Here is a 251298-nt window from a genome sequence, read left to right as displayed (position 1 = left end):
GGCGCTAGTGGCACGCGGGGGTCAGCCGAGGCGGCGGCGTTGGCGTTTCTCAGCCGGCGGAGGGGAAGGGTCTGAGGAGGCGTTTCCCCCTGAGGGGGGATGGGGCAGGGCCCGAGCCGGAAGCAGGCCGGGGGAGTGGGGAACGTGTAGGGCCGCCCGCGGCTCGCGCTCTCCGGCTCCGAGGCGGCGATGGCTGACGCTGGTGGAAGCGGCGGCGGCGACTCCCTGCAGGGCCGGGGCCCGGACTCGGGCCGCCGCCAGCCGTTCGCGTCCACCTCTCGCAACGGGGCCGTGCCCGAGCACCAGCAGCGCAGGCTGGCGGGTGGCCAAGGCCGCCAGCGGCCCCCGGAGGCTGCGAGCGACGGGGAGGAAGAGGAGTCGGAAGAGGAGCCCGGGCAGGGCCCGGGCGTGAGAGCCGAGCCCGATGGGAACCACACGGACAGGAGGATGCTCCGGCACCAGTATCGCCAGCTCATCAACAGAGTGCAGCGTAAGCCTGGGGCCCGCACCTGCCGTGGGGGCAGGGAGGGTGATCTGTGTTCCTACAGTGCGGTCCTGGGCAGTGACTGGCGCGCCTAGGCGCTAGGGTAATACACATAGTAACAACAAGGAGGAGTCCTTTATGGCACCATAGAGACTAACACATTTATTTGGGCATAAGCTTCTGTGGGCTAAAACCCACTTCATCAGATGCATGGAGTGGAAAATACAGTAGAGAGGTATAAATACACCGCATGTGAAAAGATGAGTTGCTTTACCAAGTGTGTGGGTGGGTGGGGGGGTCAGTGCTAAGGAGCCAATTCAATTAAGGTGGAAGTGGGGTATTCTCAACAGTTGACAAGAAGGGAGAATAGCCCACTCCCCTAAGTTCCCTGTGCTGCAGCCACCCAGCAGGCTGTCAATTGCAGGCAGTTCAGTTGTTCGCTCCCCCCTACTGCCATGTGCTGCTCCTGCCCTCTGCCTTGGAGCTGCTCCCAGAGACTCCTGCTTGCTGTGCAGAGGTAGAAGGGGGGGGGGAGGCTAATGTCAGGGTGTCCCCCTCCCTCCTGCTCCTGCACCCTGCTTACCCCTTCTCCATATAGAGCAGAGGGGGGACACGGACCTTGGGGCAGTAGCTGCTGTCTCAACTTCCTGATCCACTTAAGAGTGGGTCAGCTTACTTAAAGGGGCAGTGTGCATATCTCTCTCCCTCCCCTACAGACATGGTGTGTGTCCAGCTCTGTCTGCTATGCTGTCTCCCCTCCCTCGTGTTTGTGCTGCCTTGTAGTCAGCAGTACTGTCCTTTTGTCGCTATACTTATGATTTGTAAGAGTGCCTGACTACTAAGTCATCAATAACAATTCCAGCAGCACCTGGTATTGTTTGTTTTTGTTTCCTCCTGCCCCCCCCTTCCCCTGGAAATCTTCCATCGCCTTCTGACTTGCTTAACTTACATGATTTTTTAAAGAGATTGCGACTCAGTTTTAGAATAACTCAGCTAGTGTGTGTTTAATAATACACTTTTCCAAAGCACTGGTGTTTTTCTTGAGAAGTGTATCAAAAGCTGGATGCATGTGCTCAAACCACTTGAACACTATGATGCTGTGAGTAGTCGTATAGAATCAGGCATTCAAATATTTCCATTGTGTCTGTGTTTATTAATCTAAATACACGTAGATTTTTGTTTTAACCTAGTGATGTCTGGAAATGAAACAACCTTTACTATTATTATTTGCATTATCGTATAGTGTTTAGAAGCCTTAGTCATAGACCTCGATCCCATTGTGCTGTACAACCTTGTATGTTTTTGTAGAGGTCCTTAATTGGTGATGTTTAAATGCATAAGACAAATGACCTATGGCATACCTCTCATGAGCTCTGGTAACTACTTTGACATAGAAGAGGAAGTTTAAATTGGATTGATCAGCAAATTACATACAGGATTAATATCTATTTCTTAATTTTGAAGCTTTTTTAAAATGTCCACATGCCAGAAATATACTGTAGTTGGTTTGTAATCTCTTTAGGGCTTGTGGGGAAAATCCTAGCCTTTGCATTTCTCTGAGTCTCATTCTATAAATAGGAACTCTTTTTTGAAACATTCATTTTACAGTATTGAAATAGTCCCACTATCTGTAGTGATAAGTGCTACTGTTTTGATCTGCAAATATGTACATGCTTAGCAGTAAACGTGAATAGTCCCATTGATTTCACTGGGACTACCCATTTGCTTAAAGTTAAGTATGGTCATAAATGTTTGTAGGATCAGGGCCTACATAAATGCTCACTGTAAAATGTACTATGAACAGATTTGGAGTATCTTGAATTTGGTGAGGTTTAGTGTCAGGCACTGTTAGCTACTTATGCTTAAGGTTATAAGTGTTTATTTTTTGATGTGTATGTGTTTAATTTAAGATTTCACTTATTTGTTGTTTTCTTTTTTCCCAGAGAATCGTGAGGATATGTTGAGTTCAAAAAGCAACAGTTTGACAGATGCACTACAAGAAGCCAATAAATTGTTCAGTGGAGGTAAGGTTAATCCCACAGTCTATTTCAGAATTTTTTTCTTTGAACCTCAAAGCTACCAAAGTGATGCTTGGAATAAAAAAATGTTATGGGAATGAAATTCTGGTCCAAGTACTGTATGAAAACGCTAAAACATGGAAATACAGTTCTCTAATAAATTGGAATGAAGATGGAACTGCTTGAACAGGATGTGTTGCAAATTTAATCTAGTTATTTTAGTCCCTCACTACACTTAAAAAAAAAAAAAAAAAAAAAAAAAAAAGGGCAACAAACAAAACAGCCAGGAAGGTCCTGTTTAATAAGTTTAGGTTTATAGTTTAAAAATACAACTGTTTACTTATGCTTCTGTATCTTGGCTCTGCGGTGCAACAGGAGTGAAAAAATAGTGTAAAAGCTAATGTTATTTAAGTAAATAGGTTCAGTATACTATATTTGGAGAGAGCAAACATATTGAGGAAGAAAATGTAATTTTACTTTAAGGATGGCGTGAGGGTGTTTCATGCTTCCTGTTAGCAGTGATTGCTATTTACAGAATTGGGAAATGTTTTCTTTTAGAGCAGTCAATTATCTCTGTACAATAAAATGAATTGTTTGATCTTCAGAAATTGACTTAGAAAGCACATTAGCTCTGATTTTGTAAGTGTAGTGTTTACTTTATGACATTTAGACAATTGTATATTGATAACATAAAACTCTTTCTTTTTCCATAACAGTTTCCCAGGCAAGGGAGGCTGCTCTGGATGCCCAGTTCCTTGTTTTGGCATCAAATCTAGGAAAGGAAAAAGCAAATGAGTTACACTCTGAAATGACAGTATTTGACTCGCCAGCATTTGCTGAAGATTTAGTAAGTTAAGAATGGCTGACTTGTTAAAATGTGGCTTGAGATTGCCATGTATGTAATTGAAGGGGAAAATAAATGGGTTTGAAGATTTCAGAAAAAACACTGCTGTTGCATTAAAACTTTGCATAATTTCTATGAGGTTCTTTAACTTTTTTGCAAGTAGTATAGAAGTTTATCCTAACTTTCTGCTCAATCTACAGTAATTGTTTTAAAGGCTACATTTAGAATCTCTAGTTTTAATAAAGGAAATGTAGCTATACAAATTTAGACTCCAGATATTACAGGATCAGCGTCTTACTGCATCAAATGATATTTCACAGCAGTTAATTGAATGAGGTTCTTTACAATAGTGTATTTAGTAAAGAAAAGAAATCTGCTGTTTTGGTTTTGAAAAGCTATACCTCTAATACTTTCAAAACAGCAATGTTTGCTGTTTTTTTTCTGTATTACATTCACTTATTCCTGTTTTAACCAAAGCTGTGATTTTCAGTGGAACTTCGATATCTGAATCTTTTGGGTACTTTTGAAGATCTCATGTTTTATTTCTTGATACTCTGGCTGAAAAGTGGGAGTTTGCCCTGACATTGGAGCAAAAGCCCATTTCATCTTCTTATCAGCTGTTACAGTAGCTTAATGAGGAGTTGCAACTTTTTGTCAAAGGTGTAGCTTTGTTGTACAAGAGAACTAGGTTCCATTGCTTATTATTGTCTAAAGGGGGAAGAGGCATGTGATGGTTATACAGTACCTGAAATGTGTTCAGTTGTCCCAAAAATGTGATATGTTCAGAAATTGTGCTTTTAATTGCATTGTAAAATTTAAGAAACAGTAACTTCCACACTTGCTGGCAGCATAGAGGTCATGGATTGTATGAAGGCAGAGGCTAAACTGTACTCTCATTGTTAGATATAGCTACACAAAGACAAGTTTAACATGAACTGGGCAATGGAAGAAAGCTTGCAAATGAATAGAGGACTTGTGTTGTCATTCTAGCACCATTCATAAGCATTCATTTCCATAGATATTTAGTTTATGGGTAAAAATACAGGTGTCTGAAGTTATAACTGGCAACTGAACCGCTAGAGAACATATGATAAGTAAGATAGAAGATAACACAGCATCACTCTTTGCTGCTATGCAGGAAGACACTTCAATTCCTGTCCTCTGAAATGCAGGAAAGTTGTCATGTTGAAGACAGCTGTGGGGCAGTGTCTTTTTAAACAGTGTCCTGCTGGTCAGTTTAAAAAAGAGAATTGATAACTGCCTTAGGTCCCGTTGATTTCAGTGAAACTACTCACAAACTGGTGCATAACTTTATGTATAAATCTTAGCAGAATCGGGGCTACAGGTCCCAGTTCTGCAATAAGCTTTGTTCAGGCAGATGCCTACACCCATGCAGATGTCTGACTTCAGTGTGGCTCCCATAGGGCTGAATGGGCTACCTGTGTAGAGCTTGTTGCAGGATTGAGGCCTCAAAATTATACAGTGGGGGTGCGGGTAGACAAATGAGAAACTATAATTAAGAGAAACGGCTGTTCCAAGAAGGAACATATCAGTTTCTTTTTTTTGTGATAAAATCACTAAGACGTTGGACCAAGACCAATCATTCTTTCATATTATAGTTAGTGAATTATTGTATAACCTTTAAAATGTGGATTTTTGTCCTTTGTAGTACAATTTGGGAAGAAATATCTAAATATTTGAATTTTTATTTCAGTCGCAATTGACAGTGTATGAGTCTTTCTTTAGGTAATTCATGTTTCTATATATTCACTTTAACTTTTTTTTTTCCCCCCCTCTAATTGGAAGAAAAGTAAGCAATTCTTGCAGTATTCAAGTAGGGTATACATTATAATACAATATCTTAGAAATAAGCATCCATTGACTTTGCTTTGTGAAATTTAGATGCAATATCTTTTCCCCCCTTTCAATAGTTAACGTTTATGGGCCTGAATCGTCTAGAAGGAGAAGAAAATGATAGCGATGATGAGAGCATTGCTAGTGGATTTTTACCTAATAATGCCTGGCATAAACTGGGAGCAGAAGCAGAAAGATATTTCAGAAGATCTCCTTCTTTTCACTACATGTAAGCATGTTCAAGGAAAATTCAAGGAAAATGATAATATATGCTGAAGTGCAACATGGCCTAGTTAGTTAGTTCTCAAAAGGACTGACCCTCAGATTATCAATTTTTAGGTAGTACAGTGTATTTGAGAGAAGAGATTAACTTGGGAGTCTGGCTGCAGTTATAGTAGAGCTCTCTCCTGGCATGGCAGTCAGGTCACTGTACCCTCAGTTGTGCCCTTTTCCCACCTGGGTGAACTCATGTTCACCCAGGCATTTCAAATAACATTCTCCTTTTTGGAATCTGGTTTATGAAGTAGTAACACAAAATGAACATCATTTTTTTTTTCACTCTTCTGAGGCAAACCAATTCTTCCACTGGACAGGAAGGTCTCATAATTTCCTTTACCTAGTCTTTTCTGCCCTACAGTGCCATCCTCTGCAAACATTCCTTCTTCTCTTTTTGTAATATTTTGCATTTTCTTCATCTGGGAGGCACAGCCAAGGTTCTCCTCTCTTCCTTAGGGCTTCCCCAGGTCCTGTAAAGCACATTGTGGGCTTTGCTCCAGACCTCCTACCTGAGTGTGTGTCTATCCTGATCTGTTTCCCTGAGCACCATGTAATCCTCTGCAGGATTTTGTAGTTTTGAGAGCCTCCCAGTACTTCCTGCTTTCCCAGCTCCTTCCTAGGAAACAATCTGAATCCTGGCAATCATTCCCAACTTCTGTTCTGGCTATACTGCAGGAGAGTCTTCCTGCTCCTTGCAGGTTTTCCTCTGTGTGAACAGGGACTTTTATGAGGTGCTGCCTCTGGGCTGCTGTCAAATGATCCTTGGTTATCTGACTCAGGCCCAGAGCTCAGCATTAACTTCAGACAGTCCCAGCTCACCCTGTGATAGATCCCAATTTCCCAGTATAAATGAAAAAAATCAGTTTGGTCATCCTGTCCCTGCTAATGTTGTTTTTCCCCCCTACAAGTATAATTTCAGCTCTGATAAAAGGCTGAAGTATTTGAAGGCCTCAACCATCTATACAACGTGCACTACAAGTAACTGTTGCAAGTGGTTGTAGAGATGATCATATGGTCTAACACAGTGGATAGTAATAAAAGATGAATGGTATGTTAGGAAGACTAGTAGCTAGTTTACCATTTTAAAACATAAAAAACTATCTGAGATTACAAGTACCAACAAAGTGCTGAAGGTAATTTTATTCTAATGTTATACTGGAAATGATCAAAGATATTGAATGGAAGAAAGTCTAACTTTGATTTCTTTGTAAATAGTTGAGTATGGACCTTTAGCTATACCCTCTTTTATATAAGTTTAGGTTTCCTATGGCAAAGTGTGAATATTGAGAAAGTACAGAATTTTTGGTATCCGTTGAAGTGCCCTATATTAGAACCCATGTTTTAAAAAAAAAAAATAGAAGATCTATATCCATTTTTCCGTCCATTGAACATACAATGCCCTATCCTGAGTTTTATTTCAAAATGAGAAATTATTAACATGTTCATAGCTACAGGCCTACAATTGTAGAAATTAAACAAATGATCAGAGAAAAAATATAAAATTGGAGTATTTTCAGAAAAAGAAGCATGGAATACCCCAAAAGCTCAGTTTAAAGAAGATATACTCTGTGTTACTAGTTAATATAAAAAGTCATGTCTCTATGACAAATAGCTTTTAATTTATTTTACTAAAAAAACTTGGAATAAAATAATGCATTTAACAGTGTATTGATTTATGGTGTTGCAAAGCTGATTGCAAATCGTAACTCAGAGAACCATTAGTGGTGGCAGTTTATAGGAATCATAGTACATATTAGAAGCTTCATGTTCAGTTTCCTAGCATTATTTTCTGTCTTAACCCTGCAAACTGCTCAATATATTCTCTAGTCTAGTGCGTACTTTAAAGTAGGTTTCATACATTCATGCTACTTTTCTACTTGGATTAGGTTGGGATCTTTCAAGGCTGATCCTCCTGTACCAAGGCAACGGATTGAGAGGCAGAAAAGGAAAGCAGGAACAGAAGAAAAAAGGGCAATGCCTGCTCAGGTTTGTAAAGTTATATTTGTAATAATCATTTTTGACAGCATAGCTACCCTAAGTCACTTTTTTTAGTTTGTGAATAATCTGTGTTTTCTCTGCCGCTATGGCTTCACTTAAAATGCTACAGTGGCACAACTGCAGTGGTGAGGATTCTCACGTTGCTGTAGTTAATCCACCTCCCTGAAAGGTGGTAGCTAGGTTGATGGAAGAATTAACTACATCTTTCTGGGTTGTGGATTTTTCACAACTCTGGGAGACTTAGGTGATGTGGTCGAAGTAGGAGATGATCAGGATTTTTACGGAAGTATCTAATCTCTACTACCTGTATTTTCCGTTCAAGTTCTGCCGTAAGGGTCCATGTCTTGCACGCGTACAGAAAAATGGAGATGAGCAATGTGTGCATTAGTTTCAGTTTGGATTCCAGGGAGATGTTCTTATTCCTCCAAATTGGCTTTAGCTTTGCCACTGCTGCATTAGTATACCCCTCTTTATTATAAATAAGACAGATCTGCAAAATCACATTACCTCATTAGTCTCCTGTTAGGAGTAATTTCAAATCTGTCATGACTTTTCTTAAGTAAATGTAAAACCTTTTATATCAATATAGGTCCAAGAAAACCTTAAGCAACTGTCCATTAAAGTAATAACAAGCCGCCTCCCCCCCATTAAACTGAATTTTAAAGTTTTAGAAGTTTATGCACCTGCAGAATTCTCCCAATTCCTCACAACTAGGAAAAACAAATGGGCCTTACAATAAGTCCTGGAAATAGATAAAACTGGAACTCTTGAGATGGATTGGAAGAGGGGAGAGTAAGTTTCCAAAGCACCTGCTAACTGTCTCCTTTCTTAAATAAGTGAGCTGCAGTTCAGGTGCCACTGTGCGTGCAGATGTGGCAAAGAAGAAAAGTAGTCTTTCAGATAAATAGGTTCCAGGTATTTGACATAGTCAAGTACGTTACACAGATTGTGTTCAGTGACAGCAGCCGTTTATTACTCTGTCTTCTGTTTTTTATAGCCAAATGCAACAATTCAGAGCTGATGTTTTCTTTCTGCTTAGTACTAAAACTTGTCACTAAAAGAATGATTAAAAAAATGTAGAAAAATGTTTTTCTGTTTAATGTTGGTTTACAGCAGGATAGATGCATGATTCTTGATTTATTTATTTATTTATTCAGTTGAAGAAAATGGAAGAATCTCATCAGGAAGCCACAGAAAAAGAAGTAGAGAGGATCCTGGGATTGCTACAGACCTATTTTAATGATGATCGTAAGTATGCCTCCAATTTAGCTAAAATTTGCACTAACGGAGGTTTGTAATATGCTACCTTGATTACGCTTTGGAAGCTAGGGAATGATACTCTGCTGCTACGTTAGTTACTAATGGGGTTTAGCATCTCAGTGTGTCCTTTGCTGGGGAGGAGGTTTGGGTTGTAGACTTAAAACTCTGGGCACATTGTAAATTCTGTCTCTCTGCGGTCTCCACAGTGATTGTACTGTATTTATGGCCTTCTGCAGTTGCAGCATTTAGCCTGTGGAGCTATTGTTTCTGTTTACAGACTCAGAAAGACATGGTTTCACATTTGGAACAATAAGGACTAGAAACTTGATGATTTTAAATGTAAGCTTGGGTTCTGCTGAAACTGATGAAGGCAACTAAAGAAATGCAGGTATGGTATATGGCAGTGAACCAGTTCAACTAATCTCTAGTCAAAAATAGGGTATTAGAAAGGTTCCTCTAGTCTTAAATAAATTATGTATTTATTTTTTTAAACAAGGAGATGGTAGTTGGCTGCTGTCACGGTTAACTTATGATATTGTACAAAGTTAATGTACAGTATCATAAGTTATGACAAATGACGCAAACTGTTGTGAGACCTCATCCAAAATATGTTTTTTGAGGGGACATTAGTTAGGGCTCTACTTGAATTTCAGCGAGTGTCATTTATGAGATTTTTGGATGTGTTGAGAACTTTTTTTTTCTATGACTTGTGTATTGCCTTGGCTAGCAAAGGCCAGTAGGGGAAAAACTGAATCCTTCACTGATGGCAACTGACAGTCCCTCTGTTAAGGGAGTACAAAATTCTAGATGGCCTTCAGGCAGAGTGTTTTGTGGGGCCTGTGTTCTAGAAACCAGCCCTTGGTGTTGAGAGTCTATTCATTATCGAACTGTATTTAATCTTTTATTTTTGGTTCTGATTATTATTATTTGGATTGTTATGATGTGACCGTTTTCACAGCATATGGATTTCTTTGACTTGATCTTTGCCAGTCTGGGTTCTGACCTGGAGAAGGCAAGACTGCTACTTGTGGTGCTGGTCAATGATCTTCTCATAACATTGTCAACATAACTTTTATCCATCTTTATCTATCAGTTGCCTTTGTTAGTGTTGATCTTGAGGTGGTGGTAACTCTCATTCAGACAGGAATGAGAGGAGATAAGTCTACCTTTTCAGTAGCTTCATTCTTTCCCTTCTGAGATCCCAGAGAGTAGTTTCGTGCAATTGCTCTTCTGCCCCAAAGATTATTTTGTGTGGTTCTGCAGGATTCTACTTGGTCACATTTCCTGTTAGATGTGTACATGTAGCAAGGAGATATGTGGTGTCTGAATATGATAGTGACACCCAGTTTTCTGTCTACATTTTGTCTGATCCAGAGGGCATACTTGAGCATGTGTCTCTGGCAAGCTAAAAATTTGGGCATGGATGATGGGAAGCTAGCTGAAACTGAGTTTGCATAAGGGAGAGATGAAGATGGTAGACCACTGAATCAGCCAGAGGCTATAGCAAAAATTATTAGCCTCTTTGAAGGTTGTCACTCAAATTCACTTTTTAGGAATTGTCTGATTCCCAACTGCATTTAGATGATATAAATAACTAGGGTTGCATTTTCCAATCTGTCTGGTCAGGAGGTTGCGACCTTTTATGATTTATACAGCCCTTTCTATTGTGATACATGCCTTTGTCACCTCAAGATTAAGCCATATACTCTCCATGGGGCTACATCTTTAGTTCACTAAAACTGAAGCTAATGCTGAATGCAGCTCTTCACTTCTTAAGCAGGTGTCTTGCTGCAAACGTGCAGTGACAGTACTTGGAATTTGCATTGGCTGCCTATTGGCTTCTGGCTGGAGATAAAGGTGGTGATTTGGACCTGAGAAGCCCTAAATAGCTTGGGCCTTGCCTGCCTTCACCTGAGATTGACACAGTTTGGGTAGTGAGGGGTGTTGAAGCTGGAGCTTACTTGCTATTTGAGGGGGCGCTATTGGCAGGGCATTCTGAGGGCTGTGGAAGTAGAGCAAGAACTGACCGGGATTTCAATGCAAACAGTCACCTCTGTGAGCAAGAGTCAGGCTAGCTGTAACCCTAATAACGTGAGATTTGTAGAAGCGAGGATTGTGTGAGGCGAGTGGGAAAGAACTATGTGAGAAGTTGTTGCGACTTTGTGTCGATAAGGAGGAATGTAGACTTGCGTCTAAATAGAAGTGAGGAAAAATAAGATATCAAGATGGCCTATGTATAAACAAAATGCAGCTGTTGCTTATTATTGTATGTAACAAAAAGTATAAATGCTTGCTGCAATTGTTTACCTGTAGAGACCTGCCTAGTAGGGGGGAAACCCTGTGTTCTAGCGCACACTCTTTCCCTCTATACAATTGCTTGAGAAATAAAGTATCTGACTTTGCTGCACCCAAAACCAAAAAGTGAGAACTAAGTTTTTCTCCGACAGGGCCTTTCAACTTTCCAATTCATTTTCCCATCTTGGTTGGAAATAATCTGAATTTGTTGACATCTAGAACCAAGAGTAAGTCTACTCTTAGACTTAAGTGTGGTGGGGGTGATTCTCAGGTTGAGGAGACATACCTGCATACATTCCCAGCTTGAGGAGACATACTCTCATCAAGCTAGCATACTAAGAATAGTAGTGTAGCCACAGTACCCTGGGAAGTGGTGTATTCAGGGTGGTCAGCTTCGCCCTGTGCATGCTACTTTGGCTACACCACTATTTTTAGTGTGCTAGCTCAATGACAGCTAGTGTGAATATGTGCACTGGAGCTGGGAATCACCCCCAGCTTCCAGTATAGACCTAGTCTAAAAGCCTACCTGTTTGGAAGACTAAGGTGGATAGGGTTTGAGGATTTTGTCAACTCAAAGGTGTGGAGTTTGTGCTTTCTGTCAAAGCAGAGATGAGGATGTTTAAATATTGGTTGTGTGTTGTGCTTGGCTATTTTTTATGCTTGGAGTAAAGAGGTGCAGGCACTTTGATCGCCAGTCTCCCATTGTTGTTTTTGTTTCTGTTATGGATCTTTTTTTTAAATTTGTCGTGCATTTAAAATCAGAGAGGTGTGTCGGTTTTCATTTTAAATAAACAAATACACCTCTACCCTGATATAACACAAATTCGGATATAATGCGGTAAAGCAGTGCCCTGGGGGGTGGGGGGGGAGGAGACTGCGCACTTTGGCCGATCAAAGCAAGTTTGATATAAAGCGGTTTCACCTATAACACAGTAAGACTTTTTTGGCTCCCAAGGACAGCGTTATATTGGGGTAGAGGTGTAGTTCTTTTTACAACATTTTGCAGCCTCAAAGGCTAATATTTAGGGTGGGAAGAAATCACTTAAACATTTTGCTGTTTTGGCTTCATCTCGTGTCTTACCCTGGATGCTGGGATCCCAATCAGGATGCAGAATCTCTAATTTTCAGAATTGAATGGGGAAACTGATTGTTAGTTGTTTATCTTGTTTTTGTTTTAAAGTTTTTTGCATATGCAATAAATATGCTGATTGTGGACACACTTTTGCCAGTAGTATATTGTATAAGAGCATTTTAGTAGTATCATCTATATTTAAAAAAAATCTACTAGACTTGCAGGGAAAACATATATGTTTTAAAAAAAAAAGTGTACTTAGGATGCATAACTGGGAAACTTCTTTTAACAAGACTCTAGCCAGAGAGAGTTCAGAGCCTTTAATTAAATGTCTTTTGGCCTCCTACCACCCTTTCCTTTCCTTTTAATCCTTTCCAGTCCATAGCCATTCCAACAGGGCAGGGCATGTTAGCACTTATCTTGCAGGAGTGTTCTTAATCCCTTTCAGTGTAGGGTCCCATGCAATGGCAAAGCTCTCTAGATAAGGGCAGGAAAAGGTCCATTTTAGAACACTGTTTCTTCCATTAATTGAATATTGGGGGTTTTATAGCAAAAAAATACAAAGCATTCCCTCTTCTGAAAAGAATGCCATACTCCTTTGGAGTGAAAGGTTGATCAATATTTGTGATCTCCAAAAACAACAACACAAAATTAATGAAACAATGACTATTTTAACTCCTTTATTTCATTTCAGGTGTATGTGGGGAGGCGGGACGTAGCGGGAAGAAAGATTGTGGGTTTGTTTTGTTTTTTTTTTAAACAGCATATTACCCCTATTACATTTGAAAATGTATTAAAATTGTTTCACGTGAGAACAGTTAAATATATAACAATTGCTTAAGCCCTACACAGAATATTATATCTCTTAAATTAGAATTTACATCTTTGCTAGCTTTATGTATACCATTTGTTTTATAACCACTGTTTTCTTATGTCTATAGCCAATATACCTATTTCCTTCTTTGATTTTGTGATTGATCCAAGTTCTTTTGCACGCACTGTGGAAAACATCTTTCATGTGTCCTTCATTATAAGGGTAAGGAGTAACTTGGTCTTCAAATCTTATTTGGAATGATACAAGAAAACCAGAATATTTGTTTGTTTGTTTATTGTAATTGTAGCTGCTGTTTCCACAATTTTGGCTAGGTAATATATTTTTTGCTTCTGGGACAGGATGGTGTGGGAATACAGGTCTAACATTTGATACTCTGGAGTCCAACTCTACCAGTAAAATTTTCACAAATGCAAATCAAAGTGTTTTGAAATCTCATTCTTTTCATTAGTCTAATAGAGAAGCTTTAATAGATTTCTGATAAAAGACAATAAAGCATAAATGGATTTTACATTGTCACCAGAACCCTAAGATAAAAGTTGGGGTGGGTTGATTTAAATTAAAGCTATATAAATCAGCAATCAAGAATTGTGATCTTGTTTTGCATTTATACTTTAGTTACTGTGTTAAAGGTTAATTCTCATTGGTCAGTACTTGTTGCTAACAGGAGGATACACTATAACAAATACACATCATTGCTTAAATTAAGAGTTTAACATACATTTTTTTTAAAATTAATTTTTACATTTATATGGTTAGAAAATGGTGAATGACGCTACTTTTTTTAATTTACCGTGTTGTTTCAAGCTGCATTTGCATGAAAATGTTTGTTTTTAAAAAATTAAATATATTTAGCACTTTTTAAAAAAAGTATTTAGTATTATTAATGTCTGTTTTGCGTTTGTAAGTATGGTTTATGCATTGAGCCTGGGACTTGTACCCAGAAACTCCTGAGATCTAATCCTTGTTCTGACACTGACTCATTGGGTGGACTTGTCCATGTGGTTTGTCTGCGTAGATCACCTGTGGGCCACACGCAGCCTGTCAGGGTAATCCGCTGGTGGACCGTGAGAGAGTTTTTTACATTGGCACAGCCGCCCGCAGCTCCCAGTTGCCGCGGTTTGCACGACAATGGGAGCTGCGGGAAGTAGCGGCAAGCAACTGGCGTAGATGCATCTGGTTGTGAAATCAGCCATTTACCTCCCACAGAGGTGTTTTGAGGGGTTTTTTTAGTGTGTGTTTGTAAAGCATTTTAAAGAACTAAAACTTTGTGTAAGCACTTACATTATCTTGACTATATTTTTGTAAATTAATCCTCAATTAATCTGTGAAAGTGCTTTGCTCCTTTTGTCTGATTTCAGACATGAAGTATGGAGTACCAAGCATTATTCTTCACCTGAATGACATTGTCCAGCAAGAAATAGGAGTAATGCAAATGTGGTGGTTTTTTTTTTCTTTCTTTTTAAGGTGCTGGTAAATATATCAAGTTACCACAGTCTCAGAACTGTGGAATATATTGGAATAGTAGTTGAATTGTTTTTAAGCTGAGTTTTAAGTACAAAAGCCTGTAATCGCTTAAGAAGACCATATTTTCTTGCCCATGTATTTTAATGGATTTAATTCTGTAGTTGACACATTTTTATATCCTTATAACTTCACTTAAGTATTTTGCTTTGGGCTGCAATACCTCAAGTTTCTCTGCCTAAAATACCCTCTCTTGCAAAGTTTTAGCATATAATTAAAGTTTTTTTCAGTGGTTTAAAAGTATCCAATCTAGTTCTCAAATCTTTTCAGGACGACTATCTGTTCAGGTAACCTACTCCTCTTAATTCAAGTTTGGCATGTTTGTAATCAGTGAAAGGTATTTCAAATTCACCAAAGAAAATTTGAAAATGAATGAATGAAAATATAGTTTTCATTATCGATTTAAAATGCATGTGGTGTAATGACCAAGGGAAGTGTGTCCATACTATATTCATGTTATGGTTGAGATTTTATAGATACATGTTCAGTTGTCTCCCTTAGCAACTGTAAATTTGCACTCCTGTGAATATGTAGGAAGTATGTACTGAATTTGCAAGAGGCTTAGTCCTTCTTGCTCTGGTAACATAACTAAGATTCTTGATGCAAGAATATATGTATATTTCCACTGATACAGCATTGCAAAGTTAGTCATATAAATAAATGAAAAATGTGTAGCCTTTTAAAAAAAAATTTGTCGTCTATTTCAAAGTTTTAAATCATCCAAACAGTTGTAGTTTCTGTAATTCTAAATCAAATTGTATTGCATTCTAGGATGGCTTTGCAAGAATAAAGCTGGATCAGGACAAACTGCCAGTAATAGGTAAAATACATTTAACTTTTTAAAAGACAGACAAATTACTTAAGCACCAAAAGAGCTTGTGTATCTAGAAGGTTTATAGGTCTTTTAACCAATAGATTTAGGACTTGTAACTCAAGACCAGACTCTGACCCATTGCCTTCAGTGGGCATTGCTTCTGTCCCTATGTGGTATCTGCTCTGTAGGCCTGATCACATAACCCTTACTTATTTGAGTAACTGTAGGATAGGGCCATGCATCTTTCAAAGTATTGCAAGCAAACAGAAGCACTATAACTTGCCTTTGTTAAATGAAGAGTCCTTTAAAGATTACGTTAGTTTCAAACCAGTACTATTAGGCGGCTGGACATCCCCCCCTTCCCCCCCCCCCCCCCCCCCAAAAAAAAAAGAAAAGGACAAGGCCCAAGAATTCATGGGCTTTGGTATACAGGCCACTGAAGTTGCTAAAAACGTTGCTATTAACTTCATTAGGCTGCAGATCAGGCCCTATATGAGCTAAGAACATACATAAGAATGGACATACTGGATCAGACCAAAGGTCCATCTAGCCCAGTGTCCTGTCTTCTGACAGTGGCCAATGCCAGGTGCCCAAGAGGGAATGAACAGAACAGGTAATCATCAGGTGATCCATCCCTTGTTGCCCATTCCCAGATTCTGGCTAAAGAAGTATCTGTCCAAAAAAAAAAAAAAAAAGGGAAATCTAATCCAAGTGAACCTAATAGAAATAAGTATAAATTATGGCAAGTAAAAAGTAAGACGAACATTAGGATAGCAAAGAGAATTTGAAGAGAAAATAATTTGCAAAAAACAAAATTCTTATAATAGACAAAGCAGGAAGTCTGCAAAAGGAAGCCTGCAAAAGCAAAGCAGGAAGCCTGGTGTGTCTTCTAGAATGCCAAGGAAAAAGAGGGCAATTGAGGATAAACTAAACAATTTTTTTTAGTCTTCACAGAGGGTGATGGGGTATATCTACCTCAGACCTTCATTTTTTAGGTAAAGTATTAGTCCTGGAACAAACTGATAAAGAGCAGTAAGTTACCTGCACCAGATAGTATTAATCCAAGAGTGCTAAAAGAATAAGAAGGAAGTTGACAGTGGCAAGCAAAAAATGCAATATTATTAAAGTCAGCTACAGATGACTGGAGAACTGAAGGGGAGCAGATGTCATATAAGAGGCAGTGGGAGCAATCCTGGGAATTACAGACCAATGAGCCTTACATCAATACCAGGAAAACTGATTTAAAACAAGAATTAAGAACAGAATTATGAACACCTAGATTGTAATATTGAAGGGACAAACAAGTGCATCACTTATAAAAGATAATTGTGTCTAATCTAGAATTCCCTGAGCATGTCATCAGTCATTAGTGAAGGAGAGTTAGTTGACATGAATTGACAATATCTTTCCTAGGAGGATACTAGGAGAACATGAGGTGTGAGGTAAAATACTGTAATGGATTAGAAACTGAAATGTGGTAATAAATAGGTGAAGTTTTAAGATGGCAAAAGATATATATTTTGACTGAAACAGTTTGGCAGATTTGACACAAATTCACTACCAACTACCAAAGTTAGGAGAATGTCTATTGTTTTTGTTTGTGTAGCATCTGGTACTGGTCTGTCAGAGACATAATTCTGGACTAGATGGGCCACTAATTTGATCTGATATGGCAATTCTGATGTTCCTGAAGAAGGGGGGAGGGATAGCTCAGTGGTTTGAGCATTGGCCTGCTAAACCCAGGGTTGTGAGTTCAATCCTTGAGGGGGCCACTTAAGGATCTGGGGCAAAAATTGGTCCTGCTAGTGAAGGCAGGGGGCTGGACTTGATGACCTTTCAAGGTCCCTTCCAGTTCTAGGAGATTGGTATATCTCCAATTATTATTATTATTTATTATTACTGTAACACTTGACATGCCTTTCTAACTGTATGGGTCCTGAAAATGTGGTATTTTGAACAGAGCCTTCACGTGAAGAGGAAGGTAGGGAAAATGACCAGAATGCCCAAGTACGGAACCAAGCAGTCATATCTTTGAGCCATCAAGACTGGAAGGTACAATAGATGACACTGCCTTTGCTTTAGTTGAAATTTTAAGAGTCTCGGAGAGCTGTGCTATTCTATGTACACATCTTAGTATCAATACATATTGATCATTATGGACCCTGGAAAACTAGTAGGTACAATCAAATAGTTTCTTTCTGTAGTGAGAGATGGAATGGCGACTTCATTCCAGTGCATGGGTGCCCTGTCACATTTATATTGCTTCCAATCTAAGGCTGTGCCGCTACAAATAACTGGCAATTACTCTACTATGTAAAGGCCAAGTAGATATTAGAAGCAAGTTCAAATTGCTATCTGTTTTCCCGTTACATGGCATTCAGTCATGGGGGGGGAAAAGCAATGTCTTTGCTATTTTATTGTATCCATAATCTGATTTAAAAGAAAGTCCTACGGTGCACAAGATCAGGCTTATTTAAGTTCCTGAAGGTGGTATGAACCAATGATAGTGCTCCATATGGCGAAATGCTAATTGTAAAAGTTGTCACGTATGGACCCACTTTTCACAGGCTGGGTGTGCAGAACTTGGTGATCTGAAGTTTAATTTGACTAATAGACCTCCAAGTGATTTTATTTATATGTATACCTTAAGCAAAAAGAGGGTTTTGGCACATGGAACTGCCATCCCTCCTCCTCCCCAGTTGACCTAATCATTCTAACAAGTGCTGAAATGTGAGAGCCCTGTGTATTTCTAATGCAACTAAATATTTTGTGTTTAAGTAGTCACAGTAGTGTAATAAACTTTTTTTTATCTTACTTTCTCTGATCAGGACATTGTAGAAACTTTTGAAATCACAGAACCTATGATTCCCCCTCCTGGTGTCAGCCAAGAAAATGAAAGTAAGTATTTGTCAGAAGACTTCTTCATAGTTCAATCCGTATATTTTGTATGTATTTGAAAGAATTGTAGAGAAATTACCTACAATGCTTGTATAATCTGTAGAATTTAATATGTTTAATGTAAATACTTGAAATTGCATATTTGTTTAGGTTTTTTTCCTCTTAAGTATACTTTAAAGACCACTTTAATTTAGGTGAGCTACTCTGGATATTGCAAAGTGTTTAATTACTATGATGGGTGCTGTAGAAAAACCTGAGTGTGACTATATTCTTTGAGGGTCAAAAGTCTTTGCATATAAATCTTCTAAACAGCAAAGAGTTGAAATATGTGTATTTGAACATGTGACGGCGAGCTAGTTTTTTGGTTTTCAAAACTTCTTACTGATATTTTAAATGTAATGCTGTGAATGATCATGGTTTAGTTTATACAATTATTAATTTTAAAAAGGACAGTTGATAATAAGGGATAAAATATTCTAAGGGCATCTTAAAATACATCTATGGAATTTATTGTTTAGGAATAGAATACATGAAGGAGCAATGATAAATGCAGTGTAATAATGTTTAGGTGATATTGAACTGTCTCTTAAAATGTTCTTTATTTCTTTTCTAGGTTAGGTGCCGTGAAGAAAAAATGTGTTTTAAAATATTCAAATAAGTTTTATATGTATATACTGTATGATAAAATTTATTTTTGATGAGAACACTAGTTTAAATTCAATGCTTTTTATATAACAAGCTTATTGTATCTTTTTATTTATACATGTCATTTACAGTAGTAAAGGTTGTCATGATACATAAGGCATTTTCATCCTATCGTGATTTTCTTTAATAAAGTCCTTCTGTAAGTTGACTGTTTTTCCAAATTTTTATACAATAAATGTAGACAGGGATGGCTCAGAATACACAGTCTACACAATGACTGCAACTTAAGTTCCATTTGTGGTTATTAGTGATTGTTATTGATACTCTGAACTTGATATGGAGGTGGGGCATACGGGAAATAGGTGGTTTAGAACTCTTCACTGGGAGCTTTAGACAAATGTTGGTGTCACAATTGAAGTGGAATGAGAATGCAATGAATATAAACACCAGGGGAAGAAACAAAAAAACGTGTTGTAATGCTCACTCATACTATACACTGTTACAAAAACTGTTTTATCTGTCAGCATTTAACCTGCAACTGTAGAGTAGAGGCAAGGAATGAGATTGATAGAGGATATTAAAACACAGGGAAATAAAGAGTTAAATAGGATAGTGTTTCACTCACTGACATTGGGAGGAGGAGGAGGAGGAAAAGAATCAGAAGGGAAATGAAATAAAAGCAAAAGAACAAAAGTAAGGAAGAAACAGCAGTACTCACTTTCTTCTATTGAGATTTCTGTGAAATCCTTAGAACAAGAAGTGCCTTTGGTTATTTTAAAAAAATAAATAAATCACCTGAGCTCACAAGTACTGAGTGGTTCAAAAGGAACTGTCACCAGGTTTGTCAGACACTGGTCTACCTTCAACTACTAGTTCCTGACAGGTCAAAGCAATTGCAAAATGTACATGGAGATTCTTTAAACTAATATCCAGTAAATAAACAGCCTTTTTCAGGGACAGGGTAAGATGTATATGGGCATATTTGCATCTCACTGCCAAACTTTTTCTACATGCAATTCTTATTAATTTTAGGTGACTCAAGAATCCAGTGCTCCATTCATCTGCTTGAAGGCCTATCCTGTCATAAGCCATGCTGTCAGAGATGGCTCCTGGGTTGGGGTGGAATGAGATGCTCTGGTGGTGAAAAAGAATTTGAGGCTGGGATCAGGTTTGGTTAGCTGCAAGAGAGCTGAGAAACACTGGTCTCCGTGATCATGATGCCATGGTGATTATCAGCTCCTTGTTTCTCCTAATCTTTATTAGGACTTTTCATATTGAGGCAGTGGTAGAAAGGCACTTAGGAGCCTCATTCCTCAATGGAAAGAGGAGACATTGCTTGTTGTTGCAGTCTTTGTTGTTTGAGCAGAAAATTGCTACTACTCAAAAGAATGACTAAGAGATTCATCCACTACCAAAGAATACCTCATCAGAAGAATTATGAGATTGAGCATGGAGCAAATCAGTTTGTCTTCAGTTCTACTCTCATAGAAGTTGGTGTGCTTTAAGGATTTAAAGGGGTCCCATAATCAAAATTGCCTTTTGCTGAAGGAGAAGGAAGAGTCAGAGACATGCAGAAGTGGCAGGTGAGGGAGCCAGTGTTGTGCTTGATATGTTTGTACGTGGCAGCTGTGAACCTCCTGGGAGAACAGGAACACTCTGTAATTCCTTTCTTCCCCCATTATGGGGAACCTCCTTAGATTGCCAGGGGCCAGGAGAACAGGCATGTTCAGTGCATGCAGAGCAAGACAGGGCTGAAAATGGGAAAAGGTGGTGTATGTCACAAATACTCCATGTTGGAGGGAGTAAACCGGAAATGGTCAAGCTCAGTGCATGGCACAACTGCCTTGCAGTGGGATGAGGGAAACTAATAATGGGGAACTCTAGGCTTGCACCAGGCCCATGGTGCTGTGGGAGGAGAAGAGACTAGTCCCACTTTTACAAAAGATAAATTCATTTCACACGAACTTTAATGTGGAATTAAAGTTGCTTATACTCAACTGCTTCCTGGGCCCCACTCCTCCTACCCTTCCCAATATGAGTTTAATTCCAAAAACTCCAGAGTTAGAAAAGGTAAGATATATAGAGTACAGTCTTTCCCACAAAGGGAGAGCATTACAAGGGGAAAAAAAAACCAAACCCACCAGCAAATGTGTTGGAAGACCTTGAGGTGCATAGTTAAGGTGACATCTCCCCCTAACTCTTAGATATGTGTAAGAACAGTAAGTGAAACTTTAGGCATAAATTGATTCTTTTAAGGTAATGTCCCTTTACAGCCCCTGACTTGCTCAAAAATAGCTTTAGTAAAGGGAAAAATCTCATCATCAGGGCAGAGTTCATGCCTTTAACCTGCCATGACACACACTTTTTTTATTTTTGTAACAAAGGGCTTCAGTCCTAAAATTACATCTGGTAACTTGTGTTCCCAAAGTGTATCCCACAATAAATAACAAACACTATTGATTGTTTTGATCATCTTGCCCTCAATCCTGCATTTACTATAATTGTGTACTAAACATTTTATTTAGGCTTTACAGCATAGTGTATGAGTATTAGCTAGCTGATAGCTGTAGTAATGGGTTTCATGAAAAGTACCAGCTGTAGGTTAACCCTACTGCAGGTGCAATACCTTCTTTGTTTTGCATCGTTTAAAATAATTGAACAAACAGCTAGGCAGGGCTGTGATCTAGCTAAGAAAGTTTTATAGCCTCATACACCCAGGCTTCCAAGCAATGAATTTTCAATTCCCGGAGCAGTTCTTGCAGCGGAGCAGCTCCCGGTGCGTTGAACAGGGCGCTCGGAAACAGATGTGCAGAAGCCCAGCGTACTGCACCCTCACCGCAGCTAAAATGATATGATTCCAACTCCCAAAATGCACGAAATGGGTAAACCTGGCTGCGTCCTGGCTGAAGGTTTGTCGGAGAGGGCCCATGCACACGGTGGAGCAGCTGCGACCTTCCCCCCCCGCCCGTGGAGTGGCGCTGCAGGGTGCAGTCCGTAGCCGGGTGGGAGCTAAGCAAGCTCGGGCGGCTGTGCACGATGCACTGTACCGTAGTGGAGTACAGCGGCGGGAAGGAGGGCTACCCGTGTGGCTACTGCGCCTCTGCCCAGGGGAAAGTCTCCAGTGGTAAGTGGGTAAAGGGCTGGGCTAGAAACAAGCCCTGCACCACCAGCTCTCGCAAATGCCGAGCAGGCCGCCCCGATCTTCGTGCACTGCCCGCCCGGGAGCAGGGCGCAGCCCTCTCTACCTGGGCCGGAGTACACAGCACCTCCGCAGGTGCCTGGGCAGAGGTACAGCCCGCCCGACACAGGCGGGGCATCCCGACTACCACCGGGCTGTGCCGGAGGCCTGGCATACCGCTGGGAAACTGGGACCTCGGAACCCACCCCCGTTCTCCTCGAGGAAGCTCCCGTGCCCTTAGTAAAGAGGACGGACCCGCCCCTGTATTTCTACTGGAAAACCTGTGGGCTGCCCTTAGTAAAGATGGCGGAGTTTATGACCGTGTTCCTGCCTATGATGACGCAAGCAAGCCGGGCTTGCCCATAACGGCGGCGACGGCTGCTTCCGGGTTTCCCGGGGTCGCTGGTAGGGTTCCAGGCCCGGTGCTGCCCTGAGGTGGTGGGTCAGTGCGGACCGTGGGGAAAATGGCGGCGGCCGACCGCTCCTCGAGCATCGTGGAGTACTTCGGGGGAGAGGCCGGCTACCGCTGCGGCTACTGCAAGAACGTGACTGGCAACCTCTCCCACGGTGCGGGCCGGGACCTCCCCGGGGTGGGGGCTGGCGGGTAGGACACTGGGCGCGGGGAGATGGAGGAGTAGCCGGGGGGTGGTTGCTGGAGCTGAGGGGCCCCGGGACAGGTTAAAGGGGACTGAGGGGCAGTTGGGCGGGCGGGCCTATGGGGAGGGACTGATGCGGGCAGTGTAGCTGAGGGGATTGGTTTGTTTCTGGCTGCAGGACAGGGAGAGTTGCCCGTGTGAAGGGGGCCAGGGGAGAAGAAGAGACGTTGGGACTGGGAGAGAGGGGACTTGAGAGCATGGGTGCTTCTTTGTTTATTTTGGGCTGAGGGAAGTGTGGGAACCGGGCACGTTCATAGGTTGGCTGGTGGAAGGGGTAGGCTCTGAGGGTTAAGATCCAGTAGCAACCTCTTCATATTAAAATACCTTGACAAAAGCTGCCCCTTCTCCTCTTAAGCCTTTTTGTGAGCCCTGCTTTCCCCCCCCCTCCCCAATTTCTATCAAGCCTGTATCTGTGTAGAGTTTACATGTGTGCCATTCACTCCCAAAAGTTTTAAAAAGATCTCCTTAAAGTAGGCTATGCCATTTTTGGCTGTGGGAGATGTAGCATTTGTGGACTGAGGGAAGCTGGCATTCAGATTGATAGTCAGGAGGGGTATGGGATGTGTCTGACCTTGCTGCTGACTTGCAACATGACCTTGCAAGTCACTTAAAGCCAAACTTTCAAACCTGGCCTCTAATGTGGGTGCTTCCGTTTTTGGATTCCTAGCTTCAAAGAACCTAGATCTTGACATTCGAGGTGCTTAGAACCCCCAACTTGTAACTGAACTCAGGGGGAGCTGTAGTCACTGAAAAGTTAGGTACATAGGTTTGAAAATGTATCCCCATACCTGTGTGGGCCTCAATTTGCCTATTCTTAACACAGGAATAATATTTACTTATTTCATAATCAAATATTAATATTATTTGTGAAAGACTTTCAGCTCTAAAAAGGAAACATTTAAATATTGTTTTTACACTATTAATAGATGGGTATTTAATTATGATCATAATTTTAATGATTTGTCTAGATGTACTTTTTGCAAGTATAAGTAGCTATTCAGTGTTGGGCAGTGTGAAACTGACAAGAATCATGTCAATTTCATGCAGCAGCTGCAGAGGCTTACAGGGTCTGTAATTGGGGGGCTGCCCCACCATGTGGACTACTCATGGCTGGATGCACAACAGGGCTTCTGTGGGAGTTGCTGGGCCAGCCAGCCATCCAGCCTGGAAGTCTAGAAGCCCAGGTATCTCTAGCCCAAGACAGTCAAAGCTGCAGGGCTGCCCCAGAGTTGCAAACCCTGGATGCCCCTCTCAGGACATCCAGACTCCTAGCTGCAGAGCCAGGAAGCTGGAAGCCCTCAGGGTATGTCTGTGCTGCGGTGGTTTTTTTTTTTTTTCCTCTTCAAATAGTTTTCCTTTTAATAGAAATAGACATTGAAACTAAGCAAAAAAAGTTCTATTTGAAACACAAAAAGTTAAAATCTATACTAGGCTAATACTCTCTTATACATATTTTCTCACACATGTTCTTCCACCACAACCATTGGAGTGAGGTTTTCTACCAGAACTCCTTACACTACAGGGGGGAAATTCAATCAAATTAACTTTTCAAGATTAGCCATAATTTCCTGGGTGACTAACGAAACAAAAAAAAACAAGACAACTTTCAGTTTTCCAAAATAATTCAGATTATCACACAGTTAGTCTCTTATTCTTTAACCAAGAACTTCACCTATAATTGGTGGGAGTTGTATCCCAGCCTGGGTAGACAGACTTGCACTAGTAGGGCCTGAGCTATTGAGCTAAAGATAGCTATGTGGACATTACGGCTCAGGCTCTCAAGCCCACCCGACCCCGTAGGCCTGTGATCCTGAGCTGGAACATCCACGTAGCTATTTTATCATGGTGGCTTGAGCAAGACATACCCTGAGTCCCGTTTTGAACTGGTGTGACAGGTTTGGTCACAGAAACCCCCTTGAGACTGTCACCTCAAGTGCTGAATTTGCCTCTGAGCCCGTTTTCCCTGCCAGCTTCGGATTTCAGAACCCTGCCTTGTTGAGCCACACTAGCCATCTGCAAACACAGACCCAGGTCTGGTCCATGCCCCCAAAGCTGCAGACTTTAACCAGAAACTGCTCAGCAGATCACCTATCTCCAGCACCCAGACACCTAGCTCCCAAAGGGATCCAAACCCCAAATAAATCCGTTTTACTCTGTATAAAGATTATACAGGATAAACTCATAAATTGTCCGCCCTCTATAACACTGATAGAGGGAGATGCACAACTGTTTGCTCCCCCAGGTACTAATCACTTACTCTGGGTTAGTTAATAAACAAAAGTGATTTTATTAAGTATAAAAAGTAGGATTTAAGTGGTTCAGAGTAATAACAGAATAAAGTGAGGTTTCAGAGTAGCAGCCGTGTTAGTCTGTATCCGCAAAAAAAACAGGAGTACTTGTGGCACCTTAAAGACTAACACATTTATTTAAGCATGAGCTTTCATGAGCTACAGCTCACTTCTTCGTGAGCTGTAGCTCACGAAAGCTCATGCTTAAATAAATTTGTTAGTCTTTAAGGTGCCACAAGTACTCCTGTTTTTTTTGAGAATAAAGTGAATTACCAAGCAAAATAAAACAAAATATGCAAGTCTAAGCCTAATACATTAAGAAACTGAATACAGGTAAATTTCCCCCTTAGAGATGTTCCAATAAGCTTCTTTCACAGATATAGACTTCTTCCTAGTCTCGACCCAATCATTTCCCCTGGAACAGTTCTTGTTAGTTCCAGCTCAGGTGGTAACTAGGGGGTTTCTCATGATTGGCAGCCCCTTTGTTCTGTTCCACCCCCTTTTATAGCTTTGGCCCAAGGCAGGAATCTTTTGTCTCTCTGGGTCCCACCCCTCCTCCTAAATGGAAAAGCACCAGGCTAAAGATGGATTCCAGTATCATGTGACATGTTCTGTGAGCCCCCCCCCCCCCCTTCTTCCAGGACTGGCTGCACATATACAGTGGAGGCTTGCAGGTAAACAGAGCCATCTATGCTTAATTATCCTAGTCAATGGGAGCCATCAAGATTCTAAACCACCATTAATGGCTCACACTTTGCATAATTACAATAGGACCTCAGAGTAATACTTCACATTTCTAGCTTCAGATACAAGAATGATGCATTCATACAAATAGGATGAACACACTTAGTAGATTATAAGCTTTGTAATGCTACCTTACAAGAGACCTTTTGCAGAAAGCATATTCCAGTTACATTTTATTCACACTTATAAACATCTTTTTATAAAACATGGAGTGGGGCTTGAGCTATTGAGCTAAAGATAGCAATGTGGACATTATGGCTCAGGCTCTCAAGCCCACCCGACCCCGTAGGCCCGTGACCCTGAGCTGAAACATCCACGGAGCTATTTTAGCATGGTGGCTTGAGCTAGATATACCCTGAGAGTCCCCTCTTAAGCTGGTTCTTAGCCCTGTGTTCCCCAACCTTGGCTGCAGTCCACACAGTGGGGCTGCCACAGACTCTGGAAGCCCAGGCTCCTCAGCAACACACCAGAAAAATAGGCTGGCTTCTGATGGAGTTTGTCAAACCTGAGACGTTTCCGTGAAATATTTCAGATTCAACACGTTTGCATTTTCCTTTGAAACTGTTTGGCTGGAAAGTTCCTGACCAGCTGTAATGCTTCCAGGGTTCAGTCCCCACCCAAGAACACAGCATTATATTCATACAAGTAGGTCTGCTGTTTTCAGGTAGATTATTCTTGTGAGTAAGGGCTTGTCTACACGGGAAAGTTATATTAGTATAAGCTAAGCTGTGAATTTAAACTGATATACGTGTGTGGACATTCTTGTTTTGGAATAAAAGTGGCTTTTTTTGGTTTAGCTTATGCTGCTTTGGAAGGAGTTCAAGATTACTCCCCCCCCCCCCCCCCAAACCCAAACAAACAAAAAACCCAAAACCAACTTTATTCTGGAATTATACTGGTATAACTGGTTAAACTTTCCTGCGTAGACCTACTTTAAGGATCTGCAAGGTTAGGCCCTATACTGATAGCTGTCTGTGGTTATATTCTGTGCACTTGCCCTAACCACCTGTACAGTTCAGGCCATTTTATGGTCTATCTTGCTTCTCTTGGCTTGAGGAGTGCTCTGTTTCTTGCGTTCAGAGTCCCAGTGTCAGGTAATATGGTACTAATTCTAATCTTTTCATGTTGGGAATTTGGAATCCTGTTTTAAAGTCTTTATCAGAACCACCACTGTGGTAGGTACCGCTGTAACTGATAGCATAGTAGGCACAGGAAGAAACTTGGATAATTCCTCCCATTACTGTGTGCCCTTTCATCTGCATTTTGTTTTGCCATTTCTTCTCGAGTTAAGGAACTGAAACTCCTGGTATAAATTTATCTGCAACAGGTGACCTTACAAATATATCCTGAGCTACTCACATCTAAGAAGTGGGGTATTTTGCTCTTAGCCTTGAATGGCATCACCTTAAAATTGGGGAACTATTTGTGATTGTCTCTTTCAGACATTTGTCAGTGGGGAATTTGGGGAACTAATAAATATAACCAGATTATAAAGTCTGTTCTACATTTTACATGGATGTATTTGAATAAAAAGCTAAAATGACAAAACACATAAGTATTTTAATACAGTTAAACACAGTGACTATTTGACAGTAAAATGTTCTAAATTTAAATTAATTGGATGATTGACTTTCAGTTTTACTTCAGTCCTGTTTTCCATTGCCTATTTTTAAATCGCCTCTTAACAAACTTTCCATTGTTTTTTGTCTCTTTATTCATTGAAATGGTTAATATGAAGTTTAGAAATACAAGAAACTGTTTCTCCAAAAAATTGTGTTAGAAGAAATCCCAAATTAATCTTTTAGATTTAGAGTAAGCTTTCAGTAGAAATTGCTTAAATTTTAATGTTTTAAATATAACTGTGACAGTGACCTGTTGTTCATTACAGGCATGTGGGCGCATTCAATGACCGTTCAAGATTACCAGGATCTTATAGACAGAGGATGGCGAAGGTAAATTAAGAAAAACAATCTTCAAAGGGATGCTGTCATTTTAAGCTTGGTCCAAAGTTTATATTTTGTTTAAGGAAGAAAAAGCTTTCATAATACCTAAGATCAATAGAATAGTTCACTAATTAGATAGAAAAGTGAAAACAGTTATATTTAAACAAATACACACATTGCAGCACTGAGGAACTGAAAATGATTTTCCTTGTCCTAGCTGATATAAATGCAGTGTGCAAAAGTATAAATTATGGCAGATGAATTCAATTTTCAAAACTTTCACCAACATAGGTGAATACGTATTTGCTTATAACATACTGTTTTTAAATTGTGTCCATTTGAATGATCCTTAATACAAAAATACTTAAATATTTAATATGAGGCCTACTTTTTCCTTTGGAGATTGTGACACTAGATGACTTCCATCCTTTGACTAAGACTTGAAAAAAAGTGGGTGCCTAAAGTCAGGCTTCTAATCCTGTATTTAGTCATTCAAATAAATGACTGGGTTTTTAAAAGTACTGAGCACCCAGCAGTTGACTTCAGTGGAAGCTGCTAGGTACCCAGTACTTACGAAAATCCAACTATGTAATCAGATGACTAAATATGGGTTTAGGAGCCTAATGTTAGGCACTTCATTATTATGTCTTGGTGTTTGTTTTAGAACAATACTGAAGTACTTTATACATCTTGAAAATGTTACTCTAATCCAGATAATCTGTAATTGCATGAGTTGGGTCAATCTGGAGAAAGTTCTTTTCACAATTCCCCCCACCCCCTTCAAAGTTGGAAGATATGGATGTGGTAACCAACTCTAGCATCCCCCTGCATGGAGAAATGAATGAAGTGTGTCATAACCTTTAAAAACTGAAATATTTAAAACATATCTGTAACATTCCTGTTATGAATGATATGCAATAATTTATTTGTACAGTATGCATGAAAGAAGAAAACATATTTTGTTCAAAAGAACGTTTCAAGTACTTCTTGTTAGTAAATAAGAGAACTGCCATACAGATATGATTTTTATTCATGTGTCAGCTCTCAAAACTTTCATCAGAGAACTACTGGCCAGAGGCTAACCCTTCTCACTAGCGGCAGATATGAAAAAATACCCCATTGAGAATCCCAGCTCATGCTCCAACTATCAATAAAAGGGGTGTATTCTAGGACAGTGGTTTTCCAACTTTTTTTCTGATGACCCAGTTGAAGAAAATTGTTGATGCCCGTGACCCAGCAGAGCTGGGAATGAGGGGTTTGAGGTATGGGATGGGCTCAGGGCTGGGGCAGAGGGTTGGGGATCAGGAGTGAGGGCTGCGGGGTGGTGCTGGGAATGAGGGGTTCAGGGTGTGGGAGAGGGCTCTGGGCTGGGGCAAGGGGTTGGGGTGCAGGAGAGGGTCAGGGCTCTGGGCTGTGGGTGCAGGGTCTGGGGTGGTGCCGGGAATGAGGGGTTTGGGGTACTGGAGGGGGCTCTGGGTTTGGGGGGGCTCAGGGCTGGGGCAGGGGATTCGCTGCGACCCAGTACTGGGCTGCGACCCGCAGTTTGAAAACCACTGTTCCAGGATTCTTATCAAGGTGCTATCCTTGAGTATTTTTGTAGATGCCGTCTTTTGTATCAAACTTTGACTAGTGGGGACGGGGTAATGAATTTGAAGCTGAATTTCTGTATTTGAGGAAGAAATCATTGTTTCACCTCCCTCTGTCCCCTAACCCAGAGTCTTGTGGTTGCTGCAAGGAGGAATGCTACTTTACCTTTTCCCTAGCTTCTATTGTTTTGGTTTTCCTACTCTGTGGATACCAATACTTGCCTCCACAGTTGCTCATAGTTTTCCCAAGGAGCAGTAGCAGAAGTACAGAATTGCCATGATCCTGATTCTTGTCAGTTTCACTGTTGTCCAGGTCTCTACAGTATTCATGAAATTGACCATTCTAACTTGTCAAGTCATTCCAACTTGACTTGGTTGTGGCTTGCAAAAGCTGTGAGCAAACAGATGACACTTGGAGGTATAGGTCTGGAGACTCAGAAAAACAGTCCTGTATCAGGAAACATCTGCAATTATAAGAACTAGGCATATAACTTAAAAAAATAAAAAAATAAAAATAGGAATCTCACATTGTGTAGAAATTGTTAGTTTAGGCCCCTCCACGCTCCAGGATAAGCATCCATAGTAATAGTCAAGTAGATTTTCCAAGCCCTATTCTGCTTCTAATTACAGAGAATTGGAGATCACTATAATTTATATTCTAGTTAAGACACTTTTTTTTTAACAATCATATAGGAAGGTGTTGAAAAGTTCCATAGGGGATGGAGCTGCATGATCAAGATAAGAGTCTTTCATAGTTGTGTTTCCAGGCCTCAGATGGCATTATTGAAAGACTTAAATATGACTTGATAAAATTTGAATGTGGAAGTGCTTCGATGTAGCAGGTTGGTGAAAATGCTAAAGAACTTGCTATTTCAGTTTTGTTACTCTATTCAGTACAGGATTTTCATATTTCTTGCAGGAACAGTTTCATGTGTTTTTAGAACAATTTAGAAATTTCTGTGAATGAATTTTGTTTTGTACTTATAACAAACATCATTATAAGTTTAATGAAGTATTTTATTATAATTTTTAGAAGTGGGAAGTATGTCTACAAGCCCATTATGAATCAAACGTGTTGTCCTCAGTATACAATAAGGTAAGAGCTTATTCCATGTTAATAGTGCCTTTAAAGCTGTGTTACAGATAAAAGGAATAATTTAAAACATGATAGTAGTGAGAAAAATAATAACATCTAGGGCCACGTGTTTAAAAATAACTTGGCTTGATCATTTCCAGTTGAGATCGTGGTCATACAAACATGGTTATTCAGGGTGTTTTAGTTCCTCCTGCTTAAAATAATCAGTTGGATGGTAAGCCTACTTTTGAATGCTATTGTGTTCTTTGACTGTTAAATAAGACATAAGTGGGTTCATGTTAACTACGACAGGCTTCATAATCTCTTTCTATTTTCCTGCACCATCCAGTCATGAATGCATCCTGGCCTATTTCATCTAGATTGCCAGCTCAGAGTAGCAGTTATGTGAAGGCGTACATGAAATGAGTTGTTGGTTGCAGACTGGCTCTTAATGGATGTGTCTGCATCCTACAAGCACTCTTTTTAGTATCCTCAAACGGAAATACTATGGATTGACTAGTCATGGAGAATGAACTACCTTTACTTCCTGATAATGGTGGTGGGTAGTATCAAGGAAGCTGTTCTTTGGATAACTGGATGACTCTCAATAAGTTCTTTTCTCAAGCAATAAAACTCGCTTTATATTTTTTAATGAGAATGTACTCTTTTATCCATATACAGTTGTAAGAGTGTATAAAGGTGCATATTGTAAAGGCATCCATGTAACATAAGGTCAGCAACTTGAAAATAATCCTTTTAATAAAGTAGTTGAGCTAGTGGTTACAAGGGAATTTAAATAGACAAGAAATGAGTTATAGTATTTCATACAACTATTTATTTTTCTTTATTATAACTTTCTAGAGTTCATTTTCTTTTAACTATATTTCTTGTAAAAAAAAAAAAAAGAATATTTAAAAATATTTGATTTCCCATTTTAGATGTCGACCTTTACATTTTCAACCTTCCAAATCTCACAAGAAAGTTCTAAAGAAAATGTTGAAATTTCTTGCTAAAGGGGATTCTTCCAAAGTGGCTGGTGATGGTAAGAAATTCTTGGTCATTGAAAAAGTGTGAGGATTATTCCCACAGAAGAGCTACTGTAGTCTACTATGTTTTTAGAAATAGTTCAGGCCCTGAAAGGGGCTTTGAAAGTTTAATGGGAGGTGTGGGGTAGGTAAGAAGTACTGTAATTTAAAAAAACAAAACCAAAACAAAAAGCTAAAAACAAGATAGAGTCTAGCCTCAGTGTTTGTTGGTTGGATTCCAAATACTGTATCTTTACAACCTGCCCTACATTGGCTACATTGCCCCAAGAGCAGACTAGGAATGAATTGTGACAATTCCTCCTGTGCTACTTCCTTTTCTGTCGAGGAGTAAGATTAACTTTTTTTTTTCATGTAGCAGCTTGCTTCCCCCACCATGTACCTGGCCACTTTCTAGCTAGAGGAGTATCAGGCAAGCCTTGTCTCACCCCTGTAACTGAAGCCACGATCTGAACAAGATCAATGGAAGGGTGTTTGAGGGACCCTTATTCCCATATGTGATTACAAGAGCCCCTACTCAATAAAGCTCTGAGAAATTTAAAGAAAAACAAAACTGGCTAATTTTTTTGTGAGCCTTGCAGTTATTTTGTGCTTCCTCTATTGGCTTTGCCAAAGCAGGTTATTAGTATGAGTATCTTTCTTGTTTGAAGTGAGATTAGTTGAAATTATTCCATTTTAAGAAAGCAAACAGCTGTTATCGTGGATGTGTGGCACACAGAAGACATTTGATTTTTCAGGCTTCTAAGAGGGTATTGTAAACAAACAATAACTATCTTTTTTTATGTTGGAAAAAACTTGTAAAATGGGGAAAGTGCAACAGTGTTTTGAACGTTGCCATGAGCAAAGTGTGAGCTATAATTTATATAATGAAATTCAATCACAATTTTTTCTATGCCGTTTAAGCCTGTTGTTGGCTAGGCAGAGGGAAATAGTAAAGATGGAGAGAGAGGATATGTAGTGCTGTGCATGTTGGAGTCTCTATGACAGCACTGCGCAAGGTATTGTGGTATTGGAATGGAGAGTATTGGTGTCTGCCAGTGTACATGAAGCACAAGTACATGAATCTAATTGTTACAACCAGGGCCGGCTCTAGGCACCAGCTAAGGAAGCAGGTCCCTGGGCAAGCAAATCTGAAGGAATGGCACTCTATCCGTTCTTGGGGTGGCACTCTGAGTTTGTTTGTTTTTTTCCATTCTTTGGTGGCAGTTTGGCAGCAGCTTTTTCATTTTTTCTTCTTCGGGGGCACTGCTGCGGCCACTTTTTTTTTTTTGCTTTGCTTTGCCGCTTGGGGCGGCAAAAAAGGTAGAGCTGGCCCTGGTTACAGCATATCTCACATGAGTTAATGCAGGCTCTATTCCCATCAATAAGATAGAATAGCAGTCTGAGTTATAAGTAGTTTCAGGCCTAAATCTGCTTCTGAACCTGAGTTCCCCTTGATGCTGTGTGCATAGGCCCCCAGCTCTTTGGAAGCTGACTGACTATATTGGGTGGGGAGGAGAAACATGATTGTAAAACCAATCCTAAAAAGTGGGAAAAATAGACTTTTCTTGAATATTTTTATTATAATCTTAATTGTTACTCACAACTAAGGTCCTACTTAACTTGCGATGCTGAGGAAATTGCGGATTCTGCAATATTAGGCTTCAACCGCAGTTTTGACAGTGGGAGCCCTGCCGTGTGTGTGGGACTGACAGTGGGAGTCCAGGCAGCCCTGGGCCCTCGCTCTCAGCACCGGTGGCTGACAGCGGGAACCCCCCTGGCTCTCAGCCTCAGGCAGCTGACAGCAGAAAATCACAGAAAAGTAATAATGGACTTTATTACCACAAATGATAAGGTCCATTATTACTTTTCTGCATTTTTCCCTGGCTTGTCTGCAACTCAGCCGCAATTTTTTGACAGTCATCCCACAATTCAAGTAGGGCTTTACATGTGACATTAAAAGGTTAAAAAAACAAAATCTGGAAATGATTTTTAAGTGGACTATCTCTTTAAGTGTTGGATAAAAATCCAGTGATATGTTTTGTACAAGCCAAAGACAATTATACTCACCGCCCCCCCCTTCTTTTTTACATGTTACTATTTCCTATCTTGATACTCTGAAATTGATTGTGTCAAGATCATAACTGTCTGCATTCTTGCTAGCTGTTGTAGCTTCTAAATGATTTGGATTCACATGAATGTTAATATAATAACCTTGGTGTGGTATGGATGTGGATTGCCTGTCTTACATTGACAGTTTGTCATCTATCTTAGTTACAGAAGAACCTATGGATTCCCACAGAGAGGATGCTGTTGCTTGCAGTTTTGTATTAAAAAATGAATCTGACATCAGTCAATCTGAACTGAAACCTCTGAGTGTGGAGGAGATGGAGAGGGTGGAGACTGAAGATAATAACGAGGAGGAGGAAATGAAAAAAGAAGTAACTATGAAGAAAGTGGAGTCAGAGCCTCCCCAGACATGTGTAGATAAAGACAGTGCAGGATCTAGTGAACGATCAGATTCAGCTAAACTTGTTCATACAACACCCAAACCAGGTAGACAAAGTTTCTTTATTTGTCCCTCCCCCCGCTTATTTTTCCCTTCAGATTAGTTTTGTTAGAGTGTTATACCTTGGCTGGTAAACCTAGGGCTGTTCCTCTTTATTTCGTATGCCCACAGCTGCCCAGGGAACTACTGTCTGTAAATCATGATATGGTGCATATTGCATGGCTTTTTAGTGTTCCCAATATTTTGCCCAGTTCATTTTGTTCAGTTCATTGGAGCCATCCAGCAGATATTTATGTCCATGGCTGCTAGTTTCTATGGCTGCCAGTTCATGGAAGCTTTGAGAGTCATCTAGGCTCTCCAGCCAAATAGGCAATTGATAAATCTCACCTCCTGAGCAGCAATAGAAAACCAAATTGGTATCTAAAAAAGTGGACTTCGTTACTTCCCTTTGTGAAAACTAGTTAGCTAAGGGTTGTCTTCCTTTAGATGGTATGTCTAATTATCCTCTAAATAATTTTCTCTGTTATAGTTGCCTGTCTTATTTGTGCACTTTTATAAATTCTTTTCTTCTTTTTAGGGGCTATGTTTCTTACGCACAAAAAACATCATTTGTTTATGTCCAGTTGACTAGGGTTGTACTTTCCATTTTCTGTTCAAGGACAAGTTGGGGTACTTTGCTGCAGAAGCAGAATACTAGTGCTTTTGCACTCCAAAGAAGGATAGCTTTGCCTTAGCCTTGAGCCCATGGAAAGACTCTCTATAGAAGTGCCCCATTGGCTTGTTTCATGTGTTTGGGTTGTAGCCTTATTTTACTTTGAGAGACTTAAAGGTTTAAAAAAAACCCACCCTACTTGATAGTAAAATGTGAGATAACGAAACTGTATTTTTTTTATTGTATGTGTAATATTTGCGTTTCTCTTTTATACAGCAAAAATAGACATTTTCTAGTTCATTTCATTTTCACAGACTCATGCATTTGGACAGTGCTGGGGATTTTGTGTATCAAACACTGCAGGGGAATTTTTGCTAATAGAATTTTTCTTTGGAATTAGGAAGCAGAATAGTGGAGATATTTTTAACATTTTTGGTAACTTAGTGGTTGTTTTATGTTTTTATCACACAAGTTACAGTTCAGTCTCTGAACTGCCTTCAGATTTGTTGTTTTCCAAAATATTCACCTTTCAAGGCAGAAACTAAGTATGAGATGTTTATTCCTAAAAAAATCCAACCCAAAAACCAAACCGAAACCAAAGCAAGAAACAACAAATTGTGCATTCTAAAGGAATAACTTGAACAGGAGTCCTTCCATGCTAAACTCTTCTGTTTATGCGAGCTGTGATATTGCTTACTTTGGCAGAGGAGCCAGGCAATTTATAGCTCATGGACTAGGTTTTCAAAAATGATCAACCCCCACGGTGGATTGTCTTTATTAGAAAAAAGGGTGTGTTCTTACCTCCTGTTAGTGAGCACATGCTAACTATATTGAGTGAAACCGTAGTGAAGAAAGACAAGACAGTTTGTAGTTTTCACACATGTTGGCAGGTAAGTGTACAGACCACGGGGGAGCCTAGAGGTTAGCTTTACCTGAAAATGTGTGTGAAAACTACACACCGCCGTCTCTTCATGAATTATTTCTTACATTAGTTAGCTACTGGCTAACGTGAGGTAAACTAAGAATACACCCTTTTTTCCTAGCAAACACTCATCCAGAGAGTGCCAGATTTTCAATGACACAACTCCCATTTAAGCACCTAAATGAAAGAGCCAGACTTCTTGTAAAAGTGCTCAACAAGAGCATTGGGAAAGCTGCTTGTTCGGCACATCTGTAAATCTGGTGCCAGATTTCTAAGGCTTGTTAGAATATGGCGATTACGTTTTTTAAAAAGTTAAATACTTTTCTACCCCCTTGTGGATATTTTACCAAAAAACAAAAAAACTAACTATTAAAAAGACAGAGCTTTGCCATGAACTAAGTGAACTGTTTTCCTAGACCTTGAATGCAAACTAAATAGAAATTGACAGCAGATGGCAGCCATGAGTAAAGATTAGTATAAATTGCCTTTTTTTAAAGTCGAGGTACAGTCCTCAATTTGTATAAAGAATAACATTGTGTGACACTTTTTAAACAATATAGATGCAGATACAGGAAGTTTGAAATGTAACGTTTGTATTCATTATTTCAAAAATTAAGCACATATTTTAGAAACAGAAATTTCCGGTGCTGTCCTCATTTTTGGCAGGGCTTAAATAAAATATAAACGTGAGTTACAAACCCACCAAATCTTATTCAATATACCTATAATTTTAAATGTAGTTAGTGTTAAAGGTTACTTCTCTCAATCTGGAAAGTTTTAAACTAGATGTTTAGTTTTTGCCTTGGAAAAAGTTGACGTTTTCCATGATAAAATTTGTTTATGTAGAAATAAAAACCTCCTTACATAAACAGGTCATTGTCCTACAGAATAAGTGGTCTGTTTCTGCACATTTTCATAAGGAAAAAAGGTTTGCATATTTATATAAAAAAAGTTAAACCAATGAATTTATTCCTTTGCAGGGCCGGCCCACAACATTTTGGCACCTAAGGCGGGGAGCTCAAATGATGCCCCCATGCCCTCTCGCTTGGGCCAAAACTTTGAAAGATCTCAATTCTGCCTTCTTCCTGTTCTATTCCTCTCATGGTACTGCTCTGCTACCTACCCCAATAAAGGAGAACTAACAACTTAAAATGCCTTGTTAAAAATTTTTAAATAACACTTAACTTTCAAACGCCTGAACAACAAATGTAACTTTTCTTGTCTGCCTAGTAAACACTGGCATTTTTCTCTGTTTGAATAATCAAAGTGGTGCTTTCCGTGCCTTCTTGGTTGCAAAGATTTGAACTGCTTCCTGAAGGTCCACACTCTGGGCCAGCTCATGCTCTATTGAGATGGTTGCAAGGCCGACCAGCCTCTCCTGTGTTATTGTGGAGCATAGATGTGTTTTTATTAACTTCAGCTTGGAGAAGCTGTGTTCTCCACTGGCAACTGTTAGGAAGTGTTAGAAGTATGCGCAGAGCAACAAAAGCATTTGGAAAGAGGGTGGTCATTTTATTTGTGTACATATATTCTAGAACAGCCTTTGGAGTTGATCTTACTGAAATGTATCTTGAAAAGGGCTTTCAGTTCATCACCTAACTCACTCGTATCAATATCATGCAGGTCATCATGTGTCAACACTGTCTCTAGTGCCCTGCATTGCTGACGTAGGTGGTCTTCAGGTATAGTGAGGAGTTTTGGAATATCATACAACATCCCAAATATACTGCTGTGTTTCTTGAGCTGCATGAAACGTTCTTCAACTGACTATTGCACAATCTAGCACCTGGTTAAAGAATTCAACTTTGAATTGTTGTTTGAGGTCTCTTATGGGATTATCCCGTGCCTCGTAATCAAAATGTCGTCTTCTTCGGTGACTCTTATATTCTTGAATGGGTGGGAAAATAGCTTCAGTGTGAAGTTCCTCTGCTAACTTCTGTGCGCTCTTCAGAACGTTTTGAAATCCCTCATCTGACTGGTAAGACTGTAGGTATGACTTTGGTTTGTCCAGTTGTTCCATTGCTCCAGATATATCAAGGTCAACACCTTGGAGTCTCTTGCTTACAACATTTATTTCAAACACTATGACATGCCACAACACTAAGCCACAAATTTGAAGTTATGTTTGTTTCTGGTGATTGCATTTCCTTCTGACACTGTTCTCCCACGTCATAGCATTATCCTCCATAATGGCAACTATGGCATCATCTATCTTCCCAATTTGGTATCTGATAGGCTTTATTGCCTCCACTCGACTTTCCCATCGTGTGGCACTCAGTGGTGTCAGTGTCAGAGAGGATGTTCCCAGATGTTGCTTCAAAATTTGCCATCGATGGGTTGACGCAGAGAAAAATACATAGATACTTTGAATTACATTTAAAAAATCAGCAGCCTCACTAGAAGCTGATGCTGCATCACTGACCACCAAGTTCAATGAATGAGAACTGCGTGGGACAAAAAAAGCTTGAGGGTTTAACTCTCGCATCCGTGTCTGCACTCCTCTGTTCTTTCCTCTCATGTCAGCTATTGCAATTCCCATATCTTCCAGCTTTTCAAGAAGCACATTTGTCATACCAGCTCCTGTAGTAACATCAATGTCAGTAAATTCTAGAAAATGCTCTCTGACAGTCACCATTGCAGGGACATTTTCACTAGGTTCTGTTGTTGTTACAAAATGCACTATTAAAGTCATTTGTTCCTTATGGCTGATGTCAGATGTGCAGTACAGAATATCTTGCTGACTTCAGATCTGCCACAATCTTCTGTTTGACTTTTGTTGCCAGTAACTGTATGATCTCATTTTGAATCGTTTTTCCAAGGTAGTCGTGTGTGTACGTTTCTTGGGTGGTGACTCTTCTTAGATGCTCCTGGAGTACAGCATCAAACTTGGCCATCAGCTCCACAATTTTAAGGATGTTTCCATTGTTTGGCACATACAGCTGAACAGAAGTGCCACGCAGTGCTAGGTTTTGGGTAGCAAGCACTCTCACCATGGCAATGAGCCTTTTCAGAACATTTTGCCAGTAAAGAGACTCTGATGCAATCTTCTCTTGATGCTGATCATCTATGGTGGTCTTTAACCTTAGTCTCATCTCAAGCTCTTTCCACCAATGGAATACTCTCTGGTGATTTGCTGCCTTCTCATGGCATGCCAAATTTCTAGCCAGATTTTTCCAGTCCTTTGTTCCTGTAGAACTCAATATGGCTGGCAAATTAGACCGAAAGAGTTTGCAACGAAAACAGTATGCAGCCTTCTGAGTTTTTGAGTACATAAGCCATGGCCTCTCCACTTTGTCACCATTGGGGATTTCACGCCAGTCATGTGTTGGATGGAAACTTCTATTTTCATTGTCTTTGGGGAACATGAAGTTTTTCACTTGCTCTGGCCCATGCAGTACAAGGAAGTCCCTCAGGCTCAAATGAGTCCACAGTCCTGAATCATCTAGACTTAAGGAACTAAACTCAGCAGCAGCTGTTTCTTGCACCTTCACCACACTCTTCTCTGATCTACACTTTCCTTCAGGAATGTGCATGGTTACATCCATTTGAGATAGTGATATGGATGCTGAAGTAGCTGCCAGGTCACTTGCACTCTGACTAACTGGAAGATCAGGCATCTCCTCACCACTCACATCCTCAGTGGGGCTGGAAGGCTCACCGTGAACATTTGTATCTATGTATCTCAGGAGAGCTCCTTCCTGCTTAGATAGCTTCCTTTGCTTGCTTTCTTTTTCTGAAGGCTGCCCCAGAGGGGCGTTTTCTTCTTTTACTCGTGACTGTTGTTTTATGCCAGCTATAGTGGCTCTCACCACTCAATTGAAGGGGACAAATAAACAGGCTGGTAGCAGGGCCTGAGTGAGGGAAGATATCAGCGTCTTAAGGGCCTAACTGGCTCCTACTACTTCAGTTGACTGCCTGTTCTCCTCAAGTGGGTTTAGGGAAGCAGCAGGAAACAGGAAGCTCCCTGAGAAGCTGGTGTTAATCAGTCCAGGCTCCTGGGGGTGCTAGAGAGGTACATAAGAGGCTTCTCCTCCTCTTGCTCCCTGCAGCTCCTGCTGCTTTCTGTTATTCCCTCTCACCTTTTCGCCTGCCTGCCTGTTATGTCTCTTGTGCCCTCCTTTCTCCAGCACAGAACTCCATCATCTCTGTGCATTTAGAGCAGAGAGTACATATGCACCAGCAGCAGACACAATTTTCTACGCTCTGGGTCCTAGTGGCTCCCTCCCCCCCGTCTGGCACCTGCAGCGGCCGTCTCAGTTTGCCTCATGGTAAGGCTACCCCTTTGCTTATATATTGTTTGTGAAATTTACAGCAGAAATGTGAAATTAAACAGATGCTGAGGACAGGCTAAGTGCTCAAAAAAAAACTCTTCAAGAGTATCATGAATATTTTAAACTCTTCTGCTGACTTCTTCTAGCATCTTGGGCACATCACAATCCTTGTGGTTTCCCAATCTGTCACATGGGGATAATGATGCTTACTTATCTTGGTCAAGTGCTTTGAGATCTCTAAATGAAAAGTATTATTCGTCTAAACAAAAATGTTAGTTAGCTGAACAATAAGGATGATCACTTACATTGTTTTCATTACATTGGCAGGAATTGCAGAGGAAGAGAGCAGGAGTGGTGGTGGGGTGTGGCAGTTACAAACTCCCAATTATTGGCCAGTCATGCCTTTTCCCAAGGTCCTTGGGAAGTCTTCACCCTCCCAGATGTAGTGAACACTGCTCAAGTCCATTAGATTAGAACCCTTCTGGTGAATCATGGCAGGCTTGCCAGTGGAAGAAGCTACCTCAGGAATGCAGTATGGTACCTCTGCTCCTGAGGCACCTTCCCTCCCCCTCTAGCAAGCTTCCCATGGTTCACCAGAGGACAGTCCTGGTCTGATGGAACAGGTCTGCTGGAGAAAAGACCAACTTATGGGTGGGGGCCATGGGTAGACCACCTGCTCCTCTCTGATACCCCAACTGTCTCTTCCTCTTGTCTCCCTCCTCCTGCCCATATCTTTCCCCATATCTGTGAGGCAACATCACCACAGATTTATTCATATATTTAAAAGTCAGAAGGGACCATTAGATCATCTAGCCTGTCCTCTTGAATAGCAATCCATAAAAATGTTACCCAGTTTCCGCTGTATTGAGCTCCCCTTGGAGAGCCCTGGTTGTGCTAGAGCCTCTGCAGCAGGTATCACACCTTGGAAAGCAAAGCCTATGTGTGTGTCAAGACATCAGCGTGTCCATCTCTGGCTCCCCACAGTGTTGAGGCATGGTGTACCTGATCTTGGACAGGTACAACTTTATTACCTGGTTAAGTAGCATTAGATTAGTGTGCTTATTTCTTCAAAGGTAACGAAAATGGCTGAACAAGTCTGGGTTCATTTTTTTTTCCTGTGTGGCTCCATATCGAATATGCATGCATGCCTTTTTTTCTACCTGACAGCAGCTCTGTAAGCTTTTCTTTGCCAATCTGTGTTGTTTCTGGCCTTCACGTTTTCACTAGCAGTAGTCTGCATGAGGAATTTAGCTAACAGATGTATGTTGACGTGCATTCCAGGAAAGAATCCAGCTCACTCTCCCATAGCTTTCTTGATGGTTCAGTGCTAACAGGAGTAAAAAGTAAAGTAATTTGTCACTAAAGAAAGCGGGTGCTATTTCTAGAGTTACTTTCTGGATGATAATCAGGGTTTGAGAAATCCACTTGGCAGGTGCAACTGGGAAACTTTCCTGGGTGAGCCACGCCATCAGTTTCTGTACAATCTATTTTTAAAAGATAAAGTTTCTAAACTTAACGATTGTGAAGATAAGTCTCCCAATAGGAACCAATGCAGTGTCTTGCAGACATCTAGCTACAATGTTTTTACTGTTGCACAAAATTTCCCAAGTGGTAGCACTGGAGGCAGGCACTGGTGCTATTCAAAACTGAAGAGAACTTAAAAAACCAAACAAGCTCCAGAGGCAGGGAGGGAGTAGGGCAATGGAAGCCATTCTCTTCTCGCATCAGTTAGGAAGCTCTGATGAGGGCAAGGCAGAAGGAAGAGCTCCCTTCTGTTTAATAAATGACTGGTAAAAAAAACAAACAATTTTTAAGCCCTTATTTCACTTTAACAAAAAGCCTTTGGCTGACATTATGGAGGCTTTTCTGTCTTTCACTGAGAGTAAAGAGATGGTGCTATCTGCACAAAATTCTGTTACACACACTTTACAGCACCCAACTTTTCCCTAAATTTGTTGCCTGCGCACACTAGGACATCACACCTCTACCTAGTTCCTAGGGCTCAAGGCATAACCCGGTTGATTTAGGCACCCCTATCCTTTCCCAGTTCTTTGGGCTCCAAAGAACTTTACCCCTCCGAGGACTCCGGGCTCTGTTCCTCCGTGGGCTCAGGGCCCATTCCCTGTGGACTCAGGACTTAATCTTTTGGGGGTTTACAGGGTCTTTTACCAGTGAAAGAGCCTTACACAGTAATACCCTACTTAACCTCTATTTATTAACAATCACCAAAACAGTACACACTCTGAGCATACAATGCAGATGAACTTTTCTTGATGGCCAGTCAGGATCAGGTCATCTGGGGGACTCCAGCTTCTGCACGGTGTCATTGGTAGGATGTTGAGGGCTGTCATCTCTGATCTTGGGCCTGTGTCCTGGAGCTGGTTTCCAAGAACTTCCTTTTGGACCCCAGTTAATATAGTGAAACTTGAGTCTTGCTTGGCTGTCCCTTAACCAATCATTTTACTAAAATATTACTGAACAATTTTCTAATCAATCCTAACATATTGTAAAACAATTCTTTAACCAATCCTACCACACCACCATAGTTGATTTATACCTAGCAAAATTAGTTATGCAACAGACAGAAACAATCAAAGAACCAGACAAAGGCCATCCAGATAAACAATAGCAAAGTGGGGACCATAAAGAAAAAACAATAAAGAAGTAGGGATTTTACAACCACAACTGTTGATAAGCGATTTCTTGCCAGACGGAATGCTATCAGGCAAAGTTTTCTTAAACCACCTTAAGATCAGTTTCTTTATCTGGTAATGGTGGGTACTATTAGGACAGGACTGCCTTCTTAACAGCCTATTACATTGTTTTTAATGTAATTTAGATGTCACATCTGCACATTTCATTCTGCTTCTTGGCTCATGGCTGCAGAAAAAGGTCTCAGACTTACAGTGTGACTATAGGAAAAGGCCTTATCCTTACAGTTGAGTATCAGAGGGGTAGCTGTGTTAGTCTGGATCTGTAAAAGCAGCAGAGAGTCCTGTGGCACCTTATAGACTAACAGACGTAATGGAGCATGAGCTTTTGTGGGTGAATACCCACTTGGTCGGATACATCCTTACAGTTGGTTATCCACAGCTAGAAATTTTTGGTAAGATTATCCTTGCTTAGTTAGTTTTTATTCTCGTGTATGTGACCATAGTTGAAATGTTTCATAACTTTGACACTTCTGATGATGGCACTTGATTGTCCAGGATACTTCCAAAATTAAAGATAAATATCTTTACAAAATAGTCACAACAACTAATTCTGAAATGTATTGGTTCCAGGACAACACTAATGGCATCCAAATGTTTCTTCAACAATTTGTCATAAAGTATTTGCTACAACTGTCTCTTTTTTAATCTGCAAAAATAAATGGTCCCCTATTCTTCCCGGTGTGGAAATAAATCCATCTCTGCACTGCCCTCTTGTTCCCTTACAACCTTTCAGCATTAACAATCTTTCACAGCCACTAACCCAGTTTTAAGGCACGGAAATGAAACATGCACAAGGTAATGCTGACTCTGTCATTAGCTACACTACCTTGCCATGTAGTTTTGGAAGAAGACAATGTAGCACACAACAGCCTGTTCCTTTCTGACCTTGGACCTTGCAGAGTACCTGCAGAGTCAGGGACAGTATTGTTGCAGAATTGGCACTCTTTCTGTTTCTCTCTTCCCCCACAGCCCACTCACAAAAGCAGAGGGGATCATGAGTGGTACTTAACCGGTAACACTGGCTTATTTGAAAGATATAAAAACACAATGAAAGGCAGTACCTGAAATGTTGGGAAAAAAATCCCTTAATCACACTGTCTCTCGTGGCCTATACACATTTTAATTTATAGATTTACATTTGGCATAAGCAGTTAAAATTAGTGTTTCATTGTAGGCAAACTGGTGCTGGTAATGAATATACAACTTATTTAAGGACGTTTTGTTGAACATTTTGTTTAAGTGCTCCTATGAGGAAAGTACAGGAAATAGCTGTCCTTTCTTCGAACTGGATGAAATCAATGTTAAATTTCCAACTATTGATATTCCCCATATCTTGTGTTCTTAACACTGATAGCTTTTGCCTCATTGTCAATATCATACTTATAAAATGAATGGTAAAATGGAAGATTACAGTTTCTTAAGTTCTGAGTTCATTTTGTTGTATAAAAGCAAATGGAAATGAGACTACAGATCAAGAATTTCCCTGCTAAGTGATCTGGGCCTTGCTTCATTTAAGTCTTGGACCAAGGCCAAAATATTATTGCTGACTTGAAGGATCAGTCACTTTTGAAAGATTCAATATCTTGGCCAAAGAAGCTACGTAAAGAAAATAATAGATTTAAAAGAGTGGAATATTTTCTCCAATTATCTTTTTCCAAGTCTTATGTTTTCTCCAGTATACGTAATTGGACTTCATCAAAAACCATAACACAACTACTGCCACTACCCACAATAAAACAATAACACAACTTAATGGAATTTTTTTGACCAGCCCTGTTTATCATTGCACAATATCTGTAGAGCTTGGGTAGAGAGTAGTGAGTTAATTCTTAACCCTTTAGGTTATGGAAGTATTCAGCACCCATTATTTTTAATGAACAAAAGGGAACATTATAATTTGTATTGCCTTAATTTATGTACCTTCAGCATTTGTTCATGAAAGACCGTTTATCTGTAGCATGTAGCTGGTTTTAGACTCACTGTCAACCATGAAAATCAGAAAAATTCTAATAAGGGGTCAGGACTCAAGCATTTTTCTGTTTTTTCTCTCCAGAGGGACCATTTCTGCAAAGGGAGACTTTCTCTTCATTTGTTTCTCTGCATCATTCCATATATATGTTTTTACCAAATGCACTAGTAGAAGGCCCCTTTGTACCTCTGGATCAGAGGGATATGCATAAATGTAAATGATTGTCTCTCATACTAGAAATGGAAATAGGCCTGTTATAGTTTATTTAAACTCCGACATACAGTTCAGCTTCATGTGAGATAGGAAAGTGACATATCTGAATGTTTAGAAAAGGTGTCAGTGGGAAAGAGAGGCAGAATTTGAAGGTGAACAGGAATTCAGTGAGTCTAGTCATAAATTAGCAGCTTTAAACAATGTTTAATATTGAAAATATTAATTTTGAAGTGTATTGAAATACTTTAATACCTTTTCAGTGAAAAGCAGGAGAAAAATTGCATTAGCCCATATCTGTAAGTATCAGGAGAGTTGTAATTACTGTAAGCAATGTGTTGTGTTTCCTGCAGCATGATGGGTCCAGTGAAATCTAAGAATATACCCTTTGAATTAATAACTGTGACTTGCATGAATACATGTAATGTTCTGCATTCTATCAAATGTCTAAAAATGAATATGCTTTCTTAAAGGCATAATTAATAGGTGTAAGATTTTTCCATTTTAACTGTTTGACGTCGGTACTCCAATATGAGTCTTACTTCCTGTGTTTTTACAGGTACAAAGCTTGTATATGGTTGGAAAAAGCTTTAAAAGACTTGATTATTTTTTAAAAGAAAAGCTCACTGTTTGTAAAGCATATAGTATTAGATGTTTCTTCTGTAGGTAAAAAAAATCTGAATTTAAATATGATACATATAAAAATAAAGTGAGATTTTCACAACAAAGCTAAGAATATTTTAACTTTTTTTGTAGCAGTATAATACATATTACAGCTGATGTGCCATTTTCATTTGCTAAAGAAGAAAATATGTTTAAAGTGGAAGTGAGAGTGGTTGGTAAATAAATAAATAATAATAGGAGAAATACCAATCTGCTAGAACTGGAAGGGACCTTGAAAGGTCATTGAGTCCAGCCCCCTGCCTTCACTAGCAGGACCAATTTTTGCCCCGATCTCTAAGTGGCCCCCTCAAGAATTGAACTCACAACCCTGGGTTTAGCAGGCCAATGCTCAAACCACTGAGCTATCCCTCGCCCCTGGTAGTTTTTTCAGATCTTGTAAATTACATAAATATTAAAATATCAAAATGCTGTATTTTCTAGAGAGACCTGTTGTAAAATATTGTACCAAGTGTCTTCTATACATCATCCTGTTTCCAATGTGACTTAAATAAGATAAGAATGATATTTTGAATATTTATTTGCTTCTGAAACAAATGGAAATGCTAGAAATGGAAATACAAGAAAATATTGTGAAATTATACATACTATTGTACAGTTCTTTTTTCATAATTTAGAGTTGTAGATACATATTCAGACAGTAAAATTTTCAAGAAAATTGAAGTCTCATTCTCAAAGTGATGAGGGCACTTAAGAGCTTTGTAAGTCCCATTGAAAGTCATTTTTTAAGTCAACCACTTCTAAAAATGAGAATTAAACTCCAGTCAGTTATGCATGTCTGAAAATTTTAGTTAGTATTCGTGATCAGTTTGTAGTAGTGAAGCACTACTTTTCTCACTTGTTATAATATATATGGTCCAATAATCTTTAAGCTATTACTAATGACTCTTTCCCATACACATTCCTCTTATACATTTGTCTTCTTTTTAAAAATAAATACTATTTCACAACCAAACACAAGAAGTAACCAATATGAGCCGACATAACAATGTGCACATTCAAAATACTGATGACGATGGGGTGGCAATACAGTTATTTAAACCTTTTTAAAAGTAGGCAAGGTTGTTAGTACTTCAGACTACACACTTACCTGGCCTTTAATTCTTCTCTGCTCTGCATATTAGAGCTATTGGTGATGACTATATGTATGTAGCAAAGGGTTTCCTGGCAATGTGAAATAAATTCGTCCTACTTTGTGTCCTGTGCATGATTCTGTCAGGTTGCCCTCTGCCTTGCTGATGCAATATATCAGTTCTCAGTTGGTGGTGACAAGTCTTTCCAGTGCCTCAAGGTGATCCTTTTAGTTGCTTGGATATACTGCTGTTTTACACAGTGCAGCTAAATAGGAGCAGGCCTTTGTTTGTGGATAGGTGTGGTAGTGATTTAAGCACAGTGTATGTCAGGAATTGGGCAGTCTTGATTTGTATCCTTGACTCTGAAACTGGCTTGGGGTCTAAGCCAAGACCTTTAACCATCTACCACAGGGCTGGTCTACACTACGGGGGGAAATCGATCTAAGATACGCAACTTCAGCTACCTGAATAACGTAGCTGAAGTTGAAGTATCTTAGATTGAATTACCTACCGTTCTCACGGCGCGGGATCGACATCCGCGGCTCCCCATGTCGACTCCGCTACCGCCGTTCGGGTTGGTGGAGTTCCGGAATCGACAGGAGCTCATTCGGGGATCGATATATCGCGTCTAGATGAGATGCGATATATCGATTCCCCGAGAAATCGATTGCTACCCGCCGATACGGTGGGTAGTGAAGACGTACCCTCAGTTTCTCCATCTCTAAACAGGGAATGATATTTGCATCATGGGGCTATTGTCAGGGCCTTGTTTATTTTGCACTTCTGCCACCACGGAATCCATCATTTATGGTATAACTTTGCTACAGAATTTAAGATTTCATTTAAAATAAATAGGTATTTTAGTCCTTGTGGTTGTGAATATCAGCATAAAAATGTGAATGAATGAGTATAACTAGATTGTCCTCCTGAGTCTGTAGAAAGCATGAAAGAGTAGCTCTGTCCATTTGTCTCAATGGAGCATTAATTCTGAAACCAACCATTTTATTGGCTGAGCATTTTAGCTGAAATGCCCACCTACTGTGTTTATCTCTGATTTCAAATTGACTTCCATGCCAAACATCCCATTTCCTACTCAACAGCTAAAATCCTTTATAATTTATATGAAGCAGCTATGCATTTAGACAAAAATATGCAGCATATTGAAAACTGAGTTCAGGGTACAGTGTAAAATTGAATTCAGTGTCAAAATTGAATGAGGGCCACTGTAATGATTGTATTTTTGTTTAATTCATTTCAAAATCTCAAATTTTAATGTAAGTGAAGCTACCGTAGGATTTCTAGTTTGCCATGTCAGATGCCATGAAAGGAATGATCTTGCAGCAGTTTAGGTCTGGCTTGCCTTAAGGCATGTGGGATCCTAGCTAATGGCTGCAAAATGTTCTGAACATGGAAAAGAGTGCTGTGTAAATGCTAAATATCATCATGCTATTAAAAAAAAAATCTTTTGTAAAAGTATTGTTTGTAACCAACTCCCTTCTGTCCCACCTTTCATGTAATAGCTATTTTTCTTGTGATATAACCTTGTTCTTTAATTCTTTATGTCCTTCTAGGAAAAGGGGCTGATTTGAGCAAGCCGCCCTGTCGAAAAGCTAAGGACATTCGTAAGGAAAGAAAATTGCACAAGCTTCTTCAGAACCAGCCACACACAGTTGAAGGCTCTCCAAGTCAAGTGGAGCCTCCGGTTTTACTCTATCAAAATTCTAAATCTAAAGCAAATCAACCTAAGTCCCTTGAAGACTTCATTTTTGTCTCCTTACCTGATGATGCCACACATCACTTAGAGGTATTGTCAATTACGTTGCTATTGATTTATTTTTATGCACATACATAAGATAAATAATTTCTACCATTAGAAGCAGCTTTCAAAGAAAAGACTTGTGAAAACATTTGAAGTGGAAAAGGCTCACTTTTAAAATAAAAGCATTGGAGCAATGATAAATACTATTTACATTTCCAGCACTTAATTTGTCAGCTTTTGAAAATATATTTTGCTATAAAATATACATTATCAAGGAGATTTTCAAAAGTACCTTAGTTATTTAGAACCATGTGCTCATAAATTGCCTAGCCATTTTTTAAAAATTTCCCCTGGAAATCTTATGACTGAGAAAATAAAGGTGAGCCTTGCTGGGCCTCTAGAGGGCACTCTGGCTCTTACAGTCAGGGGCTCTTATTATTTAACAAAATACTTTGAATCATGGTATATAAAATCAGTTTACAAATGAAAAACTTAGAATTAGCTGAGTGTTATGAAGAGAAAAATGCTATGTAAATTTCTAAAGCATATAAATATTTAATCATCTATGATGATGAATCTAATAGGAAAGCAATATCTGTTCTTACAACTGAATTGAAAAGGTGTACAAAACTCTTTCCTGTAAATGCATGTCTGAAATGATTTATAGCAGTTCATCAAAATTTGCATCTATAATTTTTTTTCTTAATGATAGTCAATACATTTAGTTATCTATTAAATGAGTTACAAAAGTTAATATACTGGCTACCAGCTGGCAAGTCTGAGTTTTAAGAACTTTCTAAGCTTTTTGTTTGTTTTTAAATTGGACAAACATTGTTCCTGGAATATGAGACAGAGAATAGCTTATAGAAGACTTTCTTGCCTCTTCTGTAAACTAGCGCCTGGTAGTTATTGACCACCATGGGCAGTAGCATTCATAATATTGACTGAAGTTGAGAAATATAGTGCTTTGTGCTAATAGGTTGAAAAGAGGTAGAAAAATAATGGGATTTGTACAGCCTAAATAATAAAAAAAATAAAAATAAAGAAAAACCCCACAGGCCTGGCTCATTCTTCCAGCTTTTCTGATACAGTTAAGTTACAGGAGAGTAGGAGAGGACTTATATATTAAGAAGGAAGGAGGGATAGTTAACAGGAAGAATCTAGGCTTGTGGAAGAGGAGCCAAGAGTTTAGGAGGATTTGCAGGAGGGAGCCAGCACGACTGTCGAAGGGTGATTCCATGAGTTTTTATGGGTCATGGTGGATTTTATAGGCAACAACAGAATCTGCCCAGAACTGAAAATTATATTGTTTCCATGCTGTCCTTGAAATTGAACACACCCTTAATTATGCCTGAAGATACAGGATGAAGATGAGGTTGTCTATATATCACATCACTTTTTTTCAGTCTAGGAAGCAACCATTTTTACTATAAACTAAAATTTCCAGTTATTACTTTTCATTGGTCATGAGGATGCCTGCTGTTGTAACTCACTATTAAATTCCGATTTCTGAAGCAACTAACAGGTAGGAAATGGGGACAGCAAATGACAAATGATTACCTAGGAAAGAGTACTCGAGAAAAGTATCTGGGATTATAATGGGGACTACAAACTAAATATGAGTCAACAATGTAATACTGTTGCAAAAAAAGCAAATATTCTGGGATGTTTTTGCAGGCATGTTTGCAAGTAAGATACGAGAAGTAATTCTTCCACTCGGCACTGATAAGGCCTCAGCTAAAGTACTGTGTCCATTTCTGGGAAAAATGTGGACAAATTGGAGAAAGTCCAGAGGAGAGCAACAAAATGAGGACAGGACAAGAAGTAATGGGCTTAAATTGCAGCAAGGGAGATTTAGGTTAGACATTAAGAAAACTTCTTAACTGTAAGGGTAGTCAGGCACAGGAACAAATTACCTAGGGAGGCTGTGGAATTTCCATCATTGGAGGCTTTTAAGAAAAGGTTAGGCAAACACTAATTGGAGTGGTCTAGATCAGCAGTTCTCAACCAGGGGTCTGTGGCTCCCTAGGGGGGCTGTGAGTAGGTTTTAAGGGGTCTACCAAGCAAGGCCAGTGTTAGACTTGCTGGGGCCCAGGGTGGAAAGCTGAAGCCCCACCCGGGGCTGAAGCCGAAGCCTGAGCAATTGCCCTGCTTGCTACCCCTAACATCAGCCCTGGCTTTAATATGCAGAAAAACAGTTGTGGCACAACTGGGCTGTGGAGTTTTATAGCATGTTGGGTTGGCCTCAGAAAGAAAAAGGTTGAGAACCCATGGTCTAGATCAGTGTTTCCCAAACTTGGGACGCCGCTTGTTTAGGGAAAGCCCGTGGAGGGCCGGGCCGGTTTGTTTACCTGCCGCCTCTGCAGGTTCAGCCGATCACGGATCCCACTGGCCGGGGTTTGCTGCTCCAGGCTAATGGGAGCTGCTGGAAGCGGCGCGGGCTGAGGGACGTACTGGCCGCCGCTTGGTGTAGAGGACTAGACTAGATGACCTCTCCAGTTCTAGGATTCCTGTGATTTTTATGATTCCTCTCTTCTTTTCCTTTTAATTAGGAAAAGGTCTAACTGTTCTACTGTCATCACCACAATGGAAGAGTGGCCTCCCTCCAAAAAAATATAGAGTTCAGACTTCCAAGGCTTAAGTGCATCTAGCATTTTTTCAGCATGATGTGAGATTACAGTAAAAGCACATTTTTAAATTATGGAGATCAGTTAGTGTCTTGCATTTCACTTATTGGCTTAGTTTTTGAACAATATTGGTATATTTCTAATATTAGGGCTTAATTACCTTAAAATTAATACTTAGAAAAACTCAAGTTTCATGCACTGAGAATAAAAGAGAACCTTCTTCATTTATCTGATACATGGTAGAATTTTTAGCTAGCTAACACCTGAAAAAAATTGAAAGGTTGAAGCCTGATTTATTCATTAGACTTTTAAGTTTGATATTTTAACTGCGATCAGTTTTGCAGAAAGTCAGAATTTCTCTACTTGTGGTATCTTTCATCAACCTTTATTTATGTATGTAATTATGTGATATTGCAATAATGAATCTGTCTTTAACTTCTTCTGAAGGTGAGGGTAGTGAGATCATCTCCACCAAGTTGCCAGTTCAAAGCCACATTTCAGGAATCTTACCAGGTCTATAAACGTTACCAGATGGCTATTCACAAGGACCCACCTGATAAACCAACCATAAGTCAGGTCAGAAGGCCAAGTATAATTTTATGCAAAACCTCAACTTCCCCTCGATTTCATATGTCTTGGATGGATTCTGTGAGAAACAAATGTGGACTTTATATCCATTATATACCTGTAACTCTAATGGAAGCATGTAAAATCAAGAGACTGGTGAATTAAACCAAACCAACATCCTGGAAGTGCAAGCTGTTTTTGGTATCTTACTGTAGGTGCCACAAATATGTAAACTTTGTTGCAGACAAAAAAAAATGAAGAAATCATGGGCATGGTTCAGAACATTTGGAAGAACTATACAGTAAAGCCATCGGGGAGCAGGAGAGGTGGACTGTGGGAGGCACTCAGATACTAATATGAGGAGAACAATATACATATTCAGCATTTCAGAGGGGTAAATCCTGAAGTAGAGTTTCATTGATTTAGATGTGAGTCCTTACATGAGGAAGGCAAACATAATATGAACCAAAATGGGTGTGCAATAATTATAACATGCAAAAAATTGCCTGTTCAGGTTTTACTGGAGTTTGTATAAAGCTCTTTGCTACTTACAATTTAAACCAGTTTGAAAGAAAACAATATAAAAAAAATTGTGTTTTCACTGTTTCACACAATGAATAGACATCATGCCAGGTATATTATTTCTCTGAAGCTAAACAAAAACCGGGCGGGAGGGCAACTTAGGTAGCAAGTATTGGGGATGTGCCTCTAAAATGAAGACTTTCAACCACTCTTTGAACTGTGCAGTCAAAATAAAATGTCTGTTATTTTGTACTGTTTGTATTACCAAAGGATAAGAGGACAGAATAAATTAGTACCTGCAGTATGACAGCATTATGTAAATTCTAATTTAAAATATCTATAATAATTTAGTATCACAATCCTTTAAACTTATGGGGTATACTTGCCTTACCCCATTTAAGATCTGATGCTAATGGCTGCGGCTTTGAAATTGCTATGAGGAGATCTTCCACTAGCCTTACCTTCAGGAGCATATAATCTGATTAGGTGCATTTAAATATTTTGCTTGTATTTTCCTTGCTCTGAAGGTGAGGTTAGTACCCGTCTCCTTTGAAGACCCACAGTTCAATTCATCCTTCAGCCAGTCAGCTACTTTATTTGCCAAGTATCAGATGGCTATACACAAGGATACACCTTCTGAATGTGGCGAGTATGAGGTACAGTTCACTGCATGCACCTTTACCAATATTTTTTGATAATGTTCAGATAAGTGGTAGCAAAGAGTATACCTTTGAACTAGTCTAAGCACTGAAAACTATACTGCTATTACAATTTGGGAAGGAAAAATAAAACATTGTTGCATTCAGTATCTCTGCCAGGTTTTAGCTCAGAGGAAAATTTCTCAGCAGGAGAGAGACTGGATGTGTTATTGCAATCAGAAAAAGAAAATACTGACACCAGCAAGTAAATAGAGCAGTTGTACATGGTTTAATTAAGGAAATTTGAGACTGACATCTACAGTGAAACCAGTGAATAGCAATTTGATGACTAATGACTAAATATTCTTTACGTGAGTTAGAAAATGTTAGATTCAGGATACTATTTGGTAGCTGTGACAGCTTTACATTTCAGATGCCATTCTTCACTGTATTTTGATGTTGTGTTGCGTCTTTTTACAGCTTCTTTTTTTTTTAACATCTCTATTTGTTTTGTTTGCACTACATTGCTAATGACATCATGTATGATCTGTTTTTTCCACTGCAAAAGCCAAATTAGCGTTAAGAATATGCTACAGACTGGTGGTTGCACACTCAACAAGAATACAAAGACTGTGAAGAAGCTTGCTTTTTTAAACCCCAAAAAGTGTTTATCAGTTTTTAATCCTAGCTAACCAGATATACATAGGTGATTTCCTGAGAAGTGACACAAACTTTAGCTAGCAAACTTTACAGAATTTGTGTCTTGTAATCTAGTTCTCTTTTCCACTGGGCACAAGTATAAAGTTAATATGTATCCCTTATCTAGTCAGAAACTTCTTCCAAGGTTATACTTAGCTAGAACATTGCATTCTTAGGAATAAGATTTGTACCAGCAGAGGTGGTATCAGATAACTCATGGTTGCTTTCCACTTGGAATAATAAATACAGTAATTTTCTCATTTGTTTTCAGTACAAAAGTTTAAAAAAAATTTAAGGGAGGTGTGAGGGGCATTACTGAAGGATGTCTAAAATACCAGACTGTAAAGCCATGAACTCTGATTTTTCACTTCATTTGATAATGTAGTTTTATTATAGTTCTTAACTTAGTGAAATCTGAATAATATTTAGTCATTCCTTTCACTGGCATAACCGTAGGTTATTACACAGCAAACCATGGAAAGCAATACTGGGGAGAAGGTCTAGTTTGGACTCTTAGTAATATTCATGATGGTTAGATCATGAAATTGCTCTTGCTTGGGGTACAATGACTGTTTCCAACTTTAATGTCTTGAGTTTTAGTCTGACACAACTTTCCCTATCTTTTTTGCTCCAAAGATCTTGCTGACACAAAGAGGCAGAGATGAGGACCTGCTACTTTTAATTTCTCCTTGTTTTTTAATTAAAAATAAATGAGGAAGTCTTCAATCATACTTCTATGAAATGAAGTCTTCATATCATATAGCTATTTGATTTGCAGTTCATCTTTGAACTAGGGATCAGGAATTAGAGGTGATATGAGACTTGGCAGCTCTTTGGACCAATGCAAGAGGTCTAGTATAGGCTTTGATGGCTGTGGGCCCTGTTGATTTATTTTAAGAGGGGAGACCTGAAAAAAACAACTTGAGGATGGCTTGGTTGGAATCCTAATTTTCCCTGTCTCAAGATATCAAGAGTGCCATGAGGCATTTATCTGAATTTTAGAGTGGAAGGTGGATTTCCAAGAACTTCTTAGTGCGTCTTCATCCTCCTCATCCTTCTGTAGAAATGCAGTGTAACATGCTCCACTTGAATGATTTTACTATTCTTTTTCTTGACAGCTTGAGTATCAAGGCTAAGTGTAGTTCCCTGCTTGGGAAAAAAGACCTAGTGCCAAAGCTCATTGAAGTGAGTGGAAATACTTCTACTGACTCTAATGCAGCGTTTCTCAAATGCGTCCACCAGGAGCTTTTCTTGTGGCCACAGCCTCCTGGGTGGTGATGGGGGGAGGGGCAAAGCAGCCGCCCCTCCCCAGGGCCACCAGCAGGGGCTGGTCCTTGCCCTCTTCTGGAACCACAAACACAGTAGGAGCAGGCAACCGGTGTGAGTTCCCCACCTTCCTGGGGGCGATGGGGTTCAGGCTTCGGCCCTGGGGTGGTAGGCGGCAGGCTTCTGACCATGTGGTGGACGACTGCATCCCCCAGCCGCTCACCTTCCCATCGCCCCTGGCCTTGCCCGCCTTCTCCCACCCCCCCATCTAGGGCTTAATTTGTCCCCAGCTTGCTGGGGCTGAGTAAGTCTGCTGTGAAAAGTGATATTAACAAATACACAAATATCACTTTTCACAGTAGCAAATTTACTAGCTAGCACGTCTTTAAAAAAAACAACAACAACCAAAAAAGGCAAAACATGCAAAGCACCTTATTTGTGTTTCTATTCTGTTTAGGTCCAGTAAAGAATAGAGGCAATTGTACATTACTTTTGTTATTGAGTCTGAAAAAAAAAAACCCTACATAAATAATTACAATGATTTGGACATGTATATATGCATATTTATTTATTTTTCCTAAAATTAAGTATTTTAGGAAAAAGTGTCAGGGCGGCCACCAGCAAGAGTTGGTGGCTGCACTCTGAGGTCACCAAAAATTTTATTGTGAGAACTCCTGCTGTAATGGCCTTGGATTGGGCGCTTTGAAAGCATTAGTAAGTCTCCTTTGGTAGAAGTCATTTGAAGTAGAAGTTGTTTACCCTTAGGATTTCTTGATCGACCATTAATATGCAATGAGGCAGAGCAGGGTGACGAATGAAATAGCTAGGGGAAATGCAAGATGTTGTGTGACCACAACCAGTTGCTTCTTATGTCTTCCCTGACTTAGTCATTATATGGTAGCAACCAACAAATATGACAAGAACCAGTGCTTGGACATTGGGCAGAGAGGGTTTTGTTTTGGTTTGTGGAGGAAATAGTCCACAGAGTGGATGCTGCATACTGTTTGATATATATTAGAAACGCCAAATTTTTCAAACTGTGGGATAAGTAAGGTGTCCTCAAGTCCTTGATCCAAGTCACTTGCAGGAGAAGATGGAAATCACCACATACAAGATTTTAAGAGCTCTTAAAACACGCTTTTCTCTCCTCTTTAATCTATTTATTTAATAAATCATTCAGACATTAAAAAAACCCACTTTCTGGAGCCAAGCACTTCCTTCAGTGAACGTAGAATTAATTCTCTCTCCCCTGCACAAGGCCTCTTATCAGGGCAGCCGCAAGCGTGGATTGAGTTTAAACTGATAAAAGCTAGTTAATGCAGAATAAAGAATAAAGACCCCTACTTCAAACAGTTAGGTCTTGCCTAGATATTGTAGCGCACATGAGTGTAGTGGATAATCTTTCTACTCAGAAAGAGAGTACCACAATTCTCATATTTGGAGTGTGGCTGGGTGCCAGTTCAGAAACTTTCCTTAGTTTTAAATTCAGCAAAAAAAACCTCCTGAAAATACTATGGGACCGGCCCTTTGGGAAGATGATCTTGAAATGTTGGCATAGGTATATACTGTGTACTCACAGTGATATATATTTGTAGCTCAAATATTTCTCATTGCAGCAGATGGCAGTATTAGGAATAAAATAATTTTGTGACTGACAGAAGAAACTAAAGATGAAAGTTGTAAAGTAGTTAATAAAACTCTTAATCTTTGAAAATGAGTACTGCTAATATAATATGAAAGAACATTCACTTCTATGCAGGTTTAAGATGAGAACATGTACCTTGACAGCTGGATGTCAAGTGACAAGGGGGATAATGAGCCTTCTCTAAGAATATCATATTGACTGGATTTCCTGTAGCATGGCACAAGCTGCAACTGTCCTAGCTCTCAAAGACTTTTTGAAGCATTGGCTGTTTAGTCCCATTCTGAGGTCAGTGCTCAGTGTCCTTCAGAATATTCAGTTTAATTTCCTTTCTGACCATGGTTAGCTAAAAATACTAGAATAGTGCCTTTCATTCATACCTCTCAAACTGCTTTACAAAGGAAGGGAAATATAATTACAGTAACTCCTCGCTTAATGTTGTAGTTATGTTCCTGAAAAATGCAACTTTAAGCGAAACGATGTTAAGCAAATCCAATTTCCCCATAAGAATTAATGTAAATGGGGCGGGGGTGCTCCAGGGAATTTTTTTTCACCAGACAAAAGACTAATTAAAAATATATACACTTCTACCTCGATATAATGCTGTCCTTGGGAGCCAAAAAATCTTACCACGTTATAGGTGAAACCATGTTATATCAGACTTGCTTTGATCCACTGGAGTGCACAGCCCTGCTCCCCGCCCCCGAGCACTGCTTTACCGTGTTATATCCAAATTTGTGTTATATCTGGTAGTGTTATATCGAGGTAGAGGTGTGTATACACACACACACACACGCTAACTATAAGTTTTAAACAAACAGTTTAATACTGGTACACAGCGCTGGTGATTGTGAAGCTTGGTTGAGGTGGTGAAGTCAGAGGGTAGGCTATTTCCCAGGGAATGCCTTACTACTAAATGATGAACTAGCAATCAGCTGAGCCCTCAAGGGTTAACCCATTGTTGTTAATGTAGCCTCACACTCTACCAGTCAGCACAAATGGAGGGAGGGGAGATAGCAAGGCAGACAGAGACACACACTGTGTGTGACAGAGAGAGAGCATTACCCCTTTAAGTATGCTGACCCCACTCTAAGTACACTGCCTTTTTAAATAGATCAGCAAGTTGAGACAGCAGCTCCTGCCAGCAAGCTCCTTCTGTCCTGAGCCCTGTTGTGTCCCTCCCCTGCTCTTTGGAAATGGGGTAAGCGGGGTGCAGGAGCAGCGGGGAGGAGGACACCCTGACATTAGGCCCCCTCTTTCCTCCGCCACCCTTGCACAGCAAGCAGGAGGCTCCGGAGAGCAGCTCCAAGACAGAGGGAAGGAGAAGCACATGGTGGGGGGAGGGACAGCTAAACTGCTGGCAATTGCTAGACTCCTGGGCGGCTGCCGCACAGGGAACTTAGGTGAGCGGGGAGCTGATAGGGGAGCTGCCAGTCCACTTGGTTCCAAGTCCCCACCAGCTAGCTGCAACGGGCTGCTCTTCCTGCAAGCAGTGGACAAAGCAGGCGGCTGCCAAACGATGTAGGGGAGAATTGTGGAACTTTAAATGAGCATGCAGTATTCACCCACGAAAGCTCATCCTCCAAAACGTCTGTTAGTCTATAAGGCCACAAGACTCTTTGCTGCTTTTACAGATCCAGACTAACACGGCTACCCCTCTGATAAATGAGCATGTTCTCTAATTGATCAGGAACGTAACAACGTTAACCGGAACGACTTTAAGTGAGGAGTTATGTATTCACTTTAAGTTGGAGAAACTGAGATACTGAGAGGTTGGTGGTGGAAGTGATGTGCTGCTTTCCTGTCAGAACAGGCTTTCTTTTTTGGTATGTTCCTTACTCCTAGGCTAGTATGTCTAACCACTGCAGTGATGGAACTGAATATCCTTCTCAGCTGCAACTGAAGGAATTGTTTGAAAGATTGTAAAACTCTCTGTAGGTTGGCCCTCATTTGTTTATTTTATGAGTAATATGCTCATTCTGGAGCATGTCCTTAGGGTTCCTCTTAGCATGGATCACAAGGATTTGGAGAATCAGAATCTCGGTTTTCAACAATGTGCTTTAAAAGGAAAAACTCACTGGTGCTGGAAGGAAAACTGGAGGTGCTCTTTGAGTATATGGTCAATAGCGAGACTTATTCACTGAGGTATTATTACAGATGGAATCTGACTGATATTGACACACCTGCTGAAGAGTTTTTCTGGATACTTGGGGAAATTATCTCTAGGTCTTCCCCTTTGGGCACTATCCCTGAAGTTTCATTTGTTGAACTGGAATGAAATTGACCTGTAAACTTTGCATGATTTTGTATAGTCCAATAAGCTGACCCTTTCCCTTTGGCTTTTATGATGTCTGGTATAGGCTATATGTACACTAGAGAGCTTATAGCAGCACAGCTGTATGGTCTCTTGTGTAGCTGCTCTATGCCAATGGGAGAGAGCTCTCCGATCAACATAATTAAATCACCCCTAACAAGCGGCAGTAGTTATGTTAGCGGGAAAAGCTCTCCCACTGACATACTACTGTGTACACTATTACTTATGCTGGTGAAACGCATGTCGCTTAGACGGGTGGGTTTTTTTTCATAATCCTGAGCGAAAAAAGTTTTGCTGACATAAGTACTAGTTAGACATGGCCTTAGTCAACTCTTCTGGACGACTTCAAGTGTCTGGTCCAATATGTATAGTTGTACTAATTTGAAAGAATAAATCTTGTATCTGGCTCTGGTAAATAATGAGCATTTCATGCATGACTTGAGGGCAGTATGTGAGTGGAAGTTGCGTTGTGGCCAATATCCTTTTGCACTTGCTTGATAAGATTGCAAAAATGACAAATGCCAGATATTAAAAATCTCTTATGTGCCATGAGTTCCTTTATTATGATATAAAAAGGATGCTTTTTAAGACCGTATTGCTAGATTTTTTTTTTTAAAGCAACTCAAACACTGAATTTAAAAAAATGCCTCAGGAGCTAGTTGACATTCAGGGGGTGTTTTATGTATGTATTTATTTTTTTAAAAAACCTTAATTTAATTTGTAGTGTCTTTCCAAAACTACAGCTATTTGGTGTGATATTTTTGCTCTGTCAGTGTGCACAACTCTGCCTGAGCATGTGCACAAGAGAGAATAATGACCATATTCTGAACAGGAAGTTAGTGTGGTGTTTTATTCTCTATTATTTCTCCTTTCTTTTAAATTTAAAAGACACGCTTTGCCTTTCTAATAAACAATTTCTTTAGTGGCCCATAAACAGCCGCTCTACCTTCCTGCTCTATGCAACGACAGTAGAACCACAAGACTAACATCGTTCCTTTAATAATAGAAGTTTGTTCAGCTGAGTTCAGTGACTAGTTACTAGTCAAAACTGACTGAAATAATTGAACAGAGAATAGCTGTGTTCTGCTGCTGTCTGCTTCATCTGGCAGTCAAGTTTTTCTCTCTGTAAAAAAAAAATACGTGTTTACATTCTACAAGTGCAAGACAGTCTCTTTTTGGTTCCCAAGTCTCAAGATTTATGTAAATTCATAGCTAGGCTAGTTGCTAGATTGAGCTCTACTTGTAGCAAAATATGTCATAGGTTATATATTTTGCTAATTTCTTGTTCCAATTAAGGTATTGTTAATTTTGGATATTTATCTCTAATAGGTTTGTCAAAGACCACAAAATGATGGTAGTATAGCTATATTAAACATAATGCTGAAAGGAAAAGGAAGGGAGACGGTTCCCTTTTTTTAAACATTCTGATGCTATGTCTCATAGCTTTGTCTTTAGCTCACCGCCATTGCCAATCTGTTTCTGCTGGACCATTGCCCGTATCAAAAATCTGTCTCTCCCTTTCTCTATAAAATACATATTCCTCACTTAATCTTTTCTCAGTTGCCAACTACAGTATTTTGTTTCCAACCTCCCATTATTCAGCAGTGTCCTGGAGACGGCAGTCTTTGCGCCCCTGAAGCAGCATTTCTCAGCATAGTCTTGGTGACAACTTTTTCTAGTTTTCACCTCTGAGATTGCCATTCTCCTTGTAAGATTATCAAACTTCTTTTGGACCAAAACTGAACAGAAAAATCTTCCCTGACTCACTTGCCAGTCGTGTTCTGAGCTGGCTCTGTCCCCCTCCTGACCCCCCCCCATACATCTTGGCTACCAAATAACTTCTTGTACCTTGTGTTAACTTAATCCCCAATACTGCAAACCTTTACCCATGTGTTTAACTATACTACCTTAAGTAATCTCATTGAAATCAATGCAACAACTCTCAGTAGTAGAGTTAAGCACACAAATAAGTGTTTGCAGGATCCAGACTTTAAAATTTAAGCTCCTTGGACAGGGACTCTCTTACTTTTTAAAGACTCTGTATTTGAACGGTACCTAGCAGAGCAGAGCCAAACCATGGTCATAGCCTTTGGGTACTGCTGTAATACAAGTAATGATCCTGCACGGCATTGAGCACGTTCCAATCCCAACTTTCCCTCCACCCTCTCACTGTATCCTTCCATTCTTCCCCATGCAAAAATACCTGCTTCTTTGCCACTTTTGAATTTCAGTTTTCATTTACTTACATTGTGTACTTAAATTCATGTTCAGCTTCCTTCCTGAGTTTTAGAAGTAAACTAAATGATCAACAATCTTGTCTTCTGTGCACTGAATACACTAAAATTTGTACTGTTTTTCTCTTCTGCCTTTTACTTATATATGCACCCAATAAAGTGCTCACTCACTAACTATTTCAAAATTTCAATTATGAAGGTGAAAACATTTTTAATGTACAGATATCAAAATAGCAATCATTTTAAAAAGGCAGTCATTTTAGTACATTGTATTTCATAAGTATTTTGCTCAACATTTCTTTTATTTCCTTTTAAACAACACATATAATCACCTAGACAAGGCCTTAGTGTTACTTGTTACATGATCATTTGTGACACCATATTCATGACTGTCACGCTAGTGTTAAAGCAGCTCCCATTTTGCAAAGATTGCGCTAAGCAACTATATATTTTATTTTCCCATTGATACATTTCTTATTAATGATACTTTGATAATTGCATATATGGACACAATATATTAATCAGTGAGTTTAGTAAACCTATCATAGTTGTTCCCTCTTTGTCAGTTACAAATACTATCTAAATAATATTCATAGATTCATAGACTTAAGGTGAGAAGGGACCACTATGGTCATCTAGTCTGACCTCCTGCACAATGCAGGCTACAGAATCTCACCCACCCACTCCTGGAACAAACCTCTAACCTATGTCTGAGTTACTGAAGTCCTCAAATCGTGGTTTGAAGACCTCAAGGTGCAGAGAATCCTCCAGCAAGTGACCCGTGCCCCATGTTGCAGAGGAAGGCGAAAAACCTCCAGCGCCTCTGCCAATCTTCCCTGGAGGAAAATTCCTTCCCGACCCCAAATATGGCGATGAGTTAAACCCAGAGCATGTGGGCAAGACTCACCAGCGAGCACCCAGGAAAGAATTCTCTGTAGTAACTCAGATCCCATCCCATCACAGACCATTGGGCATATTTACCTGCTAATAATCAAAGATGAATTAATTGCCAAAATTAGGCTATCCCATCATACCACCCCTCCATAAACTTATCAAGCTTAGCCTCGAAGCCAGATATGTCTTTTGCCCCCACTACTCCTCTTGGAAGGCTGTTCCAGAACTTCACTCCTCTAATGGTTAGAAACCTTTGTGTAATTTCAAGTCTAAACTTCCTAGTGTCAGCTTGTTGTACTCAAGTCAGTTTCAGGCTTTGCTTAAGGTTAGTGTCCTATTGGATTTTGAGCATTTGCTGTCAATGGCTATCAGTACAATGGTTTCTGTGATTCATCATAACAGATACACTGGAGGTGAAAGTCCTGGCGGAGGTAATCTAATTCCAAGGCCCACTGGTTGCGATAATGTATTAAAAAAGTTATGTTGTGATTGGTTCTCTAGTTGAAGACATTTCCTTCTCTGATATCTTCTTCAAAATCTCAAAACCAGTTCTGACTGGTGGGTAGAGAAAATGGTCACTTTGGCACATGCTTGCCCTTTGCCAAGAATGCTATAGTATTCTAGGAATACTTTCGAGAACCCAGTTGCTCCTGGAATCCAAGGTAGTTTTAATTGTTAACAAAAATATTTTTTCATCTGTGCTTTCATCTTGACTTGAAAACTGCAACTATTTTGCATGTAGATCTTGCATCTATTAACTAGTCCCTTTGTCTATATCTGTTTACTATATATTGTGCTACTCTTGGAAGACCACTTTAAAGCTACAGACAGCAGTCACCACTTGCTTGGAGATGTTAGCCAAGTGTAGAGCGTGTTACTCCAGTGCTTCAAAGATTGCAGCGGCCATCTCTTTGCTTCCAGGTGCAATTCAAGTGCTGATGTTAATATGTGAAGTCCTAACTACCCAAGGCCAGCCCTCCAGATGCTCATTATAATAGAGTTAAGGAAGCAAGGTTCCGGCGGAAAAATACATGATTATGTGACTGAAAACTCTCAGTGCATTATAAATAAGTAGAGGTGTGTGTGAACTGGATTTTTTGCTTTGGGGAAAGTGTCACAAATTTGAATTTTCTTCTATTCTGGAAGAAAACCAAAATCTTTGAAACTTCCTAGAAGCTAAAATTAGGAAAAAGTTGATCAAGACATTTTGTATTGATATAATCTAAACATTTCTTTCTAATTTTGACTTCATTTTATAATATGAAATAAACTGAAAAAAGTAATTTTAAAATGGAAAATCAAAACATTTCAAAAAGGTTGTATTGACCTTATAAAATGCTTTTTTATTTTTAGTTTCTAAATGAATTTTTGTTAAAAGGCAACACACTTCCTCAAGATGTCATGATTTTGATGAATTGGTGTTTTTCAAAGGAAAAATGTTCTGTAGGAAAATTTCCAACCAGCCCTACACATTGAGGGCCAGAATTAGTGTTCCTGGGTGCTCTTGATTATGCTATTTTCTAACTTTTGGGTGCTTGACTTTCCAATCTTAACTTTCTTTTAACGTGGGGTTTTTGTATATAATTTCCTAGGTTATTTTAAAAAGAGGAAAAATAAATTGTATTATGTGCAATTGTAGGGTATCGAACGTTCAGGAACTTTAGCATTAAGGCGTAGCAAGCTTCACAGAGCAAAATACAGACAAGAAATGGTGATATTTGACAGTTTATAACACAATTAAATCTGAAAGGATTTTAAGGGAGATAACAAAAGTCTCCTTTCTGACCCTAGGGTCATCATTGTGGGAGGGATAGCTCAGTGTTTTGAGCATTGGCCTGCTAAACTCAGGGTTGTGAGTTCAGTCCTTAAGGGGGCCACTGAGGGAGCTGGGGCAAAAATCAGTACTTGGTCCTGCTAGTGAAGGCAGGGGGCTGGACTCAATGACCTTTGAAGGTCCCTTCCAGTTCTAGGAGATAGGTATATCTCCAATTATTATTAAAAATTCCACCAAATTTCAAGTTCCTGCTACAAACTATGGTGGCGGTACATCTCTTTTTAAAAAAAAGTCTAAGCATATATATAATGGAAAATGTTAGGCAATATGAATATAGAGTTTGCCTCCACTCGTATTATAAATTTGCAACTGTATCAGGCTTCAGCTTTCCTTTTTCTTGCTTAAGCAGTGGAAGTCTATAATCAGACCTTTTAGTATGTAGAAAGATGCTAATGAAATCAGTGCTGCAAGGATTTATTTACAGACTTAACAAAATTATTTGCTTATTTGTACTGAACTTGGGTGGTGGTGATGTGGGTTTGGTAAGCCAAAGGAAATGATTCAAGCCATAAAGTAAGAGGAGAAATTACTAAAGGTAGGAAAAAGTAAGTATAGATGTGACCTCTGTAATGAATAGCAATTTAACATGATGTTCTGATCACTGACCAAAAGTATATTGCAATGTATATTTTAGAGAACTTTACCCTGAATAGTGATTGTTGTGCAACCCTCCATTAAAAGTTTAAAAAAAGTATTGATTTTTTTTTCTTTTGCTGTCAGATGAATACAGTATCATTTAAAACAAGAATTCTACAGCTCAAGAACACTATAGCTGTTCAGGCAAACTGTAGTAAATGGAATTTTTTTCACTGATTGTGTTTTGAAATGTTTTTAGTGTTACACATTTGTATTTGTCTTTGAGTGACTAGGAAGAAATGGTTTATGAACTTGTGATATTTTTTGGAGATGTGAGTAATTTTCATGTTGGAAAAGCTAAGTGTTAAAATCCACTCCATTTTTCTTAGGAGCATTAGTTTTCTGCAGTAAACTACTATAAACCTTGCATACACTTAGATAATATATATGAAAATATTGGCTTCTTTGTTAAACCCATACACAACTGTGTATTTAGAAATCAACTTGAGGTCAAACTCTTATGAACCATTCACTGAAAGTACATTTAAACTATGATATTGTCACCACCGTATTTTTCTTCATCTCAGAAAGACATTCAGTGGCTGCCAATATATAAATATTAGAACTGCCTCTGAGCTACAGAGACTATGAAAATGATAGAGTAAAGTAGTTGCTAGGAGAGAGTAAATAATTCACTGCCGTACTATTGCAAGCAAACACCCTGGAAAACCCTTTCTTCCCTACCTCCCACAACAAAATGGGCAGAAAGGAGATATTGTGTCCCTTCTAAGAATTTTGAACACTCCAGTTGTGGCAGCAGCAGGGGCACCAAGGGAAAGGAGTGAAGAGACTGGACTTGTTCGGTTGTAAGCTTTATTCAGTGGGAGGGCTGCAATTTAGAATTGTTAACTAACTTTTCTAAGTTGCTATGACTACTCTCTGGGAGAACATGATGAAGTTTAAAGGATCAGGAAGGAGTTTAATGTGATGGAGGAGGAGGACAAGCCGGTGGACAGGACAGCTTGGATGTGGCTGAGTCAGCAGCTCGAACCATGGCATCTGCCATAACTATGAGAAGATGTTTGTGGCCTGAATCTTCAGATTGTCCTCCATAAGTGCAGCAGGCTACCCAAGAGAGGCCTTTTGAAGGCTACTCCCGCTTTTCAGAAAAGACAGATAAGGTACAAGGTAGCCTAAAAGATTCCAGGGCAATCCTGAAGTCATCGGTTGGAATCTATTCACTGGTGATGAAAAGGAAGCAATTCAACTGGAAACAGATTTTCAAATGTCCGAACTTTATACCTTGGTCCCAAGATGTGCAGAAAAAGAGTAGTAGAAATTCCAGGAGGTGACTCCCTCTCCCCTACATCTCTGCATGGCAGGTTCCTCTTGACCAGCAGCCTGAGTTTGTCAAGGGCAATATAACTATCGGTTCCTACCCCTGTATTTTCCGGTAGTCTATCCCATTTCCTTCATGCTTGGGGACACACAACATTGGATCAGTGGGTCCTAACCATGGAGGATCTGGGATACTCCCTTCACTTTGTTTCTATCTGCCCTTCCCTGTCCCTATACAGGGACCATCCTCACGAAGCTGTCCTTCAGCAGAAAATCCAATCTCTTTCAAGCAGGGGTCATACAGGAAGTTCCTCTGTTCTTCAGTGGGAAGAGCTTTTATTTCTGCTATTTCCTTATTCCTAAAGTGAAAGATGTTCTCTGGCCTATTTTAGATCTAAGAGAGTTACAAATACCTGAAGTAAATAAAGATCTGTAAGGTTACCCTAGCTTCCATTATTACTTCACTGGAACAAGGGGACAGGCATGCGACCCTTGATTTAAAAAAAAAAAACCCACTTACTTCCACGTAGTGATCCATCAAGACCACAGGAAGTTTCTCAGATTCACAGTGACTGGAACCCACTATTAGCAGCTCATTGTACTTTAATTCGGCCTGTCAGCTGCGCCTTTCATTTTCACAAAGTGCATGGTGGTGGTAACTGTGTATCGTTGGGGGTCAGTGTATCCCCTTACCTAGATGATTGCCTAGTGAGAGGCTGGTCTGAGTCTCAACTGCTGTCCAGTGAGACCATCATCAGGCCCACCTTCAGTGCACTGGGGTTATTACTTAGTCTGGACAAATCAATTCTGAAATCTGTGCAAAGAATAGAATTTATCAGAACTCCTGGATCCTCCAAAAGCCAGAGCATTTCTACTTCAATTGAGGTTCCAAATGCTGTGGGGCTTAATCATAGAAGTAAAAGCACATCCTGCTTCCACAGTGCACACTTGCCTTGGGCACAGGGCAGCATGTACCTACATGGTACGGCACACTGGGCTGCCCCTCAGGAAGCTTCAAGGGTGGCTAGTATTGGTGTATGCCCCCAGACATCAATGTCTAGACAGAGTGATTCGCATATCAGAGGTAATTTTGTTCTTCTGGACGGTTGGACAGACCCTTTGAAAGTTTGTATGGAAGTTGCCTTTGTTTCCCTGCAACCAATGCTCATATTGTTCATACATCCCTACTCCCTGGGTTGGGGGCACACAGGGAAATCCTGCACATTCAAAGTTTGTGGTCTCTTCAAGATCTGAGGATTCATAAATGACATGGAATTGCATGCTGACCATCTAGCTTGTTGGGCCTTCTATCCATATATCATGGGGGAAAAAATCTGCAAGTGTTAACGGACAACAGCAACTATGTTTTACCTAAACAGGCAGGGGAGGAGAGTGTTTATCGCAACTGCATCTGGAGGTGATTCTCCTCTGGGAGTTCTGCATAGCCAGCTCCATTCACTTCAGAGCTGCATACCTTCCAAGGGCGCAGAACATGTTGGAAGATCACCAGGGTAAGGGCTTTCTCTGATCACTGTGAGTATTCCATTACGTCTGGACATGTCCCGGTCCATCTTTCAGCTGTGGAGGGACTCCCCTGGCTCATTGATGGACACTTTCCTGTTACCATGGAAGAATTCCCTAATGTATGGCTTTCCTCTAGTTCCTTTGCTCTCCAGAGCCTGGTCCAAATCAAACAGGGACCATTCTTACCTCATACTTATAGCACTGGTTTTGCCTTGAAAGCACTGGTATTTGACCTTACTAACCATTTCAGTCAGGCCTCTGATATCTCTCCTGTTGGATCCAGATGCGATTTCTCAGGACCACGGCTGTCTGGTCCAGGCCAGCCTGCAGACCCTCCAGTTGACAGAGTGAATGCTTCATGGCTAACACTGTTGGAAAGGGCTTGCTCTAAGGATGTTCTGTAATTACTGTTGAACAGTAGAAAGCCCAGGTGTACTTACCTGATGAGATGATTTTTTTTTTCCTTTTTAATCTGATATCAATAGAAGTATCTCTTGCCATAGCAGGCTTCTACCAGCCACATATTGGACTATCTTTCGCACCTAAAACATCAAGGTCTGACAGCTATATTAAAGTATATTTGGCAGCTATTTCAGCTTTCTATTCTTCAGTGGATAATGGATTCATTTTTTTCAACTGCATTACTATCGGATTGTTACAAGGGTTAGGCTGATTATACCCACAGGTACAAGAACCTGTTCTCCATAGGATCTGACTCTGGTGATGAGTATTTCAAAGGGCGGCCACATTAATTTTACCAAGACTTGCTCCTTGCTCCACCTCTCTATGAAAGTGATGTTTGTGCTTTCAATAACTTCATCAAGGAGAGCAGGTGAGTTGAGAGTCTTGGTGTTAGAGCTTCCTTATACAGGTTTCCATAAGAGTAAAATTTACTTCTGCCCTCACCTAAAGTTCCTAAAGGTAGTGTCTAATTTCCACATTAATCAGTCAATTTATTTTCCAACTTTCTTTCCAAATCCTCACACTCATTCGTTTGATGTGAGAAGAGCTTTAGCTTCTACTTGGACCGCTCTAAATCCTTTAGATCCTCAATTCCGTTGTTTTGTCTCTGCCTGCAACTGCAACAATCAGTTTCTACTCCTAGGATTTCCTCTGGTATTTCTTCTTGCATTCATTTGTGCTACCCAGGGGCGGCTCTAGAAATCACGCTGCCCCAAGCAGCGCGGTGCGCTGCGCCGCTTTCTCCCCCCCTCCTGGCGGTTCCCTCTTCCCCCCGCTGCTCGGCTCTCGCTCCGCAGCAGGCGGACCCCGGGAGGGACGACTGGGCGCGCCGTGAGGCATGAGGGGAGGGGTCCAGCCGAGAGCGCGCCGCGCAGCGCGCGGTCATGCCTCCGCGCGCCTGCCGGCCGTCCCCCGGCGACCTGCCGCCTGGCCCGCCCGGCTGCCATGCGCAGCCGCCCCCCGCCCCCCCCCCCCCGCCCTCAGGGCTGCAGGGCGCCCTAGATTTTTTGCGCTCTAGGCACCAGCTTGCCTTCTGGTGCTACCAGTTAGCCAATGTCACGCCAGCACCTAGAGTGTTAGCCTGTTCAACTAGAGCACAGGCAGCTTCAGCATCTTTCCTGGTGCAAGTAGCCCTTCAAGACATTTCCAAAGTGTCAACTTGGTCATCAGACTACAACTTTGTTGCTCATTATGCCATTTCCCAGAATGATACTAGTTTTGGATGGGTGGTTGTCCAGTCGCAGGTACACTAATGTGCAGGCAGGAATGGACATGTCCAATCACTTGAAGGAGAAGAAGAAGGAGACATCTACCTTTCCATAAGTATAGCTCTTTGAGATGTGTTGCACGTGTACATTCCATGACTCACCCTCCTTTCCTTCTCTATTGGAGTTTATCTGGTAAGAAGGAACTGAGGAGGGTTGGGGCAGCTTTGTCCCCTTATCTCCATGCAGTTGTGCGTGACACCAGAGGACATTCGAGCTGCTCCAACAGATACCACCGAGGAGAAAAAGTTCTCCAATAGCTGTGCATGAGGCGCACGAACACACCGACAGTGGAAAGGACACGTGTAACACATCGAAGAACAACAGTTACAGAAACGTAGGTGGCAGTTTCTTCTCATGATGTGGCCTTTCACTACTTTGGACAGAAGAGTGGGTAGCTCCATCCATTCTTGCTTGAGGTAAAATTATTTAAACTTTTTTCTTGTCCTTAAAGAAATATGTAGACACTAAATATCCTAGTTTTCTTGACTCTGGCAGCCAAGCTTTCAGCATTTTGTACAAGTACCTTCTTATAGTTAGTTGAGGTTTTTTGTTTTTTTTCTCCCCTTACCATCTCTTTCTGCTCTGTCTGCCACTCTTTGACCTATGAGATCCAGCCACCTTAGGACAATGGCTACTCTCTGTCCCTCCACATCTGGCAGAGGAAGCTTCAGCAGTAGTTTGCTCAGTTGACTTTCTTTCCCTCCCTTATGGCCACTAGCAGCGGCTTAGTTTTTTGGATCACCATACTCCTTAGCTGCATTGGCTTATTGGTTTTGATCTCCAGTTCACTGAAACAGCCTTGGGCAAGCCATCAGCCATATGAACTGCAACAATGAAGGTTCCTTCTCATGGCCTTGGTTTATACACACCTGGTTATTAGACAGATAAAGACGAATTGCGGGGATGCAGAGAAAAGCAACAAAGTTAGACACAGACTTCATGTATTATCTTAGGCCAGGTCACTTAGAACCTGACTCTTGTGATGCTCAGCACGTACAGTCCTCAGTGAATTCTGCTGGAGTTTTGAGTGCTCAGCACCTCTGAAAAATGTCTGTGCCCGTGTCATCTGTTAAATAATACATCCCCACTTTACATGGTGGTTGAAACTAAATAATTCATATTTGAAAGGTGCAACTACACTGTAAGTGCGAACTGTATTTATTGTGACTGTCAAAAGGAAAAGGCCAAAATCAGTAGGGAAAACAAGTGTTTTGAAGAGGATATATACTGTGACTAAAAATAAATGGAAAGCTATCAGAAATCATGCAATCCCTTCAACATCTTAACAATCACTGTTGAGTGAGTGTTTTCCCTTTTTGGACACTAGAAATTTAAACAGAAGTAATGCAGTAACATTGTTACTATAATAATGCAAATATGAGAAGACCAGCAGGTTGTGTTTGAAAGGGGTGCCGGTCATTAAACTTACAAAGGGAAGATTTTTCAACATACTGAAATATATGAGTGAATGCAATTTCAGGTTACAAGTCCAGTGTTCTTATTCATTTGTCTTTTTAAGGTAAATGAAAAGATTGACAAAGACCTTATGTTATAAAACATTTAATGACCCTTGGCTTTTAGGTACATTATTTTTGGCACCATTAGCCTCATTTATAATTTATAATTTGTGCCATCTCAAAACCAGGTAAATAAATTTCTGGCTAGAGAGCGCTAATTTTTGTAAAGATTATTATTATTATTATTTATTTATTATTTTAACAACTAAGTATCTTCTGTAAACTGTTGTGTGGTATTATGCCACTGTAGATATATCCCCGCTTCAAGACTTTTCTGCTATTGGTCATCTTCAAAAGATTTGAGGACTTATAGTTTAAATGTAGTTTTTAAAGAGTCTAGTTTTACTGTAATAATATGGTGTACTATGGTTTTGTCATATTTGTGTTGACATTTATATTTATATTTTTCTTGCTCCTTTTTGTTCATCACATGTAGTAATCAGTGTGGCTGTTCTAAGATTTAGCCACATGCTATTTCTACAATGACATTGTTAGTTAATGTAACTTCTAGATTTTAAGTTTCTTTACAGCATTGTTTGTCTTTAAGAAAGACTTACAGCTGTAAGACAATCAAAACAAACTATGTGGCATCTATACAAGTTAGAAAACATTTCCATACATGATAATTAAAATTCGTAAGCAATTTTCAGAAAAAAGCCAAAATGAGTTTTATTGCCCGTTAGACCCACTGAAGCAAGAATTCTTATTTAACTTATTTGGGATATTTTATAATGACAAGCTCATAGAGGAAAAATAGTATGCCCCTCAGTTTCCACTGCTAAGGTAGTTGGTCAGCCTCCTTACCTTGTGCTTAGTTAAATATTAGTCTTGGAAGAAAATAATTTAATAGCATACAAAAGATTCAGTGTCTGAAAAGGTGCAAAAAATATTACCAAAGTGGCCAAATAGTTTATTCTTTATTTTTCCAGTTTTTTCATTACCTCCCTGAAAAGACAGTTGAACCAATACAGAAAATGAAGTCAGAAGTCCACGGTACAGCTAAGGGACTCATTCAGTTCTTTAGAAACCATATATCTGTGTAAGAAAACAATTTTAAAAGTTGATATACCTTGATACTTGACATAGTTGACGTATCTTGTCTTCCAAAGATATCCCAATACACTGCTTCTCTACTTTGGTGTCTTGAGTTTCCTGTGAGAGCGTGGCCAAAAGGCCTATAGTTTTTAAGGGTGTTTGTTTAAAAAAAAAAAAATTGAGGCTACTGAGGGATGTACCTCATACATCTAAAGTTGCACCTTACACTGTTTGAGTCAGTTGGTGTATTAGTGCATTTGCTGAGAGCTACCAAACACTACTCTCCTATGCCACTTTGTTTTTGATTGTTGCCATAGCAGATTCTTCCCCTTGTACATTTGCAGGTTAGTTCTTGACCATTAATTTTAGTTGAAAAGGATCACTTACATATCAATGCTTCCTTTGTTGGTGCGCCAAATATTCACTCTACTTTTTTTGCATGGCCCCCTTCCGTTTAGTAAACTGACTGCCTCGCAATCATTAATGAAGTTTTATTCTTACAACATCCCTGTGAGTGAGGGAAATACTATATCTATTTTACAAATAGGGAACTGAAGCACAGACTATATTAAGTAACATGCTCAAGATCACTCAGGCAATCTGTGCTGAAATGGGAATTGAAACCAGGTCTTTTGCATCCTACTCTAGTTCCTACCCTGTATGCTAACTTTCCCTGGGCCTGTTCTTGTGTAAACACCAACTATAAGACTCACTGAGCTCCATCACATTTCAGGAAGATTTGGCAAGAGAAAACCCCAGTAATCTTGATCACTCAACTCAAATTTGATAAATGTGGTTCTCTGATATCTTAAATTTGCCCCATGATCTCTACTATTTGTATTTCCCCTAATTCAAATCTTTCCCTTGAGGAGAGAATTGGGTCCCTCATCCAGACCCCAAATGGAACGGCTATGTTGTGGCAGACTTTTTTTCTAATGTAACTTTTCTAATCAGGTATCATCTGTGCTCTTGGTATCGCTGTAATGTGTTTATGTGGATGTATGCCTTTAATGGTGACCAGCAAAGGAAAAAGATTGGGCTTATACCCCTTATTTGCCTCAGATTTTCTGAAAGCAAATTTTTAAGCTTATCTTTCTTTTTTTGCATTGGAAGTTTTGTTGTCTGTCCTGGCAGACTGTGGAACTGGAGGTTAGTGAAATGAGTTCAGAGAGCAAATACTGAGCAACTGATGGGAGAAGGGATTTTTAGTCAGACTATAAAACTTATGGGGAGAAGGTGTGGGTTTTTTAATTGAAACCTAGTTAACTAGGGTGATAAATGTTTTGGGTAAAGGATGTCTCTGTTAAAAATTCAGTGTCCTGCTCCTCCAGTTAAAATTAGAGCTCAGGTTAAACACCTGAGACAGGTTCTGATGAGTCTCCCAGGAAAAACAGGGAAGACCAGGCTTGACATTCCTGATGCTTTGGTGGTGAATATCAAGTGGGATTTAAAAAAAAACAACGCAAAACATTTTTTAGGCCTTGTTTGCATGCTAAAGGTACAATAAGGGATGCCAGCAGTTCTTAAAACCCTGTGCTAGTCACCTCCAAGGGGAAATGTTTCTGTTTTTTGTCTAAGGTTTTTTTTCAAGGTCTGTTCCTGTATTATTTCTTTTTATGGACTCAGGCTGGTCTCCTTTCAATAGCTGAAGTGTATTTATCAGCCATTTCCTTCCACAGTGTTCCTGTACAAGGAATTTGTTGGCTTTTCTCTGTACCTGAGTGAAATAGTTCCTTAAAGGCCTGGTGAATTGATATCAACACATATGAAGTCCTTACTGTCTGTGGGATTTTAGTCTGTTTTTTACTTGCCAATCGGTAGCACTTAAATTTGGGAATTACCCAGTTCTCCTAAAACCCTGCCCAATAATGCTCACCCTGCTACAACTAGAGCAGGTCTGGAGGGAGAGGAGGATAAAAGAATAAAAAGTTCGGCCTGGAAAGATGAGCCCGCAGAGAGAATCCTGAGGAACCTCCATTTGGCTTGTATGGAGTTGTCTTCTCTCTACTTGTGTGTTTGTAGTACCTGAAGAATGCCATCAGGGGGAACTGGCAAACAGTTTGAAGGAAGGAAAAAGCTCACTAGATGGATCTTCTGTCCGTAAAATTCCAGGAAGTCCACAGAAAAGCTGTTTCTTCTGCAAGCTCTGTGCACCAGTTCCTGCAAGCAGCCTGCAGTGCAACATGCAGCCCCCTAAATCAAGCAGAACTGCAATAGGTAGGAAGAGGGAATGGGCTTGCTCTAGAACTCATGAAAATATTCCGGAGCCACCGGATAAGTGGACAGTTGGCTGTCTTTGTGGGTGAAGATAGATCACTTTAGTTTTCAGGGCTGAGAATTTGGCATCTTCCATTTTAAATGTTAAAACTCTGTTCAAAGATTAAGTTCACAGATAACCCTTTTTTCCCCAAGGGAAATTGGCAGCTATTAATCTGCCTCTGTTTTTGAAAATGAATTGCAAAGATAAGCAAACAGCTAACACTGTCAAAAAGAATATACTTTGCCTTCCCTCTGAAGAGCTCAAATCACTATACAATTATTAATATGAAGCAAGACCGAGAACTAACCCTTTCCCCATACATGCTATATACACTGGATTTATGGTTACTATTTTGCTTTTAAAGAACCCATGTTGTTAGAAGTAGATGTCATTTCCCCATAACATCAGATGTAGCTCATAATTTCCCACTAAAAAGTCAGAAATCTTATTTTTCTAGAAGCATGTATTTATCTTCTCTACTGGTTTCTTTGGGTTAAATCAAAAACTTCCCTATATTCTTTCTATACCTTTTTTAAAATATTGCTTTCTTAATGTGGCTTTTTGGTAGTATATTCATCTATTTTTTATTCTCAGTTGTATATTGTTTTAAATTAATTCCCCAAGAGTTTTTTGGTAGTGATAGGCAATTTATAATAATAATTGGATTATGATAAATTAATGTAGCACTCATTTTATAATTGTTTACTGTATAAAAGACTGAAAGTTATTGGTTTATCTGAGGTTAACATTAGAAAAGTTTGCACTTGCCAAAAGATGTCCAGTAATATTTGCAAATAACTGTTGATAAAAGGTTTATGCTAAATAAATGCAGGCACTGTAGCGACTTACCGCCTGCATTTGGGGCAGCGCTTTAGAAATGTGTTTGTAATTGTCTTGCATATGAGAATGAACTTGAATTCTGCATTCATGGCTAACTTCAGACCTCCTCTTCAAATTGGGAGATTCTGAACCCCAAAAAGATACCTTTGTTTTGCTGGTCAGATTTCATTTTTTATGAAAGTGAATAGCAGATGTGGGCTTCCATCAAAATTTAACAGCCTTTCTGCCTCTCACCAGTCCCACTGCTGCCAAAAATTACAGCATCATTGAATCACTTACTTACGATTACAGTAGAAAACATGGCACTACTAGTTTTAGAGAGATTCTTATGTAAAATACGTTGGAGACCTTATTGGTTGGTTGTTTGGGCTATTTGTTAATATTTGTCTATATCTTCACTATCATTCTTTTTTCTTGAATTTGAAGCACTGATCTCGTGAAGCCTACTTCCTAATTGCAATTATTATATAGTTAACTGAAAATCATGTGGAACTGAAAGGTAAACAGAAGTTATCTAAATGTTTACATTTAGATTGGAAACTAAGTTTTGTAAATTTACTTACAAAACTGGATTATATTAAACAGTTTGTGTTGTTTTTTCTGAAATTATAAATATGGAGTTCATTAAATCTTAGATCTGCAGGTTCTATGGAACAATCAGTTCCTCGCTTCTTTAAAATATTTGACTTTCTTAGGTAAAATGTCAGGAAAGTTAAATCAATAGATGTATAATTTAATATGAAAGCTTTAGCAGATATGACTAGATGAGGAAAGTAACATGCAATAATTAGATAAGAAATCAAGTGGATGACTTGGAATAGTTCGTTTCCCATAAGATTGTGAAATAATTCTGGGTTATTACTTCTCCAGTAGAAAGGCTGCTTCTGTGTTTCCAATATTTTCTTGGAAGCTGACTTTTATCTTTAATGATCTGGGGTAGCTGTGGTAGCGAGACTGCATTTATGACAAACAGTATATAGATAACTGTGACAACATATACTCTCTGGCGAGTGGCAGTTTTGGCTGTGGAAACTAAGCTTTAGGTTAAGATAAAAAAAAGTTTTTTAAAATCAAATGAATTGCACAGTAGGGCCTTAATCGATAAAACTGTTTGAAAAGTGTCTTTGGCTCAGCCTACTTACCCATAGGGTATAACTTGCACCATAAAGCTAGAGTTACAGATTAAGAACTATTGGGGGTCTTCTGACATCAAAATTAACAACACATGTTTTGTTTTGGTTTTTTTCCTGGTGCCAGAACCTTCTAAAACTATTGGCTATAATGATTGATATCAAGGTCATGGAAAACAGACAAGCAATATAGGAATTTATAAATCTCTGCTCTCTTTTTAGCCTGTGTGCCTCAACTTTGAATGGCTCTTTGGAAAACATAAAACGTGCTTTTTTTCAGAATCCAGAAGTAGAATTAGAATATTACAACCGTACATTTTCCCATGCCTCTGCAATAAAACTCAGAATTACTCAGGGTGTTGAACCAATCCTTGTGAACATATCTGAAAGGGCTAATTATAGACAACACACAGTTCCCTTGTCCTCAGCAGCTGTTTATAGACATTCCTTAAAGCACGTCTAAATATTTACCATTCATTTGTAGGTTAACATGATATTGTGTGTTTGAGAGAAAATGTAAACAAAATTAGTGCCCTAGGAAAAATCTTAAATTTTATTTCTGTTGAGCTCTTGATTAATTTACTGTAGAATCAGTCTTTTCTCATATACCATAATACAGGGTTATGACTGACTACTCAGTTTGTACTTCACTGATTCTCCAGTTAGTGTATTGCAGGTTTATGCAGCTTCAGGGGGCTGGAGTCAATTTTTAAGTGATCTGTTTTATAGCTGTTTGCCTGTACAAACACTGACTTTCATAAGTAAGGGTTTATTTAGGATATGTATAGCACTTTGGCCCAAGGTCAACAATGCCAGTGTAGTTTACATGTTGACAACGTTGGCATTTTTCTACCTTATTCTGTTCTAAGAAAGATCATTTGCCGTGGGAAGTCCGTTTATCAACTGTACTGTACATATACTCCTTCATCCTTTGCCTACATAAATCATAGTAAATTAATTAGGGGAGGAGTGAATCAAACTGGGCAACATAACGCTATCTGTTAAATAAATTGATCATATTTAAAAAAATCATTTTGGGATAAACCAATACCTGTAGTATCTTTAAAATATTGACAAATACATGTGCAAAATAAGTAAAAGTTATGCTGCTTTATTTAGAAGATAAATGGCATTAGCTAAATTACATTATTGTACGTTCATAGTCTTTTTTTTTTTTTTAAATCTTGAACACGATCACAATCTTTCTGTTTGAGTTTCTCCTTTTACGTCAAACTATTTGTGGCACATCAGTATATGTTGAAGAAAAACTCTAGTTTTGATAACACTTGTACTTTCAGGAAGTTGGCTTTCATGGAACTGAGCAGGCACATTTATGACTATGATGTTCTGCCTGTAAATGTTAAGATTTAACCAATCTCTACCACCAAACAGGAAGGCCAAAAAAAGGTGCTTTAGTGATAAGGATGGTAGGAAAAGCCACACCACTAGTGGGGGGGATGGAGGAGCAAGAGGTATGGGGGGGTGGGAAGAGGAACTTTGAACTTGTGCAGGGCATGGATTTAGAATAAAAATAAACCAGACGCAAACTTTGTATCTGTAACTATAATTTTATGTAGCTTTCCTTAGTCCCTTCTGGCAATTTTGTATTTTTGCCTGAGTTTTGTGTTTAACAGAAGATTTTCAAATGTTTTGTAAAATTAGTTCAAGTTTTATCTTCCAGTAGTGGTAAATCAGACATACAGTGGTATATTTTTGGAAGGTTTATTTTAATTTATGGAATCAGCAGCTTTTACTTTCAATGATTTATTTTGGAAAACAAAACTGCATAGACTTCAGTGTATTCAAATTAATAGAGAAAATTTAACTTCAGTGCTAACATTCTCTTGTTTCTGTTTTGTGTGTTCTGTTTGTTCTGACCATTCTCTGGGGACTGTGCTTCTGGTAAATCCCTCCCATGCAGTTCACAAGATTCCTCTGCGATTCTCCACTTGAGGTATGAATTTAATCCTAATTCTAAACTTTGGAATTATTTAATGCCAGGGTATCTTGGTTTCTTCTGCCTTCTGTAAACTGTACTTCTACCAGATCATTATCTAGGTATTACAATAAGAGGACTATCTTTAAGGGGCATAGGCTGAGATTTTCAAAGGCGCTTATGGGAGAGGCACATTCTTCTTTTGAATTTCCATGGGAGTTGGTTGCCTTAACTCCTTAAGGCTCTTTTGATAAACCCATCCATTGACTCTGGTATACACAATACACCTATATTTTAGTATTGGGGATTGCATAAATGAGGCAAAACCTGGAAGCCCTTGGTCAAGCAAAGCTCTTCAGGATTGTAGAATCAGGTCATGAAAGGATAATAAGACATCTACATTTCTGATTGATTGATTTAAGCTAATGTTAAAAAATCGTGGTTTTTGTCCCTGCATTCCAGCAACATCAACTTCATTGCCAGTCCAGCAAGGTCTCTTGGCATATTTTGAGGGGGACTAAAGGGGCAGAAGTGAAGTAAAATTCTAAAGTTTTCATTGTGTTAATCTGCTTTCCCCAACCCCCACATAGGACATTTATCATTCAGTGCTACTTAGGACACCTGGTATTCTGAAGACCAGGCTTACTTTATATACTAATTACGAAACATGTTCTATAGTAATCATATGTTAATGGCACCAAGCCTCAGTGAGTGTTTGTCCATACAAAAGGATGGTTTAACAAGTGAGGAGCTGTGTGTCTTATTTTAAATTGATTAGTTTAATGTTTATCAGTTGCAGTGTCTGGTTTTTGTCCTCTTAACTGATTCTCTGACTCTGTTACTACAGTCCAAATCCAAGATAAAACAAAAAATAAATTTAATAATTGAGGAATATGCCTGTTTGGTTCTATGCTGCAATTAACTTCCTCAGCCATCAACAAACCCCTTTCTCTTCCTTCCTTAAGAGTCCATCTCCAGTGCACAGCCCTAAGCCACTTTTGGGGACATACCATGTAGTAAGGTTGCGGTTGCTCACTAGGTCTATAAAGAGATCCTTTTTTAAAACAAGTCATCCTCGTTTTTGCTTAAAAGGGATGCAAATGGTAAGTTGGTTATTGCATCAGTTGGCTTTGCAGAAGTTTGGCTAGCATGATTGGTTTATTCTGGTCATCTCAATCCCATTGTTGTGACATCATACAATAAGACTTTAACCTTTTCAAGATCCACTCTTTTAATGTTGGGGCCTGCATGCCAAACCAGGATGGCTGTTACCAGGAAAATCTTTGTGTGAGTGAAAATTTTCACAAGATGTTGAAAGCACAATAGTTTACAGGGCCTAACTGGCTCTAAGATCTTTACTGTGCTCACATGCTTATGATTATATGTGATCACCAATTTTCTGTTCCTTTGCTCTCATTGCTGGCAGAAGTTTTTAGCACAGCCTGACAAGTAGTCCCCTAGCTGGCTCCTAAATGCATGCTTGTTACATGGATCTTCTGCTGGTTTAAAGTATGTTCACTAGCAGGTTTCTAGAAAGTGGCTAATCTGTCAGCCTCAGTTTGTTTAATATCCTTTTTTCTTTTAAGAATTAAAACCATGGAAGAATACCTGGCGGGGGGGGAAAGAGGCTGTGCATAACATCTTGTCATACTTTGGGTTATTATGTCAATAGAAGTAAACTAGAAATGAGCAAAAAGCAAACTCAACATTAAGAAATATTTTCAGAAAGATTTTTTTACCTTTTTGGCAATTTGTTTGTAAAAACTGGTTTATTGTGAAGTAAAGGAAAATTAAGTGAACGCATCACTTTTTAATCTTATCTGCTTTTGTTCTAAAGAGGAATCCAGGACTAGTGACTAAGAACTGAGCAAGGAGTTCACAGTTTGGAATGATGATTGAGATTACTTCATTTCCAGAACAAATACTGGGAAACAAAAATGTGGTACTGTCTTTGTTGTATGTCTTAAAGAGTTAACAACCACATGATGGTAATGAAATTGTCAGGTTATAGTAATTACACCAGTAATTTGATATGTTGCGGTTTGAATGAAGCCATGTGTGGAGAGTTTGTTACTTTTCTCTGCTGAATCCACCCCCCTTTACATTCCTGCAAGCTGAAGACTAATAGAGCTCATTAGACTTTATAGGAAAAGGGCTTTTATCACCTCGTCAAGTCAGGCAGCAGATTTCCATTATATTTCTAATTTTGTGTGGCTACATAGATGCTGATGTACGCTTCCCTGCTAGGTTTATGCTAGTATTCTTTCTTACAGACATTTTTTATTGACATTTCGAAGCTTGAATTAAATTTTGTGTGGCACCACTTACAGATGTCTTCAATTAGATGAAGTTAAATAAAAAGGGTTGTATATGTGAGGCCAAAGGATTCTTGAAATTCTCTATTCTGAAACGATTTCCACAAGCCAATCCAGTAGGATGCAGCTTCTTCCATTTTGAGGGGGAAAAAAATTCAAAACAAAACCTTATGTGAGTTTGAATTTGTTTTGAATTTTTAATCTGTATTAGCTGCAGCAAGTACCTGTATTAAAATAGTCTTCCCACTCATTTTATACTTGCCTTTATTACTTAATTCAATCTTGAGGTATTGCCATCAATTGTTAAACATGAATTAAAATATTATTTCCTTCCATATATAGTAAGTGACAGGGGAAGAACAGACAACTCTCTAGCAAAAAATACAACTCTGTAAAGAGAACCATCCTATTTTCCCCACTGAGACTATATAAAAAGCATTCAGTTCTTTATCACTGCTAAAGATTTTGGTGCCCCTTCAGTCTATCTAGACAAGAGCAAGACTGATGGTGTGGTACAATGCACAGCAATCTGCCATATAAATATTAGCAGAATAGCTAAGAATTTTATTCAATGAGTAGAAATAAGCATATCAGTGATGACACTCTCTTGTGGTACTCCTTTGTGTTTACTTGGAGAAAATGCAATGCTCTTAAAACAGAGTTGCAATGTCAAGTAACAGTTTGTACATGAAGTCCTCTCTGTGCTGAAATGAGAATTTACCTTACAAAAATACCAAGATTGGGGACGAAAGGAGGACTACAGTAAACGATCTTCTGAAGTTCCAAATGATTGTGATGTTAGCAAATCTTTATTAAGCATAGTTGTTAAATAGATTTTTGGTAATCAGCAAATCTTAGTCGGTTTTTGTTATCTCTTTGTTACCCTCATTAGTTTGCTTTCCCCCTTTTACAAGCCTTCCTATCTGTCCTCTTCCCAGGCCACTTACGCTGCTTCTTTATAGTCTCTTTTTGCCCTGTCTTTCCCTCGCTTTCTCTCATCACCTCATTTCAGGTTCAGAACTTTATGCAAGACACCTGTTACTAGCATTGACAATGCTGTGCCATAGATTTGCCATCAGCCTTCTAAAGTGCACCAGTCAAACTAGCTTTCAGAGCAAGCACTGCTTACGTGTTTTGCTAAACCTTCAGGGTGAGGAATGAATGTGCTTGTGACTGCTGGTTTGCTGGCTGGACAACTATTTTCTTCCCTTGATCGCCCCTTCTAAAAATATTTAAACATGCTACCTAATTAATCCCCATCCTCCACCCCAAGAAAGTCATGGGTTACTATTTAAGAAGTTAAATTTAAGGGTTGATTTATTATGAAATGCTTAAAATATGTGGTTTATATTTTAGAAGAATAGAACAAAGAAAAAGTTTGTGCTCCAACACAAATTCTAATTTTTATATCTGACCTTTTATATTCCTGGTGTTCAGAAAACATCTGATAGCCAATACATTTCTGATGTTTTAGAAGAACTAAGATTAATGGGATTGGTATATAAAGGAAATTCTATATTATATCCTGTTAGCCCTTACTTACAATTTGTGATAAAAATAACTGATTTTTTTTTTAATGTCAGTTTTCTGTGCAGTTTCTTCCTGTTTTCTATCAGAGGGGTGGTTGTGTTAGTCTGTATCCTTGTTCTTCCTGTCTTCACTGGTCACAAGGCCAAGACCAATCAATACGAAAACTTTTCACCCTCCTTATTCAGCCCATTGTGTTTTTGTCCATCCTTTGCTCTCCACAGTCTTTAGTTGCATTGCTGTGTAGTGGTCATCATCTTTAACTCTTCGTTTAACCAGTTTTAGTGCTAAGTGACTACAGCTGAGGAGACATTTCCTTTTAAGATCTTATCCTTCACCTTTCCCCCCCACATACAAATGGAGACATTGGTAAATGGCTTGTCTAGTTTTTGTAAAGTCTAGCACACGTGCCATTTAAACACATATTTTGCTTCTCTATAAAGGAAAAAGGACACTAAATTATCTAAACTACTTCATGCCACAAGGGGCCACAACAGTAGTGGCCTTAACTCACCCAACAATATTGTTAATTTATCCAGCTATACTCTTAGCCCGGCTGAAGAGTCTGTGCTGTCTCGGGGCCCCTCCTTCTGTCCCTCCACCCCCACGAACATGATACAGTTCTGTGGTGACCTGGAATCCTACTTTCGATGTCTCCGACTGAAGGAATGTTTCCAACACACCTTTGAACAGTACTCTAATCCACAGAAACCTTCCTACCAACACTACAAAAAGAAGGAGTCTGCGTGGACTCATCCTGAAGGTTGAAACAACAGACTGGACTTTATATAGAGTGCTTCCACCGACGTGCACGGGCTGAAGTTGTGGAAAAGCAGTATCACTTGCCCCATAACCTCAACCGTGCAGAACACAATGCCATCCACAGCCTCAGGAACAACTCTGACGACATAATCAAAAAGGCTGACAAAGGAGATGCTGTCATCATCATGAATAGGGCGGAATATGAACGAAGGCTGCTAGGCAGCTCTCTAACACCACATTCTACAGGCCATTTGTCCTGGTCTGCACCCTCACTTGAAACTGGGGGGTTTCAAAGTGAGGACCAGCATGTATTCCCCCACCCTAAAATCCTAGGGTAGGTCTCCTTTGCTGCCACCAGTCAGGTTAAAGTGTCTGACACACTACCTGTCCCCCAAGCTTCCCCTGGGGAACCCAGATTCAAACCCCTTGAATCTCTACACACAGGGAAGCAGCCCACTTCCCCCCTCTCTCTCTCCTAGCCACTTTGGAGAGATATACACCGAGTCAAATCCTTGACTCAACACAAAGAGGGACTCACTTCCCCCCTCCCCTTCCCTAGTCCTGGAAAGAGATACCTGATTCAAACTGCTTGAATCAAACCCAGGAGGAACGGTCTCTTCCTCCTCCCCCTTCCCCCTTTTCCACAAGAGAAGGAATTAACCAAGTCCAAAGAAAAGAGAGAATTTATTAAAGAATAAAAAAAAAATACAGAATCTCTATGAGCCCAAGGACACTCTCAGGGGGTATAACCTTATCAATCTCGGGAGAGAATCCTCTCTCTTTCTCAGTACAACCAGTATAAGCAGAATTAAGAATAATCAATAACAAACACACAGAATTGCAAACATAGGATTATTAGATAAGGACACAAAGTATCTTTCTAATACTCACTATCTTGACTAGAAGAAATTAGTTCAGAAAGGTGGAAGCTGGTAGACTTGATTAAATCATCTAGACTCTTGTAACTTCAAACGGCCAAAGACAAACACCCCCAACAGAGGGAAAAGTTCCCTCCTAGGAGTTTCAAATTCTCTTCCCTGATTGGTCCTCCGGTCAGGTGCCCACCAGGTACTATGCTTTAACCCTTTACTAACTATTCATGACACCATTACTTTCTGATCCCACTGAGGGTTACCTAAAGAAACTACACCATTTGCTCAGGAAACTCCCTGAAAAAGCACAGGAACATATCTGCACAGACACACCCCTAGAACTCCAACCAGGGGTATTCTATCTGCTACCCAAGATCCATAAACCTGGAAATCCTGGACGCCCCATCATCTCAGGCATTGGAACCCTGAGGGCAGGATTGTCTGGCTATGTAGACTCTCTCCTCAGGCCCTACGCTACCAGTACTCCTAGCTATCTTCAAGACACCACTGACTTCCTGAGGAAACTACAGTCCATTGGTGATCCTCCAGAAAACACCATCCTGGCCACTGTGGATGTAGAAGCCCTCTACACCAACATTCCACACAAAGATGGACTACAAGCCATCAGGAACAGTATCCCCGATAATGTCACAGCAGACATGGTGGCTGAACTTTGACTTTGTCCTCACCCACAACTATTTCACATTTGGGGACAATGTATATCTTCAATTCAGTGGCACTGCTATGGGTACCTGCATGGCCCCACAGTATGCCAACATTTTTATGGCTGACTTAGAACAATGCTTCCTCAGCTCTCGTCCCCTAAGCCCCTACTCTTCTTGCACTACATTGATGACATCTTCATCATCTGGACACATGGAAAAGAATCCCTTGAGGAATTCCACCATGATTTCAACAATTTCCGTCCCACCATCAACCTCAGCCTGGACCAGTCCACACAAGAGATCCACTTCCTGGACACTACAGTGCTAATAAGCAATGGTCACATAAACACCACCTTATACCGGAAACCTACTGACCACTATACTTACCTACATGCCTCCAGCTTTCATCCAGACCACACCATACGATCCATTGTCTACAGCCAAGCTCTAAGATACAACCACATTTGCTCCAATCCCTCAGACAGAGACAAACAACTACAATACCCACCCGCTGAAGTGAAAAAACAGATTGATAGAGCCAGAAGAATACCTAGAAGTCACCTATTCCAGGACAGGCCCAACAAAGAAAGTAACAGAACGTCACTAGCCATCGCCTTCAGCCCTCAACTAAAACCTCTCCAGCACATCATCAAGAATCTACAACCTACCTTGAAGGACAATCCCTCACTCTCTCAGAACTTGGGAGACAGGCCAGTCCTCACTTACAGACAGCCCCCCAACCACATCAGCAACCACACAACAAAAACACTAACCCAGGAACTTATCCTTGAAACAAAGCCCGTTGCCAACTCTGTCCACATAGCTATTCAGATACCATCATAGGACCTAATCACATTAGCCACACCATCAGAGGCTCGTTCACCTGCACATCTACCAATGTGATATATGCCATCATGTGCCAGCAATGTCCCTCTGCCATGTACATTGGCCAAACCAGACAGTCTCTATGTAAAAGAATAAATGGACACAAATCAGACGTCAAGAATTATAACATTCAAAAACCAGTCAGAGAACACTTCAACCTCCCTGGTCACTCAGTTACAGATCTAAAAGTCACAAGTCTTCAACAAAAAAACTTCAAAAACAGACTCCAACGAGAAACTGCAGAACTGGAATTAATTTGCAAACTGGACACCATTAAATTAGGCTTGAATAAAGACTGGGAGTGGATGGGTCATTACACAAAGTAAAAACTATTTCCCCGTGCAATTTTTTCTCCTACTGTTACTAACACCTTCTTGTCAACTGTTTGAAATGGGCCATCCTGATTATCACTAAAAATTTTTTGATTATCTCCTGCTGATAATAGCTCACCTTAATTGATTAGTCTTGTTAGAGTTGTTTGACAACCCCCATTTTTTCATGTTCAATGAGTGTATATATATATCTTCCTACTGTATTTTCCACTGCATGCAGTGGGTTTCATGGGTTTTAGCCCACGAAAGCTTATGCCCAAATAAATTTGTTAGTCTCTAAGGTGCCACAAGTACTCCTTGTTCTTTTTGCTGATACAGACTAACATGGCTACCACTCTGAATTAAATACATAGTAACTAGAGCAACCAATGGATTAGACATTTGATGTCATTCTATCTGAGATTTAAAAAGGTATGAGAATCTTGCAGAATAAACTGAGTAGGATCATACAAGCCTCTGTAAAAGGACAAGATGAAATTAAAACAGAAGTAGCTTCAGAAGATATTGCAGCATTGTGAAGTGGGGGGAAAGATGGGGCCTAGTTGGGACCACCCTTTCTTCCCAGTGCCCCTGGATGCAGAACTATGAAGAAGTGAGGCATTCCCTTCCTCGGGAGGTCCAGAGCCGATACAGAGCCCCCTTGCTCAAGCCATGTAGGCGGGGGCAAGAGAAAAATTTAAGGGAGTCGCCAGGGTCATAACTCTCAAGCCAACAGAAGCAAATGCAAAAGCAGGCTCTGCACCAGACACCGTTGGACACTAATGATGTCATCAGCCAGCTTTCTACAGTTTTCAGGGTGGATCAACAGTGACAAGGTGTCACCAGGCAGTTTCTTTGAATTTATGCCTGTTTCTAGGCGTTCTGACAAGAAGAGTCTGATAAATCAGTATCCTAGTTCCATTAAGATTCATTACTAGGGATGCTTGTCAAAATTTTGCAGCATTTCCATAGATTACTTAAGCTAGTCACTTACCTTAGACCCCAGGTTAGGCTTCCTCTTTCACTAGGGAGCCTCAGTCCTACAAAGGTTGTGAGAACCTTCTTTCTTCCCCTTTGAATCTTCATCCTTAAGTTTCTATCTATTAAAGTGAGTTTCTAATGGCTATTACTCCTGCCTCCTGTATGGAGGAGAGAGCTATACTTATGTAAGGAACCTTAAAAACAAGACATGAGGATATTTGGACAACTACATTGTTTTCTTCTGAAGGTAGCTTTGAAATTTTACCTCAGTCAGGATATTTCCATTCTCTGTTTTTGTTCCAACCTAGGCAAGAGAAATCAAATTAAAAAGTAAGTACAGGCGAGTCTCATCTTACGCGGGGGTTCCGTTCCGCGGTTAGCGCGTAAAGCGAAAACCGCGTATAGTCAAAATTACATTGAGTTGAATGGTGGGCAGAATCGCCCGCACTACAGATACAGTATTAAAATTAGTTTTTTGGTGTTTTTGTTTTTGTTTTTACCAACCACGTAAAGCTGAAATCGCGCATGTTAAATGCACGTAAGATGCGACAGACTTGTAGTAATTTGCTCTATAAACTTCAGTTATAAAACTGATAGGAATGAACTTTCTTGATTAAAGACCAGCAGTCTGTCTTCACATATTTGATCTGTGGTGGACAAACTCAGGGAAATTTAGTGTTCCAAAATGAACAACTCAAAATCACTTGTTATAAAAAAAAACAAACCCAACAACCCTTCATAAGTATATAACTCATATGTAGCGAAGAGATGACTCACTGATGTGGCGCCTCCTGCTGGTTGTCTGGGAATTAGCTTTTTTTCAGCCTCGGAGTGCCCTCTGCTGGCCAGTATTTCGCCTGCCGCTGGCCCCGAGTCCCTCCCGGACCCCGGTGCCCTTTACCTCGGGGTTCTGCCCCAGCAGTACTTTCACTCTCTGGGTCTCCCCTCCCTGGGGAACTCCCAACTCTCTAAACCCACCTTGCCTCAGTGGCTACTGCCAGTCATCATCTAGCCCCTGCTCACTGGGGCAGACTGCAGTCTGTAATGGCCACTCATAATTGGCAAGGAGGTTGGACCAGCTGCCTCTGCCTAATCCCGGGCTACATCCCTGCAGCCCCAGTACCTGTTTAGGCCTTGACCCAAGGCCTCAGCCTGGGGAGTTGCCAGGCTGGAGCTTCCCAGCACTGCTCTATCCAGTACATTGCCCCCAGGCAGCTAGGCCTGTCTCCCTCCAAGGCCAGAGCAAGACTCCATTGCCTTCTAGCCCTTCAGCTCTTTTATAGGGCCCAGCGTGGCCCTGATTGGCTGCCTCCCAGCTTTTCCTATTGGCTCCCTGGGACAGCCCTTTCCCAGAGCTGTTTTTAACTCCTTCAGGGCTGGAGCAGGGTGATGACCCCGCTACACCATAGCCTTACACTCTTCTGCTATAAGTATTTTAAAACTAGGGCACATTCAGAATGCTAGAGATGGGGTAGGCAAACTTTTTGGCCCGAGGGCCACATTGGGGTTGCAAAACGGTATGGAGGGTCAGGTAGGGAAGGCTGTGCCCCCCCAACTAGGCTACCCCATGCCCCCTTCTGCCCCCCTCAGAACACCCGACCCATCCAACTCCCCCTGCTCCTTGTCCTCTGAGCATCCCTTGACCGCCTCCTCCCAGGACCTCCTGCTCCTAACTGCCCCCCTGGGACTCCCTCCATCCCCCCCAGCCCCTTTTGGAATTTGGCCCTGCGAACATGGGTGGAGGACTCAGGAGGAGCAGGGGCAGCCGCGCAGCCAGAGAGAAGCAGCAGTTTCCCCTTCAAAGCGCCGCTTCTCTCTGGCCAGCTGTACGGCCAACCGGTGCTCCTTCTGAGTCCTCCGGCCGCGTTCCCCACGCTCCTCCCACCCGCACCGCCCGCCTGCTCCCCTTCCTCCACAGTGCAGCCCCTCCTCCCTGTGGGGAGTACTCTGGTGCTGAGCTGCCAAAGTGCCCAGCCCTGGGGCCCCCTGTTGTTGGGGGCCCCCGTGCCAGGGCACCCTGTGTTTGCTTGTAAATCTGCCCCTGAGCCACACCGCCCGGCCGGAGCCAACCACACCCCCGCGCTGCCAGCATGGCGAGCTGAGGCTGCGGGGTAGGGGGGACAGCAGGGGAGGGGCTGGGGCCGGCCGGGAGCAGGCCATAGTTTGCCCACCTCTGTGCTAGAGATTATGAACATTAGCATATAAAATCTTCACTTCAGAGCTGTTGGGGTACAATGCTTTTTGGTACAAAGATTTTATAATTGGTTTCCCATCCAAGGCCCTAATCCTGCAAAGATGTAAATTCCTGAGTAATGTTTTGCGTTGTGAGTGGTCCCATTGATTCCAATGAGAGTTTCAGAGTGCATTAAGCTAAGCACATGTGCAAGTGTTCGCAGGATCAGGGCCCCACTATCTCCTTTTCCCAACCCAGTTTAGCCTGTGAGATCTGTCAGGATCACATGACAAAGTGCATGACTACAAGCTGCAGGTCATGCTTGTTTTTCCTTTTCCCTTTGATGTTGGATACACCATTTATATACTACTAACAATCCCAATTGCTTTTCAGTTACACTAATAGTAAGGGCTTGCAAATTAGGAAACTCTTTTCAAATGAAAGCAGAAACCCTATGTAGTTAAAGCAAAAATATTTCCCCCTAAGTAATCCAGTATTGGAACATTTAAGACACCAATATTTTCCCCCATTATGATTAGGGTGACATCCATTATTAATCTTCACCATTTACTTTAATTTAGTTCTCTTTTTTTCCTAGAACAGTGTGAATAATTCTGTTTAATTTCATAATGAAAAACTACAATTTATGCACTTGTATCTGACGAAGTGGGTATTCACCCACGGAAGTTCATGCTCCAAAACGTCTGTTAGTCTATAAGGTGCCACAGGATTCTTTGCTGCTTTTACAATTTATGCAATACTGGTTCATGTAAAAAAATTTGAATATACATTTATTGAAGTTGTTTAGAGAAAATAGTTTCTTCATTGGCAAGCAAACCTGAGAGAGATTGTATGCCTAGGTTTCATCCAATAATTGCAACATACTGCAGCGAGTTTGCTTTATTAAAATTGTGGTACTATAAGGCTTAGCTATCATAGCTAATTAAAAATCAATTTAAAGCTTGTAGCATTGTTGATGCCTATAAGGATTCATATGAGTGCTGAAGTTTGGTTCAGTCGTTTATTTTGTGAGAAACGGGAAATAAAAATATTTGGCCAAACTGTGAAGTCATTCCACATTTATTCCCTTGTGGGTATAGAGAATTATTACCAGCTACAAGAAAAACAGCAAAGATTTACATTTTTCAAATATATTCCAGGAGTTGCTTTTATCAGTGTCCTCTTTGTTGAAAATATATAGCTTACATTGCATCAACCGAAGAAGTAAGCATGACTGTTCAAAGCCACCAAAACTGAAGAAATTAAAAAAGACCACATACTGTAATTCAGTCTGACTAGTAAACTGGCATAATGTTAGTGTGATAGCATGCAGGAACCTCACACAATTAACTCCAACATCAGCAGAGTTCCAATAAAAAGCGAGGGCACACCTTGCAAAAGATTCCCTCTAGGACCCCCAGGAGCGTGGCGAGCTGCCAGGTACATAGAATACTGGGGAGGCACTTTGAAAGCCTAATTTCGCTGACCGCAGGGAAAACTGTATCTAAACTAGAAGCCAGAGATTTCCTCCTTTCCTTTCCCTTTATGGGTAGTATAGACTTGTCTTCCCACCTTCTTCTTTACATCCAAAGCAGAAGAGAGAGAAGTATGATCCCCTTAATTGTTACGGTTGTTACATTCCGTCTGGTAAGTGATAATTGCTGTATTCCAAGATACAACAGGAATAGGTAGTGATCAGACTATATAAGAGTAAAAATTACACAGTTACCTTGATCGTAAGTTCTTTGAGGCAGGAACCATATTTTTGTTTTGTTTATGTACAGTGCCTTGCACAATAGGGTCCTGGACCATTACTTCTAAGTGCCCTGGTAGTACAAATTAATAATAATAAATAAAGTAAAGCTTCTATAAGAAAAGTGAAAGTGACTGACATGCATTAAAGCAATCTGGGACATTGACTACAATACGTGAAGTTTCAATATAATAATTGACTATAAACATGTTCCACTGTATTACTGGACTTATGGTCAATACAATATATTATATGATAGAAGTTAATATTAAATATGATTTAAAGCACTAATGATACAACATTGAGATGTAAAAATGTAGAGCCAGTATGGTATGATGTCAGAGTGGAATCAAATCCTCTGGTGTTAATAGAATTGGTAGCTAGTTGACTATGATGTTAAATGGAATTAATATGTAACAAAATACATTTTATTGTACTTTTTTGACATGATATAAACTAGTTTACCTTTTTTTGGTCCTGGTTTTAGTTCTTAAATCTACATTTTTGACTGCACCCATATCAGTAAATCTTTATCATTCTCACACCAATGAATCATTGATTTTTTTTATATTGATACCTAATATTCATATTGAGACCTGGTAGCCTCAACCCTCGGGGGTGGGGGGGGAAACTAATTTAGCTTATTTTTGTATAAAACTTCAACTTGTTGACTGGGAGCATGGTGTGATATATTCAGATATCCCACACTGTTGTGTTTGGGGATTTAAATTATTTAGTTGGTCTCCCTGTGAATGTAAAAGTTGTTTACACTTAGAGATTTGCTGCAGAACATATAGGACATTCTTATTTCTGTCATTCTGCCTCTCTCCTTATGTTTAGCTGATACAAAAAACTTCCTGGGACTGTTTTACCCTTTTCCCTGCCTGTTTTTTAAATTAAAATGTGATACATTTTCAAAAATATGTTCAACTAATCTATTCAAACTAAATAAATACTGAATTTTGTTACTTTTTTTCTTTCTCATTATTTCCTGTGCTAAAAAACAGCAAACAAAACTGTCAAATGAATTCCACTAGATAATAAAATAAGGATATATTACCACAGGTTAATGAATGGCTAGTGGTGAGACATGAATTGTTCAATTATAAACTATGCTGTTTTCTGTGAGTCTGAGGGCTTGGCTACACTGGAGAGTTGCAGCGCTGGTGGTGGGTTTTTTACTGCTGCACACTTACACACCACTCCACACACTTGCAGCACATACAGCGCTGCATCTCCTGGCTGGCTGCGCTGCTGCTGCTCTCTGCTTTGGTATATTGCTATTGCAGCGCTGGGTGATGCAGCGCTGCTGCCAGTGTGGCCACCAAAAGCTCTGAAATGGCCTCCCCAGAATTTTTTTTTAATGCTTTTTAACTAAAGAACTCGTTGTTTTGTTTATGATGCTCTCTTTGTTTTGTTGTGAACTCTGGGCTCTCCCCTGCTGCTCTAAAAAAAAACACAGCAGCTGTTGTTGTGAATGAGGCAGGCAGGGGATGAATGATGAATGCAGCTAGTGTTGCTTGAGAGAGAGGAGGGGGAGGAGGAGGGGGAGGGAGGAGAGTCTGTCGGAGCTCTGTCTGCAGCTGCTGTGCAGGCTGTTTGCATTACGAAAGAAATGGTCAGAAAAATGGATGCAGGAAAACAGGCAGGGGACTCACAAAGCAGGTCTCTCTCTCTCTCTCTCTCTCTCTCTCTCTCTCTCTCCTCTCTCTCTCCCCACCCCACACCTCACCCCCCCCCCCCCTTTGAAGCACCCCAAGCACCTGAATGCTGCTCATAATGCTCATAATAGCACACTCAAATGCACCACTCCCAACACTGCACTGGCTGGCAGGTGTCTGTGCACAGGGGCCTGTCCCAGTGCCCACACAGCTGTGCTGCACAGTAGCTGTGCACAGCAACAGCTGCTGCAAGCCAAGTGTAGCCGCCAGTGTCTGTTAACTCAGGGTACAGCACCCTGTGAGGGGGTGGGTGTCTGAAGCCTGGGGATGGTACAAGATACCAGCAGCTCTTGCTGTACCAGATGGCCTGGAGCCAGGCCACCCAACAGTTTGTACCATGTTCTGCTAATCTAGGGTTGAAGCAAGCCCATCGCCTTTAAAATACCATAATAAAAATAACCCAAATGTTAGGTCTTGTTTGAAGAAAAGTTAGCATTCAAGGTCATTTGCCTCAGACTTGTGAGGGCCTGGGGTTTTAATAATATTGTATAGCCCTTAATCACAGCATACCTAGTTGTGTTGGGATTCTCTCTCTCAGCTTGAGGTTTAGCTTTTTTTCCCCCTCTAGTGTTTTTCTTTTTAATGTAATTTATTAAATGAGGAAAAAACACTATTAGCTTTTAAAATTCTTATTTTTTTTCACTTGGACCATGCTGTCTTTAGACACCATCTTTTTAAAACCCTGAAGGCATAAATATTTTAAACTGCGTTACTAAGGGAATACTATTTCTAATGTCAGACTGTTTCCACAGAGTGCTTTTGACCTTCGATTTCTTGACTCATTAATCTTAGAAGCCATGGCACTTTTTGTAGTAATCAGAATAACTCAGAGTTTTTGTAGAATAAGAGTTAGGGTGCAGTGTTTCTGGTAGATGAGGTGAGCCCTGTACGGTATGTCTTAATCACCTGGTGTCAATTATGGTGTACTTAACATAGCGAGTCCCAAACATTGTCCCAGAAAGACTTCAATAGTGCAAGGTTCTGTGCACCCATTTCTTGAGGGACAGATCAATGTTTCACATTGACTTTGTATTCTAGATCTGTTGTACCTCAAAAGCCACTAGATGGAATTTAATACAAGTAAGACATCAAGTTCAATGGAGTTGAGCATTCACTAAGATATTGGGGAGCCTGGGGAATAATATGTTACAAAAGATTACTGTGCATGAAAGGAGAAAATGTGTAAAATAAACTTGATTCGGTGAGGTTTTGTTTAATATAACGTAGATTCCAGAACACTTTTCTGGAATTATTGGCATGCCTGTAATACATTCATTGTAAAATATAATTTGTTCATAATATTTTACAATAATTGAATTGGTGGGAATTAATAGTGGGAATACTTAAGGTAGAAATAGTAAATACTGTACTTGATACCTGTGCTTCTTTTGCGGAGGTTCGTTGATTCGTTTTGGTTGAGATGACTTGAGATGGCCTTTTCTCCCTCTACTCGCTACCATCTGTGCACACACAGGCATTCTTTTACTCCACAAAACAACTGCACATTAGCTGAAATGTCATTCTATATATACACTGTGCTGCTTGTCATTCTATTTACCTTTTTTTGAAAGTTCAACAAATCGGGTTGGACAGTTTTTAACTTCAGATATTTAAGTTTAAACTTTTTTTGCATGTGGATAAAAGCTTATCCTTCCAACTTTACGGCTTCACAGAGATTGACTTTTTAACCTGTGAAGAAATTAGAAGCAGTTTAATTTACAAGAAACACAAGTACTTGTTTCTGAAGCTGTGTAATGCAAAAGCGTAATACAGTATTTTCTGCTAAATTTAAGGTACTGGGATGTGACTCTTCAAATAGAAGTGCACCTTTATTGCACCTCTATTGGTGGAATGAGATGAAAATAGAAAAACGTATTGCTCTTAATATATTGAGTGTATTTCAGTCCATGTCTTCTTGCTGAGGGCCTGATCAACATCTGTTGCCAAGGTGATGTGCATTCTGAGTGCATGCAAGGGGCAAGAGCATGATGCTCCGACAATGCTGGAGCAGTGGAACATAACAGCCGGCACAAATTAGAGCAGTTTCAATTTTGTTTTAACTTGAAATAATGGCTAAACTAACTCCTGACTGCTTGCAGAAAGTGCTAAGAGCTCTGGTCCGCATGAGAGCTGGTGCTTAAGGTAGTGTTGCTTTCTCTTGGAACATATATGTGAAAATAATCCCTAATGAAGAATTAATCATTAGATCTAATATAGAAATAACTCTGACATATGGTTAAGGTTTTAAAATTCTGAATTTATTTACTTTAAATGATTCTTTTAAAATACAAAAATCAAGGTTTTTTGTCTTTGAGTAGCTGCTGCATGAACAAATAGTTTATATAAGGAAAAACATAACTGATATAAGATCTGCATAGAAACAAGTCAGTGTATATGCACTATAGTTTAAGGTCCACATTTTCTATTGATGCACAAGCTGTCCTATTTAGAGTTAGGAATACCACACTGCAGTTATTGGTTGCAAAAGCAATTGGTGAAATCTGTGCAAGGAGAAACATCTGAGTTTTAGGCTGTAAAATCTTGAAATTGTTCCATTTAGAGGTTTAATTTTGACAAGGTTATTTCATATAATTTTTTTTTAAATGGAGGAATATTTGGAAAATATAGATGTAGGGCATGCAGCTTTCATAAATAAGATTTTAATCTTGCTTGTGTACTCCAATCTTAGCTCTGGTTCAATGCATTTAGTTTGTAATGACTATAGCCAAATACTTTCTCTTGTGCCTTTTATAAATGGTCATATTGTAAACACTACTTGCATGGTCTTTCTCATTGGAATTACTTGTTTGGTAAAAGTGACTGAATTGTTCAACAAGTCAGTTGAAATTATTTTTGCTCATGTGACTAATTTTTGACATGTGGTACCGATCAGAATAAGTTCAACTGCCCATCGTCTATTCAGTCTAGGCTATGGTATAAAAATTCTTCACTTAAACTCACCTTCTGTTGTTGTAACGTAAAACAGTTGGCAATAGAAGGTAATATCAGATTTATTGAGTGAAAAGCAGTTCTTTCTAAAGAACTTGTTGTCCAATGAAAAACATGACAGGATGGATAATTAAGTTGAACACTCTGGAATTCAGGATTAAAGGGAACTAGATGGTAAAGAAAATGGCATGCCAAAATTAGTTGTACAATACATTTTAAATTAGAAGATGTTTTCCTTCTTAGTTTGAAGAACCAGTCTCTGGCTTTAGATACTTACCTAATCTGCATACTAGACTGCCTGTACAAACACACAACAACAATAAATTATATCCCTACAGCCAACCACCCTGACCTGCCCACTCCCTAGAGAGCTGAGAAAAAAGATCAGCTCTGAAGATTCTTCTGCAACAAATACTTTACAGTTTGAAATTCTCCACTAGTTACTCTGAATACTCTAAATTACTGTAAACATTAAGCCTCTCAATACCTGTCTGAGAACAGTATTGTACCAATTTTAAACATAGAAAAACTGAGACATGGAATTTCTCTGACCAAAGTCACATAACGAATCACTTTTGTTACTTGGAATAGAAGTCAGGATTCCTGACTTCACAAACTAGTACTCCCTCTATTCCCTCTATGTAAAAATACATTTCATTTTTCTGAAAACTTGGAATGCCCAAATATTACACAAGGGGCGAAGAGGAATAGCTCAGTCATTTGAGCATTGGCCTGCTAAACCCAAGGTTGTGAGTTCAATCCCTGAGGGGGCCATTTATGGAACTGGGGTAAAAATCTGTCTGGGGATTGGTCCTTCTTTGAGCAGGGTGATTTGACTAGATGGCCTTCTGAGGTCCCTTCCAACCCTAATAATCTATGATTCTATGAAAGGAAAACCATGTATTTGTGTGTGTGTGTGTGTGTGTGTGTATATATATATGCATCTAGACGTTAGAGTAAGCAGATAATATCCTATATTGCATTTGTACAAGAGTTGTTTAAGCGTAATCTTCAATTATCTTCAGATACATGATAGGATGGTTCTAGAAACAGTCATGTGCTGACCTATTACTATCCTTTGTTCCAGTTCCTTTCAGGTATCCTTGGGGGTGGAGAGGCTCTCTCTTTAGCCAGATGATATCCAAATGGAGGGGTCTCCCAGGGGTTTAAGTAGACTTTCTCTTGTGGGTGGAGACCCCCTCCTTACTTCTATACAACATCCAGCTCCAAGATGGAGTTTTGGAGTCACATGGGCAAGTCACACGTCCATGCATGACTCCGTTTTTACCAGCCAAGCCACATTCCCGGGAAGGCTCAGATGTGGATTGGCATCTTCAAGTTCATTGTTGGCTTAAGTGGTTTTTGATTGGGCACTTAATAAGCTTTCTCAAGAAGCTTACCAAATGCTCTACTAGGCTAGTTAAAATCAAGCCAGTACACAGCCAATATTCATAACTTCAAATACAAAAATGATACACGCATACAAACAGGATAAGTACATTCAGTAGATCATAACCTTTACATAGATATGTTACATGGCATATGTAGCCTAAAACATATTCTAGTTATGTCACACGTGCAATCATAAGCATATTCCATAAAGCCTTATGGGGGGGCACCGTCACAATAGGGTAACATGTTTGTTGTGTCTCAATGGAACCACATCACATTTGCTCCATTTAAAAGTAAAAAAAGTGTTTGACTGAAACAGCACAAGTGACCAATAAGGTAATTTTGGATGGGACTAAAGAATGAATAGCCATCTGTCTCTTTCTGTGCCCTCAGTTACACATGTGAAGTTGCACTGAAAGCAATTGCTGTAACTTGACATAATTTTAGGTTTGCACTTAAGTCACTGAGGGAGCATGGGCTTTCAGACTCTGTTACTAGAGCATATACATGACTCAAGACATACAGGGAGAAAGCTTGAAGGGAATTGGGTGCCATGTTTACATGGATCGTAGAACTGCATCTTGCTGAGGACATAGCTTATGAGACTCGAGTACTGCATGTTGTGTGATTACAGATGATTTGTGCATGTCCTGTGGTGACAATATGGACTTGTGTACATTAACGTTTAGTTTGCAGCAAGCCGGGGTGTGAATCTATCTCACAGTAGCCTGTTGCATCTGCCTGTTCAGGTGGACCTTGCTGATATGCACTTAGCAGTTCATTATTACACTTTGATCTGCCCTTCTTTGAAATGGGAGTGGAATAAAGCCCACTAATGAAGTGTTAGAGTACATCAGCAGGGTTCCCAGGGACAGTTAGTGCACAGCAGGCTATTGTGGGGTAGATGCTCACCCCAACTTTTCATGAACTAAATGTTTGTGTAGACAAGCCCCCAACTTGTATTTGGCAGTGTGGGATATGGAGTTTTTCTAATACTGCTGTATATATCTGGACATGAGATCTTGGTCTCTCCTTCATCATAGAAGAAATATGCAATTCTGTATCATTTGGTAGGTGTGGAGCGATCGTGGAACCATCAACATTGAATGTTTTCTGTATGTTGTTACCTTTCTGATATTGAGGTATGTCTTTGTCCTCTTGCGCTGTCTTTTTTTTTTTTAAGAATAAGAATAGCGTCCATATTTTATGGTAATACTGTTGTTTAGAATCTACACCCTCTCTCCCATTGCTTAGGTAAATACAGTCTCAAGGTATTTCAGCGTTCACTGTTTTAAAGGATAGTGATTTTAACTGTAGCAACAGTACAACGTGGACTGCTTAGCCTCTTCAGAAGTTACAGAATTGTCTTGTTGATCAGTTTTGTTGTGAGCATGAGACAGGATTGGTCTGTATTGTGTTCTTCCCCTCTCCTCACACTTTTCTTCCAATAACCGTATTCTGAAAGTAATATATTAAATGAAGAGGCATGAACAAAATCTTGTCCTGCATTGCAGTTAGTTCTGGGTTGATTTGGGACCATATTCAAAATATTCTTGTCATAAAACCATAAATTAATCCTCAGAAATCCTGACAATTTGTAGTAAAGCAAAAAGTGTTACTAGAGTTTAAGTATTGTACTCTAATATTATGTATGAGAGCACATTGCCAAGATTGTTTTCCTGTTTGTTTTTTGAACCCTACAAAGCAGAGTACTCATCTTCAAACTTTGTGCTTCACTGAACTTGGCACTTTTTCTTGAAAATAATTTTACAATGGAAACCCTTGGTAAAATACAGAAAGCATTTTAAAATGCAAATATTATATTGAAACGGTGTAGCAGTCTTATTGACAGTAAGGTATACACAAAAGGAAGAGAGTACGAAGTAATAATTAAGGTTCTCATAGTAACAGTAACCCATATTGTACAATATATTCATGTATGCATTTAACAACCTAGTTAGCAACACTCTTTGGTAAATAGATGCATGAGTCAGTGTTGCACCTGTATCCAGCCTTCCTCTAGGGGAAATATATATGTGTTTAACAACATGTGGGAATCTGAGACTATGGCTACACTGTCTCTAACTCAGGGGTTCTCAAACTGGGGGTCAGGACTCCTCAGGGCATCCTGAGGTTATTATATGGGGGTTGCAAGCTGTCAGCCTCCACCCAGGCTCTGCTTTGCATCTAGCATTAATAATGGTGTTAAATATATAAAAACATTTTTTTTAATTTATAAGGGGTGGGGGTCCACTCAGAGGCTTGCAGTGTGAAAGGGGTCACCAGTACAAAAGTTTGAGAACCACTGCTCTAACTATATTAATGCAAACAAGGTACCTTGTAGTTCTGTGCTCAGTGTCCACACAGGGGAGTTACAGAACAGCCCTTTGGTGCACACTGCTGTTTATTCCCCTGTAGTCTGAACAATGGGGCAGTGTAGACAAGCCTTGAGATGAGGTCCTCAGAGTCCTACTTCTGAACATTTTTGACTTTTCCAAAATGGGAGAAGCAAAAAATAAGTCCCAAAATAGTTTTAAGAATAATAATAAAAAAACCTCAAACCTACGCATTTAGACAGAATTGTTCATATTAATATAGCACTCTGTGCTATGCTACATGATTACACTATTGAAGCCTTGAGTCAGTTTGTATTATTGAAATTGGTAATCTATACCAGCAACTGATCAGAAGAGGACTACACCTCTACCTCGATATAACGCTTTCCTCAGGAGCCAAAAAATCTTACCGTGTTATAGGTGAAACAGCATTATATTGAACTTGCTTTGATCCACCGGAGTGCACAGTGCGCCTCCCCCCCAGCACTGCTTTACCGTGTTATATCCGAATTCGTGTTATATCGTATCGCGTTATATCGAGGTAGAGGTGTATGTTGGGTTTTTTTCCCATCTGAACAACAGGATTACAGGTGAGGTTCTTGTTATACAAAAAGGGGTTTGTTCCAATAATCATAAAGCAGATATAGAAGGGTAAATCTAATCTCTTTCCAGCAACTCTGCAAAACTAACATAACATCATTAGTTCAAGGATGTGCTCCTATATCATAGCTTTTTCTGACACATTCTTTGATCCCTGTAGGACCTATTAAATCTAGAAGGTGGCTTTAAAAATTAAGGTTAGATCCTTTATATATTGCACAAGAATCATTACATGTATTCAGATCCTTCATAGCCATTTGTTTTATTTAACAATGCGTGATGTTAAGATAAGATTGCACACTTTCTTTCTTTGAAGGGAAAAGAATCAAAACAGACCGTTCCTGCTTTATTTCTTGCTCCCCATTGCTAATAAACTAAAAACATTGCTTACAATTCTAAGTGCTTAGTCCAACAAGAATTATTTGCAGTCTTCTGTTAAACGCTATACAAGACTACAAAGCTTAAATTTGGTTCTTCAGCACCCTGATCTTACATAGAATTTTTAGAAAATAAATTCTTAACAGATCAACAAGAGAATATTAATGAGTGGAAGAAATATAAAGCATTTATAAATACCATTTAAATATTTAATACCTATATTAAATAACACACACCTTTGGTGGCGTGTCCCTTATAAAGGTAGAAGTAGGAAAAGACTCATGGCCATATCATGGAAAAGCATTGTTTGCAACCATGCTTTAAATTGCACATATAATAATCTGGGGGAAAAAAACCAGATAATTTTGAATGCTCATAATTTCAGCAGAATTCCTTTTCTGATGTTTGGTACACAAAGTTTAGACTAATGATCATGACTATAGAGAGAATCATGCATTGACACCATCCTGCAAGCTATAAAGCTAACTCTGTGAAATGCATGTTTTTCAAAACAGGAATTGATTGTCCATCTTATTTGATTTTGATACTTTAAGATTTTAGGTATTCATGGAGACTTCACATTGCATTATTGTTTAATAGTGATAGGGAACATATGTAGCATGGAAGTGGAGGGTCTTCAAATTGTGTGGCCATCCCTTGTAGTGTGGAATAAGAGCTCATTGTGTGTGTTGCTCTCTGCTATCTTTTTTCAGTGTTGTTTATACAGAAAACTTGTTTAATCACTAGTTATCCCCTTTTTTGTTTCCCTTAGGCAGAGAATCCTCCCAGTGGTCCCGATTGTGGTTATGGTTCTTTTCACCAGCAGTATTGGCTAGATGGGAAGATAATTGCTGTGGGTGTAATTGATGTTCTTCCATACTGTGTGTCCTCTGTGTATCTGTACTATGATCCTGACTATACCTTCCTATCTTTGGGAGTCTACTCTGCATTAAGGTAAGAGGACAACATTTCTGATCTTCAGTTAGTAATAATTGATATTTGTTCTTACATTTGAGCTTGTGTACCATATTTCAAACCAAATTTTATACGGAAGATATTAAGCAAGAGTTTCTTGTTTAATTTTGATGAGGGAAAAGCTTTTAGGGGGAAAATCCCTGTATGTAGTTAATCGAGATTTAGCTTAAAAGTTCTGAACATTCTCAATATTGTCTACTAGTATTCAAGCAGCTATAAAATTTCCATGTAGATGGAAAATATAGAATTAAATTTAGAAGAGGGAAGACAATATTGAAATTAAAGTATTTTTATTTGCTTCATATTTTTATTTGGATTAGGAAATGGAGTTTTTAAATGAAGGTATTTATTTTTTTATTAATCAAGCTTTATATCACAATAGACTAGATTCTGCCATTCTTTGGCCAGGTCTACACTGCAGACTTATATTGGTATAATTCACACCCCTGAGCAACATAGTTATGCCGACCTAACCCCCTGTGTAGACTGCGCTATGGGGAGAGCGTCTCCTCTTGACATAGCTACAGCCTCCATGGAGGTGGATTAACTATGCTAATGGGAGAAGCTCTCTCATTGGTGTAAGAGCATCTTCACTTAAGTTCTTTAAGTGCAGACCGCTCTTACTCATGTGAAAGTAGTCTTTCACTCCTCAGGTAGTCCCATTGATTTCAGTGTTTACTATGCCTCTGAGTAGTTTTCCGGCAAATAAACTGTTTGCCAAAAAATGCATTTTTCAGCTAAACAAAACTCAAAAATTGATACAAATTCAACAAATAGTTTAGGACAAACAAATTTTTGTCAGGACTGAGATACTGTCCACAAAACAAGAAGAGATGAGTGAGGAGGAGGAAATGGGGTGATGGTGCTCTCCTTATAACTTTTAGCCTAGTGGTTAGGCCACGCAAGTGGGATGTGGGAAACCCCAGTTCAATTCCTCACTCTGCCTGATGTGGAGAAGGTATCAGAACTTTTCTCCCACACTGCAGGAGAGTGGCCTAGCCACTGGGCCATGGGATACTCTGGTGTGGGTGTCTCAATCTGTCCTGTTGAAGCAGTTTATAAATAGCTTTAAATAGTCAATGGAGCTGGGACTTGAACTTGGGTCTCCCACATCCTATGTGAGTGCCCTAATTACCAGGCACTAAAGTTATTGCATCCCTCTGGCCCAATGGTTATTCATCATTGTTCATAGTGGCAATTCATAATGACCACCACCATCTCCTCCTCCTATTGTGTTCATCTAGCCCTTTAAAAATGCTTGAAACAAAATATTTTGGAGAGAGTGAAACATGTTTTGTCTGACCTGGAATGGATTTTTTCAATTCGCTGAAATGTTTTCAATTTTTGGTTTTGTTTAATCTGAATCAAAATTATATTGTTCCGTTATCTTCTGGAAGGGCCAGAGAACTGAAAAGTCAGTTATTCATTCATCTCTGGTGTTTACTATCTTCAGTGGGGCTAATTGATGACTTAAGGACCTGCTGCACATAAATAAGGATGACAAAATCTGTACTCAAGGCAAAATATATCCATTTTATTGTGGACATTATAGAAAAAAAATATTTTTCAGCAAGAAAGCTATTACTGATTGTGAAATGCAAATTATAGAACGTTAGATACATACATTAATATACAATTACCATGAAATTTGTTTATTTTTTTATTTTCTATGTCAGAATTTAAGAAAGGAAGATGATCTATACAGAACATTGGCTTTTATGATTAATAATTAATTACCTGAAATTGATTAAAGAAAAGCCCTGACCACAAATATATGATACCTCAATAATCTGAAGTCTGTGAAATTTAAGAAAATGTCTGGGCTACCAAATGAATGCTAAATTTTCTTTAAAGATCAGTGCTGTCTGGTTAGCTGGTTGGTGTAATTCACTTTAAGTATTAATTGAATTAAAATAGGAGTTCAGTATTTTAAAGCATATTAGTTATTAACTTTTCTTACTACATACTTCATTGAGATATTCTATTAAGAAGAGGAGACAAGACTAAATGCTGATTTAAATGAGACCAATGTCACTTTTATTGATTACCTCAATTTATTTAATGTAGTTAATTGTGGTACTGAACACCAAGGCCCCATCTTAGGCCTGGTCTACACTAGGGGTGGGGGTCGAACTAAGGTACGCGACTTCAGCTACGCGAATAGCGTAGCTGAAGTCGAACTACCTTAGTTCGAGTTACTTACCCGTCCTCACGGCGCGGGATCGAAGTCCGCGGCTCCCCCGTCGACTCCGCCACCGCCGTTCGCGGTGGTGGAGTTCCGGAGTCGACGGGAGCGCGTTCAGAGTTCGATATATCGCGTCTAGATGAGACGCGATATATCGAACTCCGAGAATTCGATTGCTACCCGCCGATCCGGCGGGTAGTGAAGACGTACCCTTAAATAGGTGCTTTACTTTAAGCATGAGTCATTCAGTTGAGTTCCCTTAAGAATTTAAGGACTACTCTTGTACTGAAAGTTAAGCAAGTGTGTACATCTAGTTAGGAATAGGGTGAAAACCTTTTACCAGTAGATTATGTTCTAGTAGACCCTCTGGCTAGGTCACAGTTTTTGATCCACCCCTTCTGGGGTCACAGTTATCCAAATTAAAAAGCCCCCAAAACATCTTAACATAAAACATTCAGTGTCTTCCCTGTTTGATCAGAATTTCTCCCAGGCCTACCTGCCTGCCTGCCTGGAGAGCTTTACCCCCAACTGACTCAGGGCCCTGCAAGAGCCTTCTTGCTCTTTGTATTCTTTACACATACAGTGGCATTTTCCTCGTCTTTGCCCCTTTCACTGCCATGTCCTGCTCTGAGCTTCCTGCTTTTATAGAAACCTCCCTCCAAATGGCTGCTACAGTATACACTGATGCATTCAGTGATACAGTAAATTTATAAACTTCAACCAGAAGTTATAAGTTTTACATAAAAAACTTTCCCAAAGTGTCAATATTATTTAAGCAGAGACCATTACTAGACTCACTGAATACTTCATCAGCCCAAATTATGTTGCACAAAGTTAGGCATCTAAATAAACAGTACCTGAATTTTTCAAAGTTGCTGAACAATGAAAGAGTGCTGTATTTAAAGACTGTTCTTGTATATTTTTGTATGTATCACATTGCATTGTTTAACAATAGATTGACATAGACTGTGCATGTGAATGTTTGAAATGATTTAAATTTCCTACATAATAAATTCTAAACTTTATGTAGGCACAACACATTTTCATGGCTCAACAAGCTAAGAGGCCAGCTTATAAATCATGCTGCATTTGAGGCAGTAAAGCTGAATTCCCAACAGTATTAGAAGGGGCCAACATAGTGTTACTCTTCTTACACATACACGTGCGCACGCGCACACACACACGGTTAGAGAGAATTTAGGAAATCGCAAAGGAACCTGATATTATAAAACCTGTTACCAATTTTACTCTGAGGAGATTGGAACTACATTAGTTTTGTCACTTCCACTATATGCTGTTGAGAATTTATGTTGCTGAGTGTGTAGAAAGGAAGAGATTTGAAGTTGACTAAGTAATGTAGAAACACAACAAAGAATAAGGAGAGGAGTAGAAAGTTACTAGTAAGATATCAGCATTAATGATTTTCACTAAATGATATAAACTGATCAAAAATACACTGAGAATTGCATTATTCCCATTCCCAGAATGAAATTCACCCTCTTTTGAATACCGCCTAATGTCATGAAAATTAACACTTCACAATACTCTAAATTTTTTGACAAAACAAATATATTTCAAGTTCTAGTTCAACTATTTTATGTAGCACTGAAATGCTAGTTAAGAGTTTTATGTTAATTTATTTAATGTGTACACAGTAGGGGTATATAACTCACAAGTATACTGTACTTTTACTAAGTGTGCATAATTTTTAAAAGGTCATACATTGCTGTTTTATAAAAGGTAGTTAAAGGGCTCCATTATCCCTTTTACATGGACTGTATATGGACTGCACAGTTGTATAATATGTAAATTAAAGATGGAGTGGCAGCTTTAACTAAGAATATTCCTGCGTTCATCTGGTTGAATCAACATTCAACATGGTTCCATAAGAAAAAAATAAAATTATAATTAAAAAGATTTTAAAATATAAAGATAGTTTTTCATTTTAAATGCCAACTTTTGTTTAGCAGTTGTTCAGTGGGCCCAAAGTAATCTGAATGGAAATATTAACATTGCTTAAGTCACATTGTAATTACTTTTAAAAGGGTTTATTTTGCTTGTAGTATTCATACTAAGCTCTTAAATGCCATTTTATTTGGCTGGATTTTGAACATGTGCAGCAATTGGTTTCTGTCTTGAAGAGTGGCTTCCCTGTATCACCTCCAGTTGGCCTTGTGTTGCATGTAGTCACTCTCTACCTCGGTTTCTCACCTCACGGTGGGTCTTCTTGGCTCTTTATGCTCTAGTCAGTTCTAGAGAGGTGTCTTAATCCTCCAACCAAGTCACAAAACAAGAAACTAAAGAGTGCCAACAAACAACAAGGTTCTTCTGCCCTTTGTGGCTTCTCTTCAGTCCCTTTCTGGGACCTTTTCCCAGTCCCTGTCTGGATTGCCCTTGTCTTTTGCTGCTCTGGGTTATAGTGCTGGCCCCCAAGCTGCTCCCGCTGGAATTACGCTTTCCCTTCAAGGGGCTGGCTAAGGACCTTACATGAGAGCCTCCTCACTCCCTGTGGTTCCAAGTGCCAGACTCTACTCAGCCATTTTATAAGGCCCAGTGTTTCTAATTAGCTGCCACCCAGCCACTTAGATAATTAACTACTCATGGGTGGAACTGAGTTAGCTCATTCTCCTTAACGGAGCCTATGACAGGTACACTGCTCCTTGTCTCATCTGAAAGGACCAGCCCTCTGCAACCATGTCCAACAATTTTCTATTTGAATTGAATATATGCGTAGGTATAGAGTACATTTAATAAAACACTTGATGCACTTAGTTTCCATTATATGTAAGCATCTTGTAATTTAAAAAAAGTTAAACATATTAGGATCTCAATATCCCTATTAGTAATTGGGGAGGAGGGATAGCTCGGTGGTTTGAGCATTGGCCTGCTAAACCTAGGGTTGTGAGTTCAGTCCTTGAGGGGGCCATTTAGGGATCTGGGAAAAAAATCTGTCTGGGGATTAAACTGGATGACCTCCTGAGGTCCCTTCCAACCTTGATATTCTATGATTCTAAATTAAAAACAAATGTTGCTTATCCCCTTTCCTTCTCAAATACACAGGGACACACAGATCCATTAGACACCGAGAGTGATGAGCTTCCATCCAAGTTTCAGCCAGATGCAAATTTAAACTTTCAAGTTACAAATGTTTCAAAAAAGAGCATTATACTGGAAACACTGACAAAACCTTTACTATAGCAGCAGTGCCCAGTGTCAGGTAATAAAAAGAGAAACTTATTGTGAAGTATTGTGATGCTTTTCTCTCCTAATTTACATGAGGAAGTCCTACAAACAGGCACTATATATGTGAAAAATAGCTTTCACCTCATGAAGATAGAGATATTTGCATATAAATCACTAGAACACACACAATAAAATAAACAAGAAGCTTCTCCTTGAAACATTGATTTTAAAAATGCTCTGATGTTCGCCTGTACTGTTTTAGCCTGTCTCTATACAATGACTGGGCTAGATTTCTATAGAACTCCAATGAGCATGAATATTAACAAGAAACCTGTTAAATGGGTGCCTTTAACCTCCTGTATTTGAATTTCAGATCAGCCAATTGGTAGGCCAAAAATGAGGCTCTTTTGCTTGAAATGGTGTTTTGACTTTTTGTGGTTTTGAAATAAAACTGCTTTTGAGTTTACAATTTTCATTCTTTATTTGACTAGAGTTTTGTCCTTTACTTAAGCCAAGAGTTAGGGAACTGTAATGTAATTCTTTTATAAAAAGGGTACATATATCTATGAAGACTTGCATTCACAATTTATTCCCTTTTCTTCACTTTCACAGGGAAATTGCTTTCACGCGGCAACTCCATGAAAAAGCTTCTGAGCTGTGCTATTACTATATGGGTTTCTACATTCATTCATGTCCTAAAATGAGATATAAGGTAAAAGTGTGTTTTTATTACTATATTAGCATATTTCATGCTGTTTGAAATGTCTGACTGTGATCATCGTACTAGTTTATAATTCTCATACTGGATTTTAACATGGATTTCGCAGGGTTACAGTTGAATGTTGGCTACTTTTTAACTTGGCTTAAGAGTTAATTTCTTTTGCAAATTTATTTGTATGTGGTATTTATTACAAGTTGGCTTAACATTTCTTTTGCTAGGAGACGTTTTCAAGGATGTCAGATATCAGTATGTCATATGATTGGTTACCTGGGTATCTCAGATTTGCAATATGTCATGCAGTGTACTCTTGTCTTTCAAAAAAAAAAATCACATGTGACTGAATGTGGAAATGTTGGGCAACAACAACATACCTGCATGGGTCTTGGGTATGCTTGAGTTTCTCCCATTTCACTTTTTGTAATAGGGACACAGGAAGTGCTGTACTGGAACAAACCCAGTGGGCACCTAGTTGAGTATTGTGTTTCAGATAGTGTCCAGAAGCAGATTGCTCAGAAAAAGGTGCAAGAATCCCATAGTAGAGAGTTTGGAATAACCAACCCATAAGAAATTTCTTCTTAACCCATGTTAGTTTAGATCAGCGTATGTCCTAAAGCATGAGGGTTTTTGTGCCTTCTATTTTTGGTGCTCTCATTATCTCTATGAATATAAGTTCTTTTTTGACTCCTGCTAAGCTGTTGATCTCAGTTTTGTTGTATGTTTCCCAAAAAGTCTACAGAACAATGAAACATAGCAAAATAAATGTGTCGTATTAATACATTTCTTTTGCTGGCTGATCTTTTTCTAGCAGCTTAAAGGAATACAGCTGAAGGTAAAAGGCTCATTGCCACTTCTTAATAGATATGTGTTCAAAAATAATGAATGTAAAGTTTGAACGCAGTCAGAGGTGCATTTATTTTGAACACTAATTGATAGAAAGGTGCAAATAGACCTGCTGAGATTTCAGTTTCTGATACGAGGGCTCTCTAATGTCTAAAAAAGCTTGTGAGCTTTCTAAGCTGTCTAATTGAAAATGAAGCAAGAGCCATGTCAATTTTGCTGTGACACCTGTTTAGCATGTGTCCACACTTACTCGTTTCTCCCTAGCAGACAAAACAAGCCTGGTTTTGTATAAAAAAGTGATCATCCCATTTTCCTTTGCCAGCGTCAGTTTATCATCTGCATTCACCAGCCAAAGCAAAGAAACAGTTAATTTTGATGTAGACAAGTCAGTGGATAGCAAAATATCACCTCCGTCTTCATGTCTTCTTAGAGTATCACATCAGTAGCTGAAACTATGGGTTTTAATTACTTGCCATGATTTTTGATGTACATTAGACATTTGGGATGACTCATGACCATTAAGATACCAGAGTTTAACATCTTTAATCTATTATGCAATGCAACATTTGTAGAGGAATGTATTCAACTTAATAAAGTATCTGAATAAGAAGAGAGACACCTATTTATAACTGATAAGACAAACACTATGTCTCAGCTCTTTAGGATATAATTATTAAGAATCACCTGTCACTCACTGGCAGTAACTTTACTGAACAAGATGAACTTTGCACCGCAGGTTTGAAGAAAGCTCACATACCAGCCAACGTACTGAAGTAACCAACAAGCTATCATACTGTAAAGATTAAATGGTGCAAATTTATGACTGACCTCCACAGCCTTTTTGCAGTTATATTACTAACCATAATGTAGCCTGAGTTCTAGTGAGGTAAATTCTACTATATGTTGTTTAAACTGACTCCAGTGAAAATTTGACCTTTTGTAGATGCTTCCAGCTTGCACGCTGTTTCTTATTAAATTCCTACCATGGAAGTAGGGCTGATTTGATATTCTATGCCCTTTTTAGTTACTTGGAACCAAATTCTGTCCTCAGTTACACCTGAGTGACTCTTTTGACATCAATGGGGTTGCTAGAGGGTACTTGGTCCTTATTTAAACCTATATATCTCAGTGTTCTTAGACAACTTTAAATGTCCCAATTTGAAATTCTGCATTTGCAATACCAGAAAGACATAACCCCCAAACCCAAAAAAAAAAAAAACTATACCTACACAGAACATGTGCAATAGCAGGAGAGGAGGGAGAGTGAAGATTTATGGAAAAGGTTTCAGGTTTTTCTACTTAAGTCACTACATATGATGTCATTGCAAACCAATTTGACATTAATTCTGTAATACCCCCCTCATTCCAATACTCTGGAAACAAATCTTAAAACAAAGCATTGAAACCTCTCCTATGAAGTGAGGAGTGGTTTTATATATGACTGGTGGTGGTTTTAAGGATTAAATAATTACACAAGAAATTTCTAATTTGACATATTAGCGTTAAATTGCTTAGCAATTTAGCTTAGTCCTGCTTAGTTCTGGTTTTAATAACTCCTTTCCTCCAATGATGCCAGTCTGGAAAAGTATGAAGAGATGTGACTAGAAGCTGTTCAGCTGATGTCATGGTGGGCACACTCAAATGATGGAAGAGAGAAGATGCGGGTGAGGGGGTGCTGAGAGAACCAGTCATCCTATAATCTGCTCTGCAGGGTTATTCACCTATTAAGTAGTGACTTTAAAAGGGAATATCTATCTATCTATCTATCTATCTATATCTTCAGCTGGAGTTGAAGATGTTATTGCTTTTAACCAATAAAGTAAAAAAGGGTTGGGATAGGGTTTCATGGGTGACCTCCCTTCTTTCTGTGCTATGCTGCTGCAGTTGATATATCAAGTCTTTTGAGCTGGGATTCCCCCCCCTTGGTTTTAAAGAAAGGTGCTGCTAGCAGAATATTTTCAGTGAAGAAACTTCAGTTTTGGAATTCAGACTCTCCCTGAATCATCTCATCTGCCAGAGTTCAAATCTTTTGATCTCCTAAATGGTTTGCTAAGACTACAGTTTTCCCCTGGTGTTTGGGGAAAAGGTGGCTGATGACCTGGGATGTATCAGAGTGATTATGTTGTTATGATTTAGTGAGCTTGTGGTAGTGTTGCACTTCATGTAGATGTAAAATGGAAGTTCTTGATCCTGTGTTATGATCCATGAGGGCGGACTGCTGTTGAAATAACTGGATACTGTGTGCATGTAGCAGTCTGCTTTCATGAGTCACAATCCAGGATTGGGATCTTAATTGGTTGTGTTCAGATTAAAAAGAGACCATATTGTGCAAAGTGCCTACTGCCCAGGTGAGCATTTTAAAATCTTTAATAAAAAATGTGACTCAAAGCGGAGAATGTAAGCTCTCATTCATAAACACCAGAACCCTATTCTGACTTGGCACTTTTATGGAATGCTGATCGCTGACCATATCCCTTTTGGACATTGTTTCTGTTGTTGAGACCATGTAATATTCCAACTTAAACATTTTAGAACAGAATAATATTGTGTAGTCACTATATAATAATGGCTTCCTTTTTCCTTTCCTAAGTTAGTGCTGGATTGCATTGTGTGCTATATGGAGAGCAGATGGGAGGTTGCCCCGTCTCTAGTTTTTATACTCATCACCATGGTAATTGGGCATCTGAAGTGAATTTTGCTGAATTAAAATTAGAGGCCTATGTATTGTATATATTTTGTGTACTATATTTTTATAGTTAATGTAAATCCTTATGCAAGAGTGTCTTGGTTTGAGCAACCTTCTTTAAGTATAGCCTGGGCTTAACACCAATAATGTTTTTAGCAATGCTGAGCAAGTCTGTATGGACAATGAATACGTTACCTCGTTAATGGTAAATGTGGGCCCTTTTCATTCAGGAGGTGCTGTTTCCACAAATGTTCATATGACTCTTGGCACACAGTGATAAATAGTGTGTAATGCTGGTTGAAGATCAGAGGCTAGAACATAGGGAAATAGAATCCTCTGAACCTAAGTCCCATGGCACTATAACAACACTTAACTATTCTGACTTCCAGGCAAAGGGTTGAATGACTAAAGGATAATTTTTCAGCCCTGGGAATCAGACATGTAGCCACAGTAGTTATTAAAAAGGAGTAATGTTTGACACCACTGCCTTTCAGATCTCCCATTTGACTGTAAATGTGTCTTAAAACAGTAGTTATAGCACCAATTAAATTATTGTTAAACTGGAAGTGGGGGACAGGAATGTTCAAAAACCCTGTCATATGAGTGTTTTATATTCTTATTACTTTCCAGATTTGCTTCCATAATGGGTTAATATTTATTAATTGGTGAAATAAAACCCCCATAAAGCACAAACTTAAGGATTTCTGTAAGCCAGTTAACCAATATGTTAGTGTTTGGAAAAAATACAGTGAATAAACATTAAGCAGTGATATTATTCCATTCATTTTAGGGTGGAACTAAAACTTTTCTATGCAACCTCATGACCTTCTGGTAAAACTTTTCAGACTTACTCTGTTAAATGGGATGGTTTTTATGTTGGAAAAAGTAGTCCGCTGGAATGTTCAAGAATGTCAGTGTTTCCATGTTAAAAAATGCTCTCCAAGATTCATAATGCATGGTGCCTTTTTTTCTTAGGCCTTTTGGAGTCTGTGACAAAGCTCCAAGCACAAAAAAGCATTTTATTTTATAGTGATGGTGGTTTCAGACTGTTCCCGTGTATTTTAACAACTGTTAATGTTTCTCAGTTAAAGGTCTGTGATAACTGGTACAGTTACGAGATCAAATAACCAAATTCAGCTAACAATCACTCCAGAGAGATCCTTGGGAAGGATCCTTTCTTTCTCTCCATTTGCTGCTTCCTGCTTCGTAATTCAGAATGGAGAACTTTGACTGGTCAGTGGCTACACATGTTTAAACAACCTAATTCTTCCAGTCTCTTCTGACTAAAGGTCCCCAAAACAGTGTGTTTTGTTTCCTTTACACTTTCTGTGACTGTTGCATCCTGGCTCTCTAGTGGTCCGTATCAAACTGCTGTTCCGGTTTCAACAATTAGTGTGTAGTTTGCTTTTCTGTTTTTTAACTTCTATTCTACATTGACTATAAAATAGAATTTTATTTTATTTTGTGTTGTTTTAGACTGAGCTTGCTTGCCCTCTTTTCCCAGGGTTCTTCAACTCTAATAGTTGCATGCAAATTAATTTTATTTCACATTGTCGCTTACTTTGGCCAATGATCTGCTTTTGCATAAACTGTGTGTTTAAGTGTTTGTAAATAAAAACTGAAGTACTTTAAAGTGTGAAACAGAGCTAATAGCTTCTTGCCATGCTATCTCTGTGTACTGTTTTAAGGACATTCTCTGATATGAAGAGGTGTTTTGACTAAACTCTTTATCCAGACTTGTATGCAGGCCAAAGTAAATGGAATTATTTCAAACAGTCTACTTCAGTATCATGACGTGGCCAGACATCAGATAGATGGAACACTAGAAAGGGCTCTGAAATGGCAGAAAAGAAACAAAAGGCCAATTCATCTGTGATTAATCATTCTTAAACTAAATACCTCAGACTGACTGTGGTCATAAGCGGTGCCCCTGGAATTCGGCAGAGCTTCAGAGCCAATTTCTGTGGCTGATTTTTAGGGAATTCAACATCACTTCTGCAACGGTGAAAATATGTTCAGTAGTAGTCTGCAATTTCACATCCGCAAAATCTAGAGTTGGCTGTCTAATTCCCAGAAGTCCTGGCTTTTTCACAGTTCCCTGACCAGGGAATTTAGTTAACCTTTTCAGTATACTTGGATTTACTGCATAGGCAGAAATGAAATAACCACAACACGGTACAGTCCAACAGGATGTTGCTTACAGCCTCATGCTGTTGTGACTCTGCCACTGAAGTGCTGAAAAGACTGCAAAGTACTTCACTAGCTCCACACAAAATAGAGCTAGCTTTTGTGCCCTCGTGACGGATTCTTTATTCAGAATCGAATCAGTTATCAACCAGCCATTCTTTGTCATGTTAAAACTTAGCCTGACAATGGAAAATGACAATGAGATGAGAGATTGCTTTGGAGGGAAAATAGGAGGATTTAAGACTAAGCCTGCTTAAATCTATTAAATGTTTTTAGTGAGTTTCCAGGGTTGAATATTTTGTTGGGTTATTTGTAACAGTAAATGTACATCAAAACATACACAAATAAATAGTTACATAGTGCGATACCAGAAACATGCTGCAAAGTTACATTATATGATGGAATAATTAGCTCAGATCACAGGAATCTATTCTTTTTTCTTGAGAATCATAGTTTATAGACTGAAAAATTGTTACTCTCTCATACAATAATCCCCTCTCTCTCTCTCAGTGGAGACAGAAGCAAACTCCAGCATACAATATGTTTGATTTCTCATGAGATTGGTAAAAGACAAACTAAAATTGACAGGTGCTGTAGCAGCAGAATAAACACTCCTGGTTTGTCCTTCAATGACAAATTAGATCTTTTCCAGACTGACTGATTGCCTTCTAATAGTAGCATCAGTTATAATGAATGCAGACAATGTGTAACTACTCTGACCTCAACCTTTGTTACAGCTGCCACCACTCTAGAAATCTGTAATATCAAGTTAAGAGAGCAAAGAAAGTGTATGTCAGCCCTCCACTTGTGGAATAATGCGTGGAAATTACATCTTGAAATCACTTTACGAACTTGAGCTATAACCCCCTGTGTGGTGAAGTATATCCAGCTTACAAATGAGGTATTGAACACAGAGATTGGGATTTGCAGTCATGCAGTGAGCTGGGGTTAGAATCCAGAAGTCTTGACTCCTGGTCAGCTATCTAAAGACTCAACAACATTTGTCTGGACAAGAATATAAGATTCATGTAGCATGATGGGGAAGAGAGTGGAAGGTACTTTTCTTCAGTAGACTTTTCCAGTGATTAGGATACTACTCTACAGTAGTCAATATTAACTTCTGTTTAGATCCCCATAGTTTGAAAGCTGTGAATTTACCCCATGTGTTCTATTTAGTGTTTTTGATTAGGGACTGGCAGTCAAGACTACTCCTGAGTTACATTACTGGTTTTGGCATTGAAACACAATGTGGCTTTTGGAAAAATCACTCGATCTGTCTGGCCAAGATTTTCAACAGTGAGTTTGGATGCCTCAATATTTGGTTGCCCAAACTGTGACACTTTAAAAGAGGCCAATTTTTAGAATGTATTGCTCAGCATTTTCTGAAAATCAGGCACTTTTAAAAATGTCTCAGGTTGAGCACTTGAAATCACTAGTCACTGCTGAACATTTTGACTCTCATATTCTGTAAAATGAGGATGATACCTATTAGGCTAGGTCTATACTACAGACCTATATCGGTATAACTTCATCACTAAGGGCATGAAAAATCCACACCCCTGAGCGACAGTTATACTGACCTAGTACCTGTGTAGACAGTGCTGTGTCAACAGGAGCAGCTCTACCATTGACATAGCTACCGCCTCTCGGAGAGGTGGATTAACTACGCCAATGGGAGACGCTCTCCCATCGGCATAAGAGGATCTTCACTCCAGCGTTAACAGCAGTCCAGTTGCATTGGTGCAGCTGCACCAATACAGCATTTTAAGTGTAGACCCTCCCCTTAGATAGTTTACAAATTAATGTCTGTACAGTGCTTGGAAGTTTATCTATTATGACTGCTTTTGAAAGTAGGTTAAAGAGAGAATTCAAAGTCTTGCTTCCTTTTAAGTGGAAATGACATAAGATGGCTTCCTGATTCCACTGTAAAAGTTAATCTTTCCTGGGCATCAGCATCTAAGGGACAATTATCAATTACTGCCAATTACCCACAAGTCAAATCCAGTGTGCTTATGAGTTTTCCACTTCCCAGATAGATACAGTAGGTCCTCTATTCAAGGTGTGGGATACGGGTCAGGTCAAGTGATAGCTATTAACCTCCTAAAGTCCACACACAATCTCCTGATTTTATCCCTTTTAGGTACCATCACAATGGGAGATGCCAAGGGGCTTTTTGATTGAGTAATCACCTCCATATCCAGAATGTTTCCCACTTCCTCCTGAATTTTCTTCTGCATTTCTCCTTTAGAATGATATGCTTTGCTAGGAGCAGGGCAAAGCCCTGTAGTTTCAATGGAAAGTACAATCTTGTCAGTTTAACCTGGTCGGTTAGAAAATACCTGCCTGTGGTGTTGCAAAAGGTCTAACATCTGCTTTTGGGTGGGGTTCACACCCTCTCAGATCTCAATGCTCTTCAGAGGAACTTCTTCCTTGTTCTCCCTGACAAAATCAATTAAGGGGACAGTAAATGTTGTACTGCTATATATATATATATATCTTCCTACTGTATTTTCCACTCCATGCATCTGATGAAGTGGGTTTTAGGCCACAAAAGCTTATGCCCAAATAAAGTTGTTAGTCTATAAGGCGCCACAAGTAGTCCGCGTTGTTTCCTCTTTGTGAGTCAGGATGATCCCTCTTCGTGGCTTGGCCCACTGGCCAAGTACCTCTAGTGTTTCCCTTCTGGGGAATCAAAGTCTCACGGGACTGGTTGAGCGGGTATCATTCCTGGCAGTCCTCCAACTCAAAGTTATGCCACTTCCCCAGTGGCTGGTAGGGGAACCCAAACCCACCCACCCACTATTCTGGATTCCAGTTCAGAGATACTTAAATCAGTGGCCAACCTCTGTGCTGTCCCAAACCTTGCTACTGTTTCCTGGAGAGCTTTTCTGCTATATCACCCTTCTGGGTAAACCCTTTCTTCAGGGCTGGGATCCCAGGGCTTCTGTTCTTACGCTGGGTCTCCTTTCCCTCTCTAAGCCACAAGAGTGACTACAGGCTTCCAGAGTGTAGCCACCTTCTGCCCTCACTTCCTGGTGTTACACTAGCCCCACCTGCTCCTGCCCAGCGGGGCTCCATCCTTAATCAATGTTTGTCAAGCCTAATTCCCCCTCAGGTGTGAATTGCCGGTTACTTATCCCCCTCTGAACCACAGGCTATTGAGGGGTGAACATTCCATCACATGGGGTTTCAACCCATCCAGATCAAGCAAATATAGAATTTCATGCAAGAATTCTAACTTTTCTGATACATGAAGGTTCTTATAGGGATCTGAACTATTCAGCTGGAATGTTTATCAAATATTGTTGGTTTTGCTTTTCACTTCTTACTTTGCCAGGGAGACATTTTTGCTTTTATCTTTAACTAAATGTATACATAGTGAACACGTTCTAATAACCTATTACATTTGTATTGCTTCAGAAATCCACCCCTTTCCTCTTGCATAGGTCCTTCCTGAGCAAATATCAAGATAACTATGTAGCCATTGTGTGTGCAGGGAAATGCAATAGATTGCTTACAAACAGATGTGACTTTAAACAACAATAAAAACATTCAGGTTGCTTTGGCAGAGGCCTTGAAAAATGAAAGTTTGGGCAAAGTAGCATCATTTTCACTGGGGAAACCAGATGGAATCCTGTTCTGCTCCTGCAGGAAAAACACCTCTAGAGCTGTTTAATATATTTGTTTTTTGAAACACTGCTAATCAATGCTACCTTTTTGTGGTCAACTGAAGCCTCTTTAGAAAAAAATACAAAAACATACAGTTCTAGTTGTGCTTTTCTAAACGTATGTAGTGTCTGTTCCTTATACCAAGCTGAACGTAACTGAAGTATAAAACAGCTGACACAAAAGAAAATAAATGCATTTGTGACTTTGTACACCAGTCTGCTTGAATCAGCAATGAATTAAATGCTTGTTACACAGCTTTATGTGGGCCTCTCTGCTCCCTCGTAAGTGACCAAGTCTCCTATTCATTACAGCTTTTTTCCTCTGAGGAAATAACGAAACTAGTGGTCATGAGTCTGAAAACAGACATCTTTGGCCGTAAGTGAATATGCTTATTTAAGCATTAGAGAGTTCAGCCTCAAATACTATACATTTGTATGGTGTGGACTTGCTACTGTACTAGTTATCTACCTGGCACCATTTACTAGGCTAATGCCTTACTCACAGGACAAATTTCTGCTGAAATGCTTTATTAAACTTTGTTGTTTGGAGTGTGTATTACTTCTGTGCTATATTAATGGATATTTTCTTGATAGAGGAGGGATAACCCCTCTTAAATCGTCACATTTGTTGTCTTTTGTACAAGACTGATATTTTGTTTATGAATACACATTAAATACACGAATTCCCATATAGTTTTTCAGAGATTTTCAAACTCCTCTTTTATATTCTATAAGTAATTTCAAACAAGATAAAATATCTGGCATATGTAAATGCTCCATCTGTCTTGTGTGAGTGGTATATGTTTATAAATAATCATATGAATTAGTCATTCAGTGATAAGTTTAAAAACTCTAGAGACTAAATTGTTACATCATTCGTGTGATACTTAGTTTGGGAGTGTGCATTTGGAGTAAGCTTACACATTTTACCTTGATTACGTTAAATTCTTTTGGCCTATGACTACTTTCTTGTGGAACTTTTACAGTAACTGTGTAATCTTATTAATTTGTGTATTACAGTCTAAGGAGTTTAAACTGTAGTAAGACAGTGAATTAACTTTCCACTTTGTACCGTTATTTCTGTTTTTTTTAAAGATTGCTGAATTGCAAGGGAAATCTGCAGGGGTTAATGGCTCCAGAGTTATAAGGAGCAGTTTGACTACTGCTGTCAAAGAGAGCTGCCAAAAAGATTAATTCAAGATCACCATAACAAGCCTGAGATAAACTGTCCTGTGAATGATACACTGGAGAGAAGTTTATCATGTGTAATGCATGACCCTACGCAGTCATAAACTCACTGATTACAACAGAACTCTTAAATCTTCTTTGTAGGCTTATTCATGAACTCCATGGCAACTATAAAGCAATTCACATGAGCACAATGAGAACCATACTCTGTGATTTATATAGCCAAAGCTTTGATTTTTTTTTATTTTTATTTTTTTAGTACCGTAAGCAGAGTTTACATTTCACAAGTCACTGAGTCCTCCCACACCTGATGTGATGAGATACAGCTCCATTTTCTAGCATTGGTAAATTTTTTCAAGTTCTGTAAACTGGTTTTGTCATTTTGAGAAAGTATAAGAAATTTGGCAGAATATTGAATATACTTCTCAGGTTATAACGAGCAACTGATTAATGTTGTATCATCATAGCTCAGATTAATTTAATTTTCCATTAGATTGGGTCATTTTTTGGATGGTCCCATAAGGACACTATTAATCTCTTTTGTGTGTGTATGTCTTTCTCTACACATCATCTTAGACATTGATATTTTTTTCCCAAGTTAAAGAGAAGTTGGGAAGAGCTGCCATAATTGATTATATTGGTTGTCATACTAACAAAGATATTTGCACCCTTCCCTCTCAGACAATGATTTCTCAACCTATGGCTCTTGAGCCATGTGAGGTTGTTGGTAGCCCTGCATATGGCTATTTTCACAATAATGGGTGAGACATTTTGGCATCAAAGGTCTGGTGTTCTAGAAAGAAAATGGCAATTAAATACAGTCACACACACAGACATTGGTGGTAGACACATCCATACAACCAGATTTACTGAATCTAGTGACACTTTGAGTACTATATCACTCATTTAGCTGTAAATAATATAGCTCATATTGTATCCTTTTTGATTGATGATTGTATTCATTACAATTGTTTTCATTAGGCAACATTGGCTAGTGGATTTTATTGGGGCTGGAAGCCAGGAACTCCTGCCCCTGCTTCCCATCGTGGCCTTTACAGTAGGAGTTGGCTGACATATCTTGTAATCTACACAAAAAAAGAGCTTTCTCTTCCTCTTTCAGTAAAGATTGAATAGCAGATGCTGTAATGAGGTCTGATCATACTAAAACTTTGTTAGTATTATAAACTTAATCTATGACTGACAATATAAATTAACACAAGGTCATGTTGTGTTGTATTATTTTTATTTTTGTTCGAGTTTGTTTACTTGCTAATTTGCACAGTGTGTGTCCCAGTCCATGCAAATTAGTGAGGTTTTAATGTTGGAAATGTTCAGCTAGTCCAACAGTTTAGCTGGCAAAATATCCTAGTGTTTAAAAGAATGATTAACTGAGTGGCAGCACAGCAGCATTGTCTGAATAGGAACTCGAGTCCTAAGGCTACCCATGCTGGCCAGGCTCAGATGCGGGGGGTTTAGATAGGATGATACCATATTTGCGAATCATGGCACATTCTACACAGTTCATATACATTTTTCTTACCTACTAACATCTGTTCTTCTTGAATCTAATTGGTTTGGACATCATATGGTTTACAGTAAGCTGCCACGGAATAAGAGGGAAGGTTCTCTCATAGATTGGTAACTGGTTAAAAGATAGGAAACAAATGGTAGGAATAAATGGTCAATTTTCAGAATGGAGAGAAGTAAATAGTAGTATCCCCCAGAGGTCTGTACTGGGTTCAGTCCTATTCAACATATTCATAAATGATCTGAAAAAAAGGGGTAAAATTTAGATGATACAAAATTACTAAAAATAGTTAAGACCGCGGCAGACTGCGAACAGCTACAAAAGGATCTCTCAAAACTGGGTGACTGGGCAACAAAATGGGGGATGAAATTTAATGTTGATAAAAGGAAAATAATGTACATTGGAAAGCATAATCCCAATGATACACATAAAATGATGGGGTCTAAATTAGCTGTTACCAGTCAAGAAAGAGATCTTGGAGTCGTGAATAATTCTCTAAAAACTTCCACTCAATGTGCAGCGGCAGTCAAAATAACGAACAGAAGGTTGGGAATAATTAAGAAAGAGATAGATAATAGGACAGAAAATATCATGTTGCCTCTAAATAAATCCATGGTACGGCCACATCTTGAATACTGTGTGTAGATGTGATCGCCTCATCTCAAAAAAGATATATTGGAATTGGAAAAGGTTAGAAAAAGGGCAACAAAAATGATATGGGGTATGGAATGGCTTCCGTATGAGGAGAGATTAATTAGATTGGGACTTTTCAGCTTGGAAAACAGACGGCTAAGGGGAGATATGATTGAGGTCTATAAAATCATGACTGGTGTAAAGAAGGTAGATAAGGGAGAGTTGTTTACTACTTCTCATAACACAAGAACTAGGAGTCACCAAATGAAATTAATAGGCAGCAGGTTTAAAACAACCTGTGGAACTCCTTGTCAAAGGATGTTGTGAAGGCCAAGACCATAACAGGGTTCAAAAAAGAACTAGATAAATTCATGGAGGATAAGTCCATCAATGGCTATTGGGCAGGAATGGTGTCCCTAGCCTCTGTTTGCCAGAAGCTGGGAATGAACGACAGGGGATGGATCACTGTTCATTCCCTCTGGGGCACTTGGCACTGGCCACTGTCAGAAGACAGGATGCTGGGTTAGATGGACCCTGGGTCTAACCCAGTAGGGCCATTATAATTTCAGGGTATTTGACTTATCTCAACTAGGCCAAAAACAGTATCTCTAGCCCAATAGTATATTACACCTTTATTTAAAGTTTAACCTTGCACTGAAATCAAACTGCCTGTCACACCCTTGTTTACAGTTTAACATTGTACTCAAGCTATATGCAAGTTTACTCATGTCCAGCAACATCTATGCCTGCAATAAGTAGTTGTGAATATATTATAGGATAAAACAGGGAAATCTCTTTATGAGAACAGAAAGCTGTAGGGTGTCTTGAACTGAAACATGGTCTGAGTTATTTGTAGTGTTTACATTTGTGGTTAAATTAATCTGAAAATGGACTTTGCATGGGGGCCAAAATGGTACAGAGGTTTCTGTGTGTGTTATGTACAGCTGCTGTAGAAGCTTGGTGGACAATTTTGTTTTATTTTGTTTCAAATATTAAATAGAGGAAATGGTGCTTAGAGAAAGAAATAGGTTAAAGGAATTAGAAGGAAATCCAGAACAACTTTTCCTTAGTACTAGAATCACAGATGATCGTAATTAGTTGTGTTTAGATAATAGCAGAGAATCATTATAGAACGTATTCCATAGTATCCTATGGTAGCTGAAATTTATTCAGGCCCATGTAATTTAAAAGCAAAATCACAGTCCCAGTGCCCTTAGTTAATATTAGAGGCACTGCATTCCAGGCCAAGACTGTGGAGTCAGGCAAGCTCTTGGCTGATGCCTTGTTTTCAATAATAGCATCATGAGGGCAATAGAACTTTGACATACTGTACAAAACAGGGCCCCAGACAGAAGAATCAGTGGAGACGTTAAGTATTTTTGTTACAATTTAAAAAAAAAAGTTTTGATTAATTCCAATTAAACAGTTCCCAAAGGCTCTTAGAAATTACTGGTACTTTACTAGTAAGAGCTGGAAGCTTGGCAAGCTGTTGTCTTTGCTTTCAAAACATGAGGCGAAGTCTTCTACAGAAACACTGCAGTTTCCAGACAGTGCCTAGGGCTTTCGAATGACCATAAATGAAGTTTAAAAAATGTACTTAATTTTCTCTTTATTCAGTTACTTAATGTTTTTCAGCTGCATAATTAAACTGTATTAGAAATGAAAGAATTTAAAGTGTTTCCGTTCTGAACACAATTAGCAATATCCGTTTGTGTTGTATGGTGTGTAGAATATTTCTGAGATTTTTATAGTATATATTTTTTTCTTGGATAGTGTGCATGATATGTTCTCTTCCTTTCCTTCCCCAATTAAAAACTGTAAGTAGTTGGGACATGTTTGCACAAGTCAGAAGGGTGGTAGAATAGGGAGGAAAGAGATTTTAAAATGACACTGTTAACTAGCTGAACAAGGTTGCTTGGAGCAAAAGTACAGTGGAACTGATTTGTTCATCCCAGCACAAACATAATATTGTTTTATGGGTAGGCAATGAAGAGAGGAAAGAATGAACATTTTATTCTGCTGAGCTACTGATTTTGTGGGTTTAAAAACTACTGTTCTAAAAGGCAACTTACAACGAATATATACTGTTAAGAGACAATCCCCAAGCTATGCTGTTCTTTATTTTTTTCCATCATACCCTGTTACTAGCCAGTGTAGTTCTATTTGCTACAGTTAACTGTTGTTTAGCTGTCTACTTTTTTTTTTTAAGTGTTTGATACTTAAAGGGACAACAATCCTTCTAAAATCCAATATATTATGTGTTTAAGTGCTGGACAATGAGAATGGAAACCAACTTTGCTTTTCCTCACAACCTCAATTTATAAGCTTTGTATTGATGGTGAAGACATTAAATAAAATGCTTAGATTAAGAGTACTGAAAGAAAAGGATGGTGTGGTGGGCTGGAGGTAGCCAGTTCTGAATTCTGCCTTTCACTCCTCCCCCCGGAAGGACCTTTGGATGCTGGGGAGTATAGGCAGCCAATTTCCTAGGGGGGAAATGAGCCTTAAATTGGCTCCACAATGATTCTTAATAAGTCAGGAGTAGCATTGATGGGACTGTGGAGTTATCAGTGATCTAACTATAACCATAACAGTGTGATATTTTGTGTGTGGGGAGGTTCTCCTAGTAAATAATTCTGTAGCTTTGGTAGAGATATTGCACTGTCTGTTTGTAAGGACTTAGTAAAATTTGGCATTTTAGAATGTAAACCGACATTTCCTTCCAAGGAGACCCTTTTCTGTTTTTGTTTGTTTTTTGATGCTGATGACAGTGGCTTTTGTAAAATAGCACAAAATCCTACCTGATCAATAGGCGATGATGAAGAGACTTCACATGATTAATGGCCTTCCTTATCACATGGCTGAATTAACTGTTAGCCCCAAAATAACTGGATTAGAGATGGGACCCACTTCTTGGTATAGTTCTAGGTCCACAGCATGTTTTACTTTGTGATCTGTACTGTGGAAACAAATTTGTGTCATTGCTCACCACTGAAAATCCACATTCAACCTTTTATATGTTCTTTCAAAACAACATGCTTTGGGATGGAGAAAATTTAGGATTGCCACAAACGTATCTTATGGCTGTGGTACAATAAGAACTAGATGCTCTGTAAGATGTGATTTTAAAAAAAAAAATTTATTGATCCTTCTGTGTGCTGATTGAAAGAGCAATGAAAAGAAATAATGGGTGTGAACCTTTCCTGAGAGAGACTTAAAATTTTTGTCCTTTTTGAGGATTTATGATTTTTTTCCCCTAGGTTTAGGGTTAAATCTTTGCTACCTGCCTTCTGGCTGTCTTGGGCTATTTGGCTAACACAACGCAGTTGAGGATTGAGCCCATAGAGTCCACTCAAACTATGATTCCATTTCAGCACAATCAAACTCCTTAATTCCAAACAGTTATATCTATATAAGGAGCTACTTATAAACCAGTTTACACTACTACATCAGTTGTATAGTATACAATGAGCATTCATTCCAATATTTTATTACATTATGATTGCTCTGTAATCTAGCAAGATGAACAGAACTACTTGTGCTTAGAGATAAACATGCTTAAGTGTCAAGTATCAGAGGGGTAGCCATGTTAGTCTGGATCTGTAAAAGCAGCAAAGAGTCTTGTGGCACCTTATAGACTAACAGACGTTTTGGAGCATGAGCTTTCATGGGTGAAACCCACCGATGAAGTGGGTATTCACCCATGAAAGCTCATGCTCCAAAACGTCTGCTAGTCTATAAGGTGCCACAAGACTCTTATGTGCTTAAGTGTTTTTGCTGGATCAGGGTTTAAGTTTGTTTTAGTACAAGTAGAGGAAGATAGTTCCTGGGACAACTTTTATTTTTCTTCATTGGTTTTCCAATTCTGTGAAGCTGAAGCCTTATACAGTACAGCACAGATACACTTGCACAATTTTAGTATTTCTATTTTTAATGTACAGGTCGGAGAAAAACAGAGTTCTCACTCTCAGGTTGGGTGCAGCAAGCTATTATCTCGAGCAATTGCATGGAGGGAGAGAGCAAAACAGGTCTCTCACAGGTAAACAATTACAGCAAGCATTTATACCTTTTGTTACATACAATAATGGGCGACAGATGCATTTTGTTTATACATATGTCATCCTGATATCTTATTTTCCTCCACAATTTAGATTATAGTCTACATTCCATACTTATCTAACACAAGGTTGCACCAACTTCTCACAGTTCTTTCCCACTCTCCTCACACAATCCTGGCTTCTACAAATCTCACATTATTAGGGTTACAGCTAGCCTGTCTCTTGCTCACATAAGGAGACTCTGTGGATTTGAAATCCCCTTCAAATCCTTGTCAGTTCTTTCTCTGCTTCCACATACACTTATTCATCTTTGTGTTGTAGATATGTTTTTCAATATATTCTTGAAATACCATAAACTCTCTTGGTGTCATGAGGATCTAAGTAACATATAATATAGTTGGTGGTTTAACTCATTTGTGTGCAAACTTATTTTTTTATTTTGTTATGGCAGTTGAAGAAAAAAGAGAACAGATGTAAAGCTGCTGAAATTAAAAACAAAAGAAATACAAAGTAGTGACATCTTGACTTACTGTCTATTGGGATACATAAAGCTTAGTTAAACAGAAATTTCCAGAAATGTAAGTAGACATATTTTAAGGCCCAGAGTATTTCTGAGCTAACTGTAGCTAGTGGTAAAACACAATAGCAAATTATTCTAGCCATTCAGAAGAGTGTTGTTGAACCCAGGCCATCTTGCATTTATGTAGTCACTTGGCAGAAAAACATCTAATATTTTCTTTCTTTTTAAAAAAAAATGAGTTTCGTTTGCTAGTAGGATTTCTGAACTTACTCCAGTCTTACCATTTATGTCACTTTACTACTAATTATCAAAGTTAAAATCATAAATCCAACTTGATAAATGTTGAAAAATCTCAGTATTAAACACTTTGTTTTTAGTGCAGGAGACAGAATTGATTAGCATGAGTAGAAGTTTGGAAAACAAGTCAGTTAAAAAACAATTATACAATGCAAAGACCTTTTATATATTTAATACATTATGTCCTAAGGCAGTCGCATTCTCCCCAAAATAGCTTGGCATAAATGCAATACATTTATCTTCTTGCTTATTTCAGGCCATATTTTCTGCACATAATTCCTACAATTGTTTACTATTTTAGTAATTGGATTCCTTTCCCTTATCATACGTTTAGCATAGTCCAAAAGAGACTCAAATGGGTACAAGTCGAGAGCCTCTGGGGCCCCAATATCCCAACATTTATTGTAGCATCTAATACTGTTGCATTTTGCATTTCAAGTTCAAGTTTCACTAAAGTTGAGAAAATGAATGGAAGCTTGTACTAGCTGCAACACAGTTCACAATCTGCTTTGTACTGTTTTAGATCTTTCAGCAGCTACAGTAGGTACAGTTGTTGAGCCACAGGAAGGCCATGATGCTGGCTGTTTTGGGTATTTTAAGTTTTGGGAACCTAATGACGTATCTATCATGACTTTTATTGTTGGCATAGGTTTTGTCGGACTGATCGATGTGGCAGTTTTTTACCCTGATCGATGATCAGTTAGTTTTGATTCAGGTGTTTTGTACATTTTTATTTTCAATCTCTGTGGTTGTGAGAGCCTCTATGAAGTAGAATGGCTTAATACCATAATGCTATTTTGCAGACAAATAGGTTATGTAAGAAAAGAGTTTATTGAACACATTTAACGAACAAGCGTTGGCTAACGTTAGAATGTTCAGCTAAATAAACATTCATTTGCTCTGTAAAAGGCAGTTCTGCTAAAATACACATCACTGATGGTCTGTTTTGTAGCAGTACTTTCATTTATCATGTAACTTGCTGCTTTTAAGGTTCAGATTCAAACATAGGTGCCTCCAAGTACGTGCAGCCCTTTATCCATAAGATCATGTAGGAAAACCAGACAGACTGGTAGTAACAGAGGTGGGCATTAATCTTTCTTTCAGAATCCCTGATAACACACATGATGGACATTTTCAAATAAGCACGAACAGTTTCCCTTTTAGATGTAATTGTGCTGTATATATTTGTTTTACATTTTCCCTCTTCAAATTTCCTTTTTATGGATCAACTTACATTTTGGACCAGCTATGTTACAATCATGTTTACTTGAAATTTATAATAGTACAGAAATAGGGTTCCACAGTAATGAGAATAATTTTTTGGTCATAAATTAGTTTTCAAACGTATAGTCATGTGCCATGGCCTACTGCTTCATTCTAGTCTTCATTTTGTCTCACAGTATTTGTCTTACAGACCTCTTGTACCATGCCCCTACCGAGATAGCTTTGACTTCAAACAAATATAAGTGGCATCCTGTAAACCTGCTATCCAGTCTCCAACAGCTGGAGTATTGTGAAGCTGTTTAGAAGTGCAGGTGGAAAATTTGTGCCCCCAAAACATCCAGTCTTTATTCCTCCAGAAAAGCTGTCTCTTAGAAATAATTTACATGCTACCAGAATCTTCTGCATGGGCAGAAATATGTGATATTACTGTACATTTTAAACTTAAATTGACGTATTATTTTTTTCAGATTGTCACACTGAGAGTACGTCCAGACTACCCGCCGTATCGGCGGGTAGCGATCGATTTTTCAGGGATCGATACATCGCGTCTCATCTAGACGCGATATATTGATCCCCGAATGCATTCCCATTGACTCCGGAACTCCACCGGAGCGAGCGGCGGTAGCGGAGTCAACAGGGGGAGCTGTGGACATCAATCCCGCGCCGTGAGGACCCGAGGTAAATCGATCTAAGATACTTCAACTTCAGCTAAGCTATTCACGTAGCTGAAGGTGCATATCTTAGATCGATACCCCCCCCCAGTGTAGACCAGCCCTAAGATAAATCATCAGAAAGAAACATTTGTTTGATGTATTTACAGATTTGAGATTTTAAAAACAAAAATACAGATGGCTGTGATGCAGAGGCCCATTGGTGGTTCATTACTCTGTGAGCCACTCGTGTCAGGTCTGACTTGCTCACTACACCTCATACACTATTGTCAAGATATATACCCAACAGGTAGCATCGGAAAACTGATAACTCATCAATCGTTAACATTCTTGTGTGATGTATATTTGGGATGTGTACAAAGAGTTATGGATATGTGCTAGAATTATGTTCTTAAAATGTGTTTGGTAAGCAGTGCATAAGCATAGTGTATGTATTTGCTTGTCTGACCAACCTGGTCATCAGGCAGACACAGTGAAGGTACATAAAAAGTAAACAAAGCCAACTAGTGGGGGCAGGGGCAGGGGAGAGATAGCATCTTAACTATAATGACGGGAGGTCTGAACCTCAAATGATAATATTGAATCAAGTGATTGTATACAATTACTGTATTATGAAAGTGTATAGAGTAAGGGCTTTTCTGAAAGCCTGTAACACACTGATGATTAATATTATGAAATGTACTCAGCACTATATGAGGAACTAGGGATTCTCACTGATACTATGTTTAAAGTCTGTGACCAAACAGGTTTTCTCCTTGAGAGGAGGGAAGGCTGCTGTCTACCAGTCTCCAATGTAAATTGAGCAGTGTGGAATCAAAACAGTGGAACCTCTAATTGCATTCAAATTGGCAGGGGATGGAGATAGCACCCTTAGGAAGCCTTCCTGCCTCTTGAAGGCGTGTCAGTGAACTTTGGGAAGAGAGGATGCAGCACAAGAGAGAAGCTTTGTCTGTCTGGGCTTACTTTTCAAAGAATATGTTTCCACTGTTTACTGGACTGTAAATAGAAAGGGGAGAGAGCCCCATAGTTATCTATCAGTTCTGGGATTCAAGGGGCCAGAGCTCCTGAAATCATAGACTGTTGAATCCTTCAGCCAGGAGGATTGAGGTCTCTGGGAACTGAATATAGGTGAGAAACATGCTTAGGCAAAGATTGTAACTTGCTGAAGTTGAGTTTGTGTTAGAAGAATATTTTTACATTTTGTTTGTACCCTTTCTATCTTTACTCCTTATGCTTGGTATTGCTTAAACCTGTGACCTTTTGTTTTATAAACTTGTTTTACTGTTAATTAGAATGCTATGATTGAAATGAGTGTTTGTCAAACCCCAGTTAAATTAGTGAGTTGCAGTGTATTGTCTCTTTAAAGGAGCAAAAAATGAAAAAACTCTTGAGTGTTCCAGGAGAGGGCTGGATACTACCGAGGCAGACAGTTTGGGGAAATTTGATCCTGGGGGTGGTGTTTGGGGTCAATCTACAAAAAGTAATTGGTTGGTGGAAGCAAAGGTGTGACCTGTATGCTTGTTGCAGGCTATTGGTGTCAGGGCTGCGAGCAGGATAACATTTCAGGTATCCAGAGTTGTATGGCATGTGGTGACACAACCCCTTACTTGTCTGGCTTGAACCTCAAAAGCATTGAATATTTTTGAGATCAGCTAAGCTAAGTATTTTACTCATGTTTCAATACCTTATGGCTAAACAGAAATAATCATTGTTTAAAATCAACATTTGTTGGTGCTTTATAATATAATATCGATTACCACAAATATATGTATCAGACATCTATGACTCGGCATAAACTGTAAATGTTTTTTTACGCATGTAAAACAGTATGGAACTAGCCATTCAGAGTACTGTTTATTTTCCATAAGTGATGGCAAGCAAATCTACAGTTCCAAAAATATTAAGGGTGGGATTTCTAAAATCACTTAAGAGACGTAGGACTTAGGATGGGACTTGTGAAACTAAGTCACTTAAATGCTTCTGAAAAATCCCAATTTAAGTGCATGGCATGCCTTAATCTGATGCCTACATCTCCCAATTTAATTTCTAATTGGGCACATATGTCAAGGTGTGCATTTAAATGTTTTCACTAGGGTGTGGGGGAGGGCATGGATAAAACCTAAAGACAGCTATAAATTACTCTAATAGTTATTATGCTCCCAAATAAGAACTCAAGGTTGAGTAAGTGGGTGAACATGGAGATAAGCTTTCTCTTTAAATGAGCAATTATACATTTGACATAAAGTAGGCTACCATTCTATTTGCACATATAAATAAATCATAATTTGTTTGAAATTTGGAATAGTTTCCTTTAGTTTCCTCAATCATATTGCAAATCATATATTTGATTATGCAAATTTTTATTTTTTAAATTGCCATTCTATTAATTCATAAAGTCCAAAAAGCACTAAAAATACACAACTATTAGCATATATATGTGTGTGTGTGTGTGTGTGTAAAAACATATTTACTATGATTTACATAGGACTAATTACCATAAACCTTTTTATCCATGTCTAATCTACTAGGAAGTTCTTTTCAAGTAAATGTAACTCACAATATTGTTTGAATTTTAAATTTAGTTTATCTCAGTGTCCAAGTAAATGATCATCATTGTTTTGCACTGACAGATTACTTGATGTTCAGTAAGGACAAAAATGAGACTGATCTGCTCTGTATCAAAGAATCAAAAGGCCTTAATCCTGGAAGGGGATCTTTATGGATACACACTAAATGCACACAGATCCTTTCTCAGGCTCAGGTTACAAAAGGTAGACATGTGGCTCAAACAAAGATGTAGGAAAAGATGGAGTTGTGTAGGCTCTTAAAGGTGACTCTAAGCTACTTAAATGCAGATTTACTTTCAAAGAGCCCTGTAGCTAATCAGCTTTTAAACCTGAATGAGCTTCTAAAACCACTTTGTACTCTGACAGTTTTGCATACATGTACCTGCCGCTTGTGTTTACGTATTGTGTATGTACAATGTATAATAGCCAATGATGATTTTCATTTTTGCTGGATACAAGAAAAGAACCCCTAATTTTCATCCATTTCATTTAACACACAGGCAGACAGACAGTATTGTCTCGTCAGCTTTTGCCAGTTCTGCAAAGGAAAGATATGGAATGCATGTGATAGATGCTTTAACGTCTTTTTTACTTTTCACAGCTGCCAAAATAAGCTTCTTTTGAGACACACATTGTTGGCGAGTGTCTCTACTGCAGCATTCCACTTGAGGGCTCCAGTTGGGTTTTATCTTTTTTGTCACAGTCTGTAATTTTTTTTAATATCCATTTCTGAATTTGATGCCTGAGCCTCCTTAAGATCTTCTGCACTAAAAAATTTAAGGTGGTCACATTTCACCCCAGTAATCACATGGTTTTATTTTTGAATATTCTCCAGCACTTTTGTTTTAAAAGTAAAAAGCTGTATAGTATCACTTACTATTAGCAGACTTCTTGCAGATTTCTGAGAGTCAAAGATAATGAGCTCCACTTCTTCGTAGCCTTTCCCCCCTACTGTACTTGATTTCTATTAGTAAAATACACAGCTATGAAATTTAGGAAATTTAATATCATTCAGCTTACTTACAACTGGTACCCATTTCTCTGTTTCCCCCTCAGACTTCCACATTAACGTGTAGCACTTATCTTCCTAAGGTTTTTCTGTTTATTCTTCTGCTACTGAATTTTTTCTCTCATGATGATTAGGTACAGTATGATCGAAAGGGTCTGATGAACCCCAGTTCTCTGCTTTAGAAGAGTGTCCATACTATACAGTCTTTAATGCGGCTGTTTTCACTATTCCCAGTTGGTTATTTTTAATGGGCACTCCTGCCAAAAAGGTTTTTCCAAATTATTTGAAACCACTTTAGCTTTGTTCTGTGCCATAAACCTTTTGTATCTGCTGCTATATCAAATTCTCAGTAAATCTAGCAGCTTGCAATACTGGTCAGCAGCACTAGCGTTAGCTACAATTAAATTGGTCCAGCAGGGTCCTCAAGACTAGTTATAAATCTCAGTCTCTCAATTGCCATAGTATGTTTGGCTCCCTCAAACTATGCTCAGTTTTATGTACGTTTTGGAGAGTTATTTACTGTTTCTGTTATCTTGATCCTTGCATTTGAGGGGTGGGGAATCACATTTCATGTTTTCCCACAGTCCACTTAGAACTGTTCCCTGCTCAGAATTCAAAATTTGTGAAATCATCCCACTTTCTCCCTCGCTCTCATATTGTCAAATAATAGTTATGTGGCTGAGGTAATTGTTTCAGACATGTGAAGCAAAGCTTGAACTCTGAAAGTAGGAGCAGGTGATCTCTCGTAAGATGATATTGGGATCTGGCAGAACGCTAAGATGAGAAAATTAGTTTTTCCACAGTGTCTGTGTTTACACAATCGATTGTATTCCTGTGGAGTTGTTCTGAAAATTTTTTAGTGTATTCTCTCTGCGTAGGTTGAAATAATGTTTACAAGTACAAATTGACTGTCCAGATAGAGTGCAGTGAATTTTATTCTCGTTCTTGGCTCTCTAATACCTTGTGTGTCCTCTCCCTCCCATTTCAGCATTGTTCCCCTAGTTATCTGCACCATATTGTTGACACAGGACACAGTGTCAGAGAGTTCAATCTTGCAGTTGGCTATACAACTCAGTTTCTTCATGTTTGGCTGCTGTAGTTCATAGAATCATAGAATATCAGGGTTGGAAGGGACCTCAGGAGGTCATCTAGTCCAACCCCCTGCTCAAAGCAGGACCAATCCCCAACTAAATAATCCCAGCCAGGGCTTTGTCAAGCCTGACCTTAAAAACCTCTAAGGAAGGAGATTCTACCACCTACCTAGGTAACCCATTCCAGTGCTTCACCACCCTCCAAGTGAAATAGTTTTTCCTAATATCCAACCTAAACCTCCCCCACTGCAACTTGAAACCGTTACTCCTTGTTCTGTCATCTGCTACCACTGAGAACAGTCTAGATCCATCCTCTTTGGAACCCCCTTTCAGGTAGTTGAAAACAGCTATCAAATCCCCCCTCATTCTTCTCTTCTGCAGATTAAATAATCCTAGTTCCCTCAGCCTCTCTTCATAAGTCATGTGCTCCAGCCCCCTAATAATTTTTGTTGCCCTCTGCTGGACTCTTTCCAATTTTTCCACATCCTTCTTGTAGTGTGGGGCCCAAAACTGGACACAGTACTCCAGATGAGGCCTCACCAGTGCTGAATAGAGGAGAATCGTTGGTCCATTGACTACGGGAGCTTCCCTTAAAGTACCAAATACTGAAGTAGTGCAGATGTATTTTAACCCCCTCTTCCTTTGACATGTATGCCACTAGTTTCCTTCAACAGAACTGAAGTGGATATTCCCTGTCTATTGAAGATCAGAAAGATATATTCCAGATTCTGATAATATGCAATGTTTTGACATTCCTGGGGGGCAATCTGTATAGTTTTTAACTATTTCCATGATGATATTATCATGTGTTGGACTTTCCTGGTGATGTGTTCAGTCCAACCACATTATGAGGGTACAGAAAATATTTAGAAAAAAAAGTTTACACAATTATCCTGTTTTATGTAAGCCCTTTTGAGGTTGTGCATACTTGCAATACTTGCCTTTGTTTCTCAGTTTGAAGGACTATCTTTCTCATGCTGGTCTGTCATTTGGATGTTATTTCAACTTTGGATAAACATTCAGCCAACTTAACTCTGTTCAGAGTCCATAAACTTGCTGTTTCTGTCATCAACAGACTGAAACCAAGGTACAATAACCACTGTAGACTAAATAATATTATTTATTAGGCTTGAAGAAGCCATTTGTTAATCTTTCTATTGTCTTAGGATACCATGAAACACTAAATATATTGAGGTCTTATACCTCACATTTATTGCCTTACTTTTTATAAGGCAGATCATGACAGTCATCAGAATGAAATGCTGAATTGTTTTTTTTTAATCCTCCCTATTCATACTTCCCAGAGAAACGTTACAGGAAAGTTTCGAAATGTTTCTGTTGTGCAAGTTGAGAACACCAAGAAAATCCAAGATGGCATTATATATGAAGAGGAGAGAGATAATGTTAGTGGTCAGTTGAAGAGCAACCCATTAAAAGTGGAGTCAGCACTTTAAAAGTTAGAATGTCTTTCCCCACCTCCCTTTCTTCCTTCCTGCCTACTAAAATGCTGCAGGATATTGTTGGGCATTGTGTTCAGTCAGGTAAACCACAGAAATATATACACATGTTCAGCCCAGGAGTAGTCATTCTTTAGGAATGCAGATATAAATAAAGTAAATATGTACATGCAAACAAATATCAAGTACCTGAGGATCGTAACTCAATGCACAAGATTCAGTGAGGGGGAGGGAGAATATGAAAAACAAGAAGCTGTGATGAGAGGGAACAAATTGGTTATGAGATTAGAGAGAGCAAATAAAAGATTTTAGATTGTGTGCTCTGAGGTATTGCATCATAGATGGGATGGGAGACAGTGGTGGTATTAATCTCTCACTATTCAGCATTGGGAAGATGGCATTTAATATGTGTAATTCTGAGTAGTGCAAAACAGGCAAGCTTTTTCTAAAAGGAAGGAATTCAGAGAATTGCAAAAAGAATGGTAAAAGAAATGGAGAGCGTGGTAAGAAGAGAGGATGTAGAAGCTAAATATATATGTTTTGACAAAATTGTAACTAAAAGCTGTATAAAATAATATTTGTAGCGACCACGGAGAATGAGATTGGTTAGCACAGTCCAAGGTGGGGTATAATTTATATCCTAGACTGTACAATAGCATACCAATGCAAGTGGTGGAGACCCCTTTGCTTGAGACACTCAAAATTAGATTGGACTGAACAATTCAGAACATATTACAGAGAACTTCCTGTCTTGGCAGGACAAATTTACCTGACTGGTCTTTTCCCTCTCTTATTTCTGTGTTTCTGCTAAACTATTTCATAAAGCATTCACCTGGCAGTCATTGATGCTTTTATAAACTTGTAAACAGCAAATCTGTTCCTACAGAACCTAGAATGATTATACTTTACTTAGGTAATGACACATTTTAAACCCTCTTTTAGAATCCTGTTGTTTCAGCTTCTTGTGGGCCATTCAGATTTTTCAGGCTGAAGTGCTTTATTTGTAATGGTTATTTTCCCTTTTTTCCCTGGGCACAGCTTGCTAGGACTCTGGAGGGCTAGAGAGAAAATTGAGTGATGTCAACTCCTGTGTAATAAAGGAAATGAGTTCTTCCATGTCTGATCCCTCTCAAGAGAGAATTTTGACAGAAACAGGATTGATAGCACTTACCTCAAAACAAAAGGGAAGCGGATTGTTCCTCCCCCCCACCCCACATTTCTGATTCCTTCTGCCTTTTACCTAATCCCCCTTAACTCTTTTCTTTTAAAATTGCACACCTGTCCTTTGGTGGAACATGCTGTTACTGAAAATTATTTGGGAAGTATTTTCTTCCTGCCTTCCAGTAACATCACTCTTCATTGTTTCTCCACATTAATGTGTTAACTTAGTGCTCTGAGTTGAGAAACATGCATATTTGCATTTCAGCACTTCAGTTTTAATGCACCTCAACTCACCATCCAAAGCAAATAGAGAGTATCCCCCTTTTCAAATAGAGCTGATGGTAAGGAATATTATGCAATGTTAAACTCACTTCTGACTCTTTTAGGAGGAAGAGAAAGGGAGTTATTCTTCTGAGAGAGAGAGATGGTTTAAAGCTTTGGGGTAGGCTATGTGCTCAGCACCCCTTTCCAAACGTTGGAGAAAGCTGGAGAAAAGTTCAAATCTGCATCTCTCAGAACCTGTGGAATTTTTAGTGTGTATGGGAATTTTGGGATTGTGTATGTGAGGGGGCTTTGTGTGTGTATTGTAATATAAATTGTATGTATAATATAGATGGTGTGGTAGCACTGCTTATTATTAAAGTTGCCCGACACCTTCCATTATAAGACCCTGTTTGGGCTAAAATTTTACAAACTGGATGACTGCCTCGGCCTGTGCACTTTTGGGGTGGGTGGAGGGGGAAGGGAGCTGGTGGCAGGCCAGGAGTAGAATTTTAAACCAAAACGGTTAATCCATTTCTGAGAGAGAGGTTAGGGGAAAAGGTTGGTTTTGTCGATGTTTTAAAAAAAAAAAAACACAAAAAACTGATGTTTTCTTTGAAAAGCTTTATCTGTCCTGTGCTTCTGAGCAGGGATTTAAAGTTTGACAGGGTGTGTGTGGCCTTTGTGTCAGGGATGTCCCTTGCCATCTGTGTGAAAACTCACCCAAATGTAGACAAGTTATAAGGCTTTGAAAAGTTGCAGTTCACTTGTGCTCACTAGAGACTTAAGAGTTTACCTACTAAATTCCAGAACTAGTTTTATGGAATTACTACATCTGTATAAACTTAGCTGATGGTTGGGTCATTTATGCTTGTTTAAAACATTAATAGGAATTTTGTGAATTGTATCTTTAATCACAAGGAACAAATCTGCTTAGTTTGTCCTTTCATTTTTCCCCCTAAAAGCATCAGTTCACTCTAGAAGTCCTACTCTTTTTGACCAGTTGGAAGTGATGTGTTCAGATATGTCTAATTTTCGCAGTCAGTTCCCATAATTAGACATGCAAATATAGTATTTGCATGTGTAAATGTCTAGTTAGATGTTTAAATAGCTGCTTACACAATGGAATACCCAGTTTTGTAACACAAGTATTGAAAGTTGGGCTGTATGAGTTGGATTTTCAAGAATATGGTAGGCATTGCACTAATTCTGTTCCAAGTAAAGTCAGTGAGAGCTTTATTGCTAACTTCATTGGGAGCTGAGTTAGGCCAGTGCTGAGCACTTTTGAAAATCTCACCCTGTAGTACAGATATTTCCTTAAAAATGTAACACTATTGTTTAACTTCTCCTTCATTCTGTATGTTTAGTTTTTCTAAGTAAAATCCATTTTGCCTTTAATAAAATCATTCCATTTTTGAAAAGCACATGAATATGAAGATTTTGGAGGAAGACTAGCTATACATTCATATGTAGTTTAACTACTGTCGTAACTCAGAATTTCCTTGCTTTTATAATTGTACACTTACTACTGTGATCAAATTAATCTGAACACACTGGTAATCATTAGTTCTCACTTAGTCTTCTTCCCTGTACTATCCTTCCATTTCGGTTAAGAGTTATGCTGAAGTATCCATAATAAAAACAGCCTAACCATGACATATTGGGATCATGGTCGGGCATAAATCAAAAGGGTCAGTATTAAATCCACTTATATCTTGAGTCTAATGTATTAGAGTCTGAGACAATGCAAACCTGGTTGTGATGAGGTAATTCCTAAAGAGTTACAAATATTTTTTTCTCAGAATAAAGTCAAATAAATAGATAAGTCCGGTTAACAATACTGTTTCAAATCTAATAGCTAAAATCACTTAGATCAAACAGTTCAAACTTTCACATAGTTGCCAGTCTTTGTGAATGGAAGGGAGTAAGCTTTTGGCAACGTGCCTTGGAGAGAAAAGGGACACTTGAAAATAGTTAACAGAATATGTGTAGTGCATTAAATTATATTTCCTTCAGAGCTATGGCACCAGAAGCTGATAAAACAGCAGACAGAAATGCAGGCTTTGCAAATGCTGTGGTCTGACTGCTATTTATAATAATGAAGCAACAGTCTCTTGAACATACTAATTGCTCTTAATTTTGAGTTTAAATCCAGAATTATCTTACTGACTAATATGGTGCTGTCAGTGAGGATAATGGGATCTGTTTAATATTAAGAATATGGCTATAGACACAGATTATCTATTGTAAAGCACTATTGATTGGCTAGCTGGGTCTTTCTGATGTCATACTCTCAACAGTTCACAGCTGGGACTTCATCTCATAAATGCACACCAAATTTGCTAATCTCATGTTCTGTGGGGGAGTAGGTGAATGTGGTTATGGAAGGGGAAGAAATGCAGCTGAAGAAGAGAAGTCACTTCAAAATGCCCCCTCCTCTAAAGTGCAAGCTGATCCTTTCTGCAACACTTTGTGGATCTTTCAGAGACATTTATCTCATTTTCTAGTGTAAAAGATAAACTGAGAACTATTCAATAGATCAGATTATTTTTATGAAAGAGAGCAATTTGAAAGTAGCTATTAGGCCAATGACTATTTTAGATTCTGATGATAGTGTCCAAATAACTCAGGGAACCTTGAAAAAAGTGAGAGAGGGTTAGGAAAAAAAATTGACAAACTAAAAATGTACTTTCATTTCCCCAACTATTTTCAATACATGTCAACGATTCCCTACTTTAGCTTTCTTGTAGGAACTGCTTTTCCTAGTGGAAGGTTATGTCTCACAGAAGTGGTTATCAAACAAGATTTAAAAAAAAAAAAATTAAAAGTTAACTGAGGTGAGCTGTACTCTAATAGCAGTAAGTAACAAGGTGTGCTGTAGTAGGTTCTTGGCACACTGGGGATTGAAGACACTAGTCGGACTCAATGGAGTCATCAAACCAGCTAAATCCTATTGGTTCCTAACCCAGGGATATGAAAAGAGTATGAGTCTGAGAGAGAGAGATGCCTTGATCAGGAGAGGGCCTAGACCAAATGGCAAGGAGCTTCTTCGGCACCCCCTCCTCCATTTGTTAAACTTTTGAATACCTTTTTTTTTATTGCCTTTGTAGCCTATTTCACAAGTTTGAGGCATGAATTGCATGCATAATTTATCCCTGTCATATGATATGATAAATTTGCATTCTAGGAGCTGTACATCTGTATTTATTCATGCCATATATAAGCAAATAAAAATTAGTTTCCTCTAAGCTTATAGAAACTTTTTAATTTTAAGAATAACTGAAATGTACTATCATCAAGAAATTGAACTGTGCACCCACATTGAGTGGATAAGTATTAAATAGTGGTACAGTAGGTGACAGCCTTAGAATGTTAACCCTAGTCCTTTGGATCAAATGATCACTTTTCTCGCCTTTGCCCTCGCAAACTGAAGCAGAGTGCCGGAGAGGTACAAAGATTGGTGAATGGCATTTTCAAATGATAAAATAGCAAACAATATCAGTCTTGTGGGCCGTCATCAGTCAAAGATGTTTTAATGAGCCTGAGCTTTGAAGAGCTGTGCTCACCACTCACAACTGTGACCAGCAGCATGAGCAGAATCCCCAAAGCCATCCACACATTAGGAAAAGTGTCCTTCAGCTCTGCATCATGAATGAATTGGAGAAGTTGGAGTGGAGAGTGCTTTCTGTGTTGCAGAATAGGATGGATGTTGTCTCATTTGACATAGAAGTCTTTATCATTGACATCTGAACATTCCCCATGTCTCAGCGTCTGGTGACGGTCCGTACAATTGTTCAAAAGTGTTTTTCTGTCTGCCAGCAGCTTATTAATATCATATAACACACATCCTGGACTTTTTGTGCAGCTTCATTTGTCCAAACCTTTCTTCAATGGACATTGGGAGAGGGATAGCTCAGTGGTTTAAGCATTGGCCTGCTAAACCCAGGGTTGTGAGTTCAATCCTTGAGGGGGCCACTTAGGGGTCTGTGGCAAAAATTGGTCCAGCTAGTGAAGGCAGGGGGCTGGACTCGATGACCTTCAAGGTCCCTTCCAGTTCTAGGAGATTGGTATATCTCTTATTATTATTTTTTTTTATTATTGAAGCAGTGTCCACAAGTGCCCTCTTGAATGTTTCTTCTGAGTTTCCCATCACCTCATCTCTGCCCTCATAACCAAACTATCTCTTCTTCTGATGAATACAAATTTCCTTGAAGACTCAACTCCTAAGTTTTCCACCATTTATTTGGCAGCGGTGATGGGTATCTTCAAATTCATTGTCTCTGTAGGCCACAACGAAATCAAGGCAGCTTCTCATCAAAGTAGTAGCAGTTGCAATGTCCATCAACTGAGTTTGTAATGCTTTGCTTACAATGTTTACTTGGAACAGGATATCATGCCAAACCACAATTGAGACCAGAAATTTCAAGTCAGTGATCTGGCTTGCGCCTCGTGTCTGATTCCAGTCTCGGCTGTATTTGGCTGCACCAGTTCCATCAGGGCGTGATAAACCTCAGTCACTTGATACCTTGCTGGACTTATGCTGTCAATGTGGCTCTCCCAGTGAGCATCACTTAGCAGCTTCATGGTCAGATTTGTAATGCCTGTGAGGATCTTCCATCTGATAGTTGATGATAGCTGAAAACAGGATGTATATTCTTTGCAGTACTCTGAAGAGAGATACTGAATCTAAAGAAGATGACACTGAATCTGACACAACCAGATTGAGGCATGAAAAAAGCTATTGGATTCAGCGTAAGGATCCTTGCTTAGACGCCACTGTTTCTTCCCTTCATGTTCATGCCATTGTCATAGCCTTGGCCATGGCAGTCCTGAAGCTTTATTTTGTTCTCATTCATAAACAGTTCTGTTAGGCCTTTCTAGTAGAGTCATCCTCAGAGCCGAAACAGTTAGTGTTCCTTTATTTGGATACAGCCAGCCTCATTGTCAACAAATCTTATTGTAAATGACATCTTTTCACTTTATCTAATGTTGGGTATGCGGTCCATTATTACAGCGTAGTAGTTTGCTTTCCTGAGCCGCATCAATATGTTATCAAGCACCATCCTTGCCATAAGATCAATCAGTTCATTTTGAATTGTTTTGCTACAGTAATGGTCCATAGTTTCTTTACAAACTACTCGACTAGGTGCTCACACACCACACTGTCGTATTTCCCAAACCGAACTGAGGAAATTACCGTTATGTTCAGTGAACAACTTATTTGATGAGCCCCAGAAAGCCAAATTATTCTTTGCAAGGAAGAGGATAATTGATATCAGATCCTCGAGCACATTCCTTCAGTTCTGGATTTGTACATTAATAATGCACTGGTTTTCTGCATCTATGCATTTATTTAGCTTGAGCCTGGACTTGACCTCCATCCATTTGGAGTATGCTGTAAAATAGTCATGTGACTTTTCATGGGCAACACAGTATGGGGAGGAGGTGAGCAGCCCTCAGTGGTGAAAGAACAGGTTAAGGACTATTTAGAAAAGCTGGACATGCACAAGTCCATGGGGCCAGGTGCAATGCATCTGAGGGTGCCCAGGGAGCTGGCTGATGTGTTTGCAGAGCAATTGGCTATTATCTTTGAAAACTCATGGCGATTAGGGGTGGTCCTGAACAATTGGAAAAAGGCAAATATAGTGCCCATCTTTTAAAAAGGGAAGAAGGAGAATCCAAGGAACTACAGACCTCACCTCAGTCCTTGGAAAAATCATGGAGCAGGTCCTCAATGAATCCATTTTGAAGCCCTTGGAGGAGAGGAAGACGATCAGGAACAGTCAACATGGATTCACCAAGGGCAAGTCATGCCTGACCAACCTGATTGCCTTCTATGATGAGATAACTGTCTCTGTGGATATGGGGAAAGCAGTGGACATGATATTCCTTGACTTTAGCAAAGTCTTTGATACGGTCTCTTGCAGTATACTTGCCAGCAAGTTAAAGTAGTATGGATTGGATGAATTGTTTGTAAGGTGGATAGAAAGCTGGCTAGATCGTTGGGCTCAATGGGTAGTGATCAATGGCTCGATGTCTAGTTGGCAGAGTGCCCAAGGGTTTGGTCCTGGGCCAGTTTTGTTCAGCATTTTCATTAATGATCTGGATGATGGGATGGATTGCATCCTCAGCAAGTTTGTGGCTGCCACTAAGCCTGGGGGCTGGGGGCAGAGGGGGAGGTAGATATCCTGGAGGGTAGGGATAGGGTCCAGAGTGACCTAGACAAATTGGAGGATTGGGCCAAAAGAAATCTGATGAAGTTCAACAAGGACAAGTGTAGAGTCCTGCACTTACGACGGAAGACTCCCATGCACCGCTACAGGCTGGGAACCGACTGGCTAAAGCAGCAGTTCTGCAGAAAATGACCTGGGGATTACAGTGGAGGAGAAGCTGGATATGAGTCAACAGTGTGCCCGTGTTGCCAAGAAGGCTAATGGCATATTGGGCTGTATTAGTAGGAGCATTGTCAGCAGATCGAGGGAAGCAATTATTCCCCTCGATTCAACACTGGTGAGGCCACATCTGGAGTATTGTGTCTAGTTTGGGGGCCTCCACTACGGAAAGGATGTGGAGAAATTGGAGAGAATCCAGCAATGGAAATGATTAGGGGACTGAGGCATATGACTTATGAGGAGAGGCTGAAGGAACTGGGCTTATTTAGTCTGCAGAAGAGAAGAATGAGGGGGGATTTGATAGCTGCCTTCAACTGCTATCTGACCTGCCTGAACGGGGGGTTCCAAAGACGATGGAGCTAGGCTGTTCTCAGTGGTGGCAGATGACAGAACAAGGAGCAAAGGTCTCAAGTTGCAGTGGGGGAGGTTTAGGTTGTATATTAGGAAAAACTATTTCAGTAGGAGGGTGGTGAAGCACTGGAATGGGTTACCTAGGGAGTTGGTGGAATCTCCATCCTTAGAGGTTTTTTTAAGGCCCGGCTTGACAAACAAAGCCTTGACTGGGATTTAGTTGGGGTTGGTCCTGCTTTGAGCAGGGGGTTGGACTAGATAACCTCCTGAGGTCTCTTCCAACCCTAATCTTCTATGATTCTGTGACTTTATGATTCTATGTTGCTTCAGAGCCTCAAGCTAAGTTTTATGCCATAAAGCAGGATCAGATGTACTGATTTGTGGTATGCGTTTTTCTCACTGCTGTTTCTGTCATCATGCAAGTCTGATTCTTCTTTATCATTTCTCTTTTTCATGTAAACTAGATTTTTTTTGTCATTACTCTCATTTTTATGTGAGCCACATTCTTCTTTATCATCACTTTCCTTTTATGCCGCCAGGAAAACTGGACGATTCTCCATCACTTTCCTCACATTTCCATTCCTTATATTTTCATAATAGGACTTCCATCATTTACACTTCACTCCTCAATTTCTTCTGTACTGGGATGATTGCTACTGCCTAAAGCCCAGCCTGTGTTGTTCTGTTTCAGATATTTTCCCATCAAATTTTCCCCTTTCTGCAAAGTAGATTGCAATTGAGGTTTTCGGTTCCTATACTGAGTTCCTGACTGGCGACACCCTGTTCCTTACATACTCATGAGGGATGGGTGACAACATTCTAAGAGGTTCAAGGAAAATGTAGTTCTCAGAAAGTCTGAAAGGGTCCACGAGATTCTAGAAAGGTCCAGAACATTCCAGGAAATTAGTGAAAAATGAATCCACATACTGAATACTTAAATATTTTACTTGAAACATTTTATTTTCCCTTTTGTTGCTAACAACAAAAACAGCAGTCCAAACTAGGTGTGCCCCACATCTCTAAATCTTGGTCTTGAGGGGCAGACAGCAGATGGGAGAGACACTCACAAGGAATTCAGAGATAGAGTGACTCTGCAGGAAAAAAAGCTAAAAATAAACCAGGATGATGGGGAAGTTTGGCTGAGGTTTCTTTTTATTATGTAAGTTTAACAATAGACAATTTCCGATGAGTTTTGGTCAATAACTATGTGTGTGTGCACACACATTGTGCTAAGGAATTAATGTTGAGACTGAGCCTGTTTTCATTTCTAGAACTGAAATGTAATCTCTACGCTTTGAGTTAATTTAAAAATTTTAAACAGATAGATATGTGTAACCTGGTGTATGTTGTTTACCTTAAATGTCTTGAGGAACCTTATCACAAACTTTTTGAAAACCAAGCAAATTATACACAACCAAGTAAGGGTCAAACTCCTGATACATATTAAAAACTTGTATGTGATAAGAAACAGCTGTCATTACTATTTGTTCTTTAGAAAGGATGAAAGCCAAGTTAAGTTATAGTCTAGTGTTTATTAATATATTAATGACTGACAGTAGAAAGTGAATAGAAAGTTGGTGAAAATTTGGTTAGTCAATGCTAAAGATCGTGGAAACTCTAGACATGTAAATAAAATAGGGTAACTAATAGAAAAAAATTGCTTGACTTAAGAATAAACATAACTTGGTATCAGAGTAATTTAAAGTATCAAATGTAAAGTGTTTATAGATCATTAGCAATATCTATAGTAGCGTTACTAGGCCACATAGAAGTAATTGGTGCACCATCATTCTATGTGTGTTTGAAGTGCAACTTTAAAGGATGTGTATGTTTTATAACTTGAGGAAATAAAAAATGTGAGGAAAAACATTTATTGAATATCCTTTCTATGTACAAGAACAGCAATAGCTTCATCACTCTTTATATTATTTTCGGTGGCTGCTAAATCTTTCATTGCAAAGACTAGACACCAATGATATCACAGTTAATAAAATGTACACAAAGAAGAGAGAACCTAATGCTGGGTGGAAAGAGGTTTCTCCTTGAATTTTGATTTTAAACTTCTTGAGCACAAAAAAGAGATGTGGTTATTGCAAGTAACATCCCTTGTCCATAAAAAAGCAAGAGGTGCAGCCAACTGTCTCTAATGCCCTAGGAGTGTGTCTTAATAGCAAAAGTGCAGTTAAACTTTCAAGAATATTGTATCCATGTCCTGGAAAATCTCGAGCACGTGGTTAATAATATATTTTGAAGATTACATAAAACTTACTCATTCACGGTGTGTTTTAGAAAACAAGATGTGGCTAAAATAATTTAAGAAGACTTTTTATTATTTGCATCCAGAGTATGCTATGTGCTCTACAAATTGTCTGTTTGCAGATTAACTCCTTTTTATTCTATAATTTACTCCAAAGGAGGTAAATTAACAAATGTGTGGTTTTATGTATGTACAGAAATATGTGTATAAAACTAAAAAAGCTTCTTTACCATTAGAACTGTGTGGGATAGGTCGAATTTCATGATTTTGAAATTTCTTCTGTTCCAGAACAAGGACATAAAAAAATTAAATATTTCCAGTGAACTGAAATACTGGGAGGGAAAAAAAATTGTGGGTTTGGGCTAATCAAACGAAACTTTTTTATTTTCAAATTTATACTTTACATTTTATATTATATAAAAATAAACTCAAACAAAAAATCTAAATGTTCCATTCCAAAAAGTTCAAAAATGCTTTTTTCAAATTTAGTTTCAAAACCAATTTTCATCACAAGTGGTATATTTAGCTGTCTACAAAGAAACGTTTTCTGACAGAAAAATATTATATTGGAACATTTCCAACCAGCTCTACTTAAAATTGAAGTTTGATTGTATATTAAAATTACTTGATATTTTAAAAAAATATTTGAGCAATATATTGGGCGAGGGAGTTCTGCATTTTTAAGTCTTTTAGGCTCACCTATTGACACATGGAATACATAGGAGTGATTTCTGACTGTTAGAAGTACAAATGGATTCAGATGTTTAGCTCTTTGTCTCTGCTGGTTCTGGCTCACCTCACTGACTCAGTGTAGCACAGACCAAACACAGTTTGTGAAAACAGAGTAGCTAGAGTTACTTGCAAAGCGCTCTCTTGGGGGCCAATAAAGTCTATCTCTGTTTATGTAATGAAATCAGGGAGCAAGGGTCTGCTGTAGTTTTTTGCTGATGGGATTCCATTGGTATTGTCTTTCAATGAAAAGCCTGAATTTAATAAACCTTTAAGGCTGACTTACTCTTTCTCATGATGTGCTGCCTAGCCCTAATGGATTGCTGTTGATAATTTGGGTTGTTTTGTTTATGTAGTGTTAGAGCTTCTCTTTAAGCAGCTGGCTGGAAACTGAGATGAAGGCTGCCTTAATTCACTTTTAATAAAAGATCAATGGGTTTATTGTGGAAAAATAAAATACAGATGTAAACTTTACCTGATAAAAGAATTAAATGTGTGTTTAACCTTTCTTTCTTGTTTGTTCAATGCTACTGGTATTTAATCCTTTTTGGTTTTGAGACTATTATCTTTCTTTTGTGCTTTTACATTTAAAATTTGACTTAGACTGTGAAAACAAACTCTGCTGACTATTTTCATCTCAAATGCTCACCAAATCCCTCAGATTTTTCAAAATATTTAAAAAGTAATCTCCAGACTGAAGTCTCATTAAAACCTTTGCCCTTGCTCTGGGACAAAAGTTCAGAGAAGCGTCTGATGATTTTGATTTGGAAACTGTAAAACAAAAAATGGCATGGTGTGAATTGTTAATTTAAGTTTTATTGTAAGTCTGCCAAGCTTGTCTCCAGAAGTTTCCAATTAATATCCAAGAATGCTTAATAATATCTTGGATGTCATATTAAAGATTTTTTCTCTTTTTATATTAAATATAATAAGGGGAAAAGCCCACTAGTGAAAATAAAAATAGAGCATGTCTTATTTTGGTAAAGGACATTGCTCTGTGTTTACATGGCAGTAAATTAGCCCTCTAGAAAGAAGTCTCAGAGAAATCTTTCAGTGATGATTGTTTTCAGTATCTTTTTTTTTTAAAACAAATCAATTGACAAGATGTGTGCAGTGATTTTTATGAAGACACTAATTTTATTTTTGGCACTTGGAATGTATAGGATTTTAGATAAGGGTTATTGAAGTGCTGTTCGTCTTTTCTACAGTACAAAATAAAACAACTTCTTATGGAGGGTAATCCCAACCCAAAATGCACTGAGGTTTTGTCTCCTCAACAAAATGGCTTTTTGCAAATTCCTGGACATTTTCCCCATGTGGAATTTCCCCACAAAATTTTAGTGGCTAGAGGTTCAGGGCAGGCAATGTGTAGTCTTGGGACAAGGACAGGCATAAGCTCCAATATCTCATGAATCACCAAATCACCAGCTGAACAGCATATCCTCAATCCCCCTTTCTAATATTAGAGGGCACTTGTTTCTAGCTATGGTAGATAACATTGTAGTGTAAACTGTACATCTATATTGAGAGTAAGTCTAAATCTAAGAAAGATGAATATTATAATTAATTCATAAATGTCAAACACCGTAGAAGTGAGTTGAGATGATTTCACTCCTTTCTATATGCACACATCTTTTGTCTTCGGTATTTGTAATTCAGGTCCTTTTCTTTCAAAGATCGTGATGACAACTTTCAGGTGACAACTGAATGATTCCAAGGACTGCAATATGTTTTCCTCCTCTCTGATCATATATACTCACTGACGGATGTAAGATTTACTACGAGTTTATATTGGGGAAAAAAACCTTTGTATATGTGGTAAATTTCCACCATGGTACGTGGGAATGTAGATATGTTACATCTATTAGTATGACTCATGCATATAACTTTTTTTATGCTGCAGTGTGTTTTAATGGCACAATATAAATAGAAAGCCAATATGAATTTAGCCACACAACTCCCATTTTAAAAATTAGAGTTTTAATGAGAGATGTGAAACTAAATACTCAAGTCAGCTTTGAAATTTTCTCAAATTTCTACTCTACTTAATATGTAAAGAATTGGGTTTGGGGTTATATCACTGAAATTATGAATTCCTGGGGCGGGGGCGGTTGTTGGAGGGACTTTAAACTGTTTCAAAGTTGTGATAGCCTTAAATTAGATTGCATTTTAATGGTAAATCTTATGACAAAAATGTTCCATGTGTAATGAAGGTTTGTGGATTTGCCAGGGATATAATTAATTTTAATTTCAGGCCCCACTTTGTTCCTTGAACGTGGTGTTTTTTCAGTTACATATCACTATCCATTTTTAAAAACATCTTGGACTTCTGCTTTTGTACTTGCTACAGGCAGTGCTTGAGGTAGCCATTTCTTTCACATTTTGTGTTATAAAGTTTTGAAAAGTTTGCTCTCTGCTGTTGTGTTGTGCACCACTCAAAAGGCCCATCATCTTTTCCTTTGGTTTAGAATCTGCCAGTTAATACTTTTACTCTAGTTAATTTTATGCCTAAAACTTCACCTCAAAACACAAACAGAATCGCACAAATAATCCATGTAATTTTTCAGAGGGCTGCACATTTATTTAATTTTCAAATCTCAGAGAGAACCTTAAACTCAATATATTTTCAAACCCAGTGTAAATGCATTTTAGAGAAAATTTAGTTCAGATGAGTGACCAAGCTCTCCTTGCTTATGTAGATGAAAGTACAGTATCCAAGAGACTGAGCAAGAGTTAAATTGCCTTACCCCATTGTTTAGGTTGGAAAACAGCTCTCAGCGATGGTTACTTACATATTTTTCTACTCTTGACCATTTGAAAAAAGGTGCTTGAATCCATAAATAATTACACTTGTAATACAAACAGTTTTTCACTCAATCTAGCTGAAAAGACAAACTGGTTTCCAAATCCCCAAATAGTTTCGTTGGGGTAATGGTGACTTAAATTGTGCTGTAAGTGTTACACTGACATTTCATTCAACCGGCTCTGTTTAGAAAGCATAACATTTAAAAGTGGTTTATTTAATAAAGCAATTTCTAGTCTTTGGCTAAGACGAGCCTGTTCTAAAACCATGAGATTTAAGCTTATACTTGGAGTTGAGGAATATTGTTTTAACTTAATGTAGAAATTTGCTTTTAGTAAAACAGCAATAATTACAAACTGATCCTGAATGATTTTCAAATGAGAAAATCAAGGTCATATAGTGAGGTTTTTAAAGTATTTGTTTTATTGTGTTTAAGCAAACACTGTATACAGTAGGCTACTCTAAATGAAAACTTCCTGGTTGTCTGTAAATGCAAAGTAATCAGTTTCATCCAACAAAAGGTATTGATTATACAGAAGCCTTAAACAAAACCCTCCCAATTGGAGTCATTGATGATTGGAAAGAGAGGCATTGCTAGTGAGCAGAATGAACTATCATTTGAAGTGGAAGGATGGAGTGAATGGAGCTGGGAACCGTTAGAAGGGCTTGGATTGCTAGAAACTTCAGGAATGTACCCTGGACATTTGATGTGCTTCTGTGTAAAACTGATTAGTTCATCTTATTTTTTTCAGTGATCAGTCTTAATATTGCAATGACTAGGTGGTTGTTTCTCATTCTAACTGTAATAAGTATGAAAGCTGCTGATCGGTACTATAAATGGGTGGTTAGTATTTTAATTGTATGACATCAGTGTATGAATTTCTAACTCAGCATGCCTAAAGTTGAAGTAATTGATAGGAAGCAATGAATTGAAAGTAATAAAACCAGATCATCTAAATATTGTCAAGAGTTTAGTAGCAGGAGAGAGGATTTATGCTCTTCTAAAAAATTCAGAAAATCTATTTCCTCTAATTCTTCACGATCAAATGTGCCATTGCATAAAGATTTGGATTAATTTGATTCTGTGAATGAGATCGTTTCAAGGACATTGTTATCATTGAAGTGTAGCTGCAATAACAACTGAAGTCATTTTTCAGATCTTCTGTCAAAGTTTCTCAAACTTTGGTACTGGTGACCCCTTGAACATAGCAAGCCTCTGAGTGCGACCTCCCCCCATATAAATTAAAAACACTTTTAAATGTATTTAACACCATTATAAATGCTGGAGGCAAAGCAGGGTTTAGGGTGGAAGATGACAGCTCACGACCCTCCATGTAATAACCTCGCGACTCCCTGAGGGGTCCCGACCCCCAGTTTGAGAACCCCTGTTCTATTAGCTCTTTTAGTGTCAACTTTTTTCAAGAGAAGTCTCTGCCCTTTTTTTGGCAGTAGAAGATGAGCATCAATGGATTGCCTTTTTTATTACACAAAATGAACTGTTTAAAGAAATGGCTGAAACTGTTTGAGATACAGGCTTCTGACTTTGCGATGTTCAGTGTGATTTGTCATCATTCCTCTCCTGAGCAGCGGGTTTAAGACCCTATGTCTCTAGAATGTGTTCTTTGCTTTATTGCATAGCATACCCCTTGTTTTTGTAACACGATACATGTTTTCTGTTTGAAAACTAGTCATGTTTGATAGTGCCAGCACATTTCTTGAACTGTGTGTGGAGGTTCAGTGGGGGGAGTGACTAAAATGAATAATAGGTCAAAGGTGGGGTTTCAAAGTAAGTAACAGCTCAAAGATCAAACTTGTTTTAAATGGGGTGAATTGACTGATTAGAGCGACAAATTATTGCTGAGGTGATAATTGTCTTTAACTGCTGGGATAAGGAGTATTGTTGTTATTTTTCATTTCTAGAAATACATTGTAATCTTGGGAAGATTATCCTTTTAACAAAAATTCTATCTCTGGAGCTTTCCTAATGCTACTTACGATATTCTTGGAATGACTTGGAACATTTTTGTTAATTCAATATACATTTTTTTGTTTTGTATTTTAATATTTATTGTATACAATAAAATGGTTCATAACTAATAGTTTGCTGCCTTAATGATGGGTGCTTTTTGTATTTCAAATGAACATTTAAAACAAGCTGCTTTTGTAGTGTTGAGTTTTTTATTGTCAGCACCAACTCAACAAGACTTTAGGCGATAACTGAATTTAGAGTTCAAAGAAGCAACACCAAGACTTGAGTATTCATCTTGGACACCATAAAATATATTAATATATAAAATTAATATATATTATATAAAATTTATATAGATATTAATTTTAGAAACTTTTTTTTTAAAGATACCAAAATCAAGCTTGTGTTTCTGAGATGGTGCAGAAATCGCTAACAGGGTCACTTAATGTTTATGGTGAAGTTGTTTCTGGATCATTTTGTTTAGACTTGATTAAAACCATTCCTCGCACATAGTGAACTCTGGAGTCTTGTAGCTGGGATGTTGTTATGTAACTGATACGTCTATTCTTTTTTTTATTCTTCTTCATAGGGTCAGTATAGGCCATCTGACTTATTGTGTCCAGAGACGTATGTCTGGGTACCCATTGAGCAGTGTCTACCTACACTTGAGCACTCTAAATATTGTCGCTTCAACCAGGACTTAAAAGCAGGTAGGTTTATAGTAAAAGGTAGGCCTGCAAATTGTCTATCACTGTCATCAGCTGTTGCTAAGATTTCCATAAATCCTTATGTCTATTTTTATAAACATCAAAAAAGCACTTCCAGTAATCATAGCAAATAGAGAGTATGTCTTCAACTGTCTATTAACAGTATGCAAGTGATGAAAATGAAAAGGTTTCAGGGTATAATACATTCTATAGAATATATGTAATTTAAAGAGAATATTTCATGTGAACATATACATGTGAACATATACATTATTTATTCAGTCCATTTGATGAGCTAAATGACCAGCCTTTTCCTTCTTTAGAGTTCAGTCTGATGCAAATAAAGAAAAAGAAAAGAAGTCAGTTAGGATAAATATCTTAAGCTGAAAAATTAAGTTAAAAGGGATCTCCAAATGCTTTTATTAACAAAAAAGATTCAGTACCTGTAGGGGATTATTTGATGAATACCTCAAATAGTGAAGGTAAGAGGAGTATTGTTCATATGACTGATCTTGACTTTACCTCATTTTACCTCTTAGTGCGTGGATTGCTGCTTTCACACAGTGATTCACCAGCATGTGCTGTTCTGATCAAACCCATCACTGTTTAGACTATAAAATAATAAAAAAGATTAAAAACAACATAATAGAATAAACAAAAGTACCTCTCCTGTAGACCAACTCCATTCTCTGGAAGGGTTCTGTGGGAGTATTATAGCACTGGAGAGGTGGCACGGGGACAGGAAGCCAGCACTGCATATCTTTAGGAGACCTCATTAAAAAAAATAGTTTATAATAAGGTGCTGAATGCCCTTCTTTTTCACCACAAAGCTGTCTCTTCATATCCCCGTTCTATGAGGTCACTGACCATGGTACATTCAAAGATGTAAAACCATTAGAGTCCACATGGCTGGAATGCACATCTTGATGTTTGAAACTGGATGATACTCAGTTCTTTTTTTTTTTTTCTGTGAGCATGAACAGTAATGGATTGAAATATTATTTGTCCTATTTTTTCCTTAATTCTTATTTAAAATAATAAGAATATGTCCATGTATTTTAGTGTTGGGGTTTTTAGTGTGTAGTTGATAGTTGAATAAAGAATTAGTGTTTTTGGCAGTGTATGTGCAGTGAGGGGAAGGAAGGAGGATGTATTGTCCTTTCTCACAAGCTGTCTGGTTGACTGAAGGGGTTGCTTTGGACCTTAGAAGGAGCTACATTCAGCCCTGCCCATCAGTAGGAAGATTATGGCAACACAGGGAACTTTAAGAATTGGGAGTTCTAGAGGAATTCCCTCCTCTCCCACAGCCCATGTTAAGGTTTTTTTGTTGTTGTTGTTTTTTAACTCCAGCTGTAGGTAATAAAGTATCTGAAAAGGGATATATCAATATCTAGACACTTAAATGCATTTGAAAGGAAACAAAAAAATATATATTTTGTACAACTCTTGAGCTGAATGTTAACTAGAGGCAATTTGCAAAGTTAATTATCTATAAAACTCCTGAAAAGTGGAGCTCATTATGGAAACCTGGATAGGACCTTTTGTGTGTGTATAAATAATATACCCTTCCATTCATTTTGCCACCAGTTCCTATTTCATCAGCCCCTGTCTATTTAAGGGACATCATATGCAGTAGTAGTGGTACTAAGTGATACCATGTCACTGTTTCGCTCCCTACAAGTAAACAGTTGCAGGGAATAAAACAGTAGCGTATGCTGCTTGTTTGAAAAGTGTTGTATTAGTGCAATATGTGCACTTACAGTAGGACCTGTTTATCATGCAAACATTTATTAAGCTCTTACCATTGCGGTAAGTTAGGTGTGTAATATGCTTTCTCACCATGCGATTACTGTAACATGCTTAATATAACATGGACATTGAGACCACTGAAATTGAAATTTAATGCAGAATGCAGCAGCCCATTTATTAAAAACGGTTTCTTCTGGGTAACACACTACACCAGTGCTCAGTGATCTCCATTGGATGCCAAAAAGTTTTTTGGTGTGTTTCATGGTATTGACCTTAATCTATGAAGTTCTAAATGACCTGGTATCTGAAAGACCTCCATTCTCCCTCTCCAGTACTGCCACAGTGTGATCAGTAGAAGAATGCAAAGTGCCTCTCTTGATGTAAAAAATGAAGATTGCTGGTTGGGTATTTTCCATGAAGGGCTTTCTGCTTTGAAATTCGCTCCTCTCCTCACCCATTGGTCCACCAGTGCCTAGATCAGTTTAACTGGGAAGCACTGCTGCAAAAAAATCTTTTTCTCCCGGATATTTGGGGAGAGGGCCAAGGCTTAGAGGAGGGTTATTATATTTGCCATGGTGCAGTGCATGTTTTAATTATTGTTCTAATATGCTAGTGAATATTTATATATTCTTTGACTTTCTAAAAGAAAAACTAGTTTTTTGTATTTGCTGCATTATTAGCCATTACTGATGTGTGTTACTATTGACTAAATCGGGGTCAGCAACCTTTCAGAAGTGGTGTGCCGAGTCTTCATTTATTCACTCTAATTTAAGGTTTCGCGTGCCAGTAATACATTTTAACGTTTTTAGAAGGTCTCTTACTATAAGTCTATAATATATAACTAAACAATTGTTGTATGTAAAGTAAATAAGGTTTTTAAAATGTTTAAGAAGCTTCATTTAAAATTAAATTAAAATGCAGAGCCCCCCGGAACGGTGGCCAGCATCCGGGCAGTGTGAGTGCCATTGAAAATCAGCTCACATGCTGCCTTTGGCACACGTGCCATAGGTTGCCTACCCCTGGACTAAATGATTTTATTGGATCATTAGCTGTAAACTTCTTTGCCTCCTTTTGCATTTATTTTGCACAGTTTCTGAATCTGAAACCCAGTGAGATTATGGAATAAGGAATAAATCTACATCAATGGGGTGCGGGGGGTGGGGGGGGTTTCCTATGTTACCTGGTGAAGAGGGTGACAAATTCCAGTGCTTCTCCTCCCTCATCTTACCGTGATTGCTCTAAAAGTGGATACCAAGCATGTCACATGCAGTTCAAGAGAACCAAGCCTACTCCTTGCAATGGGCTTCCCGCATTATGAAGGCTTATATCATTGCTTATATAATAGGTACCATTAAAATGTCAAAATTTACCAAGCCACCACACCTTCCCTTTCCTTAGAAAGCTATTGTATGGTAGTTATTGGCATATGTTGAGAGGAAGGATTCCCCCAATGTTAGGACTCAGAAGACCTAGCTCTGCTACAGACTTCCTGTATGACTGGGCAGATCATTTAGTCTCTCTGTGACTCAGTTCCGCATCTGTAAAGCGGGGATAGAAGCTCTTCCCTATGTCACAGGAGTGTTGATAAACACACTAAAGATTGTGAGGCGCTCAGATACCACAGTAATGAGGGCTATAGAAATACCTAGACAGAAATGTTTCCTTTTAAATATTTAATGCGGCCATTATGTTTGGTATTGTACAAAACACAAAAACAAAGACGGTTCCTTCTCCAAAGTTTTTATAATAGAGCTACAACAATAACAAGGCGCAGTGGGGGAAAAAGAGGAGGGAACTTATTTGGAACTTTGTTTTTAAGTGCTTGTGGATATCATGAAAAAAGTAGTTTTGAGGAGGCATTGAAATAGGGAGGATGGTGGCTTGACAAAGCAGGACTAAGAAGTCATTGCATTCCAAAGAGAAAGCATGGAAAAATGTGCAAACACACGAGTGGGATAAGGAAATAAATTGGTTTGGAGGCTGGCTTTGTTCCTTGCTTTTGGAAAGGAAAATGTTGTTCTTGCTAAATAACCAAACCAAAGTAGGTTGGTGATTGTGCGGCAGTGAATAAACTAGAGACTTGGAAGATAACCCTATGGGGTAAAGAAGCATCAGCAGCTCTGGGCTATGGAATCCTTATCATAGAAGAAACATTTGGAAATTTTAAGATGTAAAACTTTGTATCTTTATCAGTATTGAATATCTCAGTCCAGACACTATTTGAAATCAGACTTATGTCCTGTGGTTTAAGGAAATGAAAACATAGTTACATGCTGAAATATATATGAGGCCTGCTGTGAGCTTACAGTCATTTGAGGTTTAAGTAGCTGCTGGCTCTAAGGAAGCTGCTCTCTACTGCAGGGCCAGTTTCCTGCAGCACACCCCCGGTACAGTCAGTAATGTGAGAGTCTTTATTAAGGACAAATTAGACAATACTGTTCTATTTTTGATGACTGGACTTTCCATAACCCTACCTGTAGGTATTCTATTAAGAGCTCCCAGTTTATCAGCTACAGGCCTCCCTACTATCAGATTAGTAACTAGTCTCAATTAACAACTAAAAGAAGCTACACAACATTTTCAATGTCACCTTTTGGCAATAAAAAGTCACTGGAAATTCTCTTCTCCCTGTCTTCCTTAACATATATTTTTCAAGGTGAGGATATTTTGCAGACATTGATCAAGATAGGAAAAGAGCCAACACCCATTGACACTTAAAAAAAAAAATAAAAAAAAAAAAACCAAACTCTGAGCAATGTAGAACTTTTTTAAGCTCTTCCCTCCCCCACCTCTGCAATACTGTTAAGATTTCTGAAGGTTCCTATGTTTACCATGTCCCAGAAAAGTATCTTTCCTTAAATCAGCTAGAAAAAATACTTCTGTGAATTTTCCACATTTGGATTTAGTTTTGATCAAATGGTAAAGCATACTTTAAGAACAGAAATACCATGATAGTATTTGCATTTCTGATTTCAGAGGATTATGCCTGTTTCACATTTTTTGTGTTTTTGATATTTGGAGCATTCTGCACTCTATTTTTGTAATGGCTTTAAACTGTACCATTCTTTCTCCTTCCTCATAGTCTGCTTCTCCAGCATCTAATATCTTTCTCTGCAGTAGCAGATTGAAGAAAGAGAGAAGGAGGTACAGATGGGATAAACTCCTCCAGTTATTACACAATGAAGTGATTAAACCAAAGGAGAGTCTAACATAGATAATATAAACAAAACGTAGGTGCTAGTCAAGCATTTTGTTAAGCCTAAAAGAATTTTAAAGGCTCTAATTATTTGGAGCTGTGATTCAGGCTAGTTTTCAGGATGGAAATCAGTTGGTGCCTGATAACTGCATCAGATTGGACTCATTACTGATTCTGGTCAATATAATAGGGCTCAATGCACTTATTTAACAAACAAAAAAAAATGCTTCCAGTCTTACAGAAATAGTCAGATCTTGTGCCAGCAAACCCTCAAAACTGATTTTATTGTAATTGAGCATGTTGAAAACCTCTAGATATGTAGTTTCTAATGTATGATATGGAACAATTAAAATAACAGGGTTCATCAAAAATTGTTATAGTGTTTTATAATTACTAGTTAAACTTCAGATTTTAGTACATACAAGCTATGCTTTGTTGAAATATTCTTTCCTTTTATATGTGATAGTGAATTCAGTGATATGAGTTGAACCATACACAAATAAAATTTCTGTTCACTCTCTTTGCATAGGTGGGTACCAGTTTTCAGGAATTGTGGTAGATTTAAACCTTCTGCACCTTCAATTCCTCATACTTCTGTGAGGAGGTATGTTAGGATCCTGATAGAAATCATTTAGGCAGCACCAAATATCTTCACAGAAACAGGATTTGACTAATTTAAAAGTAAATAGACAGGAAGCTAATAGAACAATGAAACGTACTGATAGTTTTGGGGTTTTTTTTTTATAACGGGAGGTTTGGAGAGTGAGATTCTTCTGAACTGTCATCTCTGTGGTGTACAGATCATGAGTTGTTATCCCTAGAAATGCTCTGCTGTAACTAAGCAGCTTATTGCTGACCAAAGGTCTACTGTATATTGAAACTAAACCCTCAGTAGCAATACAGAATGCCTCTAAAGATGTGCTTTGTCATCTATTATCATTAAAAATACTCAACTCCTTCTTCACTAAAACTTCCCTGGAGCTTTAATAGACATTGTGTTAAGTATTCTACAAAAGGCAAAAATAAGGACAGATTCCTGTCCAAAGTTGTGAGAATAAATACATTAAAAAGTACATACGTACATGTAAGTACCTAAGATAGATACACAGAACAATGAGGCTAAAACAAAATATTGAATAGCTGTCCATTAAGTGAGCACTGTCTATCCTGTGCACTGAATGAGGCAGGGGTCCTGTGGAAAAAAGTGAGTATGATCATGTAATTAAAAATTGTATCATAATTAGGGCTCCGTGTCAGTTGCGGAAGTCATGGATTCCATGACTTTCTGCGACCTCCGTGACTTCTGTAGTGGCCAGTGTGGCTGACCCCAGGGCTGCCCAAGCAGTTGGCTCTGGGGACAGCCCCTCGGTAGCCCCTGCACCGGCTGCTACTTGGCAGCTACCCTGGGCAGCTGGTGCTGCTGGCCATGCCCTCCCCAGCAGTGGCCACCCCCGTCCTCCCTCCAAATAGCAGCCCCCCAGCCCCTCCCTAGCAGTATTCCCGGGGGCTGCTCAGTGATCCCCGGAAGCTGATGCTGTTGACCCCAACATTTAGTCAGCGGTATTTATAGTATAAGTTGTAGACAGTTATTGCTCATGACCTGTCCATGATTTATAGTATAAATACCCATGACTAAATGATAGCCTTAATCATAATACATATTCACAAAGGGGACTGAATTAAGGATTCACAGGTAACCTTAAATCTGATATTTCCTAACTTTTGACTGCTTGATTATGCAACCTTTTAAAATTTTTCTTTTAATTTTGTTTGAGTATAATATAGTGTATATTTATATAACATAGGTAATTGAACAAATTATTTGTGTTGCCCTTGTTGACACTCAGAAAATGTACCAAAAATGAATTATTTTAAAAAAAGAAAGTGTGACAGGTCCAGTCACAGAGACCCCCTTGGGACTGTCACCTGATGTGCTGAAATTACCTCTGAGCCCATTTTCCCTGGCAGCTTGGGACTTCAGAACCCTGCCTTGTTGAGTCAGATGCACTAGCCTGCTGCAGCACAGACCCAGGGTCTGGTCCATGCCCCCAAAGCTGCAGACTTAACTGAAAACAGCTCAGCAGGTTACCTATCTCCAGAACCCAGACACCTAGTTTCCAAACCAAACAAATAAACTTCAGTGTTTTAAACATTTCTCCTGCATGATCTGCAGTGTCAAACTGATCATAATTTAGGTGTTCTCAACAGCATCACGTGCACCTTATTGATGAAAAAAAATTTTTTTTTTAAATCTATTAAAAACAGAGTAGCTGCCTTTTAAAAACTCAAATTGTCTAAAAATTACCACACAGTAGTACACCTCTACCCCGATATAATGCAGTTCGATATAATGTGAATTCGGATATAATGTGGTAAAGCAGTGCTCTGGGAGACGGGGCTGCTTTACCTCGTTATATCCAAATTCGTGTTACCGCAAGCGGTTCCTCTGCGCCCGCCCATTACTTGCTGCGGCTCTCCCCGGGATCCCCCTGCCCCAGCTCACCTTTGCTCCGCCTCCTCCCACGAGCACACTGCAGCTCCGTTTCTCCCTCCCTTCCAGGCTTACTGGGCCAACTGGAGGAGAAGCGGAGCTGCAGCGCGCTCGTGGGAGGAGGGGGAGCGGAGGTGAGCTGGGGCAGGGGGTGCAGAGGAACCACTCCCTGCCCCAGCTCACCTCTGCTCCGCCGCCGCCTCCTCCCACGAGCACGCCGCTCAGCTCCGCTTCTCCCTCCCAGGCTTGCCGTGCCAAACAGCTGATTGATGCGGAAAGCCTGGGAGGGATGGGGGAGAAGCAGAGCTGCGGTGGGAGGAGGCGGAACGGAGGTGAGCTGGGGTGGAGGGGCCCCAGGGAAGGCTGCAGCAAGTAATGGGGGGTGCAGAGGAACTGCTCCCCACTCCAGCTCATCTCTGCCTCCTCTCCTGAGCATGCCGCCACTGCTTCGCTTCTCCCCATTCCCCTTCCAGGCTTGCCGGGTCAAACAGCTGATTGGCCCGGCAATCCTGGAATGGGGGGAGAAGCGGAACATGCTCAGGAAGGATGACAGGAAGGATGAGCAGCATGCTCAGGAGGGAGACAGAGGCAGAGCAGAGGTGAGCTGGGGCAGGGAGCAGTTCCTCTTCCTGCCCTGATATAACGCAGTTTCACCCGAGGACCACGTTATATCGGGGTAGAGGAGTATCAGAAATTACCACATTTTCCTCCTTAGGAGGTAGCTGTGGTAGCTGTAAAGGAGGTTTGCAAATGTTAGCTTTTTAATAATATCTCTTGTACATACGTCAGCATGGGACAAATATGAAATAAGTACATTTTCCTATAAGTGAAAGAGAACTGACTATTGTTTTTGTAGTACGGTAAAAGCTTTGTTATCCAGCATGGTTGGGGAGTGAAATACCAATTTTCAAAGAATTAGAATACAATAAAAAGTATAAAGTAGAGTAGTACAGTATACAGCTATTTACCAATCTAGTAGTAGTACTGCACTGCAGAGTGGTTGGTTTTTTGATGCACTTAGGTGTATACAAGTAAAGTTTTCTATACAGTTGGTTATCTTCTGATACTGCATATCACTATGGGCAGCGCATGGCATAAACCCAGATCACTAAAAATACACTTAACACAAAAGCTATACTGAACATAATTTAATCTTTCTTTGATGATTCAGAAGGCACGTCAGGATCTTGCAGTGTCTCAAGGGTCATCATTATCTATTTCAGTTATCATTGTAGATGTAGAAGGATGTAGGAGATTGGGCTGAATCTGTAATGACCCTATGATACACCCTGGAAGCTGCTTTTTTGAATAAATCCCTGGTATCACCTTGCTTACTTGTCTTCTGCCCTTTTGCATAAAAGTAAAGTGCAGAATGTGCAATTGCATAACCTCCTGGGCAGTATACTAGTCCTGGTTACTAGACTGAAGATTTATATTGTGAGATATCAGAAATGCCCGTTAATAGAGCTTTCCGGTTGATAAAGTGCCAGATAACACAGCTTTTACTGTAGTTGTGATCTTGACAATCAAAGATCAATTCCTTGCTCTGCCAGAGACTTCTTGTGTGATCTTGGACAAGTCACTTAGCCTCTCTGTGTCCATCTGTAAAATAGGGATAATAGTACTCCCTGCCTCTCGGAGGTTGTGAGAATAAATATATTAAATATTGTGAGGTGCTCAGACACTGTGGTGATTGGGGCAATATAGCTATCATAGAAAGCTTTACAGCAAATGTGCAGAAGTGTGAAGTCCTTCTCAGTCTTATTTATGGGGACACTACTGTTATATTGTAAAACATCTGGTATTTACCATGTTTTTTAAAAATAAAGTGACTTCTAATTCCTTTGGGTACTTCAGAGGGCTGGGAGTGGGAAAGGGCATTATTACAGTCTAGTAGATTGTGAAACATATCTTTGTTTTTCTTAATTAAAAATTGCAAAAGGGCTAAATTTTCTTTCTCTAAACACAGCCAAATGTGGTAGGCACCAGTTGTATAACCAGCAAGGAAAGACGCGTATCAATTACTCCTAGCAAGTCTTTAGAATTTTGCGTCTCGGTAGTTCATGTCTGTTTCTAATTAAGTTTATAAACTCTTGAAATCAATTTGAAGTGAGTATTTCTAAATCCAGCCTGATCCTTGATCACAAAAGGTATTTAAACAGTGAAGATAGTGCTAATGAGCTGTAGCCAAGCAAATTTGTCAACTCTCTTCTTAGTATGTGAAGAAGGCGGTGGGGTTGGGGGAGCTAACATCCAAATGAAATGGAAATGATCACTCTTGGATTTTTCATCACTAGTTAAGTTTTTAGAATTAGAAGAAGGATCACACCATAAGATCATCTTCTTGGACATTAACTGTTCCAGTGTTTCTTAAAGGCAGGAAAGAGAATTTAATCTATTTTAGTCGATTTTATTGAGCTACTTTTTCAACCATTAGTGACTACAGACAAAAGTTTAAACTGTGCAATTTGTAGGAAGGTCACAAAAATTAACCCCCATAGAAGTTTAATTTGTGCACCTTTTTATGTTAATACATACAAATGTTATGCACTTTTAAGCAAAATGTTAACCTATTGAAAAGTTGGAAGAAATGCTTTCAAGATGTTCCTCAAAATAACATTACATACCGTATACACTTGTTCATACACCGAATTTTTTTAGTAAAAAAGGGATGCATCAGAGAAGGGGGTCGGCATATGAATGGGTATAGAGAGGGGGAGAGGTGGGACACAGCCAGGCCTCCCTCCCTCCCCCGACAGAGGGGGCAAGGAGAGGCCGCAGAGCTAGAAGGGAAGAGGCGGGGCCAGAGTCTCTCTCCTCTTCTGGCCACATTGCTCTCCCCCCCCAGCCTCTGAAGCAGCTGCAACTCTGGGGCTGGCAGGCTACAGCCGTGCCACCCGGCCTGGGCCGCTGGGGCATGCTGCTGCCACACCTAACAGCCTGGCCTGCCGAAGCAGCTCCAGCCAGGCCAGAGACATCCTCCCCTGGCCCGCCCCAGCTAAGGTGGGAAGGGATGGGACGGGGAGAGTGTGGGGGACCTGGGCTAAGGGTGGGGTCATGTGGCGGGTGGTCACCTGACCCCCAGCTTCTCCCCCCCCAACTCCTCCCCAGTTGTTGTCCCAGCCCAGCAGGGGAAGCAGCTGGTGCGCCAGGACACTTTGTTTACTTAGGTTTACCTCCGTGCCTGCTGACACTCGAGGTAGGTAAACCATCTTGGCCCGCCAGCAACTTATCCTGATGGCTTGGGAACCAAAGTTTGCCAACCCCTGAATTATAGTCAGTTTATGAATGAGTCATAAAAATTTGCCATTTTTACTTATCCATCTTGGGTGGGGGGGGTCAGCTTATAAACTAACCTCCTTATGATTGAGTACATATAGTATTTGTTTTTATCAAGACTGTTGCATATAGTAATTGCACAGGTGACAGCTGTGTTCATTTTTATATTTCTCCAGGTAATTTTGTCTTGGAACTTTCCCATAAAAATTGGAAAGATTAGGAATGAGTCCACATATCAATTAGATTTTCATCCAGGTTTATGTAGCATAGGAAATGTACCTATACTGTGTTCACTTTGACCTTACATTTCCTTACAGTTTTTTCCAGGACTAAATAAACAAAGTATTTGTGTGATTGCAAAAAATCTCTTCTTGGAACTATCCCTTGGAATTTCAGATGTACTTTTCAACATTTATTCATTTGATAGTTCTTATGTATTTTGTGCTAAACTATTTTGTAGTGTTCATGTAAACTGTTAAACAGTTGCCACATTTCACCCAAAGGCCATTTTAGGTGTGCTTGATGTGATCCGTATGTACAGTTTATATATTAATTAAAGGGCAAAAAGCTGTGAGGTTCTGAACACATCTCAGAATGGGTATCTTAGTTTAATAAGTATTTTAGGGTCTTTTAACTCAAAAGATACACTATAAATGTTAAGATAGTCATTTGGAATTATTGAAAGTCATCGGTTCTGCAACAATAGTTTCCAGAACAATGAATTTTAAAGAAAAAATGTATTGGTTCAAAATATGACTACATAAAAATCCTTTTCTTTTCTAAGCCATTGCATGTGATCATCTGCTGTAGGGAGGCAGACCGTTAATACTGTGAATCCATTTGTCATGCTTGTTTGTTTTTTGCCCATATTCCTCTGCTACTAGTATTTCAAAATTTGTGTGCTCAGTTTACTGACCTTCTAAGTATAACTGCCTTTTGGTGAATATAGACAATGCATAGAACTCCACAGGACCCCAACCACGGCTCTTTATATTCCTGTGGAATGTATAAAATAATTGGGAATCCTCATCTAAGTTATCTTCAGAGAGATTGTGTGGCACCCAGTGTTTCTTATTTAAATACTTTCAGTTATCCATATACCACATTTTAACAACCAGTGAAAGAGTACTCAAAGAAGCCTAGGGAATGTAATAAGTTTTGGAGTTCCTGGATAAAGACAACTTTGTTTTTGCTATCACAATTCACCATTACTTTTCCAAAAGCGAAATACTTTATATTTTTGAAGTTGTATGTGTTCTGTTCAAACTTTGCTTGAAAAATAAAAATCTCCTGGCAAAATATTGAAAGGAAGGATAATTTTGGGAACTACGTATCAAAACCTACCTCACCATGGTAAATGGTTCAGAAAAAATGGACAAAATTCTAAAAATAGTTGACGAGATAAGGTGGACAATTCAGGCTGAATTGTTTCATGTAGAAGATAACCAACATATGGAATTAGTTACCAAACATGATAAAAGCTAAAAGTATAATTGAGCCCAGATATACAGCAGCTGCTGTTAGTGGCCCCAGGGATATGTGCTGGGCCTGCCTCCTCTTCCCACCGAATCAAGAAGAAGCCACTAGGGGGACACTGGGTTCCAGCCATGCATCACCAGCTACCGCAGCTAACTCTTCAAGGGAAGACCATTTTGTAAGGCCTTCACAGCTTCAGAACGTGTTTACTCTTCCTCTGCTGTCATGACATCATCCACTCTATTCATGTGGACTTTTTTAGACCATAATTGATTCCATATTTTTACTTATTTTTTCCAGTAATTGATTGATCTAATGTGATTTATGTGGCTGATTTGCTACTGCCAATCCAGTCAATCTTTGCCTCTTTCACGACGGCATCTGCATTCATCTTTGTGGTTTTCAAATTTATCCATTCCTCTCTCCCTCCTCTTCACCTCGCTCATTCCCATCTCTTCATTCTTTACCCCAATGAGCACTTTCCTTTCCCCAGCTTCTCTGCAGATCTTCCTACCTGCTTTAATCTATTTATCTCCTTTGTCATTTCCACCATCATATAATTCAAAGCTACCAGAGCTTATCAACCACTCCCCCCAGCAATCATGCTATGTTCATAGCCTAGCAAAGCAAATGCAACAACTTGTAACTCTTGTCATCCATGCTTTCTTCCATTGTGTTGTTTAATTGCTGTATGTCAAAATTTGGGGCTCAGTATTACAAATTGCAGAGTGTCCCCAAGTGTCACTGAAACCTACAGGTGGTGGGGGGCTTTGTAAGGGCAGGGACCACGGGCCAGATTGGTTCACTTCATTATAGTGCTGCTTCAATTTACACCAGTTGAGAATATGGTCCTGTGTCTGTCTTTTATTTGTCCGAAAAGTGCTTGCCATACTTTAGACACTGTATAAATATATTATTTCTGAAAAAAGACGAGTTTGTAAGGATATGGCAAAACAAAAAACAAAAAATCCCCAAGAAGATTAGACTAAAATAAATCAGAAAAAGACAGGTGTGTTGTACTGGATTACTTTTCTCTTTGAGTTTAAAATTTTTTGTTTTAATAAGGTATTTCTTGCATCAGACCCAGAATATACAGATAACATTATTTAGGACCTCAGTTCCTTAAAACTCAGGATAGTAATCCCCAATTTTAGGGATATTATTTCAGATATTCCTTTAATTTGTTTTTAATTTGAAATGGCTGAGGAAAATGTCACTAAGCCTTGGGTATCAAACATCTAAAATGTATTTAAGCTTAAAAATAAAAGCCGTTACCCATCATAAGTATAAATTAGCTATGAAATCCTAGATGTTGAAGGATTTCAACCATCTTTCTGGAGGGACGTTCAAACTCTGACTTTATGGAGGCAGTCATGACGTTATATATGTGCATCACTTACGGCAACATAAATTAAACTGGCAGATTAGCATGATTTTGCCATATAGAAAATTACTGTTTACAGCAGAGAGAGAGATTTTTGGATCTTGACTTGGTTTCTTTTATCTTTGTTTTCACAAAGAGTTAGGGCTTTAATTAGTGGCTAAAGTTGTTTTCTCCAGTTAGTATTTCTTCTTTACTGCAGTCATTTTAAAATATTTCCTTAAGCAAAATGTGTTCAGAAAAGTAAAGTGAACATTCTGTATTTATCACAGATGCCCAGTGTGCTAGCTGGTATTAAAACTTGTATGTCTTGATGCTCATGTAGTTTTCTCCATTTGTTTATTTGAGCAAACTGTTTTGACCAGAGAATAACAACATGTTATGTTTCTGTTCTCCCTAATGAAATCCTCAGTCTGAATTCCCTGCCATGCCTCATGACTCCTACCCATAATTCAACCGTCTAGCTGTTAGGTATGCACACGAAGCTAATGATCCAACTGAATTTACAAAAGGCATTATCTCTATAGCTGAGGTTTATTACCTTTCTACCACCTCAAACAGTCTTGGAACCATTCTCTCCTCATCTACTGCAGTTAGTTTGTTTGGACAAACTTCCTTTGTTGGTGTTTGTTGAAATTTACTTGCATATAATTAATTTTAAGTTACATTTCATCTTGGTATATGATCCAGTCAAGGTGGTGGTACTTCTGGAGAAGTATTCAAGCTCCAAGAATTGTGCTTCATGCAACAATAGAGGTGGCCCTCAGATCAGCATGTCAGTGGCTAAAAGTCGCTGGGAAAGGGAGCTCAGCACCTGGTGTTTGTTTCACAGCAATAAGCAAGTTGGAGAGATGCCTTCAATTGGAGCAGGTCTTTTCCACTCAGCCTGTTGTATTAGTCTCTGAAGAAAAAGAGATCCTTGGCTCCATACCCTCAGAACAGTATAGATTTCTCTGTAGCACTGCCACCTTCTCCCAAGAAGGTCTTCATCTATACCGAGAGACTCCGAAGAAGAGGCCTCAAAGTGCTCTAAGTCTAGGTGCAATTTCTTTCTCCTTTTATTGACAGCAATGGTTTCCAGGCGATTAAAGCGTGCTTAATATGAGCTTAGTCATTCGAATTAGTGTAGTCCAAGGAAAAAGCACTCCAGATACTTTGGGGACACCTTTCACAACTCCATGGCCTTTGGAGAAAAGTCAAAAGTTGAAGAAGTCTGCATCCAGGCCTACTATTAGCTGATATGATTTCCAGCACCAGAGAGACTGGGGTGTGACACTACCACTTAGAGCTCAAGTCAAACTTTTATTTAGCCTTAGTCTCTTCACTTTGGAGCTAAATCAAATGCCCATTTCAGCTGGCAGTCCTTCAGTCTTTATTTAATCAACAGTTCCCATGGGTATTGCTAATCTTCGGCAGTGGAGCCCTTCAGAAGCAATTTCATGTGGGAAAAAGGAAGGTTACTTTTGGTAACCAGTGTTGTTTAAATACTTCTACAGCTCTTCACTGGCCATTTCTCCTTCCCCCACTCTTCATAGCATAATAGCTAGATTAAATGATTAGTATGATTGTAGTGACAGTTATAAATGTTGTTTCAACTTCATTTTCCTGTATTGTTTTATGTTCACCTTAATGGTTAAATGGCTTTAGAAGGATTCCAGAATTGTGGGCCAGGCCATACAACTCCTTTTAGTGTAGCCCTGCATAGGCAGTGTATTCCAAGAACTCCATTTACTGGTACATAGGTCTTTTTCAGATTGCTGCAAGTAACAGTTGAAAGCTGAAAGGATCTTTATTAACTTACTTTGTTGGTATACAGAAAATATCTTCCAGAGATATTTCCAAGAATATCTTTCCATTCGTCTGTAGTATTCAAATAATAAGAGTCAGAATACAGTTGCTTAAAGTTTCTGTTAAGGCAACTCTGGTTTATCAAATTTTGACTATTTGTCAAGTGTTTTGTCTTGTGGTTACTAAAGTTTTAATTCTAAATCAAAAATCAGTGATATGATTTCAGCCAGACAATTTTATAAGATGTGTATAATATTTATTGCATTTTCCTCTCTCTACCCATCCATTTTAAGGTTTAATAAGTTGTGCTTGCAGTACTGTAATTCTTTTGTCTTAATTTGTTAAACAATCACAGATGATGTTGAGATAAGATGCATTTTTCCTCTTAGGACAGAAAGTTTGCCTTTTGAATGGTGATTTCAGAGATTACCAGCTTCTTTTCTGCTAGAGTAAGTGAACTGCAAAGACTTGGCTGAGTCAGACCATCCTGAACGTTTTACTGTACTTCCTTTGTGACTTGTTCTTGCTGGTTTTAATTAAAAACTTTTTTTCCCCTGGTGAGGTGTTTATGTTAGCTAATGCTTCCTTTTAGCTGTGCTTTTAGTTCGGTCTGAAGTAGTAGTTTTTATATCATGAGGGATGCTGGACATTCATTTTTCTTGATGAATGAGTTTGAGACACAATTTGAGACAAAAAAACCTAACTTATTGTTTTGCATAAATATTAATATTCGTGTGTCCAGCTTGTCTGAATTGTGTACTGTATCTTTCTACTAATAGTTTATACTATTCTATTTTTCGAAAGGCTTCCTGTATCTAGCAGCTGACATAAAAGAAAACATGCTTTACAATCAATAAAAAGCAAATTAAAATAAAATTCAAAGTCAGATATGTCATACTGTAAACTTGCTAGCTAGCAAGTTTACAGTAAGTCCATTAACATTGGTCTGTACATCTTTAATTTAGTTTATCATTACAGATCTGAGCTGTAAAATTTGAAAAGGTGATAGTATACAATTAGTTTCATTTTGCTCTGAGCTCTGAAAGATCACATAATATGAAGCACTTACAACATTTATAAACTAAATTTGTATTTGAATTGAAATTTTTAGATATTTTAGCTTCCTGCAAGTTACCACTCCTTTTTTATTTTATTTTTTAAGGCATCATTTTTAATGTTGGCAGTATAAGGCAACTCTCATCCTGACACATTGTACATTTTGCTTCTTTGCAGGTTTAACACACTAGAAATCCTTGAAATTAAATACAAAATTAGCATTTATGACTAGTGAGTTTCAAAGCAAAGTGGAAACTGGTTTATAGTCTCTTTTATATGGTAATTTCTTTAAAAGCAGCCTCAAAAGCTGCCAGTCACAGAGATCCAACTTTTATTGTTAATGGCACATTTTTGTGCCTCCCACACTGATTTTAAATTATGGAGTGATACACTGCATTGTATGACCATTAATTCTTCAGTTATTTTCTCTAAGTTACTAAATATGGAGCTAGATCCTCTAGTAGTACAAGGTTGTTTTGCATAGGTTAAGCAGCACAAAGAAGCCCTAAAAACAGTATAACTGGCAACTTGAGGATACTCACTGGTTACAGGAAGCTTTGAATGGCATAGAGCCATCCAGTGGCTCCAACAAGACTCCCCCATTCTCACCCAATAGCTAGCAAATGAAACATGGAAAATGGTATTCGACAGAATATTATTATGCCCCAGTGATCCCCCACTGGTGAAAGGGCTCTTTGGGCCCTGGGCATCTAGCATAGATTAGAGCTGACCTGGGGACAAAGTTAAGGTTGTGCATGCAACTGTAATGTTTCCTTTGTGTTCAGTTATTAGGGTTCTTCCCCCCCCCCCCCGCCATGGAGTGTTCTGAATCCAGTGAGCAAGTATTTACTTGCTCTGTGAAGTAAGTTTTTGTTTCAATTTTTTTTTATATTTGGGGCGGGGAGTGGTAAGTTTAGGTTTTTGCGTTGTACCAACAGCCATAAGATCTAAACTGCAGTAAACGATATATGATATGTGAGTTCTTGGACTGAAACTAGAGACTAAGCAGTATTTTTAGAGAGGTAGCACTTCCAAATGGATTTACTCCTGTCAATTCAAGCACCTATCTCAGAGTTGCACAGACATTTCTACATGTAGAAAATAATGTGCATCTATCTGATCTTCGTAAGTTGAAGCTAGGCAAATTCAGACTGGAAATAAGGCATACATGAGGGTAATTAACCATTAGAACAATTTACCAAAGGTCATGGTGGATTCTCCATCACTGACCATTTTAAAATCAAGATTGGATGTTTTTCTAAAGGATGCGCTGTAGGAATTATTTGGGGAAGTTCTATGGCCTGTGTGATACAGGAGGTCAGACTAGATGATCACAATGGTCCCTTCTGGCCTTGGAATGTATGAATCTGTGAATTTACCTATATTTAGAAATGGAATGTTTACCTTTTGGAGTGCATCAGTGCTTCCTACTGTTATATATTCATCTGTGCTACGAAATCACTAGTGAACCTGTGCGTTTAATGTCCTCTTGATACCTTAAACATGTGTCTCAAACCAGATGACATCAGTTAAAGAAACATAAGCAATCTTATTGGGAAAATGGACTTGATGGCCAAATATTTTGCCTGGTATAGGGGTTTTATAGTGGGGTTTAAGGAAGCTCGGAGTTATGATCAGAGACAGCCTCATATCAGAGTTTAGCTGGGATATCCTGTTTCTTTCTTCATTAGAAAAAACATAACCAAATAAGATTTTATGGTGACTCTTTAAATGTATCCAGTCCAGAAAAATATGAGGAATATTTTCCTAATTAGTGACTTTTAAAAAAAAATTGGCAGTTGTCCAATTTCTTTTCTGTTTTAAAAAGTAATAAATGGCAATAAAACTGACACTTTAATTTTTTTGGCTATTTTTACGTTTTTGTTTTCCTGTCATTCAGAATTTTATGTACTTAAAAGATGAGCTCTTAGCTTGTTCTTTTTTGTATCTTGCATAATTTGAGAATTGGTGTTCATCAGCAGTCTGTTAAATGAGAGAGAAGAATCAAGCAAAAGGTGATAGCTTCTTCAGGTACTGCCAGCGCCCCTCAGTTCTGCCTTGGTAGGCCTTTAGCCTCTTAACAGGTTCTTTGTAAGTGGCCACATTTTTGTAACACATCTTCCCATACTCCTCCTCTTATTTCTGCTAATTTCTGCCACATATTGAAAACAATGACTTTCAGGGACTGTGTTGTGACTGTCTTTGCTAGTCTTTTTTCATCAAAACTGTTTGAACCCAACAACCCAAACTTGAAAAGCTGATTAAGATTTTAAAAATTTGCTGCAAAGAAGTTTTGAACCATTAAGCTTTTCATGTTGTGGTGCTGATCTAAAGCATGTTTATAGTTGCAACTGTGCATTTGTACAACTATGTCTACATTTTCTTAATCTTTCTGTGTGCTTCCAAAAGGCCCTCTCCCCCGTTACTGCCAGAAACATGTAAACAGAAAATCTAACGTAAAATTCTCTAACTCCCTTTAAGAAACCAGGGAAATCTGCTTGTTCAGCTGATATCAGGTCATAATTAAGAAAATTTAAAAAAAAATCTTTGGATTAGATTGAGGAATAATGTCAGAGAACAGAAAGATTTTGGCTCTAGCTGCTCAAAATCTTTATAGGAATAATAAGTAAAAAATAAATTCCCACAAGAATTTTAAAAAAGGAAAACCAAAGCTTAAGCTCTGAGAACCTGCAGTTGTGAGACACTCTCGATGTTCACCTCGTTCTTTGTATGAATAGAATGGCAAAATACTTTGTTTTATTAAAACACTGTCTTTCACTAGTTTACTGAGTAAGTGAGATTATTGCCAAAGTTAGCATAATATTAATGTTTATGCACTACAGTTAGGGCTGTCAAACTCTCAAGGCATAATTTGTAAGTTTTGCTTTCCAGTTTTCTTTACAAATTTGAGAGTATTTTTCAGTTGCCTTGTGAGGAAAAAAACAAAGTTGAAGAAACACTGGTTTAAACTGCAGTAATCAAATAAAGGCTACTCTCTCCATACACCTCCACTCCCGCTAAAGTCCCTACCAGCTGCCATATTGCGGAAACATTCCCTAGAATGAGGGCTAATTGAGATTGTTTGTTTGTTTTTTGGAGAACACTATTGCTACTGTTAAGTGATCACTCGGTGTTTGCTGTGGAGCAACTTAAGGCCCTCACTCCAGTATCTGAGCTGGCTGTCTCAACAGTTCTCATACCTTTTGACTAGAGAATGAGTATCCAGGCCAGGAAATCTAATCAATATCTCTTCTAGCAAGACAGAACACTAACCATGGGGCCTCTGGGCCAGCCGTACTGCTGGTTTCTTTTTCATTGATATTTGGCAAGCCATTAGTCCATAACGACAGCCAGATACTACAAATCAGCAAATGATTAAAAATATCAGCTGGTAGCACTCTCTTTGACTTGTGTAGTTATTGGTCATGTATGAGATTTCAATAACTTTTTAAAGATAAGGAAATGCCCAGACAAAAACTGAAGTTAAGGTTGCAAGTGCATACCAGTAATTTAAGGGTACAAACCATTACAAGGGTGTTATGATTATCTCAGAAACAAGCATTCCCAGGAAATTCACAGTTAAACTTAAAGAAATTCAAACATATTAAGATATAGAAATGGATGGCTAAGGCACCCAAAATTTTCATTCTGCCCTGACACACTAGGGGGGAGGTGCAATCCCAGTATCCATAAAAATTAGTTTTATTCTAACCTGGAATGGTCACAAACACTAAAATGCATTGATCATAGTTTATAGGTATTGCGTGGTTTCAGCTTTAACTGGTCTACAGTGAAATGTGTAGAAATCTCTTTTGAAATCTAGTGGTTTTAGCATAATCATAATTTAATGATGATGGTAGTTTTTTGCATGGCAGCTAGGACTGTGTGATAAATAGGAGACATAAATAAAGTGTATGTAATTCAGCTATGTCAAGCAATTTTGGTTTAAAAAATAAAAATCAGCAGATGACTAGTACGTAAATTACTTTGTGTGTTTGAAAAAAAGTGGAGAGGGAAAATGTTTTTAAATTAACTTTATTCAACAAAATTTCCATATAAACTTTTAGCTTAGAGACTTTAGTGATTGACCGACCGCATATTATTTCTTGGAAGCCTGAACATAGCAATTTTCCCAAATTTTGCTGAGCTTTCAGAAATATTTCCATTCATGCTTTGTGACTTGTTCTGGATAAATTACTTGAAAGAAGAAAAGAAAACTTAAGATCAGGGTATCCTGTTAAAAAGTTAGTTGATATGCACTTTGCTATAAAATTACCCATTTTTATTCAAAATGTTTCAAAGTCTGTTTCCCATTTGGAGAAGAAGTTTTAAATTGATTTATTCTATACTCTGGCATAAGCCTCCAGAAAATTGTTGCAAATCAATATGAGAACGTGTGAGAGACTAAATCACTGGATTATACTTCTGTTAAAGTTTGCCAGTTTGAAGTAGAAGCATAAACCAGTTTGGGTTTCTTTAAACCAGAACCATAATATGGGTAGCCAAAGTTTTATATTGAGTTGTATTGAGGCTTTTAAAGCTGTGTGCATTTTTGGAGCTATCCTTCCACTGGTAACTAGGAGCCTCAACTTTTTGCACTGACAGCCGCAGTTGGCTCTAGGTTCTTAAAACCTCATCCTCTGTAGTGTTGAATTTTTAAATCCTTTGCCTTTTTCAATATGTAACTAATGTACAGATTCTGCTGTGTAGCTGCATGGAACCATAAAGTAATCTGAGTCTGATCCTGTACATTCTAGTAAAATGAGTGTTTATTCTATATTTCCTTGCTATGTACTATACAGAAAGGATAGACATGGGTGTTAAAGGTGGGGGAGTAGCATTGGACATGAAACATTCTATAGACTGTAATGAAATAATTCTGAGTAACGAGAATTTGCATGGATACAAATCCAAAGTCGTCATAATACAAATCTACTAGTGGGTTTACCCTTAAAAGAGAGATGTTGTGTATGTAGTTTTGGGGGAGATCGAACAGCAAACTAAATCTAATAAAAGCAGTAATGATGGGTGACTTCACCCTAATCTAAGTGCATATAAAGTTAGGGTTAGGATCTGGGTAGTTCATGAGAATAAAGTTTAGAGTAGTGGTATTTTTGAAATTTAAATTGTTTCTTGGACCAGTTAGTTCTAGAGCATACAAGTGATAATCATTTCCCAAATTGTATTAAATAACACACTGGAGTTGGTTTAAGAAGTAACTATGTTTAGTCAAGCCATCAGGTAATAGTGACCACAGAATAATTAAATTCAACGTTTTCAAGGGAAGGATTGCACCAAAAAGTAGCACGCTGGCATTATAGTTTAGAAAGGAGATTTTTTTTTAAAAAAAAAAGGAAACTATTCAAAAAGAGCCTGAAGTCAAAAGTGAGGAAATGAAAATCCTTAGGCTCAGCATGGAGGCTGCTTAAGCATACCAGAATTGAGTCACAGAAAATATATATACCCCTAAACAAAGGGAAAGGAAAGGAATAAAATTATATTGTTAAATGAGAGAGTCCAAGAGATTGAGTTAAACAGGTATCCTTAAAGAAACAACAACAACAAAAAGAGAGAGAAATCCAGACCAACTGAGAACAATAGAAAGGAACATAAACTATGACAAAAGTAATGTAAGATGAAAATTAGAAGAGCTGAGAGAGAATTAGCTGAAGACAAAAAAAAAAATTTAAATACCTCAGAAACAGGAAACGTGCAAGAGATTCAGTGAGTCTGTGTACAACCAGGCAGTAAAAGGAGAAATGGAAGAGGATACAAACATAGCAGAGTAGCTGAGTGGTTACTAAATGGTTGCAGTGGCCTTCATGGCAGAAATAATTACCCTAAATCAGTGATTCTCAACCCGGGGCCCCTTGGGGTGGCTGTGAGCACATTTCAGGGGGTACTCCAAGCATGGCCAGTGTTAGACTAGCTGGGCCCCAGAGCAGAAAGCCGAAGCCCCGCTGGATGGGGCTGAAGTCCGTGGTCCTGAGCCTGCCACTCGGGGCTGAAGCTGAAGTCTGACCAGTGTAGCTTCGTGGGGGCCCCTGGCAATTGCCCTGCCCTAACACCAGCTCTGGCTTTTATAAGCAGAAAACCAGTTACTGTGGCACAGGTACACCGTGGAGTTTTTATAGCATGTTGGGGGGGCCTCAGAAAGAAAAAAGTTGAGAACCTCTGCCCTAAATCATGTCTTTTTCGGTAATAAAGATAAAGCATTGCCAGAGACTGAGGGATCGAAAGAGGGAGTGTTGAGATAATTTAAGAAAATAACAAATCCTCAGGACCAGATTTCATTGATTCAAATAGGCATAAGAGATGGGATTGAGAAAGAGAGCATTTAGGGTGAATTTCAAAAAAACCTTCTTGACAGTGAGGTGTATGATGTCTTCCCAGGATATGCATAGAAACTCTCTTCTGCAGAACATTAAAAACTGGACTGAGGGGAAGGAAATACACTGTAAATAACCTTGAATGGTCCTGAGGGTGAACTGGTTGATCAAGTCTTTTCTGCCTCCAACATCTTTAATTTTATGAGCCTTTTGATACTGAAGAATAAAGCGCACAGAATTGGGGGGAGAAACAGAGGTCATTGGATGGTTCATGAGAATATACTGTGAGAAAGCGTGGTGAGAAAAAGCATCTTTTCATTTTATTTTTTAAATTATAACAGTTTATCCAATGAATAAGGTTGCTGAGCTGCCCTTTCTACTTTAGCTGCGTCTGGCAGATGGTAACCCATGAGAAAATTGGGGAAGGAAACTAGGAAAACACTAGTTAAAACTATTTTAATAAGACACAGAAGCAAGATTAGTTGTTGGGCTTTTTTCATGCTTTAAAAAAACACTGTTTCATTTACATTAATATACAACAGATTTCATTCGAAGCTGAGATGAGAGCGGCATCCTGTTTTGCACCTATGTAACAGCACAGTTACATAGAGAAGGGACATTGGCACTCATTTGCAATAATTATAAAAGTACAATTAATTGTCTTTAATGTGCACTTAATATTCAGATTTAGCAGCAGCAGATTTCTGATTTTTATGTTTGTCAGGTCATTTCTTCTTTAAACAATATCAGAGCCCAATCTGTTTTTATTTTCCATTAAATCCTCTGGAAGCCATCCTACCTTAAGTAGGATGGCTTCCAGAGGATTTAAATGAATAAAGTGAATACTTTCCTACACTCATATGATTTTGGCACTAGAACAGTAGCAACTGGAAGCTGACTAAATTGTTTCTTATGGATTTGGTATTGTGGTGACAGAACTTCTTATTCACCCTTTATAAAAGCCTAAAAGCGTACCTGAGATTAGTTTAGTGATGACTTAAAGTTCAAAAAACTGTTTCTTTTTGAGATGCAGTTTGAGTCATATTTATTTAGTCATTGAAGTACTTTCACAGCAGGTTCTTTTTATCACATAACTTTATTCTTTTATGGGGTTGATAAATTATACTCACAAGAGACATGTAATCTCTCTGGTGTTTAAAAGAACACCTATAGGGAAGGATAGTATTATTCTGGTCTTTATGTAACATCTGTAAGAATCATGAATGGGCATTGAATAAGAAGCGTAAAATATAAATGCGATCACTAAAAGCATAAGTTAGGGGGCCATGCATATCTGAGTTTAACGTATTGCACTTTAAGACAGTTTTTACGTCCACATACGCACAGTCTCTGCAGTTGTGTCGATGCTGAACTCAGGATGATTCTTGCTTCAGCAATGTTCAGGATAGTTGCAAGTTTCCCTGATTGCCCTGTAAGGGTGCATTTTTCTGAAGACTTATAAAATGGTGCCACTGTCCAAGTAGGCATTGGTCTACTGCGTGGTTTGAGAAGCGTCGTTCTCCCCCAGAAAATACTTGCTCACAGCTACGCTAAAACCCTGATAGCAATAAGTATGTTGCATGGTCTGATTCCAAAGAGGACAATGCACTAAGACCTGATGTAGTAAGTAAAAGTGAGCTAAGCATATAAAACCACACCTTCAACAACCCAAACAAAGTTCAACTGAGCCAGTGAAGACTGTAGAGAAGTTGAAGGTGCAGTAGCTTTAGTTACTGTAATGCATACAATCTGGGGCCAGGAGAAATACAAGCCAAGAGATTCATTTGCCCACAATATCTGGTTTCAGTTTTAAATAGAAGTAATAAATATCAACAAGTCAGTAAAGAACAGCCCTAAAAGTGCTCTCTTCAGACAACTTGTTGTGAAGACTAGTTTTGGCACCAGTCCAGTTGAGGTTGTAATACTTGGCCTAAAGGTGTAGTAAGTACAAACTTTTGTCTATTTAAGAAGTTAAAATAACTTTAATTGTGTCACCTTCTGAGGCTGAACTTGCAAATTTTGTTCTCTTTGAATTTTCACAAAGAACAAAAATAGTATAGAGGAGTGGGAAGAACTGGTAGAAAAACAAATCCATTAGGATACCGAAAAGGTATTGGCTACACATCAAAAAGCCTAATGGATTTCAAAGAGGGAGAAAAAGCCAAAACAAAGTGTTTTTTACTTCAGTGTTTATCTAAAGCAAGTGCCAGCAATAATTAGTGGAGCAGCGAATCTTAGCATGTACTATTCAGATTTTCTTCTTTTACATCACTCTTTCCTGCTCAAGAAGGACCTTGTACCTTTATGTAAGGAACCACAACCGATAAAAGTAATGAAGTCATTCTGAACTGGATGAAATCTAATGAAGCTCTGTTTTACGTATTAATATCCAGATTCAAGCAATCAGCAGAAAAATTCTGATTCTGCAAGCTTCAGTGGTGACTTTCAAAGGAAAAACATTGTTAGTGACCTCTTTTGTTTCTTTGTAATGCATAAAGAAGGCCTGAAAGGGGTTTTTAAATCTTTTTTTCATAGTGAGGGTCACGTTTTAATAGACATTCTCATGAACAGCCTCCCATTCCCCATCACATACGCCCATCTCCCCTCTCTTTCATAATAACTCAGCCTACCTATGGCAGCTACAGAGGTTGCTTACATGGAAAGAATATTGCATTTTTTAACCTTTGTGCAATTTAGGTGTTGGAAACCAGGCAAACCAGCACCATGTAATTAGCCAGCTCTCCCAAGACCATCAGCAGGTACTCCAAGGACCACCAAAGACACCAGTGTGGCAATACTTGGACTAAAGGATGCAGCATGAAAATCTGTCTAGATTACATAAAACCTGAACAGACTACAAGTATTCTATTAACTGCCTGTAAAGAATTTCAGATGCATTTCAGGGGCCCCTGGATGGTTGAGATACAAAAGGAGCACTTAAAGACGATAAAGTCACTGCGGAGAAACTAAATGAATTCTTTGCTTCAGTCTTCACGGCTGAGGATGTTAGGGAGATTCCCAAACCTGAGCCGGCTTTTGTAGATGACAAATCTGAGGAACTGTCACATATTGAAGTGCCAGTAGAGGAGGTTTTGGAATTAATTGATAAACTTAACATTAACAAGTCACCGGGACCGGATGGCATTCACCCAAGAGTTCTGAAAGAACTCAAATGTGAAGTTGCAGAACTATTAACTAGGGTTTGTAACCTGTCCGTTAAATCGGCTTCTGTACCCAACGACTGGAAGATAGCTAATGTAACACCAATATTTAAAAAGGGCTCTAGAGGTGATCCTGGCAATTACAGACTGGTAAGTCTAACGTCAGTACCGGGTAAATTAGTTGAAACAATAGTAAAGAATAAAATTGTCAGATACCTAGAAGAACATAAATTGTTGGGCAAAAGTCAACATGGCTTCTGTAAAGGGAAATCATGTCTTACTAATCTATTAGAGTTCTTTGAAGAGGTCAACAAACATGTGGACAAGGGGGATCCAGTGAACATAGTGTACTTAGATTTCCAGAAAGCCTTTGACAAGGTCCCTCACCAAAGGCTCTTACATAAATTAAGCTGTCATGGGATAAAAGGGAAGGTCCTTTCATAGATTGAGAACTGGTTAAAAGACAGGGAACAAAGGGTAGAAATAAATGGTAAATTCTCAGAATGGAGAGGGGTAACTAGTGATGTTCCCCAAGGGTTTGTCCTAGGACCAATCCTATTCGACTTATTCATAAATGATCTGGAGAAAGGGGTAAAAAGTGAGGTGGCAAAGTTTGCAGATGATACTAAACTGCTCAAGATAGTTAGGACCAAAGCAGACTGTGAAGAACTTCAAAAAGATCTCACAAAACTAAGTGATTGGGCAACAAAATGGCAAATGAAATTTAATGTGGATAAATGTAATGTAATGCACATTGGAAAAAATAACCCCAACTATACATACAATATGATGGGGGCTAATTTAGCTACAACAAATCAGGAAAAATATCTTGGAGTCATTGTGGATAGTTCTGTGAAGACGTCCACGCAGTGTGCAGAGGCGGTCAAAAAAGCAAACAGGATGTTAGGAATCATTTAAAAAGGGATAGAGAATAAGGCGGAGAATATATTATTGTCCTTATATAAATCGATGGTATGCCCACATCTTGAATACTGCATACAGATGTGGTCTCCTCATCTCAAAGATATACTGGCACTAGAAAAGGTTCAGAGAAGGACAACTAAAATGATTAGAGGTTTGGAACGGGTCCCATATGAGGAGAGATTAAAGAGGCTAGGACTTTTCAGCTGGAAAAGAGGAGACTAAGGGGGGATATGATAGAGGTGTATAAAATCATGAGTGATGTGGAGAAAGTAGATAAGGAAAAGTTATTTACTTATTCCCATAATACAAGAACTAGGGGCTACCAAATGAAATTAATGGGCAGCAGGTTTAAAACACACAAAAGGAAGTTCTTCTTCACACAGCGCACAGTCAACTTGTGGAACTACTTGCCTGAGGAGGTTGTGAAGGCTAGGACTATAAGTGTTTAAAAGAGAACTGGATAAATTAATGGAGGTTAAATCCATTAATAGATTCATAGACTCTAGGACTGGAAGGGACCTTGAGAGGTCATCGAGTCCAGTCGCCTACACTCACGGCAGGACCAAATACTGTCTAGACCATCCCTGATAGACATGTATCTAACCTACTCTTAAATGTCTCCAGAGATGGAGATTCCACAACCTCCCTAGGCAATTTCTTCCAGTGTTTAACCACCCTGACAGTTAGGAAGTTTTTCCTAATGTCCAACCTCAACCTCCCTTGCTGCAATTTAAGCCCATTGCTTCTTGTTCTATCCTTAGAGGCTAAGGTGAACAAGTTTTCTCCCTCCTCCTTATGATACCCTTTTAGATACCTGAAAACTGCTAACATGTTCCCTCTCAGTCTTCTCTTTTCCAAACTAAACAAACCCAATTCTTTCAGCCTTCCTTCATAGGTCATGGCCTCAAGACTTTTAATCATTCTTGTTGCTCTTCTCTGGACCCTCTCCAATTTCTCCACATCTTTCTTGAAATGTGGTGCCCAGAACTGGACACAATACTCCAGTTGAGGCCTAACCAGCGATGAGCAGAGCGGAAGAATGACTTCTCGTGTCTTGCTCACAACACACCTGTTAATGCATCCCAGAATCACGTTTGCTTTTTTTGCAACAGCATCACACTGTTGACTCATATTTAGCTTGTGGTCCACTATAACCCCTAGATCCCTTTCTGCCGTACTCCTTCCTAGACAGTCTCTTCCCATTTTGTATGTGTGAAACTGATTTTTCCTTCCTAAGTGGAGTACTTTGCATTTGTCTTTGTTAAACTTCATCCTGTTTACCTCAGACCATTTCTCCAATTTGTCCAGATCATTTTGAATTATGACCCTGTCCTCCAAAGCAGTTGCAATCCCTCCCAGTTTGGTATCATCTGCAGACTTAATAAGCGTACTTTCTATGCCAATATCTAAGTCATTGATGAAGATATTGAACAGAGCCGATCCCAAAACAGACCCCTGTGGAACCCCACTGGTTATACCTTTCCAGCAGGATTGAGAACCATTAATAACTACTCTGAGTACGGTTATCCAGCCAGTTATGCACCCACCTTATAGTAGCCCCATCTAAATTGTATTTGCCTAGTTTATCGATAAGAATATCATGCGAGACCGTATCAAATGCCTTACTAAAGTCTAGGTATACCACATCCATCGCTTCTCCCTTATCCACAAGACTCGTTATCCTATCAAAGAAAGCTATCAGATTGGTTTGACACGATTTGTTCTTTACAAATCCATGCTGGCTATTCCCTATCACCTTACCACCTTCCAAGTGTTTGCAGATGATTTCCTTAATTACTTGCTCCATTATCTTCCCTGGCACAGAAGTTAAGCTAACTGGTCTGTAGTTTCCTGGGTTGTTTTTATTTTCCTTTTTATAGTTGGGCACTATGTTTGCCCTTTTCCAATCTTCTGGAATCTCTCTCATCTCCCATGATTTTCCAAAGATAATAGCTAGAGGCTCAGATACCTCCTCTATTAGCTCCTTGAGTATTCTAGGGTGCATTTCATCAGGCCCTGGTGACTTACAGGCATCTAACTTTTCTAAGTGATTTTTAACTTGTTCTTTTTTTATTTTATCTTCTAAACCTACCCCCTACCCATTAGCATTCACTATGTTAGGCATTACTTCAGACTTCTCGGTGAAGACCAAAACAAAGAAGTCATTAAGTATCTCTGCCATTTCCAAGTTTCCTGTTACTGTTTCTCCCTCCTCACTGAGCAGTGGGCCTACCCTGTCCTTGGTCTTCCTCTTGCTTCTAATGTATTGATAAAAAGTCTTCTTGTTTCCCTTTAATGGCTATTAGCCAGGATGGGTAAGGAATGGTGTTCCTAGCCTCTGTTTGTCAGAGGGTGGGGATGGATGGCAGGAGAGAGATCACTTGATCATTACCTGTTAGGTTCTCTCCCTCTGGGGCAACTGGCATTGGCCACTGTCAGCAGACAGGATACTGGGCTAGATGGACCATTGGTCTGACCCAGTATGGCCGTTCATATGTTCTCTTTGGAAAACCCATTAGAAAAATATCAATCTCAATTTTGGAAGCCTATATTTTTTCCTCTTTTTAATTAAAACTGTTTACCCATAAAGTAACTATTAGAATTACTAAGATTTCCACATTGGTGGTTTGATTGAATCAGCAGAAGACATCATCCCAGTTGTTTATAATTCATAGTGCAAAGGGAAATGGTGTAGAATGGACTCCAGCAAGATTCATTTGAGGGGGGTCTTAAATCTTACACCCTCTGGGAAATGGATTTTGTTACATTGGGGTGGCAGCTTTAGTTGTAATGAAGCACAATTTTTAGACATGAGTAAATTTGAAATATTAAACAGATTGTTAGAAAATTTGAATATATATACATGGATCATGAAATGGCTTTATACCTGCCCATACGAACTTTGTAGCCAAAGTATCTTCTGAGCCCACAAAAATATTTGGTACTCTTCGCACAGCTTATGTCTTATATACTTATATTGTAATGAATGTCTTTTTGCTCTGTTTTCACTTAGCATTCAAATAGTTCTACTTTTCAAAAGTAGCTTTTAAGCTGATTTTTATATTAATGGCCATGTAAACCTAGTGTTCAGCAAAGTCAGTGTTTTCTTTAAACAACACTTTGTAAAAACCTTATTGATGTATCATGCAGCTGCTTTAGGCACATGGCTAGTTGTTCTCTTGCTTAAGTTAAAACTTTGTTTCCCAGTTACTCTAGAACCCTTTTGCCTGAGATGTAAACACCTACACAAATGAGAATTCAGCAATAGCAGCAAGAACTGAATGCAAACAAACGAAGTTTTAACTTACTCAGCACAATACTCTTGCATGGTGCTTGTTAGAATAAATCAGAGTGGTATTGTACATTAGGTTAATAAAATGCAACTATGGATGAGGCTTGCTGCCTGTTTGGGTCCTGAAAGCCTAGGGAAATTTGACAGGCCAATGCTGTCAACCCTGTTTATTGGGTCTCAGGACAATGGTATGAGACTGGGAAGGGTTACGTAATAAAGGACACATGCTGGACCTCATTCCACTACTGGACCCAGCTGATTGGTATTCATGGAAGAGTGCAAGAGAGACTAGGAGTTGGTCGGGGATAAAGCTGTACTCAGTTTGGGAAGAAATTTTGTTGCCTTGTTTATACCCCAGAAAGAATTATGTGAGCACCTTTCTCAGCCAGCAAAACAGGGATCCGTGCTATAGCAATAACATTTGGAAACAGTGTAGTTGTCAAAAACAACACTGCTCTATGGCAACTGTGGGAAGCCCGTTTTGGTCAATTATATTGGAAAATAGTTTCAAATAGAGTGTTGCTTTTGGCACGGATCTCCCCTGAACACAAATTTAAATATAGCTTTTTATGTGTGTTAGAAACAGCATACCTAACTACTTCAGGTGGGTAGATGTATGATTTATTTTCACTCATCCTGGATACGTGCTTTTCAACTTATGATTTACATTACACCAGAACCCATGCATATAGATCAGCTCAAAACAAAGTTATCTTATTCTTTAGTACTAAAGAAAGCACATAGGTACATTACCTTTTCTTAATCAAAGAAAATAAGGTGAGGAAATGCATACTGACAAGGACAATATGTTTATTAATTTGTGTTTTTTTCTTTTTGCAGTTGATGAAGGTTGTATTAAAGAGCTGGGCCGAGTTCGGGTTCTTCACAAGAGAACTGTAATACCTTACAGCATGTATAAGAAAAGACGGAAGGGGCCAAGCGATGAAGCCAGCGTTCAGCAGTATGCAAGTCTGGTGGGACAGACATGTTCAGAAAGGATGTTGTTGTTTAGAAATTGAAGAGTTATTAAATGGCTCTTGTGTGCCACTATATTTTATTGCACTGCTGTTGGATGATAAATAATACAGTTCTGTAGGACTATTAAAATAGAGCAGTATAAAATATAGGTATCTGTAATAGGCTATTGTGAATACATGCTAGTATACTTACAAGCAAAATCCGTTAACACTTCAAATGATTTACAGCAAGGCTTCAGCAATATGTAGAGTGTCTTAGCTAAACTTGCTTGCAGGAAATTTTTAAAATTAGGTACTTTTGGCCTTTCTTTGCATTCTGAATACCTTAAAGTACCCAAGTGAACTGAATACCAATTTATTATTTTTTTATGTAGAGGCAAAGGTTAACTGTAACTCTCCCCCAGATGAACAGTACATCTATTAGAAAATCTCTCATATGGCTCCCTGGAAATCTGTGATAAAAATTGTGGAAGTTGTAGTGAAATGTGTGTAACTCTTAGGTTTGTACATGAACTATTGCAAGAGACTTGAAGTGTGCAGTTACTTAATACAGAATGCTGCACTATTATATCATACAGTTTATTACCATGTAATGTAAATATATACAGGGGCTCATAATTTCACTGGAACCATTTTATGTTATTTTTAAATAATGTGTATTACAGTGACGGAGCTCACACTGAACTTGGAAATTAGATTGATTTCTCAATGAAAAGGGTGATAAAGTTTTGGAAAGCTTTCCCCTTTAGAGATAAAACTGAGTAGTTCCGTTATAAAATTACCAAAGAGATACTGCTAAGTGGTACAGTGAGTAAATATGCTAGCCTTATACTTTTGAAAAGGGTTCATATCGGAATGTGGATCACATGTGTAAATGAGTTTGGTAGTTAGCTCATGCTCATGTGTCCATATTACAAAACCATACTCAAAAAACACCCAGGCCTTGACGTGAAGTACCACTGCTATTCCACATTGAGGTTCATTTGAAGAATTGTGTGGGGAAGCTTGCACAGCACCTACCTATTCTGTACGCCTTATAGCTAAGAGTGTTAGCATCCCTGGCTTTCATTTACACTGCAGCCACTCATAGGATGACACATTTCATTTTATTTTTGAATAAATATTTGTACTAGTTTAAAAATTCAAGAGGTTATGTTGCTTTATTATAAGCACTATATTATCTCATATATTTGAATATTATGTGTGCTCTTTTGCCATCTTTGTGTCAGTATCAGCTGATAGAACCCAGTTTTTAGATAGTTCATTAATAGATTGCAATATCATAAAACTCCACACATTTGGAGTTTTGTTAATGTTTTTGCTAAAGGAATCAGTACTTAAACTGAATCAGTTTGAAGTTACATATTAGCCTTTCAAGAAAGTGATTCCTGTTGGGAAAAAAAGTGTCTTTAGGTGCTTACACTCTAATGTACATAACCTGTGGATTTAAAAACCATCTTCAATCCTTCAGGAACTTTGATTTAATTTTAAATAGGAGCCATGTACAAACTTCGGCACTAATGATAATTAATTGGAAATGAAACAAGAATAGCTACTTGAAGTCGAAGCAATGAAATTCAAGAAGACATTTTTTCTTCCATTCTCCTCCCCCATTTATGATGATCATAATATTGGTTTCAAATTCAAGTTCAAGAATATTTTTGAGAACTCTTGTATTTTACTCAACATGGTTACTGCATTGCTCTAGTCAAAGTCAAGTGGCAATAAAGAAATGATTATGGGTGTTAGCATCACATCAAAAGTATGATGGTCAAGCAGTTAGAATTCAGAGGTAGTTTCCATATGCTGTAATTCACATAGTTTATCCATGATTCAACTGATGGTATTTTCACAGAAGAAATACCTACAGTCTTGTTTTTCAATGTGGCCTAAACAGTTGATCTCTTTCTAAAGAGGAAATACTCTTCCTACACTGTGTTAATGCTTCTTTGAGTGATGCACAGTGACAACTCAAATTAAAATATAATATTGAAATGTAGTAATATCCAAAAATAACTTTTAATGTAATATACATTTATACAAATTGATCAGAAGGGCAGCAGCTCCCAGGGGTTTTGGTATTAAAATGCAACACTATGGATGGTAGGCTTCAGACTTACCAGGTTTATTTTGGTTTGCGGACACTTGCGCATTTCATACTAAGCCCCCTAATTGTCTGGGGTTATTCTTTTGAAGAGCAGAGCTCTTGCTGTGCACTCAATTAACGGAGGCACCGAAGGGTACAGAGATGATGCTCAAACTTAGGATAGGCTTTTCCAAAGCACTCAGTGTTGGCCTAGCTCTACTCCCCTTGAAGTCATTAGTTAAAGCTTGCATTAATTTCAAAGGGAGAATAGCTAGGGTAATGCTGAGTGCTTTTGGTCCCATCCTTAATGCCTCAGATAGATATATTAGTTTGGGTTTTTTTTATTAAAGAATGTTACAATTCTTGGAAAGATGCTTCGACCAGATATACAATTAAAGAAATATGGGATATTTAACCAATTGAAATTGGAGGACTGTCAGGCTTGATGTTGCCCTGTTTAGTTTGACAAGAGAATGTACTTGTCCATTTCCTAGATGAACACTGAATAGGTGTCGCCGCTCTCTGAATTTCATTTCAATTGCAATGCTACGGCTATGTGGACTTTTGTATTCTCTCTTTTAAACTTGACCACTTAGTTCATCCAATCTAAAAGACGGAGATCTGATTTATTTTTTCTTTTCTGTTATTTCAAAGGAGATTATTAATACAGTATTTGTCAGCACCGCTCACTCTACTCTTGTTTTGGAAATGCTAAAAAATACCTAGGGTGAAATCAATGGGAGTTTTGTCGTGGACTTCAGTGGGGCTGGGATTTCACCACTAGTCATTTTTGATTTAGTATAATGTCATGTCATTGAGAACTACTGTAATTAGAAGTTCTGAATTTAGGAAAAAATATTTTAAACATTACTTTTTTTTCAGTCAGTAAAAGCTGGAAAGAATTATTCCCCAAATGCTAGGTTAACTTTTTAAAAATCTATGTGGTTTCTAAATGAACAGAAAAAAGTCAAGAAAATGCAAAATGATGGCAAATACTAATAGAATATTTAATTTTAATTAGAATTAGCTGGGAAGCATATTAATTTCCAGCATCAAAAGACTTCAGCAAATGTAAAGGAAAGACTTGCCTGCATGTTGAGTTTATTGTATTTGTAACTGCTTTTCAGCCAGTCTGCTTGACATTTCAATAAAAAAAATAAAGTGATTTCCTGTTTGCTTTGAATGATTATAAATAATTAGTAGCTAGATGATCATGGTCTTCAGTGTTTCTCTTTCTGAGCAACCAAGACAATTGTTTCCTAATGTGTACAGCCAGGACACAGAAGTCAAAGGACAACATTGTTTAGGTGGCATGTGTATCAACTCAAATGCAGCTTTTCTTTGAAATTACTCATTTTTGTCCTAACTAGTAAAATTAAAACAGCTGCTTACCTAATACCTTGATACAACCAATTGCCTATTCTACTATGAATAGAATAAAATCTAGAGGTATTACTTTTCAGATATAGGGAGAGGCACAACTAGTCACTTCAATTGGTCTTTACTATTTCCAAAAGGAAGTTTTAAAAATTAATTACCTGACCCAGGCAACCAAATGTTCTGCAGTTTACAAATGAATACATAGGAATAATACCAGAAGCACTGCAGTATGTAACAGTATGTATTTATTATCAGACCCTGAAAAGAGCACCGCACAACTGAGAACTATATATTGCTCTATATGTGTTTATAGTTGCACATAGGTACTTTCTCAGAGCTCAAGTATATCGCTCATTTTACTTTGCATTGATCGTGATTTGTGCAATCAGATCTTCACTCCAAACAGTACAACATGGTCAAGACACAAATATGAGATTTCCTATGCAATCCTTATAACGTTAATACACATTGTGTGGGTGAGGGGATGTTGTTAACTCATCTGAAAAATGTCACTTTGTCTGACACTTGGAATTCCAGGTTTCAACTCAAAACCCGATATTTTTGCTGTGTTTATCAAATCTGAGAAATCTGGTAAATTATTTTAAAATTATATGTAATGTAAATTAATAACATTACATACTTATGTATAATTTTTCATTTTATAATCATTTTGATTTTTTAAAATCCTGGCCAATGAATGCAGGCTTAGTATGAGGACCTGCTGATGCCATCCCGAGGGGCAGAGTCTTTCTGCCAGGACCATCTTCTGCAGGGTTCAGACTCAGGTACCCAAATTGTCTCAGCCTGGTTAGTGCAGGGGAGCTCTTGAAGGACTTGGGCATCTTTGATAGGGAGGCCCAGACTGTACCACAGCCATGAGAAGAGTTCCTTTATCTTTTTCTGTTGGATATGGGCCTCCACTCCCTGTCCCTCATGATGGGCCAGAATTCCAACTACCGTAGATTTCTGAACAGAGCTTCTGTGAAAAGCCTAATCCCTCAGCAGTTCAAAATTCTGCTCTAAGCACCTTATAGGCTCCAGTAGATGGGATGTTAGTGTGCTTCTCTTCCCTGGTGCCACATTTTCTGATGGTAGTGACTTTTTCCACCCTCCAGTAGCTGCCCAGTGCCTTCAATGAGTTCTGACCTAATCTTTCTCAGTTTATACAGACCTCCTTTTGAGGTTCTCTGCTCAATACATTTGCAATTGCTTACCTTGAAAATAGTTTTCTGATCAAGTGATGACCTTAGCAAGAGAATGGAAGAGCTTTCCATATTTACCCATATCCCTCCATATTTGGTCTTCTGAGGTGGTTCCTCATAACTGTCCCTGTTTTCATCTGAAGACTACTCTGAGTCTGTCCCAATTCTAATATGGAAAGGGTAAACACTAGTTCTGAGAACAGCCTTAATTCTATTCTTAGATTAGAAACCTTCACTCTCTTCTAGTACTCAAGGAAATGTCTCAAGGAGTCTAGATACATCATGACCAAATAGATCAGGTCCATATTCAGGAGGCTGACAAGAGTGTAGAAGTTCCCTCTTAGTTCACACTCTGCTAGAACCAGGGCCATCTTCTGTAGCTGAGAGGTGAGGTGTCAATACAAAAGCTTCACAAAGCTGCCACCTGGCAGTTCCTGCACTATTTCATTACAACGTGACTGAACTTGCAGGCACATATGGATGCAACCTTTGAGTGGTGACATCTCTGAAAAGTTCTCCTTTTAGAGGGATTGAGTGAAGGGGTTAGAAATTCCGGCCTCCTTTCCCCTCCCTCTTCCAGTTTATCCTTGAGTCTATTATTCTTCCCTCCTTTTTATAGGATTCTGCTATATAAAGCCCTGTATCAGTGCTAACCCATACTAAGCCAGAGAAAGGCATATTATATTTCCATTTACCAGTGGATTTGCTTTCTGCAGCTTGGTTGACCACAGTTCCAACTCCCACTTTACTGGGCTTTTCCAGCCCAGGCTTGGACAAGGGCCTTGTTAGGGAGGTAGAGCTATCTAACAGTTTTCAGAAATTAAACTGGAGAAAGATGACTTAGTGAAAAGGAAAATCCTGGGCAGTGATTAGTGATCATTCTGCCCATTGGAGCTAGGGAGGAAGAACAGCAGCTGAGTATCTCTGCTTCCTCAACTGAGCCACAGAAAACAAATTATCTGGTAAGCGAGAATGTATTTTTCCTTTATATAGTGGGAGACATTCTAGTGTAAAATGCATTTGTGTATACATCATATGATTTATATATTGCCTAATCCCAGTGTCAGCATGAACCCCACTCAGGTTGCAATATAATAAGCGATTGGTTTTATATGAAGCTTCTTAAAAAGTGAAGGAAACTAAGGTCATATCTACACAGCACAGAAAAGCCCGCAGCTGGCCAGTGCCAGCCAACTTGAGCTGCATTCTGTTTCATTGCTGTGTAGACTGGGCTTAGGCTGGAGCCTGGGCTCTAAGACCCTGTAGGATGGGAGGGTTCCAGCCCGAGCCCAGAAGTCTACACAGCAATGAAACAGCCCCGAGCCCCGTGAGCCTGAGTTGGCTGACACGAGCCAGCCATGGGTTTCTCTTTGCTGTGTAGACATACCTTAAGGTCCCAAGTATGCAAATGGGTATTGAACTCAAGGCCTGATTGGACTACTTATGCAAGTAAATTTATGTGCGTAAGTGTTGGGGGGTTAGGCCTTAAGATGTGTTAACTTCATTGTAAATGTATATCACCATGTTAATGCAATGCGCTAGCTCATGTCATCACTAAAGATTGCATCCAGGTGGTGGTTCTGATTTGTAAATCAAGTTTCTAAATATGTATCTATCCAATAAACCAGTATGCTATATAAAATATGTATTTCATAACAGTATAAAATGTTTCTCTCACTGAGAAATTAATGTTCACTTTAAGATTCTCGCACAATTGAATGAAGGAGTTCAAACTGATGCGATTTCTTCAACTCACAAAATATTGTCCTTTTCCCTCAAACATTTCAGTTGACTGAATTTTTTAGCTCCCCTCCCAATTTGTAGGCTTTTGGCAGTTTGTACTAGGGGAACCCTAAAATCTATTCAATATCATTTTATTTTTAAATGTGTAACTACTGTTAAATGAGGCAAGATGCTTACTTCATGAAGTCCAGTTTGTCAGAGTTGTTAATTCTATGCTCTGAGACTATGGAAACAAAGCATTTCATTATTAATGGGGCTTTTTGATTATACAATTGTAATTACGCTGTTTAAGTTTGTGATTAGGGACCTAAGACTCTCAATCAAGTCCTATATGAAAACTCAAGAGCCTATATTTAATATACCAACCAAAATTGGGGGCAGGGCAGGCTATTACTGGAATGGATGCAAAGTGTCTTTTATAAAGAATTATCTAATATCGTAAACATTGGGTGTTATAAATTATTAGCACCATGATGGATAAACTCTGTATTTGAAGTCGACATGAATAATCACAATGTGCTTGTCTGCTCTATGTCTAGTCAAGTTTTGAGAGTACAACGAATGATGCAAGGTGAAAAAGGAGCCTTACCATTGCAAAACTGGCTCCCTTCATAAAGAAATGCTTTAGAAATAGAATAGACTTGTTCCTCAATAGTCACTACAATTTATAGAGAAATGGAAAGTTAACTACTAACCTGACAGGTAGGTGTAGAATAGTCTCTTCCCAGGCCTCTGTCTGACTACTGGTATTAAGTGATTAATTGTAAAGTAGATATTAAGCTGTTTTATTTTACTTCTCCAGCCTCTTCATATTATGTAATTTGATAGTTTTCATATAGTACATTTTTCAATTAACTATAGCTGACTTTAAATGTATATACATCTACATTGCATGTATGGCTATATATTGAGTTTCTGCTGTATTGAATATAATTTCTATTTATTACTTGTCGGTACAGGAGAATTATATTCCAGAATATTATTGCAAGGTTTATCCTGGGTGTGAGGGTTCATGCCCCTCATTGAAGGGCAACACGGCTTAGTGGCCAGAGTCCATGGAATTGCCCCTGGTTATGGGGTATCACGGCCTAGCAGCCAGAGACTATAGAGTTGCCCCTGGTTGCAGGTTGGCATGGCTTTGCTACTGGCTCAGCAGGGGGGTCCTGCCGAAACACGCTGAGGCTTACCAGGGACTAGGTACCAGTCCATCATTCCCCTCCCCGGGATGCTTCCTACCAGGTTGGGAGTTGGGGACTCCCATGAATCCCCAGGTTCCCTGTGTGTCTCCGGGTCCACCACCTCGTCTGGCTCCTCTTGGAGTAGGTCTTCGTGCCAGCGAGGAGAAGCTTCAGGTCTCGGCAACTTCAAGAGTGGTGGCTGATCCTCCACAGGAGCTTCCCAATTAGGTCCTTTCCCTGCAGCCGCCAGCCCAGACTGAGCTGAGTTCCCTCCTTTTATACTCCCAGAGCACTTGGAGCATGCCCAGTACAAGCAGGGCGGGACTTCCATCACCAGAGCTACCAGTCTTGCGCTGCTGGGGCTAGTGCAGGGCGGGGCTGCCCCGTCACACTGGGTATTTGTGTTACTGTTGGTTAAACTTGAGGGTTATTTCTTGCAGTCTCTCTGAGCCCTGAGAAATGGTAGGACTCTAATGTTCTACGAAGTTTCTCCAAAAAGAGAAATCTAATAGTGGAACGTACTTCCAAGAAAATATACTTTGTAAAAAAAGAGGAAATGGAAAATGCAATATGTAGGTACTATATGTATACAACAAGTTCCTTAATTTGATGAGGTGGATGTTTCCATGTAAATAATAAACCAGAGAAAAATGTGGATGGTAAATTTTTAAAGTAAAAGATTTTGACCTATCTTCTTTTCCAAAGTGATTCAAAGCCTAATAAGGCTAAAGCTAATTTTTTATTACACTGTGCCCTGATGTGGAGCAAAGGCTACTTCCAGTCTCCTCCCGAGTATACAGTATAATTCAGTATAATGACAGGCTTCATTCATATTTTATTTTAGTTTCGGATTCATAGGACTCTTCACAATTGTGGAAGATCTAGGTGGATAATCTATAGATACAGCAGTTTGCCTAAAGCATTTTGGACCTACGATAATACTATTAGGAAGTAACACACAATTAGGTTCTGACCCCTGCAAAGAGTTACATGCGTGTTTTAACTCACACTGAGTTGTTCCATTGAAGTTGATCTTAATTTATAAATGTAATGTGCCTATTTAGAGCATGTGAACGTCTTTGTTTAATTTTTGGTGTGACATTAGAGAGGTCTGCATAAATATTTTGTCTACTGAGATTTAAAATAGCATTATTTGTACCCTTCTGAATTTTCTGTTAGTTTATGCCTCTTCTTTCCTGCATGCTTTCTACAGCTGGATTGTAATACAAAATATGCTGTATTCTCTGTCATTCTTACTATGCCATTAATCTTTTTTTCTATAAGGGCAATTAGTAGTTTTCTTTGCAGTCTCTACAAATGATACAAATGAGTCAAAAGTGATATGCTTTTTTCACAGGATTCTCAGACCCTTTGCGTGTCATGAACCCCTCTCTGTTCTTTGAAAGGCTGCATGCCAGACTGAGTAGATAATAGGCATGGCCTTTTCCATTCATTGCCTGTACATATTCTTTATCATAGAATCATAGACTATCAGGGTTGGAAGGGACCTCAGAAGGTCATCTAGTCCAATCCCCTGCTCAAAGCAGGACCAATCCCCAACTAAATCATCCCAGACAGGGCTTTGTCAAGCCTGACCTTAAAAACCTCTAAGGAAAGAGATTCAATCATGTCCCTAGGTAACCCATTCCAGTGCTTCACCACCCTCCTAGTGAAAAAGTTTTTCCTAATATCCAACCTAAACCTCCCCCACTGTAACTTGAGACCATTACTCCTTGTTCTGTCATCTGGTACCACTGAGAACAGTCTAGATCCATCCTCTTTGTAACTCCCTTTCAGGTAGTTGAAAGCTGCTATCAAATTCCCCCCTCATTCTTCTCTTCTGCAGACTAAATAATCCCAGTTCCCTCAGCCTCTCCTCATAAGTCATGTGCTCCAGCCCCCTAATCATTTTTGTTGCCCTCCACTGGACTCTCCAATTTTTCCAAATCCTCCTTGTAGTGTGGGGCCCAACTGGCCGCAGTACTCTAGATGAGGCCTCACCAATGTTGAATAGAGGGGAATGATCACGTCCCCCAATCTGCTGGCAGTGTCCCTATTTATAGAGCTCAAAATGCCGTTAGCCTTCTTGGCAACAAGGGCACACTGTTGGCTCATATCCAGCTTCTCATCCACTGTAACCCCAACGTCCTTTTCTGCAGAACTGCTGCCTAGCCATTTGGTCCCTAGTCTGCAGCAGTGCCTGGGATTCTTCTGTTCTAAGTGCAGGACTCTGCACTTGTCCTTGTTAAACCTCATCAGATTTCTTTTGGCTCAATCCTCTAATTTGTCTAGGTCCCTCTGTATCCTATCCCTACCCTCCAGCGCATCTACCACTCCTCCCAGTTTAGTGTCATCTGCAAACCTGCTGAGGATGCAGTCCACGCCACCCTCCAGATCATTAATGAAGATATTGAACAAAACCAGCCCCAGGACCAACCTTTGGGGCACTTTGCTTGATACTGGCTGCTCACTAGACATGGCGCCATTGATCACTACCCATTGAACCGGACAATCTAGCCAGCTTTCTATCCACCTTTAGTCCCAGAATAAGGAACTGTGAAGGAATCCTGAAAACCCTCTCCCAAACAGGCACACTGATGTGCTGGGGAAATTCCAAAACAGCTCTCAATACTACTAGCAGGGAGGGAGAAAAGAGGCCAGCTGGATCAACCCTGGTGATCAATGGAGTGACAGATGTCAAAGCCAGGAAAAAGTGTGAAAGGAAACCCTGCAAGCTGAGTGCACAGGGAGGAATGAGGGCACATTTCCCTATGGAGTACTGTTTAAAAGGCAGACTATTGGTGTTGGGTAGGAAAGGTTGGTCTTGTGGTCAAGATACTGGACTTGGATATCTATGTTCAGTTCCCAGCTCTTCAACGAACTTCTGAGACCTTGGGCATAGTTTCCCATTTGTAAAATAGAGAACACAGGACTGTTGTGAGGATAAATTAATTGTTTGTGGGGTACTCAGATTTGAGATAATGGTGGAGAAAGGGAGGCATAAACTACTAGTCTTTCTAAGGGGTGTGTGCTACATTGTGGCCAATGTGGATATATCACTTTAAGATACCACCACCTACATAATGACTGCAAATTCAAGGGCATAGTTTCTTATATTAACATAAAACAATGTATATGAATTATTCGAACAGTTAACTCTGGGCATTGTCAACCTTTCTGTTCTTGAATTTCATATTTTTCTTTGAAACCAGTATCTGTCACTTTATAAAATATGAATCATGAACATTAATCTGTAACATATCCTCAAAAACTTTCCTACCATAGCTGCTCTGCAGCGGCATGTTACCGGTTGACACCTATTATCTGTTTCTTTGTAATTTCTTTTGTCAGATGTTTGTGCTTCACCAGTTACTTCCAATTTCCTTTTGACATTCAATACACCTGTGTAATGTCTGCCTAAAGTCCATCATTGAGATGGTTATCAGAGCAGAAGAGAAGTGTTAGAAAGTCTATTAAGTGGTGAGAAGAGCAGGGGAGTCAATAGGGACTAGGTCAGTTTGGGATCTGAATGTTTCAGGAAAAGGCGGATTCATTTATTTATGTTCACAGGAATCTTTTTTTAAGTGTGCTCAGCGAATGTTCTGGGTGCATATAGTTTAAGAGTAATAAAGCTTATCACTACCAACCCCCCATTAATCAATTGTTTTCCCTTGTCTGTGATGCTTTGGCCAGTATAAATTGATAAAATGCACGTATTAGAGAGCATCAGTACAGCATAATGGTTTACAGAATGTAAGAAAAAAGCCTTCAGGTCAATGCATATGAGTTTAATTCAGTAAAGTGCTTTATTTAAAGGATGACATTGCATTAATTTATTACCATTGGGATTTTCAGCCTGCAACTGTCTGAATGGTTGTTTAGTCATTGCAATTCTTTGGCACTTGCTGGTAACATGAAAGTGTACAGGCTATGTATAAGCACACTGAGGACTGTTGGTACCAGCTGCAGAGGTGGTTGGTCCATAGCCTTGGAATATCAATGTGCAGATTACATTCAGTATCGGAAGGAAATTTGTGGGGACTCACATATTAGTGTTTTGAGTTTGGAATGAAAGTCATTTCATACAGACTAACCAAAATTGAGATGCTGGCTCACTGCTTTCTCAATACTGTCCCATCATCTTGTTACATGTTTTAACTAAGGCCTGGTCTACACTGGGGGGGGGGGTGTCGAACTAAGGTACGCAAGTTCAGCTACGCGAATAGCGTAGCTGAACTCGAACTACCTTAGTTCGAAGTTCTCACCCGTCCAGATGCCGCGGGATCGAAGTCCGCGGCTCCCCCGTCGACTCCGCCACCGCCGTTCGCGGTGCTGGAGTTCCGGAGTCGACGGGAGCGCGTTCGGAGTTCGATATATCGCGTCTACATGAGACGCGATATATCGAACTCCGAGAAGTCGAACGCTACCCGCCGACCTGGGCGGGTAGTATAGACGTAGCCTAAGAGTATATTTATGCTACTGTTTTCCTATTTCCAACAGCTCTATCTTCTGTACACAATTAAATTATGCAACCCAGGCTTCCAGACTCTCATTCCAATCCTCTAACTATGCCAGGCCGTGCTGCCTTTTCTTATGCCTAATCACTTATTTTGTTTTGAGAAAAGATAATACAAATGTTACATTAGCTACAATCAGTGCCTTCTAAATGCATGACTACTGCATGTCTGCTCCAATGGGGAGCTACTATAGTAGGTTCCCTCTCATGCAACTAATTGCTGCTACGCTTTCTTTTGCCAAAATAACAATTTTTCACTGTTCTAACAAAACCTCCAGTCTAAATATACATCCAGAATCACTGTTCATCTGTCATACTCTTAGTTCCTTAACATATCTTAACATACCTCTTCTGTTCATATTACTTTGATTAAAATAACTCTCTGATCAAGTTATTCATGTGCAGTCACCAGGGGGCATGTTTCAACAAGGAAGTTACATGGTAACTCTACAATGTTAACAAGTGTCTGAATAACAGAATTGTTTTTGGTTTTATCAGCTTTGTCTGCCAGTCTCATTCTGAATTTTGGCTTTTCTTGGAAGGGGAGACATTTTGTTCTCTATCCTAATCATGTCAGGAAAAATACCTTATTCACTGGATGAGAAATTTCTACGGCCATTTGTTCAATTACTCAATCGTTTCTAAATGCAATCCAGGTAAAGAGTGAGTTATTTCAATACAAGTGACCATGAGATTTTGATGGAATGAATCATGATCAGATGTACCAGAAATAAAATTAAGCACTAAGGACCACTTCACAAAAGCAACCACCTGACAAAGTTGCCCACTTTAAAGTATCCTCACCCTGGGAGACAATGCTTCCTGGGATCCTGCCCTGACACAGTACTCTGTGCACTAGGCTGTGCCTCAGGACACAGTCTAGCCTTTAGAAGATAGAGAGGACTTCACCTTTGGCAGTCCCTCCAGATTTTTCCATTCTATTTCATGGTCACTGTAGATTTTTATGCTTTGCAAGCTTTTAAGGAATTTAAAATAGCAGTATGTTTCATAGCGCAGTGTACTTGACCTTACCTTTATAACTGCACGTTCTTCTGCCCCTCCAGAATATCTTGGATGAAGAGGACAGTTATTACAGTATGAGGAGAAAATGTCCATTTTGATCATTCTATTGAGATAGTACGATTTCTTTCTGAAGCTTGTTTTGTCTGAGGATTTCAACAATTGATTGGTAAATCAGCATAATCCCCCAGTAATGTAATTAAGGGATTTATCGTGCCAGCTGAAATGAACATGGCAGCTGATAGTTTAGGGAAGGAAGTAAAAAAGAATTTTTTGTCCAGCTGAGAGACTGCCAGGGGACTTAGGTGAGCGGACTATAGCTACCACAGATAGAAGTTAGCTGAGATACAGGGGTTAATACCCCACCTTATGAAATGTGCCACATGTCTTTAGTGATCTCAGTTGTACACCTCATCCAAACCACAGCATAAAGTTGGCTCAGTACTGGCTGGGGGGGAAAAAAAAAAAGATAAAAAGCAGCACCAATACTACCACTTCCTTCAGGTAGGCATTCTATTAAAGCCTTCCATTCAAATACTGGCCTGGGAGTGAAGAGGTTGCTGGCCCCTTTAAGGGAAGTTTGGATCTACGCTACCTCTCGAGCTCATTTTGAAGGTAAGGAGACCATCTAGGCAGCTGATTGACTAAAGAGCACCTGGGACTAATAAAAGGCCATCAGGGCTCAGTTGCAGGGAGGTGTTCCTAGAGACAGGAGCTCCCTGAGACTCTTGCTGGAGATGGACTGTGGCCTGTGGCCATGTCCCAGGTGAGAGGTGAAAGGAATGAGTACAAGGGAATAGTTGGGGAAAAGCTGACTGAGAATTACAGCTGACCTGAAGCATAACCCTGTTCCAGGAGAAGAGGTACGGGGCTCCTGGCTTAAGGAGAGTGAAACTCTTTGTTATAAACCAGAGCTGGGAACTCCTGAACTTGGCTGGATGCTTATTGGTTGGTATTAGCCCAGGGTCAGAAGGGTTGGACTTGAGGGGCTAAGGAGGAGGGGTTTTCTTTGTAATCTGGAAAAAAAAAAGATAATAAATGAGACCCTTCAAAGGGGAGCATCTGGTTCTGAGTTCCTGGGTCTAAGTAAATCATTGCAATGGGGGGCGGAAGAGAAGAGGGCAGCCAGCATGCAAAGCCACACCGTGCCACAAGGGGGTATTCTCAAGGATGTTGCCCTAGGACACTCTGGATATTCTGGGGATCACAACACAAGATAGTGAAGCTTTAATTGATGCATCTTTATTCTGCTTCTAATACATGAAACCTGTATTGTTTTTGTGTATTCCCTTTTATTATAAAACAGATTTTTTCTTCACTAAGGAAAGAAACCAAACACCAAAATATAATAAGATGACCTGCTAAGAAACTACCCAAAGAATTGAACCTGTCAAAGGAATACACTTTCTGGACACACAGATCAGGTGTTTTTTCCCTGTACATATCATTATGTTTCCTCACTGTGTCCATGGTCCTCAATTTTTCTTTCACACATATTAGCTTCTTTTAATTCTTGTACAGACTTCATAAGAACTGGTGCATTTATCTGGAGCTAATCATTCAGTGACACCTTTAACCATGCTCTTCATTATTACCTTGCAGAGTTGACCTACTTGACAGCAAACAAAGAACACATTGACATTTACAGTTGCTAATCTATTGATTCATGCTGGAATACACATATGCAGTCAACAGGAGAGCCGCAATTGTTTCAGTAAATCCTATGAACAGCACCCTGTACATTGATCTAAAATGTCCTGAGGTTGCAGCTTCACAATGTCATGACTCTCCCGCCAGGCATCATATTTTTCAACTTACAAGCACTTTTTGAAAGTGTGTTTAATAGTCTTATTGCATGGAACCAGTGTCTTATCGTTTTGAAATATCTTTCCTTAATGTGACCCTGTTGCAGATAATCCATCGACACACATGCCTGCAAAACCCAGCCATCTGAGGTGTGAGTGATTTCACACTTTTATATAGGTGTTGCTGCCTTTGGGATTGGCTCCGATTCAGATGAAATCAGACTGTTGTGAAAGAGCACAGTAAGTACTATACAAGCTCATGTTGTACCGCATCTTTCAAACAAATGATATTCTCAAAGTTATGTTTTTGAAATATTGCGAGGCAGAATTGTCTTGTGGTCAACCCAGTGGACTAGAACTCAAGAGAGCTTAGTTAAATTGCCAGTTTTGCCACGGACTTCCAGTGTGACCTTGGATAAATCACTTAATCTTCTTGTACCTCAGTTCTCCAGCTGAAAAACAGGGATGATCCTTTTTCCTACCCTTTACTTGCCTGGTCTCTTTAAATTGCACCCTCTTCAAATAGAGACTCTTTCTACAGTGCCTACTTCAGTCACCGCCTCTAGGTGCTACTGGAGTATGTATTACAGTAGTATTCAGAAATGGGCTGTCAGACACAGAGAGATGGCACGAGAAGGCTGTTTTGATGGCAGGAGCTGCAAAAGAGAAGCAGACTTTTAGTACTGTGGTGGCCATACAGATTTTTAAAATCATCAACTGCAAGTAAATAGTATTACTACAATACCTACAATATTACTTCTGCTTCGTTCAGGGGTGTGAAAGAGCAACTTTAATTAATCGACCCAAAACTGCAAAGATTTTTGTGGCAGTCACGTTTGGTTCCCTGTGGCCGCTTCTCCTTGTGTTCAGTTGGCTTCTCCCACCCTCCACCCCCTGCTCCATCCTTATGGTCTCTGTTCTCCTTGCCTTGAGCAAGGAGTGTGGATAGTTTCCTCCCCTCTTCCTGTGTCTTGAGGAGGAAAAACTTCATCAGGTGAGGTCCTTACTCAACTTCTGTTGAAGTATCCCAGATTCTTGGGTGGAGAGTTGAGGATCTCCTATCCTTAACCACAGTAGCTACTGAGCATGGGTGTCTGGGGGTGGGGGATTTTTTAGCTCTGGGCTCTGTGTTTTTCCACACATGATGTTGTCTCTGTGTTCTAGTAGGAATGGCCTGGTGGTGGTGTTTCATTGATACACAGATCCTGTCCTGTCTTTACAGCATCCTTACCTATGTGTACATTTTCAGAACATTTTCTACCATTGCTACCACCCATGTAGACAGAACACCAATCTTCACCCTCACTTTTACCTTCTCTGAGGAGGGATAGAGAAGATAGTGTTAAAAAGGCCCCCAACCTGTCTTCACTAGTTCTGGTGGTAGCACAACAGTTGGAAATGTTAAGAAAAAGTTCAGTTTAGACACATCCATTGATAGGTCTTTTAGCTCACCCTCTGCTTGATCCTTTTCAGTCCCCTCTATATCCATTGCCCACCAACACATTATATGGTAAATCCTGTTGTTAGCATCTTGGTAGGATTCCCAGAACCTTCCTGTGTTCTACAAAGATTTGGGTTAGGTGGTAGACTGAGGGATCTTTTAACTCCATCCTCTGCCCTCTCAGCTTGTTTGGCAAACACTGCATGGGGTTTTCCAAGTGTATATCTTGTTCCCGAATCATGCCACATCTGAAATATTTTCCTATTCATCTGTTTGCACTGGAGAGTTAAATCATCTGGATCAGCAAGATGAATGCACCAGAGGCTTGTGAAAATAAAGTTGGGATCCATAAACATTAGACCCTTCTTAGAGGCTCAGTGCTTCAGCCTAACACATTTTATCAGTTTATTCTATCGTTCAGAAGAGACAGCAGCTTCACTTTTCTGATCTCTGACATTTTGGGATTAACAAGATAACCACACGCCAGTTGACTGTCCTATTGGTGGATGTATCCTTTCTTCCCCTCTCATGGTTTGTCTTAGTTTCCCCTTCCACCCACCTTGATGGTATCTTTGCCTTGTCTAGTCCTTGAGCATCTGTGGCCTGTTCATAATTCTCTCATTTTTCCCTCTGCCCTAGCTGTCTGTAAGGATAACAATTGGCCATTTGGTGCAAGTCTGTTCCCTTGGAATTTTTTTCACTGAGTTGTTCCAGACACTTTTCAAGACTGCACCGACAAGTCTGAACACTGGGGAGGAAATCGTGGCCTGGGTGCCAATGTGTCCTAGAGAACTGGACTGGGACTTGGGAGACCTGTGTTCTGTTCCCTGCTCTGCCATTGACTTGCTAGGTGACCTTGGGCAAGTCACTTACTTAACTATAGTTAGAAAGCTTTTTCTAATATCCAACCCAAATCCGCTTTGCTGCAGATTAAGCCATTTACTTCTTGTCCTGCCTTCAGTGTATGAACGACTCCATTTTGGCATTGCGGTAAATCAATATGGTTTTTTAAAAAATTACTTACTAAAATTGACCAGGTTTTTTTGGGGTGGGCCCCAGGGGAAACTTTTAAGCACAAATAAAAATTGATTTACTCTTTTATGATCGCCATTATTTTTCTAATAACACTAAAAATCAGGTGGCGGAGGGGAGGGAGCAACATCACCCAGAAACCTTAATTAGGGACTAGATTTTGATACTTTAACTCATGTCGAGGAGCACCTTGCTCCACTAGTTATCCTTTTGCTTTCAGTGAAACTCCTCACAGAGTAAGGTATTACTCAATATACCCTATTACTTATGCCTCCTGAACTGAGAGACATTCCCTCCCACTGAAGGCGAGGGCACTAGATGGGCTATTGTTCTGAGCCATGGTATGTGCCTGTGCAATCCCTGACACCTCTGTTGAAATAGCCCACCAGGGTGCCAGTTCTGACTAGTGTCTCTATTGGATGTATATCGAAGGATCATATCCACACAACTCTGTGATTTTAATAGGGGACATGCAGCCAAAATCATGCACAGTTCTTTGAAAATGTATGGGCTGAACTACATATCCTCTCTGGGGAGAACTCCCTGGGTCCATCAAAGTGAATTAAAACCAAATGTGTCCGTTTTCCATGTTTACTTTTTAAAATAAATATAGCAGATTGGCAGAATGCGGCTGTTGTTATGAAGTTTTCCCTTTTATTTGGAAGCAAGAGGGGATCTGTATTTTAAATGCAGGCTCTATTGACAGTAAAAAGAATAGTTAATACTGGACCACTGAACAATTCATTTATCAAAGTGGAAGTATTTCAAGGAAGGGGAAAGAATAATAAAGTTGGAGTAAAGAATGGCAGCTAGTATCCAGAAAATGCAAACAAAGAAAAGCAGTGCTGACCCCCGGGGCTCCTATCAGCTCCACAAGAAATAGATATTGAAAGATCCAGAATATTTGTTTTGGGGTTAGATTACAGTTGTTCAGTTTTATTGGTTGGTGCCTCCAGGTACCTGACCTAGAATGCTCTTGATGGTTTCTTCCCTCCCTCAGCCACTCTTTACTGCGCCTTTCCTATACATTTATGCTAAGGTAACTTGGCAGAATAGGTCCCACTGAGTTAGTATTGCAACTGTTTCTGTTCAAGTCCTGGCAAGTGGTTGGAAACAGTAACTAGAGCATGGAGGCATATGTAGGCAAGATGGATTTGGCAAGTCACTTAATCTGTCTGTAAAATGGGGGTGATAGTATTGAACCACTTCTGTTAAGTGCTTCAGATGAAAAGTTCTGGGTAAGTACCAAGTATCATTGTTAGTGATCTGGATTAGAGGGCAAGTTATACAATGGGATGCCACCACGATGGGATAATGGCTGACGGAGTGAAAGGTACTGACAGATCGCAGGAAAATTGTGGTAAAATACGGAAATGGGCAAGCAACTGGAATTTACTATTGGGAGTGTAGGATCATGTTCTGGGAGGAAGGATGAAAAAGCAATTTCTATCCCCATTACTATCTCAAAGGAACAAAGGAGACATGGAACTAGAAGCCTGAGCCAACACTTGTTAAAGTCCAGGGAAAGACTCTCACCGGTTTCAGTGCCTTTGGATGAGGCCTTCTGTGAAGGTATACGATAAGTGATTTTAAAACTTAATGACTCATGCAAAGAGTTATAGATGATGGTCTGTTCTTATTGCAAGGTAAGGTTCTGACATAGTTCTGAACTGAAGCTGAAGGTGGAAAATATTTAACTGAATAATAGAAGAGGCTTTTTCTCAAAGAATAATACTCCATCTGTGAAAACATATGGGGCAGTCAGTGTGAAGGAATATGAAGTTATAAGGGAAAGAAATAATATGACTAGCCTACTGAGAAGCAGCATGCAGCTGCTCTGAGGCAGGAGTTAAAAGTAAAGGGACTTTTGGTTTGATCAGCAGTAATGATTGTTCTTGTGCTTTTTATCAGCTAGTACAGGATGCTCTCTTAGTAACAGAACTCTTAGACCAGGCATCTCAGCCTTTCGGACATGCACTTGCCAGAGCAGAAGAAGTAATATGCAAATTGTATCTTGCATTCACACAGCAGTAACTCAGAACCAGTCACTGCTTCTGAGCTATGTGGGCCAGCCTATTTTATTATATAAAATAATGATGAAACTTTGCAGATTATAAATGTATTTCTTCAGTCCTTTCCAATTGCTAAAGTCCTGTGAATCACGCAAGGAGAATTGTTCAACACACATCCCAACAAAAGAAATTCTAAGGATACTGAATATTCATAATGGAGCTTGGAAAATCTGATTAGATCATAGGCAAAGTTTGACAAAGAGACTGATTACTTTTCGTAGTACGCTCTGTACTCGCATATTAATTTGTGCTCTGTTAGAATTCAGCCCACACTTTGCAGAAACAGAAAGAGTAGGTGTTAGAGAAATATTGGCAAAGGTGCATCTTTGTTAGAATCGGAAAGCAAATTTCAGTGGACTTCTTAGCGTGGCAAGTATCTAGATGTATGATTTTGTTCTAGCTTTTTCTTGGTTGGATGTTCTAACCAATATTTCATACCAATGGAAATAATAACATTTTAGACAAAAATTTGTGCAATGCAGTGACTGTGAATTTTTCACATCAAATTAAGAATCTACAACAATTATTGAGAGAAGTGAATGACTTTCGTCAAGCTGATGATTCTAAATCAAAGATTTTGTCTACTTTATGTTGAAAGAGATCTAGTCACAGCTGGAACCTACATATTTATACTAAGAAGCAAAATAGTCAATTCATATTTTTTGGTACAATCTTTAAATATATTCTCTAAAGAAATCAATCACCCTGGTATATTATAGTAACTTAACATTTTATTGCCCCTTTTTCTTCCTAGAAATGAGCTTGAATCAAAACTTAGGATCCAAACACTGCTGACTGTTGGAGTGTTTGAAATATTGATCCCACTAACCAGACACTTGGGTGATGGGGTGACAAAGGTGCCTATATGGAAGAGGGAACATACGAGTGAAAACAATTTCTTCTAACTGCTGTCCTTTGCTTTATGGTCACCTCAGGATGCCTTGTTTTCCACAACTGAACCATGCAAGAGGTGTGTGTGAATCCTCCTCTCCATTTTGAGTCATGTGGGCCCTGACACCCATTACCCACAGACATTTGTGTTTCAGATTTGAAATTAAATGTCACCCAAAACTGCCAATTTTTCTCTGATTTCATATCCAAGCCAAAGAAACTCACAATTCTCTTGATTTTTGATGCAGAACCACCAGGGGATGCCATATTTGTCTTATAGCAGGGGTAGTCAAGTATTTTGGTCAAGGTCCAGACTCCAGAGAAAATAATAAAAATAACAACGATAATAGTAAGTAAATAAAAATATTTCAGGATCTATTCAAAAGCATCTGGTGGTCCAGATTTGGTCCATGGTCTGCCTAGTGACTACCTCTGTCTTACAGGTTGGGGAGCCTGTCAATGAGCCTACTCTGAGTTTTGTGGTCCTGGAGAATTCTGCTTAGCTTGGGTCTGCTGCAAACCTCTTGCATCTCTCGAGCTCTGCTTCTCCTAATTATTTGGCTCAGTCTGATGCTCTCAGCTGGGACTGATGTTATGCCTGCTTCTAGTAATGTAATTGCAGGACACTGAGGTTTCAAAGGGAGAATGGAGCTGAGGGTGTGTGTCTGAATCCATCCCACTGCTACCCTACCAGGGACAAGAGGGATGCTGGTGGTACTATCACCCATAGCTCACCTTCGAAAGTGAGTCTCACCTGCCTCTGAGTAGTGGCTCCAGCTACAAATGAAACTGCACTGTTTGGGGGGATAGTATAATTAATTTGATGGCAGCTGTTTGAGATCATGTGAGTTCCATTGCCGTGGGCTGTCTCCCAGCAGCCTCTGCTCAGGCACTGCTGGGCTCAGAGCTGGAAAATGGGTGGAAAAAGCAGGCAGGACAGTGCTGCTTCTACCCCTCCCCCAGTCAACTCCAACTCCTCACAATCAACCCCCACTAGCCCATATGTTCTCCTTCTGGGCTGCAATCAGCTCCCATTTACCCTCCCACAATCAGCTATCATTGACTCTTTTCCCTACTGCATGGGAAGCCACCATTTTCCTCCCTACTCCGCAGGGAACCAATTCTCCCCCTCTGACACCTGCAGGGAACACTCATTCTTGCCCTCCTCACAGGAAGTGACACTTTATTTCCCTTTCTTGTTCTGCCCTGTCCCCATCCCTCTAGGTGAGCAGCAGGTGCTGCTAGTTTTCCTTCCCCTTGTTCCTGCTGGCTCTCCATGCAGCAATTGCTGAAGTCCTTCCTCCTAGCACAGCTGGAATGTTTTCCAGTCATAAACCCTCCCTTTTCTTGGGTCTGGGAGATCTGTTTCCCCCTTCCCCTCCTCCCATCCTGCCCCAATCATGGAGAGTTGGCTGACTGGACTGCCATGTGTGACCTGAACAGTCAACTTAGGAGAAATGTGCACAATCAACTCCTTTCTGGGCTGAACAGTTTGGCAAAGTGTCAGTCAATTAACCCCCCAGACAGATAGGACTATAGGAGTTGCTCTGTAGCCTTTTGTTGCTGTTATCATAGTGAAAGACGCCATTTTGTTAAGTTCCTCTCTCCAGTGAAATAATCACATCGGTCAGTTGTGCCATCGACCCTCATGATGTAGTTGTGGTGAATTTTAGGTACTGGCTTTGTGCAATGTTGCAACCCAGGAACTAAAGTGTTAATTATCTGGTTCTATTGTTTGTGATTTAATTAGAAGGCTTCTGTATTGCTGTTGGCTAGAACTGCCTGGGAATAGACAAAAAAGCACAATTATAGGTAATGTTTGGAATTGCACCTGTGTTTAAGGGGCCAAAATCATCTGTGGTGTAACTCCAGGATGATTTTGACCCTATCAATCTGCTTTGGTTTTCAGTTAGAGGAATCTATAGAATCTGCTAGGACACTGGATTGATAGGAATTTTTGGTGCCTAAATTGAAGTGGATGCTTTGTACTCAACAATGAACTTCCAAGGCTTTTACTTTGGACTGTATTTCAGTTGATATTGCATGCAGAATTGTGAAAAGCGAACTGTCAGTGTGCTGTGGGCTTATCCACGGGACTTGCCCAGCAGTAGATGATCAGATGAACAGTTGCGTTTTGAATCATAATAGTTGTTTTTTGGTTTGGCAAAGATCTCACCAGAGTGTCTCATATGAGAAAACTGACCATAAAACCGTAATGCTTGGCATGCTTTAAAACTAGACTATATAGAGCAGAGGAAAAGAGCAGGAAACAAAGCTGCATGAACCCTGGGGGATAGGGTTTTTATGTGTGTTTAGTTTATGATGAAGACTGCGTTTGCATTGTTTTTGTTGTTCTAAAGACCCTGAGCACTATGATGATACAAAATAACAATACTAAACACTTCCTGGAATCCTGGCTAAGTATGGTGGATTTATCTTTTAGTGCCATTGTTAGACAATTTTGCCGTGTCCATCAGAGGTTTATTCCAATTACAGAAACTAAAGCAAAAGTAAAATACACTGACTAAATTAAAACTCCAATAAAAAAAATAAACTAATAAAGCTCAAGAAGTGCAAGACATTTATCACTTTCCATAGTCACTGAGCCTTTGGCTCCATGCAGCATGATTTAAACCCAAATAATTTAGGTTTTTTTCTAAGCTAATCAGCACACAGATGCTTTAAATGGGAACTTCCTCCTTTCTTCTGATAAACATGTGGCCAGTCAAAAGTGTTTAAGTGTGGTGCCCAGTGTTGCCCTTCAGTGGGGAGGTCACCATGGTAACAGGCAGCTGGTCTCTGGAAAGCCCCTGTATGCTGCCAGGGGGCAGTCAGCAGGGGCACAGGCTCTGTTGGCTGTGTTTAGGATTCCCTCATTGTTTTCTAGGCATAAATATTCTCAATAGGATTAGAATGTTTAAGAGGCTAAAGGCTGTGGGAAAACTTTTGTGTGCCATATTTTTCTCTTCTTCTGTTGTATCTGAACATTTCCACTTGACGAACAATAGAGTTAAAAACATCAGAGCAAATGTTTTGGTAGTTTGATTTGGAATTATATATTCATGAATCTACATAATAGCCTTTCAGCTGCAGCATTGTTGCTTAATGCACAAGCTAGGAGTCGTGAAAGAGGTGGGGGCAGGGAAGGAACAGGGGAAGCTAACGGTGGAAAAAAAGGAAAACTATGACTTAATCAAAGGAACTTGAGAAATGGTATGAAATTATATTTTTTTTCCCTGCTCACACATGGTGCCAAACAACCTAGTTTGCACTTGAACCACTTTCATGGAAATAATATGTCCCTTTTCTCTATTTGGTTACTTGCTTAGATTCTTGGGAAGGAATGGAATAAAGTTGGTCTTAAGCACATACAGCTGGATATTCCTTTGTTTGATGTGGTTAAGGTGAGTGCTGTGGACCTGTTGGGTTACCCTAGAATATTTTGCCTGAACTACAGTCTGTGGCAATTACATATAATGAAGGGGGAGGTATGTCACTTAGAAAAGAGGCAAACATGGCAAGCAGCCAGCAGAATCAATTTAGATGGGCAGCTTACAGGAGAGAACCACACAAATTCCCACCCTGGGCAGCTCTGGCTAATGCGATCCCCATTTGTGCTATATTCTGGGCATGTTTTGAAGTCTCTGAGCATTGTAAAGCTCTCTTGACTTCACTCAGTGCAGTTATTAACACTCCCGCACACATCTCCAAATTAATCTTTTATAACTGTATGGATTTAAAAAAATACAGCAAAGACACCGTTGCATCTCCCTCTCATATAATCTTCATCTTTATTTATATTACAGTAATAGCTGGAGGCCCCAAACAAGATCAGGGCCACATTGTGCTAGGAGCTGTACAAATGCATAGTAGGGGACAGTCCCTGCTCCCAAGAATTTACAGTTCAAGGCTACATCTACACTTATAATGCTACAGCAGCACAGCTGCAGCTGTGTCACTGTAGAGCTTCAGTGTAGACACTCACTACGGTGACGGGAGGGGTTCTCCTGTCACTGTAGTTAATCTGCCTCCCTGAGACGTGGTAGCTAGATCAATAGAAGAATTCTTCCATCGACCTAGTGTGGTCTACACTGGAGGTTAGGTTGTCATAGCTGTATCTCTCAGGGGTGTAGGAAGGGAAGCAGAAGCACAGAGAGGTGAAGTGACTTTTCCAAGGTCAGAGCAGTGGCAGAGCCAGGAGCAGAAATTCTCCTGACTCCCAGCCAGTGATCCAATCTACTATACCATGTTGTCTCCCAGTTACTTAATAAATTCAATGTAAGGCTTTAAAGATGTTTTCCATATATATAATATATCAAATGATGCAATATTAGTTTAATTTACTTTTCCTCAAAGAGGATTTATTTTATTTCAAAGATACAAGAGCTTCTAATCAAGCTGTTACAAAATCCTCTTAGAGCATTAGAGGTCTTGTTAAATATACTAACTATGGTACTAATTCCAAAGAATGTGTCCTCATACTGCTATATTATTGGAACGTGGAAGAACTTTATACTTCTGCCAGATACACCCAAAAGCATTCACAGTCTGCCCAGCTCTAGCTGATTTGGGGTGGTTAATAAGCAATTAATTATAAAACATATGTTATAGTCTCCAAACATATCTAGATGTGTCCTGAATTACTGAGTTACAAGTGTACATATTGCCAGCAGTGACAGATTCTGGACGTTAACACAAGAGTGCAGTGGGTTAATTTACATAGGGATTGTTCATAGAATGTATTTTAGGTTCTTAAATGGCCTTCCATTACTGTAGTATCTGAGCACCTCACTCTCTCTAATCAATGTATTTATCCTCACAACACCCTTGTGTGACAGGGAAATACTATTCCCCCCTTTTAAAGATGGGGAACGGAGGCCCAGAGAGACTAAGAGCCAGATAGTTAAAGGTATTTAGGTGCCTAAAGATAGGCATCTAGTGGGACTTTCAAAACCACCTAGGTGCCTAACTCACAGTGGCTGAGCGGAGGCAAAATGATGTTTTTCATCCTTAACATTTTTTCCAATGTTTTTACGTAAGAGTTCAGCTGTATTGATTATTTAAGTTCCAGTAGTGAAGTCAGTGCTGCACAAGTGACAAAGGAAGGCACAGCCCATGGCCTGGGGAGTTTGCAATCTCAGGGCTCGATTCTCACAGCCTTTACTCAGCTGCTTAGGAGAAAGCAGCAAAGAATCCTGTGGCACCTTATAGACTAATAGACGTTTTGCAGCATGAGCTTTCGTGGGTGAATACCCACTTTGTCGGATGCAAGTAGTGGAAATTTCCAGGGGCAGGTATATATATGCAAGCAAGAAGCAAGCTAGAGATAACGAGGTTAGATCAATCAGGGAGGATGAGGCCCTGTTCTAGCAGTTGAGGTGTGAAAACCAAGGGAGGAGAAACTGGTTCTGTAGTTGGCAAGCCATTCAGTCTTTGTTTAATCCTGAGCTGATGGTGTCAAATTTGCAGATGAACTGAAGCTCAGGATTAAACAAAGACTGTGAATGGCTTGCCAACTACAGAACCAGTTTCTCCTCCCTTGGTTTTCACACCTCAACTGCTAGAACAGGGCCTCATCCTCCCTGATTGATCTAACCTCGTTATCTCTAGCTTGCTTCTTGCTTGCATATATATACCTGCCCCTGGAAATTTCCACTACTTGCATCCGACGAAGTGGGTATTCACCCACAAAAGCTCATGCTGCAAAACGTCTGTTAGTCTATAAAGTGCCACAGGATTCTTTGCTGCTTTTACAGATCCAGACTAACACGGCTACCCATCTGATACTTAGGGGAGTAAGCAGGAGTAAAGCCTCTCCTTAGTCTGCTGCTTGCCTGTCTCAGCATGTTGCTCAGAGTGTGTGGCAGAAAGAAGGAGTTTCTCATCCACTGCTCTCCACTGCAAGTGAGCAGATGAGGAGGGGGTGGAGTCCTAGCTCTCTCCTCCCTATTTTCCTGCAAGCTTGGCTGGGTACACAAAGAAGAGTATGTTGCTCCCCAACATGGATGAAGTAATTACTTCTCACTCAGAGAAGCGGGGCAGCTGGTCAGGAACGGTGATTGTTGGGCCAAAATCATCCTTTCTCCACAGGGAGAAGTGTGCACAGAGGAGTGTCTTATTTGGGATTTTTTTTGTTTGGTTGGTTGGTTTTCATGTAAATATATACATTGCTATTGCAGAGAAGGCAGGTCAAAGAAATGTGCCTGCACCTGTAGCTGACGGTGGTGAAATCTGTGATGGTTCTAGTTTCTGGGGGAGTTCACTCCACAGTCTGGAACTAGCCATGGAGAAAGCGCTGTCTTCTGTGCAGATGAGCTTAATCCTTATTGTGGAGAATTCTGTTGTGTCAGAGAAGTGACTCATTTGAGCATAGTCTTCATCCTGGAGCTTTAGGCAGTTTTTTAGATATCCTGGGTGCAGGTCATGGAATACCTTATGAGGACAAAGACTGAACCCTTGAACTTGATTCAAAATTCTATGGGACACCAGTGTAGTGGAGGATGGGTGTGATGTGCTTGCAGTAACCTATGTTGTTGAGGAGACAGGTTGCACTGTTCTGTACTTGTTGGAGTTTCCTGATTGGTGAGGCTTCATGCCCAGGTATATTATATTGCTGCAGGGCAGCCAAAAAGTGGTGACAGTGTAAATAATTGAGGCCAGGTCATCATCTGCCAGGATGGGATGGAGGCTCATAGCCAGCCAGAAATGATAGACAGCATTACTTGTGGATGCAGCTATGTGAGAGTTTAGCTTAGATTTCTTAGCCAGGAATCTAAGAGTACTCCAAACCTAGGCTATGGACTGAACTGGCTAATTTTGGGTCTAAACTTTCAACCAAAGGGAGACTTCACCATAGCTGTGAACTCTTAAATGGTTTCCTATGCCTATAAGCTTCAGCCAGCTGTTCTTCATTCATTAGCTGATTTCATCCAAGCACTGGACCATTGTGGTGGTAGTGATGTGGTGAAAGATATATAGAGACATGTTGCATATTGCTGGCAACTGAGTCCATGTTGTCTGCCCAGCTCACCTAAAGATTGCATGTAGAATGTGGAAGAGAAATGGAGAAGTCCTTTTAGAACTCCACAAATGACGGGGTCTAATGGTGGAGGTCCAATTTCTCATCACTACTCATTGGGTACATCCTTCCAGAGAGGGCTCAAGCCATTTAGCGCATTTCTCTAGACTCCTGCAACCTCTCTAAAGTGGGATAGAAGTATCTCATGGTTAACAGTGTTGAATGCTGCAGATAGCTTCCAGGAGGATGAAAATGAGTGTTTGCCTTTCTTCCATTTACAAGAGGAGATAAACTGCCGTAGTAGCATTGATGAAGTTCCAATATTGCTGTTGGGATTATATTTCAGCCAGCTGCACAATCCAGCTGGAATTGAATTGGTCATTGATCCAATAGTATAGTTGCAAACATGGCAGTTGAACAGCTCACAACCTCATTCTTCAGTGCCTATATGTTGAGAGCCTTTGGATCTTCTCCCGACATACTGTAGAAATCCTCTTCACTGGAAGTCTCTGCATCCTCAGTCGCTGCATGTATGGCTGCTTTTTTCTTCCTGTGGTAGCTTTAGCATTGGGATATAAAGGGGTTCTGTTTCCCATACTCCTTGCACTGTTTCCCACAGACTGGGTGCTCTTCTGCCTGTCATATTTCTTCCCACAGTATATTCACTGGACCATGGTATGTGTGTCTCTGTCCTGCTTCCTGGAGTCCTCAAGCTTGAGCCTGTGCACTTGTTTTGCACTAATGGCTCCCATTGTTCTGATACTTTCCCATACCAGTTCAGCTGCCCTTGCTATTTGGAGGCATTTCTCTAGGATTAGATCGGTTTCAATAATCTCTCCTGTAAACTGAAATTGTGTGTTCAGCAAGGGGTCCAGTCTCTAATGACTGAGTCTTTTATGCCTCCAGAGTTACTTGTGGAGGCAAAAGTTCTCAGCTCTACAATGTAAATATTAGAGTGGTAGCTATGTTAGTCTATATCAGCAAAAAGAATGAGGAATACTTGTGGCACCTTAGAGACTAACAAATTTATTTGGGCATAAGTTTTTGTGGGCTAAAACCCACATGAAAAAATGGGTCTTGCTGTACCAACTCTAACGAGACTAATCAATTAAGGTGGGCTATTATCAGCAGGAGAAAAAAACCTGAAATTCATTTGCAAACTGGACGCCATTAAATTAGGCTTGAATAAAGACTGGGAGTGGATGGGTCATTACACAAAGTAAAAACTATTTCCCCATGTTAATTTTCCCCCTACTGTTACTCACACCTTCTTGTCAACTGTTTGAAATGGGCCATCCTGATTATCACTACAAAAGTTTTTTTCTCTTGCTGATAAGAGCCCACCTTAATTGATTAGTCTTGTTAGAGTTGATATGGCAACACCCATTTTATCATGTTCTTTGTGTGTATTTATATATATCTTCCTACTATATTTTCCACTCCATGCATCTGATGAAGTAGGTTTTAGCCCACAAAAGCTTATGCCCAAATAAATGTATTAATCTCTAAGGTGCCACAAGTACTCCTTGTTCTTTTTTTAAATGTAAGTACTGATTTCTGGCAAAAAGCAAACAAAACACCCCCACCACAACAGTATCTCTCTACAGCCTCATTGTGTCTGGGATCACAGTACTCTTCAGACACATTTATCAGCTGTTCAGTTTTTCCAGCATTATTTCTGGCAACGGTCTCACTCACTGCTCATCCTTTTCATTAGTCAGGGCTGATTGTAACTTTATGCCCTAGGACTGAGATTTTCTCGCACCCATCCTTATTCACCCTGAGTAGTACCTTTACTTTAATGGAATAAAGAATTAAGCTTTCTGGGGGCAGCCTGGATTGTCATTTATAATATGTTTAATAATAATACCAATCCTGAGTACGAGTGGCAGAATCTGGCCCTTAATAAACACTTGCCATTGATTTAGTTCTCAGTGCAGACTAGGGCTTGTGATTGGGGAGAAATTTGGTTTTATAAGGACCAGTTTGCTTCCCCTTAGGGTGACCAGCTAGCAAGTATGAAAAATTGGGACACTTATTTTTCCCCCTGGGGTTGGGAGTGTAATAATTGCTTATATAAGACAACGCCCCTAATATTGGGATGGTCCTGATAATATTGGGACATCTGGTCACCCTACTTCCCACCCTCCCTTGTTCATGCCGAGTAATAGCTGACTCCATGAATAGTCTCATTGAAATCCATGGGGATATTCACTGAGCAAGGTGATGCTCAGTGTGATTAAAGGGTATCAGAATCTGGTCCTTAGGGTGCATGAATGTGCACAGGGTTCTATGAGTTCTTTGACAATGCACGGCAAGAACTTTAATAATTTTATTTACAGGATGCAGTTGTCATTAAGGAAACCATAGCACTGAACTTGGATTTGCTGTAATGGAATACCATTTCTGAATGTCTGTGATGTGTGATGCCTTTCAGACTGACTTTATTTTTCTTACTTAACTAGTATATGAAACTTCTTGTAACTAAAAGTCCAAGATGTGCTTTTTGGAAAATTATGAATACCTCCTTGGCAATACTTTAGAGGAAAAATCTAGGCAGATTTTAGGGCATAGGCCAACAAACTTGTCACTTTGGGTTTAAAAAATATTAGGTCATTATTAATTTTTTTTCCTTACAATTTTTAAATTGATAGGTAAAATATTATGGAGAATAGTATTTTGCTCATGTAATTGGTCTTCTCTTCAGTGGACGTTGGCTCGCTTCTCCTAATGATAGAGTAAACAAAAGTAAGACATGTAGGGAAAAGAGAGAATAGAGTAGTTGTACGATACTAGCTATTGCAATTCTTTTTCTGCAGCTGTTGCTATTAGTGCTTATGTCACCTTAAACCGTCAATGAATAATGTTAAACTTGTGAAGCAGGTGTTTTCACTATAGGATGTAGCGTGATGAATATATCTAGCCAAATGTGGTTGCTTTTACTTAAATTCATTTTCTTTTCTGAAAGGCAAACCTAGAAGCAACTTTCACTGTGATGCCTTACACAGTATTGCACTTGATTGCTGTCATCTTAGAATACTTCGATTGCTTTTGAAATGTAACACTTAAAAAAAAAAAACAGAATAGATCCTTTCTCCCCTCTTTCCCAGAAAATTGTTTACAAAAGAAATGTCATGATTTGAAGAAACACATATGAACTGTCTTATTCAAGGATTTTCTTTTTTAATGGATGAAACTGTCTTTTGCAGCAGTCTCTTCCACTTGAACAAAGGTAAGCACATTGTCCATACCGGTGTAAACATGAAAATATTAACAGAAGCTTGTCTGTGGATCTTGTGCACAGGCAACAAAATAAAAGACAGATTTCTAAAATCTCTTTTCATCTTGGTGTGCCAAGAGTTAAGATATAAATCCTTTTGCATCAAGATAATAGACCGCTAAGAACTCTGTTAATGAGAAAAATGAGCTAAACAGAAAAAGCAAATTCTGGCTAAGATTGTGGGTGCTAATGTTAATTTAAAAACGAAAACCCAAATCATTGCAAAGTAGAACAAATAGAAAAGTATTAGTAAACTGCTTCTTTTTTTGAACAGATGTTGTGCTGTTAGCCATCGTCACCTTTGACTTTAAAAGTACTTCTTCACAAAAGGCAATAAAGGCTTGCTGCCATTCAAGGCAATGACAAAAATCCCACTCATTTCAATTTTCAATAGGTGATCAGGCCCCAAATGAGCCCTGAGGCAGCAGAATAGAAACTGACTTCCCTGTAGCATATTCTCTGTGTGTTTTCCATTATTGATGCACTTAGTTTCCTTCATAGCTATCATATAAGGTAGTTACTTAAAAATTGACCTGTTCCATTTATTTACACATTGTCATTTTATACAGTTGATCCCCAGAAGCATAGCAATTTTATTTTGTCTGATGCAGTTAACCAGTGTCATAGCCTCAATTCAGTAGTGCTGAGCATGGATGCACGTGAGCCCCTGTGTTCAGATGTGCTGTGTGCCTTATGAAAATATTTACATGCCCTTCCCCCCCTCCCCACATTCAAATAACTGGAAAACAGCTTTTAAAAGAAAATTCTTATAGAGCATCAGCTTAGTGAGGGCTGGTGGCTTTGATATGTTTAAGGGGAAGAAGGGTTCTAGAATGGAGGCCTATGGTACATGCATGCTACATGGTTTCCCACTAAACTTTTAACATGCTATGTGATGAAGCTCCAAATAACTATGTGACCAACTGCAGTGTCACATGTCTGAGTCTTGTGTGAGGATGACCAGACAGCAAGTGTGAAAAATCGGGATGGGGGTGGGGGGTAATAGGACCCTATATAAGACAAAGCCCCAAATATTGGGACTGTCCCTATATAATCGGGACATCTGGTCACCCTAGGGAAGTACAAATGTATTAATGTTGTATTAATGGCTCAGGGTAGGATTTTCGAAATACCCAAGTGTCTTAGATGACTGAAAGTCAACGGGTTGTGTGCTTCTGAATCACATTGGCGCTTTCAAAAATCCCACCCTGAGATTTTAAACATGCACAAGTCTGGAAATCCAAAGTTCATGGCTCCTGCAACAACCATCTCTTCCCCTCCCCCTTGTACATATGTTAAGTCAGACAGAGCTGCATCTGCTTACTCCAGGCCTGAATCTGACCCCTTGTATTTGCATATTGTGTAATGTTAACGTTAATACCATGTGCCTTGTAACAGGACTAGGACCTGATCATGCAATGGGTTCTGTGATGATGCAGGGGTCTGCCCACCCAGAGCCCATTGAAGGATCTGGGCCCTAATTTGGTTTTGAATGTTATTAGAAGTGCTGTCAATTATTGCTACTAATATCAATATCAGTGTGTTAATATTTCTGTTAGAATAAAGAGCACTCTCTGAAATATACCTTTTGAAAATGTGATTTGAGAATCATTTAAAAAGACAGTTGTAGTAATCTACTAAAAACTTGGTGCCATTTTTTTAAAATTATAGCTTAGTGCTGATTAGTAGAAAGACAAGGTCTATGCTAGACTAAAATTTTAGTTCCTGAATCAATGAGACACATCTATTAAAATATAGGAATAGCCTGACATATACTAACATGGCACTTGGCCCCCTGTAAAGAAACCTCTTGAAGTGGATTAAATACTTTTTTGATTTTTATTTCTTCCTAAAGTACTGATGAGATCTGTGTGAATAATGGTAGGAACATTTTTTTTTAATTCTCAAATTCATTGACTAAACTGGTTTATGAGGCTGCTTAAGAATTATTCCATCAGCTCGTTAAGCTAGGCATAGAACAGAAAAATATTAGTTAGGCAATTTGTTCAAAAAAGTCTCAACTTGAAATATTTATTAACATTAATTTAATCAGCCCTGACACTGACCGAGATGCAGCTTGCCTTAACTCTGAGTAAGAACTTTCATCTAGTTCAGCTATGTCCCCAAATCCCTTCAGATACAGTATTTGCAAACTTGATCAGGGGTAACAGGTTTTTCTCATGACCTGTTGTATAGTTTCCCTCCTGAATGGGCTGTTGTGCTAGAACATCTGCAAATAACTCTGGCTTCAGCATAAAGGGCTCTGTTTTGCCCTTATGCCCTTGTGCATTTCACACTGGTACGTAATTTCAGTTTAGAAATGGTGCTATACGTCTCTCCCTTTCAAGTTACACCGAATGGTTCATTTTCTTCTTTATTCACTGAGGATTTAATTGCCCTGCAACATCAAAAGGAGAATATACCCCCAAATTACCATTCTCTCTCCTAGAATTTAGTTACTGTGTGTCTCAGGGAACTTGCCAAGATATGTTGGGAGGGGAGAGGGCAGTGAGGGTGTGGGGGGGAAGCGAGCATCCAAATAAGGGCTGTGAGAGGAGAGCGAAGACACAGACTGGCAGAAATAAGAGAGTGTTAAGTGTTCTCCTTCTTCCTTCAGCTTTCACTTGTTTGCAGGAGACATTATTAGCCCTCTCCCCATCTTATCTTGATGATTTTTAGCTGTAGAAAAAGGCTGAGAAAGCCTTTCAGTGTTTGTGAGTGCTTCCCTCGCGGGCTTCATAAATGAAGGCTCTGATCTGTTCTTTAATACTATTGCAGTGTTTTTGCAAGTTGTTGGATGTCCATGCTGTTTAAAAACCAACCAAATAAAAAACCACACACCTCCTTTCCTGAACTACCAGCTGAAACTACAGTCTTTTGCCAGTTAGCAGCAAGTATTTAAGGGGGGGAAATCAGGACAGCTCCGAACCTCTTTGATAGCCAAGACAATAGAAAGACTGGATTTCAGTTTGCTACAGACTTCCAAGCATAGAGTCTTAGAAGTGTAGGACTGGAAGAGACCTCAGTAGGTCATCTTATCCAGTCCCCCACACTCAAGGCAGGACTAGATCATCCCTGACAGGTGTTGGTCTAACCAGTTCTTAAAATCTCCAATGACAAAGATCCTACAACCTCCCTACACAGTTTGTTCCAGTGCTTAACTACCCTGACAGTTAATTTTTTTCCTAATATCCAATTTAAGCTGCTTGCTGCTTGTCCTATTCTCAAGAGGTCAAGGAGAACAAGTTTTCCTCCTCCTCTTTGTAACAACCTTTTAAGTACTTGAAAACTCTCTTCTCTTCTCCAGACTAAACAAATCCAATTCTTTCAATCTTTCCTCATAGGTCATGTTTTATAGACCTTTAATCACTTTTGTTGCTCTCCTCTGGACTTTCTCCAATTTGTCCACATCTTTCCTGAAATGTGGCACCAGAACTGGATGCAATACTCCAATTGAGGCCTTAGCAATGTGGGGTAGAGCAGAAGAATTACTTCTCGTATCTTGCTTATAGGACTCCTGCTGATACATTCCAGAATGATGTTTGTGTTTTTTGCAACAGTGTTACAGTGTTGATTCCTATTTATGTTGTGATCCACTATAACCTCAGATCCCTTTCTGCAGTTCCCTTCCTAGGCAGTCATTTCCCATTTTATATGAGTGCAACTAATTGTTCCTTCCTAAGGGTCAGTCTACACTTACCTGCCGGGTCGATGCGGTGAGTTCAACTTCTCGGAGTTCGAACTCCCCGCGCGCTCTGGTCGACTCCGGTACTCCACCACTGCAAACGGCGGTGGCGGAGTCAACCTTGGAGCCGCGGACTTCGATCCCGCGGCGTCTGGATGGGTAAGTAGTTCGAACTAGGGTACTTCGAGTTCAGCTATGCTATTCACATAGCTGAACTTGCTTACCCTAGTTCGACCCCTGCCCTTAGTGTAGACCTGCCCTAAGTGAAGTACCTTGCATGTGTCCATCATGAATTTCATCCTGTTTACTTCAGACCATTTCTCCAATTTGTCCAGATCATTTTCAAGTTTAATCCTATCCTCCAAAGCACTTGCAACCCCTTCCAGCTTGGTATCATCCACAAACTTTGTAAGTGTACTCTCTATGTCATTATCTAAATCATTTATAAAGATACTGAACAAAACCACAGGCAGGACTGATCCCTGTGAGACCCCACTCAATATGCCCTTGACTGTGAACCACTGATAAATAATCTCTGGGAATGGTTTTCCAACAGGTTATGCACCCACCTTATAGTACCTCCATCTAGGCTACATTCCTCTAGTTTATGAAAAGGTCATGTGGGACAGTATCAAAAGCCTTACTAAAGTCAAGATATACTGCTAACCTCTATCCATAAAACTTGTTACCTTGTCAAAGAAAGCTGCTAGGTTGGTTTGACATGATTTGTTCTTGACAAATCCATGTTGACTGTTACTTATCACCTTATTATCTTCTAGGTGTTTGCAAATTGATTGCTTGACTCCATTATCTTTCCACGTACTGAATTTAAACTGACTGGTCTGTAATTCCCCAGTTTGTCCTTATTCACTTTTTATAGATTGGCACTATATTTGCCCTCTTCCAGTCCTCTGCAATCTCTCCCATCTTCCATTAGTTTTTGAAGATCGTCACTAATGGCTCAGATATCTCCTCAATCAGGTTCCTTCAGACCATGAAGTCAGATCTCTTTTTTCTCCAAATGCTAGGGACTCCCTAAAATTTCACTGTGGGTAGAAATTCAGACTCTACATTGTTCACTTCTCTTTGGAAGATGCTAAGCACTTCAGGATGATGAGCCTACCAATTGTTTTCCATGCTGCAGACTGGTGTTCTTGGGAACATGTAAATTTCCTACCATCTCAGTCTTTCTGAAAGCCAAGTGCATCTTGAATTGTGCCAGACTAGAAGCTAACTCTACCAAATTATTCAAAATGATGCACGTTCACCAGTGAGAGAAAGTAGAGGCGCTTGCCATAGTGGAAGTCACTGTCTCAGAGGCAAAGCAAAAGATCTGCCCATGAAAAATCTGTATCTCCCCTTAGGGATCAAAACTAGACCCCTTGTGAGTTTGTTTTGCCCATATATAAAATTACTGGAAGTAACAAGATACGCATCCACCACCTGGTCTCATATTCTTCAAACACTTATGCATGTGCATTCCTTTAAGTGAATATTATTACTGACTACATGAGTGCTTAAGTGTTTTGTTGAATCAGGCCCTTCTCCTCCTCCTCCTCCTCTTTGCTCCCTCTGTTTTTGTCATTTTAAATTCCAAGCTTTTCGGGGCCCTGATCCTGACTGAAGCCTGTGGGCATTTCTGTGGTGTTAGTAGTAAAAGAATGAATAAAGATTGCTTAGAGTTTGTCAAGATATTCCATTCCTGCTATGCTACTCTTCTCCCCCCCCCCCTTTTCTGTCAGAAACACTGGTGCAAAATGCTAACTGGTTCATGCAGTGGTTGGCAAAGCTCTCCCTAGATCCACTTAAATAGAATGCCCTTCAAAGGAAGCCAGGAAGTTGGAGAAGACTTCAGTAGAGTTGGAGATCACAATGATGATAGATGCCTTTAAAATAGATGACGTGATTGAAAAAAATTACTTTTTACCCCCAAAATTGTTTTGTTTGTGTGTGTGGGGGGGAAAGTATATTTATACTTGTAACAAGCGGTTCACATCTCATTCTCCTTAATTCAGGATAACACTATTTAATAAAAGTCAAGCAATCTCTTTCTTAGTTTGACCCAACATTTCTTTGCGTATAAAATCTAAAATTATCACTCTGCAAGCTGAGACACGGATCTGCAAATGCTTCCGTGTGTGCATAACTTTAAGCACGAGTAGTTCTCTTAAATCAGTGAGATTCATGCTTAAAGTTAAGCACGTGCTCATGTGTTGGCAGGAGCAGGCTCTACAATGAATTACCATGAGCATGTGCATGAATAAATGTGGTAGTTTTTAAATAGTTTATCAAATTAAAATATTTTACAAGGGAAAAGATAGTGAAAGATAAATGTTGTTTTCAAGTATGTCCAGGGCACATGCAAACATAAGGAGACAGTACTTCAGTGAGGACTGTTTAAGCAGCTGGAAGAAATGCCATTTGTCAAAGAATTATGATAGTCTAGTCTAGACAAGACTAGCGCCTGAACCAGAGTTTCCAAATCCTGACGAGTCAACATGTGTTGAAACTTGGAAATATTTGTTAGATTTTTAAATAGGAATTTCTATTATTAAGTTTATCAAGGAAAAGTTATTCAGATCACCACTGAGATTTGTAACTTAGTTGTCTTGTCGCTGGGACGCTAGACTCATCAGGCTATTTGGAGTGTACCCAATTCAGACTAATATGAAACCATTATTTTCCCCCAGCATTTAGCTGCAAAAAATTAGCAATCATTCAGACTTGGATCTGAGACAAGCAGGTGGTAAGCAGAGACATCACTTCATTAGACTCTGCATGAGCAGGCAAGAGGAGGTGGGGATCAGATCCATAAATAAGATAATCAAAGTAAGTTATAAATCACCTTTTAGGTTTTTTTACTTTTTTCCTCTGCTCTTTTAAAAAAAATTTAAGCCACTCCTCTCCCCTTCCCATATTCCACAACAAGCAGCATGGAATGGTCTCTGGGAGTAGGCCATTTTGTCACACAAGGCCATACTGCATTGTGAGAGAGATCTAATTAGCCAAACATTTTCACAAGATCTACACAACATCTATCCATTATCTTTAAAATATATAAGTAAATAAAAAAAACCACACTCAGATGCAAAAATAAAAAAAGGATACAGATAAAAAACCATACACAATTTTTATGGGTGTAATTAAATTCTTTTAGAAGTTATGGCACTTTTTTTAAAGCAATAAATTGCAAAGTTTTGTGCTGAGAACACTTTTAATGAAGTTGATCATGGTATTCCCTATTGTTGTCAGCTTCTTTTAAAGTACAGTGCCCAGTTTCATTGAATGCTGTTCTTCCTCCACACTTCCCCTCCTGTTGCATTGAATGTCAGACTTTCACTGCTAGCATTGGTTTTCATTATTAGGCTTTACACTTCCAGCATCTGGGAGCAGCATATATAGCATATGTGCACATAATTTATTTATATTTAGAGAAAGAGTGGTGTAGGTTGTACAATGTTAAATTCCCCTTAGGATGGCTGTTTCCTTAATGTGTTAGCACAATGTTTTCAAGAGTATTAGTATTTCCTGCAGTAAAGACTTGATTCACGGTTGTGTCATAACATGAATTCTCTTGATACCAGGGCAGTGATATTTTTAGTTTAAAATGAGGTTTCTGATGCTGTGCAACATGCTGCGGTCAAGGCACTCTTCTTTTTAAAACACTTTTTTTTTTGATTACATGTTTTCTGAATCTTGTATGCAATTTTTAATGAGGCAACTTTAAAAGACCAAGAGCAAACTTTCTAACACAAAAATAATTAGATGGAGTAAGTATTGTCCCAGATCAGTTAATAGGTAGGTATTTAAACATTTCTAGTTTAAGTCCAGTTGTTTTCTTATCTTTGAGGACAGCATTTCTGACTAATAGCTGCAAAGAGCTGTGTGCATGAAAAGAGCGCTTTTTTTTTTTAAGCTAACCCAGTCCCTCAGAATGTTTTGGAAATACGTGCTCAAATCAGATCAAAGTAGCCAGGAATAGTAGGCCTCTTCCTTACCTGAAAGCGGGCCTTGTTAATAGTTGTATTCATCTGAGTTAAAATTAAGTTTCTGTGGTGTTGACCTACAGCCAGCTTTTCCCACAGGACTATTTATTTTAAAAAATCTAAAATAGTAATGGGCATATGGCATATGCAGTAAACTTGAGACAGTCAGGATCTCCGTTTGGACTAAAGCTTTCTTTGTATTTCTTTGGTACTTGGTGCCCTAAAGGAAAAGCGTGGCAGTAAGCTGACTTCCCTTTCCAACACATGGAATACGCAGAATTTTTAACTTGTTTGGAAGTAAAGCATTTCAGAGGGCTTTGAACTTGGAGGAAAATAATAAAATTCTGACTTGAATTGCTAGTATTATAGTCTATTAGAGTTTAGGGATAAGTTTACTTGTAGCTTAATTTGCTGTTGGTACCAAAACCTGTGGGTCCCCACCAGTATTCCTACTGTGAACCTAGTTTTGAAAAGAATAGGACTGAGATGGATGTTATTAATCCTTTTGTAAGAAAACTGAATAAGGTTTATGATGTGACCATGACTTAGAGTTGTATAACACATCAGTAGAGCAAATAGACTAGCATTTGTATGTTGCGTGCTTGCTTAGTTTAGTTAGTTCAGTACTCCTGTAATTTACCTGGTGAGCTGAAGCCCTTTATTTATCCACAGAAATGCTATAACATGGCAGCGGGTTTCCTGCCAACAGTGGCAATAGTTGTTGGAATTCCCTCCAAAACACCCATTGCCTGTCTTCCCTTAGAGCCCTGTAGAATGAAGCATGGTTCTGCCCCCACCAAAGTCCGGAGGTTCTCAGAGAATGGGAGTATGGGGGCTGTCCTTAGGACACAAAACCTAGCCACTATAGTATGATGGAACATTTTTTCCTACAGCTTAGTTAGGTGCGTTTTGTATATAAATGACTCTCATGGACTCTGCCAGGTATATCTGAACCCCGGAGATGGTGTGACTAGTGGATAGTGCAATGGACTGGGGTTCAGGACACCTGGGAGAGGGATAGCTCAGTGGTTTGAGCGCTGGCCTGCTAAACCCAGGGTTGTGAGTTCAACCGTTGAGGAGGCCACTTAGGGATCTGGGGCAAAAATCTGTACTTGGTCCTGCTAGTGAAGGCAGGGGCTGGACTCAATGACCTTTCAAGGTCCTTTCCAGTTCTAGGAGATAGGTATAGCTATTATAATAATATTATATATGTGAATATTTCAAAGGAAGATTTTTTTTAAAAAACAAATTCACAAATGCCTCCCATATTCCATCTATTCAGGATATCTAACTCTTAAGAGTTTTTTTTCTTTTTAACAATCCCAGGAGGCATTGCTGCATTCACATATACATTCCGAACCACGATGCACCTTGCGGGGGGTGGGGGAAGGAACAAAAAAAGATTAGTGCTTAATAACTAGCATTTAGTTCCTGTCAGTATCTTTCTCTCATCCCTTGATGAGAGTCCTAGGCTTCCTTGTGCAAAGTCCAACCAAGGTGGACTCATAAATCAACTGAAGTGCAATTGCACTGTTTTTGACGACACCTGGTTAATTTGCAACAAGGTAAAGCTTAAAAAAACAAATTCCATATATTCAGGTCAGTATCACTGTAGAGTAATTCAGTCACCTAGAAAAATTCACACATCTAAGAAAAATCTTCAAACAGAAGCTCTGTCACTGCCACATACAAAATGAATGCTTGATACTTTAATATCAAGGGAAATTTACAAATTATATTTTGGCTTGGCAAGACAGTAAAATTAAATACAGTAACTAAAATCCCTTTCAGTAAACAGTCTACATCACTGGTTATAACTGCAATGATTCCAGTCTTTTGTTACCCACTAGGTCAGTGCACAGAAGGAATTACTTTTCCTTTCCTTTCTCTTCTCTATTTTTGCAGTATATGCGGACATATATCTAAATCAGAGGAAAGCCTGGAATAAGTGAGAAATACAGCTTTTATGATTCTGTACTGGATGATTGATTGATTTTTTTCACAAGCTAAGAGAAGAATATTTTGTGGACTTTTTACTCAGCCACCACCAGTCTTTGTTTACTTAAAAGTTTGAGATCTTCAGGGAAAAACAGCTTCATAAATTTAGGTCAATTCTATAAAAACCTACAAAAATGGGCATAATAATAGTAATAAAATGTTAAGGTGAAAAAGCAGAGAGGAAAGAATGTGGAGAGTCCCCAGAGAGTTATGTAATTCCAGGAAAATTTTCCTACCTGGTGGACTCAGTTTGAAAGGTTCAATGGGCCTGAGTGTGAGAGATGATGGACATGTCTAACTCTCTCTTGTTGACTTTCACTGAAGTCATGGCTTTGCAGCCCTTCTTAGCATCAGGCACATATACTTCTCTACTTTAATACTTCTCTCTTTTTTAATTAGAGAATTAGCCAGCTTTGGGTGTGGCAAAATCTGCCTGGAATTCTTAATACATCTGGATAGGCAGAAAATGATATAATTTTATATTTTTATTTATTTATTTTTGCATGGTACAACAGCTAAACGAACACTCCTGCCCACTGACTTCCCGCTGAGTGCCAGACTGAATCAAGAGCAGGAAAGAATAGTATCAAGTTTGAAAAACAAATGTATTTGACCTTTTAGGTGTGCAGAAGGACCTGTTTCTGTTTGTGTTATGCACATACCTTTTAGTGAGCACTTTGAAAATCCCCTCTAAGCTTGTTTGTACTGGCATGCACAACTCTACACAATGAAGCATCTGCCATGGGGTTTGTGTTTCTTACAGAACTTGAGGATTGGGGAAGAAGATGAAGAGGTTATAAAGTTCTGTTATTAGACTTGGGTTTAACATCCAGTAGTTCAAATCTTTTAGTCTGTTTTGCTTGCTTGCTTTATAAGCAAATGCATAGGAAAAGCTCTGTCTGTCAGTTTATTGGGTGAATGTTAAATTTTAATATTGTGTACGGTATTAGAAATAGAGAGCCTTAGCTGTGCTGAGTTCACATGGCAGCTATCCTTTTCCTGTATGTTGCTGGAGTCCTTCAGAATGCCAGCATTGTTAGCAGAGGCAAAAAAGTGTCTCTCTTCCCTGCATAACCTTTTGCTTCTGCGATGCCAGTAAAAATAAGAGAACGTAACAGCTTAAATTGCAGACCTCCCTCAAAATAACTTTGTGGTCATGAGTTGAGGGCAGAAATTGTTCATGCTCTTTTAGCATGTATGAGATAAAATGTTTTGCATGATTGTTCCTTTCCTGTCTTACTTTTGAAAGAGAGGTTCAGGTTTTCAAGTAATTTCCTATGAGCTTGATTTTCCTTTGAGATATTGTAAGAAAGCTAATAAATACATATTTTCATTGGAAATATCCCTTGAACTTTCTTTTTCCTGCACTGGAAAAATGCTACATTTTTTTAAGAGACCAAATTAGAATATTTTGAGGCCTAATTTTACTCCATTTTATCAATTCTTCATTATTTTTGTTAGATTTGTTCCTTGGGATAAACTTTATTTTGCTAACACAGACTACTCAATGTTGCAGAATTTCCCTCCTTTGTTCCTCACTATTACCCTAGTATATTGTGGAATGAGGAAAGCTTTGGAATGCTGATGCACTTCTCCACAAGCCCACTTATTGGGATTCCGAGATTAAAGTTCTTCTTTTCATCAGGATAAAACTCTGACCCCTCCATTTTCTTATAACGCAGCATCCTCTAGAATGCCCTTAGGCATAGCTCACTGCCTGGTATGTGGGGACGGCTTAATAATAGAATTTCCTGCAGTGAGAGTCTTATGGATTCTGTGAAACCCTGGAGAGAGTCAAGGAAATCTGCATTATAATACATTGTTTGGTACAGATTTGTGCACTGAGAGGGTATACAAAAGGTAACGGAAACTAAATGTGTCAGGCATCATCTCTCTAATCCAATATGGAGTCTGTTTAATCTCTTCCAAAAAATGTCTCAAGGACTCCCACTGCCTTCATTGACTGAGTCTTTACAACCGATCACTACAGGGAATGGGAGTATTGCATAGCAAGGATGTGCTGAATGCGATGATCTCTCCATTTTGGAAGTTGTTCAATCTATGTACGTGGAAATTAGACTTGATTAACTCATAGAGGTGCATCTCTTGCTAGTGTGTCCCTGCCAAATGCTTCAATCAAAGGCTCTGAAGGGACAAAAATACACAAGACCATGGAAAAGGAGACTGTCAATTTGGAGGAGGTATTTATGATGCTGTAGGGTGCATGAAGAAAGAATGGAGGATGCTTGGCATTTTTGTCCCAACAAGGAAGCTCAGAAAGGTTTAAGCACAGCCCTTTAGATGCAGTGGAAGGTGGCAGAACTTTTACAATTGGACATTATTCATGATTTGGGAGCAATACTTTGGATTAGTTCACAGATACCTGGGACCCCTGAAAAGTCATTTAATTGAGGCTGACATGGGCCAGGCCCAAGATTCAGCATATGTTTCTCCCTCTACACGCCTCAAACTCCTATGCAAATTGCAGGAGGTTGAGCCCCATCATCAGGAGCGAATAAGAAGGGTGTGCAGAGTTGTTTTGTGGGGAGGGGGATGGGAGGGATGTAGAGTACAGGACTGGCTCTAGGCACCAGCAAACCAAGCACGTGCTTGGGGCAGCACAATTCCAGGGGCGGCACTTGCGCTTTCGGTGGTATTTTTGTTTTTTGCTTCGGCAGTTGTGCTCTGTTTATTTATTTATTTATTTTTGCTTGGGGCGGCAAAAAACCTAGAGCCAGCCCTGGTAGAGTAATAGCAAATATTTTTACCATGAGATTAAACATTGGTTAAAATTGATGTTCCCAGGGTGATCCCAAACAATGCTGGCAAACCTGCAGCTAATGGAAATCTCTGGAGCATAGGGTCCCTTCTAATGCTGGTGTGATGTTTATTCCTTACGCCCCAATGCTGCATGGTGTTAGGTGTGAGCTGTTTCATGTTGTCTGAGAACTATCTGAGGATAACATCCTGAGTGCTTTGGGGTCTCAAACAGAAGGAGTGGCAGATGTCTTAACAACAAAACCTACAGCAACATGATATTTATATAACATAGGCAGAAAGTGTATAACCAAGCAAACAAACGAGAGAGAAATAGAGAATGATATAGGCAGGCCAAACTTTCAGTATCGATCGTCTGCTTGCTAATATAATCTGGCTATCAACTCTTGGATAGCTTGCCTTTCCCAATGGCGATGGACAAGAGACAATAAATGACCAAAGACACAGACAACATGAAGCGAACTTCTCTTGTCGGAGGTCCCAGGTCCTCTTTACTGTAAAATCATTTAAAATGGCAACAACATATTCTAAATCAAGAGCTGGCTGAAACATCAAGCTCAGACTATACAGTATTACATTACACACACACACACACACACACACACACACACAGCTTTAAACTTTGCAGGCACCCACTGTGTGGGGGAAAGGGGAAGGAAGAAAGAGACAGAATCCCTTTAGAACCTGTGTTCCAGTTCCTAGCTTGACCATAATTTAAGTGATAACAAGAACACCATGTACTTATTAACCAAACACTAGAACTTGTATATAAATGCCTATACAAAGATAAAAACCGCAATACGCTTATGAAACATTCAAGTGTTGTGTCTCTCTCTCTCTGTTGGCATCAGAATCATCAGCTCCATCCAATTTTTGTCTAGCAGGTTTTCAGCTGTGCTACAATTACAAAAAAGATAAATCTTTCCAATATAGTCATCATTGCAAACCCGTGTTTGGTTAAATAAAACAAAACCTGTCTGTTGCTTTTGTCTAAAGAGATTGTTTGTTTGTTCGAAAATCTTGCCATCCAGGTACACAGCCTATTATGTATTCAGTCAATACTTAGATTGACTTCAGTGGGAGTTTTGCCACAGTTAGTTTGGTTAAGGGGGACAGGATTTGCTCCCCCTTGATGTGCATGTGTATCAGGGTTTGAAGAGAAGGGGATTAATAGAGAAATGTGTGTATGTATATATATACACACACAAAACCCCCCCTATAAGCAGTCTATAGGATTTTCTATTAGAATCTGCATATTTATCCAATCACCACTCAGAATAACAGCGGCAGATCCTCAGCTAGTGTAACCTGGCATAGGTTCTGCATAGTCAGTGGTGCTTATCTGATTTACATCAGCTGAAGTTTTGGCCTCAGGACTTGTGTTTTACTCTCCAACTGACGTTCTCAAACAGAACTTTAAAAGGCATTGGAGCCCTAAGATAGATGTACTTAAATTCTGAGTTCCTCTGTTGAGGAGTCTGTGTAAATAATTCAAACTTTGGGTCATGCAATAGAAGCCAGCTTGACATCAGCTTCTACACTTCATAGGTTAGCTTTCCTGTCATTTCTGTATGCCATGCCCAGTAAGTAGGGAAAATGACAACTTGATGGCACTGGTCCTATCATATTCTGGGTGCCGCCGGAATACTAATAATCAATATAGGCCAGATCTTACAATAAAAATATATGTCTCCTAGTCTCAGGCTTGGTTTTCTGTATCATTTAGCTGATTTCTGGAGGTTCTGGTATCTGGAAACAATAGCAATGAGTGCATTAAAAATGCATGGACCTACTCCTGTTTATGTCAGTGGCAAAATTTCCTTTGACTTAAATAGGCTCAGGAGTGGGTCCATAGTCTTGGAAAAGAGATAACTAAAGGGGCATATGATAGAGGTCTATAAAATCATGAATGGTGTGGAGAAAGTGAATAGGGAAATATTATTTACCCCTTCACATAACACAAGAACCAGGGCTCACCCAATGAACTTAATAAGCAGCAGGTTTAAAACAAACAAAAGGAAGAACTTCTTCACACAATGAACAGTCAACATGTGGAATTCATTGCCGGGGGTGTCGTGAAGACCAAAACTATAAATGGGTTAAAAAAAGAATGAGATAAGTTTATGGAGGATATGTCCATCAATGGCTATTCGCCCAGATTGTCAGGGATGCAACCACATGCTTCGGGTGTCCCTAAACCTCTTACTGCCAGAAGCTGGGACTGGATAACAGGATGGATCATTGGATGATTGCCCTGTTCTGTTCATTCCCTTGGAAACATCTGGCATTGGCTACTGTTGGAAGACAGGATACTGGGCTAGATTGACCATTAGTCTGGCCTAGTATAACCATGTATAAAAATCCATTACAAGCTATTACTATGGAAAGATTCTTACCCTTTATCTAGGTGCTCAGTCAATGGAACTATGTTGATTTGCATCAGCTAAACATTAACAGAGCTTTTAATTGCCTAATTCTCTTTCATAAAATGACACTAGAAGTTGAAAGTATCAGATATGCCTTTATAGCTTCTCATAATGTGCTGCACCTCTATAACTGATATGATCATTTGTGTTAGGATTGTATGCTTTTTAGAGCTGGTAAAATGTTTCAAATGAAACCTTTTTTAATGAAAAATTACCTTTTTTTGAAAATGAAAATGTTCATTCATTTTCTGAATTTTTTCAATTTTTGATGGAAAATAATGAAAACTGAAAACTTTTCTTTTTGAAACTGAAAACTCCATTTTTTCCCATACTCCTCTGTCCCTTTTCCAGTGACAAGATAAAGAAAGGGGTGTGGATAGATAAAGAAAGTGGTGGGAATGAGGAAAAGAAGAGGAAACACCAAAAACTGAACAATTCAGAGAAATGTCAAACTTTTTTGCAAAACATATTTACCATTTTCCAACTAGCTGTACTACTTGGTGGGGAAGGAAGATGATGATTGCAAAGAAATGTAGCTTGCTTTCATCTTCTGGTTGGAACAGCTGCTGGGAATATTCGAATTCGCCTAGTTGCATTTTGTGACACATTTTTTGTGAAAAACTGTTATTAAAACAGAAGCTGTGAATGAAGGAACAAGGATTAAATTGGGAAAAGTTTCATGCTTTCATTTTAAACTTGTGTGTGGGTTTCAACAGAGTCTTTCATCTCTGGATTCAGCCTATTTCAAGGGTTCTTCACTTTTTTCAAATATCCTTTATGAAAACCATTTCAGACTGAGAGGTTGTGCAAACATTAACTGGCTATGGTAAGAGTTCAGCAAGGAACTCTTAAAATGTTTCTGCAGTGTGAGGGCTTTTAAATACAGTGCTCTGGGTACACAGAATGTTTTTTTTCCTCCCCACAGTGGTTTTATTTTGTGGAAGCAGGTTCCTTAGGTGTATAGTCTATGCTGTCATAAATCTGTCCTATCAAAATTACAAACCATTATATTTTAGCATCGTTTCACTGTGGTGGATTTGTTACATCATTAGCACCATACATAGTTAAACTTTGCAGCTACAATGGGTTGAACCAAAACCCAGGTCCCAACTCCAAATACACTTATGGCTTTTATGCTTATTTCCCATGTCTGTTTCCTAGCCAGGCTGCATGTCAAGGCTAGTTAGCAGAGGGATATGTATAGAAATGACTGCGGAGAATGTTCCTGTATCCTTGCCAAGCACAGGAAAATCAAGGAGGAGAACTGGTTAATCAGCTTTACCAAAGATAAAAACTATTCAGTTTTCTTTCTTTTAAATGTGTCTATCATATGAGAATATCACTAGATATTAAGGAACTGGGGAAAGGAGGTATAATTTAAGCCCTGGTTCTGCAAAGACTTGAAATCAAGCATATGTATAAGTCATTGCAGGATTGGGGACTTAGATGGCTGATGGGTATTAACAGAACCATATTTTGCCTGTAGTGAATTATTTGTGACATAGAAATATACTGCTTATTGCTCCGCAATGAAGTTCTCCAGCTGACTTTCTTGAAGAAACAAGCTGTAAAACAGTTCTTTTAAAAATCCTTTTAAGTACACTGTTGTTCATTCCACCGTAGTTCCCATGTTTTGAATTCAGAACTTTTCTAGTGAGATGATTCATCTAAATAAAAGCTCATCTTCACTCTTTTTGGTTAGACAAAAACCCCAACAAACCACACTGAGGACAGCTCTACACATGAGAAGATGGGAACTTGACCACATGCCTCTCCTAACACACTAATTAGTAACATGCTGAATACTTTTCTATTCCACCCAAGTTGCATAATTGTTCGGAGGGTGACATGAAATGAATTTTGTGTAATATGTTGTTGATGAGTAATTTCAGCCAGGGTCATGGAAAGACTGCTGTCAAGCCTGGGAACATAAACTGTTCCTCAAGTAAACAAACATCATGGATAGGTTTTTAACATTTAGCTTAATTTGATTTTTCAGACTACAGAACGTGTTCCTTCTCTTGCCCTTTGGTCTTTTAGCTTAGGAACACTTTTGAAGCCTGATTTAATTTATTCCTCCCTTAAACCCATTAAAGAGGAAGAGGGAGGTAGCTTTCATCTTTTTCCTTTGGCAAGGAAGGTGGCATTCATGTCTCTCTGTGGATGACTTGTACACTTTTACCTGTCTTTGATGGGGCAAATAGGGAGCGTACGGTGCCATCCTCTGAAAATTAGTAATTACTTTGGGAAAGGCAATGGGTTATTTTCCTGTTGGAAAAATAAATGAGGGAACTTGAGTTCCAGTGGGATATTTTCAGCAGATGGCACTGCCTGCTGACCCAAATGTATCAGTGGTGTAAATCCCTTGGCTTCAGTAGTTATTTTTGGGATGAATTTGGTCCATATGTCTTAAATCTAAGTTTGCTGCAACTCCTGAGCTGTCTAGTATTCTCAGGGTTCCTAAATACACAGTCTCTATTCCAATTTATCTAGCACTTGAAAACAGCCACAATATTCAGGCTACAAAATGAGAAGCTGATAAATTCTTCTATTCTCAAAGTGGTTAAGGAAGAATTGTTATTTTTCTGGAAAGAGGATCTTGATTTGAGGAACGTTCATCTCGGTCTCTCCCATAGATCCTGTGGACAAAAACATTGAGTACCCTGTGAAGAAATGATAAATTGGATGCAGTGGAAATGAAATTTCCATTCAGTGGCCATTACTTACGCAGTAATTTAAATGGGCAGCAAAGTTTGTGTTGAAGAACTGCAAGAGATGGAAAAATGCATCAGACAGAAAAAAGATATTTGTTATTGCCAAGTAGCATCAACACTTCCATTATGTTAGCACTCACTGGATAGAATGTTGTACATCTTCATATTGCTGCACAAACATCAACTAGTTAAGAGCTAGATGAAGCCTTTAAACAGTGATCTGAGTATGTGGTGGCCCTTGCAAATATTCATTTGCTATAGCCTATACCAGGTGCAAGCTTCCCTTTGGGTCATGGTGGCTCAGTTCTGCAGGCCAGTATCTCAAAGGTGTGAAAAGCTAAAGTTCTTCTATATATGTACCTATTTACATCTACACAGGCACAGATCACTCTTCTAATTTAGGTAGTTCTTACAGTGAGATTTCCAGAGCAAGTATGAATTATTACAAATTGGGAATTCACATTTTAAAAAATATCTTCCAATATGACTTAAAATTCCTGGTTTCCATGAATTTCCTACTAGTGAATTCATTTGTCAAAATATTTGCTGAAAACCAACACAAAAGAGGTCAAACCGTCAAAAGAAGTTAATTTTAAAATGTGAATGAATTTTCAGGGGTCATTATTTTTTGCAGCATTCACACATTGACTACCAGACATTGAACTGGAAGTGTAAAGTTCCAAAACCCATTATGAATCACTTGAGCTGCCCAATCTCCCTGCATTAGTAAAACATTTGGTCATGCCTATGTCGATTTGCAAGCAGATTTAGCCACCAATTTAACAGCGAGAGTCTCCAGAGGGTCAAGTCTTTTTTTAGACAGATTTAATATTCCCCCTGAAAAATACCACGTCAATCAAAAAGATGTATATTATTCCAGAAATGATAGGTTTATTTTTGGCAAGTGTTCAATAAGCTTGGAATTAAAGGGAGGGTCTGAGACTCATGATTCTGAAATTACAAGAGATTTTTTTTCAGCCCACATTAGGGAGGTACAGCTTTTGTTACGGTGCTGCAGTGATTACACTAAGTTGTCCCACACAGTCAGTGCTTCTATTTTCAAGGGTTTACCCAAATGCAGGGCAGAGAGCTCTGTGTACTCTCTCAAATTCAGGTTTCTGGAAAATGTTTTCTAAAACTTCCACAAGAACCTGAAACAGAGTTCCTTCAACCCTTTCAGTACTTCTGTAAACATTTTGATTGGTTTATTATGTGGATAAAGGTGTGACACATGAAAGCGCTGGTAAAAAAAAAAAATCTCTATTCTCCGACTTCAGTCAGATGACATGGATCAGGATTAAAAAAAAAAGTTCTATCCCATCACATAAGAGTGATCTACACTCTGACTCCAATGCCTAATGTTATAGCTGTAGCTGTTCTATGATTAAAGCCACTGGGAATACATGTCGTGGTGCAGTATTTGAAAGAACTTCAGAATATCAGCAGGATATGCTGGACATAAGTATATGCATCTATCTGTGGTACTTATATGGCCCTCACTACTGTAGTACCTGAATGCCTCACAGTCTAACATATTTATCCTTACAACACCCCGGTGTGTAAAATTATCTCCATTTTACAGATCAGAAACTGAGGCACAAAGAGAAGTCTGTGGCAGAGCTGGGAACAGAACCCGCCTCTTCCAAGTCCTACGTGAGCACCCAAACTACTGGGCCATCCTTTCTCTGGAGGCTGTAATTACAGCTGAATATTGGAAAAGGTTATTCAACAGTAAATTCCAGCGTCAAAACCTTTTTACATGTCAAATAGCTAAAATGGAACGTAGCCACTTTCACCTGGACCAGCAAACTTGATTGATTGGAGTTGGCATTGCCATACTTCAGTTTTCCAAATGTTTTCTCTTCCTGTTACACTGGCGGAGTGGAATGCTTTACACCTGATGCACTCAACACCTCACAAAATAACATGGGAGTTGAAGATTGCAAAATAACCAGGGACTTGTTTGAGCTGGAAGGGATTCCAAATAGGTCACGTAGTCCACGCCCGGCATTGTGGCAAGCTTATATTAATTATTCATGAAACATGCGTAATGGATGGATGTAAAATCTGTCCTTGATTTTTCTCTGATTTGGGTGATTTCACAATTACACTGGCAGCAGAGTCTGTTGGTTGTTTAATCTATTTCACTAGGCATACAACAGCTCCTAACATATTTGTAGACCATAATCTTCTCTCCCCTCACCCTTCATTTCTTAAAGATAATAGAATTACGTGAGGGATGTATTTGTCATTCATTTTTCCTCAGAAGTCTGGTTGAATATAGGCCTTTCTGTGTTTAATTTCTACATGAACCACTTCACACATTCTATTGAATCCAATTTTATCTCTTACCATTTTCTTTAGCTCTGTTGATAACAGAATAAAAGCAACAGGGTTGAATGTGGTCGTGTCCCTCGGGGCTCATTATTTGAATAATTCAATCTGTTTAAGTGCTGTAGTGTAAATGCTGGCCTACGTTACCACTTCATAAGGGAAAATGATCTGATTTAGCTATTTGTCGCAAAAAAAATAAATAATGGTTTCAGGTATAGTAGTATTCAAAAAAATATATTCAGATTTCAACCAACATTCACCGAACATGATGAAACTGAAGGTTCTGGCTTTGTCCATAGTTTACCACACCATGGAGTCTGAAGGAAGTGCCATGTTAATATCCTTTTATCGTCTTCGTAATTAAGTAACCTTGAGAATCAACCTGCATAGCAGGAAACTTAACACAGAGAAATAGGGCTGGCTGCTTCATCTATGCTATGAGATATTGTGCCAACACCTAAAATCAACAAATATAATAACCACTGCCAACACCTAAAATCAACAAATATAATAACCACTGCTCATCTAGAGGCTCATGCAGGTTCCTGGTATACCCCTCACAACATTGGGGACAGAATAGATTACGATGACTGCAGCAGAAACTGACAGTGGTTCACCATCTGATATTTTTAATATAAATATTACAGATGGATATGAATCAAACACATGGTACCAGACACCCCAAAACTTTATTATATTTTTATTATAAATTTTCCTAAGATTAATAATTATATAAAAATAAAATGATTGCATTTCTTTTCTTAGCAAAGCTCCATCCAGTTGTGCATGTGCCGAAATTGAATAACCACCTGCTCTTACTATGTAACTCCAATTAGCTCTTCCATTCCTCCTTTTTTAAGTACCTTGAAGTGTTGTCATGCCTAACTTCTGTACTGTTACATCTCCAGTGCCGGGACCATGTGTATGTTCTATAATGTCCCTGTTGCATGTGTGGGTGCTGTAATACTAGCAAAAATAGCAGGAGCTATGGGAAATTTTAAAATCTGAATTTTTCCTCCTTTAGCTTATCTCTAGTAAACACACAAAAAACCCAACTGTAGTTAACTTAGCATTAAAGTTGCAAATGCCACCAAAGCAATAATTTTAAAACCAAGAAAATTGCTGGTTAAGCCAATGTTCATGTCCATGCCAACATCAGCTTGCATAATGTACTGCTTGAACCTCATATTACCTGAACACAAATCCTTACTCACAATCAGTGCTGTCCATTAAGCTGGGAAGTTGTGGTTAGTGTTGAGCCAGGATGTGTAGAAGACATGGGGCGAAGGGGAGAATTCTGTGCAAGGGAGAACTGTGGTGATGGATCGTGTTGAGGGCCAGGACTGTGCTTGGAGTCTGCCTTTGGGAAAACCCGATCTCTTTGTGCTGAAGGACTGACTTAGAGGGACTTTCCTTCACCTCCTCCCTAGGCCTATATCTTTTTCACGGCTCTAGTTATTCTACTACATTTACCACCTCTTGGGCCCACAGCTTCAGTCCCACACTCCCTGCCCATTCTGCCTGTCTGGATCACTCAGAGTAGTTGTAAAGCACAGCTGGTGAGTCAGGGAGGCAACATCTGAAAATGGAAGTCTCTGATAGAAGGAGTCTGTTCTGTGAGCTACTTTTGGTGTAGCTAGTATAGGTTATGCTGAAGGATAGGAAAAACTTAAAAGCTTTTATTAGGTGATATGTTGAACTGTCCAAAGTGGTATAACTGAGAGATGTTATCGGAACATTTGTGTGTGTGTGAAGTTTGGAGAATCAGGTGACTGTGGTTCTTTAGCTACAGACAGCTGAAAAGGTCACACTGTGACGGCCAAATTTCAGAAGGGGTTTGTTTCTAATAAGTGTCCTAGGCAGACTTAACTTAGACACTAAAAGAGGTGAGGGCAGACCCTCAGCTGGTGTAAACATCAGTGGAGTTATGGTGATTTACATGAGCTGAGGAGCTGGCACAAGAATTATAGTCCTGCTTTGTGTGCAAATCTTAGCTTTTGAATTACAATCAGTCCCTCGGTAATTACTACATGTGAACTTGCTGCAGATTGTAGATTCTGATGTTAGGTTTAACCCTGTTAGTCTGGGTATTGCAGCAGGATTGTGCTATTTAAGAGAGGAGTAGTGTCAACATGGTTTGTTTTTGTCATAAACTTAGGCTTTTTTTTCTTCTCACTATTGATTGACTATATATATCTAACATCTCCAGTACTTCCTGGCTATGGCGGTGTCAAAACTAACAAAGGAGTATCTCAAAGTTTTTCATCCAGTGAGGTGGGTTCTCCTGGGACTGGTGCCAGATTAGTTGAGAAGGGGTCACAGGGCACAGTAGAGAATCATAGTGTGTGAAGGATATTGCAAGACCCCCATATCCAGCTGCTCTCTGTGCACCCTGCAACACTGTGGCCTGTGTAGGCCTACATTTGTCACATGCCCTTTGGAATTTGGACTGCCAGGTGCTACTATAGACTTCTGCCTTCCTGCCTCTTTCAGCACCAGCCCAGCCAACCGCTGCTCTTCGCTGTAGTCTAGGAGTGAACTTTATAAAGTGGATTGGCCTGAGGAGGGGGTACAGCATGGTTCAACACTCCTCTGACTCCACCCCTCATGCCATGTCCTACTTCCGAAGAAGCAAATAGGAAAAAGTCTGAAGCCGAATGGGATTATTGGCATAAGGAGGGGCTGGAGCAGCTGGAATGCTATGCAGCACCATGCTGTGCTATAATAGTGAGGAACTTATCTGAACACAGGGGCCAGAAGGTCAGCTTGGAGGTGGGTGATGGGATGTCTGGGGACCAGAGCACCATCTCCACTCTATATAAATCCATGGTATGCCCACATCTTGAATACTGTGTGCAGATGTGATCGCCCCATCGCAAAAAAGATATATTGGAATTGGAAAAGGTTAAGAAAAGAGCAACAAACATGATTAAGGGTATGGAGTGGCTGCCATATGAGGAGAGATTAATTAGATTGTGACTTTTCAGCTTGAAAAAGAGACGACTAATGGGGGGTTATGATAGACGTCTATAAAATCTTGACTGGTGTAGAGAAAATAAATAAGGATGTGTTATTTACTCCTTCTCATAACACAAGAGCTAAGGGTCCCTAAATGAAATTAATAGGCAGCAGATTTAAAACAAAAAAAGCAAGTTTTTTTTTTCACACAATGCACAGTCAACCTGTGGAACTCCTTGCCAGAGGATGTTGTGAAGGCCAAGACTATAAAAGGGTTCAAAAAAGAATGAGATAAGTTCATGGAGGATAGGTCCATCAATGGCTATTAGCCAGGATGGGCAGGCATGGTGCCCTAGCTTCTGTTTGCTAGAAGCTGGAACAGGCGACAGGAAATGGATCACTTGATTACCTGTTCTGCTGATTCCCTCTGGGGCACCTAGCATTGGTCACTGTCAGAAGACAGGATACTGGGCTGACTGGATCTTTGGTCTGACCCAGTATAGCCCTTCTTCTGTTATGTTCACACTCATGAGCACAGCAGGAGTGGAGGCTAACAGCACAATTTTCTAGTGAATATGCAGGAGGAGTGGGAGTCTGGGACAGAGCTGGAACAGTGAATCAGAGTCAGTAAAGTGTAGCTGGGGGCAGGGTCATGCAGCATTGCTGAGATGTCAGGGTGGTGGACTTTTCTCCTCCAGATCTTAACCACAATTTTAGACCAAGAGCAGGAGCTTGAATAGAGAGAATCCTTTCCCCCACATCCAACTCCATCTGTATGGTAAGCCACTCTCTGTCAGTCTGTAGGGGGCTACACTGAGATCAGTACACCTGGCACTGCTTCACTGCCTGGGTACCAAGTGTGTGGCTCTGTATGTGGTGAGACAGGATTCGACGATAGCTGACAGACTTGGATCTCTGAACGGAAAGACTGAGCGCTGCACACCACCAGGCGAGCCTCCCTGCCTCGTGCTGCCCAGAAGCTGTTCCCCTCATGCCAACTGTCAGCTTTGAGTTGCTTTCCCAGAATTTCCTGCACAGCTGAACGAGTCTCGGCTCTTAATTGGGAGAAGCACAGCATGGAGGCTGAAATGTTTGTTGAATCCTGTCTCACTCCAGCCTTGGAAAATGATGTTGAAATGGACATCTCTGGAAAGATCCGTTTGGATTTTTAACTTGAAAACATAGAGGAGCTGCTAATGCAGAGGGAATAGCTTTTGTACAAGTCTGCCAAGCAAGAGAGGGAAGCTGCCTTAGTTTGACTTATGTAGCCACACTGCTCTTTGCTGCATCGTTCTTCATTCTCTCCTGGATGATCCTGGAATGCAGCCCTGCTGTTTAATCACTTGACTTTACTGCTCACTTGTGGCGAATAGTTGCTCCTCCATATTGCAAGTGGAATGCAGTAGCGCTACTTCACTTTACCATCACGCAGCTGAAAAGCAAGCAGACATCATCCAAATTCAGATGATTCCATTCCACAATGCGCTTGGCATGGAGAAATACCTCCACTTGCCGCCCTGGCGCCCCCTACCAAGTACCAACTGGAAGGCCACTTTATCTACAAAAAATACTCAAACAAATTGACAGCCCAGATACACAATGGATGGATGGATAGATAGATGGGGAATGGAGGGCAGCTCTTATTCCACCAGCTAACGGCCACATATTTTAATGGTCTGGAACTCTGCCTTTACATTTGAACCTGCAATTTTCAACCCATAATGAACTGTGGACTCAAAATTGCAGCTGTCATTCACTGGGGCAAAAATGACACAATTCCATATTCTAACTACCAAATCCAAAGGAACAATGAGACAATTAGCTGCCTAAATGCCATCATTTGTGCCCACAATTAATTATGGGCAGAGAATTAGAGGCCATTAAAAAACTTCTGCCCCAAGTAAGCAGATTTATCCTCTCCTAGTCATTAATTATACTTCAGTAAGTGGTCTCGACAAGATCCTCCTATTAGTTGAGACTGCTCATGAGAGAAAACTGATATTCCGTTATGAAAATATTTTTTATTTGTTTAATGATAAAAAACACCCCATACAAACAATCCATAATACAACCCTGATGGAATATTTAAAAATATGTTAATTACTTTTTTCAAATCCAAACTTAAGCTCTTTCCACACAGTTTAAAATGCAATGTGTGCAACACCTATTGCTCAGGGCTGTGCCTGAAGGCCCATAGTCTTTAAAAAGAAGGGGTGGCAATATATAATTGCACACCTTATGAGAGAGACCTATTTGTTTGAAAGTCTGACTCCCCTAGTTTGTAAGTGGTTCTTTGTGACATTGGCTATGTAGCGATGTGGGACTCACCCCTGCAGCGCCTCCTGCTGCTCTCTTCTGGGAATTACCTCTGCCAGCCTTGGAGCGCCCTCTGCAGGCCGGTATCCCACTGCCGCTTGGCCCCCGTGTCCCTCCCTGGACTCCGGTGCCCCATTATCTGGGGTGCTTCCCCCTGGCAGTACACCCCTCAGTCTCATTGGGTCTCCCCTGTCTGGGAAACCCCCAACCCCACCTCGCCTCAGTCTTGGCTACTGCCAGTCACCACTTAGCCCCTATTCACGGGGGCAGGCTAGTTTTTGTTGTAGTTGCTAATATTGGAAATTAGTCAAACAAAAACTTCAAATCCCTCTCTGATAGAAGAATGGCCTTTGCATGAGATGGCCCCCTTTAAAAAAGAAGTGTTAGAATGATCAGCCAAAAAAGATGTGCTATCCTATCCATACACGGTAGTGGAACACTGGGTGTATAAATGTGTTTAAGACTTTGTAATATTATTTTCAAAGGAAGAATGAAATTCATAGTTTCACATTGCAGAATGATTTCTCTTGTTCTGAAGTGCGAATGAATTATTTTTTTTAAGGAAAAAAAATCTCTATACAAAAAAGTCTGATGCCGATACAATGTGTAGGATGTGATGCCCATATAACTTCCCTGTAGGACTTTCAGAACAGAGAAGTTGTCTGATAGATTTTTCAAATGAAAAAGAGTTTTGTTTGCTTGCAATTATGATACACAATCAATATAAGTTTAAGTTATCACTGCTTCTGTAGACTTACTCACAAATTCTCTTTCATATAAAGGCAAATAAGCCAGTTGACAATGCAATTCCATGAAAATGAGGCAAGTATTCAAAGTGCAAATAGACTTAAGTATTTGTTCAGAAAGATAAACACAAAGGGCCAATCTATGCTACAATTAGAATGAAGTCAGGGGACAGGTTATAACACAGTTGTGCCTAATGTGATTACAACACAGTTCTAGTTTGATGAGTTGGTGGGACCTTAACTGTGCTTCTCAACCCGATACAGTCACTTCCAAGGCTTTAGCTCAGTTATGGGACATGATTAATGTCTTGTCTACAGTACACATTTAGAACTCTCTTGCAACTGGGACAGGGAAAAATTTGACTCAGTTGTAACTGTGTGTCCCACACATTCACTCCCCTCCTTCAGAGTTCTCCTCAGATCTCACATCCCTCATTCCTTTTGGTTAACTTTCCAAAGCTGACCTCGTTCCTGCCCGTCATTCTGGACACTGTTCTAAGTATAGTAGGAACTTGCAAGATAGGAATGTTGTAAAGCATATATGATCCCTGGTTTAACCCTTTGGTCCTGTTTTTAACCATTTGGGGTCTCTCTCTCCCAGCCTTTTATTCTCTTTCATTCCTTGCTTTGTCTGATTACCCTGTAAACCCCACAGGGGAGGAATATGTCATTTTTACATGTGTGAATGTGGTGCGCACCCACAATGGCATGTAAACAGTAATACATTTGGTACATTGTTTATTTTCTTCTGCCACCAATACACAAGTAGGCAAAACTTTCATAAGAGTGACAAACAGAGTGGAAATACTTTTGAATAGCGTTGGGGGGAATTTGCACGTTCATAATTTAACTTTTACAACTCTCCTGCAGGAAGACCATTCTATGCTATGTTTGTGTTTGAGGCTTTGTAGCATTAGCTCTCTCTATGTGATGTACCTAGACTGAGATTACATCAGATCTCACAAGCTAAGCAGAGATAGTCATGATCAGTAGGTGGAAAATCCAGGGTGTTGGTGATTCGGTAGGTGCACTCTCCCTCCTTAGTCAGTTTTGAAATAAAGTCCATCATTTTGCTAGACAGCAAGTAGCTGGTGGAGGTGCCATCTGTCAGATAAGACCATAGCTTATCACTTATGGTCATTAAAATCCCCCTAGAGGAAGTTAGCTCCATTCTCCTGGCTGAACTCCCAAGAAGGATCATGGCATTTTACTTCCCTACATTACTCCCACTTGTTAACGATGTTCGCTCATAGTGTACTGACCTGAACTCCTGAGCCGTAGTGTTGTGCACTATTAAACAGCCCAGAGGTGCCACATTTCAGTGGGTGGAGGAAGTGGCAGACCCTGTATAAAGGGAAAGCTGTTATTTATACAAAGGACATTTTCATGACACTGCAATTCCTAGCCCAGCATGTTAAGGCTGAAATAATAGTGGGTCTCTTTAGAAAAGCATGTTTTATTTGGCACATTTTGGAGAATATCAGTACAAAGGAAGAAAATAAAGTTATGTTTATGGCAACTGCTTCAGTGATCATTGGTAACTGCTTGCCACAAATAACTGCTTGTTGGTGCCTATGCATGATATTTGAAGAGATGAGTAGAAAAAAATGATATGGCATTGGCAATATTTAGTGTTATATACTGTGCTAGCCACCACAAAATTAATGTAGTCGTGGCAAGTATTTATTGAAAATGAAGCTGCTTATGTTCTGGTCTTTGCTTTACAACTTTCCATGATTCAGCATATTCAGAGAATATTCTGTGCCTCCATATTCCCCCATCCCCCATTCTGCCTAGTTGTCAGCCTTGGTGCCCCCTTTGTTGCCTTCTTCCTTGCTGCCTCCTCATCATGAAAACATCCTTTTGAAATCCGTTCACCAGCCCTCCTCCCCCCCACCACCTGAATCAAGTCCCTCTAGCCACATTGTTCATGAAAAGTGAGATGGCTGAAAATAATTACGTGGCTCATCAAGATGTGTATCTGACTTACTGAGTAACTAGGTGACCCTAGCACTGTAACCCTTCTCATAGACTTTAAGGTCAGAAGGGACCATTATGATCATCTAGTCTGACCTCCTGAACAATGCAGGCCACAGAATCCAACCCATCCACTTCTATAACAAAACTCTAACCTATGTCTGAGTTATTGAAGTCCTCAAATTGTGGTTTGAAGACCTCAAACTGCAAAGAATCCTCCAGCAAGTGACCCGTGCTGCAGAGGAAGGCAAAAAACCTCCAGGGCCTCTGCCAATCTGCCCTGGAGGAAAATTCCTTCCCGACCCCAAATATGGCGATCAGTTAAACCCTGAGCATGTGGGCAAGACTCACCAGCCAGCACCCAGGAAAGAATTCTCTGTAGTAACTCAGATCCCACCCCATCTAACATCCCATTTCTTTTGCCTCACCCGCCCTCTTTTCTGTCTGTTTAGCGTGACACTCCCTAATCTGCCAAGCTGAATTTCAGTTGTATGCTCTTTAGGAAAGGGACTATGACTTTGTTTTTGTGAGGTGCCTTAGTGGTCTTTTGGGTACTTGAAAATAATAAATAATAGTAAATAGATATTTACTTTCCTTGATGCTTCCTAGAATGTGGGACTCTGTAGCCCTTTAGTCTCCATCTCCGGTAACTGACATGAAGTGCCACAAAATTCCTTCTTTTGTGGCTGACAAAGGAGTGTGCACTGATTTAAAAAATGGAAGTGGGATTTTTCAAGAGTGATTGTGATAAAACTTCTGTGGGTGCAGTTTGGCCAATGCTGAGTGCTTTTGAAAAATCTGAAACTGGGGCTACTGGCAAAATTCAGAGCCAGGGCTGGAGTTTAAATTTTGAATGCCTGTAGAACTTTGGGGTGTGTTTTCAGTAGTCCATCTCTTCTATACTATATAGCAGACATAAGAACATCAGTTTTGGAAAGAAAAGCCAAGGATGTACGATAGCTATTAGATTACTATTGGATGCCTTGACACCTTCTTACATTCAGAGAAACTTAGATTGTGTGTGTAACAGTCAGCTAAACTTTTTGCATCTGAGTCTGTTTTCTTAATATCCAAGATTACACTATTGTAAAGAAAATGAGAGAAAAGACTGGCCATTGCTTCAGAAACCTCATTTATGTTGTTCATTCTACCACTTTCTTTTCAGCGTGTTCATATACAAAGAGGCACTGATGAGCTGTTTGTGTCAATCCCTTATTGAAGATGGCAAGCATTTCAATGATGCTTAGTATCACCAGATGTCATGATGCTGCAGAATTCTAATGCACCCATGGTAAACAAGCAGTGACAATGACAATTATGAGATGGGGTGCATTTGTACCAGGGCTAGTGGTTGTACCTGAAATAACAAAGGGATAATTGAACTCATTGGGATGACATACTGCAACACAGTGGCAAAAGGATGGAAAAGGAGAGATTAGCAGGACTTGGCTTGTGCAGGATGATACATGATAACATTATTGGTTCTGTCATTTGATGCTGGATAGACAGTGCAGAAAGAAAGCTATTTTAATGGTCTACGTTAGCATATGATATTGGTAAGGTCATTTCTCGTATTTTCTGTTCCATTCTTTCTTGCCCTTCATGTGTTCATTCCTCTTCCTTTTTCATTTCTCTTTTGCTGTTGAGCAGATGGTACAGTCCCTGTTCGCGGGCAGCAACATGAATGCAGGATTCTTTACATAGCAGAATCAGATGAGAGCAATAAATACAGTAATTCATCATGTGTGTTATCAGACTCATGAGTGGGCTTTGAACGGGAAGGGAACTAGGGCCTTGGGATTTTCTGGGATGTAATGGCAACTTGAAAAGCGGCTTCTAAAGCTGAGTGAATAATTTGCAACAAATAATTTAGGTGATGAATTTAGCCTGTATTCCCACTATCACAAATTATGCCAGTTATAGTTAGGTGCTGAAATATGCATTTAGGAGCCTAACAGTAGTCAGATTTGAAGATGTTTGTGTTCAGAGTGTATATTCCTTACATATGCACTCATTGGCATAGGAATGTCTATGTAAATAGTAGTGGATAATAGGTTTTAAATGCACTCCATTGGCATAATGGAAAGGGGTGGGGGAAGCAACAAAAATAGCATCAAATGTGGTTGAAAGAATGAAAGGTCTGGTAGTTCAGAGTGCGCATAGTTAATCCATCTCTGAGGGCTAGGAGTTCTATGCTATTTTAAATAGCTCACTATTTATTGACACACTTCCATCAGTCTGGAACAGCTTAACTTTTTCCTGTCTTCTCATCAGTCTGGTAAAATGACTAATTTGAATCCTGGAGAATGTGCTTTACCTTCTCCCCTCTTGGTTACACTTGGTCTTGATTTCTGTCTATCTTAGGTTTTTATGCTTTCCAGTCTCAATTCTACCTGATTTATAGCTGGACTGTTTGTAACAGGGTGGTCTGTCCCTTTTAAGGACATGGGAGAAAGCTCACAAAGTTTACTATTTATGATCTCCTCCAGATTAATCATTGGACAATTGTCTTTCATCCAGATTCTGTGTGTGTTGGACATTTGCAAACCACTTGATGGCTGCATCCAGGTGAGATGAAAAGAAGACAGAGCTGGGGGTCAGCATATTGATGGCACTATCATTCTCATTACCTCCCAATCTCCCCATGTAGCTTCCCAGGGAACCAAAAGGGCTAACAGGATAGGCTGGGAGGAGCAGTTTCCAAACTTGCACTGGAAGGAAGGGACGGAACCTTTCCAAGGGTCAGCACTGGCATAGTCCTCAGTAATCTTAATAGTACTGTATGATTGGTGGAACTGCAGGCTACTGAAATGTCAGCAAGAATTGGTGTCAGTCTATCACTCTGAGGGAAATGTTGAAGCCTGCAGTTAATGCTCTTCCCATGCCATAACTAGGTGAAGTCTGACCGGAAATTGAGGCAGACAGATGCTTTTATAGCTGATCTGGCATTGGGAAGGTAGATGCCTGCTGTCTTGTTTTATCACTAAGAGCCAGATTCTGACACTCTTACGCCAATAGATTAACACTTTATTCCACATGCAGTGCCATTGAAATCAATGGGACAATGCATGGGTAAACTGCTATGCAGTGCATGTAATGGTGCTAGAATGTGGTTCTAAGGGTATATTGACTGAAAAGTAAGATTGGTGGAGGGAAGGGAAGGGCAGACAGGAAGAGCAGACAGCTGATCTTTGAATGCTCCATGTATTTGTCTAATGAGAGTAGTAAAGTGGGATGACCCCGTCAGTTCAGGATTGATGACTGCAGCGATTTCAAGATGTTCTGTTTTCTTTTGTGAGTCAACGTAAGTTGATGGCACATTGAAATTACTTTTTAAAGTGGATGAGTTGGGTGTGCAGTCTCATCAGCCATCTAACATATCAGGCAAAGACATCACAGGTTTAACTGAAGCCTCAGTCAGTTTGTGGTTCTTGCAGTAAACTATTTTGCGTCTTCTAAACCTGTTAATATGTTTTTGTTTTTAGATTTAGATGAAGGCTACTATTTTATTTTTATTTTATTTTTCTCGTGATGCCTGAAATGTGTTAGGTGTGTTTCAGACCAAAATGAAGGCATGTTCCCTGCCCTGAGGATCTTACAGTAAAGAGGCAAAGGTTAGGCTGAAGGAGTACAATGTATAGTAGAGTGGTCCAAGTAGTGCTTGGCTGTATCTTCAACTAGACACGATTAGTTGGCTAAATTTCCTTTGCAGCCCAGCAAAAGTGGATCTTTGAGAGGGACTTAAATACAGCGATGGTAGGGGCCTAGTTGATGAACTCAAACCTCAGGGAGCAACATAAAGGAATTAATGAAGTGAGAAGTTGACAGATGGATGGATGAGGCAGGTGAAGGAATGGACGGGGGGGAAGGATGTGGTTGTAGAGTATGAATCTATTAATATGTGAAAGGGCTTGAATGTAAATGTTGATATGAAAAACAAGTAATTTCAAATCTATTTACCATTAGGATGTCAAAATCTTAAGGGGTTGTTTTCAACATTCCATCCACAAAAGACCAGTTATCATTACCTGACTGTAATGTATAGTCAGAGGGAGCTTTAGACATAGTCCTGATAGGCGAGCACGTGGAGTATCACATTTCTGGAAGGAGCTCTGCTGAAAGGAGAAGCCAAATGCTCAGAAGATGTTTGTGCTCTGAGCAGCTGATCCAGCTCTCACTGAAGTGAATAGAAACTCTCCCCTGTACTTTAATAGGAGTTGGATCAGGCCCTAGTTTTGTATTCCCAGAAGCAGTGGCAGGATGGTGGCAGTTGGAAGACTGATTTCTTGTCCTTACAGGGTGGAGGAGAAAACTATGGGAAGAGAGAGAGAAGGGAAAGTCAAAGGGGTGAGTTGGAGAGGATGGAGATGGTGGCCATGACCTGGCAAATGGGGAAGGGTCCAAGATGGGTGGATCTGCTTGGTTGGCTTGATGGGGCATAATGGTAGCCAAGAAAAGTCACCATATAAAGCTGTAAAAGCAGCAAAGAATCCTGTGGCACCTTATAGACTAACAGACGTTTTGCAGCATGAGCTTTCGTGGGTGAATACCCACTTCGTCGGATGCAAGTCATGGAAATTTCCAGGACTTGCATCCGACGAAGTGGGTATTCACCCACGAAAGCTCATGCTGCAAAACGTCTGTTAGTCTATAAGGTGCCACAGGATTCTTTGCTGCTTTTACAGATCCAGACTAACACGGCTACCCCTCTGATACTTGACATATAAAGCTGGTCCTCCTGATCACATTTTTACAATGTTACTTCAGCTGTGATGTTTAGTTCTGCTGCTAGTGGTCTTGAATTTTCTGGATGTTATTTCTGCTAAAATCTGAATGGTTCCTCTAGTTGCTGAATTGTGTGCATATACTTGAAGGAATAGTATTCTCTTCCAGTGGAGCTATTAAAAAGAGTAACGAAGTGACACCAGTTTTGATGTGAGTGTGAATTGGAGATAGCAACAAAGAGATTGACTGACAGGTGAAAACTCTTCTCCTTGTTCTCACTGAGCTTGTCTTTAGTGCTTTTGGGTTTAAGATACCAAAACAGTTAATTTTGATGATATTTCTGTGGTCAAACTGAGAGCACTGACACCTAGCAGTTGCTAATCTGATGTGTAAGCAAGCATCTTTTTTGCGGTGCATGTCTGGAACGGTGCAGTCCTATTAATTAACTGTTAGAGTTTATTTTGGAAACTGTTAATGGCTTCATCTGCACATTTATTCCCTACACTCAGAAATACTGCAAACTGTTATTGTGACCTTTTGTACTGAGTCACTACGACATGAAGCTGTTTCAGAAGGAGGTAGCATTTGGTACTCTGCCAAATTCCTCTGGATACCCAGCAGCTTCTGCCAAAGCCTCCAGACCATCTGCTCGGAGATGGGATGATGTTACTTGATGGCTGGAATCAGTAAGATGAGTATTTGGCATGCAGAGATATTTGAATTTGCCTATAACTACAGTGAGTACTAGTTACAACAAAGTAGGTGAGCTGCTTCGGTCAGTTGTGCCACTTCTATAATAGAATCATAAAAGTTAGAGATGGACAAGACTTGTTAATTCATCCAGTCATTTCTCTGAAAATGCAGGACTTGTCCCTACAATTCATTTTCTAGACTTTTGCTCAGTCTCGTTTTAAAAGCCATGAGAAATAGGGCTTCCATCATTGCACTTGGAAAATTATTTCACAGCCTAATAGTTTTCACTGGAACTCCCTCCCCACTACTTTACAGCATCATTTTTTCTTAATTTTTTTCTCATTACTTTTATCTAGTCCTCAGTGGCATTTTTAAGGAAGTCTTCCACTGTTGAACTACCTCCGGTGTAGCTCTACTGGAAATGCCAGTGAAGATGGTTTCACTGCCATGTTTTGTGGACTGGCTGAGAAGAAGTGGGAAGATTTAGAGATGGTGTGGAGGTAGTGGAAGAGAAGTCAGAGATGGCTCCCAAGTTAATGGCCTAAGTGACCGGAAAGATGGTGGTATTGTCATCAGTGACAGGACTGGCCAGTTTAGGAGGGATAGTCAGGAATTCAGTTTTGTCCATTTCAGGTTGAAGTTAACAGGGGATGCTGGAGAAACATCTGAGATGTGGTTGGGGTGGTGGGAGACAGTTCAGGGTGGAGATGTGGGATTTGGTGGAAAGGTGAGTCATCTGAAATACAGATAGTAGCTGATGCTGTATGACCAAATGAGATAACCCAGAGAGAGTAAAGGGAAAAGAGGGAAGGGATGAGGGTTGGATCCCTCTTGGGAAAGGAAGGAGGAGGATTCCCTGAAAGAGATGCTGAAGGAACAATCAGAAGTAGTAGGGAGAATAAAGGACAGAATCACTGATGTGGGTTGCCAGTGCAAGTGCCCCCTTCTGCAGTGTTGGGAAGGCAGGTCGCAATCCTGCCCTTAGGGATTTATGCCTGTTCTACAGTTGTGTACTCTAAAATGGGCCATATGTACTGCACAGTAAAAACAAAATACCAGAAAGAATAATGAAGATTTCTTCAAATCATGAGGTTCTGAAATGCAACGTAGTTCACTTGAGTACCATCTTGTTGAGGTTAGCTCAGAGACTGACTAGTCATTACAACACAAGTTTCTCCATTGGATGATGTAGCATACGAGTTGAAGATACTAATTTACCAGAAAGAGTTAGGTGTGTGGTTCTAACTGAGTGTGGCTGCTCGTTCGTCATGGAAGCTATGAATTCCATGCTCCTCTGTGTCAACTCTCAACTTTTACTGTAGACTCTATTTTTTAACTATAGTTTCATGATTTATGTCATTTTCACTGACAATTCTATGCCTTTTCTTAAAAATAATCAAAACAAAATCACAGCCCTATTTTCATTATGTGTAACCTTTAGGAATTGTACGTGTAGTTGCTGGAGATTACTGTTCCTGAGTCTCCAGTCATGGAGGCGTCATAACCACACCATTCCTAGTAATATGCTAAGTCAGTTTATAGTGGAACACAGACATTTTGTTCTGGGACAGTTTGCCTCCCTCTCTTAGTAAGTATGGAACTGGAAAAACATAAGATGCCAAAAGGAGATGGGGCGCAGGGTTCATAAAAAGGGGAAACCACCACGAAGAAGGAGCAGCAATGGAAGACCTCACAGTGTTTTTGCACTTTTTAGACTCTCTTAAACAAAGCTGCTAAAAATTAAATGTTAAATATTAATTTTCCTATGCAAAACAAACTGTAAGCTGCCTTTTGTTCTTTACTTTGGCACTGAGCTTCAAATAGAGCATACCATGCTGCCTTCCTAAACTAACCCAAAACAATTAGCTCAAATTCACTTTTAGGCTTTCGTAGCATTGGATTCTGTGCAAGTCCCCTGCTTCCAGTAATAAGAAAAGCTTAGTTATATGAAGTGTAATTTATGAGAGGAAAACCAAAATATGAAGACACACTTACTGAAGTTCCTACGTGGTTTTCACTTGGTAAAATATGTAACCTTAAACCAGCCATTAAAAGAGAGGGGAAAATAGTATTTGTGGCTTTCATGATATGTCTTTTTGGATCTTGCATGTTATAATGTATAAAAGTAACTCATATTTCAATGAGGAGCCATTTTAGAATGAATTAAGTTTATTATTGGCTGTCTAGCCTAGTTTGTTTGATTTGAACTGCAATTAGGGGAATGAGGGCATACTTGACATTTCTATTGAGGTAGAATGTCTAAAGCAATGCCAGTTTGGGATCCATTATAGGAAGCTAGTAAAATCCTCTCAGTATGCTCATGAACAACAATAGCAACTTTTCATAAACTTACAAAGCATGTAACCACGTTGGGCACATACGCGCCATTTCTTTTTAATAATTCTTGTTGTAAAAATGCAATTTTAGGTTTTCATAGGTATGAGAAAATGCAATTTCCACATTCACGTTACACAGCAGTGTCCATTTGTATTCTCTCTCCTAAGGATTATCTGTCCACATGTGTACAAAAGAGAGAGAGAATCCTATCTTCAGTTGACTCAAAGCCATGTTGGTAGCAACATGATACTGAGAGGTTTTTTATTTCTGTGCCTGAATACATAATAAAGGAGAATGGAAAAGGAGGCCCACAGTGAGTGATTTTGCCCTGTGCGATCTTGGACAAGTCATTAGACCCTGATCCAGCCCAGTATTTGTATACATGCGTATGTCAAAAAAAGAACAGGAGTACTTGTGGCACCTTAGAGACTAACAAATTTATTTGAGCATAAGCCTTTGTGGTATGCAAGCTTCTTAAGATGCATAGAATGGAACATAGTAAAGAGATATATATACATACAGAATGTGAAAAGGTGGAAGTAGCCATATCAACTTTAAGAGGCTAATTAATTAAGATGAGCAATTATCTGCAGGAGAAAAAAACTTTTGTAGTGATAATCAAGACTGCCCGTTTCAGACAGTTGACAAGAGATGTGAGGCAATGACTTCAATTGGACTTAAGCATGTGCTTAATGATAATGTTGATCTTAAATAAGTGCTCTGTTGAACTGGGGCCTTAACTTCTCTGGGCTTTCATTTCCTCATGTGTAAAACATGGATAATGATCCCTGCCCACCTTTCTGGAGTGCTTTGATGTCTAAAGATAAAAACTGTCTCCAGGTATAAAGTATTATTAATTATATGCAGCAAACAAACTGTATTTCTCCTCCTGGATTTCCCAGTGTCTCCTGTCTTCTATGAATGAGATTCTGCCATCCTTGCCTATGCTGAGTAGCACCTTTTTAGTAGTCCCAATGAAGTCAGTGGGACTAGGCATGGAGTAAGGTACAACTCAAAGGGTTTCAGACTATGTCCCTGTGACAGGGTGCTGGCTAAGGAAATCGGAGCCAGGCCACTGTCATGCCAGCTCCAATCAAGAAAGGGGATTGGAGCTGGCTGAGTAAGCCCAGGCCTGATTGGTGAACGGGGGACTGGCAGGAAAGAAGCTAGGGGGAAAAAGGAAAGAGAGGAGCATGGGCGGCGGGTATAATAGGCACAGGAAGGCATTGCCTTCCCAAAGAGCCTGACGTGTCCCCCCATGCTCCACCCCCAAACCCATCCTGCCTGCTGTTCCCTACGGTGCACCCCTGGGGCCATGCCACCCATTCTCCCGGTGCTGGGGCCGCACCACCTGCCCAGCACTGGGGCCGGGGCTGCTCCAAGTGCACCACCTGCCTGGGGCTGGAGGCACTCTGGCCGAGCCACCTGCCCAGCACTAGGGCTGGCATCTCGGTCGGGGGATGCCTTCAGGGGCAGGGGGGCCAGCCGGGGATCGGGCCTGGCGGTGCGGCCCGGGGACACTGTGGAATGCCAGCCGGGTTCAGGCCAGTGAGGCTAGGGCCGCATTGCCTGGTGCTCTGGTGCTGGGGTTAGGGGTGCTAGCCTGGGGCAGAGGCCAGTGGCCCCAGTGGGGGCTGGGCTCTGGTGGGTGTGGAAGGGGTGGGGCTGGGGGGCTAGCTTCCCCAAGCCAGGGGTTTACCCACTGCCCATGGGGAGGAGCCAGAGAATAAGAGGGAGTTGTGAGCTCTTCTCTGCTGGCTGCAGGAGCTAGCAGTCCTTGAGGCTGTAATACTGAAGCTGTTTGTAGCTAGAAGGTGGTGGGAAAGTGTATTGTGAATAAAGAGCATGGGTGACTGCACCAATGCAGAGGACTCTGGCTGGTTTGTGGGTGCAGCAGGAGCGAGGATAAGGTAATAATTGGAGATATACCAATCTCCTAGAACTGGAAGGGACCTTAAGAGGTCATTTAGTCCAGCCCCCTGCTTTCACTAGCAGGACTAATTTTTGCCCCAGATCCCTAAGTGGCCTCCTCAAGGATTGAACTCACAACGCTGGGTTTAGCAGGCCCATGCTCAAACCACTGAGCTATCCTTCCCCCCCGCTCTCTGGCAGTCCCAAATGTCCCTTTCTTTTATATTGTAAGATCTTCGGGGCAGGGACTATTTATTTCCAAGTTTTATGATATGGACACCTGTCCACTAGGAACTGGCATTTCACACAGAAGCAATCAAATGGCGGCTAAGCAGCTATGTAGCATCTGCGTAGAATAAAGTAACACCTCATAGAAATGTGAAGCAATTTTCCCTGCTAATTTAACACTAAATTAAAGTAGGAGGCACCTCTTCATACAACAGGGCAACATAGCGAAAGAAATAAAGTGGCCCAGATTTTCGAGTTAGTTGTTGGCCTCTATGTGTCTTTGTGACCCAGCCACAAATATCCAGCAGAGGATTATTATGGCATAGGGGAACTCCCTCTTGGTGCACCTGTGCTGTAGCTGGGTCTCCCAGCATATGAGAGAGGGTGTGGTGGAGCTCTCATGCACCATGGCAATCCTCAGTTGCCAGGGGTCTATTAAGGATTCTCAGCTGCTGGCGGAAGTTAAAGCTGTCTGGCAGTAGCTCTAAAAGACTTTGGGCCAGGGCTTGTGCAGGAGAGAACCCAGCCCAATATCTGAAATGATGAATATGTGACTAGGATGTTATTCTATAAGTTGATACGATGGCTGTATCTATTGCTCATTCATCAGTATTAGTCAGACTCTTTCTATATTGCTGCCCATCCTCGTTTCTGGATTGATATGAGCTACAAGGTGCTTAGGGCACATAGCTGAGCAAACTAGATATTAGGCTGAATCTTAAGGCATGGCTGAATTGCAGAGAGATGTCCCCAAAGATGGCCTGAAGCTCGCTCACCTATGCAAACGTCTGGTCCTGCTACAGCTCTATCCCCATGCTGTGTTTAAAGTAGCCCTCAGCCTTCTCTAACTTACACGGGCTACAAACAGCCACAAGGGACTGAAAACTCAGCCAAGGATGAGTGTGGCAGGGGGTGTCTTGTCCACTCCCTTTTCCCTTGCTGTGCTGACAGCAGGAGTGGTATTAGAGCTCCTTCAGGGGCTCCATGCTAGAAGATCACACTTGCACCTGGGTATTCAAGTAATGGGCACCCCATGTTAGGACAGATTTGGACAATTGGAGAGAGGAGAGCAACAAACATGATAAAAGGTTTTAAAAACCTGACCTATGAGAAAAGGTTTAAAAAAAGGCCTTGGCATGTTTAGTCTTGAGAAAAGAAGCCTGACGGGGGACCGGATAAGAGTCTCCAGGTATATTAAGGGCTGTTATAAAGAGAAATGTGTTCAATTGAGCCCCATGTCCACTGAAGGTAGGACAAAAAATAATGGGCTTAACGTGCAGCAAAGGAGGTTTAGGTAGATAGCAGGAAAAACTTTTAACTAAGCACTGGAATGGACTTCCTAGGGAGGTTGTAGAATCCCCATCACTGGAGATTTTTAAGAACAGATTGGACAAACACCTGTCAGGAATGGTCTAGATTTACTTGGTCCTGTCTCAGCCTAGACTAAATGACCTCTTGGGGTCCCTTCCAGCCCTACATTTCTATGATTGTGATCAGGGCTGGCTCCAGCTTTTTTGCCACCCCAAGCGGTGGGGGAAAAAAACCCAAACCAAATAAACCCAATTGAGCTCTCGCTGAAGTGCCACCGAAGAAGAAAAGTATATGTGCCACCTGTGTATATGTTGAAGAATGAGGAGTTGAAACATGCTTTCCCATAGGACAATTGACGAAGCTGGTAAGCTGAGAACATTTATAAAGTGGCCACAGTGTTGTATTAAAGTCTGAATTTTGAATATGAAATTTAAGCGAACTGGTCTGACTTCAGAACACAAATAGCAAGATTTATCTGAATTTTTGTAGCACATCCAGTAAATTAGGGTTCTTAAGCACTGTTAATTATTTTTCTGTTGTTTAGCAACTATCAGTTTAAGTTTCCTAGCTGACTGGAGAATCCCAAAAGTATTCCTACTTTCTATACCCACACAATTTTGATGGAAAAAGGACCGAATACTCCCTTGCACAATCACTGTAAATTCCTGCTTGCATTCCTTCACCTAAGTCCACACAGTCAAGTCTGTCTGGTATTTTTAAGGTACCTGCTGTCACTCTTATCTCAATGCCAAAAGAGGCTGGAAGTATTTGGGTTTTCGTATAATACCTCATTCTTAGTACATGCTGCTAGCTATACTTTTTCTTGGTCCTGAACTTCAGACGGGATGGCCAATATTTTACTATTTATTTATTGGTTTGCTGTCTGGAGGGAAACCAGACCATCCGGAATATGCAGCCTAGGTAATTTGAGGATTCAATCTTCCATAAACAGAATTATGTTTCGAGTTGCTACTTCAAGAGTATTCCTGGCTTTTCTTTGCCTTGCTTTTCTTTATTCCTTTTTCTGGGTTTTCTAAATGACTGAATCCTTCACCTAAGGGCTGCAGAAATTTTAGCTTGTATGTCACTTTCACTCTCCATTTCAATACTATCTACTCATTTTCAATTTGCAAGTTTTAGTCTGTGTTCAATTTTCCTCAAGTGCAGGAAGCTTTGCAGAGCCCATCTGGTTCTCTTGAGCTATTATTTATTATTTGTAATCCTGTAGTAGTTCTGGTCATGGACCAGTACCCCATTGTGCTAGGAGCTGTACAAATACAGAACAAAAAAAGAAGATCTCTGCCCCAAAGAGCTTACAATCTAACTATAAGGCATTGCAGTTCATCTGTAGTCATTCCTTAAGAATGGCTTGTCTGCTTGATTTTGAGTCAGAGTTTTCCAAACAACTGAAGATAAATGCTTGGAATAGAGTGCCAAACTGAGCTTCACTATAGTATTGATTCACTGCCGGGCCTCTCTTTAATAAGTGTCCAATGAGTTTAAGAGTGAAGAAATGGTGTGAAATCGTGGTCCTATTGAAGTCAATTGCAAAACTCCTACTGACTTCAACAGAGCCAGGATTTCATCCACAGCATTTCAACAGTACAGAAATGCTACATGGGGGATAGTTTTTAATATAGAGCCACAGTGGTAGGTCCTTGCCCTTCAAATGTGTTCAGTTTTAAGTATTTTTTCCAGTATCTTTAGGGCATTTGGGGAGGATTTCTTTTTATGTCTGGAAAATGCGTCGCCTTTGTGGGCACTATGAGAAATAAAAAAGCATCTCTCTTCAGTTGCTGTTTGGGAAAAGCCAACACAATGCGAACAGGATCAGACCCACAGTGAAGTCAGTGGCAAAACTCCCTTTGACTTCACTGGGGGGCTGGACTGTGTCCTGTATCATCCTGGGAGACATTTGTCTTCTTTGTGTTTAAAAAAAAAAAAAAAAAAAAAAAAAGACAAGAATGATGAATAGCGTGAGTTTTAAAAATGCTTTGTGGTTCAAATGGGGCCTGCTCAAAACCCCACTAAAGTCAATGGAAAGCACATGTTCAGCTTTTCCTTGGTTTGTCTAAAATTTGTATATATTTAATTTTTTAGCAGTTTTTATGCCAGTTCATTAATTAGTGGCCTTGGAATGCGTTTTCAGCCAAAGGCAATACTGGTGCTATAATTTAGCACTATCTCTCATGTATTCTGCTCTTTGTTACTAATATACTGAGAGCACATAGCAACTAGGAAAACTTTTATTCATGTCCCACTAATGTGTCTGTATTTTCTTCCAC

General features: G+C 39.5%; 2 protein-coding genes across 16 annotated transcripts in view; both read left to right on the top strand.

Annotated features, from left to right (window-relative positions):
- The window catches only part of NSMCE4A (NSE4 homolog A, SMC5-SMC6 complex component), a 19711-nt gene extending 689 nt beyond the window's left edge, over nt 1-19022 (top strand). The window contains exons 1-11 of one of the 2 annotated variants that reach the window (XM_039482930.1): nt 1-490; nt 2428-2508; nt 3219-3349; nt 5278-5429; nt 7363-7462; nt 8632-8722; nt 13043-13137; nt 15229-15277; nt 17232-17323; nt 18100-18169; nt 18783-19022. The exon at nt 1-490 is cut by the window's left edge and continues 487 nt beyond it. In XM_039482930.1, coding sequence (XP_039338864.1) covers nt 190-490; nt 2428-2508; nt 3219-3349; nt 5278-5429; nt 7363-7462; nt 8632-8722; nt 13043-13137; nt 15229-15277; nt 17232-17323; nt 18100-18169; nt 18783-18787 — 1167 coding nt within the window. In that variant the 5' untranslated portion in view covers nt 1-189 and the 3' untranslated portion in view covers nt 18788-19022. The remainder of the gene's footprint in view (nt 491-2427; nt 2509-3218; nt 3350-5277; nt 5430-7362; nt 7463-8631; nt 8723-13042; nt 13138-15228; nt 15278-17231; nt 17324-18099; nt 18170-18782) is intronic. The other variant, XM_039482931.1, reaches the window with a different exon arrangement.
- A 2772-nt stretch (nt 19023-21794) lies between these two features.
- On the top strand, nt 21795-182449 carry ATE1 (arginyltransferase 1). 14 transcript variants are annotated; one of them, XM_039481166.1, is made up of 13 exons: nt 21797-21938; nt 27569-27632; nt 30243-30305; nt 31223-31326; nt 33581-33862; nt 47879-48111; nt 51141-51269; nt 52310-52438; nt 77175-77207; nt 99582-99763; nt 105765-105864; nt 148010-148130; nt 179090-182448. In XM_039481166.1, the coding sequence occupies exons 1-13, from the start codon at nt 21851-21853 to the stop codon at nt 179266-179268; spliced, it is 1707 nt and encodes a 568-aa protein (XP_039337100.1). In that variant the 5' UTR covers nt 21797-21850; the 3' UTR covers nt 179269-182448. The 14 variants fall into 14 exon arrangements, 13 of the variants coding, with proteins under 13 accessions (XP_039337106.1, XP_039337100.1, XP_039337111.1 ...); XM_039481165.1 differs by lacking the exon at nt 21797-21938 and adding an exon at nt 22270-22559 and having other exon boundaries at nt 33587-33862; nt 179090-182449; XR_005582743.1 differs by lacking the exons at nt 21797-21938; nt 179090-182448 and adding exons at nt 22272-22559; nt 144325-144482 and having other exon boundaries at nt 148010-148120.
- Nucleotides 182450-251298: the final 68849 nt, after the last annotated feature.

This window comes from Mauremys reevesii, linkage group 7, assembly GCF_016161935.1.
Source record: "Mauremys reevesii isolate NIE-2019 linkage group 7, ASM1616193v1, whole genome shotgun sequence".
NCBI lineage: Eukaryota > Metazoa > Chordata > Testudines > Geoemydidae > Mauremys > Mauremys reevesii.
Note: the sequence above shows the minus strand (reverse complement) of the source record. Positions and strands in the feature narration are given on the sequence as shown.

Bases quoted from the DNA above. Each gene is read 5' to 3' on its own strand.
- ATE1 (XM_039481164.1), top strand. From the start codon at position 22,457: ATGGCGGCGGCCGACCGCTCCTCGAGCATCGTGGAGTACTTCGGGGGA. The intron at 30,306-31,222 runs GTAAGAGCTTAT...TTCCCATTTTAG, and splicing joins TGTCCTCAGTATACAATAAG to ATGTCGACCTTTACATTTTC. The intron at 77,208-99,581 runs GTATGAATTTAA...TGTTTCCCTTAG, and splicing joins TCTGCGATTCTCCACTTGAG to GCAGAGAATCCTCCCAGTGG.